Here is a 244,360-nt window from a genome sequence, read left to right as displayed (position 1 = left end):
GTTTTCAAGGTAACAGCTACCTTTTATCTTTTGTTTAGCAGAGATAAGCAATCATCCAAATGATTCTAGTGAAGGTGTATGGAGATTAGATAGTGGAGCAGTTCCTGTATTACCACACCTACCAATAAAATAATGGAGCTATAACATTGTCTTACACTTGTCTTACACTAACACTTATTCATAACCTGAACTCACTTACCTCCAGACAAGGTTTTCTAGTACAATATATTTCAGCTAATTTGATAATTAAAGACAAAATCTGATACTGCTCCATGTTGATCATAAAGACATTTTTTTAATGTACATTTCCCTTTTACCAAGGCCATATTGCAAACAAGTTATCATGTTGTCAACTCATGTTGTTTACAAAGCCGCAACCACTGCTCTTCTTCCCACTCCTTTTCGAGCATAAATACAGAAAATATGTGAAATGTGCATTAAGTGTACTGGGTGCATGTATACTGACTTCTTGTAATAAATAAACTTCTTCTCTTGAAATAAATAAAAAAATGAAATTAACCACTCAATGTTTTGCCTAATTGAGTTGTCTTGGCTTTTATTTAATTGGCATCTATAAAAGAAAACTGTATAATTACAATGATATCTAATTACTGACCACATTACAATGTGAGGGCGTCATCAGCACCACAGAGGCGCACAAATCGAGTAAGCATAAGTATGACGCACCAGTCAGCAGGTCTGGGTGGCACCTGAGCTCTCTCTTTACCCACAATGCAACTTTAATGTGGCCTTGACAGAGGTAAGGATTAGGTAGGCGACTGATTGATCCATTATTGTGTCCCTGTGCTTTGCTCTCCTTTGAGGACACCCAACACCAGCCCCACGACACGGCTGCGTCACTACAACACCACTCTGTCTGGGCTGGATCCAAGCTGACCTTCCAACATGTATAGAAAGATACAGCTCATTCAACACCTATAGTCTCTCATTTTAGGAGCAGAACAACCAGCGACTGATGTATTCCACTAGCAGCCAGATGTTGTCTGTGCAGCTGTTTGGGTTTTTCTTCTTACAAAGGCTACATAGCACACCACAGTACACAACCCCATCTTATCAGGTCATCGAGCCACTCCTGGTCCGAATAAGCGGTCGCTAGTAAAGGCGTCAAGGCTGCAGACAAGCTCAATCAATGCAGCACAGAATCTTATCAGCCGCCACAAAATACTCTCCACAAAAATGCAACTCTTTTCAGTGAAGGCGGCCCCAGGATGACCTCAGTGGGAGGGGGACACAGCCGAACAAGAGTGAAAATAATTGATAAAGGCTGTTCAGTGCAGTCCAACCACGTCTACTCCACTCATGAGTCTGGCTGGAGGTGATCAGGGGCTCGTCTGTGTCTTTTTAATTACTGTAATTCTCCACCTCCTGCTGAATGCTTCCATCTGGCCCTCTAGAGGTGAGTGATGGGGAATCAGTGCGCCATCCCTGAAAGAAAAATGATCAATGATGAGTGTTGCAATATGTAGCACGGCAAATTCTGATACTCTTAAAACAGCTATACCTAAACTTTGATGTTACATACAGTAGTTCCACACATAACATTTCTAAACGGTTGTGTTCACATTAAATGAAATGATAACCTCTTGGGAAGGGCCTTACTTCAATGGAGGATGAATCTCCGGAGGACTATAAGCTGTAAGCCACTGCTGCTGCTAATGAACGATGACAGTTCACCCCGCAAAGACACATTTAGTAATCATGTCGTGGCAACGCTGGGAGGCTAAAGTGATTTGTACAGTTTAAATGTACAGTGTGGACAGCCAAGTTTTTTGTGATGATACGGGTGCAATTAATTCAGGGCATATTGAGTGTAGTACATTTTAAACACAATAAGGACAATAGTAATACAAAACATAACTTCTGCTTAGACACATACCTGAAAATACATCGCTATATTAGTTTGGACTTAGGACTACTCAAGCCAAGTACAACACCAGAGGTCATCTAGGAACATCTTGCACATTAAGGCGTCAGGTAAAATCTATACGTCAGAAATTAACATTGATTGCTAGGAGAAATATTTTTATTTGACTGGTCAGTTCAAGGTTTTTCATTAAAACGTTCAATTTTTATCTTCTGAATATACACGTAAAGCTGTAATCTGTCTCTCTCCAGTCTCCCAACATAAGACTATTAAAACGCTATTCCATTAGAGTTATAAAGCGCAACTGGTTTAGATTCCATGCAATATTTTTCTGTATTCCACTATGATCGAAACCGACTTTGCTGGCTTCAAACAGAACACAAACTCCAATGCAAATGGGTCCAGGGTTAAAATTATATAAATTATTGCTTCAAAGTTGTAGTTCCAAAGTAAGAGGCCACACAGTGCATCAAAGCCCTCACATTTGTTACTGTATCAAAGGCCTTCTGTTCAGCTGGAGACTGGAACATTTTCACTAAACATCTTTGTACATTTTTATGTTCATTTTTATGACAGACAAATTGTGTTTTTCTGCATTTATACCAGAGTTTGCCCCTGACTCCGAAAACAGTGTGACCCAGTTTCTAATTTGAATGTGAACTACTGACACTAAAGTTGTCGCCTGTAGCAACGGGAGCACCAGCTGACCACTGGCCCTTTTCACTGCCCATGTTATTTAGATGAGAGGAGCTGGAGCTGTCTGCCCAAACATGCCCTTTGCAACAAAACACAATGATTTCAGAAAAATTTAGCGTAAACTATTTTCAGGGACTGCAGATAGAATGAGTTATGAGTTCTGTACATTGTCCCTTTAACTATAAGCGAAACTAAAGCTTTACCTTGAAAGTTAGAACAATTGATACTGAAACTAATATCCAGACTATATACTCATTTGGACAGGTATTAATACAGAAAGAAATGTGTAAATAGGACTAAGTTAGACCTTTCCCTGAAGTATAAGACCACAAGGTAATATTTAGGTAACAATTCCAGTGCAGTGTCACCTGCTTGTCTTCAGGACCAAGATGTTCCTATTTTACTTTTACTTGCATTTTTATTTTGCATTTTTACCTATGATCGGGGTCACACCTACACAGATCTGACATGTAACTTTACCTGGTGGTAGTCATCTGCATGTCTCCATTGAGATAGACAAGTTTTATGTTATACTGTGGAATATTTCAGGCACAAGTATCATGGTAACAAGAAAAAATGGGCCTAATTATGTGTAGAAATTCACATTCTATTGTAAAAGTTTAAGTGTTTGTAAAATTGTTATTATGGTATCAGTGTGAAATCTGAAATTGAGTACCCTGACAGCGCTATACCGAACTCAAATGACATGAGCTTTACATCCAACACATCCTTACACTAATAACACTTTCTCTTTGCGGTTTTTGTTCTGGGAGGTCACACGGAGGACATGATGAATGCATGAAATCTGACTTGTCAAATGACTGGAAACATATTCAGATTATATGAATGAAGTAGAACCGTTAAAGTCGCAACAGGATCGACCCACGTTTTCATCAAGTTTTCTACAAAAGTCCTGCCTCACTGCACAAAGGGACTATCTTCATTTTGTACCACCATATTATATCACAACACAGCACTGTGCAGCCAACGCAATGGAATGCCTGCTTTTCTGTAATGCCTTTTAGATGATGAGTGTTTACAGTTATAAACGGTTGTAAGTCGGGAGTTTCTTTCTGTTAGATCAAAACCTCAGGGGAGCCACAGTGAACACAAGCTTACAGCCATGTACTGAATAATTGAAGTATAGATCACATGTGAGGGATGCTGACAGTGAGTGTGAACGACTACACAAAGTAGGTATAGCAAAAGGGAAATGACTAATATGATTATGAAGGTTCTTCCTAAACAGTTGTTTTTGTGTCCAGGAAACTGCGGTATTACTGTTAAGACTTGGCACCGATAAGATCATTCCTCTGCAGTGTGATGGAGCCAGAAGCGCTTTCTGCTGAATACTACATCTAGAAGCTCCCCATTGTTCTTAAATGACTCTATAGTTTTAAAAAGACGTTAGCTGTTTTGCAATATTTTGAAATGTTTGCACTTTCTCCAGTCTATTGATCACAGAAGAAAACTACATCCCACAAATGGCTGACACTGTTTATAATGACATTTGGATCCAGATCTAAGCCGTTGCAGTTATTGTGTGAGTGCTTTTACTGCCGGCAGCATTGCTCTCCTCTGATGCTTCTTGTTTATCGTCTTTATAGATCTCTTCTTTTGCTCCTCTTGAATTATTAAAAACAACGATGACATAGGAAATGTTTAGAAGCATCAAAACATAGCAATGTTTACACTCAATCAAATATTTAAACCACCAGACACCCTGTTATTTTATGTTCTTGTACATTGCACCAAAGAAAGAGGAGCATTCCCAAATGAGAGATTTTTGGGACTTTATTAGAAAGAACAAGTGCACTCTGGAGATAGTTGAGACATCTCAGTAGTCTACACTGTTGGAGACCAGACTTACAAAATTGAGATGGGTGAATTTCCCTGCATGTGTGAAGCAGCTGTACCACACATATTCTAACATACTGGTTAAATGGCTTATCAGAAGACTGGATCATATCTATGCAAAGCAGAATGACTGATGGTTCCCAGCGTAATGAGGCACACTTACTTCATTAATAAATCATTAATCAGGTGTTCAGATCTGGATGACGCAACAGTGACCAATGAAACTGTAAGTCTGGAATCATCGGAGATTTACACATCCTTATGGCACTTTCTAAATTTTAAGAGTGATTTGAACTAGGGCAGGGCAATATAAAATGTATTCATTTCTTATTTATAATTATCAAATGTCTTTCAATATGAATTTCCTGAACATAGATAAAATAGACCTATTTCATCCTCCAAAGTCTGAGCTCTTCTCCAAACCACATGCTTTTACTGACAGAGGATCTCAATTCAATTACTTGCACAGGCCTACTTTATGGGTTTGTCACAATGATTACTATATTGACTTATCGTGCAATATATGAAAGCTGGAACAATATTTTTTGAGGGGGTCAGCATTTATTGTGTTTACATTTCTTTGTACTACAGTGAATTTTGGTTATTTTTTGGCAATATGATAAGATTTAGGCTGTAAAAGGTTGAATTAATAACTTCTAAAACTCATTATAGATGCAAACTATGCATCAAAAGAGTTCCATTGTGATATTTCAGCTTTATTTCAGCTCATGATTTTTTAACAATTTAACAAATTGTGTCAGTGGTATAAATTTGTTTCAATATACAGTAATTGTTTATCATCTATATTTACTTCAGCAATATATCACACTTCAAAATGTATTATCTTGACAGGCCTGCTACTTAAATATATATATATATATATATATATATATATATATATATATATATATATATATATATATATATATATATATATACTATAATATCATTCTGTCTCATTCTGTACATTTAGAGCCTAACAAGTCTTTACACAATGGGCAAATGCTATTATAATGTGCAATGGAAATGTATCACATATTGTGCAACCATATGTTTCCACAATTCCATTGTTCCACATCAGTTATTTCCCAAAGCTGCAAATCAGTTTACTTAAAATAGCATAAACTACAAAAAATAAATTCATGTAGTGAAACCAAAGCTGTGTTTATATTTCAGAAGGGGCAAGATCTCTCTCCAACACAGGTTTTGCTCAGTGACACTTGGCCTGTTTTAGGGGTCACCAGAACAGCCCAGGCATCCCAAAATGGCCAGGTATGTAACGTGACTCACCTCCACGCGCGCTGAATGCGTTTTGTTCCGTGCTTCATGACTCATTCCACTCTCTCGCCTCCGTCTGTCACAGTGGTTGTGCGTCTCGGTGGATCTGCGCTCTGCATTCCCTGGAAAGCTTTTCATGCCTGAGTAAAGTGCATCTGTTTGTCCTCAGCTGGACTTCATTGTTGTAGCCTGGGGTATAGAAGTCTGGCCTCACTTCACTTGGTGCACCTGGGGACACATGTATTGATAGTTGCACTCTAAAGAGGCGTGGTGACGTTCACCTGCGAGGGACAAGCAAAAGAACTTCTACTTCCGGCTACTACTACTACTACTACTACTACGACTACTACTACGACTACTACTGCTTTATTTCAAATCTAAAAATGGACAGAAGACAATAATACTCTTTCACTGCCTGAAACACAGCTCTTATCAGTACATATCCCTGTCCACTCAGCTGTCAGAGCGCATCTCGTCTGTCAGCGTCAAACCTCTGCTCCGTCACTCCCGCGCGCGCTCACAGTGCCCCGCAGAGGAGGCACGAGGCTGCGCTCACGAGCACCAATGGCCCGGTCAGAGGAGCTACAGGGGTCACGAGAGGAATCAAAAGCATTACACCTGCGCGAGGAAGGTCAAATAGACAGGTAAATGTCAAAAACACAAACATGAATGAGATTTGTCAACTATGGCAACTTTTAGACTCATTAATTATTTCGGAAAAAAAGCGCAAAACCGTGTATTAAAATACATTAAAATAGGTTAAAGTTGAACATGTACTTAAATAGCGAATTGAAAAAAGCGATACTCTTAAAAACCGCTTATCTTTGTTAGAGAGTAGCTTTTTGCATAATTGTAGCACATGCATTTTGTAATAACAAAATCATAACGAAAGAATAAATAATAGATAAGGTATTTCCATCATTTGAATGTGGTAAAAACACAAGAACAAAAAGCTTACACATAAGTCATATTCAACATTTCCATAAAGAAACACGTGCCTCGGCCACGTGCAGGGTCTGTTGACATGTTGATACGTATTATTCAGGAAAACCTTATTAAATAGAGAAAACAACCTGGAGAAGCACTTTTGTTATTAAATAAATCACTGGCAGGAATATATTAGGCATAAGAAATGTGGGGATTCTGTGCCAGCATGTGTCACTATTTTAGATTTAATACAGGGTTTCCTCATCATGATCCTCATAAATAGTTTCATCTGGTGTGAACATAAAAAATGATTTCTGTTAAAAACATTGACTTTTCATGTTTTGGACTAAATCGCCTATGCCTTTGGCCTTAGGTTTAACAAAAATGTTATGTCAGTCAGCTGGAAAAGTAAAACAAACTCCTCATTAGAAAGAGATACAGAGCAGACATTGCAGAACAATGAAACATTTTTTCCTAATTAATAAAACACAAAGCAGTTTAATCACTTACATGTGCTCTGCACACCTCCCCTCCCAGCCATCTTTGGGCTAAAATCTGAAGGGACCATTAATTACATTGCAGACAGACTCACACACCACAGGCCTATAGACACTATAAGGGAGCGATCTTTGTGTGACTTTAATATTGTGCTGCTGGTGCGCGCTCTGAAGCCGAGTGTGCAGAGGCAGACTGTAAGGGCCTTTTGATGTGGCGCTCCTTTTGTGTGCTGCAGCCTCCATGGCTTTTAATGAGCCGACCTGCCTCATTATTAGAGCAGGGCTAGGGCCGGGACACTGCCACATGGTGGGACTGCCTCGAATCAGTGTTCTAAAGGCACAAATGACACCAGCTTAGCCCCTCACTGCGTCTGGACACCAAACTATGGCCCTGCTTTAATGGCACTGGGGGCACACATCACAACAGTTATATTGTGACTTGGGCCAAACTCACAATGCCTTAATCAGCTCCTATTAAAGTCAAAGTTTATAATCACACCTTGGTCATCGCATTTCGCTCATTTTGTTTGGCACTAACAGGCAAGTTTTCACAGTGCTAAGCCAATGCGAGGCTGATGATTAGCTGGAAGACATGTGCATAATACCACCACACTACAATAGGGCTACTCCCAATGCTCTTCCCACTGCTATTGATACTACATCTGGTAAATTGATTGTGTCTTCAAATACCCATAGTCTGAAGAAATTTCAGTATTACAGACCAACCCTTTACTTAAGCCTACTACCTCCATCCTGCTGCTGTTGCCCCTATGCCACTGATGGATATTACATATAATATAATAACACTACTACTTGTTTTAAAACAGTACTACTATGTTTTTATTGCTACTATCTTCTTTGCCATTAACCTATACTTTCATTTACTGCTGCATATTCTAATATTCCCTCTAGTAACGGTGCTATTACTGCTAATTCTACCACAACCACAACTTTCTTTGACTCCAAGGACAAAGAAATGTTTCTAGTTGCTTAGAGCATAGCTTAGCCTTCCCAGTGTCATGGCAACAGACTAATACAAAAGATTTTTATTTGAAACAGCGTAAAAGTGAAATAGCGCAAGCAAAATCAAATGATGCCCTCTGCTAACAGCACGTTGAATGTAGATGAATGCTGTTCCATTACCTGTCTGTGCGGGTGTCCTTCAAGTCCCTATCATCCGCAAGGCACTGATGTCTGAACTTTAATATGGAAATACCAGCGGGCATCCCAAGCTCCCCCATACCACCTCAATTAACCCAAGCTATTATATGGTTAAGCGATAGTGAATTCATTTTCTTTACAAAAGCTGTTAATGAAATAGTGTGTATTGTTTTTTTTCTGCGCGGGTCTGGTCTCAATTTCTGTCAGCTTAATGAGAAAATTTTATTGAGGTAGTGTAATTAAAAGTGTTTGAGTTTATAGTTTACAAGGAAATGTATGAAATGTCAAAAGTGATGGGTATTTGTGCTTAATGCAATTAGCAGTAAAGGTAAAAAAGAGGGAGCTAAGCCAGGAGACAACCTGTGAACAGTTGTGGCAGCCACTCTACAGAAACAGAGGAAGCCATGGAAAGTGTGATGTTTATTAGGAGATCTACTCTAATTTGCTAAATATTTCTTAGTATAGAGGCTCAGGTCACAATAACTAAATAGGCAGAGAGGTAAGGGACAGGCAGCTTCCAAAAATAATGACAGAGGCACCTGGACACAGGACAAAGTGATTGTACAAAAAGTTGTCTTGTGGAGCCAGACACATGTACTAACTGGAGTAGTATCAACGGCGAACTGGAAAGGAGCACATGAAAAACCAGGCGTCTTATACTGCAGGTAATGAGGGACATTGGATCCAGGTGTGCCAGCTGTCAGATCAGCTAAGTTGACGCCCAAGTGGGAGGAAAGACAGACAGCACAGAAGGGAGGGGGGGACAACATGTAAAACAGCAGAAGGGAGGATCCTGTGTTCAGTCTGGTTTGGACATATTAGACATCCTGAACTAGATGTCTTTATATTGAAGACAATTATAAAGATTACATTAGTTGTTCTCTCCAGGCGTAACTTTTGTTTTGCTAAAGAATATCCTGCATTAAAGGGATGCAATGAGACGACTGATCACCAGCAGTCTCACCATCGTAGTGGCCAGATCTGAACTGGTTTCCAAACTATGGTATGGGTACACCCGGAGGTACACAGAATGAGGTATGGGGGGGAAATTGATGAGAATTCTATTTTTTGGATCTCCTAGCTAGCCTAACATGATTCAATATAATGAAAAATATACCAACCATTTAATATTGTATGAAGTGTGCAGTGTCCACATTACAATAGTAAAACAAGTAACAGTTGTACACAGACCTCACACAGTATATTATCATAGTTATTATCCATCTATTGAACACATGTCTGAACTTATGCAACCTTCTTAACAGGCTGTCTCCATCCCACTTGTTCTCCAGTAAACCTCTATTAAAATAGCTCTCATGGCTCAAAGCGCTAGGTGAGGTGCAGCATGCTAATTGACTTGAATGTTTGAGTCCTCAGCATGGCCCTAACCCGCAGGGCCCTAACCCAGCACCACAGCTCAGGTACAGCCAGCGCTCATCATGGGGCGCCCTGATCGTCGACAGAGACAGTAAAGCATCCCGCCGCACAGGGTAAGTCACTCGCCCCCAGCCCAACCCATGAATATGGCATTTAAAGCACACAACACACAGCGGAGAGGGCGGCCATGCTGAGGCTGGCCCCAAGCAAGGTTTTCCTCCAATTATAAACCATAACCATGGATTTGCATATATCTTGTTTGGAAATGCTATTGTTTCTGAGATGTTAATTTGCAAGGGCCTATTAATAATAGATTTGGACATAAACATTGTCTGTTTAGAATACATTAGTGCAGTTTTACCAATGTCTGTGCAGCTTATGTAAGAAAAAAACAAAACAATTTTGTCCACATAACCAGACTTTAGACCTTGTTATGTCACTTTACTTACTTGGTAAAAGTAGACAAAGATTTAGAAAATACTATATTTGCAACAACTCAAGTATGATGTCTTTAAATGAGCTTTCAGTGTCTTCTCAACCACTGAGTTCAGAATGATGAAAATCATAGCTATGACTGTTACCATAGTGATCAACAATTTGAAACATGATGGTTTGTTGAATGGGAAAAAGTCCTCACAATGTCATATATAAAAGGAAGCTGACATTCTTGAATTGGTAACACAATAACATCCTAAATACACAGATAATGACATGAGAACAGACATTTTATCCCTTATGCACTGAACCTTGCCAATACTTGAGCACAGCGGTGTGAAAGCTCTTTAAATCCCCTGTGGTTCAACCTGAAATCTAAGTTTGTTGCTGGCATACTTTCACACAAAAACATCAGGAAGTTTGATCATTTTCTGGACCCAGATTTCGCTTTTGTGGACGAAAGTTCACCTTGAGCTTCTGTTTTAAAATCTAGTGGACTTTTTGTGTGTTATCTTGGGCAAGTTTGTGACCTTGTCTTTTTCTCCCTTTAACGTTTATGTTTTTGTTTTCAAAGCAGAAACGGACAGAGAAAGGAGAGGCCTGGGAATTATAGCTCTCCCCAACAGATACCTTACTTTAGTGTAGAATGGACTTCAAGTAATCATATGAGCAAGGTAATATAAGTTTAAAATTAATTTTGTCCAGTTCTCCAAAAACCACCTGCAGCCCCCTTTTGGTTTAAGTTCTTACATGGGAATATATTACATGTTTTCATTTCAGGGTTGACTTACATTTTGCCCCCTGGAACTTCCTCATTACTATGGTAACAGACCCTTGACCAATATCCAAAAGGTAGTTTAGAATATGCATGGAGTGTATGCATGGTAGAATGAGGATGAGAGTCCGTCCTAATGGAAAATAAACAGACATGTCCTGCTCACTGCTGAGGCAGGGCTCCCACTGGGCCAATATTCAAAGTGACTTTTCACTTTGACAGTCTTCATTAAATTGAGCTGGACTTATTTCTGAAGTGCTCTAATGGCTCTGATGGCTCTGACATACTGCACCTGTCTTCTCAGGGGTATTCTCATATGAATGTTTCAGCTCCAGCCAAAATAATGCACCATGCTTTATTAATGAGACGTCATGCCAGGCCTCGTGCTAATTGGTGGAAGTTGCAAATTAGCTGACATTTTTTAATTTAATACATAAAAAACACATTTCAGTTAAGAATAAATTTGGTAAAATTGTAGGACTTGTTCTGCGTTTCAATATGTAAATGCTATTATCAGGCAGTGTCTGTAAATTATAATTCACAAATGCAAACTGAATTCCTTCTAAGAAAAGATTGTAGGACATTTTTGCTTGTTGCACTGACCAAAACAAAACAAAATGAATAGATATGTTGCTTGTTTGCAGATTTATGGATGACACATTTACTTACAGCTTCAAAATTCAACAGAACACTGGCAGCATTCAAAATATAAATAAGCCTGAGATTTCCAATAATGAAGTGAATAGAGCAGAGCTTGTATGTGTGGTGAGTAAGAGTGATGCATTTATCTGAGAGTGAGACGTGGCAATATAAACCCTATTGAGATAACCACAAAGTCTAATCTGTTTGTGGACCCTAGTGACAGCAGCTGCCCGCGCTGGTTTTATGTGCACAATAACCTAAAGCAGTCTAAGGTAGTATCCAAGTCCTGGTGCGCCACATTTAATAAAGCCCACTGAAAAACAAGTGTAAATTGCCTTTATAAGCCAGTGTCATGCTGAAATCACCTGTGGAGCACTCCCGAGGTCTCCAGCTGCATGCATTGGAATGGTTCTCAGTGCTCAGTGTTGTCTGGAGGAACATAACATAAAGGCATAGCTCAATATGAATCACTGGAGACGCACAAGAGTCTGTGCCATGTGCTCTAACTGTGCTGGCATTCGTTTAGGAAGCTGACTGCACACATAATGATGTATGTTCTCGTAAAGAGCCATCTGCTCCAATGATTTAAAAAGAGGGTAACAAGAGTAACGTGTAAATTCTATGAACCATACGAAGCCCAATCATGGCAGAAAATGATTAGATGCAAGATAAGAACTATTACTGTGTAGAGTTGTCAAACTTTTCTGAATAACTACTATGGAAGCTATCTGGACGACTGAGGGATTACACAGATATAAGACCGTATAGTAACAAGTACTATGATTTAATGTTGGAAATGACATTCTTTTGTCTAGGAATGAGTGTTTTTATTATCATCATGGTATCGGAATTGAAGAAGACACTCCTCAGCCTTCCCGGTAAGGTCTATTCCAGGGTGCTGGAGAGGAGAATCCGACCGATAGTCGAACCTCGGATTCAGGAGGAGCAGTGTGGTTTTCGTCCTGGTCGTGGAACACTGGACCAGCTCTATACTCTCCATCGGGTCCTCGAGGGTTCATGGGAGTATGCCCAACCAGTCCACATGTGTTTTGTGGATCTGGAGAAGGCATTCGACCGTGTCCCTCGTGGTGTCCTTTGGGGGGTGCTCTGGGAGTATGGGGTCCGGGGCTCTTTGCTAAGGGCTGTCCGGTCACTGTATGACCGGAGCAGGAGCTGTGTTCGCATTGCCGGCAGTAAGTCAGACCTGTTCCCAGTGCATGTTGGACTCCGCCAGGGCTGCCCTTTGTCACCGGTTCTGTTCATTATATTTATGGACAGAATTTCTAGGCGCAGCCAGGGGCCGGAGGGGGCCTGGTTTGGGAACCACAGGAGTTCATCTCTGCTGTTTGCAGATGATGTTGTCCTGATGGCTTCTTCGAGCCAGGACCTGCAGCAGGCACTGGGGCGGTTTGCAGCCGAGTGTGAAGCGGCTGGGATGAGAATCAGCTCCTCCAAATCCGAGGCCATGGTTCTCGACCGGAAAAAGGTGGTTTGCCCTCTCCGGGTGGGTGGTGAGTCTCTGCCCCAAGTGGAGGAGTTCAAGTATCTCGGGGTCTTGTTCACGAGTGAGGGAAGGATGGAGCGTGAGATTGACAGGCGGATCGGTGCAGCGTCTGCAGTGATGCGGTCGCTGTATCGGTCCGTTGTGGTAAAGAAGGAGCTGAGCCGGAAGGCGAAGCTCTCGATTTACCGGTCAATCTACGTTCCTACCCTCACCTATGGTCATGAGCTTTGGGTAATGACCGAAAGGACAAGATCGCGGATACAAGCGGCTGAAATGGGTTTCCTCCGCAGAGTGGCCGGGCGCACCCTTAGGGATAGGGTGAGGAGCTCGGTCACACGGGAGGAGCTCGGAGTAGAGCCGCTGCTCCTACACGTTGAGAGGAACCAGCTGAGGTGGCTCGGGCATCTGCTCAGGATGCCTCCTGGACGCCTCCCTAGGGAGGTGTTCTGGGCATGTCCCACCGGGAGGAGGCCCCGGGGAAGACCCAGGACACGCTGGAGGGACTATGTCTCTCGGCTGGCCTGGGAACGCCTTGGGGTCCCACCGGAGGAGCTGGAGGACGTGTCCGGGGTGAGGGAAGTCTGGGAGTCCCTGCTTAGACTGCTGCCCCCGCGACCCGGCCCCGGATAAGCGGAAGAAAATGGATGGATGGATGGATGGTATCGGAATTGGTATTGAGTATCGAGTCTATTCCTCAGTATCGAAATCGAGTTTGAAATTTTAGTATCGTGACTGACAACACTAATATTGTGTATAAACAACATGCTTCAGCCTTTACTATGGCTCAAACCTGGGCGGCTGAGGGTTTACACAGACATCTTGAGCTTATCAATAAAAAATATATATACATTGAATTTTGGGACAGATTTTGCGTGGCCAAAATTTTCCAGGAACATGATTTTAGTTTAGTCTCAAAACAATTAATGAGTGTGAATCATGAGTGAATGAACTAGTCACTTCACGTGGAGCTTTGCAGATTGAGACGTTTCACTCTGACCCACAATATACTACATATTCTCTCAAGACATTCTTTTAATACAACACATAGGGTTAGGGTTCTTCCGCAACACAAAATAATGACATCAGCAAAAGGTGATTGGTTAGATGAGAAATAGAATGATGCTCCTGGAAAATAAGCAATGAGCCAGTACAGATATCTGATATTTGTCGTGCTAGCAATACTTGCCAATACCAATATAAGGCCTCAATTTTATGGTAAGCTATAGAAACTTCACAAATTAACTTTAAACTTTAGTAAGAATAATAAGGCGATGGATTTCTGTGGAATATTGAATACGTGTGTAAGCATGCATTCATATATTTAGCCTAAATCTTCTATTTTTAGTCTGTTCAAAAACACAAATTGGGTGTACTTGGGAAAAAAACTGGGATTGACACATGGGCATACAGGGAAAAAATATCGTTGTCAAATAACATATCAAATTTAAAACACTCCGATAAAACCGACACCGATATTAACACCGCTATATTGCCGATCTGTAAAAACAATTCTCTCAATCAAAGACAGCAGGCCGTCAGTAACATTTATTGTCTGTGCAAAAATTCTCCACTTTCTATGTTTTATGAAACTGTCTTTCTAGTTTCTTTCAGTCGATGTCACAGTGTATAGAAATGTCATTTTAAATACATCAACCACTTTGTCAGAAACCCCCCGCGGTACCAAAAACCTTCTTTTTTAGACAAGTCTACCACCAGCTGATCTCCTAGTCTGCAAAGTCTAACGCGCCATGTAGTGGAAACTCAAAAGTACCCCCTTAACAACCTCTGGGGACTCTTACCCCGGTGTCCTTCCTCCCCTCACATTAGTCAGCATTGGTGCCAACCCTATTCAAACTCAACATGTATTATTCATTCATAGGAGGTTCAATTTTAGTGGAAATTAAACTCCATAATCATTCTCATCAATCTTCTGCTTATGCTAAGTGCTAATGCTAAATTGCTCTAGAAAATCACAGCACTTTGAAAGCCATGATTGGGAATGAATGCCTAATTGCTCTAGCATAATACTTTAAACTTCCCGTATACTGATTAGACGCAGTCATTTGGCTAGCAGATGTATGTAGCTCGTGTCAAGTGGCTCTATGTAATGTACTTGCACTCAGAAGTACCCCAGTTGAAGTGTTATGGTGCGTAATGAAATAACAAGCACCAGGAACTACAGTGGTCTCATTTCTCATTTGTCCTTGCAGGTGTTGTTTGGCCTGTCGTCAAAAAACTAGCTAGGCATTTAAGGCGTACCCTGCCGGATCAGCGCAATAGAAAACCCAGTGGAGTGGATTGGGTCGGAGGCTGTCAGTGAACTCAGCACTGTTCACCTCACTCCCTTGTCCCTGTCTGTCTCTCTGTCTCTCTGCAGTGCATCGGACCAAGAGTTGAGTTACCACAGGTCTGGAGTCTCTCTTTCTGTGACCTTGGGGGTGTAACAGATCCAAGAGCGGGGCCCCTGCAGTGGTATAAGGGCAGTGGAGATGATGATGGTGAGCGAGCGTGGATGGTTTATTTATCTAACTTTATGTGTCAACACTACTGCTTTGTAATTATACCTCAAACGGGCCCATATTATGCTATTTTCTGATCGACATTATAATGTTGTTTCCTCATCAAAACATACCTGGAGTTTTGTTTTGTTTCATTAACACACAAATCCTGCATATTGACTTTAAAACACTCTGTTCTACCTTGTGATGTCATGTGCTCCATTGTGTTTTTAAACTCCATACACCTTCACTAGAATCATTTGGATAATTTCAGATCTGGAATTGCCAATCCCTACTGAACAAAAAGTAAAAAGTAGCTGTTAACTTGAAAACTACCATTTCACAGACTAATAGTGCAGGATTACTCAAACATGTGTGAACGAAGCAAAACAAAACTCCAAGTATGTTTTAGAGGAGATAACAGCGTTCTAACGTGACTTAAAGGTCATTAGAGTCAATTTTTCATAATATATAAGTGTCTGTTTTAGCATTTTAGCTGTATTAAATGGACAAATAGTGAATTCCGATATGACCACAATAGCAGTACACAACAACAGTAAATGTGCTCAGGTTGGTAACTATTAGCTCTCTTTGCCCAGCAATTACACTCCTGTGTATAATGGATCTTTCTGGGAATTATGATGTCACGATTAGATACCCGACCCAAACATGCAAACTCTTCCCCAAATTGTCCCACACAGTCTAATACTCTAATCAGTAAATTATGTTGTTGTTAGGAAAAACTATTAACCACATGTCAGCATTGATAGCGTAGGGAGGGAACTGACTCCTTTTTATCACTATTAAACTCAAAGGAGCTGTACATTTCTGAAAATCTTTGTTCTTTTTTAAATTTATTTTTTACACTATAAGAAGCTTTTGAGTTGAAAGTCCTAACATATAAATAAGTCCTATCTTTCACTAGCCTGTTACAAGAAGATACAAGACTGTAAGACAAACTGTTTGCAAAGCCTTCGCTGTTGTAATCCCGCTCATTTGGGTCATTTACATTGTGACAGTTCAAAGGATCAGCCTAAGTCTCCTCACCTGATGGTTAAACTAATCTCACAGAGGCTCACATTACAGCTCTGTTTCATAATGTGCCACTGTGTCAATGTCTCTCTCAATGTGCATGCTGCCGCTCTCAGTTCAAGGGAATGCAGCAGTGGCAGTGGAAGGTTATTTTACATTCACCATTTTTGTTTTTTATCTCATAACTTATTCATACTGCAGACAGCACTTTTTTTCATTGACACCATTCTTGCATAAGTCACAGTGCAATATAGAACATGAGAGCAAAGGCTGGGAACGAAACACTGATATAACTTATTTAGAAGGAGTTATCCTTTTCTTACACCTTACGGTCTACTGGGTGTGCAGTCTCGTTTTACCAAGAGGTGGGTAGAGTAGCCCTAAATTGTACTCAAGTAAGAGTTCTGTTACTTCAAAATAATAGTACTCAAGTAGAAATGCAAAGTAGTTATCTCAGAAATTATAATTTGAATACTCAAGTAAGAGTAATTGTAAGAGTAACATCTGATTAATCATATAAGATTAATGTAATTGGAAGAACAAAACAATAAAGAATGCACAAAGTTTGTTATTTTTTCAAGGATAGACACAAAAAAACAAAAAAACAACACAAAATCATTCCTGAAGGACAGTGAAATAGCTTCAGCACAGTGGGAAGACTCAACTAAGAGTACTGTTTGTAAAATATATTGCTCAAATAAGAGTAAAAATATGGTGTCTGAAAACTTCTCAGAAAAGTAGTTCATCAATAAATGTACCTAAGTAAATGTTACTGAGCACTACCCATCTACACCATCGAAAACATTACAAAATCCATGTTAGAATATAGGACACATTTCACTAGTCTTGCACACAGAAGGTGTTTGCTGTGTCACAGGGGTGCACAACAGAGCAGGAGCAGAGCCGCTTCACTGTCACCCCTCGTAGCTCCTCTGCAGGTCCCAGACGCAGGTGACAGCTCTGAGGGGAACTCAAGCTGCTCCATTCACTTCCCCTGTCCTCCCTCTCTATAGACACACTTGATCAGGTCTAAGAGGCATTACATCATGTTACAGAAGTAGTCACTAAAATTCTTAGATTTATTACTATTTGCGCAAATTCATGTGCACATTTTTACAACATTTCTTTATTTTAGAGTACATTTACATTAACATTTCACTTGCTAATTTGCATAATTGGAAGTGTTTCTATATTGATTATGTTCGAATTTGGCTCTTAATAATATCTCATTCTGGATTTTTCTGCTACTAATTACACATTGCTAACACTTTCATATAAACTTCTTACATAAGATTCAACTTAAATAAGTAAAACATTTTCTTGTGGTACTGGCCCTTAACAGCACCTCATTACCAAAAGCCTATTAGGATCATAATTAATGTACAAAAACATCATTCTAATAAGGGGTTTGTTGATAGGAAATCGTTAGTAAATGTCTAATTTGCAGCATAATAAGGTTATGCAGAACAAGCCGTTAATAAGGGCAGAATAAATACAAATTAACATCACACTGATCACACACATATGCAAATTAGCTGAATGTTAACAAAATAGTGTTACTATTATAAGTATCAAAATGACACGGACGTTTCCAAAAACAGATTAGGTTTGTTAGTCTGATAAAGTCAGGCAGACATTAGATTGTTTTGTTTTCTTGACAGTTATTGCTCCTTTATTAATGGATTTAAGGTTTCTCTTAATAGAAAACATTTTTAAGACTTTTGGCCATTCAAAATATTTTGTTTTGAATTATTCATTTCTATGGCTGTGGTGCTTCGTTTTCATCACCCTGAAACATATGTATAAACCTATTCCAAGAACCTAAAGTGCCCAAAAGAGAGACTTGGTTTTCACAGGAGTGAGTGATTAAAAGAGTTTGTAGAACATGTCCTGTTATTGCGGTGAGGAGTGCAGCTCACAGCGGCAGACTGTGGCCCTGTGTGGTGCCTGAGGTGTGCTGATGAGATGTGAGCTGACAGGCCCCGCCACAGGAAACAGCCAAAAGTCCCATCATGCATCAGGGCAAGGACTGTCCCCACAACCTGATCAGCCACCTGAATAAGGAGACACTCAATGCAAACTTTTCTAGCACTGGTTTCTTTATTTTCCCATCAAAAGAAATGCACAGGTCAGCAAAGCTACTACATACAAATGGCCATACAATAGCAATTTTGTTTTTGTTCTTGTTTGAAGGTATTTAGCAAATTCCTTTCGCTGGAATCTATAGTTTTTTGTCTCAACGATGCTGCATTCGGCAAAGAAATTAAACCAAACCAATTTTGTTCTTCCAGGTTAGAAAAAAATCAGCCAACAAACTATTGACGGCTACGCTTTACCGCTCCAGAAAAGACTGTACGTACATACAAGAGAGAGGACAGTTTGCATAGCTCCATTGTAATGTAGATACAGTACTGTAAGGCACTTGATGATAAATAGGCATTTCTCATTCTACACAACACGACATACCTGTTACCATTTCATTCTAAGACTTCTCAAAATGCAACATCACAACACAAACTGAACAAGAACGGTCTCTAATACGCATTGCGCACATAAGTTCACTGTACTCATTTGGCATAAGTCTCAAATAGATTCAACATTCTCAAATAGATTCTTGTGCATAAGAAGACAAGTGTGTGGCCCTGTACTTCACATAACCCGACTTCCTCCAAAAAGAAGAAATAATAAATGTAATAAAAAATAATTGTGCAATGATTTAGGGTTGTGTGAGGTAAAAGACATCAGGCTTGTCACATAAATCTTCCAAAGTAGGTAACCCAAAATGTCTGACAAGAGCACTGCACTTTGAGGTTACAGTGGAGTCTCACTTGTGACGGGTGTCCAGCAGCTGTAGGCCTGCTTTTAAATGCAGTCTGTTTAGATCAGACATAAGAAAGATGCTATCCGAGCAGATCTTCGTATTGTTTTCTGAAGCAGTCTCCAGCTGGGAAGAAGTCCCAACATCGCTCCTGGTACATCTTCCACACGTAGGATTCCTGTGGAGTTAAATGAATATGAAATAATAAAATCCACTCCCAGATCTACTTCCATTTGCTGAAATCCATTTCTTAGCAAGTAGCAGTAAAAACACTGGTAACCTTTGGTTTTTCTAACCCCAGAGTGCAGCTAATCATTAAGTAGTTCATTCAAACCCCTTTTGTGTTAAAAAGGTCATTAGTGGTGTACAATACTGCACCTGGCCAGTGTGCTCTGTCTCATCCTTGTTGATGAGGTACATCAGGAAAAACCTTTATAAAAAACAAGCACATCAGATTAGGCCAAAAATGTCACCAGGCAGCAATATCACAAGAAATGTCAGAGTTTGTGTTAATAGATGGCTTCCAAATCTCTGACTCAACAATGTGCCACTTTCTTCAAATCACCTGTTGTTCGCTGAATTCAATCGTAAATGGCAACGCTCTGCTCTATCTCAGTGTGGCATCTCGGCGCGCCCAATCACCCTGTATGAAGGCAAGCTATCATCTACGCATTTCCCAATAAAGTTCATGGCATTAAGTAGTAATGAAGCTACATAATGAGGTCGCTGCTGCTGCTGCCTTGACTGTGAGCGCAAATGGACTGAAACGCTCTATTGACATGGGCATTAGACAGCAGCGGCTGGTCTGCATCTGGTGTGTGATGGGAAAAAACCTGGAAAAGGGATCCAGTAATCTAGATCACTGGGGCCATTAGTGACTGTGTCCTCAATCACAGGAGCTGGAGTCATGGAGCTGTATTGACTGAAGTACTGCAAGTAGTGGGGTACTTACAGGTAGTTGGCCAGATTGTGCTCTTGTAAGGTGTGGGTCTCGAAACCATGAGGTGTCGTGTCAAAGTAGTCATTACCAATGCCACAGATAAAGCATTTGGTCTGAGGACAGAAAACAAACAGTATAATTATTCTCACATTTATATTTAGATTTGATTCCAATATATATTGGCTCTCGGCTGGTCTGGAAACACCTTGAGGTCCTATTGGAGGGACTGAAGGAAGTGTCTGGGGTGAGGGAAGCATGTGAGTCCCTGCTTAGACTGCTGCCCTCGTGGCCCTGCCCCGGATAAGTGGAAAAAATGGAGGTATGGATGGATATATTGTAACGCAATGGCAAGTTGTTCGGTGTGCTAACAAAAGGTTAATAACACAATACAGCACATATTGGACATAATAGCATAAGATATTTAAAGGTTTATACTGTGGTACAGCACATTCACATAATATTTTTACTTATTATAGCTGCCAGTTAGGAGGGACTGTTCTTAAATATCTTCTAAAATAAGACACAGCACACATATTTGAACAATACAGATCAGTGTTGTCTTTCTAGTCATTGTTCTAACTGTCAGTTTTAAATTAATTATAAGAGCTGCATTGTTAAAATTAATGAATAATTTAGTTTGCCTAAGAGTGCACTGTAGGGAGCTATTCCTTCTGATGGAGTATGCTGTACGGAGAGAAAAACAAGGTGTCATAACAGAGGAAACTTGGGAATGTATAAAGTATGGTACATCAGTCTTAAGCTATTCAAATTCTTAATATAGTGTTGAGAGATGTAGTGATTAGTATGACAAGACTGCATTGGAAAAGACATTTCACACAGGCATATAAAACAACAAAAAGTTGTGACACTGAAAGACTATTGTTGGAACAAGATTTCTATTCTCACCTCCATATCCTCTTTGACTTGCTCCTGCTGGTCTCTGAGCTCTCCAAAGGCATCGATGATCAAACCTGCAGTCACACAGAGCACGTGTAGCACAGTGAGCAGTGAGTATTATCCACCCTCGGCTAATAATAACACATTGTAGATGGAGCTACAGTGACCCTTGGAGCTGACGGGAATGTTTGAGACCTGCTTTTCTCTGGGGCCACTAGCTGCAGGTCAGAGCTCACCTTGGATGATGGCCAGCAGGATGACAATGACAAAGAAGAAGAAGGTGATGTCGAAGAGGATGCGGTAGAGCTCATAGGGGTCTCCAGCCGGGTCCTCGATCTCGTCCCCGATGCCCCCTCCAGCTCGCACACCCACGTACATGTGGAACAGGTAGCACTAGGGAAACAAGTGGAAAAGATTAAAGGCCTGTGCGCATTTTCCTGCCTAAGATAGTGCACTGTTACACTGTATAGGGAGGATGTCACCTGCTTGTCTCCATGGAGATTTTATTGCTTGATTCCACAAGTATGGTATTTTATATATATATATATATATATATATATATATATATATATATATATATATATATATATATATATATATATATATATATATATATATATATATATATATATTCTATTCAATCATATTCATAATTCAATTACAGGTGTTTTATTGTTCAAAATACTAAACATTCAAAGTGAGTGGGGTTGCCTTTCCATAGATCTGACTTGTAACTTGGCCTGGTACTATCACCTGCTTGCTTATATGGAGAAACATACAGTTTAACAATGCCATACTTTGGAACATTCCAGGCCAAAACATTCCCATGGAGACAAGGGGGTAGTGAGCCCTTCACTAGAAAAGTTCCATCGAGCACATTTGAAGAATAAACCACAGCGCTAAATAGTACAAATATAAAACCAGGATTCTTTAGCCATTTAAAGCAATTATCTTTTTTTATTATTTAGGACCGAATCTGTAGCACAGTGTATTGAGTGCTTGTGGCAGTTCCAGTAATTTGCACGGGAAAGTGCGCTTTAAAAATAAGTTGAAGAATATTATTTCTGTCACCCCTTTGAAGCAAAGCAAAGTAAATAAATAAATAAATAAACAACAAATAAATAATTAAATGATGGCAAAGATTTGAAAGGTAGTCATCTGGACAACAGACATTTCCACTGCCTGAAACAGCTTGTTAACCTGCTAGCCTAGTTCTGGGTTGAATAAATAAGAAAATGCTGTTTCTAGATGTATGCAATCAGTATGTGATTCCGGGCAAAGGCTTCCCCCTGAGATCTTTATTTCCATTAGGTGATGAAACCCCTTGACTGTTAGCCGTTTAAATTAGCTATACATATTTAATGCATATATATACTATATGCTGAATCTTTCATTATTAAGGGAATAGCTGCTGGTTACCGTCATCATGTCATCACACTTCATGTCGGGCTCGTCATCGTCTGCGCTCTTGTTGTAAAACTTCCTGAAGAAGTTGAAGGCCACCACAGTGTAGAGATAGACCACCACTGCGAGCAGCCCCACAGTCAGAACCAGCTACACAAACACACATTAAAAAACTCATTACATTTCCTCTGATTTGTTTAACTCACTCGAGCAGAAATATGGAGCTGTCACTTGTGCCGTTTCCATTTAAAACCGCTGAGCATCATGGGAAATCTCTTTTAGCAATAGGAACAGTACTTGTGTATTTATGGAGTACATGCAAACAGCTTTTGTTATCTCGGCACGACAAAAAGACAGCCACAGCCCACATTCATGTAATTTATTTGTTAAGCTCAGAGCTACAACGCTGGAGGCTGCAGAGGGAGATTGACAGGGTGATTGATCTGCCCACAGGCTGTACAGAGGGGGGAGCGGAGGAGGGGGCAGTCGGAGTCCTTCTGGCATGGCAATTCTACTGGATTTTCACCTCTGGAGAGATTGAGGTGACATAACAGTTTTGATTGGCACCTTTGGCCTGGGAAACATGAGAAATACAGAGGAAGCTCATTGACCAAAGATTGGGAGATGAACATTTGACCTCAAATTCCACAGAACAGAAGTGCAAAAGAATTCTGTTTGAATCATTTGTGTGTGTATTTTTTTTAAACAAAGTAATTAAGAGGTAATTATGTAAACAAACTTAAATTAAAACAAATTAAATATAGCTTCTGTGTTTTACATAAAAAGCTTACTTCAGAAAAATTAAAACAATGGTTGGAAATGGGATTTGAGACGCACACTGTTCTTGTCCACACTTTGGTATAAAAGTAAAAGTGAAGACTGTGAAGATGGGCTGTCAGTACAAAACAAAAGATGCTAATTTGGAGAAGCAAAAAGTTAACCATTCTTTACTTGATTATACAAATTTTATAGACACAAAAATGTGTGTGTGTTTTAAATATATAATCCATAACCATTGTATAGAATACAATGGTTGGCTTTATAACCACTGCCATTAACTCTCTAGTGCCCCCTACTGGTAATAAAGCATTACCTTACCTGTTTGCCATTGTGTGTGACTGAGGATAGAATGGTGCGAAGTGTCTTGAATCCCATAGCGATGTCCAGGAGATGAGCAGCGAAGAAGAAGTTGTTGTAGTGGCCCAGAATAGACATGGTGGTGTACCACACTAAATACAGGAAGGACTAAAAACAAAACAACAGAGAGAAGATATTCAATAGAAATCTATGTAATACCCTAGTTAACCACCCATGCATTAAATCTGCCATCAATCACGTCTCAAACTTACATTGTCTGTAAACACCACTCCCATTTTCCAAACATGGTATTTTGTATCGATTGAACTTAGCCTTAGAGAAAAACAAGAATCATACTTTCAGTTTGACCCTTATTTCACCAACAAAATAAAATGATATTCTGCTATATTTATCACCATGACACCAAAGAGGCCTCTTTGGCAACTGCTTCCTCTGTGGGGTTGAAGTCCAGCGCACTTTTGTCCAAGCCCAGCAGTTCTGCAATCCTCTCTGCTCCATATAGATCCCCATACTTTTTAATCACCTATTATACACCATATAAATACATAAATATTCATCATATTGGCTGTGTATGACTAAAAGATTACAGCGGAATCACATAAGCCACTTACTTTGCGCTTGACAAATTTATCCCAGTAGTTGTTGGGGAAAGAGCTGATAAGGAATACACAGTAATTAGTGGTGAGTACATTTGCATAGGATTAACTTACAACTTTGGATGACTCACGGAGTATTGATGACCAGCCTGTCCCATTGTCCTTTTATGTCATCGTCTGAGGGCTGCTCCGTGATGTAAAGCCCGGCAAACTCCAGCTTCCTTGCTATCTCCTTCTCGCGTTTGAAAACAACTAGAGGCACCTTGAAGAAACAGCCATCCATCTCAATATGATCTACATGTAGTGGACATTAACCGAGCATAATTGTGTTGTGGGGTGAATTACCTTGAGGTAGTAGTAGCCAAGCACACACAAGAAGGATATGATGGTGTGCAGTATGGCCAAACAGCGTAGCGTGGGTGCCATGTATCCAGTGCTCTCCTGTAAGACGAAGTATTCAAGTGCTCCCTCCTCTTCCTCCTCACTACTTCGACCTCGGTGGGTCCAGGGGTCTTCATCATCAGAGTAGTCTCCAGTCACCTTCACAACATTTAAGGCCATTCTTTACATAGTTTACTTATATTTTATGTTTGAGCGATTATTGTGGAACTAGACAGTGGGTAGTGAGTTAATATGTGAGCTTACTTTGTAGAAGAGAAGAATGAAGTTTATTGCAAATGCCACAAAAAGTGCCAAGAAGCGGAGGTTGTAGAAGTTTCGAGCCAGGTAATTCTGAAAAACAAATTTAATTACTGTTATAATTAGTGTTGATGGAAAGCATGGGTGTTCAACAGTAGAAGGTAAAGCCTTTGAGTAACAAAAGCAAAACTGTTAGATAAGAATGAAAAATGGGTCAGTGTTAAGCAGTGGTGGAACGTAATGAAGTAAAAGTAGTACTGTACATTTTAGGTATCTGTACTTAAGTAGATTTTAAAGTGGATTCTTTTTACTTTTACTTTACTACATTTGAAAGCAGGTATTTGTACTTTCTACTCCACTTCAGTTTTGAACTGGACTCAAAAGTAAAAGGTCTGAGACCTGCTGAGACCTGCTGAAAAGCCTAAGGGCTTTGTAGTTTCAGCAAACAAAATATACAAAGAAAAACAGCTAGGAAAAAAATATCAATTCAATTGTTTCTTTTGCAGCACAAATCTTTATCAGAACCACTACATTATCACGCTTCATTATCATTATCTGAAAATATGGGCAAAATATTTTTACTTTTTTACAATTTTTAAATGGGTACATTCATACTTTTACTTAAGTCGATTTTTTCATGTGCCACTTTTTTTCTCTGTTTGTCATTTTAATTATTTTACAAAATACTTAACCTGCTTCACAGGTTCACAATTCAACATTCTTCTTCTCTCCCAAGGCCAGTGTAGTGCCTTACAGTCGTTTGTCCTAAAAATGCTTTGCTGGCCCAATATAATATATGTACTCCAATTATCTGTTTCAATAGTACCTTTATTCAGCAGTCTGTGGCCAAACAGCATTTATCAAACGCACAGATATCAGAACATTACAAACATGTGCCTATTACAGCGCTGATACACGTGTAAAACCAGAGGAGAACCCCCAAAGAGATATTAGATCAGTTGCACTTAACTATATTGTATAAGATTTTCTCAATACAAGAGTACAGACTACTAACTAACCAGAGTCTTGGTCTGATAGATTTCCAGTCCGGCGAAGAAGCTGGCCATGAAAGCCTCTGGTGGCTCCTTCCTGGGGCCCAGTCTCTTCTTGGGGGCTTTCTTCTCCTCTGGTGGAGACTGTGGAGGCGCCTCATCTCTCGCCTTGTCGTAGTCCTTCTTTTCACCATCTTCTGAACTAAAACGGACAATTCAGTCCAGTCTGATTTAACAAACATTTGTATACAGCCTCCAGGAAAATACAAACATAATTAAGTGTACTTTGGGATCAAACCACCAAAAAAAGCATTTCTACACACTAGTACTAGTAAATCAAATTTACTAATGCCCAAGTACCTTCTATCAAAAACATAATGAAAAGAGACGATAGAAAGAATAGAATAGAATTGTGAAATCACTTACTCTCCTTTCTCTGAATCAGATTTATGGTCTGAATTTACTGCTTTTTTCTTTGCAGCCATCTGAAATGCAAAATTGATAAAATTATTACTCATGATAATGGCAAGTTTATTTGTATAGTACAATCTGTACACACAGTAAATAAGTGCTTTACAATGCTTTAGAATAAGAAAGACATTAAAATCAAAATAGAAACAAATTAAAACATAAATAAGCATCATAAAATTAACATTAAAAAAGAAGAGTGCTGATTAAAACCTTTCAGTCATATGCACAGCTAAGCAGAACCGTTTCGAGCCTGGATTTAAACATTGTCAAAGTAGAGGCCTGTCTTACATCTTCAGGAAGACTGTTCCAGGTTTTAGCTGCATAAAACTGAAACGCTGATTCCCCATGTTTAGTCCTGACTCTGGGCACCAGCAGGAGGCCGGTCCCTGAAGTCCTCAGAGTGTGAGATGGTTCATGTGGCACTAACATGTGGGAGATGTACTTTGGTGCTAGGCCATGGAGAGACTTGTTCACAAGCGGAGCTGCTTTAAAGTCTATTCTCTGAGCCACAGGACCCAGTGCAGAGACACGAGCACAGGACTTATGTGCTCGTACTTCCTAGTTCTAGTCAGGACCCGAGCAGCATTCTGAATGTACTGCAGCTGTCTTAAGAGAGGCCAGAGAGCACGCTGTTGCATCAGTCTAACCTACTGGAGACAAATGCATGGATAATGGTCTACTCATTCACTTTTGTAGGATGTTAAAAATTGGGGCATGGTTACAGTAGTGAAGATTGGTGAATCTTAAGTACAAAATGGTTGCATAAACTAAAGCTCCATATTTATACACACACACACCCACCAGTAATCAGTAAGCTTATGGCTTTTCCTCCACCAGAAAAGTTTGTGACCCACATTACTACACAGTGTACTCCTCTTCCTACTAACCTCTGCTTTCTTCTGTTTGACGGCAGCAGCGATGGAGGGCGCATCTCCAACCACCACCTCGGACACGTCCCCCAGCCCTGGCTCCGCCCCATGCTTGCCCTCCTTTTTGGGCTGGATATTTAACAGCTCGGCCATCAGGTCAGCCTCTCCCGCTTCCCCCTGAGCCATCTGACCCATCTCTGCCAAAGCAGCTGCCTCGCACGCCTCCATCTTCTCCGTCTCCAGCACGTCGCCATGGATACCAAACTGAGTGGGGTCCGGCATGTTCCCCAAAATGTCTGTGACCTTCATGTTTTTAGCTCCTTCGACAAGGCCGCCACCGAATAAAGTAGTCCACAGGATATGGAAAAAGCCCCATATGAGGCTGTAAACAAAGTGGAATAAGCCTGTAATGATCATCCAGAAGAAAGAGAAGAATCCACGTACTAACTCACGAATGCTCATTTTTCTGAACTTCCTGTATTGGCGTCTCATGCTTTTGAATGTTAGCATCTGTCTGAAATGGCATAGGTTTTTCCTCATGGAGATACAAGCAACTGTGAAAGCGGACAATGACTCCAGCATCTCCCTCTCCTCTTCTTCCTCCTCCTGGTTCTCTGCTACACTCTGGTCATCATCCTCATCGTCTTCTGCACGTTCCACCGGCTCAGATTCCGAAATCTTGGAAGCCAACTGCATCTCAAAAATAGTGTCTTCACAGAAATTAACAAAAAGTTCCATCTTCTCACTTTCTCCCCCCTCATTCACAACGTCAAATATAAACTGTCTCTTGGATTCTTTGACTTGAGGTTTCTCCCACTGGGTCCGGCTGGATTCGCTGATGACAAAATAAACCCGCTCAATACGCTTTGCACCACCCATGATCTCAATACGACCAAGGAAGGGCTCAAAGTAACTGAGCACGCTTTCAGCCAGGTCTAAAAAGGTGGCTAAGCGAGCGTCGTGGGGCATGTGCTCGGAGAGGTTGGTTAACAGCACAACCACATTGAAGCCGATGTCCTTGGCGGGCTCGTGAAACCGTTCCACAAACTGCTCATAGTTGAACATGTCATTCTCATCAGCCTCGGCACATGACAGGAGGAACTCGATCTCAGACTGTGAGTATTGTTTCTGGTTCTCCATGGACTTCTGGAAGTCCTTCTTGGAGATGACCCCCTTGCCCTCGTGGTCATACTCTCTGAAGCTGTCGGATGTGGTTAAGTCTTTCAACTTGAGGAACATGTCGAAGAATTTCAGAATCATCTCCACATTACTAGACGACTCCACCAAAGTGTCCACCATCTGTTTGCCAATAGTTCCATTCACAACGTTTCCTGAGGAGAAAAGTAAACCTTTACAGACCTAATCGTATGTTGTTTTTTTTACTATATTTCTAGTGTTTGCATAAAAAATGTGTCTAAAAGGGGTCAGTTAATATGAATTTTAAATTGTGACACTTTGTTAGTAGACAAAGTTTTCAAAGTCAGTACAGAAGCTGCTACACTGCCCTATTTAATGCCCATATATAATTTAAAATATGTTTGTTTTTCCTTTTAATACAGATATGCTTTATTTTTTTATTATACTAATAACATTTAACACAAACTGTTTAGTCCATAGATTTGTAGTGTCTGCCTCTCTGACAGCGGAGCCTGACAGCTGCAGACACAGCCTACAATAACAATGGCTATGTAGCTCAATCCAGACTAAGCTATTAAAGAAGCCATTTCTAGCAATTATCTAATCATCGCTCAATCATCTCTAATAAGCTCTTGAGGAACATCATTCCATGGGACATAATACGTCAATGTAAAGTGCTGACAGTGTGGGGCACATGATGTGTCTTAATAAGCTTCTAAGGGGGAACCTTCAAGCAGCGAGAGCATCATGACAACCATGTCCTGCTGTAGGTCCAACAGCTCCTTCAGTAACTCAATTTGACTGGAGTCCTGTTGGAGACACAAAGAAAAGGGAAGCATGAGTGACTATATAACTATATAACCACAGTGAGATGCGTGTGAGGAAACTGGGGCTGCAACGAGTTGTGGGGCCTGTGTTGTCCCAGTGAGGCCCTGCGGGCCCTTGTACCTTACAGCCATCCATCATCACCAGGGTTAATGCTATTCTACGGGCTGGGAGCAGATGGCAGGGTTGTTCTGTGCTTGTGGAATCTGTATGCAGCATATGATCAGTCTGAGTTGGATTCTGATGGGCTAAATTCAAACAGTTCAACCTGCACTCTCCTTCACACCAACTACACTGTCACACTGAGCCCTGGGTCAAGACAAAGCATAAGGTGAGGATTTATCTACTATAGGGCTACACCAGGAAAGCCCCATTTATCATGGACCAGTGTAGTGGTGCTGCTGTCAGCTGGAGTTATACTTGAGACTTTGGTGCCCTCTACTGGCAATACAATCAAAATCTCTACTGTTTGTGGCTGAAACTATACCAACAGTATTTGGATTAGCTACAGCAAATTCATTAATGGTGTGACAGTATAACACATTTATTTTATATTATTATATATTTATATTCATATTGCACTATCAGCCCTAAAATGCATTTTGGAACCACTTTACTACATTCTATAAGTTACCTATGACAGGATTATAAACACTGAATACATTGTGTGAATTACAACAATGTTGTTTTGTAATAAAAAGATTACTTAGCAGTTCTTACCTGTGACAACTTCATCTGCATGTTTGCAAAAACATGTAAAAAGCCAACCACAGCATCCCAGAGCCTGCTATGAGCCAAACTCTGCTGGTTTCCTATGCATGGGCCCTAAACACAGTGGACAATAACAGTTTTTTAATAATAATAATGGCTTACACTTGTAATGCGCTTTTTCAAAGCCTCTCAAAGCGCAACACTATAGTCATTATTCATTAATTTCCACACTTGGTGATGGTAAGCTACTACTGTAGCCACAGCTGCCCTGGGGCAGACTGACTTCCGACCACCACCTATCATTCGCGCACACACCACTTTCATACTAGGCAATGTGGGTGAAGTGTCTTGCCTAAGGACACAACGACAGCGGGAGCGGGACTCGATCCTCCGACCTTCGGGTTGGGGGACCAACACTCTAACCACTGAGCCACTGTCACCCCATTTAACACTTTAATTGGTTGATTTCTCATGTTGCTATGGGATACTCCACCTGTATGTACTCAGTCAAAGAGTTGAAGACCTGTTTAGCCACTGAGAGAGCTTTTGAGAAGTTCCTCTGGCCTGCCTCATCAATGATCTCTTTACCAGAGTAGTACCAGTAGAAGTCACTGATTGACTCCTGTAACAACAAATAAAAGATAGTTCAATATTCACATTTGAGTCGTCCCAACTCATTTCAGAAATGCAAACCTGAAGTCTTAGGAGGTAGTCCACAGTACTGATAATGATGTTCACAGTTGTTGTGTTGCCTGTCTGAGTCCTTAGGAAATTCTGGAAGTCTGAAAGCAAGAATGATTTTTCAACAACACTGACAAAACTGTGCATTCAATACTCCATATTTATGGACCTACCATTGTTGTGGCCCTCACAAAGAAGCTGCAGGAATCTGAAAAGATCCTTTGTAAACTCGTCATTCTGAAGCACTTTGGAGCCTGGAAACCAAAGATGGCATTAGTTGACCTTTAAGGCTTAGGCCAAAATGTCATACAGGCATTATAGCTTGCAATGCTTCCCAATCCATAAGCTGCTGTCTAGCTGCATACAGAGACAGTACAATGCATCATAGGAAAAAATAAACCAGCAAAACCTCACTCTTTTTAATGTTTGTGTCTATCTTTGGTTAGTATAAACAAGAACAGAATATGTCTCACAATAACCACAAGCACCAAGAAAGTAGGAACTAGGAGTCACTTCAGGGCACCTGACCAAAAAATGGACACTTGTAGGAAGAGCATGCATGTGATCTTTCAGTTTCAAGATCAAAATGTTGCATTCAGAAAATGCAGGAGGGCGCGTTAGAAGGAAATGAGAGGGCTGGGAGACGAAGAGAGCAATCAGGATGTCAGCAGAGCATAGGGATGAGTAGAATCTTAACTATGTATTTACCCCGCTCACTCACGTTGACTGCGACCGATGGGATAAAAAACGTGACCAGAAGAAAACAAACAAAAATAGCAGACATAAGCAAAGGAGAAACATTGATATTCATTAGGAACAGGAGGGAATGTTGGGACGAGATAAATACACATATTTATTGTACATACACTGATAAACATCTGTAAATAGTACTTAAGCCTGGACTGGTGAGGTGACAATGAGACAGAAGCATAGTTGTATACTGTATGTAGCCCATAAGTCATTTGTATATTGATGTTTCTATTACAAAAAGCACACACAGGACTCAGACATACAGTAGCACAGACTAATGTGATAATGGCAAAAATGACACTGAACATAGCCACAAGATACAGAACGGTTTTCTTATTTTAAAGCTTATCATTTTGAGATTTGCAAATTTTGAGTTTTATTTAATGTTCTGGAGTAAGTTTGCACTTGGACCCTTTTTACTCACTCGACCCTTCTTCTGTTACCATTCCCAAACCTTCAGCTTTGTTTTGTCTTTCAAATGCATTCAAGTCCAAGACACTAGTGAGATAAAGACTGTTTCAATATTTATGCCATAATTAAATGTGCTGAAAAGCAAATAATAATATTCCCATTTTACCTGCATGACATCATGAGTCCAGACAGGCTTTTGAAGAAGCCTACATCTCTTTTTTCCTTTAGATAAGTCAGCATTTTCTGCATTGAAACAGACAACAATATTAAGAAGGCATTCATAGATAATAAAATAATTTACAGTTTAATTAAATCACTATTACCATCTGCACCAAAATGTTTCCTCCATTTAGGATTGAGATTCCGAGTTTGAGAGTGAACGTAACCATGGGACCAAGACGACCTGGGCATCACAAATATAAACACAGTTGAAAATAATGATTCTCATGAGATTGGACAAATTGCACTGTTACCTTTGCTGGCACTAATCATTTGGAGCACCATCTCTGCTGCTCCTCGGTCGTGCAGTCTGGCTTGCTGGTACAGCATCTTCTGTTTTTCCATTTCCTTTTCCTGCGATGCCACAAAACAACCTCATACTTTCTGAATCATACCACCAGGTAGAAAATCAAATATCTGTGAGAAATCAATATCACCTCAAACGTTTTCTCTTTGTCCTCCTCCTCCTCCCCTTCAGCGCAACTCTGAAGGTGAAAACAAAGGGCTTGAGCTGATCTTAACATAGGCACTTTATCACATACAAACTGAATTACCTTTGCCATCATATCTGCATAAGCAATATACAAGGGGTCCTCCTCCAATGAGCTGCCAAAAGAATGACAAATATTCAAAACTGCAGAAGTGGAAATAATTAGCTGCAATCCTTTTAAAGTACGCACATGTAGCAGTAGAGCTGCTGGTATTTCTCTTGTACTATAAAACTGTACGGTGTAATTTAGCATAAAGCATCCATTTATTATTGCAGTGACTGGCCAAAACCATTGAGGTGCGCAGATGGAGCAGAGCAGTGCCAGGTGCTCCAGTGTGTGTACGTGTGTGCGCGTCTGTGTATGTGTGTGTGGTACCTGCGCTCGGTCAGGGCATTGTGGCTGAAATGCAGAATGAGCTGATGAAGAGGGTCGGGCTGTCTCCTCTCTTCCTCCTCTTCCTCCTCTTCCACTTTGAGCTGGATTTTCTGCATAAAGTCACAGTGTCAGGACTTGAAATGATACTAATATTTGAAACGCTTACCTTGTTAGGGGGCCGTAGGTACATAAATATCATGCAAACACAATGCAAGGTTATGGTCACAAATGCTGAGAGATGCAGAGACTCACATGGGTGGTGAAGCCACGATTTTGGAGTTTTATGAAAGGCAATAATGAACAACAGACCAGTGCATACTACAATTAAACTCTATGCTCTTGGTTCCAACCAGTCTATCTACTAAATTGGATAAAAAAAATGCTAAAAGAAATTTGGCCAGCCTCTACTCAAAATAACAGTAAAGTAAGAGGAACATATGTAAAGAGTAATACTTGTAGCTGTTAAGAAACTTCTACAAAATGCAAAAATGCAAAGAGACAGCATTAAAGGTGATTTGCCAAAGCATCGTACTTGGATGCTTTGCTGCCGTTAATACACTGGCGCATACAGGATACAGTTTATAGTGGGCTCTGACATCACCTCTTATGTCAGGCGGCTATAAATGAAGGGCTGGGAGAGACACACAGTATGAAGCCTGGGTGTGACCCAGAGGTGCACACTGGATGTGATAATGGACACGACACTCGAGCCCCCTGCGGCACTGCCGAGTACTTACTGCAAGGTCCTGCACTAGCTTCTCCTCAAAAGAGTACTCCTCTGTCTCTATCCATATTCTCTGATAGGCCAACAGGAAGAGGTTAATAGAGCGATGCCTGGAAAGGGAGGGTGACAGCTGGGTTAGACAGGAGGGAAGCAAAGAGTACAGGACTCCTTAAGGCAGAATGAATGTGTTAGTACAGAGAACAGGCAAATTCAACAGCTTAGAAAAGGAAGGTTAATAGAGATTTAGTCTTACAAGAGGCAAATTATTAACATGAGCACAGTTTTGATAACAAACCGTCACTTGGCAACATTTTTGTTACATCATCGTGTTGGATTTTACACTAATCAATCAGGCATAATATTAGGCATAACATTATGGCAAAACAACCACCTGCCAAATCTAACCCCATAAACTCACACAATGGTGGGTTAAAACTAAAATTAACTTGACTGATCTGTGGTATGGCTCCTGTTTGCTAGACCAATGCATTTTAGATAATAATCTTATGCCTAATTGGTTTATATGGATACAGACCATTCCAATGGAAACATCTAAATGCTGCATAAAAGTGAAGGGTATTGGGAGAGGAAGCAGGGGTTAACAGTCCACATGTGAAGAGCTATGGTTCTGTAGATTGTTACCGTAAGCATGGAGAGCAGACAGTCATAGTCTGAGTTCCCATGCAACCTGTCCAGCCACTTATATTGGTAGGCTTTCAGGAAGTAATTGTTAATTATGTGCCTGAGAAGAATCAAGTACAGCATAATGTAATTGTTCAGGAACACAAAGTTGACAAAAAAAAATCACACCTGTTTGAAAAAAGAAAGAGCCAAACATTTCAGCACCATACACCACTGAAAACACAGACTTATAATTATTAATGCCATGTCATACTTCACTGTCAGTAACTGTGAATAAAAAGGCCGTGCTGTGAGCAGGCAGGCGGGCCATATTGGGAATAGCCAGCTCCAGGTTGGACCCTCGTAATTGTTTTCCTCCCTACTGTAGCTCTGTGCGCCTCTGTGTGGCTCTGTGATTGAGTTACTGAGCAGTGGGCCATGAAATTACTGGTGTCTCTTTTTTCTACTCCTTGATAACAGCTGCAGGCCAGACATTTGTCCTATACATGGGGAGAGGGACGACTTGGATTAATGCAGGGTCAGAACCTACTAACGTAATATAGGAGCTCTTGTGTTAGGAATCATCTCTGCCATAGCTTATTAGTCAGCACAGCATTACAACCAAAGATCTTCGGATGTAAAAATGTGATGGTGGTACCTTGGTAGGTTGTAAAGAGGTGCCATGCGAAAACAGGCAACCACTGCTCTCTTTCTCTGCTTGGAAAGCAACTTCTGCCATACACACTTTTTGGACCGCAAAGGCTGCTCCACCTTGGAAAAAAAGTAAATAAAATAATGAGAGTAATTGTAATAATGTGTCTTATAGTGCCAAGCACAAATTTAGTAATAAACTATCATCGATCATCATTATACATTTTGTTCAGTGTAAAACACAATATTGATATAAAACTTTACTTAATAAGAGAAACATGTCCATTCACTTCAAAACTGCAGGACTGATTCTCTGCTGCTGGCCCTGTCTCTTTGTAATGGCATTTCATCATAACATTTTTAATGTATTTTTTTTTTTTTTTTAAAGCTTTTCACAATCAAGTACAACATAGTGAGTGGAGATGAGTGTGGAACAGTGCAGGATAACATACACAAATCAATAAAAATACATCTTATACAGCTACATTTGTTATGATGTGATTAAAAGCTTACAAAAGTTGATTTTGCATATTATGTCTCATTTGAAATACTAATATATTTTAATTTCATAGAAACACACAAAAAGGACAAACACACTCCACTGCATATTACCTTGTACCAGAACAGAAGCCACATATTGTGAAAAGGAGAGCTAATGACTCAGCCCTTGTAGCCCACAGTGTGTGTTTTAGGTGTGAGGTCAGACCTGCTCCAGGTTAAAGACAGCAGCTGAGATCCTCTGGATGCGGTCCACCACTCTGTCAGGGTCTGGAGGGCCCTCGGTCCTGGTGAGAATGTCCTTGTACAGATTTAACTGCCACCTCACGGCTGGATCCTCTGACTGAACAAACATTTAGTCACAAACAGCAGTAATGTAGCCTACAATAACTGTCTTTACTCAAAACCTTTCCATTACCTTTTCTCTGAGGTGTAGATTCTGATGAATGTGGTCCTTCACTTCTTCATCTGTGTCTTTCTGTTGAAGACAATAGCTACAAGTCAAGCCCTTCAGAGATTGAAAGTATATTTGAGTTTTCATGAAAAAAGATCCTAACCAGTGAGTAGCGTGTCTTGGCTAAAGAGATGAGCTCTTGGTCTCCTGGGGTGCACATGTTCAGACCAATAGGCAGCATCTTCTTCAGAGCAGCTACAATGAGGGACGTCTGGATGGAGTAGAACTCCCCACGCCGCTTCTTGTGCTTCCTCTCCTGGTCTTGCCCTCCAGACTGGAACACAAACTCTATATTGACATTTGCCCAACTATTTCTTTCTTTTCCAAACTGAAAAATACTTACTAAGCTAAAACCATAACTGAATAAATTACAGACAGCAAGGTCTTAGTTCAAATTGATCAGAATTAAAATGCAATATATTCAAAGTTCGTATTTAAAACATACTGAATTCATTTAGTTTTGTTTTATGTAAATGAATTAAAGCCAGATGCCCAAACGCATTATGCTTAGCTGTAAGCACATTGAACTAGAACAGGTGTTACCTTATGATGACATTAGTTTGCACCATTTACATACATTTAAATACAGGACTCAATACAAACACTAATCAACACTTATAGACAGACAGTACATATGATCTAAACAAACAACACAACTTGAGGTAACTACAACACAGAGAACACTATCAAGTACAATCTCATCCATGGCATAAAAACACATGATTTCTAAACCAATGTAGCATACTGGATTTTTCCTTAAGGCGATGAGAAATGACCAAAGCAACTATGTCACAGACTTTGATAAATGGAGCAAAGACCATGAGAATAAGACAACATAAAACTAGACTACAGAGCACAGCGGGCACAGGCTATTGGCTTCTCTGCTTGGTGACCACAGCTGTAAGCCAATAAGCTGGCGTGTAAAGAGCACATGCACTGCATCACTCTACCTTTTCCTTAAAGGACTGTTCAAAGATAGAGACAGAGAGAGGAGAGAGAGAGGCAGACAGAGGAGAAAGGATGAGAGGGCAGTTAATGGGGGCAGGCGCACGATCCTCACTCAGAAGTGCACTGTAGTGGAACACATTTGTTTGCCTGGAAACAGCTTAATCAGGCAAGACAAGAAAGGGCAATTCAGAACTTAAGTGATCCCTAAGGAGTATGAATGTTAGTTTTGTGGGAAGTGTAAATACATGCACACACATGCACAAAAAGTTTTATATTTTTTAAAAATTTGTATTGATTTTTTTTTTTTTATTGGTAACATGTTTGTGCATGATTACAAGTAGTCCCCCTAGCTTATTTAATGCATTTTACCTGTTAACATACGAGCACATGTAAGCAAATACATTGTGTTAACATGGCATAAAATGTTAACAGTATCTTTCCCTGTTAGTCAAATGTTGTGATTATGCTTTCTGAAGTTGTACTGCAAAGCTCCAAACATATAATAATAAAACCCACCTTAGCCATTTTGGATTTACTATCTCCAGTTAAAAAAGACAGGTTGTTGATCTCATTCTGCACCACAAAGTTCTGCTCCTCTCTTTTGAAATTCTAAAAAGAAAACATTAGCGGAACAATGTGTAAAGAAATTTAGTACTTTTGTGAACATATGATGACTTTTGATGTGACTTACATGTGACTTGCACCAGAGAATAAATATTTCTGCTACCATTTTGAAGAGCTCATTGGAGTCGGCATCCGGTTCCTTTAGCCACCTGGACCTGCAGGAAAAAACAAAACACTTGATTTTACTTACATGTGTATGTTATAAATATGTAGATGTACATACTGGGGAAAAAATGTACTCGAAATATTTACAGTAACAACCTTTTACATCACTTTCATACTAGGTAATGTGGGTAAAGTGTCTTGCCTAAGGACACAACGACAGAACTTGGTCCGAGCGGGACTTGATCCTCCGACCTGGGGGACCAACACTAACCACTGAGCTGTCTCCACATATATATATATATATATATATATATATATATATATATATGTTTATTTTTATTTTTATTTTTTTGTGTGATTGAAGCTTAGAAACAGCTAAAAGCAATTTCAAGAAAAGCATTGATTTTAGATTTTACACCTGATGCCTTTTCACACTGATGTTCCAACACATTTAAATGATTCATGATTACCACTAGCAGTTTCAAGAACCACAGTATCACATATCTTACCTTCATAAATAAATAAATAATAATAATAAATCAAAGAATCCCTTCATCATCCTACAGTGAGCATGGTCTAACCTGTTATTGTCCACGTAGCGTATCAGCATGGGGTAGAAGGCATACAAATCCCGGCACAGCACTGCAAACTCGTCTAGGATGAGTAGCTCTGCCTCCTGCGTGTCTCCCTTACAGTCGGCCTTCAGAAGCTCTTCCTCCATCACCACCTTCACCGTCTTCTTCTTCAGCTTCTCCAGCGTGGGCAGGAAGTGGCTCTTGAGCAGGTCTGCCCGAGCTTTACTGATGATCGGCTGCACGTACACTGCAAAAAATATAAAACCACGATGTTACTGTTTATAAATAGAATATGTTGTACTTAAAGCTTCTATATTACACAAAACTGACTCTTGTGAGTTTTAAGCCATGTTATAATGTTGTTACCTCATCAAAACATACCTGGAGTTGTGTCTTGTTTCGTTCAGACATGTTTGAGTAACTCTTTATTATTAGCCTGTCTACATCTCCAAAGTTCAGCATGCTCTGCTCCACCTTGTGATGACATATAGTGGTATTTTTAAAGCTAACAGCTCCTTTTACCTTTAGTTCAACAGAGACAGACAACCCTTGGGCTAAAATCATCCAAATGATTTTAGTGAAGGTGTATGGAATTTAAGAACACAGTGGAGCATTCCGTCACAAGGGGGAACAATGCATTTTGAGAGAAGAACTCCTAAATATTCAGGGTTTGTATGTTATACATGTGTCAATAAAACAAAACACAACACCAGGTATGTTTGTGATGAGGAAACATTATAACATAGATCAGAAAATTGTGTCATATGGGCCCTTTAACAGCTTGTACTAAAAGATAATGTTAGTCCATTAGTTGTGATCTTAAATGCAGATATAAAATTGGTTTAGTTCTGCAGACGCAATCAAATTCAGAACATAAAAGCATTCATTATCTATATGAACTGCACCGCATGGATCAGTAAGTTGTTTTGTCATTTTAAAACAACATTAAGCAGTGCCACTTCATAGGAAAAGCAATGAGCCTGCTGGTAATAAATAGAGTAATTGAAAAACTGGAGTAATTTGTTTTCACCACAGGGTTTTTCAATTATAAAACTAACCAAAAGAAACAGACACTGTTAAGTTTTACTAAGGAGAGGTAAGGATTAATAAGCAGGTAGTTGTTATTATAAATGAAAACAGATGCTAGAATTGGCAATTTATTTATAGTATGTGTCATATATCAGTGTAATAATATGTTTTTATCTTCACTAGGGATGTCAAGATTGTTTGGTTAATTGATAATCATGAAGAGGAACCAAAAAATGCTATATAAATGTAATAAGCAAAAAGCCAACTTAAATGTGAAGGTTGTTTATATAATATTAACTTTTAGCCACAACTTAATCATTTATAATGTTGGAATTATAGACTGTATAAAGAACTGGACGAAGTGAGTGTGCCGTCACCCATAGCATTCGACTCCAGTCAATTGAAGCTCGTCGAGGTGAGCAGCTATAGGGGCGAATTTGGAGCCCAGTTCCATATTTGGAATTCCGACTTCCTATTTGGAATGCAGAGGCTAGCAGGTTAACTATGTCCATTTATATATACTATCTATGGTTGGATTTCATAAAGAGAATGAGAGAAAATATCACTGTTTTGGTCAAAATTGCGATGTTTTCTTCTTTTAATAATTGTAACACTAAAGGTATTGTGACATCCCAAATTGCTAATGTTATTTCATTCAACTACGGCACTAATTTGGCCGCACCTGCGATCCTCTTCATCCAGGAGGCCTCATCGATGCCCAGGTTGTTGTTGAGAATCTTCAGGATGTTCCCCAGGATGAGGCTGAGGTGCTCTGATGTGACTGTGGTGCAGCAGATACTGGCTCCACTGGGCCCTTGGTTCTCAGGGCCCCTTTCCCACCAGTAGGACAGGTAGTTACACAGCATGGGCAGGACCACCTCGATCACATGAGGCATCTCTGTGTACCGCGCCCCAGACTCTGCCATGTCGTTTATGTCCTTCATCAGACCTTCTAATCGAGGCATCCCGGGACAGACGTTTTCAACTGTGTCTGCAATTCCAAGCACTGAAACAAGGGAACAAGCTTCAATTTTTTTCACAGACTTGTACAGTGATAATTAGACATAATTAGGTACCATTTTATAAGAACTACAACTTATTTAGCCTTAATAAAGCATGAACAAAGACCTAGTGCATAAACAATCAATAGTTTATTAAGAATTGATTGATGATTCAGACTTGGTATATATCTAAAGGTCTTTGTTCATGATGGACAATTAAAGTATTCTCTTATAAATTTTAAATGATTTGTTTTTATGCCATTATTTGTCATTTATGCAAAAAGACATATTATGATTTAGTGCTAGTCTAAAACATAAAACAACAGATTTTTTTCAATTACTTACTGGCACGATCTCTGTGATTCTTGGTATTGAACACAGAACAGGGGTTGTACATGTTGAGTCGCGGCTCCAGAAACGCCACAGGCATAGCTCCAGCCAGAGTGGCCAGACACTGCCCCAGAGCTGGCAGCTGTCTGAGGGACACAGACAAAGGAGGGAGCGAGTGAGGGCTACAATAACCAGCTATTAATATTTTTTTACCATTTATTATCAATGACAAGGATACCTCTCCACGTAGATGTTTTTTCCTGTGCCCAGCGCAAAGAGGCTGGTCAGAATTCGATAGCAGGAGGCCTGGACGTCATCCACTTAGAACAGACAATTAACAATGTTTATCCAGATTAGATTAGGTCCTAATCTAATCTTATTTTATAAAATCTGTCCAGTCGCATTTAGGCATATTTCTGATGAATCGCAAACAACTGATTAATTTGTTTTTGTTTTGTTTTTTTTAATTAAGGTTACACTGCCTGCTTTTCTCCATGGATATGTTTGTGTTTTACCTAGAATGTTCCAGAGTATGACTTTAAAAGTGAACATGGCCGCCACTTTAAAGTGGCGGCCATGTTCACTGTAAAAATGCATGTTCTTCAAAGTTTATTAGAGTAATAGAATGGCCTGTAATGAAATGAATGCTAGATATGTTAAATGCCAAAATATGGAATATTCCAGGCAAAGCAATAGCATCTCCAAGTAGACAAGCATGTGGCGTGCTTGCAACCAGAAAATTTACGCAGTGCACCTTTAAGTTACTACAGAAACAAACTAAAAAGGATAAATTAAATCATTTTCATCATAAAAGACAACAAGGCTGACATGTAACTGCTTTTTTCATCTTGTTTCATCACATTTGTTTCATGGTGGTTGCTAATGTGTCAGACTCACAGAGCAGGTCGACTCCAAAGTGATGCTGAGTGATGTGTTCAAACAGAGCTGTGAGGATGGGCAGCAGGGCCACAGTGGTGTAGTTAATATTCTGTGACACGCCTTTCATCTGTGAGCGAGAGTGTGTAAACTTCCCCAGCTTCAGATTCTCAAAGGTCTTCTCTAGGTCCTCCGCTGCATTTTCAAAGAACGTCCTGAGCCCTGATCTGACGTGCTCCGAGCCAGACTTCATCACTGTCCTGGAGAGGGGAAAGAGGGGCATGAGAAAGACATTTTAAGACATTATACTAATACTATACACTTTTACTTGAGTAATATATATATATATATATATATATATATATATATATATATATATATATATATATATATATATATATATATATATATATATATTTGTTTTATTTTGAGTTTTAATAAATCTTTCTCCTCCTCCTAGTATCTATCAGAGCTAATTGCTTTAGGATGACACTGAACATAGCTCCACACTTTCAGTTATGATTTTGTTTTGTCTGTCACATTGCAATAACTCAAAGATATAAAGAAAATGTTACATCCTAACATTTGCCTAGTACTTGAGTATTATGTGGGGCTGTAGTCGTACAATCATTTAGTTGAAATCTTTTCTCTCTTTAGCCTTGGTCAACCTAGAACTACGACTACAGCTCTTGTAGTATGTTCACCAAAAAGTTCATTGAGTACAGGTAGCCACTTCTAACTACTAATATTTTTTAGTACATTTTTGGCTACTGTATATGATGCTTATAACCAAATAAGGAGGGAACAAGAATCAGAATGCATGAGGCGACACACTTTGTCCACAGTAGGACACGTTTGAATATGCGATCACATCCCACAGCCAGAGAATATTTTATTGAATGAATTATGAGACGTGAATATCAAGCTGCCCACATTCGGTCCGAAACATAAATGATTAACTTAATAAATTACAGGCGTATTCAAATCCAAGGTGAGTTTGGCCGTTTGGCATAGAGTTTAATGTGCTACTCTGAAACAGCACAATGCATTAATGTAATTAGTCATTTTCAGAGCTTCACACATTGTAACAGAGCTAACATGAGCCATTGTGAAGGGGCGATGTGTTATGGTTTGAAGGAGAAATGAAAGTCGGAGAGAGCGTCTGTGGGGATCAGCTGGAGCTACTCAACACAAACCAACCCACTATTACACATGTGCGCTGCATTACTAAACAGCCCTGTCTTTGTAGAACAGGCCTGGGGCAACATGTGCACGATCAAATTAGTTTTGCTTATTTAAATGCCAATGGTTGTTTTGTTAATGTCAGGGACCCCCATAAGACATTAATATAATAAGCGTTACTAAAGTCAAATCTATAACAAATATGTTGCTAAAAGGTTGGGCCATAAATCTGAGCCTTACAACACTAAACTGCGAATGGCTTTTTCAATAATAAAAGCTTAAATGCATCGTTATGTGCTTTGCGTAACATTTCACTACTATTCAAAAGACATCACAATCGTTTCTGAAGAAGTAAGTGCTATGGAGGCAAGATAAAATGGTCACAATTAGCAAATGCTGAAATCATGTATCAAAGGTAGGTAATAAAAATGATAAACAACTAAATATTGTGTCCACGTATGATGCATTGCAAGAAAACAACTTTTTGTCCAGCTGACAGATTTGAATGTTTTTAAAATGTACAATGTGCAAAAAAAATCTTATCAAAACATGTCAAAAACTGCAATTACAAATTATTCAGAAATAGATTGGTTGTAGTTTGTAGTTTGTTTCGTATCATCAAAGTGGTGCTGACCTGGTGTCCAGCGTGTGAGCCAGGATGTGCAGACAGCTGACCATGGTGGTGGAGTCACTTCCTACAACACAGTAAAACACAGATCATCATTAGGAGGAGGAAGTGAGAGCAGCTCTGATCCCAAATAAGTCCCAGGAGGAACGCTGAGGTCAAAGGCACATATTAACCTTAACAGGAGACAGCAATCAATTGTGCAAGTCCAGGGCTTATCTTTATCAATGCACTTACCTGGCTGCATGAAGACTATAGAATGAGCTGATCTATAAAGTAAATTACCCTATGCTACCCTATGTGTGCAATTTTAATTTTACTTAGAATTTTCATATGCTATTTATGCTATCTTAATCCACCAATAACAATAACTGTACATAATATACCGGTATTCAAACTGACAACCATTAAAATGAATTATCTTACCAAACAGAGAAATCCTGTGTCTGACAAGAGCTGCCAGTTTACAAAACAGGCTGGAAATCACAAAGATAAAAACAGACACATACAATGAATTCACAACATTTCGTAATATTTTTGGTGTAAAAGAGTGACTGGGGCAGACCTGGTGACCATCTCCTTCTCTTTGTTGGTTGCATACCCACTGCTGCTTAAGTTCTTACTGGGTGATGACAGGAAGTAAAGGGAATGGTTCTTGAAGTATTGGTCAATGAGAGGCAGAAGAACCTAAAATAAAAGCGCAATTAAGAGGTGTTTTTAATTTCAAAAATACTCATTACTTAGTATTTAGAACAAAACTTACTTTGGCAAAAAACTTGATTTCCTGTTCATGTGGTGACCGGTCCATTTTTCCGCTAGCAGCCATGGCCTCTGCATTTGAGAAAATATGATGTGCAATATTTGCTACAGTTAGACATATTTTAATGTGTGATGCTATAGTACCTAAATGTGCAATGAAATCCTGAGCTGAATCCACATATTTCAGCAGTTTCTTGAGGAACTTGTAAGCAAACCTCTTCTCCATTGAGGATGAATCATGTTCCAAATCTTTCAAACCTCTGTAAACCACAAAACATGAAAGACATAAACGTAATGTGTATTCATATCCTTACCTGACTGACCATGTGGTACATTCACCTTGTAATGCTATATCCATTGATTTGCAAAAAGCGGAACAAATCCTGGGCCTTCTCCCTGTCTCTGGCCTTTTCTTTGGCGGTCAGTGTGTCATAGGGCACTAGCAGTGGGTGAGTCCCTCCACCTTTAACCACAGAGAAGCAAAGCCAATAAATCTTTAGTTGTATGTGTTTGTGGCCTGTATTTAACTCTGTTTGTCCAGGATGGACTTCATTAGCCAGTCACCTCTGCTTCCAAGGTCGCTCTTCTTCTTCTTGGCCCAGATGTTATGGTAATTCTCGGCCATCACCTCCACCATCCCCTTGAAAGAACAAGGACAAGGGAGAGAAAGTGCCGATTTGAGTGGAAAGTGTGCCCATCCCATTAGTATTCAAGATGCAGGGTTTCATCTCATATTCAGTGAAGGATCATTTCATTATCATCTCACAGCACACATGAATGCTGGGCACCCACCTGCAGCTCTCTGGACAGGATCACGTTACTGGTGTCGATGGGACTTGGGTTAAAGCCATTTGCCTGGAATACACAAATATCCTTTTTAGTACAACATTTTGCCCTTGTCGAGTGTCCATACTTAACATTAAAACACATACACACAACAAAGTGTATATAACTGAACAAAGTACTAAAGTACTCTATAACAACAACCCAACAATTCAATTTAGAAAAAGCTATTTGGTTGATAAGATTATCTTCTTTTCATATCAAAGGCTGATTAAAGTCTTACTTATAACAGGAGGACATGCATAATCATTTTAATAAAATGGGTTGTTATTCTCAAGCTGTTGAAATGGCAAAATTAAAACACACATAATTCAGCACATACTTTGGGGATTTTAATTAAAAATTTGCAGAGAGTATCAATCTCTGCCAGGGTATGGCAACATGGTGAATGGTACTACTGAGGAGGTGCTTTGGAGCTTTACTGCATGGCATCACTACCCTACTACTACTGGTTAAAAAACCCCACAAAAAACACACAGAAAAAACTTTAAGATGTTTTTATTTTCTTTTTGGTTGTGTTTATTGCAATGAAAAACATGTGATCTTACTTTGAGTGGGATTGCATCTGCACAAACCTGACTCTTATTTGGCCAGGAGGTGGGGCTCCTCCTGTTTGTTTCCATGGAGATTTTCCTTTGACTATAATATTCCACAGTATGGCATAACACGTATCTATCTCCATAGACAATGTTCCAAATATTCCATGGAACAGACTAACAGACTAACATCTTGTCCACGACCACAGTATGCGTCTTTCGACATGGTTGTTTAAGAAATGAGAAGCAACTCATTGCACCAGTTGGGGTTAAATAACTTGTTGCCAGCTGAAAGATAATCACCCATGCAGTAATTATCCAATAGGAGGTTTGTATCTATTTACTTAGTTAAATTCGGGTGGCGGCTTTTTTTTGGCCAGGCAGTGTATATGACAAAGCGTTTTTCCATTACCTTCTATTCCTACAGACATCAAGCAAATCAGCTAAACTATATAGCTCAAATGATTACATTTCTATATTTTAACTGTTTCCTGTTTTACACTTGTACTACTGCGAGCACACCACCAGTAGAGTCAACCAGACCCTCTTGTTTGTATGCACCTGAGAGACAGTGGAGATCTTCCTCATCTTTTCACTCTCCCTCTGCTGGGACATGCTCTCTCCATCCTTGGTCCTGTCAATGCACCAGCCCATGGCCAGCATGCTCTTCAGCGACTCTCTGATGGGGTACCTGTAGATCTCCTTTTCCTGGACAACACATCAGGTATGAAATATAAAAAATACAATTCAAAGAGACATCATCAACTTATCAGGTAGTATTCAGTTTAATTTACTGAGTACAGATCCTGATGGTGTGAAATAGTGCACCTTCTCTGTGAGGGATTTGTAGGCCCTGAGTTGAGGATGGGTCTTTGTCTTCTCATCCACACAGTCTCCATATTTCCAGCCCAGCAGCACCTGAGGCATGAACACAGATGGACTTCAGATAAAACAGAGAATTCACTGCTTGAAAGACTGAATAAAATATTTAGAACACATTCTGTCCAGTTGTCTCAGTTCAACATTCTGCAATTCCCTACTGTGGATTTATGTAGAAGAAATGAAGTGAAGTAAAAGAAGAACTAACAACAGTAAAAAAAAAAAAAAAAAAAAAAGGTTAAAAATAAATAAATAAAGCCAATTTCAACTATTTTAAAGGTGCACTAAGTAACTTTTCTGACAGAGAGAGATTGCCCCCTATTTGACTGGATGGTAATTTATAGCTTTGCCTGGAATGTTACACAGTATGGCATTGAACTTATCTATCATTGATTTGATTACAGGCATTTTATTGTTATATAACATAACATATCTTGACACAAGATAATCCTATTAATACTTTACTGTGGAACGTTCTAGGTCAAGCAATTACATATCCATGTAGACAACAGGGTAAATACTTTATTGCTCATGTCCATCTTACCCTCTCTGAGGACCACTTCTCATGACTATGCTCAGCATATTTGTTGGCAAAGTGTTCAAGCTTCTCTGGAAGAGTAACGCTGAAAGAGAATATAAGAGCATTATAGCACAACCCGGGACATTAAACAGTGTCTTGAGCCATATGTCTTGGTGGATGGTTGCTAGGGGCCATACTTGGTGGTATTGATGGGTTTGGGGTCGAAGTTGCCGTGAGCATCCACAGAGTTGGGTTTCTCCACTGCAGTGCTGATGGAAGCGTCCACGTAGTCTGGTGGCAGCGCTCCAGCTATAGCACTGAGACATGGCATGGCCATTTTAAACAGCTCCTGGTCATACTTCTGCACAGAGTGAGAAGTAGAATTAGATTTGCACACAAGGAGAAGAAATAATTGTTTCAGTGGCTTTTGCAAAAATTATTTAAATGATTAAATCTTACTGGCACCTAAATAAGCACAAAGAGCTATTAGAGGAAAAAGTAAAAGCCTGGTGAATAACTATTATATAAATGCTTGAGAACCAGCATGCTCTCGGATTTGGATCAATGATGCCTATCTAGGTATTGACGTTTCCAGGCCGGCCTTTGCCTCTTTTCATGAGTCTGCATTTCAAGGGAAGTGCTGAGTCCATGCATCTGCATCACAAAGAGGCAGTTAGATATTGGCAGCACTAAAATGCCCCCAATCATAGTACATGTTAATCAAGAAGCTAATGGCATAGGTCCCTCTTGATTATGTGCATATGTATGGGGCAACCTGCTGCTTTACAAAGGCACAAGACGATTTGTCAAGCTTAGAGCGTGAATATAGCACAATGAAAACAATCAATTTAGAGCAAACATTGTGATTAGGCCTAAGCAACGACAGAAGAACATACAATTTCCATTCATTACTCCATGTTGAAATTCTAACACGTTACAGCATGGCATTGTACTGTACTAAGGCTTTAACATGCTTTACATTTTAGTTTGATCGGTTTAATTGTTGTGATTCTTACCCTTTGGGAAAGTGAATCAAAGATGCCCCAGAAGATTTTCTTGGTGAGGAGGAGCTCATCCTCAGATGCTGTGCCGTAGCTGCCCCAGCCAGACGGTAGACAGTAGTATTTCCAGTTCTGTTCATAGTGGTTTGTCAACAGCTGTAAAACAATAACACAAAAAAACAAAATAATTGTATGAGTCTTTAATAGCTCTGAACTATTACAACATGATTGCAAACAAAGCAACAATGGAGGGGAGATAATGCAAAGACATGTGCATATAGAGAATTTCATTACCAATGGCATTTTGAATCACCTTAGGCTCATACCAGGCCATCAGAGGAAGTGGAAAAAGGTATATATCAAATATTGTCACGGTATGTGTTTCTGCTGCAAAGCTAATTGAAAACTGAGCTCTATAACTGCAAGCAACACTGAACAACAATAGCCTCCACCTTTCCACACCCCAGTCATAGTTTATTTCATGTGCAGTATTTCTCTGCTGTGGCCAGATGGATTGACTAGAGCAGTGGAGCCAACAGGCCTGTAATCCCACAATGCAATACTTCATCCCCGGCCTCTCTGCTCTCCATGCCCACCTCTTCAGCAGCTATGATTAACAGCCCGGGTCAAGGAACATATACAGTTCTGTGTGTGTGTGTGTGTGTGTGTGTGTGTGTGTGAGTGTGGGAAAGGCAAAATGAAAAGTAAAGGTTATATTAAATTGAAGAGACTGTTGATTTGACACTGCAGAGGAAAGAAATTGAAGAAATAAGATGATGGCGTAATACATTGAGTTATGTTTGAGATAAGAGGCAACAAAGAAACCACAGATGAAAGAGAGTGAGGCGTGCATGCCAAATGATAGAAAGTATAAGTTCTGTTTTTGAGGAAAGTCTGGTGGGAAAAAAGCGAGAAAGTGTTTACCCTCAGAGGCATCTTGCAGTAATCTGAAAGCAAGGGCACATCAAAGACGAGCCTTCGGAGGAGCTGCTGCAGCATAGAGGGACGAAGATGTCTGCACAGAGCGGGGACAGAGATAAGACAGGTGACTACACTTTACAATAACGCTGCCAAAATTCACACTTTTCTGCTTTTATAGTCTGGTAATGAGCAGAACATTATGACCACCTAACTTAAATCCAGTTTGGTAAGTATGTGTATGTAGCTACATTTTGGAAATATCATATGACTTTAGAAATCTCCAAAGACTTCAACAGCTAAAGCATCTTGTGAGTTTGTCAGGACAGGCTACATGCATCACCTCACCTGTCACTACTTTCATTGTTTGTTTTTGATAGATGTGACAAGTGGACTGGGAATTCTTACAAGGGCAGAAGTTTTGGAGAGGCTCTGACCTACAGCAATTAATTAGGGAACATAATGTCCAGAGCAGAAAACAAAACATTCTGTCTCTATGATGTCTCATGATGTATACAACCTGCTAATGAAAAGTGAATGCCCTTAGATTTGTTTGAAATGTGTGAAAAAGTAATTATCATGTTAACTAAATTGTGGTTATTTTGTCCTTCTCGAATTGTAACTCACCCTTACATCCAGTGGTGGAACATAACAAAGTAAAAGTAGTCAAGTGCAGTACTTAAGTCAAATTTTTGAGTATCTGTGCTTTACTTTTTACTTTTACTTCATTACATTTAAGAGAAGGTATTTGTACTTTTTACTCCACTACATTTTTGAACTGGACTGAAAAGTAAAAGTATGTTTTATTATTGTCTGAGGAGTTCATTCATAATGTGATCAAACAAAAATAGACAAATAAAAACAGCAGATTAAATTGTTTCTGTTGAAAAAAAAAATGCAACAAGTCTGTGTCAAAATCATAACATTTGAAGCTTTACTTTTACTTTTTACTCTTGAAGTACATTTTTAAATGGATACTTTTACTTTTACTTAACAAATTAGTTAAGTATTTCTTCCACCAGAGCTTACATCTAAGACATCTTTTTTAAGGATTTAGGAAAAAATACTTCACTCACTATCAGGTCCCATAAGGAAAAAAAAACATTAGGTCAGACATGTAAAAAATTACTTAAATATCACCAGCTATATTTCAATTGATTAATGCATATTTGACCTGTATAATGCATATTTGGCTCTGTATTACATCACATTTAATGAAATTGCATGTTTTTTATGTATTTAGCATTTTGTTTTTGTTTTTTTTTTATTTCATAGACAGAGAGTTAAATAAGGAACAAAAATGTATGATATCTCTCTGCTATAGTTTTATAGTAAAAGAAAAATTCAGATCTGTCAGCTGTGAAGACATTTCGCTGCTCATCCAAGCCGCTTATGAGCAGTGAAACATCTTTACTCTTACAACTTTTTCCAGTTGACAGATTTGAATTTTTCCTTTTACTACAGATCATGCCTGGGATTACACTGACGTTATAGTTTTATACTAAATACCAAAAAAATAAGCATAAATACAAAACATGTCTACTTTAACTACTGAGTGACACGTCCTCACTTGCAAATGGACAGAAGACACTCCTCGATGGCATCTCTCTGTGCTTTGGTGAGGGAGCGTCCTTTAGACAGTCTGTAGATGGTGTGCAGAGTGGAGTCGATGAGGGTGGCGTAGTGCTCGGTGCCAGCAAACAGTGGGGCGCAGCGGGTGAGGAGCGGTAACATGGCAGATCCGATGTAGCGGTTCATGGCCAGAGCTGTCTCAGTAGTGCACAGTCCCTCCTGCAGGAAAGGGCACAACATCACAAAATGAGGTCACACAAAACTCAGAACACAGTATTACACTCGTGTCTATATAATCTGCCTCTGTGGTCAAGCTAATCAACCAATTTTCCCTTTCACACTTATTCAATGCTCCACTGGTTGTTATTGGCACCTTAAGGCAGTCTAAATATTGATTTGCGTTGGCTGTTGAGGAAAATCTTTTGACATTGTTTTTTACAGAGTTAGTGTGTCGTTTGTTTGCTCGAAGCCCATGAATCAAAAGGACAAGTGCAATTTATTTAATTATTTCTAAAGTTTAAGTTTAAGGGGTTTTTTTACACAACATGTCAGCTAAACAAAGATGTATAGTCATCTTTGTTTTTTAGATGGCCATTGATTTTTATCTCATTGTGTCCTTGGGCAAGACACCTCACCAAATTTGCCTCCACAGCCTTTGACATCTGTATGAATGTTTATGTGTAATTGAAGTGGTGCATGTGTAGTAGCCATGATGCAGGCCACTTAACAACAAATTTGCAGTGTCCAGCAAAGCAATCTATAATTGAATATTCTCATGTTTAAATGCAGCAAAACTAACTCCAAGACAAGACTACACCATTTTATTGATGCTCAGTGTATATATGCATACAACTGTCCTATTACCGTGTCCATGGAGGTAGCAGCCCTCAGGTCGGATAAAAACCCCACTTCAAGCAGGTGAAGTAGAAAGCTTTGGTCTTCAATGCCGTACACTCTGTCCAAAAACAGCACCATGGGAGCCTTGTGGTCGGGGCAGAAGCATGCCGACATGTCTGGCTCTGTGACTGATCCATCTGTACAAGGAAAAAGGTTATGTTTACCTAAAATAAAGCAATCTACCCTGGTGGGAGGCAGTAACAACGTCATGTGAATACAGCAGGGCCAGCCTATAGGACATAATAGCATGTCTTTTCTCGTTAGGGGAACCATGTGTATTCATTAGGCTGCGTGTGGTAGGCTTTTCTAAATCCATTGGCCAGCGTCCTCCCCTTGGGCTGCCGTCAGAGACTGTGTGGCAATGCTCACAACAGCAGATTTAAGACGCCCGCTTCTCCATGCTTATGCAGATCAATCAATGAGAGCACGACAGCCGGCTATATAAGTGATCAGGCTTAGTCAGAGCTATAGAAGTGTGCGGTAAAGCATTGTGCTGATTAAATAGGCATGAGGAGTGAGACCAAATCAATAACCTTCTACCTGGCAGAACTGTATGTGCATGTTACTGTGTTGGGAAGAATACTTTGAAAATGTTACAGCATACTGAATACCTGCATTAAAATGTATTATGTAATGTATTCCTCTGCCTGGTCCAATCAAAGGGCTGTATTCTAAAAACATTACTCACTTCTGGCGTAAAAACAGCTTTGTTTGTTGCATTGTTTGTACTACATATATTATCACTAATTAGAGGAGGAAAAATTGCAAATGCACGCACCACAAAATTGATGTTTTCCATTTTTCTCACTAACAGATTGAAGCTTAATTGCATGATCAAATACTGCAATGTATTGTTTTTCATTTTAGGAAAGTACCTACCGTGTATTCTGAATACCACCAAATGAGTAACTGTACCAGAATACAGTAACTCAAAATTAAGATTCTTAATACATAGTTTACTTGTACTTTGTATTTAGTTACTTCCCCGCACTGGTTACTAAGGTATCGAATTGTATGAAATTGTGGACATGTGTTTACAATGTATGTAGTTTTGATTGAAGTATTGACTGTATCCTTCATGAAAGTATGCATCTTGTGAATCTTGGCTGAGAAACAGTGGCTCCCCTTTTACGCTATAGCGCAACTTGGCTCCTTACAAATCTTATGTTCCCAAAGATGACAAATGGCTTTAAAGAAAGGACATTTTGCAGAGTGGCAAACATCCAGCTGACTCTGAAAGCATTGCCAACTCACTTTTACAAATCTAGAGATACTATCAAGGATGCAAACCTCACACCTTTGTTTGTGATGGGCATTTTGAGTGGTATGCTGATTATTCCAACCAGGTCCTCTGTAGGTACAAGAGACCGCAGAATGGCACGAATACGCAGGGCTTCACCTTTCCCTTTGTTGATGAGCTGAAAGTAGTGAATAGAGAGAATTGTAAGTGACTGAATTTCTGCAATCAGGCTCTGTCCCCCACGTATATGAGCAAAAATTTCTTGCCCCAATATATTGTATTAGCAGCTCTTGAGGTCAAAATAAGTCAGCTGCGTGCTATCTGCATCAAATTAGAAAGGGCTGTCAGCTAATCAGAAATCTCACATTAGCATGCTAGTCGCTGTTAGCTTTACCGTCTCATTGCTTTGACTACATACGATAAGTGAGGAATAACTTTGGACTGTAAACCGTTTTTCATGTTTTTAAGACAGTAAAAATCAGGTATTCATGATCACAAAATAATAAAAAATGTATAACCTTACATGCATTTCTGGAGCACAGCGCCCCAACAGGTCAATCAGAGCAGAGTAAAATGACATGATTGCATTGCCCATGTGCACCACCTCCTCTTCATCATCTCCGTCTGCAGACCTATCAATGTCCAGCAAAAGGCACAATATAATTTACAGGATATACTATGTTCAAAGAGGGCAAGGGAATTCTTAGGGGAGCAGGCTACAAAAATAATCCTAAAAGTAAACCTCTGACATTGATTTCCTAAGCCAGGTTTGATTTTGATATCTCACGCATCAGAGCTGACTCCGTGGACTGAGCCCGGGAGGTCCAATGCGGGTGTCTCGGAGATCTTAATGGCTTCTTTCATAGCTGCCAGCAGACCGTTACCCCCCTCTCCCCTCAAAGCAGGACCAAAACACTCTGGACGGCGGATTAGCAGTTTGACCACCACACTGGAGTTCTCCTCTACACTTTCACCTGGAATAAAGACAGGACAGAGGACATTTGAAAAGTCAATATACAGGTATAAAGCATAAATTATTCATGTGAGGTATGTGTAGCCCGGGGCTTACAATACAGCTCTGTTTAGCCTTAAGCAAAATGATATAAAGCATTTGAACCTGCCTAGAAAGTAAAAGTTAAATATTTTTAGAGGTTACACTAGAGGTATATATTAGAGGCGAGGTCAGGGCAGGACAGTTTCCATTCTCAAAAAGGGGTATAAATTCCCGACCGGGACACATATATATATATCATTGTAATGTACCTACAAGCGAAATAAATCAAAACAATAGGACAATACCATTAACGAAAACAGCAAATCTCAGAAAGGAGAGGTATCGCTCTCCTTCAATAGGATTCCAGCCAATGTCAGGGTACCCTTTGGAAAGTAGCATAGGGCAACTCTGAAGACCACAGCCGGCCAAGTAGGTAACCACCTGAAATAGACATGGTATAAGATAATTAACTGAAATACACCCAAAACAGATACATAAAAATAAAGGTATTCTCACTTTGTCCAGATCAGGTTCCTCTAAAGCTAGAGCCAGCCCATTGTTGTCCATCACTGAAGATGCTGCCACATCCAGCGGAGTGGATCCTCTCATTGCTGGTGAGGCTGGGTGAAGAAATTATAAATAAATTGTGGGCATTTTTATTATTGAAAAATGTTGGTATTTTAGTATTGCAAAGACAGCAGGGGGTAGTCTTGCCTTGCATTTTCCCCTACACTCAATGCTAATCTGCTAACAGCTAGATAAAATAAAGATCTACAAGGTGTTTTTTTTTGGGGGGGAAATACAAATACATAAACTGTGTCCCATTGAATGTGTGTGTCAGTGGCCTCTCTGGGCCCAGCAGGGTCTTACTGATGCTACTATTGCCTGACTTGACTTGGATATTACACCATGCCTAAATCTTTCAGTTTCTATAACAGTTTCTATAACTAGTACCAACGATAATGACTGTACATCACACTATGAATGAGACATGCGTTTGTTTCATTAAGTAAATAAACCAAAAGTCTACTTGGTTTGCGGAAAAACTTGGATATGGAAATGTGGAATGTGTTTTAATTTAGATCACTGATTCTGTAAGTTCGGATTTGTCATTTAAAAGCTGCATTTACCTAAACCCACACTGCTATTTTCCAACAAATAGCTCAGGTGATCAAACATGGCTTTCTGGTTTTGCCGACTGATGCGACAGAAGTAGCAGAGAAAGCGGCAGCAGCTTGCGACCATCTTGGGGAAGGCGATTTCCTGTGGGGCGGAAAAACAGATGAATTAAACATCACAAACTGTCACAAACAGAGACTAGGAACAAACAGCCAAAATCTGGTATTTTCAGAAGAGCTGTAAAACACGCATTAAATCAGCATAATGAAGACACCAGGCCATCATTAGTCCTGCACACTGTTAACAAATCATCTCTACAGGTAAGTTACAAACATGACAGTGCTGTAATGTCGGAAGAGCTATTGCAGGTGTCATTTTTTCACATACACATGAAAATAAATATCTGACCTGGGATTTATCTCCTCCCAGCACATTGACCATGACCTCCATGACAGTCTCATGCATGCCCAGGATTCTCATTAGGTTGGGATGCTGATAAAACACCTTGTTATTCATGATGTCACTAGAACGAGGAAGAAAAAACAACATTATGAACGCATTGTCTTGATTTATAGCTATAACCGGCTAAACATTCATCAGCCAGTATATTGCATCTAATGAATTCTTTTTTTTTGTACTTTACTGTTCAACTATTGCTATGATAAGCACATTAACTGATGGTTTGCAGATTCAGACTGTGATGATGTCGTAATCCCAGATGGGAAGGATGAGTCAGTTTTCCCTATTCATTCAACTATGAAATATCCAAAAAGTAAAATCACAAATGCTCAACATGATCATTTCTATTATTTGTTAGACCCATGTACTTGCTATATTATAACAAAAACCTGTATTAAATATTATTGGCCTATAGAACGCCGTGCTGCCATCTGAAACCCAGCTATAGTAACTTACCTGAGTCCATTGATCATGAGCTTCTCCTCCTCCTTGCCCATGCGCACGGACAACAGAGACCTGATCTGTCCCAGAGAGGCCAGCAGGTGGATGGTGTCCTGCACTGAAGCTGCACTGATAGTGTAAGTCTTCCTCATAGCTCTCCTCAGCTCTCCGATGCTGTCGTACTGCCTCCTCAGCAGACTGAACATCATCCGCACCAGCTTAGGGTCCTGGATGTGGCACTCCTGGGTCCAGCTCACCATGGTCTGGGAGATCAGCTCCTTTAGGTTTGCTGGGAGAAAAATAGAAAATACAAATACATTATGACAATATAATAATACAGTATATACATATGCAGAATGTAAATGGGTGAGAATAGTCAGTGTATGAGGTATTTTGCCTAGGTATGGAGCAGCTTGCATCACTTCATCACTGTATGGTGTGTGTTTAGAACATAGGCATATATGGATAAACAAGTCAAAGAACTAAAAAATAAATAAACAATGTCAGTTTCTCAACTGACAGGTCTGGAGTTTGGCTGGGTCACATAAGAAAAACAGATTGGAAGCTATTAGATAAAGTGTTGACCTTAAAATACCCGACAACAAACAGCAACTCAGAGCTGAATTAGCTTCTAATTTCTGGCATCGATAAATGGATTCCTGCAGATAAGTGTTTTAAGACAAGGATTAAAGAAAAGAAAAAGAGACTCTCACAGTTAAAATACTACAGTTGTCAGTGCTTTGCTCAGCTTCGGTTAAGGTTACAGAGGCGCAGTATCATTGACATTTATTAGAGATAATCAACCTAGTTTCAGCAAAAATGTTATTAGCTTGTACTGTGCCCGATGAATGAAGCACAACAGCAGTGCTAAGCAGAGAATCCTTCTTATGTAAAGAATGAACTTGGACCGGAATATTAATAGCCCTGCACGGGTGAATGGACCGCTCATATGTAGGTTTCCCCGAGGCGCTGTTAAAGTAAATCAATCACTGGCTGTATGTATTCTGGTGTGAGGAGATATATTAAAGTCAATTACAAATAATAAAAATAGAAGCCTAAAGCAAAATCGACTTTCTTAAAGGAAACGTAATTAGCTGATTGTGTTTTTAAAGCCCATGTCAGTTTGTTTAATTGAGCGGTTGTTTTTCTTTTCTCCAAGGGTAATGGACACCAGGCTGTCAATCAAAGCATGGTGTGTGTGTGCAGAGGTCAAAGAGAGAGGGGGAGAGAGAGAAAGAGGGGGATAAAAAGAAAGAGAGGGAGGGAGAGAGACAGACAGAAAGCATGAGAGAGAGAAGAGAGCGAGAGAGAGAGAGTGAGAAAGAGCATGAATGAGACAAGAGAGGGAGAGAGAGAGAGAGAGGGAGAGACAGAGTGAGAAAGAAAGCATGAATGAGACAAGAGAGGGAGAGAGAGAGTGAGGAGAGAGACAATCTATTATAAATGACAAAAGTTAATCAAATGCCGCAGAATACTATGTTTGTGTTTGGCACTACGTTGATTATTACCTCTTCCTCCTATCTAAAGGCAAATTTAATATGACCTTGAATGGATGTCAGTCAAGTAGCAAACTTACAAATAATCCATAGTCAAAGTTGTTCTTTGTTCTGCTAGTAGCTGGGCCACTCTTAGCCGGATTAAAACAACATCAATGTAAAACACTAAATTCACACAACCTTGTCCTAAAATGTAAAGTGATGTTCCGAAACTGAGGCTGCCACCATAAAACAGTCTTTTAATCAATCCTCTTTTACTCAAGCACTCGCAGAGAGACCCCAGGACAGAGAGAGAGAGAGAGAGAGAGAGAGAGAGAGAGAGAGAGAGAGAGAGAGAGAGAGAGAGAGAGAGAGAGAGAGAGAGAGAGAGAGAGAGAGAGAGAGAGAGAGAGAGAGAGCCTGGGCCAATATCTTTGGAATGATATGTTTTTTTAAAAACACAGAGGTGGGCTGCATTTACTCAGTACATTTACTGCAATAATTTAAAAATATATATACTTGAAGTAGTTTTCAGACACTACTTTTAGATCCCACGACAGTAATATCATGGTGTAATAGTACTTTGTTCTTACAATTGCAGTAATCGCACTTAGTACTCTGCTGACCAAGGTCGGCACATTGTTGTCAGGACAGTTATGCTTTAAAAGTTACTCTCATTATCACAATTACTTGAGAAGTAGTTTCCTCAAATACTTTTTTTACTTGAGTAATATTATTTTGAAGAAAAGGCACAAAAAAAATTGACTATAGATTTAGCTTGAAAGTAGCTGTAAATGAAGAGAAAATGTGCAGAGAGGCCATAAACAGCGTCTGGACTGGTCCCTGGGACGGACTTTGTTGAATCTAGAATTTAAAGCAGATCTCATAGTGATTTGTTTTATAGTCCTATGAGAGTCTATATAAAAGTGGTTGGCTTAAAATGCTTGAGATAGGCTTGCTGCTCCTCGCTCCCTCTCATCTCTCCACATCTTGTCCCCTGTAGAGCGCTGCCAACAGCCCAAGTTCTTTCCTCTGTAGCATCTCCCCAACAGCTCTACATTAGCATAATAAAATTGAAAAGAAATTGAAATGTAAATGAGTGCCACCCGGCGACATGGTCCACCTGACGCCGGCTGACAAACAAGAGGCAGGTTTGAGGGTGCTAGGAGCAGCCGCTTTTCATTTTACCACCCACAAAAAGCACTAGCAAAATACTTGAAAGGGATCGTGAACTAGCACTAACAATTGTGGTGGGAAATCAATGATGAACTACAGGATTTAGATGTAAATACCAGCATCTGCTTTGAAGGAAAACAGTTCAATATAGAAGGTGAGGAGGAGTGTTTGAAAAGCATGTGTATTTTTGCTTTGCAAGGATATTGCCACTGCCAGCCTGGTACATCTGGCGCACACAAAGAAGCTATGATGAAACCATTAGGAACTAATAGGCCAAGAATATTTTGATATGGATCTGGGGGTAAGGCGTTTGTATCTGTACAACTGAACAACATGTGGTCATAAGAGTGCAATTTACAAATGGATTTATCAACACTAGGAGGAAGGTTATCAAGTCCTGTCTTTACTGTGGCTGATATTAAATAGTACCAGTGTCTATAAATTTTAGGAATTAGTTACCAATAAAGTTACCAATGAATCCCTTTGTGATTTGCAAAAAAGGAATTTCTCTTTTTAAATATAGATTTTTTTATTGTTTCAAGCTAAATTATCTGTCAATGAAATAAGATTTTACTTGATAATTGCAATCTTTTTATATATATATTTCCCTACAGTTTCATATATTACAAGTTAATATATGGAAACAAATCAAATACACTGAAAATCATACTAGTCAAAACTCTCTAGCATTCTGAATTCAAGTCTATAAATACGTCTGTCATCCTTGATCTTACCACATAACAGAGTGTGGATGTACTACTCACATGGGGCGGCCTGCTCCTTCTTGGTGGGATCCTCTGCTTTAGTAGCCTGGCCTTTGATCTTGTTCACCAGCATTAGCAGTCGACCTTTGATAGATGTAGCTTGCTGGTCTTCGTCTTCCTCCATTGGGATTCCTATACAGCAGAAACAACTTACAGTGAACAGGCCCTTCCCCTTATGGCTCTGTGTCATGTCATGGTGTGATATGTAGCACTTTATACAGTTATTGTTCCAATAACATGGATCTGCTTTTCTTCTGTTAGCTGAATGTGTGCGGCAGGTGTGGTGACACTTGTGCTCGGTGCGGCAGGGAGGAGAACGCCATTAGGATCAGTACAGCCACAGGGGGCTGGCAGTTCAATAATTTATCAAAACATCAAGATGTCGGAGCAATCCAAGTGCCACTCGGCCACCGCAGCTGAGAGCATCCAACAGAGAAAATATGGCAAATGTGTCAGAGCGAATAGCTGTAAAGTGTTCCTACAGTATCATTATGTGATTATTTCTTACATAAAGCGATGTTACTGTGCTCGTCTTACCACAGTGAAGCTGCAGCTGGCCATGGAAGTCATACAGCTCCTCCTGGATATCTGAAGGACACGGACAGTCCTCTCCTGTACTGAACGTGAGCAGCATGTTGATCTACAACACAGAAAACATATTAAAGAGGTGTTAACTATATAAAAAGTAGCCAAATGTAAACAGGGCTTTGGAAAACTATCTATCATAAAAGACAGGTCTTGAGTAATACCTGTTGCATTTGAACAACATTATGAGCATCAGCGTAAAAGGGCTCTCAGGTAAGATTTTTGATGCTGCATAAAAGGCTTTTTAGAGTTCAAAATATCACTTTGCAATGTAAACAACATTATGCAGAGATGAAATGGTCAGAGTTGAAATATAATGAATATATATATATATATAAATACATTTGCACGAGATTAGCTAAATTGGTGCAATACACTCACCACCTCTAAGTGGCTTATTTTCCATTCTTTGCCATTTGAGATCAAAGAATATCAACATCAATATGACTATGACAAACTTAAACCAGTGTTAAGCACAAACAATACATCAAAGCCACACAGGAATTCCCATTTTTATAGGAGATAAGTATAAAGTGGCTAACACGAATCCTTCCTCTCTTAAGTGACTGGGAGTAGGGAGAAGGCACAAGGGAATGCAACCATGTATAGAAAATGCAGTTATGTAAATGCATCAACTGAATCATCTTGTTACATGCACCATTTGTAACAGGGGCCAAGGGCTGATCTGTGGTCAGTGGCTGCAGATTCAAGACTCTCATTGGAGCAGTCATTAATAACCCTGGCTCTATTTTTGGCCAGTCACCTTTGTTGGCCATTTGCACCTTTAAACCACAGGAGAGCCGGTGACGTCAGCCAGCTGACTTAATGGTTGCTACGGTCACATGAGCAAAGGGAATGGAACGAGACATATTTGTGTGGCAGTGTGGAGCAAACACAGTCATTACAAACACATCAAATGCAAGGTATCACAAATAGACTAGGATTATAAATATGTTGTCACAGAGGGTATCATCAAAATTCATAGCCAGGAGATTAGTGTGTTTTTGGTTCCATTTAAAATGTTCACAAAATATCAGTAAACGGATCAAAAATAGTTACACAATTGTACTATGTCACTGTGGTTAGTTTTTCAAGCCATTAGCTAGAAAAACTAGAAAATATGACAGAGAATTTAAAAATAAAACAATCAAATGCAAAATGTTACTGTTTAGAGGAAGTATGTAGGTTTTAGGGCTGTAATCAACTTAAGATATTCTTGGTCAACTAATTGCATCAATTAGTCGACTAAAAGGGTCATGACTTGACACTGGCAAAAGGTCTCAGAATTATTAGGATCTCGGGCAAAAATAACTGTTTATATAGAGAGAAGTACTGGTAAACAGCATCTTCATACATGAAAAGGCAAATAAAACTCTCCAGTTACTCCAGCTATCACACCCCATGTCCTTTCTGCTGTTGTGCACATACATTCTTATAATGCAAAAAAATAACTGTGTGTAAAAATGTGGTAGACTAACTAAGGACTACTTAAGGACCCCCAATGTTTCTCTTGTTCAAGTAAAGAAAAAACCCTATAAACAACCACACAAGTCATTTGTTCTGACTGGCAGACACTCTCTGACCTGTTCTTGTGGAGGGGAGCGAAATTCTTTGGTCTTTTTGGCGGTGACAGCAGCGGACATGTTGAGCGCCTGCATGAGCTCGTTGTAGCGAAATTTCTGGTTGTACTGGAGCTTGGACACAAAGCTGTCGGAGAAGGACACGATGGCCTCGATACGATGCTTTAGCTCACAGTCGCAGAAGTAGTGCAGCAGGTCGCACATCTGTGGAGCACTCCGGTTATATTCAAGTATTTATCACTCACAGACCGCTCAGATAGCTTTAATATCTCATTAAGTAAACTGTCAGGAAAACTCAAGAGACCATTTAACACTAGCCATTTCATGTTCGACTAACTTCTGATGGCTCTATTAAAGTACAGGTGCATTTAAAACTGTAGTATGGAAAAGACATTTTCACATTAGTCAAGCTAAAATCATTTCCACATGAAAAGCACATACTTGTATTATATTTAAGATTAAGTTATGTTTCATTAAAATCCAATATTTATGCCTAAAATGAAGCAGGCTTTAATGAGGAAATCAGGCCGAGTGAGGAGTGATATTTGGCCATCAGATTTTTATGATGCAAAGGAAAACAATCATGTAAATCATGTATATATGCTATAGCTGTATCAGTGAGGCGCAGGGCAATTAAAACACAAAATTAGGGCACACTCACTTCACCAGTGTATACTAGGGCCCAGCCATTTATTGAATTAATTTGTTTAAATTAATAATTAAGATTATGAAAAAATGCAAAATTGTGAAATAAAGGATTATTATGAAAGAGGTTTATCCTGACTTACTTGCAAAGCAGTACAATTAAACAACTGATATTGTAAACGTTTGTTAAATAATAGGATATGATAAGAATGAAAATGTAAAGAGGTTCTGCTGTTTGAAAGACTAGCAGTCCTTGCTCTGACCTTGATTAAAATGAATGAAAACCGTAATTGTCCAGTGTGTGCAAAAAAATCAAGATTTTATTTTTTAATAATAATAATAATAATAATAATAATAATAATAATAATAATAATACATTTTATTATTATTATTAAAAAAATAAAATCTTGATTTTTTTGGCCATATCACCCAGCTCTAATATATTATAAATTAGTGTTGAAATGTGAATGTTTGTCTTTGTCAACTGAACCACAAAAAAGCTTACTGTTGTATGCACTGAGGAAAACCAGTCTGAATAATAGTCATGTCAGCATACCTGTCTCTTGACTGGCTCTGGAAGTCTCTTCTCCAGCAGTCCTTTTATTGTTTGCTTGGCCTCTTTTGCTGCCTTCACCTCCCCTGCCTCCACAGCCTTTTCCTCTGCCCCGGTCAGACCCTCCTTGTCGGTGGTGCCTGTGGTTCCTTTCTCCCTTGTGTCTCTGAAAACATTGGGGTCAATGAGCAGTAGGACCTTATAGACGTCCTCACTGGCCAGCACCCCCATAGTAAGCAGAGTACTGATCAGCTTTAGGATGGGCACAAACTGGTACTCCACAGATCCTCCAACAGGGTCACGAATATAGTGTCCTCCACCTTGCACTGCCTCTGTCAGCATTGAAATGGCTTTGGCCTTTAGAGCATCCAGTGGGATTTGGGGGCTGTACAGATGCTCCCTCTTGTTGCTGATAAAACATGGCGGAGTAAAATGTAGCCGTGGTTTGAGCGAAGTACTCAGACCGACCCCTGGAGGGAGGTGTTTTTTGGCAGAATCTGAAAACAGGCGTATGGACCGAGTCTCGGAGGTAACAGGAATGATAAACTCATCCTTCATCGTAAGCCGCGCCCCCTTGGCTGTCTCCAGGTGGATGCTGATCAGGACGGTGTAGTAGCCCTCTCGGAGCATGCCTGGCAGGTACTGGTTGTCGATGGCGTACATGAGCTGTGATTGGTCCAGGTGGCTGCACAGGACGTGGGCCACTCGGAGGTTGCCCAGGGCACAGAGGGCGGAGTAGAGCTTCAGCGTGTGGTAGTGGAACTTCCTCAAATCCTCCTGCTCTGACAACTCCATGATATCTACACACCTGAAAATAAATAATTTAGGCTTATGGCAAGTCTTTACAAATGAGAAATCACAGTTAAGATTAGGGTTGTTAAAGTATCCAAACTCAGGCACTAATTGATAAAAGTATCAATAGAATAGTTTTAGATTGGTATTGATCTATATCTGACAATCAGTATCAAGCATTTTTAGAAGCATTAGTAGTAAATTTTAGTAGCATGTTAACATTGCTGATGTTATTTGTTTAATTGGGTGAGTGGTCCTAGTTACCAAATTAACAAATTAATAATTGTGCGTTACAATGAAGCCTTGATTATTTAGAATGCATACAGCCTATATCAGATAATCTCAAACATAATATCTTAGGTGACTGAACTAGCTTCCTAAAAGTAATAAAAGTAATGTGAATAACAATCAAATACATCTAATATAATAGAATACATTATATAAGCTTTCATAGGATACCTGTTCTCCTCTGGTATGTGGACAGCCAACATCTGCAGTGGTTCGATACATTGGACCACCCAGCCGTGCCTCTCGTTCACCCGGGCTGTCTCCACTTTGAGAAAGATGTTAGGCATTCGGCTCCAGAGCACAGCTTTAATCGTCTGCACGTCCAAACGCGGAGGACACTGGGGCACGGGGTTTTTGTGCTCACTTTTAAATATGGCTGACGATAGTGGCATAGCATTCTGGGAAAATAAATATCAATTACAACAGCTCAGAGAGGTAATTGGCAGAGAGAATTGCATGAATGTTTTGGAAGAAATGATGGGTTACCTTTATTTTAGCGAGTTCAAACTGGAAGAGGTTAGGGCTTGTGGGCCGGACAAAGACTGCAGGGAAAAGCTTAGTGTTTGGTTCGACCTGCAGCAAACAAAAAGTTTTAAAGAACAGCACGACTTGCAGAACGTGCCTTAATAATGCCCCATTTGCTTCCAGCTCTTAGTGTCGGTCTGTGTGAGCTCTATTTAAGAACGTCAACCCGCACCGTGACTCAGCGCCCATGAAGTCATCCAGTTCATGTGAGTCAGACCATAAGACGATTATGGGCTTTGAAATCGATGTTTGACGACCAATTTTGTACAGTGAAATATGAAAGATATAAAGGAGCACATAATTCTTTTAATGTGTGTAAGTTTGAGTAATTAGGGAGCACATGAACCTGGTCTTAGTCATACTGTCAGGCTACTTTTTAAAGAGCAGACATATTATTTTACTTTTATTTTTCAGTTTTTCCTTTTGCTGCACAAAGGAGTTAAACAGTTTTATAATGACAAGTAATTTTTGAATTTGATCTTTCTTATCTTTATAAAAAAAATAAATCAAATGTACCTGAGACATTGTACCAATCCATAGACATTGTAATCATAACGCTTCCTTATATTTTTTATTATGCTTTAAAGCACTGGTCAGAGCTAGGATCTGACTTTTGGTTAGTGGGAGAAAACGCAGAGGGGAAGTCAACATATAAACATATACTTCGATAATTATGAAATTACTATGACTATTTAATCTGCTGTTCTAGTTCCTTTACCTGATATGATGTAGTTATCTCCTTTCCATTTACAGAAAAGGAGACCATGCCTGTAGCGAGATCTATGAGGCATCCTATCTCCAGGTCTACATTTGTGCGAGTGGTGGAGTGGGCAGTGCTGGTCACATCTCCTCCCCACAACATGTAGCAGTTACTCCTCCTCACACTGTCAGAGCAGATATATGGAATTAATATCTTTAGTCATGAAATATGTATGACCTTTACAGCAGGCTTACCTCTCGTGCACTCGACCCCGCTCATCTCCTAATGTTACTGTCACTGTGCGGTTTTTGCTGAGGTTGAAGTTGTTGCTGTAGTAATGGTAGTCAGGGGTCACCCATCCCACCCATATGCACGAGGGGTCCTGACCAGCAAACACCCTCACACAATGGTAATACTGGAATAAAAATATAGAATGAATGATGGCATTATGTAAAAAGAACAAAAAGAGGGAATAGAAACATGTAAATTGTACCGTGGTGATGGAGCTGTAGTCCACTCGTCTGCTCTCTTCACTGTGCCTCACAGATCTGAGAGGATATCTATGATGGAAAAACATAGGAATTTTCAATGTGCATATTTACAATGTAAACATTTACTGCAACTCGTAAAAAATGTCTAATGAACGAATATAGTATTTCAGTTTTAGTGCAAATTATTATTGCAGAAATATTCATTTGGTAAAAGTTTACGTTAGAGGTTTATTCTGTATAACTGTGTTCAATAGCCATTGACTGTTTTTTTTCCCATTTATACTCTCAATCAGTGTTTGTACCATGACATTAAATACTGAACATTATACCAGTCAGTCAGTGAGAATTCCAGTGGCTAACTGCTGTACGTTAATACCGCAAAATGCACAAGTAGTCCAGCAACAGTTAAATCATATTCTATATAGATATTATATATATTCACTGCACTTCAGCCATCACTATGACATCACCGTGACTTTTGTGGAAGAATACCACTGCATGCATTAAAACTGCATAACACACTGCTCCTCATTGTTTAATGCTTAGTTATCTTAACTATTATAATTATTGCATTAATAGTGCTTTAATTAGTAATTAATATGTGGTCCCTAAATTAATGTGTTACAGTTTATTTTTAATAACAAAAACAAGTATGTATGGATTTTTTTAAAATCAGTTTGAAATTGTAATTTATTGATGCAGACCAGTGCATTGAAGTATCTCAACCTGTGTTTGACTTTGAGTGTGTCGTCATCATGTATCCCGTTCATATCCACCACAGGGCAGGTCTTAAACATGGAGTGAAATTCCACAGGCATACTCAGGCGGCAGAACACCATGTCTGCATTACTGTTCTGGGTCCCAAATGTCTTGTGTGTAACTTTCAGACATGGAGGGCTATCGACTGTGCCATCAATCCTTGTAACCTATCAAACACAACACCAATTTAACATAATACATCAAACAAACAAATTAGCAGACAGTTCCCTACTTGTCCTTACTGCTATGTGATGATGGTCTTTTGGCACGTTGAAGAAAGTGGGCAGGCGCTTGCTGAACCACATAGTGACCTCCCGGTTCATATTAACAGCAAAAGGTTCAAATCCCTCCTGAAGGCCACACATTGTGTAATATTTGAAAGTGCTGGCATCTTTCCCCAGGTTCATGCGCCCCACCTGGGAGAGGCCGAGGCTGCAGACAGGGATGAATCCTGAAAGACAAGGGGAGAGGCGATCAAAAACATTTCCAAAATCACACACACAGCCAAAAAGTAAAGTTCAATTCAATTCATTTTATTTTTGTAACGCCCAAAATCACAACAACAGTTGTCTCGAAGGGCATTCATGTTTTGGTTGATGGGGGAAACCGGAGTACCCAGAGGAAACCCATCCAGACACGGGGAGAAACATGCAAAACTCCACACAGAAAGGCCTGGGTGACCCGGGGATCGAGCCAAACCTTCTTGCTGTGAGGCATGAGTGTTGCCACTCAGCCACTGTGCTACCTACACACAAAGTGCTGGATTAAATACGAGTGATTCATTTAGATCAATACTATTCTGATGGTGAAGTTCAAAGTGAGGTGAGCAACAGGAAATAGTTCAGAATAAAGACAATAAAGTTTTAAAATGCACAAACTTTTCTGGTCCGCTACCACGCTTGCTTTGCCTGGCATATTCAATAGAATAGCAAATAACTTATCTATTGTGCATTTGTTCAAATACGGGGGGTTTGGTGGTCAAATACCTTGAAAAACATGCATGCTTAACTGTGAGTGACCTCTCCATAAATCTAACCTGTAACTTGGTCTGGTGGCGTCACCCACTTGTGTCCACAGTGTTAAATAATTTTAATGCCATACTGTTGAACATTCCAGGCAAAGCAATAACATCTCCACGGAAACAAACATGTGGAAGATTCTCTACCATAAAAATCACATAGTGCACGGGACAAGATGGTTTAATCCATCATCCCAGCAGGAGTGGTCCAAGGTAAAAGAGATTTGTACTTTTATTAGGCCATGGTGTTCTTTTAGTTGTTAATCAATTTTGATCAATTTTATGCAAATTTCTAAAAATAAATATTGTTTGCTGTGATTCAAATATTTATACAGTAGATTTATAAAGTGGATTTATGTATATCAAGATGCCAACATCTTAGTTAAATTCTCACCATCTTCAGTCTCAAAGTCGGTGAAGCAGAGCTCAGATCCCTTTGTTGTAATGAGGATCTCTCCATTCAGAGTGAAGATCATGGATTTGTCCTCCATGTTGATCATACATCCCACCACATCTCCAGCGTGCCAGCAGCGACCAAACAGACGGCTGCCCATGTTCAGACAATGGCCCTATTGAGAGTGGACGCATTAGCGAGACTGATTTGTCATTTTCACTGCCGAACACTAAAAACCACAGCAAATACATGTACAACAACAGCATCCATCAGACTCCACCGTCATGTCAGTAGTAATGTGCAGTGCTTACCCTGTGTCCGTCAAAAACAAAAGCCAGCTTATCCGTGCCAAGTTCCACATCTGGCTTACATCCAGGTCGGGCCCATCCCACTCGCATGTCGCCTCCTGTCACTGCCTCAAATTCAAAGTACCATTTGCCCGTCTTTACGGCATATGTCCTCTCCACTCTAAAGAAGCGGATCTTGTCAATACTGAGCCTCTCCACCACATGTCCTGATGAATGACAGAGCCAAGACAATTTGCATGAGGTTTATTTTAGGGATGCACAATTCATTGAAATTTTATTCAAATTGCAGTTTCAATTGTCACTTTTATTGAATCTTAAAGAGTTCAGTTTTTAGTAGATTGTTCTCTGCAAACAGAAATTGGTAACCTTTTAATTTACTGTACACCACTACAAACATGCTCTGAAATTTATGAGATTCATGCATTATATTAGCATATTTATTATTTATTTATATTCAAATCTTCTCTCAAATCCTAATTAATTTGTTTAAAATGTGCTCTGTGAAAGGAACCCTAGTTTTCTGCATTCTCTAAACCAACCAATAAATAATGCATGTGCATGTACAGTTCTTTCCATTATATACTCAGGCAAAATCTTTTATCTTCAAAAGGAAATGAAACCACATTAAATTCATTGCCGTCATTCTACATAGTGGAATTGTATTAATTGAATTAGAAAAATAGTCCTAATAAGCATATTTTCATACATTAAACCCACCACTTTCCTGGTCTGAGGGCTCAATATTATAACCGTAGCCAATCAGAGTGCGGATGGCCTCCCGCAGGCTGTCCCTGTTCGACTTCTTGGTGCGCTCATCCAGCAAAACATAAGGAACCAGCCGAGGGTTCCGCTTGTTCTTCACATCCTGCAGAGAGAGAGGCAAAGCATACAGAAACAAACAGAATACTGCTCAGACTGGAAATAAAAGGCTCCGCTCATGGGACGATCAGGCAACTCTTGTGTTTGTTACAACTCAGCTGTCACAATTGGAAATAGAGAAGTTAATTGGCCATGAGTTTCAACTGGGATTCTGGGACCGCTGAACAGTATGTCTGCTGGGTGTCTGTGGAAATGCTTCAGTTGTATGATCATTGATTTATTAGATTCATTGTAATTACATAACAAATGCTTACATTAACAATGATAGAAAGGCTGGAAACTACAAAAAAGAGGACAAGAACCAAGAACCAAGAGGACTGTTAGTAATAGAAATGCCATGAATTTAAAGATTAGTGAACTGTAATCTTTGTTTATGTTTTAAAATATGTTCTATATAAAATGTGTGTATGTGTTTTTACCAACATAAGGAAAAACACTATATCTATTTTTTTTATATTTTAACATATTATTTTTTGCCCTCCTTTAATTAAATCCAACCCTCATATAGAAAAGTTCCTAAATATTTCCCCAGACAACACTAAAAAATCTAATATGCACTGAAGTCCATAAAAGATAATAGCCTGGTGCTCCCATACCTGCTGTATACCATAGGTCCAGCCCTGTTTGATGCGATCCTTAGCCCAGACATTATGTGCATTCTCTGCCAGCTTATCCACCAGAAGCTCCTGACCAGGAGTTAGTTTAATGTCTCCCAGATCCAGAGGAGTGGGTTTGTAGCCATTTGACATCATGTAGCTGCAACAGGCATACAATGAGAATGAGAAACCAGGTATTATAATTCTAAGGCTTTTAAATATTAATTACTTACTTCTTTGGTAGTTTTATCTTTTTGAGAGATTCATCGGCATTGGGGTTGACATGAGCGACACGACAACCCAAAGCTATGAGTGTCCTGTGGGAATAGTAAAACATGAAAAATTCTTTTGGCAGATGTTTTTGTTCTACCTTCAAACTGACTTTTTACACACACACGCACGCGCACAATACTGGCAGTCAACGGCCATGAAGCTGTAATAGTTTATACGGTGCGTGTCCTGATCTGCAAGGAGAAAAGGTTATGTGCTCCCAGAGGATTTCAGAATGTGAAGAGCTTCAGTCACTTTTCCTCTGCACCTTGTCAGACGTTAGGTACAGGGAAATGTCTTGATGTAAAATGCATCAGTTCAACTTGTTCAGATTGGTTTGGACAGGCATAAATGGTTTGGACAGAGGGGGTTTTGCTCTTCAATTACTCTTCATTCACTGTTTAGATACTATAAATATGAAAACAGGAAAATGGTAATTTATACATATTTGCCTATTTAGTATAGTATAGTATAGTATGTGAAATAGTGTAACTTTATATATGGAAGGCATCTGCTTATCTCCATGAAAATGTAACTACTTTGTCTGGAATGTTCCACAGTATAGCATTAAACTTAGCTGTATTGCATTTATTCAATTACAGGCGTCATCCCTGCTTAAAAAATACCTCAAAAAACATGCCTTCTTACAGTGAGCGGAATCGTCTTTCCAAAGATCTGACCTGTAGCTAGACTATACACCTGTTGCTCCACAGTGAGTCTAATGCCAACATTTCAGACAAAGCAATAAAAGTGCCACAGAGACAAGCTGCTCTACTAGTGCATCTTTAAATACCGGTAATTATGCTTATGACAGCAGTTAAAATGTCTCAGCATAAAATAGTTAATATGCTTATTTCAATGCAATGCATGCAAAAAAGTTAATTATTGACAGCAAATTACTTTTAAGAAGACTTGGAACAGGTCTCTATGGGATGGCAATTAGCTGAGCCAATTGCTGAGCTGTGCCCTGACAAATGGACAGCGATCAGAGAGTGTCAGGCTGTCAAGAGAAGAAGCTACACTGCAAAACACACACAGCCTGCTAAAGGTCGGCCTGAACCTGACCTCAGCTGTACTGCCAGCTCATTAAATCAAGTCTTTCACCTCAGAAACCCTACAAAAACAAAGATAAATGAGCGCTAATTACATACTGATAAAATGGTCTCCTCTCCCAGTGGTAATTGTAATGTCTCTCTTTCAAAACTACAGCCTGGACAAACAAATCCATATCTTTAACCTACTTGAGCGTTTCCGTTGACATCTGCAAATTGTAGTTCTTTTCCGTTTCAGGGAGCTTGGAGAAATCCACCAAACACGGATGTTGCCGCTTGTTATCATCTCTTATCTACAAGAAAAAGAAGCAGACAGTTTTTCTCTAATAATGGCTGAAAACAAAACACCCCTATGGGACAAGTTTGCATATTTAAACCATTGACATTCTGTAAGCCAATGGGAGGGCAGAGATGCAGTCTAAAATAGTAGGATTATAGTCATAGTGATAGGACAGGCTGCGTTAGTGAAAATGCCATGGAGCATGTTTTCTTGGGAGAGACAGAAAGGTGTTTGACTGGAATACCGAGTGAGAGGTGCAATGTCTCTCTCTGGGGGCTATACTTGATGCCAAACATTCCCTTTGGCATTGCTGCTCAGAGGAGGCGGGATGGCAATGGTGGATGTTTACCAAGAAAACATGCAGCGCTAGGTGCAGCTGTGGGTGTGGGGCCAATGAGCAAGGCCAGCTCTTCTGTGGATAGGAAAAAGCATTTGAAGCTAAATCTGGAGGAAAATTGTACATAGTGCAAAGGTAAGGCTGAAATAGCTCGGGCACTGTCATTGTCATTTGAAGTGGTCAATAATTGTTTATACAGCCTTGCATTAAACTTTTCTATTAGGTCCCCATTAACTGTATGAGCCAGATACTACCAGTGTACTGTAGAGATCAAGGATGTGCTTGGATGTGGTATGGAGCTCAACAGTCCTGCCCACTTCGAAGTCCACTCTGGTTCTGGAAGTAAATTTTCATAATTTTTTCCCATAGACTTTTGGAGAAATTCAGATAATAAGAGTTCAAAGACATCGCAGATATTTCTATGTGGAACTAATATCCATAACAAGTCTTAAGTTTCAAGTTTTAAGTCTAAAAAACACATTCAAAATGCTAAATTCTGTGAAAGGTTTTAATAACGTAGTAGTCTATAAAGTTTCAGATTTTAAATAAAATGATTGGTCTTATGATCATTAATTTCTACATAGTTGATTAGCCCTGAGCAAGCCTCTAAACTTATTATTTTTCTTTTTTTTCAGAAAGTCTATGGGAAAAATGAATAAGAAATTTACTTCTGGAACCAGGGGGTGGGCAGTCACTACTGGGGTCCATTACTAAGGATTCTTTATTTTACATGTTACAGGGGTTAAGTGTAAAATATAATAATTATATGTAGTGGCCTCTATAATATAATTAATATAACGATTACCGGTATACCAAAACAGTTAACTACTATATTTTACTTTACAACTAATGAAAATATATTAAGCTGCAGGAAAGCGACCTAAAAACAAATTAGAAATGTACACTTACTAATGCAGAAATGCTATGCACTAAAAATCTGACATAAACTACCCTACAAAAGAAGACTGTTTAGACCAGAACTGCCAGTCCTATCTACATATTTTCTACAGACTGTGACTCACATAACAAAAAGCTTTTCAGCAGAAAGTACACTGTGGCCATTGCTCATAATGGAGCTCTTAGTGGAAGATTTGTCAAAATACAGACTTAAGAGCTTATTGCGGGTTGCTATACACCAGTAAGGCAGAACAGGACTCTTTTGAATTATCTTTACTTACCTCATGGACAAAAACTAATCGTACTATATTTTTGACATTTTAAGAAAAGGGATTATCTAAAAGTGCTTAATTGATCTGCGAGCAAAGTGTCCTGTTCTACCTCATATAAACTATTTGTCTACTACTACTAAACACACACAATGAATTAGAATGATCTAATAACACCCTAAGATGAGTATGAAGAGTTAAAATGTAAAATGACTTGTTTCTTATCACTTACCCTCTGTTTGAAGTGAACCGCAAATTATAAAAGAGAAAGCAAGATGACGAATAGGCATTTGGGGATGGGCCATTGCTAGCATTGCTGTTAATTATTGCAATTCAAGCTGGTCTGTGTATAGATGTGTATAGATGTGTATTTGTGATGTGTGCTGGTCAAATGTATGGATTATGTCTTTCCTTTAGATGGCTCAGAGGTTACATTTCTTACCTTTCCATATGACCATCCAAGTTCAATCTTATTCATGCCCCATAGCTCATGGATGTTCTCAGCCAGCTTGTCCCGGACTTTCTCCAAGTGCAAAGGCATGACAACCTAGTGGACAGGTGTCATTTTAGTACTTCAGAGGTACGCATAATATTGAGATTGGAGAAGGGATCCTATTACTTGGCTGGTTTCCACTGGTGAAGGGATGAATGAGGCCTGGGACATGAACTGTGTAGTTCCCAGAAGGTCCCTCACTCCATCCACATCTCTCTTATACTCTTTGACAGGCTCCACCTTCATCTTCTCTTTGGGCAGCAGAGCCTCGTAACACGGAGCATAACCTGACGGAGGAAGGAACTTGAAGTCCCCATGTCGACCACCGAAAAGAAAACGTGCCCTATAGACAAGGAATAGGAAGTTAGGTTAGTTATTTTCTTCTTTCATATCAATTCAGTGAAATCAGCAACTAGGCAATATCCATTTAAGTATATGACCTAAAACCAGTGTTACTGGGTCAAAGTCCATGCAAAATCTCAAGACTCAGGAGTGACATACATAGACGTCAATTAGAATGATCGCAATTATCAGGATATACCTAAAATGTCATAGTTAAATGCTATATTTCATATTTTAAGTCCTGATCAGGAATATTTGCAGAATAGCTATTTAAAAAACAAAAAAAAGTTTGATTAAAACAAAAAGTTGTTGAACTGTTCAACAGAATCTACTATCCTCTCCCTGTGTGGAAATCAGCATCTCTTGTCTTGGTGTGTTGTTGTGTTGTCATATCTGTATCGTTGCTGGGCAACAACAATGACTCCAGTAAACCAGCCTCTCGTCAACAAACACATAAGTGGACTGATTTGGTAACAATTCAAACGTGAAGTGGTCAGTTAATTTTCTTTTCAAATCTGCAACACTGTGATCAGGATGCAGCAGAAATTCATAGATGAGATTACATCAGCAGATAAAATCTGTCTGGTGTCTTTCCATCCAGACTGAACATTGTGATGCTAAAGGCACTGACTCCGCAAAGGGATTCAACCAAGAATTTGTATGAAAAACTGATGAAGCTTGAAACTACATTTTTAGGTCACGTCAATCAAACCTTCTGTGGTCACTATAGCAACTGGGCAATACAATTTTCGATCCGGTTTGAGGCAATACACCTAGTCTGTGGAGTGGGTAGATGAGGTTACTGGGCAAGCAGCAGCATATAATATATTAGTGACATTTCACTGCTTATATTAAATCCATCATGAATATTTTCCTATGAAGGCACTTGAATTTGGAGCAGCGAATATGCATTACCTGACTCCTGCAGAGAAGCTGACCACAGGGAAGAAAAGTCCATCTGTGTTGAAATTCTCAAACATGCCCTGGACCGGCTGTCCGTTGATTCGGAAAGAGATACTTGGGGCTCCTAAGTCCAGACAGCAGCTGACCACATCCTCGGAGGTCAGGATATGTTGGTTAATGGATGCTACGGCCCGCGGGATACGGCCTGTTTGGGACACACACACAGGCAGTTATGTGAAATATGAGCCAGGAGTGAGGCTGGCACAGATTTACACACACCCTCACACATTCCTGCTGGGTTTCCATGCTTTCTGGAGACTTACATTGATTTACAGTAATTTCCTGGTGATCCCAAGCTTAATCATCTGGCCTAATGTTAACTCTAACCTTAACCTTTATTATCTGAACTGAGTATGTTTGAACTTGATTTTTGACCCCATACAGAAGGCAGGTCCCTGTGAATTAGATGTTATGTGGATTTTAATCCCCACAATGTGATAATTACCCGTCCATTCATTGTACTACATGGATCATAGTCAAAAGAGAAAAGGGCATGCAGAAGAATGACTGGACTCACTGTTGTACTGTTACTATTCGTCTTAAATACAAAAACATATTTTTACAGTCAAAGTTACACATTAGGTTATAACCCTTAAAAAACATAAAAAAAACAACTACTCTATTGCTCATCAGAGGGAGGTGTGTACCAGCCCCAAGCCTCTATAAAGCCTCCATAAAAGTAATGTTTTCACATTTCCATTAATAAATCTTTATCAATTTTAGTTTGGAATACATTTGACTTTCTTACCTGACCAGAGGTGTAGTCCATCAAAGCCATAAGAGTAGAGGTCATCTCCGACTCCATTGCCCCCCCAGCCCTCTCCCCCTCCAGGGTAAGGAGCGTAGCCCTTTGAGTTGGCCCACCCTACTCGCAGGTGAGAGGGCTCGCTGGTCACAAAGTGGTCCACATGGTCTATCATCAGCTCATAGTACCACTTCTTGTACTGTGCCGACCCCTCGCTGACACCCAGGAAGATGTTGGGACGCATACTGACAGAGCAGAACAAAGATCAGATGGGGTTCTCATTTTGCACTTTTCCTATTTGCCGTGGGAGGTTATTAATTTAATTTTAATTGGTTTCTAATGCCCCTAGTTCAGAAAGTGCACGGTCAATCACTTTGTCCTGATGTAATGCAAAAAGAGTCAAGTAGATAAATGGAATTGTCAAGATATTAACTTTATATCTACAGAATTATCACTCTATTGTAATAAATGTTAGATTTAAAATATACTGTGTTGTTAACATCAATGTATCCACCCAACCTCAAATGAATACAAAAGAGTAACAACAACGAGCAAATACTGTATGCAGAAATAACCATACTCAATTTGAATGGTGAATTGTCATATCGCAAGGGTTGCAATTATTTTGAGACATCTGCAAACATGTGTGAGATTCTTGTAATAGTTTAACTGTTCATATGTCAATCTTCTCCCATTCTCTCAAACGCAGCTATGTTAATTAATGCTCCTGGGTGTGCACAGCAAACGGAGCCTTGATTTGCAAACAAGTCACAAATCTAATCTCAATTGCCAGACTTGTCAGAAATGTGAAATAAAAACAATAAAAAAGTACAGCCCTAAGCAATATTTTGACATTAACTGCTTATATGTTTTTCTCAAATTTCAAAACAAAATAATGATTGAGTTCCAAACCTTTGCACATCATTGACCAGTTGTGTCTGAAGCAGCAGATCTCTCTTGGGAAGCAGGTGGTCACATATGAGGTTCTGATTGGTTCTCACCGCAACGCCATTGCACACGCACAAGGAGCACAGAACGTCTAGAATCTGAAAGAAAAAACATATGAGCCACTTTCCAATGACACCAATGCTAACACACATGATCACATAATGACCCTTATTTACTCTGCTATACCCCGGGCACGAATCTGTACCCTCTTGTTAAAATTACTCGTTATCATGTCCATAATCGCTGTCTGGGGGAAAGTGCAGCATAATTACTCTGAAATGCTTGTTGTGGCAAAAACATGTCTCCTTAACAAAGCGATTAAATTAAATGCGCTAGCAAAGGTGACTGGCCAGAGCACCAGTAGTTATTAGTTATTCCATATTTAGTACTGATTTATAGTTGACCTCATGCTTCTTTTGTTTTTGTTATTAACCTTTGATGGCAGTACATAACAGCTAAACCTCTAGGAAGGTTCTGTCATGGATGGGAGTTCGTATTAGTGAGCAAAGAGGAGAAAAAGTGACACTGAACCCCAAAGGGAATATTCATGGAAATAAATGTGTATCCAGTGAAGCATTTTGGGGGTAATGAGGAAAGGGGAGAGATGCAGGATCAACATGCAGAGCTGCAGTGTGCTTTACTCCTTGAATAAAAGTTCAAGAGAATGGTGATGTGCATCTAAAATAGCACTGTGTAATGTAAAGTTTTAAAATATCTTTTCAAAAATGTTGGCACTGTGGCAGAAAGCTCACTTAGAGGTTGGCGGTTTGATCTCAGCTTCGACCACTGTTACTGCCCATGAGCAAGATGTGTCCACCGGCTTCACACAATTTTCAATTAATGTACAATAAATATTATAGCCTGTTCAATGCAAATGCTATAAAAAAACCAAGTACATTTTCACTTGGGTCATCATTAAACCATATACCTAACTTCGTTTCTATGCAGCAGTTATAAATTATGATAATTACGGCACTAAACTTTAATGACAGTGTTGACCCCATTCATTCCGTGCCTGTTCTCACCTTGTGGTTGCGTCCGTGCTTGTAGAGCAGGGAGATGATGGACTTGATGTGTCCTCTCTGGATGATGTTAAGGGCCTCGGGGCTCTCTATTAAAATGCAGTGCAGAACCTCCAGGATGCCTGCACAGCCACACATTCATTTTTTACTTACCCTGGAAGGCTTTATATTGTAGTGTAATGCATTTTCCATATTCCAGACATGAACGGTGAAAAGCATGTCTTCAATACTTTTCACATAAAATAGAGTCTATACCCGATTACTAACTGTAATGTAGAATGGATGCTTCAAATGAACACTTTAACTTTCCACAATAATGGTAATTCCTTGCTTTACTACTTGCCACTAAGCATAATTCAAAACTCTGTTGGCACATCATTGCAAGTCAATGCATGTCAATGAATATTTATGCTCAAACCACAGTTGATGTTGGGGTGATGTTGAACTAATCCACTTTGTATTCATGACTGTGGCTTCTTTCCAAAAAAAAAAAAAAAAAAAAACAACAAAACACAGCGGACTTGAGTCACTTTTTAGAGCAGTTGCGTTCACATGAAAGTGTGGATATCAAAGGAGCAGAGGCAGACAGAATACATGCAGTCTGTCTCACAAGAGCACAGTCTGTGAGTGGATAATGAGCTTACCTGAGGAGGACTCCAGTCTCTCCAGCTTGCTCACCAGCCAGTCCAGGTTATTGGAGAACTGTGTGCAGTTGTTCCTGTTACCTCGTATCAATGCCGCTGCAAGACACAGCAAATTGGATCCAGTTTACATTTTCAAAGTGGTTAAACGGAGGCCTGCAGATATTGAACAAAATGAATGTCAAACCATGAAGGACATTTTGAAGCCATGTGTTGTTTCCCTTACATTAATTTGTGAGATAATTGTGTTAAAAACAGAAAATGACAATGACCAAACACATAATATGCCCCAGCTTAAAAAGACAGGGTCACCTTAGAAAGACAGGGAAGAAAAGAGAAGGCATCCCAAATCCACTTAGAGCAACACTTTATACACACACAAGTGGGTGGGTAAAAATGAGACGTGTCTTGTATAGTAAGTAACTAAATCAGTGTAAACAACAGTGTGAAGGACAGGAGAGATGTGCCTTACAGTCATATATGCAACAAACTGCAATGTTTTGAGTTTTTCTTTCCATCAACTTCAACAATATGAGTGCATCTGTGGACTGGAACACACAATATTGAATTAAAAGGTCCTATATTGCACAAAATTGACTCTCGTGAGCTTCAAGCCATGTGGCTGAAGCTCATGAGAGCCAGATTGTAACTTCATCAAAAGCAAACCTGAAGTTGTGTTTTGTTTCATTCACACATGCTTGAGTAATCCTTTATTATTAGCTTGACTACATCTCCACAGCTCAAAATGCTCTTTTCCACCTTGTGATGTCATGAAGCGGTAGTTTTCATGTTAACAGATAACTTTTACCTTTTGTTCAGCAGGGATAAGAAACTCCTGGGCTGAAATTGTCCATATGATTCCAATGAAGGTGTATGGAGTTTAAAAATACATTGGAGCACTTCCTGTATTATCACATGACATCACAAGGTGGAGCAGAGTGTTTTCTGTTTGAGAGATGAACTCAGCCTAAATATGCAGGTTTTGTGTTTAACATCAGTGAATGAAACAAAACACAACTCGGGATATGTTTTTGATGAGGAAGAACAAAAAAAAAAAAAAACAGAACAGAAAATAGTGTAATATGAGCCCTTTAAACTGAAATATTTCCATGGGGACAAGCAAATTACAGGTCAGAGGCAACTCAGCTCACAGTAACAATGAAACAAGGCATTTTCAAGCAATAAAACGTGTAGCTGAATACATGCAAAATAGATGAGTTTAATACTATACTGTGGAACATTTCAGGCAAATGAATAACATCCATTTCAAGGACAAGGATGAAGCAGACCCTCCATCAGAAAAGTTACATCGTGCACCTTTACATAACATGTCATTGCTTATATAAATGTTTGCTGCAATGGTCATAAAATGTGTTATTTTTAAGAATATGACTGATCCTACCATGGCAAATCTTCTTTTCTTGATTTTATGTCACAGTAAAATACGCAGAATTGAGAGAGCCAAAACTTTACAGTGCTGCCAGGTCGTTTTAGTGAGATACGTCCATATCAGAGAGAGCATATGGCTCCAGAGCACAAGGTTAAAGGCATTCTGGATCAGCAGTACACAGGCACTGAGCTGTGGGAGAATAAATAGCACAGCAGGAGAGAGTAAAAGCAAAACCATGCTCTTTTATGGGCTTGAAAAACACCAGGGACAACTCCGATCAGAGGTGTGAGACTGGAGGCAGCTGCTTGCAAGGCTATGAGGCTTGGCAAAGATGAACAGAAGATGAGCTGATGTGGATTTTTTTGAGCTAAGCCTCATATCTGATATTTGTCTTGCTGCTGTAGCCAATACAGATATCATGTTCATAAATAACAAAATGTATTAAAAAAGGATTTACCTGGAATTTAAAATAATTTGTTGCATGAGTATGTAAATATATAGCCAGATTTTAATTTGTATGTTAAAAAATTAAAATCTGAAGCACTGAGGACAAACTGAGAATGACACATGGCCGCACAGAGACTCCGCAAGCTTAGAAAAAATATAGATAACCAAATAGCTACTACATTTTAGATATCAAACCATTATCAATATCTGGGAAAACCTTCAGAATTCCCTGATATAAATACTGTATAGAGTTTATTTCCAGAAGTAATGACAAGGTTTACATGAATTACTGAAGTAAAAATAACATAACTGAGCAGTCTTACCAAGCAGTTCATAGAGTAGGTTGAGAATGTCTTTCCAAGCTGCTCCGGCCTCAGATCCAGCACACTCCCCAAAGTGAGCCGCGCTGTTGTACACATTTAGACGGTCTATACAGTTGGACACCAGTGTGAGCATGCCCTGTGAACAGACATAGCATAAAGTACACATAAATATTACAAAAGATCACTGAGAACATGGATGCTTTTTCACTCTCTGGCTCAAATTCAGAAGTCATTAAATCCTCTCAGTCTGGAGTTGATGTACGGTAATAGATGAAGGCAATTTAAGGTCCAGGAACTTAGTAAAAAGCTTCAGTGCACTTGTCATCTGCAGCGGGAAAACTTATACTGGCAAAAGTGCTGACTCTTTTAAAAACAATGACAGGAATACAAGATGGCATTGAAACGGTGAAAGAAACCAGTGTTCCATGGTTCCAATGTTGCACTTTGTCTTTGCAAAAGCTCCACCTCAGCTTTTAGTCCATCAAGCAGGCACTAACTGAAACGAAGTCACAATCATAGCAGTACAGTTTCACTTTTAAAACTGTCATATGGCATGGGGGCTACTGTGTTTTCTCTGTATTAAAATGGAATATAACTTGACAGCCGTAAAGTTTGCAGTGAGTGACTACAAATGCTGACTACAAAGAGTAACGGCAATAAATAGAGCTTTATTTTATATTTCCATTGTATTTTATATTTGTATTGTGCAGCACTTTGGACACTGAATTGGATTGCAGTGTCTTAAAAATTCTTAAATCCATCGCTCAGTTTGGCTTGACATCCCGCTTACCCTCTCTATCCAATATAATGTCTTCTTTATATTTGTGCCTGTGAACGCTTAGAATTGTGGGAGAGACTCACTTCCTGCTTGAATAGGTTCTGGCGATTCTTGAGTGAGCGCAGCTTGATCTGTCTCTCTTCGTGCTCCAGCTCGGCGTCTGGGAGCTGGAAATAGGCGATGAGGTCATTCAAGGTCTGGAGCACCTCTTCCACAGGCAACACCACCACAGCTCTGTTCTTCACGCCCAGGCAATCCAAGTCTCTGTGGCACAATGAAAACCGGTCAATGCACAAAGAACACAATGCTACTGAAATAAAATGTAGATGAGGTCATTATAACTATATTCTAATCATGTTTTAATACATAATTTACATATTCGTTTTTTTAATAGAACAAAGACAAAACAAAAATTAACAAAAAGGTGAAGAGTGTCATTAAAGATGCACTATGTAACTTTAACTGTAAGGATTTGCCACCTGCTTTTTTGTATTCAATTATAGATTTTTTTACTGCTCAAAAACACCCTAAAACATATATTCTCACGACATGGCGACAACCAAGTCAAACCCTCCATCAGAAAAAATACAAAATCCACCTTTACAGGGACTAACAGAAACACATAAACAGTTGAACAGTTGCAGACTTATACAAACATTGCTCCATCAACAACCTCTCCCAGTATTTTCTCGATCTTAGTAGTATCTTTTTAGTGTCGGAGAATTAGGTTCTTAGCACATTTTCAAAATTAGCCAAGCACATGCCACCAGTCCAGTACTCTGAACACAGATTTGCTATTTTAATCCATGGTTAACAATATCTTGGTTAGAACATGCCCCATTGATACTAAAATATACTTGTAAAAAGGCTATAATTGAACCACTGGGCAGACTGTGATGACTGGTCTATGTTTAGCCCACAGGTTCATCCATGCTGAAAGGCTGATTTTCGTTGGCGTGCTAAAAATAGCTTGTGTCGTAAGCGTGGGAGGAGGAGGGAGGAGGAGGGAGGAGGAGCGCTGGGGAACATATGTGTCACAGCCGCCGCGGGAGGAAGAGGGGGGGCAGGCTGAATCTCACATGTTCACGTCACGACTGTCTCCAATGGGACCCAAAGGACACTCAACCACTTGATAGCAAATAAGTGGAGGAGGAAGTATCCGTTTATGTGTTCAGTGCTTGTTACCCTCCAGAGCCGCTAGTGCGTAAAGCAGTGGCACGTCTGCTTTGTTTGCCATTAAAACACGAGTGAACAGCGGAAGAATTCATTTGGGGATGTGGCCTGAGGTCTAGTCCCAAGCATGTATCCCAAAATGTCTATGGGATTTTTTATGTTGAACAAGTGTATTTCAGACCATTGACGTGTAGCCAATTCAATTGATCACCAAGGAAATAACCTGCATCAGTGAAAGGCAGACTCATTTACATATTACAACTGTATAAAAATACAGGTTACTATGACAACAGGTGTGTATAATTACAGGAAAAATGATGTTTTCGACACTACAGGTGGATGTTTAGTCAAGGTCATCATTGGGGACAAAATAAAATAACAACTATTGCTACACTTTGGATACATCTGGGAGCAAGTCACTGTAATACTTTCACAAGATTTGAGCTCTGACATAGCATATTTATGTCAGGAAGGGCATCTGGTGTAAAAGCATGTGAATTACATGCTGGGTGATATATAGTGGCAACCTCGAGCGCACAAAAGTCAAGCTGATCGTATCTTCTCTACTGGTAAATACATAGTTTTAAGTAGGCTACTGTTTTGGATTATTTGGCCATATGAATTAAATATAATCTAAATGTCTAGATATTAGCACAGTCCAGTAATAAACATATCACTGCCTGTTACCTGATAAATCTCTTAAAAAGCAGTGTGGTATTGCGGATGATACGTGCGGCCCGGGACTCCTCGTGCTGACAGCGCTGCAGGGTCAACCCATCGTCCATGTGCCCTTCTGAATGGAGACACGCCTGAGAAAAATACAAGTGAAAAAATTATGTGTTGCTAATGGATTTAATTTATCAGGTCATTACAATAAAAACTGCTCAGATGAATCAAATGTATTTCTTCCAGACATTAGCTTATTTGTTGTTGAAGACTTAACTGTAAGTAGGGGCACAGGGCGATGCTTGTATACTCACTCTTCTCTTGAGTGGGCCTAGCCGGGCGGACTTGACATCAGGTGCCTGGTATGAGAGCCAGAGTCCCGTGGCCACGTGCATAATGAAGCAGAGAGAGTCCCCGTATTTAATCTCGGCCACCCCCATGCCCTCGATGTCCCGCTTGGGGCTCTGTTCCAGTTTCTCCTGCGCAGGAAAGGAAGAGAGCAGACGTGTCAAAGCTGTCAGAGTAAATGCTCATGTGTAAGTGCAGCACACCTGGAGATGTGGTCCCATTAAAACCAGTCAAACACATGACAGGGGCTATATGGGTATGTCAGGAAGAGAGCAAGGACAGCATCTATGACTATACAGTTACAACTATGTGAAAAAAGGTATTAAAGGATCAGGATGGTAGTCGTTAGGCCTGTCAGGATAACACATTTTGAAGCAATATACTGATTCTGAAAATAATGTTTAAATGAATTTAGCACTTCCATAATAAACTTAAAACAGGATAATCACAGTAAACCCTCTTTCTAAGTGAATAAAACATATGTATATGTATAAGTTAATTATTCGACCATCGACAACTCAAATGGCATCATGCCTAATACTACATCAAATTTAGAAAAATTTCCCCGAAACTGAAATATTGTTCATCTAGTATATACTGAAGGATAAGTCAAACCTCGGAATATGTCGAATCTCATCAATCTTTAACTAAAACTACAACTTTTTGTCCAGTTGACAGATTTTAATTTTTAACCCTTGGATGCACAACCTACCAATACCTACACTCTTCCACGAGTGGGGTCAAAAATGACCCCAATTAAAATCAATGCGTTTTTGCAATAACCTGGGTGTTATTCTTGAAAATCTTTAAAACGAAGAGTTGGAATATTTTCATTTTCCAGGTACTCCTCATAAAACATGTTTGTGACATGAGGCCATTTGCATTTTATTTATTTTTTCATTATTTTTTAAAGAAATTGCTGTTTTTGTATCACTACCCCCACTTCCACAAGTGGGGTCAAAAATGACCCCAATTGAAATCAATGTGTTTTTGCAATAAACTAAACACATTTATCTCATGATGATTAAGATGATATATTTTGCTCAAAGAAAAGGGTAGCTTCCTTTTTGACATGTACATTTTTCTTTTTTTCCATTCACATTTTAGCAGTTAATAATGAATCAATCAGGTCAATCAAGTGACAAAACATGTTTGTGTGCCCCTATGTCTGAAGGATGAACAGAGAACATTCAACAGGTCCAGAGACCATAAGACATATTTACACACACAAACATCTTATCTCACTGTGTGCACCATCACAAGCTACTTGCTTCTGGCTGTAACCATTGCACACAGGGGTACTGAATTTCCAACAGCAATCAGTGGCTTTGTAATCTTTGTTTCGTGGACACAACTGGGGCCTCGTTCTCTTCTGCTGGCTCTGTGTGCTTCTTTCCTGTGGCCAGATAGCAGGAATTTTTGTCACGCCACACCTTCCCATTGCTTCAGTGATGTAGGTTGGTAGGGTCGGTGTACCTTCCAGTCGACTTTTCATGTGAGGTGTCACGAGCTCCTTTGAGACCTCTGTGAGGAAGTGTCGTCATCCGTTGGTGATGCCTACACAAAATTCAGGGTGCTGAGCCGTGAAAAATTAATAAGCATTCAGAGCACCACGCCACGCCACCTCTGTGTCTGGCCTTTGCAGATGTAGTTGCCAACCATCTGATCCATAGTGTCTACTCCTCCTTTGGCCTGGTTGTAGAAGCTGATCGCTTCTGTTCTTCTTTTGTTTTCCTTTGGGCTGTTTTCATCCACCATCTTGCTGTGGTGCATTGTGCTAAGCAGCAGAACAGCTTTTCCCTTTTGTCTCACATAGATGATCGTGGTCATGTTGCCATTGAAACCAAATACAGTGCTGTAGACCACTCTGGACCTGGAAGCCTTCATGACTGGTGGAATGTCTGACTTGTTCTGTCACAAAGTTCCCACAACAGTCAGACCCTTCTCCAGGAGATGCTCTGCAAGACGCACACTGGTGAAGAAGTTGTCCTTGGTGATATTGCGACCTTTGTGTCTGAATTCACTGCACAACTGACAGACAATGTTTTCCCTCAGATTCTTCTGGATGTCTTCCCCTGGCTATCTCCCTAGGTACACAATCCTATCAACTGCATATATGGTGCATGCATCACAAACCCACCCCTCCTGGGTGGTGAGACTGCTGACATCAGGTGTATAAGTGGGACAGAATTGACAGTCAAAGTTGCATCAGATGTGAGAGATGACATCAGATGTGTAAGTGGCACAGTCAGAGTTGCTAAGAATTAAAGGTTCATAGAAGATTCCATAGGAATTGCTTGGGGTCTTTTTTGACCCCACTTGTGGAAGAGTGGGGTAGTGATACAAAAACTGCAATTTCTTAAAATTAATGAAAAAAAAAAGAAAAATGCAAATGGCCTCATGTCACAAACATGTTTTGTGAGGAATACCTGGAATATGAATATATTTCAACTTTTCGTTTTAAAGATTTTGAAGAATAACAACCTCTGGGGTCATTTTTGACCCCACGTGTGCATCTAAGGGTTAATGCTGTTAATTTCTTGTTTCAGTTCTGCCCTAGTTTGAGACTAAATTAGAATGTGTGTATAATGTTTGATTTGTAATATTACTGGAGATTTTCTTACTACACTGTTTACTGTTCCAAGGTCATTGTATTTAAAACTTTTGGTTACTTCTCAAAAAAAGATCAAATTCAATGCTACGGAATTTATTATGATTACCGGTAATAAAAGAATTCAGCATCTTTGTTTCTGCCCACAGTTTTTTTTTTTCAGTGCCTTGTTTTTAACCTTGCCAAATTACAAATTACATTATGCAAATCGCTGCCACTTAGAGACACATGATTTGCTGTGGTGACCTTGGAAGGGAGAAGCCAAAGCAAATGCCACAAAGAAAATATGTTTTGTGTCATCCATGCAATATTGAACATGTGAGTGTTACATACAGGAGGCTCATCGACAGCCGTTTGGCCCCTTTTGTTATACATTCAACTGTCTCAATGGGTTCTTGTTTTTCTCCAAACTATGCTTTATGTTTATTTTGGGTCTTTGTCTGTCCTAAATCTGGTTAATCCATTTTATCATTGCATTACCTGGTCGCTACTTTGATGATATTTTCTTGATTTTTGATGGTACTTTATAAGAACTATTGAAGTTGCATAAATATTTAAATAAATCCTAATATTAATTTGTCAATTGAATATTCACTCTACAGAAAAAAGACATCACAGAACACTATACTGAGAGCAGATTCTTTTCTTCCTCAACACATAAAGGTGATTTTATGTAAGCCCAAATGAAGACTGTTGCAGGTCAAAGCATGCTGGCTTTGGCCATGTAAATAAAGGTCTTTTAAGTAAACTTCCCTTGTGCAGCTCATACTTTTTTTCTGAAGTTTCTGGATTTAGTGTTTAAGTATGATCCTTGTTCTTCAGTTTCACAGATTGGAACACCTGTAGCAAATATCCACATCTTTGTTTTGCCAGTGGATGTACCTTGGATGCTCTGAAGCAGAAGGCCGTAGCGTTGGTGTCTGACCTCTCCCTGTCCTGTAGTACCAGCCCTCTGTCCTCGGTCAGTGCTAGGTAGTGTCCAGTGGTCAGGTGTCTCAACCTGAAGGCCTGGCCCCAGCGAATGTGGCTCCCGCTCCAGCTGTCAAAGTCACCATCAGACAAGCAGAAGTAAATATATACAGACAAATACAGCAGAGAATTTCATAAGCCCTGGAAGCATATTACAGGCTAATTAGTTGATCTAAACTTGGCTGCTAGCTGTTAATTATCTATCGTGCCATGTGGTTGAACGAGCAAAACAAACAGGGAAAATATCTCAATAATTAAGCACTTTTCTGGAATAAATTTGAAAGACAGGTGCAACTTTGAGTAATTCTTGTAAAATTAATACCAGCTTTCTCATTAATATGGTCAACTGATTTGAACATTTCTCAAGTAATTTTACTTTACTGAAAATTAAGAGTGCAAATGAATTTACTTTGGAATTAAACTAATTAGTAGCAATGGCAGAAGTAGATTAGAGGTAGAGTCATTCAATATTGAAGTATTAGACCTGCATTTTTGTTGATGAAATAGAGACAAGAGAACCATATAGTAGACATTTGTGTACTTTTCATGTCTAAATTAATCCTCCATATTTATGTGGGCAATCTGATGCTCAAACATATTGTATTGATGGCCTTGTTGTGACTGGCTAAGCAGGACATACAGAAGAAACACAGAGATAAGAAACATCAGAAAGGAAACTAAACTCACCTGATCCGGAGCGGCTCCAGCCTCCACAAGGACCTGGCTTTGGCGCCGGCTTTACCCGTCTCATAGTTGATGATCCTGGGGACGCCACAGAATTGTGAGTGGGTGGTGTTTGTCTGGGCATGTACCTCTCCCAGATACAGTGAAGGTCATTCATCCTGGACCCATCCCTGTTCTTCCTCATCTGTCAGGTTCATCTCCAGCTCACAGAAACATAAACACACACAGCACCGCATCCCTCATACCTCGCCCTGATAACCCATAGCTACGCTGCCTATCACAGATACGGGTGACTGGGTTGGAAGATAAGAAGAAATCGCTCATCATGCCTTCTGCTCGTGCGGTGCGACATGTTTCATCTGCTCTAAAAGAAAATATGGCCTGTATAAATCACACTTTCAAGAATTTCAAGGACAACAGCAGGAGAAACGCTGGAAATTGGTGTCTAATCCTGCCCCCATTCACCGGAGAGCACTGTTCTAAAAATAGCCTGTCTGTGTGTGTATGTGCTGTGTGTTTTTGTGAAAGTGAATGGTTGTGTGGGAGGGACATGCACCTAATGGCACCTGGCCAAATGTGTACGCTCCTCACCCGCGGTTTTGACCCACTTCATGCTGCCTGCACTGTTTTTTCTATGCCCTGTCTTATCTGAGATGGCATTATCACTATATATGGTTAAAAATAAAATCACAACTATTCCAGCTCCCTTGAGAGGCTGGGATCAGGCAGGATGGAGATCTATTTATAGATCAGGATTGCTATACAGAGATCACAGGTCAGTTAACATTGGTTACATACTTATAGTGCCACTAAAGAGTGACCCCTATTGCTGTAGTGTAATCTCATTATTCTATGTGGCACTTGTTGTGATTCGCACCTCTGCTCCTCCTCACTCTGATCCGATCCCGGGATGGACACCACTTCGTCGTGTCCATGGAAAAAGCGCATAACATGACCCCCCAGCAGGTAGCCTGTAACAGTGAGGGGGAACAAAATACAATCTTTGAAAAATAGGATGCCTTATTGAAATACACTTGATTTTAACCTCCAGCAAATACATATATAATGATTTAGCATCAAATTAAACACATACACTTTTGTTAAATAGCACTCAAGCACTCAACAAATGATTTGCTATAACTATATTTAAATTGGAATATCTGCTGTAAATTACCTTCCTCTATGTTGCTCCCAGAGCAGATGGGATGGACATTCCACAGAGTCTGCATGAAGGAGGCATCCACTTGGATGTTGCCATTGGAGATAGATAAGTGCTGTCAAGAATGAAAATATTGAAAACCATATTTAATAAACCATAACAGCACATAGCATACACAGTGAAATAGACCGTTGCATCAGTGGTGTTCCTATTACATCATGTCACTGTTTACCACACATAAAACTGACAGATGCCTTGCTTGTAAGAAATTTACTTGATGTTGCAGCACTGTTTATGAATATTCTGTCCATGTGAATATGAGAATGTGCCACAAGTAGATGGCAGCTGTGTTCTCATCATCATGTCCCCCTGGAGCCCTGAGGGGCCCTTGGGTGTTATGTTGCTGCTGATGGGTGAGAGCGAGAACAGACTGCAGATTGACACTAGTGGCTATAGGTGACAGTGGTCATGTGTCCGGGGCCTTTATGGTGTGGCTCGATAAACCAGAGCAAGCTGCTGTCTGCTCCACAGTGAGGTGTCCTGCAGCAGTCTAACACTGATGCTGAGGCAGAGAGCATGACGGTCAGATGGAAATGTATTATAGTGGAAATATAATAGTGATTAATGACACTAGGCATTGGGATGTGACCAGGACGATAACAGCACGTTAAATATACCAGCAGAAATCAATGTATGATCGTACACAAAGCTTTACAGTCTTAGTCTAACCAAAAAAGTTGGTTGTAGCATTTAATAGGATTTCTGTCCCCGGGTGGAGAGAGGTTAAGGAGCAGAACGTCTGGTAACAGGATTGGCATAATCTGAAATGTTGTCACATCAGGAAGAGCTGGTCGAATGCCCTGCTGACACCTCTGTGTTATGCACAAATCAACATAACTACAGGCCAAAGGGCTCAACAAACTGTATTTGAACACAAACTCACCAGGTATCTCTCTGAAGACACACTGACCAAGATGAGGTCATCTCCAATGCGCACCTTCTCTCCTTCAGATCTCTGCTTGGATGCTGGGTGAATTGTCCACCAACACGCCTCCCCTAGATGTCAATAAGAATTATTAGTTGGATGTTTTTAATCGAGAGACCCACATCCAATTCTCCGTCAGTAAAAGCATGTGGTTTGGAGCTTCAGACTATGGAGAAAAATGTGATAATATTTTCAGTCAAATGGAAAGGTTTGAAAGGCTGATGTTAATGATCAAGAAATTAATATTGGACATTTGTATTTGGTTTAAGACAAAATTTTATAAAATTGAAAATCATAATCAATCAATATGAAGAAAAAAAAATCCAGCCCTACATCAAATCAAATTCCCAATGTGTATAATTTCTATAACTATGTCTCAGGTCATTATCACTACTACTAATGACATTGGTCCCTCATGTTGACTTGACTTATATTACATTATTACAATATTACATTCATATATAGAATAGCGATGCAATTGTGTGTAATTGGTTGCTGTTAACTAGTTCTGTGGTTAGTGACTCAAATAACACAAAAAAGAGACATTTGCTCCCCATGTAATGTTTTCTTTTCTCATGCAGCAGCTGCAATGAGACACCCTCGGCATAAATCCTATCTCATACACAATGAGGAGTGGGTCCTTGCTATCAGGATACCACAAGTGTATCAAACGTGCCAGCGAGATGTAATCAGCGCTGACAATAGTAGCTCACCGTATGTCTACATAGAACTCTGCAGGGGAATATTAACTGGGAGGAGGACACACTCAAAAGCAAAATAAGGTGTGTGGATGGGTAAGATCGGAGGAGAAAAAAAAGAACCCAGACACAGGCAGGGAGGGCAAAAAGCAATCAGTGCAAATAAAAGGGTTGGATAGAGTCTTGTCACCTGTGGAATCCTCCTGCAGACCCACATCAAAAGAAAGCTTATCAGTTTGTGAGCGCGATGTCTTCAAGCAGGCCAGGTACTGCAACGAACACAAGAATCGCACTGCACAATGTCATATCACCACCAATGTCAAAGGCTAATGATGCATAATCCCGCTAGGCAAGGCTAAGCCTGTTTATATTGTGTTGGTAGTAAAGTGCGCGCCCTCTTACCATAGAGCTAAAGGAGTGGCGGAGGAGGATGGCATGTCCATATAGGAGGGTCTTGTGTCCGCCGCTGTGTGCTGCCTAGAGATATAATTTACACATATTTCATTTTTAAAAGTTATTACTATGACAGAAAATCATGTCATAGAAAAACTATGACATGCAAAATCCATCATCAATGTTACCAATCACCTTTTGAGGAAAAAAAAACATGCAATTGGACTTGCCAAAAAAGATGGTGACCCCTGTATCCATGCACTTTAAAGGACTCATCTTTCCACAGGTAGAAAAGGAAGGATGCACCACTACCATCCAATGCAAAGGGAGCGTCCACATTGCATTTAGAGCACTACGATGCACAAATGGAATCTCCACCAAAGATGCAAAAGGGTGTTTAATATAATAAAAAAAGGTAGTGGCTTGTTTTGGAGTTGTTTTCGGTTTAGGCAAGCAACTCACCTTCCTTATGAGCCGCTAGGAAGCATAAAGGTAAGAAAAAGTGTTATTTTTAAGAACAGTGCTAGTCTTTCACAGCACTTTTCAGGCTTTGCCAGCGAGAGTTTTTTGTAAGGGTCTTTTCAAGGAACTCACAAAAGAAGCTAAAAATATATTGTCCATTGCACAACACTAACACTACAGGCTAATCACAAGGCTATGTCAGGCCAACTTTTTCTATTATTCTCAAAATCTTACATGGTCTGACTACATCATGTGGGAGGAAAGAATGGTGGTTTTCTATTTTTACTGAGCATTTGCCTTTCTGGTGCAAATTATATTCCTTCAAATGTGCATTTTGATTTAACATAGTGTAATGTCAGATGCCCTTAAAGAAGACATGGTCCATTTATCCAAGTGGAACTTGTACATTGGGTTTTGGAGTTACTTGTGTAAAAAAAAGATAATTTATTGTTTGTAGTAAGTTACTATATTTTTTGACCCATAGATGTTTAAACTCATGTTCAAAAAATACTTGTCCCTCTAAAATATATATTTCTCTATCTAACATAAAGTATTCATTGAAAATAATTCAAGTCTCAACTTGTGTCACAAAGTTTCAATACAAATGTGTAATTGCAAAATATTACAATATTCCTGTTTAGTGTTGACATGTTTGTGTTTTGTGTCTATAGCTGCACTCTGTGTTCCCCTGTCCCAGAGTGTATCTCTGTGTTTGTGTAAGGACAGGCTGTCGGGGACAATAGGTGGGTTGCTGTCATGGTGCAGACTGCAGCACTGGCTCCATGTCTCCTCTCCACTGTGCTGCTGCTGCTACATCGCTTCAACGCACTGAGCTTTATGCACTGAGGCACATCCAACTGCAATCACCACAACCAATAAACCCTCAGCTCCCTGCGGCTTTTGCCAGCACTCCTACTGCAGTGCATAGTGTACAGAGAAAACAGTACAATACGAATCCTGCTGCACCACACATCCAGCCACACTTTGAGTGTAAATGGGCAAAACTGTATTGCACTTGAACCATAAAGGAAAAGGCTATTGGGCGTAGCAAAGGAGCTTTGTTGTTGTACAGTGGCGGATCTGACCACAAGTGACATCCTCTTATCAGTTTAGAGACGTGACATTTAGCAGGACGCTGCCTCCTGCTGTGGCCCCGCTGGACACTGTGCACAAGTTTGACCTGGGATGGTTAAACTATAAGATTAAAGTAAACAGTAAAGTTAACCATATAAAAGTAAGTTAGGAATGAAAGGAAAAGAATGACATGTTTATGTGGCTTCTAATAATAACTAAAGGGGAAGAAAAGGAAATGTTGCCATTTAAAATTTAAGTTAACACACTAAACTGTATTATAGTTGAGTACAAATGAGAACACTTATTTTAATTAGGACTGAAAACAATCTATATCAAACTATATCAAACCAGTATTCCATATTTTTGTTCTTTTAGAGATTGTGTTATAGCTAGAATCTTACACAGTCAGATTATAATAACCCTGCATATGCTAATGGAACAACCTACACATCCAATACCTAGAGTACAACTGAATGTAACCTTTTCTTAGATTATAAAAGAACATAATGGTTCCGTATGCAGCCACAGTGCCACAGGACTCGCCACATTACCTTCTTTAGTTGGATACACACTCTGACATTTACTCTCTCTGCTCCTATGTTGTTCTTACACTCCTCTTTTGTCTTTTTGTGTCTTCTTACTAAAGCGTCCCAAACTAGCAACGCTCCTCTCCAGACTCCAGCCGCTGTCTATTGATAAGTCCATCTGTTCTGAAGACGTATTGATTTACCCCGCTCAGCTCAGAGACATATTCAACCTCCTGTTTCCTCTTTAATGGCGCTCCTTCTGGTGACATTTCAGGCCGGCCCGGCAAAATGATGAATAGTCCCACAATATCGAAAACAGATAAATGTGAGAGGAGTGAATGCACTGTAAGAATGATCCATCCAGGCTTCTAAAGTGCTGGCTATAAAGGAAAACAAGGTGCATAGTGATAAAAGAGAAGCTTATAAAAAATATGGCAAATGAATTCTACAAGAATAGGATTCTTGTAGATAATGTGAAAGGGAGTGGTGAACGCAGCAGCAGGATCAGTGCACCAGTTAACTGTTGCTGGAGCTGTAATTTAGCATTTAATATTGTGATTCTCTCTGCTAAGGCTCTTAATTCCCTGCCAGTGCTCACACAAGCTCCAGAGAAGCAGTGGAACCAATGCTCTTGCCTTAGCTCAAACGGTCCACTGCAAAGCTCCAATGGCAGTCAAGTTAGTATAGAGTGCAAATGAGTCCAGCAGTGGCAGATGAAAGTTTAGTGTTAGGAATTTGATAAAAAAAAAAAACTAAAAAAACAACAACACCATTTTAGTGGTGAGCCCGCAAACTGTTACAGCCAAGTTACAGCTCTTCATAGAGGCAACGCCACTCACAGTAAAAAATTATGTTTTTACAATGTATTTTTGAGAAATAAAAAATAACTTGGAATTGTATAAATTGCAAGATATGTTTTATGTAATATTGCGGAAAATTCCAGACAAGGCAATATAGACAAGCAAGCAGGCAGACCCCAAAAATATAACCCATTTTCAAGTTATGTAGGCTTTAGATTATAAATTAGCTATTACTAATTAAGTGTGTGTGTTCAGACACACAAAACAAGCTATGTGAAATTATTTATCTAGTGCAAACAAACAGAGGTAAAGGCCAAAGACAGCTAAAATACAGTTAATTTCAATATGGCATCAAAGAGAATTGCCCTCCAATGGGAATTTTTGAAAGTCTACATTTTATGATAATTGTTGTGTGTGGAGCTGGTAACAGGCAGTAATTCTTGTGGGAGTAAACATATCAAATCAGGGTCCATTTGCATTTTATAGCACATAATATACTGCCATATATGTGAAGGTTCTAGTAGCTAACATACACGCAATACAGATATACTTCTCTCTACATCCTCAGGCAAGACTACTACAGACTACTACTAATCTGACAGTAATCCTGCATCGTGCTGCCTCGTCCCCAGTAGTGTAAAGAGACTCAATTACCATGTCTTGCAAATGTTTTTGAAAAAAAAACAGTGCAAATCAAGTTACAATTTATTTAAGTAAATGCTAATTTTTTAACTCTTATTGATCATGTTTTATAAAAGGTTAGAGTATTGTTACTGCAACCACAAAAGTTTTCACAGCCCTTGAGGATAAACAAGATTGTGCAGCACATTTTATTGATTTAACTAAAGCTTTTGATTCAGTAGATCATAAAATCCGGACATGAAGGCATATTGGATTTGATAATGCTACGTGTAATTGGATTCCAAATTCCAAAATGATCTTTCAAACAGAAACCAGGAAGTAGTAGCCAATGGCTTTAAGAACTTTTTTTTTTACTTTAAGCAAAGGAGTGTTCCAAGGCTCAGTTTTGGGCCCACTACTTTTTTTTTTTTTTTTTTTTAATTTAAGTGCTCCCTCTGCTGATCAGGCAATTTTAAAATTGCAGCAAGATTTTAATGAAATTCCAAATTCCCTAAAAAAAATCTGAAATTATCATTGAATGCAATTAAACTGAAATATATGTTTTTTTTCTAAAAACATTTAAGTGAATCTTAGCTTTATGCACTAAATGGTACATTGATTGAAAGAGTCACCGCCTATATCTCATTTTGGTTTTGGCTTGAGGAAAACTTATCCTTAAAATACATTTCAAAATTATGTAACAGTTTAAAATCAAAATTATAATTTTATTATGGAAATATATCATGTATTCCATTGAATTACAGAAAATAAATTGTTCAAGCAACCTTTCTTTCTGTACTGGATTATGGAGATATAATACACATGCAGACTTCAGCCTCTGCTTTGAAACCTTTAGATGCACTTTCACTCAGCCCTTTGTTTCATAACAGGTGATGAATTTAAAACCCATCACTGTACACTTTATGAAAAAGTAATTGGCCATCACTATCTGTCAGAAGGTAACAACACTGTATAAAATGTATTTACTTCATAGGAACTACTTCAAATGCTGATGAAATATCTCTCTTGCTTGTTGAACTTTTAATACTTTAAAGCTTTTAATGCAAGATTTCATGATTGTCTATGTCTAAAAACTGCCTGCACTAGAACTGAAATGGGAAACAATAGCTTTTCGTTATTGTGCTTCCCAAACATGGAATACATTTAAAGGACATGCAAAATTGGATATATTAGTGTCACTAATACACTTTAATAATCTGGTGATAAATATTTATTTATTATGCAATCACGCCGGCACCTGTTTTTAATGTTTTAAATGGACCTATGTAGTTATTTTTATGTAGTTATTTGTATTTTGTTTTTATTTGTATTGTTGTGTATTTTAACAGGGCACTCATGAAAAAGGTAGTCTAGTCATTGGGTTCTCCCTGTATAAATAAAGATAAATGAAATTAAATTTGAAAAGTGGTGCTAGGAAACACTAATAGGAAGTCTATAGAGCACACTATTTGTCTTTGTCATGTTGTTCAGACCTTCTCCGCACATCTAACTGCCTTGGGTGTGAGGAAAATCCATACAATCATCAGTTATTCCAAAGTGCGGAGCCTCGGATTTACATAACCCATGGATTATAATAGATGGGTCATGTTAGATTGGACACATTGGTGGTTAAGAATGAGTTAGGGATTGTGTTAGTGGTCAAGCTGTATTGGGACTGGGTGGGAATGTGGACATACCAGTCGATCCAGGCTGCGTTTCTATTGTGGAAAGGATGGAAAATTTGCACAGAGAATAGTAGATACGAATGAGTTACACAACTATGACACTTGGTAAAGGACATTAAGAACAAGACTGGGTTTACTGACGATATCAACATTGTAGTTAAAGGTTACATGGTCCCATTATGGAAAACTGGACAAGAAATTGGTTTGTATGGATGAAATTGTTAACATGTTAAATATATAACTACAGAAATGGAGACTTTTCACTCTATTGCTTCTACTCATACATATAGCGCTGGTTTGGACTTCTACTTACAAAGACTCAGTATGTAGCCTTCCAAAAAAAAACAAAACACACACAATAATTATTCAAGTTATTAATATTAAATACAAGAGGAAAAAAGTGCATGCCCCCCCCCCCCCCCCCACACACACTTTCTCTACTAAAATTTAAGCCCATAACAAGTTTAGCTGTTACTATTATTTTTAAACCCCAGTTCAATCCCCATACACGACACAGAGTCATTTATATTCACTGAGCCATAGGACGATGCACCTACAGCCCCAAAGCCAATGGAATGGGGAATTTCTGCAGTAATCCACTTAAGAGTCACTGAATATGTTACAAAATACCAGGCTTTATATTGAACATGGAACAACAGTATAGTGCGTCTGATGGATACATTGGAAAAAAAAAACTCACCCCTTCGCTGTTCTGTCCACTCTTGGCCAGCATCTCCTGCAGAGCCCGCACTGACAGGGACTGCTCCAGCACAAAGGTACATATGCACAGGTCTGGAGGGACATACTAAGAAAAAGAAGAAACATAGATTTTAAATGTGCAATATACTTTGAATGCTGTGTAATATGAAAGTGTTCAAAGCAGCCAATACCGATAGCTGGTCTTTGTCTTGCTACCGTAGTCAATACCAATTTTTAGCTTTTAAAACTTATAGCAAGGCTCACAAATGTACTATAAGTTAAAGCACAGATCACAAATTAATTTCGTGAAAATAATCAAAAGTATTGTATTTATTTGAAATATTAAATCATTTGATGTTATCTTTATACTGGTAAAATTGGTATTGAATAATGGTATTGAATAATGACACCTGCAGAAATCAACAAATTGGTATTGGAATTGACGATACTGATACTGGAACCAATATGAATATCCTTATTAAACATTATAAAAGTAAAAAAGTTCTGGAGTAGTGTGTAATTAAAACTCCAGTCCAAGTCATTGAATCCTTAAAGATATGCATAAAAATAAAATGTAAAATAAAGAGTAACATATTATCAGCTGTTGTTTTCCATTATAATATTTTAAAGTATATATTTTTATATTGTACCTTAAGTTACCTTAGTAAGTTTGTTTAAATCAACACAAAGAAAATGGACAAAGATGACAGATTAAAAAAGTGAAAAATTATATTTATTTCGAATCTCTTTGAGTAAAATGTGGGTGTTTCTCCTTAGAACATGTATTTCAAAATAATTTCTGTATTTATTATGTATTTATATTGGATTATAGTTGGATAACATTTTTTCAAGCATAATCTCAAAACCATCTGTATGTAATTCGAAATTCCCTTCACACAAATACAACTTTTTGCTCAAGCCTTTTCAACAGCTCGATTACCAATACACCTGCATCTGCTCCCTCATTAACCCGGGCACCTATTACGAAAGAATCGCCATGGCAACCAGTCTCCTATCAACTCCAGTTTTGATTAAGTGCATGAAAAAAATAGTGCAACCAAAGCGAAAAACATTCCCAGATATGAGGCGTATGTTGAAATTGCTCCATAGGGGATATTTGGATTAGATGCTCACTCATAAAAACCATGCTGAGCCGAGCGTTTTCCCCCACTCCTGAAGCGAGCTTGTCTTAATTGAGTGGGCGATATTCATTAAAAGGTGCTTTAAAAATAGATTAAGTGTACTCAGGTCAGCCTGCACTTTAAAAATCCAAGTCCAACACCAGAGTTTTATGAGGGGATAATGAAAGTACAAATGCCCAAATAGAAAACCAGGCCAAAACAAAGTGCATGGGAGAAAATACAGTGACAGAATGGGGAGATAGGAGAAGTGTGAGGTATAGCTGTGAGATAAAAGATAGAAACCAAAACATCTTCGCTGGCTCTTTACTGAGCATCCAATGGTCCCAAACCGGTTCATTCAGACAGTTCTAACCTGACTGCTAACTTTGCAGAACCCACTTAGAAGCAGGCAGCTGGGATTAGAGTAAATTTAACAAAAAAAGTGTTTCAGTCGAGCCACGTTATAATTCAAGTGACTAAAGTACCTCCTCATAGCAATGTCTGTGAACTACGTGAATTATCACATTTAGAGACTAAACGTGACATTTCACAATATAAAAGTAAAGTAGTAATTTTTTGAAGTAGTTTAAATTCACTCTGTGCTCTAAAAAAGTACATCTAGACGTAATTAATCAAACATTCAGAAAAAAAAAAAATTATAATGCTATTAAGTAATTTATAATTGTGAATAAATGTAAAATTATGATGTTTCTTCTCACAATAATAGTGACACAAACACAAGTTTGAGTTTGAGGCATCCATAATCTCCTGCATTAGATTTGAATGTCCATCTGGATGGAAGATTAATGTAAGTAAATGTGAGTCACAATAACTATAAATATTATAACCTATGCACAACATTTTGCTATGGCATCGAATCTATTTGGTTGACCAGGCTAATTTAGCATAGTCACAAATCTTCTATTCTTATAGCTTACCTTATGAGGTCGGTCAGCACTCACTTTCATCCTATAGTATTGTCTATTGCAAATATATTCAGAATAGGATTAACACTAGGGATGGGACGATATTAAATTTTAGACTCACGATTATCGTGGCCAAAATAATCGCGATTAACGATATTATCGCGATAATTATTAACCTGTTAACGTTCCGACGGCCCGGGCCTACTTTACAACTTTACAGCAATGTACATACACTTCTGCGTCACCCACACAAACAATCTACACATCAAATGAAAGCTGCGGCGCTTGTCTTTCTGGATATGCAAACCATTTTCACCTGCAATCACCACAGTGCTGACAGGAAAGACGTTTTTATAGAAAAGTCACAAAGTGTGAATCTGGACTTCACTTACCATTGAGCGCTCTGGTTCTGTCAAACATCAACATATTCACACAACGTTGGTCTCATTTGTTCCGTAAAGGTCCAGAGAATATATTCCAGTCAAGAAATTATGTCCAATCTGCTGCAGGAAAGTACTCCAAATATGAAATCTGCTCCGTCACTTCTTTGCCTTTCTTTAGTCGATTTCAGGCATAATAAACTTCTGACAGCGCCAACTTTGTTCCCCAGTGCGAAACACACGTATTAGCTTGTGATTGACACCAATGTTGGCCAATAAGGTGGGGGTTGTGGGTTACTGAGACCGCACACAGCCAATGAGCAGCGGGACAGGATGACGTATCACATGCCATGGTTTTCCGTAAACAGACGTACCCGGAAGAAAATGTGTACTCCTCAATGCCATGCTGGAGAAATGGACCGGTCCTTGTTGCGCCGGAAGTGACGCAAGTGCCCGTCGACGAAGACTTAATTTTTTTAAATTAAGGCACTTTGGTGAATTGGGAAACGAGTGGATGCAGAAATGTGTGCATAATGGCGCATTTTACGCACTGTTGTTTTGCGTTTTAAACATGACGAAACAGACAAACCAAAGGGAGTACGTGATCGAGGACACTGTGGATGTTTGTACAAGTTAAACTAGAGGCATCTCGGACCTGGAGCGGTTCATGGCAAAGATTAAAGATCCCACAGTGGACTCAGGAGTAAAGGACCTTATTTTTTGATGGATTGGATGCTGTTCTCGATCGGTAAGTGTGGTTTATTCTGCTATTGACTTAATTGTACGTAAATTATACCGTGTATAATGGTTAGCTTTGCTCCTGTGCACACAGTGCGCATTCGGACCATGCGCTCTGGCACATTTGTGTTCAGCTGTATGAATTAGACTTAATTTTTCTATTGTTTAAAAGGTGTTGTTTTATTCTGCAGTTTGCATTATTGTAGGTAAAAATCTAAGATGTGCACACATTAGCGTCTCATCTGTGCGCACGGGTTAGGCGCGCACTGGGCCGTTCCTGTGGAGAGTTACGGATCAGACTTTGTTTATTGTTGATATCTGACAGAATATAGTTCAGACAGCCATAAGCACAGAAGCTACAAGTGTCATTGCTATGTCAGAGTGGGCAAACACCAGAACTAACATATAAACGTTGTATTGGAACTGGAAACATGAGGCTGTGTGATGCCGTAAAGGCGATTATAATCGTGCACAATGATCGCGATTATTAAAAAATGCCACGAACGATTAATTGCGGACCTTATTTATCGCGATTAACGATATTATCGTTTATCGTCCCATCCCTAATTAACACTGAATGAGATGAGCTTCTAACTTTTTGTAGGTGAATTTGCATACAAAACAAACCCAATATAAACCTAAAATCCTATCCATACATCATCATACAGCATGTGTCTATAGGGACTCAACCTAGCCCTACCGTCTCTCCATTGGTTCACTAACAGCTGGCCTTTGACCTCGGCTGCAAAAAGGGGGCTGTGTGAAGTGTTGAGAGCCTGAGGGGGGTTAAGGGTGTCCACTCCTGTCAGTAAGTGCACTACTAAGGCAAAAAGAGCAGGCAGCTTTATTACAACAGTACTAAAGCCTTGTACCATACCGTTTACTTTACGACCAATTGCGCAATGCGAAAAAAAAAAAAAAAAAAATTGCAGTTAAAGGTGGACTAGGTAACTTTTCCTATGGAGGGACAAATACATCTACGTCTTCAGGGAGATGTTATTGCTTCGCCTAGAATGTATGGCACTAAACTGTCTAGAAAAGTTAGGCAGTGTACCTTTTAAATTATGCATTGTGTTAGAAAATTACTCAAAATTGAACAATATTTAGACATAAAAGGTTGCACATCAATGCCAACGCCTTAGACAGTATAAGCATGTCCCCTTCAGTGAACATAGTGACAAGTAGGAGTAGCCTGGCCATATATCACAATCAACCTGCCCCTTTCAGCCTGATTGATGCCATGTTTGAACTGCAGTTTAAATCAACCACTTCCTTGCTTTATCTAGTTTTCAATCCAGTAACAAGCTTACGAAAATAAGAAATAAGGAGGAATCTAATTTAGTTCTCCCCCAAAAGTGCCATCTTGGATTTGTTGTGATTTGGTTGTTTGTGATCCCAAAGGTAGTGCACTGGCTTTTCATAAAAATGCCACACAATGAAGATGGAGTGCTGGATAGGAAGCATCCATCACATATGTCAGGGGTAATTACTGTTCAATATTGGGTGAAAGGATCAGAACCAACACATAAACAAACTGGCTTGAGTAAGAGTGTGGGAGCTGGAGTGGACAGGACAACAGAAAACATCTTAGCTAACAATGTCAATATCTTGATTCAAACTGTACTGGAATAAGAGTTGCAGAGTGGTTAGCGTTTCTGATTTTTAGCAAGAGTAAGATGGGTTTGATTCTCAATGCATGCTAACTTGCAATCTATGGAACCAGACTCTGCATGCATGCTCTATCTATGTTATTGCAGATTCTCCCTGGGCAGACTATGTTCCACTGTGAAAGACATACATATGTATCCTGTATACTGTATATATAAAGTGTTTGTCATAATAAAAAGGAAAAATAAGAATTTATATAGAATGGCAATGCACAATACATTCTACACTACATCTCACCGTTTCATTTATGTAGCTTTTATAGCCACCTCACACATGTAATATTGCAATACATCTGTGGTAATGTGGTGATTCAAAGCACACTTTTAAACACTGTCAGCTCTTCTGTGGGATTCATAATCATAGATCAAAATTAAAAGAGGATCGATGTGGACAGGCCATTAGCAGTGCAAACGAATGTCACATTAGACCTGGGAGAGGTGAGGGCATCTGTGTTTCCCTCCAGGAGCTAATCAATGACAAGTAATAGCTCTATCACTTGCGGATTTTGTGTCCTCCTGGTGAGCACGGCGAGATCATAATTTGGATCACTAATACAGAACTGAACAGTGCACCCTCCTGATTACAAACAATGCCATCTAATTCAATTGCGCTCATTAAAACTTTGCACTTAGATGCGCAGCAGATGTGTCAGCAGTTACAAGTGTGCAATAAACCTATAGCAATTACGCCAACACTTAAGAAAAACTATCCGTCAGATGCATGCAGGGGTGTCATACTGGGGAATTATCATGCTCTGGAGGTCCTGTGGAGGGCTGTTAAGAGAGAGGATGTTTACGCTCATGTGGAGAATGGGCTAAAATATGTCGCTGGGTTTCTGATTTAACAGCAGCATCTTTCAATTGGCTGGAAAAAGAAACATGCGTGTGATCATGGTTTTATAAGTCAGTGCCTTAAGGAGAGGAATTTATGTTTTGAATGTGGTGGTTTCTTGTAATCTTTAAGTTCCTCTTAAGTTTGGACATTGCTTTAAGAAGGGATCCCTGCATAATGCATATGTAACTCTGTAAAGAGTAGATTTACAAGTGACCCATAAGATAAACCTAGAGGAAGATTTTTTTTATGTTAACAAACCCTTAACATCTATGTGGTGTTAAAATACAACCTTAATATGTATATAACAGGTTAAACTACTAATTTCACTTAAATGCTGTTAACATAATTATGTTTAAGATTACTTTCATTTTTGTGGAGTTTATATAATTTTGCTCTCTGGTTGATGTGACATATGTAGAGGTGTTACGTAGCACCCAAACTGTAATCAAGGGCCACACAGAATACCAAATATACTACTAACTACCAAATAAAAATGTACTCCTTGGGCATAAAATGTCCCTGCATTTTGGAGGGAATATTGTGCATTGATGACACGGATAGAGGGATTTTATTTTTAAAACTTATTTTCAACTTTTCTTCACAAACAGAAAAACGTGAAAACCTTCATATGCACTTTTCAATATTTTGAAATGTACTGACCAAGATATACGACACTATATATAGGTGACTGGATATTTCTGTAATGGTCTCAGGCCTCTACACTGGGAATGCTTAGTCTGTGGGATGGGAGCATGTGTGGTCCCTCTTTGAAGACGAGCAGTGTTCTGTGCTCGGGCTCAGCTCTGCTGCCTGTTAGACCAAAACATCAACATTTGCTCTGGCGTTTCCATGGCGCACACCTCTCACTGAGCTAAACCTCTCATTACACAAGATCCACATTCCAGTTCACTGCCTCGTGTGACATTTGTTTGATTACAAAATAAATGTGTGAGGTAAACGTGTGAGGAAAAATAACAGACATTACATAACATAAAAAAAAAAATACTGTATTATGTTTGGTTAGTGATCTAAAACATTTATATAACGAGTCTTTGATCATTATGGACATATTTCCTATAATAAGGGCAAAATTATGATTGGTTCATTTCTGTATTTTATTTTAGTAATTCAATTATTAATTTAGTGAGTCTCACTCGCTCAGGTCACATTTTATAGAACATATTTTGTTGCACTGAATGTTCTGACACCTTTCTATGTAGCTTTCTATGTGTCTCCAGTAATTTTACATAAAGTTTTAAAATGCAACATGCCTTCCTTCATGTGCAGTAAAATCAGTTCACCCCTATTTCTCCCTGGCACCAACTGCAAACAAGAAAACATCCCAAGAATTGCAAATTTGAAGATCTTCTGACCCATTTGTTCACTGTTTGGTCATAAAATCTGTGATTGTTAATATAGTTGGTTAGTTTTTTTTCAGCCAAAACCAATATCAGATATGTGACAATTGATGACAAAATGATATAATACAATTTGTTGTACGTTTTATAGTGATTATGTAAGCAGGCACTGTAGCGTTATTACTCTTCTACCTCCTTTAGATATAGAAAAAAACTTTAAAAATGCAATATATAGATGAAAAAAGTCCCTATATCAACAATACTAATATGAGTGCTGTCATATCAACTATGCCCGATTTCCAAGAGAAAACTTTGTCTAACTGCCTTTAATGTACCAGCCAATATCATAACGAGGTAATCAATCCACTTTGTGTCAGTGATTGTTGTACTACAGTGGAGCCTTTTATTTACTTTTCTGTGGTGTATATATTGTGCTTGCCAACACACTTGCTGGCCAAAACAAGCAGCTGTCATGTGGATCGACATTTGAAGCCCAAACATCCCACGCTGCTTGTACTGCCTGTTGGAAGTCAAAGTGCTGGGTTCTTTCTGCGTTTGTCTGTGGACGTACCTTTGCCTCTGATGTGGGCTCCAGGTAGCAGAGCCGGTTGCCCAGTCCCTCGGCGGCCAGGCACAACTTGCGGTTCTCCTTCTGAATGCAGGCCACGCACTGTAGCACCACTTCATCATCCTGTCCAAAAGAAAGCACTCTTCAATCTGTGCACTTTGGGGAAATCACCACACACACACACGTATGCACACACACATACACACAAAAACTGGGTTTGCGTGCATTTTGGGGACTTTACACTGACTTACATTTTATCCTAGAGAAGCTTAAACATATGCAACTTTTTTCTGATGAAGGGTCCACCACCTGCTCTGCTTTGAATGTTCCACAGTAAGTTAAAAATGCATGTTTTTCAGGGTATTTGTAGACCAATACATGTATTAATTTAATGATATGTTGTGAAACATTTACAGACTAACCAATACCACCAGATCCTCAACTACAAACATTGTGTTGTGCACTTTTGAACCATTGTTGTTCTAGTAATAAATGAATTACATCAGTAGGACCTGATTTTGTCTACATAAATGAGGCGGGTTCCCATGATGTCAGTGTGTACAGATTTTAGCACTCACAATGTGATAAATACCTGCACACGCAACTAATATGCCCACAGCCTGTAATATACTGCATAGCCCTCCTACATGGGTTATCTGTTTTGTGTCTAGCCCGGGCTAATTGGGAGGTTTTCACAACTAAATACGATGCTCAAACACAGCGTCTCTCTGTGACTGTGGCTCTGAGCGGACCCAATCGTCTTTAGGCTATTTACCAGGCTTATGCTGCACAAATAAGGCACCAGCAATTGATCGAAGTGTCATGCAATTTAAGAGGAAATTACAAAGTAATAATAATAATAATAAAATGTTTTTGTGGGTATACAGAAGCTTCAAATCAGCTTTATGTGGTTTGGAAAATATTGTATTCATCAGGCTTAAAAAGGTCTATATTGTCAATTAAAAGTATACAGGATTAGACTGCAGATATACAAATTTTAGCAGCACAAATTGACTACTGAATTGCATGATTGGATGTTCATAATGCTTACTTAGTACATGGAAAATACAAAATATGCAGCTAAGAAGAAAAATTTGGTGTGTGTCAGTGTAGCTAGGTCCTTCCTTCAGATAGAAATAAGGCAGTGTCCACCAGTAATCTGACCAGAACTGAAGAACGTTTTCACTCCTACAAGCTTTTGTCCAGTTGACAGATTTTAATTTTTCTCTTACTATGGATCACACCTGAACGACTGAGGGATTACACAGACATGCAGTTAAGAACACTAGTTTAAGGCGAAAAAGATAGGGACCAACCAGTTAAGGCTATAGTTAGTCTGTTTTGACAGTATACTGAACATAATACTAACACCATGGTATAACATACTTTACTCACTGCATGTATTCCATAAACTCCAGGCATTTCTAAGGATGGAATAGAAAGTCTAACTCTGGTCCAAAAGGGAAACGTACTCACACTTCCCCAGTGACTGAATTACGCTACGTGTTTGAGGAGCACCATGAGAATAACTGACTCTTTATCAGTATTTATTTTCTCATCTACTACAAATGAATTGGCCTGGTACCTAACAGACACTCTGAAATTAGCAAATGAACATGAGCTAACATATTTTAAGTAGTTTATCACGGGGGCACAAAGTTTGAGCTGTACAGCTGTCCTAATGAGTATCTTGGTGCCTAATAATGAGACATGGATACTCCAAGCATAGCATTTCTGTCTTGTGATTGATTTACAATAATAATGTTACTTCGAATTGAAACAGAAAACTACAATGGCAATAATAATGTGATTTTGCCGACCTGGTAAACAGTGAAACAGACACAGTTCTTCCCGAGTGTAGCAGAGAGGTGAAAAGTGCTGATATAGGCTGCTCTGTACAAGGAGGAGGGAAATTGTGCACAATGGCCAGCTGCATTATTTAATGTGAAGGCGATTGTGCTGAGAGCAGAGAGCAGCGTGCTAGTAGTAAGAGTAAAGCACACCATTAGCTTGGGCCCTATGCATGGGAGAGGCATAAAGAAGACACCAACACATTACAGGGGGATACGGCGCAGTAACTCTTGCCGTGTTTAGTCGCATTGCAGACAAATAAGAAAAAGCCTTGGGGTGTGTAGAATGCTGCTGTGTCGCACTCTCAGGCTGACACAACGACGGGTTGTTTTGCATTGAAGAGTTTGTCCATAAAAGAATTAGAAACAGGCAGATAGGCAAAGGGTCAATAGTGCATTAAAGATAGGCTCAGTTCTGCACACATGAATATATACAGAGGAGAGAAAATCTGTACTTTTGGGTCAGATAACACAATATTAAGTCTTGCAATAATCCTTTTCTACTAAAAAAGGATAGGTTATAGTTAACAAAAGTGAGGTTAAAGGTCAGAGAATAGCTTACCTATTGAATATCATAGCCATTCCAAACACACACAAAACTTATTCAGTTTTAGTGTTGTGAAGTAAGTATCAATACTAAAAAAGTACCTTTCCTAAGTAGCTTTAGAATGCTCTTGAGCTGCATCAGAACAAGTATAAGACCACACATACCTGGACGACTGAGGGATTACACCGATATAAGACCATATAGTAAGATAAAAGAAAGTACTAGTATTTAATGTTGAAAATTACGTTCAATTGGCTAAACAAAGAGTGCTTTTTCTTATCATTGTGGTATCAGAATCGGTATTGAGTATCAAGCCTATTCCTTAGAATCAAAATTGAGTTTGAAGTTTTAGTATTGTGACAACACTATTCAGTTTACCATTTAACATTTACCTATTCTACATGTGTAAGAATGCAGTATTCCAGTTTGCAGTAGACCAGAATTAAAAGCTTCTTTAAATTCAGGGTAAATACTTTGACCCTGATGGGAAGTCCACCCATGATTGATTTGCATGTTTGAAAAAGCTGTTTTAAAGGTGCACATGTTCCCATAAATCCATGCAAGTGAATAGCAGTGATGTGCCAAATGGTTTGTGAGAGCCGGGAAGTAGTCAGGCAGATTTACATACCTACTTCCTTGGAAAATCAAGCACCCCAGCTCTTAAGTTGGGCAGTTGTATTTATGGCTGCTAAACCACTCGTATAAAGCAACAAGCCAATGTGAAAATCCTAACCTCTTTGTGAGAAATACATTCTGTTTATTATGTACAATGGTTTGAGGCTAGGGCTAACATGATCAATATTAAAATGCATTTGAACAGTGTGGATTGAACTCAAATGAACAGGCCTTGAGGTACATCATTGAGGTAGAACGTGCGTGTCATACAGATAGACAACCATATTCAGGCCATATAAGGACAGCATCAAAACCCCCTCCCTCATCGCTCACCTACACATAAGCACACAGTACATGCCTGTCTGTTGTCCCATCCATCTTTAATCAAACAGACTATAGAGTGTCCATGAGCAGGCTCCTCCTCTTCCTCCTTCACCCTCTCACTGCTATCAATCATTCATAAAGTCCTGCTCTAAGTGGTGGGAGCAGGTCTGTTAGAGAAGGCACCATGATGGATACCTCTATTTGAGATGGGTCAGCTTACACATCTGATCAAAACATCTAGGCTTTGGGGATTAAGGAGTTGTTTGTTTGTGTATAATCCATTTCAAACGGCAATTAAAATGCAGCAATTAGAAACAAGTACGGGGAGTTCAGATGTTCTTATTAACGATCAGTCTCTGTGGTGAGTGTTCGTTATCACAGCTGTTGTTGGTGCACAATATTTATCTCCACGCAACAGGCCACTGCTTTCTAAAGAAAAATGAGCATACCCACTGCCATCATCTATCCATCTATATATTGGTTTATACATTTTAGGCAAGGTCTGATGGATCTTTACAGCCAAAAGCAATAATTGTCTTGCTGCTGTGGCCGATTAACAATATATGCCCATATCCATAACACTACTTTAAAATTGATGACAGGACCCACAGATTCATCAAGAAAAATGCAGAACATCCAGACAAGCAGATGTTGAACCTTCCACCAGAAAAGTTACACAGTGCATCGAACTGTATAAAAATGGTCACAAATTAACTGTTCCCATTTGTAAAAATTAAAGTTATTAAAGTTTTTAAAAATGTGTTGTATTTGCTATATTTATCAATCCAATATCTCTGGAATGTTAACAATATATAGAAGCATCCCTGGATATTACTGTAACTAGTCCTGTCAAAATTACTATATCCACTTATGATTCAATATATGAAAGCTGAAACTATATTTTGGGATTTGAGCTTTAGAGGGGTGAAAAAGCCCCTTTTATGGCTAATTATTGGTACATTCTGCTGTTATTTGTTGCAGCTCATGTCTTTTAATGAAACTGTCTATTTAAAAATGTCTTACTGGGATTATCTTGCATTATTTAAATCTTAATTAGTGGCATAGAGTTGTTTCAATATTATCGTTTATCACAATATTCCTCTGTAGTGATATACTGTGCTTGTTATTGTGACAGGTCTAACAGTAACTGACATTAGCGTGAATAATTGTTCATCCCTAATAATTTTGTTGTTTCACTTCATGTGTTTTACTTCACCGGTTGCTCTATGATACACTGTGGAGTTCTTGTATATTTTGTCATAGAACTTTAGATTAGCTCGCCCAGACCAACAACCCCACTAATAAAGACAAATGGAGAATGCTGCCGAAAGAGATGGCATGTTGTATCCTCCTAATGCACTCTTTTTAGCAATAATTCAGCACATTTAAAAGTCTCTGACACAGATAATTGCAGAAACCAGATGTTCGAGTGAGAAAATTGTAATAAATGATACAATGCGCTTCTTGCTTTGAAAAATATCCCCAATACACAACAATGCATTTTCTGCCCTGGAGAACCAGTGATCCCGAAACAAAACAGCATCCACTCCAAAAGCCAAACTTCTCAATGCAAATCCACTTTTGAAAATGCTTTAACCACACTGTTGTGGACTGTGTTAAATCAACATTGCGGATATGTCAAAGGCACCTTCAGAATAGCTGTGATTTGTTCTATGATGTTCGCCAATTCTTTGTAGCTGTGTCCTCAAGCATTTGTCAGATCCACTGTGCATTCCAAACCGTGTGTGAGAGAGTGAGCTCCACACCATAACAATAGTGTAAAATCCCATGATCCTCTGGGGCGCTGAGTGATGGTGGAGCATATCAATGAGCAAGCTGTCACCAGAACTTGGCTATGTTTTCCTGGTGCTTTAAGCCAATCACACGCACGCTTGCAGCCATGTCATTGGTGATTGGAGCGTTTTCGCTTGGTGACAGGCATAATATGCAAACTGAAGGCTCAACCAGTAACTGACGCACTTGACCTTAAGGGATGCAGGCAAAGTCAACTGAGGTAAAACATGAAAATAGTAGAAGAAAAAGCATAACCTTCCATCTTCCACATTATGGCATTAATCTTATTCTCGGATTTACTCTATTACAGATCCTGAGTGCTTTTCATCTTCAAGGCACTCAAAACACTTTACATCAAGGAACCACACACCCATTCATACACCAGTGTACACAGACACTAGGGGGCGAGGTGGATTAAGTGTCTTGCCCAAGGACACAGCAGCTAGAATAGCACTGCTCAACCAATGATGTTTATGTCGAGAGCGGAATCTGAACCACCAAAAAAAACACACACACACAAAAAAAAAAAAAAGGGTTTGCACTTTATGGGATGCTCCAAACGCAATTTCGTTGTTCTTCTGTGACAATGACTACAAATAAATTGAAAATTGAAATTGAACCTTCACATCAATTGACAAATGCTCTACCAACTGAGCTACTGTTGCATTATTGAATAGTGTGTAGGGTCACTTTATCAAAAGATCGGACTTGTAACTTAGCCTGAAGGTTGACATACTGTGTAACATTTCAGGCAAAACAATATGGAACAGTATCTCCATGTAGACAAGTAACAGACAAGACCTTCCACCGAGAAAGTTGAATATAGCACCTGCCCTTTTGAAAACCGACAACATAAAGCTATAACAAAAAAAAGTTCTAATTCAGATGACAAATCAGTAAATCGGTAAACGTTTACTCTGCAGCCCCCAAATAGGCCGTAATGTGAATCTCTGATAACATTCCTGATGCTGGAATGTCCGTTTTTCCAGCTTTGGAACTGAAACATAAGCACACAAACATGAAACAAAACACACATCAGTAACTTCTCTCCCATCTTAAACATATTTTGTCAAACATAAACATTGCAAACAGTTGGCATTCCTACAGTTGCTAAAAGGCAATTTGAGATAAGTGCTCCCCAGAACCACCCTGAAGAGGTGTACAGTGTTCACACAGGTACAAGCCATCAGCTCAGCGTAAGAGGCTCATCCTATCACTGCAATGTACAAAACCACTTCCCCACAACATCCTTAACTACGTTTGGAGGCAGCGTAACAGCCTGCTATATGGGAGTCCCAACATTTGAAGCCAAGTCAAAGGCAATACAGAGGTAAAATGAGTTGTACTTTTTATGTTCTTAAGTCTGTGCTTTGCTCAGAGATTGAATTGCTTCACTATTTCATGTGGTGCTCCAATGCCTCCCATTGGGCTACTATTGCCAAGGCTTTCACTGTGTTACATTCAGAAAAGGCTTCACCAACACATACTAGCCTCTTATGGGAAGTGCTCTTTGAAACATGTTGAATAAGGAAGAGAAATTAAAGGTCAAGCGCTATTGGAAGATAACTTGAGTTTAATTTGAATTGTTAATTAATACTGAGTATGTTGGAATGTGGTACTGCAAGAAATAGAAGTGTAATGTATTAGGGTAAACAAGCAAAAGCTTCCCATTTAAAACAGCGGTCCACAGTGGTCAATAGAATGGATTTGAATGATATTTCTGTCTGACTCCTGCTTCTGATGCTTCTGAACCAAACCTTACACAATTATTATAATTATTCTAAATTATTATAATTATTCTAAAAATAATAATAAAATATATAATAAAATAAATCTGTCAGTTTGTCAGTTCATATTTCAATTCTTGTCGAAGCGTTTAAAATGTGAACTTTGAGTAAAACTTGGATAAAAATGCTATTATAATTTGCAATTTGATATTATTTCCAAAATTGTGCATCCCTATATACAAGCATCCAAACTGTACAAGTAAATGATATTGACAATGCAAACTAACCAACAATGACCTTGCTTATACTGACTCACACAAACCATGCTTAAATGTGTAAAGAAAGACAGAATCAGACATTTGTAGAGGCAGCTTTGCGAATCCTTCTGAAGTCCCCCTCTCTTTCAGCCTCTCTCCCATCCTCTGCAGTGCTCCCCCCTCTCTCTCTCCTGCTCTGGTCTTTGAGGTCACATTTGCTCTGTCTTGCTCCTGCTTGATCTTGTGCCAAAGAATCTGGTGAATCAACAGCAAATTGATCCAAGCGAGTGAAGCGGGCCCCCGGGAGCCAGCACTGGGAGGGTGAGGAGGGAAACTAGAGAGATTGCCTACAGTGGACTCTAGTCTTCGTCCCTGTATGACACTGTACCGTAATAAGTCTCCACCGTGAACAGGGGCCCACAGCCAGCCCCCGCATACACAGACTGGCTCTGGCTCATACAAGGATGTTTTGTAGCAAGGAGATTGATACAGGAGTTGGGCCACTGCAGAGCAAAATACAGCTGGCCAGACATCACACCCCCGACCACAGCAGTCTCCTCCACTGTCCTACACAGGTTACAAAACACAGCAACCGAGCCAAGGGGTTGAGAAACTGTGGAAAAAAGGGATTCTTGTTAAAATGTCATGAAAAAAAAAGTGTTTTTCTTGAGTAAATAAATATTATGTGTGCACTAACTTATGTGTTTGCATGTTGCTTATTAATACATAACCTCCCACACATCTAATAGGTATGCTGTCAAAACATTAGTGCATTAGTGAACCCACATTTTTTTCCAGATTGCATTATAACATATTGTCAAAATATTCTTTTTTTTAATGCTATATTAGCGTCAAAAAGTCTATTAACATGCATTTGAAACCCTTTGAAGCCTTTTGGAAGATTTTTCTAACAAATGTATAAAGTGATATTTCTGTGCTAGTGGTTAGTTTTACAGAGTTTACTTTTGTCAATATTGCCACCTCTAGCTGGCAGGCATGTTAACAATGCAGCTGCACAAGGCCAATACCTTGCTGCTTTTGTATGCAAAGGTTGAAAAAAGGTTTTAAATGCCAACAAAACGCTGCCAAAGGAGACAAATGCTTGAAACAGACAGTGAAAGGTCCTCCAACATTTTAGATTTGAAATGGAAAAAAAAAGTTCAAAAAGCCTTAGTGGAGTGCAGACTGGAGCCCGTGTTGTTCCCGTGACTAAGTGTTGCTGTGTAAATGGCAGTGTTAATGCCCATCTCAAGGCAAACTGCTGAAGCGGCTCCTCTGCGACAGAACAGAGGAGACAGAAGGAAGGGGCCCGGGACCAAGAAGAAAAGGACCAAAAGGGAAGAGCCATACACCACACAAGGCTTAGCACAAATACACATGATTAGACTGAGCGGGTCCAAAGTGACACTGTAAATGAGCGTTGACACCGGCTCTGCTGCTGCTAAGAGGGTCTGAGGATCACAGCTTCAGAGCCTGTTCTTCAATAGTGTTAATGGACCAAGGCCAGCGCCAAATGTGGAACTGCATCAGGACTGGCACAGACACAGAATAAAACAGACTTTACACTGGATCACAATGTGTGCAGTTGAAATTGGTTGAGATCAACTGTTGTTCCTTTAGCTATAATCTTCTAGAGTATGGCATAAAACGTACCTCCATATGGTTCCATATGTCTATTTTCAATCATAAAGGTGACATGCCACTGCCAGAAGGTTGCATACTGTACCTTTAACTTTATGTTTTGTAGAAATGAGTACTATGATGCACTTCATCGTAAGAGTATGTCCTTGAATTAAAAAAAATCCTTCAATATGTAGCAATGAACAGTGAAGATAAAGAGTTGAAAAAGGAAATTTGTGGAATAAACTATAACTTTTTTTTTCTCAATTTTTGGGCCTGGCCATTGATTTTAAAATATTGATACTGAGAAATATTAATTGGCCACAACAGAAAAACAAATCAGATATTGGTTGAAAAAATATTGGACCACACTGAATAACAATGACAGATTTTATATTTTAGTCGTTACAGTATACAAGGGTTTCACTGCAGGTTTTGTTCCATAGCGACTGACTAAAACACACTCTTATACAATTTACCATAAAACATTTTACACAAACAGATCTAATATACATGTTTTAGTTTGTAAATAATCAAACTGTACCTAGCCTCATCATCATAATTACTATTATCAAATTATCGTTCAATACATGGTGGATGGAACAATAATTTTTGATGTCAGTACTTATTGTGGGTACTTTTCATAGACTGTATATATAAATGGACACAGCTTACCTGCAAGCAACCACATTCCAAATGGAAAGTGACCATGGTAGCGCACTTATATTGAGAAGTTTTCACTGCTCCCTCTTTAACAACTGCAGTGAGTCTCACCATTTTGGTCTTAAAATGTTTATATCAACCTGCTCTGCATGATCCTGGTATTTTAATTTTGCCATTTTTGCGTAATTCAAGATATGAACATTAATAACAGACAAATCAGGCGACTTCTTTCCCCCAAGGTCGCTCCCACTAGCGTTAGCAACAGGTTTGATTGACAGCATTGCTAAGCGCCTGCTCCCTGCTAAATTAGCGGTGTGAGCAGGAAGGAATGTTTCTTTCAACAGCCTGGCTCCGGATTGGCTCCTTGGTTTCTATGATACTCGGGGTCGCTATGGGTGATGTCACACTCATTTAGTCCACTTCTTTATACAGTCTATGGTACTTTTTCTTTGCACAAGTGGGAAAATTTGGGCTATTTTTCTGTAATACGATGAGATTTGAGCTGTAGAAGTACATTTAGAGTCATTTTTGGAGATAATTCTGCTTTATGGTTTGGTTTCAATATTATCGTTTATCATCTATATTTACTTAAGCAATATATCGCACTTCAAAATGTGTTATTGTGACAGGCCTAACTGTGCCTGTAACTGCAATAACAAATTCCCTAGCAATTTCGTTCAGTTTTTTTTTTTTTTTTTTTCCATTTGTGCAACAGGACCCTTAAAAGTGTTACGCTGTGAAGGGTGAGACTTCTCAATTTTTATTCCTGATGTAACGATCAGTGTGGGCTAGTTATTTCATCCAGTTCAAGCGGGGACAATTTTGATTGAAAATGAAATCCTTATAACATCAGGGCAAACCAGGTCAGTGTCTCCGCCATTAAATCCACCACTCTGTAATAGAATTGAAAAGTAAATAGACGGCTCTCCCTATCTTTCCCCTACCTCCATTGCTGTCTTGCTGAGTGTCATCTGCTCCCCAACACCAAAATGTCTACCATCTAATTACCCAATCACCATCCAATCTCTTTATACAGCTGTGAGCACCGTTTGCCATATGGACCAAGGCTATTCATCTTCACCAGTGGACAACCAGATAACTTAGCGTGAAAAACAGGCACATTAAAATGACCAGGTGTACACAGCAGAAAACACATTTTGATTGGCCCACTTTAGGTTATTTGAGGAGAGGCGAATGTAGATCAAAGCAGTTGCCAAGTTTGATGGTATTAAGCCTGGAAGAAGACGCTATAAGTACAATATCTTGCAGCATTGCCTGTAACTTCCCCATGCTGGCTTAAATGCTAAGTGCTACATCAGCAACTTTGGGTTTCCACTGTCCAGGGCTGTTGAAAGGCCAAGATAGTGCAAAGGGACTCTCTAGTGGAACTTTTTTAATTGCTTGGGTAAGATTCTTCCCCTGACTATGCTGTAAGATGTAGCATACCATAGAGGTTGCTAAGGGTGGGTAGAGCAAAAGAACAACCTAGCTCTCAGTTTCTCTCATTTAGACTGCGGCAGGTTGAAGTCGGGAAAAAAGCTTTAGAGAAGTGTTGCTTTTTTCTTTTTTTTTCTTTCTTTTTTAGGAGGCACCGGGAGAGACAGAACTAACAAGTGCATTTGTAACCAAAAGAAGAAGCCATTTCTTGTGACTCAGCTTGCAGCTCTAATACAGGTTTATTTATTTATATAGAGAAAAACCCAAGGGACCCAAGTGAATGGAAATCACACTTTTACTTTCAGGTCAGGAGCAGTAGTGGGTGAGCAGGAGGAGAGGGGATAGGGGACTGCGGGTGCTTTTGTAATGCCACTGTTCAAGGGAAAATTCTATTATAAACAGGAGAGTGGTTCTTTATTGATCTTTCTGTGAGATCAGCGTATTTAAAAAAATGAAACACGTGTTATTATAACAATAGAATTCTATAAACACATTTTATGAAATATTCATGATCTCAGTGAATGCTGAACGTGAACAAACCCAGCTTTGGGTTTTAAGCAGGTTAAAGATAACTGCCAGTTACTGTAACTGCTATACTGGCACCGACCCTCAGACACACTCATAGACCGTTCACAAGGTGACTATGGTAAGACTATGGTGCTGCACAAGTCCAAAATGAATTTCCCTCTGGGTCAATAAAGTTGATGCTTCAGAAGACATCAGCCACACAGACAGATGCCTTGCATGTGGACCCCTGTCTCTCTGACCACCATCAAGCAAGTGTTCCTCTAAGACACAACAACAAGTGCTTTTTATACATAGCATGTAACCCACAGTGCTTCACACAGACAATTACAATCATTCCCTCACACTGACCCACCTATATTATAAACTGGAGAGAGTGGTATTAGACCTGCCGACATTTGGGTTAATTCACTGAACAAATATTGCTTAAATCATGTATTTGTTGGTTTAGTTATGAAAAGTAATTTTAAGTATAAGTAAGTAGTACTTCAAATAATAATGCTGTTTCATACAATATCTGAACTGAAAGGAATATGTTTGTACTATGTGTATTCCTCCCGAAATAAAATAAAGATAAAAATTAATAATAATAACTAAATCTCATGTATTTGTACAATGGAAGAAAACTTTAATAAAACCTATGAGGGTCAAACTCCTCTATTGAAAACAGAAATATTAAAGACAAAGGGCTTCAACTTCAACTTACTTACTACTTTAAAATCAACATTTATATCAGAGCTATTTGAATGAATATTACTAAAAATATTGTTATTTCAACATACACAATATTATTTAAGCATTCATTAACATAGCCACATGTTCACATACATGTAACTAGTAGACATTTACTTTTAATACAGCCCAAATGTAAAGTCAAGATACAAAAAATCCAAATGCATATTAGGACCACTCTTTTTCCCTTTCTCCTCCAAATACACTGACACAGAGCATTTTGTGAGTTATAAATACATCCAGTGTCCTTTAAAAGCTGACCGCAGTGAGACCTCTTCCCCACGAGAGAGCAGCCAATAAGGGGGACCACCACAGCTGTGAGGCCCGCACATCACAGCATCCACCAGGTGACAGGCCTGCTGATGTGCTACTGCCTCCCAGGGGAACACAGAAAACAAACCCACTCTCCAAATTTAGCAACAGGCAGATAGAACCATGTCTCACATGAGGGGTACGACAGCTTTGTGTAGGGCATTTTGCACTAGGTACAATCTGTAAAAAGTTGAGAAAGAGGCCGTTAAAAGCCCAGGGAGGTACTTTTGAAGTGTCAGCGCCTCAGTTGTTCAAAGTTGGAGGCAGCTCAACGGAGTTTCTGAGCTTGTATGGGAAAAGAATAAGAAATGTTCCAGTACGTCTCCCCATATCCAGCCGTCCTGTGGGCAGAGAAACACTCTCCACACAAGCTCGGAAAAGTTCACCCAGATATAAGATAGGTATCTGTAATTTTTAGAGTGTATACTTTCTATGCTATGAAAAGATTTCTTTGGGATGAGGTCTTTTACTACTTTTCTTCCAAAAGGGAAGAACTTAACTAATACTTAGGACTTGACCTGTCTCCATGGAGGTAGAGAAGTTTAACATCATACTGTGGAACACAGTATGATGTTAAACTTCGGAAAAGCTCGGAAAAGTTCACCCAGATATAAGATAGGTATCTGTACACAAGCTCGGAAAAGTTCACCCAGATATAAGATAGGTATCTGTAATTTTTAGAGTGTATACTTTCTATGCTATGAAAAGATTTCTTTGGGATGAGGTCTTTTACTACTTTTCTTCCAAAAGGGAAGAACTTAACTAATACTTAGGACTTGACCTGTCTCCATGGAGGTAGAGAAGTTTAACATCATACTGTGGAACACTCCGGGCAAAGTAATAAAATCTCAATGGAGACAAGCAGGTGGTAGACCATAGTCCATAGACCTTACACAAACCTTTGATCCCCGCTTCCCCTGTTTTACTCTATATCTCTGATTTAAGTTAATGCTAATGCAGACACACTTCAGAAAGATGTTTTGGCTAATGCAAATACCAAATTTTGTGTCCTTTCTTTGTTCAGCTTGCACTTTCTATCAACATACATACAGCACCATTTCCATAGACACAGTGGTATCTCTTTGTGCAACACTGTCATTTTTAATAAGAAGTCTTAATGAAATCTGTAACAGGGCATAATTAATTTTGAACACCCCAAAACCATCAGTGACCTATGATATCATACTTAGGGCCTCAGTTAATCATCCATGCACTAAACTGCTGTAGAAATTGAAAACTAGCTTGTGCAATTTCTGGACGTGTTGTGTGTTATTTACCATTGGGATGTGTGCGTATTATTTTTGCAAAATAATACTCACATTTACATATGAAAACTGTAAGACATGTAAATGAGAGCATTCAGCAAGTGCAAAAGTTTTGCTCCTGTGAGCTATTGAATTGTTGAAGTGTTGTACAAATTCATTGTTGCCCCTATTTTCAAACAATTTCACAAAGTATTTGATTTAAGTAGCATCTGATGGGCTCCATGAAAACTTACGACAGTAAGTTTAGCAGCATTATCCTTTTCACTTTGGACTTAACCCCAGCATGATGGATCATGGAAATACGTGCATGAAACCATGCACATCTGTGGCATCTATGTGGTGCAGGGACAGGGATGCAACTGTGTATTATCCAGGATGACGAGACTGGACCCCACAGTTTCTGTCCTATGTCCTTCTGCTTTAGGACATAGGACGAGCCGGGTTTGATGGCTTATGGGAGTCAGGGCCAAAGTGTCGCAGGTTTAAGAGTTTATATTTTATTACTGCTACTCTGAAAACAACATGGAATTATCTAATTTTAAAGCATTTAAAATCAATATCAACTTTTTACATATCTTGTTTGCACCTGTTTCTCCAGCATACTATATTATCACACAGTTTTTGCTCTCATAGTTGTAATAGATCTGGCAGCACCCGCTAAACAACTTTCTGCCACCTCAGATTTTGTGCATGTTGGCAAAAATGCTTGCTTTTTTCATTCACTCATAGGAGCAAAACTGTGCTGCGTCTTCTTTAGCGTCTCTGTGAGAAATTGTGTTTGCTCCACTTTCAGCGTGATTAGCTGTTTAGCAAATGAGCTTGATAAATGAGGCCCTAAGTTTTAAGGCAACTAGTGTAAATGCCTTGATGACACACAATGGCGATGCATCATCATGACTTTATTTTGCGATGGTCTGAAACTAAAAGTCGGTCTGTCTCCCCTGGAGCAGAATGCAGACATTAAGAGTTCTGTAAAAAGCTTTATTAAAGATGCAGAGAGAGACGGAACATTGGGCATAATTACACTTAACACAACAAAAACCTCAGATAGGATATCATTGTTTCTGTGGCAACCAGGGGCTGTGGTACTGCAACACTTAAGTCCCAAATCTAAATGTATGGCTTTTTGGACGCCTACTTAAATCTGCAGAGGTGGATTCTGTGCAGAGTAAACACTGGCATAGAGCTGGTGCACTGGGAGGAATTACTTACATTGAGTGAGAAAGTAGAACTAAATCTGAGGGAATTTGACAACACAGCCAACATCACCCTCAGAAAGCATGCAAATATCATCTTGTGTTGAAAGGATTTGCACTGACAAAACTACCACCAGAAAGAATTTCCGAAATGTTTAACGAACAACATCAGAAAGGATCAGGTTCAGAATTTAGAAAAATTAATTTTGATTTTTGTGTGAGATTTCCTCAAAATCCAATATCAAATATGAGGACACAAATCTTTGGAGAGAGGCCCATTCGGAAACACGTGGCAGCCAAAATGGGCTGCCAAGAAGAAACCGCAAGCCAAGTGCAGATGAAATTCAGCGATGGCCCTGTTAGATATTGAAAAGGACAGCGATTAACAAGAGACTGGTTTCTTTGTGTTCTTTTGATGCATTTCAATGGAGCACAGACCACAACCAAGGCAATACTTTTTCGAATCCAGTTTGGGCCAAAAAAGCAAACAATAATGCTTTCCAACTCAATCAAACTCAACATTTACCCTGTATGTACTGAATGTGTACTGAATATTTTTCAAAATACTTGTATATGTACTAATATTGCTCATAGAAGTGAACAGAAAAGATACAGAATGAATAAAACATTTCCAAATATATAATCATGGTAGAATTTCTGTTACTATGAAATAAATTACTTTCAACTTACTACTTTCAAAGCATGGAAACATTGTAAATTCATCAAATTAATTACTATTTAGATATTTACTGAAAAAAAAAACACATCTTTTTTTATTTCTTTTCTCAAAGTCACTATATTTACTATTAATCCCTATATTGTCATTATCACAAACTCTAGAGACATTGATTGGCCGACATATTGGGATGATTTTTCACTTATCACTTATTGCCCTTAAATCTCCAGAACAGGCCGATATTTTGTTTTGGCAAACCTGCTGCCCAAAGAATATGCATCAAGCTTTATTTGAACTTCAGAGCAAAAACTTAAATGGAGATGGGAACTTAAACCAGTTCTCTCCTCCACATGGCCCAGTCCATGACCTCACCCCAAGGCTTTGAAATTGTCTGACATTGGGCACACCCCCTCTTTTATCTGGAGCATTTGGAGACTCGGGTAAGTAGAGAATGTGGATGTGTTTAACTGAATTGTACAACTGAAATGAATAGGTTTAACCACATGAAATATCTTTAAAGTAACTTGTGTATGTGTGGTATTTAACTTAAAGGTGAACTATAACTTAACAGACTCAACAAATCAAATCCAGGATAGCAGTTTTGTTGGTTATGGAAAAATTATGGGAAATTAGCAAATGTGTAAAGTTAAATACAATTAAGGGACAAAGGTCAAATTTGTCACACGGCCCCAAAAACATCGGCAGAGCTTATCGACCATGAGTGCCTCCTGATTCTTAACAATCGCTATTGGCATCGCCCATGAAAACACCCACATTGGCTGATTTCTAAAATTTTGGCCAGCTTTCTCGAACAATTGGGCTAAAGGAACAAAACTAACTAAAATTAAGAATAAGAATTACATTTATTCACAAAGCAACAAACTGACCAAACCAAATCATAACAATGGTTCAGTAAAAAAAATACAATGAACTACAAAATACACCTTGTGGAATCTGACGGTCATTATCAGCATGTACAACAAACCCATAGCTCTCTGTTTACTACACTGTGCGTGTACTACTACCTGCACAATAATTGGTTTGTATTGTAGTGGGTCCCATGTGGTTATCAGGAGACACAATAGAGAACATGAACTCGGCCTGGACTCCATTCATGAGGTCTGTAAAGGTACTCTTTGATCCACTGAATAAAACCAGGAGCATGTGTGAAGCTGCAGTCAAGACACACTGGATTTTTCAGCACTGATATGAATAACAATTAACCTTTTCCACAGACAGAAATACCACAATCAAACCAGAACGAGGGCAGCTGTACAGGTATGTAGAGGGAGAAAAACTATAAGCCAGAGTCGAGGCTTTCTTGGCTATGTTTGATATAATATGTTAGCAGAGAGAATAAAGTGTAAGCAAATCTATTCATTTAAGGGCAAAATATAACTTAAAAATGTGAAAACTCAATAGTAACAAAACAAATAGTAACAAAACAGTGCCCTGAAAATGGAAAAAAGCTATATAAAAATGTGACCATTTACCATTTAGAATCCAGACAAACCGATGGCCAATATTTTTAGCCCTGTGACTCTTTCTTTATTTTAATGGTGTAATGTGCTCTGTTGATTTGTATGATGTTTATTGTTTTTAATTGTGTTTTTAATGTTGTACAGCACTACAGGTGCTATAGAAATAAAGTTTGATTGATTGATTGATTGATTTTTGGGCCAATATGCTGGGGTGATTTTCGCCATTTTCCTCAAACTATGTGAATTCAATGTATTATAAACTCACACAGAGAGCAGTGTAGGCATATTTCCTGCACTTATCTCTTTGCACTAAAACGTTCAATTAAAACTTCATGTATATACTTCATGCATGCTCGTCTCCATGTAAATGCTATTGCTCTACCTGGAAAGATCCACAGTACGGCAATAAACTCATATCCATGTAGACAAGCAGGTCACATCAACAGGCGAAGTTACAGGTCAGATCTGTAGAGAGGTGAGCCAGTTCAAAGTAAGAATGCATGTTTTTCAGGGTATTATTTGCCCATAAAAATACTTGTAACTGAATAAATGTAAGAAAGATATGTTTACTAATGCCATTCAAAGCAAGTTAGTGAACCTTTAAAACCTTGGCCTAATATTAGCAAATGAGTTATTTTGCATTAGACAGTAGTGCATGTTGATCGCCTACTGAGGAAAATGTACCTTCCAAAATTGGGACAGGCTGTTCAAAACTGGGGCGTTCAGTAATTGTGTTTAGAAATTGGGACTTATTGGGACATTGGACAAGTTGAGGAGCAAAAAAGTGGGTCGTACCATAGGAGCATACACACAACACAGCAATTTTCAGAAGCTACAAGCTGCTAAGAGTTCAAGCTAGTAACAGTAACATTCACATTAATGATAGATACTATTATACTATGCTTGAATTAGTAAATACTACACTTGCACACACCAGCATTGTTAGTAATATAGGATTAAATCTGGAACTAAACCTGGACTAGACTAACACTGTAACAGGACCAAAACCAAGTCTACATCAGGACTAAACTGAACTCCAAACAATCAAACCAGGACAAGGGTAAATGCACCCTTAGGCATCAAATGTGCAACAAATTCAAACACTCGCCTCGTATGAGAAATTGCAATCTAACAAACTTGATCATACAAATTAAAATCAAGTAAAGCAAATGTAACAGATTGTAATACAATTTTAAATAGACTTCGGCATATTCTAAACATTGAAACCAATTAAACGAAACAGCAAAGAGGGATGTGGAGCCGCATAGATGTTGATAGCCCTTTAGGCTGCATGTGTTTGTGTAGCAATAAATATGTACAGTCCACAGAAATAGGTGCTTTAGTGTGTCAGGGCTCCATGCACACTGTTTAAATATTCATCGTGCCTAAAACAGCAGATCAGTCAGGCCTGCTTACTGCATGCCATTGACATTACGGGGGAAATTTCTTCATTTGGTGGCACAATCAATAGCTCATTACTGTGTCTCTGCTCCAGCGGGCTGCCCCTGTCTCCCCTCCCTCTGCATCAACCAGAATCTTATCTGTCTGTCATCTGCAACAACACCAACTCACAGTAACTTACTTTTCGCCCAGTGCAGTTCTGAAATTGAAATTGTAAATGGAAAGGAGAAGGAGAAATCGATACTGCGGTGGATAAAGAGGTAAACTGTGGAATGTTTTTATGAGAAATGCAGAGGAAGGATTTTGTTCAGGATTCACAAGTGTCTGAACTGTATCACAAAGTGGCCAAAAGTGGTAGTAGTAGCACTGAATATAAAAGTAGAAAAAGTGGTATTTGCAGGGGAAGCAGGGCTCAGAGTACAAGTGGTAAAATGGCAAATGGTCACATTTATACAGCGCTTTTCTATCATTAAGGCCCTCAGAGCGCTTTACATCAAAGAAGTACTCATCCATTCACACGCACATTCATATATCAGTGTATGCAGACACTGGGAGCGAGGTGAGGTACATGCCCAACAACACAACAACAGTATTCACAAAACTGTAGACTTTTAAATCAGAGGATGAACACACCGCCTATCAGTGTCTATTACTGCTCCCCAGTAATGATTGATCAGAATCACTGGGGTAGAAGTATGCTGGCATTATTAGTACTCAGTGATAGTAGTGATAGTAGTGATAGCAGTAGAGGTAGTTGTTGCAGCAGTAGTAGTATTTGTAGCAGTAGTTATAGTAGTTGTTGTAGAGTAGTCGTAGTATTTGTGATAGTAGTAGTAGTAGTAGTAGTTGTAGTATTTGTAGTAGTAGCAGTAGTTGTAGTAGTTGTTGTAGTAGTAGTAGTTTTTATAGTAGTTGTTGTAGAAGTAGTTGTTGTAGTAGTTGTAATTATTGTAGTACTAGTTGCTGTTGTAGTAATAGCAGTTGTTGCAGCAGTGGTAGTATTTGTAGCAGTAGTTATAGTAGTAGTATTTGTAGTAGTAGTATTTGCATTTGTAGTAGTTGTTGTAGTAGCAGTAGTTGTTGTAGAAGTAGTTGTTGTAGTAGTTGTAGTGGTAGTTGTAGTAGTAGCTGAGCAGTGATAAATATTAGTTGTATTAAGGTATATAATATTGATTTAAAGTCACGTATGTATTTCAGACTCGTTCTCTCACCACTGCTTTGAATTATTATGATACATTCAGATAAACATGCATAACACAGGTACCACTGCACTGATCTCACCACATCTGCTCAAAACATCTGGTAAAAGATCAATCAAATAACTTTAAAGAAATCACACGGTGTTTCCAATCTGCCACATTCTGCTCGGGACGCCTCTCGCTTACTGATGAAACGCTGCTATTACTTTTTTAAACCAAGCATGAAACGACATCAGCACTCATCATAATAACATTAGAGAGAGGCCTTACACAGTGTCGCCCAGAACCACCATGTGCCCGACCGCTATTCCCATCAGTGAGAATCATTTCACGCTAATCTCCAATTATGCACGGGGCAAGTGACACAGGAAGGGGCGGAGCTAGTATAAATAGTCCAGGGGATAGGCAAGAGAAGCAGTGGAACATGGGAGCAAGGATTGTGCAGTTATCTGATAATATTATGAATGAAAGATAATTAAAGCGGGTGTTTATGCGCATTCTTCTCATTAACCTTTGGAGAGGGTTATCACTAGATTAATAATGCTCCATTAAAGACATAATATCCAGGATTTGCTGTCTAATTATTGTAAACAGAGCCTGTCCTGTCTAGCAATCATTAAGGAGAGACTGAAAAGAGTTAATAAAACATATACTATTCTCTATAATTTATTTTTCCTGTGTGGTCAAAAAATGTAAACTTATCAATACTAAAAATATAGTATAAAAAATAGACACTTATTTGAACAAGTATTGGTAAATACTTACAAAAATTAGTACTTGGCCTTGTCAATATCATAACTATTTTATGTAGAAAATTGTCTGTTTGTCCCCTGTATCCTCTTCTCTTGGTCTTTTTTGCATTTAAATTATATATTTTTCATATATACTTTCCAAAGGCAGGCTAAGAGACTGTAACTAGTAGACTGTGCTAACATTAATACATAAAGTCTTAGGGTCACAACTTAGATTTTGCTCTGCACCCTCCAGTTATAATGTTGTCTTACAATTTGTGCAAGTTATTTTGGCATACAGGAATAGAGTCAAGAGCTGCAGTTTTAGAAATATAGCCATGCAATTTGCCAAGTGTTTCCTGCCTCTAATACATCAACAACATCTCAAAAAGTGACTAATGTTTCCCACCCACAAACAGGTGCCAAGAGAAATGAAGGGAAATTCACTTGAGCTGTCAGTCAGTTGTCTGCATAACATTGCAATAATTTTATATCTGATTGTTACAGGAAACTGTATGTAAGAACATAGATAGATATAGCTTTGACTGTAGAGTTAAAATTGTGGATACCAAATCAAATCTGGATAAAAAAAAATGGACGAACATAGAACAAAAAAATGCACCCAGCTGTGCCAGGAAAGATCTCCGAGTGGTGAGGAGGCAAAGAGAGTGGTGCTATTAATGACACCCGCTCTGCAGTCTGCACTAAACTAAAATGGGAGCTGTGGAGATGCTATTCACATGTGGAATATTCACTCTGCGTGTTGCACTCATGGCTCGAATGCAAACCAGCAGCGGTTTCATATAAACAAGCCACAACGCATTAGTCACAGCCCCAGTCTGGCCTTTTCAAAGTCGCTACTCCTACTCAAACTGCTAATATATCACCAGAATCAAACTCACCTCAGCAGCACTGGAGGCAGCGGCATGGGCAGTCTGTATTAGGAATAAGCCTTATGGCTTTGGAAATTAGGAAAAAAGTTAAAGCTGTCAAAAGTTCTCTCCTAATGGCAGAAGACAGTAGGCAGGATAATTATTTGCAAATGCCTTTGGAAATATATCAAAATATCAAAGTGGTTTTGACGGTATGGATATGCAAATTTAGTATAATAAGTAGATCATCTACCGGTAATCTTTCAAACAATGGTGTTAAGAGATATTTAAAGGTTCACTATGTAACTTTTCTGGTGGAGTGTCTGCCATCTGCTTGTCTCCATGGATATTATCACAGATGTTAATGTCTTGCCTAAAATGTTCTCCAGTATGGCTTTAGACTTATCAGTTGCCATAGAAACAAGCAGGGCAATAGGACAAGTTACACATCAGGTCTGTGAAGAGGAGACTCCGTTCACCGTAGAAATGTATCTTTTACAAGGAATTTTTGGGCAATAAAAACATTTGTAAGGAAACAAACGCCTGATAGTTACGTTTAATGGCATACTGTGCAACATTCCAGGCAAACAACATCTCCATGGAGACAAGCAGGTAACTGATTTATCACCAGAAAACTTACACAGTGCACCTTTATGTGGTCTATTCACTTGAACCACAACCATGACACATCACAATATCAAAATTTAGACTAAGCTCAGATCTAAACCTGGATTGGACCAGGACTAAATGACGACTAGAACTGGATCGTACCAAATGACTGTTTTATCGCCCACTCCTACTTTTTATATAATGAACTATCCAAGCCATGTGTCTTTCCTACGAGCTCCTTATTATAGACCCACCGCTGTGCAAATTGAAATAATATACATCCAATTGACGCCTAATCAAGTTCATGCTCAATATAACTGAAAACCGCATGTGGGCCTAATAAAACATTGGTGCATCTCCAGCATTAAAACTGTGGCCCTGGGTTTAAGAGCACTGGGCTTTTCTCCCAATCTCTTGGCTCTGAATCAGCACAGTTCCTCTTCCTGTAGCATCAAATTAGCCATGGCTGAGATATGCACAGTCGTCCCCCCCCCCTCCTCCCACTGAACGGGCTTTATAGGCAGCAGTCCGACAGGGGTAATTCTGTGACCACTCCAGGGAAATTACTTTGTGTTGTTAGAGAAAAGGCAGTTTGTGAACTTCTTTATCAGGCTTCTCGGGTCTAATAACAAGCAACATTTGGACAGGAATGAGACAGACACACAGATCCTATAGGCAGTCTGCACCCAGACACAAGCCTTAACACACAAAAGAACATGAGCCTATGATTGTGCACATATATTTTTAAACTTGAGCTAGAATAAGGTTTTAACACTATTTTATTCCTTCCTCACTAAAACTTACAATATTCTGAGGATGTTATATACTACACACAGTCTCCCACCTTCATTCATAACTTTACAGTTTACATTTGCACTCAAAACACTTGGATCAATAGAAATATAATATTATTATTTCCTCTTGGCCTTTTTGTAAAAATGTTACCAAGACTTTATTCTGTGAACAGAGTAACTAATCGAAAAATCAATCTGAGCAATCCATTCGAAAACAAAACAAACTGTCATGAAATGTCAAAATCAGAAATCAGAAATTCAAGTGTGAGTCAGAACTATTGCAAGACCTTCCACAAAATATACTCCAATGCAAATAATGACATTTGTTTTAATTACACAGCGATGTCGTGTTTTTGGTACAACTGTGTGCTCTATAGAAGTACTTGAGGTCCTCCTCTACAGTAGCGCCTGGATGTTGATGAATAATTCCTGCACCGGGCTCTAAGCCCTGGCATGTCTGGTGCAGGCTGACTGCACCACACTGCTACAGCTGCATTTGCATTCAAAACACACACACACAGTCCTTTTGCACTCATGACAGCTGCCTCCCGGTGTGGACGGACGCAACAAGCAGCTAAAACCACCTTTTAAAGCAACAGCACTTTCTGACTTCTCCCCAGTCATCAGTGTGAAAAATGCTCCTAGAAGTCGAGCAAGCGGAAAGCCAAATCCATATCTTTCGCCGTGCTGATCATGAATGGGTGGCATTTTAGTTCTAGGATAAAAAGACGATGCGGGGAGGAAATGTCAGCTGTTTTTTTGGGACAGGAGTCATACTGATGCATTGACCTCTATGTCTAAAAGGTTGGCTCTGAGAGGGGCTAATTGACAGTAAAGAAAAAGTGAAAGTATGTTTGAAATACCACTGCTATTACTGTGCATACACAAAGCCCTCAGGAAGCACACAACACAGCATGGATTCTATGATATTCTCCAGAGCAGGTGCTGACTTGGACTTATTAAAACAAGTGTTACAAACTGAAACCTTTGACCTTTTGGATTCAGTAACGCAAAATATTTAGGGCTGTACAACATTGGAAAAAAATCAAATTGTGATTTTTAGTATTGCAATGAGATTTTATAAATATATATATAAAGTGAGATTTTGTTCAGTGTGCACATTGTAAACAACTTAAGCAGTAACATGTGAGCAAAAACTGAAATCTAAACTTTTAAACTAACACAATATCCCATCTAAACTACAGGTACAACAAGATTTGTTTGAGGACACTCTGTTATCTAAATAATTGCAGTCTGTCCAGTTTAATAATTTCCCTAACTCAAATCACTATTTTGATTTGATTGCTATATATTGTGCAGTTCTAATACATGCAATGAATGTCAATGTTCAGGCCCTCTCTCTACAGCCTGCTAATGACCGGAATATGTGCATGAAACACAATACACCTATAGAAGGCTTACAGTCTGTGCATATGATCAGCTCAATAAAGAGGAACTGTGAGAAGCAGAGCCAGCAGTGTGCAGCCAAACACCCCCACTGTCTGGGGGTCTCTCTGGAAGACCTCCAACCTCATCTATTCCAGACACGCATTTGCAGCTATGATATGACTGTGTAGAAGCACTTCTCATTGCTGAGCAAAAAGTGTCACCATCTATCTCTGTCAGTAACACAGCTCCTCAGGCTCACGCAGTCATCTCCCTTTCACAAACGCCGAAAAGTCAGGCTTCATAAAGTACATAGCCTACAGCCTTGTCCTTAATTTCAGAGTTTTTTTCTTGTTTTTCAAAATTAGCTTGATATTTGCACCTAAACACAAATACCTGACATTACGGTTGCATTGTTATTTAATAGATGAATGTTATTAATATGCTCACACACAGGCTCTAAACTATGTTCATATGCAGATTTTGTGAGGGCTGCATTAAACTTACAGAACATGAAGTGCCTTGTAACTATAGTAAATGTGCAGACAGCTTAAAGTTTAACATCACCATTGAAGATTTAAACTTTGAGAGAAGGAGACTGCAGAAAAGACAATAGCTGTGAGCTATCTGATGCGCAAAACAATGGAGCACTATGCTGGCTCTAAGATGTACAAGAAGGCACCGGGTTATCACGGGATACGGAGCGAAAGAACATCAGTCAAGACAATGACTGAAAAGAACCGATAATGGCTCACACATGGTGCGTTTAAAAGACACTCTGCTGTTAGAGCCGCTAAGTGCCATGAGGTGTACTTACAGTTCTGAGAAACTGGATCTCATCCTCTCCTTCTCCTCCTTCAGCCATGGCTGCGAAGGAGGCTGCTCAGACTCGGGAAGCCTCCGCTGGCTCCTCTCTCCAGTCGCTTTTAGCATAAAGCTAATCCACGGCTGTACAGCGGGCACAGGACCGCAGCATGTGTCACTCCAGACCCGCTGATCAGGGCTCAGGACCGGTCCGGAGAGGAGCACGGTGTGTCCGCATCGGTGGGCTCCTGCAACTGAGGACTAAAGAGCACCCACTGCACGAGCGCGGTCTGGACCTGCGACGTCACAGGCACATCTTACCATTACAGCAAAGGAAGCGCCACTATTCAAATTCACGCAACAGAGAATATCTCCCAGCGACTGTTTACCTCGCAGGGTTATTTCAGTGCAGTGAGTGAGTCATGCATGAACTTCAAACTTCTGAATATTTGCTCTTTGCGCGTTGGTCCGGATCAGTACCATGGAGAGCTCCTGTCCGCGTCAAAAGCACTTTACAGCACAAGTCTGCCCTAAACAGCTTTGTAGAAATCGGTTACTGACACAGACTATGACATGTTTCAGTTTATTCAACAATGAGAGTTATCTTAAAATGTAATATTATAATTTCAGTAAAAAGAGATGTTCCAGAAATGTTGAAAAAAAATCTAATGTCTTAACACATTAGCGAATCAATTGAACTGTAAACTGTACAGATTGTGTAGACACAAGATGTGCAACAACTGTAGCTACATTTGTTGTCTACATAATTAATAATGTAGAAGCTGTATGGATCTTGACTGAATTATTTATTTTGGTAAACCAAACGATGTTAAATATGAATTGCAACGAAGTTTCAATGAATGTTCCTGCTGGTGTCAAACATTAGAAATTTGACTATATAAATGCAGCAAAAGACGCAATACAACAGCTTACTTACCCTTGATACGATGCTGCCCTCTCGTGGTGATAATATCGAGCCTGTCCGCGCTCGACTGTCGCCTTCTTATTTAATCACGTGTTGACCACTAGAGGTCTCTCGTCTCTGAAAAACTGTTCTGGGAAGTAAGCTTGTGTACGGTCTATTTTACGTGGAAGTTTTACAGATAACATTAAGAATTTGCGAGTCTCACAATGTAAAAAAGTATATTCTGTACAGTAACCAACACGGGCGTATCAGACTGCTCTTCTATGATGAACAACACAACCTCACATGGCCCACCTGCACGCGGCAGCTGCAATGGCTCAAAAAAGTAGCTCGTGAAGGAGGAAGAGCCAATCAGAGCTTAGAGAGTCCGCGCTGAGCTCTCTCATTGGACAGAGCACATGTCTGTCAAATAGAGGGAGACTAGCCAAGCAGCAGCGGTGATCGGCGGCAGGCTGCACCACACAGACGACAAGCATCATCCTCATGCAACTAAATGCAGTAAGTCAATATTTATGTTTTACTCGGGTCCATTAATTTCAGTAGGTGATTAACTCAATGCTTTAGGGATGTTTACGTAAAGAACGGCAGACAAGCCTGTGCGGATATGCATTATGTATTAAATTATGTATTAGAAGTGCGCGTATGTGGCTTTTCCCAATAGTGCCACTGTAAATAGTTGATAGCGTGACAGTTTGAATGCGAATGAATCAGCAAGCCTTTATGTTAATACAGTCCTAGACCGTGGCTATTGCAAGGTGACAGTAACCCACGGCATTGTGTTATGATGTCAACACTTGGAGATATTGCCAAATACGTAGGTAAAGGCCAAGTTGTGCTGTGCAGGTGCTGGTGCAGTTGCATTATGTTATGGTTATAAACACTTAGCTCTTACTTAGCTCTGAGTCATCAATATGTTACATCCTGGGTTATGTGACAGCTTCAGAAATAGAAGATGTGCAGTTAAAAAGCACTGCATTTCAAAAAGGTATTGTATAATATAATTAGATCATGTGTTATGCAAAATTATGACTTGAGTTAAGAGTGCTTTGTTCAATTCAGAATTAAGTTTATGCAGCTAAAACCTGGCACAGTCTTCCTGAAAATGTGAGACAGGCCTCTACTTTGTTAATGCTGTGCATATGACTGAAAGGTTTTTATTCTGCACTCTTCTCTTTTAATGTTAATTTTATGATGATTATTTATGTTTGTTTGTATTGTGATTTTAATTACTTCCTTATATTTCCTCTCTAGTATATGTGGGTTGTGTGAGTTTAGGATGCGCTGCGCTGCATATAAATATTTGAATCTAAGCAGTTGCAATTTGCATTATGTTGGTCTTCTGTTTTTCCCTATAAAATTGAAGAGTGTTACTTACCTATAAAGACAGTGGTATACCACTAGTATGGCACACGCAATCAATAAACTTCACTAGCTGCACTAACTGTTTATTGACCCAATCCTGTCACAAAGTCTAAATGATATCCTCTATACCTCTCTCTCCCTGTGTCAGTCTTCAAACAGGACCGGTGATGAACTATCTGAGACTGACTTCTGCCCAAGTGTTGTTACTCAAACTGAAGCCTGAGCACTCCAATCAAAACTCGTAGCTAGAATGGCCCCTGTCATGGAAGGCACCCACTCTGTTCTCCTCCTCTACCCACGCATTCAAGAGCTCTGCAAAGTCAGCCGGTATCTCCCCAAGAGGCGGGCTCCATGCTTCAAGTACACGACTCACGCCAGCCAGTTGGAAAGCACCAGTAATGACCATGATGACCGGGACAAGGAGGTTCCTGGAGTGTCCAAACAAAGAGGCCAGTCTTCTGATTCCTTGAGTGAACTGGTCCAGAGCACTTCCCACCAGGCAACAAAAGAGGCAGTTGCAGAGCTTCTGTGGCTAGCAGTGGAGCACCATCAGTTACTCGGTGAGTTCTTATCACTCTGCAAAGATTGTACGCACAAGGTCAGGATGGGCAACCAGGATGGGAAACTTCAAGACTACATAGAAGGCCAGGAAGTTCAAATGCTTAGCAACAAACATCACTTTGCATCACAGCATAAGAAAGTGGTGACAAAAACCAAGAAGATTAAGAAAGTGCCAAAAAAGCTGGCCAGCGCTGAGCAGATGCTTCATAACAAGATGAAACAAAAAGTTACAAATGGGGTTTCTTTGGTAACATCTGCAAATGTGGACACTTCACACTCCGAAACGTCCGATAGTCCGGTGACAGGGTCCTATGTGAGTGCTGTCAGTAATCCCATTCTTCCTACTGACGAGAGCTTCCAGATGGATCGCTGGATGGATTTTATGGAAGACAACCGGAACTATGATCCGGATGTGGATTTTTGTAATGACTTTTCAGAATGTGACGGTGAATTTGGTTATCAGTCGTCCTCTTGCAGCCTGATGGAAGGTCTGAACCGGAGGGAAAGTGGAAGCAACCTCCGACCAATTAGAACACTTGATTCTCTGACTGAAAATGATTGCGAGCCGGTGGTTAAATCTACTGAACAGAAGAATATGGTGGGGATGACGGTTAAAGCAAAAGTGCAAGACGTGGAAGCCAAAGTCCAGCGTATCAGCCATGGATCTCAAGACAGAAATTATAGCAGTGGTAGGAAGCTGTCTCTGCAACTATCTTATACTAATGAACCGGTTAAAATACACACTAAAAGGAGCCCTTGTTCGCCTCTTGCCGGGGTCTTCAACACGTCATTCCCTGCATCCAACAGCCTCCAGAGTATGTCCCCTGTCCTGTCTCCTCTGTCCTCCAAACAGACTAGTCCCCAGCTCAACCACAGAATAGTGCTATTGTCAGATAAGGACACGGACAGCTCCAGCAATGCAGATGATCCCAAGGTCTACACCGAGGTAATCGACAAGAATGGCAACAAGCGGACTATAACGCGCCTGGATTTGAACCTGAGCAGGAGGCCCAGTACTTCAAAGTGGAATTCTTCAAATAACTCTACAACAACAGGTGAGTTTTTTAGGAAGTCTTTCAGTGCCTTAATGTTGCCATTGCTTTCATCACCTGTTCTGTCAGATTTATTGTAGTTCAGAAAGCCTTTGGAGAATTTCTGTCCAACATAGCCTTTGTGTTTACTGAAGGGTAATTGTGAGCGTCAAAATAAGACATAGTTTTGTTCCTTGGAGCTAGTATCACTCCAGTCTCTATTTTCCCAAAAACAAAGGAATTACTAAAACTTAGACATGTTTTGTAAGAGGATGTGCTAAACGGCCGGATTTGGACTTGTGATCAAATTAAAAACTACCCAACAGTGTAGTACAAGAAGCAGCCAGAGCTTGGGAATAGTTTCACCGATGCTCAGTTTTAACTCTGTCAGTGCCACAATGTAACTACAAGGATTAGTGGGTGATCAAAGTCATAGTTGACCTAAGCAGGGGTAGTGTCAACTCAAGCATTGCTGAATGAAACAAAGTGACTCCATGTTCTTCTTTCAGGCAGCAAATCCTTCCCAGATCACAAGAAAAGTACCAATAACAAGGCCTAAGAGCTCCAAATGCTTACTTTTGGTAGTCGAAATACAGGTTGACCTTTTGATCTCTTTTGTGAGATATAATATTTATTTATTGGTCACTTGCAACTACTCCATCTTGATGCCATTTCAAGTATGCCTGCTGCACATAATCATTAGATTAACTTCTTTTAAATTGGTTGAGTTTCCCTTTTAGGCAACAAAACACAATCTTTACTTTAATCTGCAGCAGCAAACAGGCAGCCCTCTGTCTCATAGCAGCCAACGGATAATTGTTGTACCTTAGCCTCATGATCTCATTTTGTTTGTCCCTTATCTAATAACACATATATTAAAGAAAGGCCAGTCGCACTTTGTGTATATAAACTTTATTAGCAGGCACAGCTGTCAATTCTGATATAAGGAATGCTGTTTAGACCCAACATTATATTGTGTGTCTATTGATGATATAGGAACACTAAAAGTTTCCATATTACTAAGAAAAACTACTTACTGCTACTTCTTCTATCACAACTCTATGCCCTATACCCTGTTCACTGCACTGAGCATCTATGTACTGCAAACCCATGCAAAAACAATATGCAAATGTCTACACACAAGCAAACTGCTGTGGGATTTGAATATGACACAGGTTATAGAGAAATGTTTCCTTGAGACAAAAAGCAATATTGTCGCTTAAATATATATCATTATTAAGATTTTAGACAAAGAAAGAGGCATTGAACTGTGTTTGAGAATCACTAGACCAAGGTGTTTACTGTTTCATGGCTCAGCATTAATTATACATGAATGTAAATCTTTCTGCTGTTTACCGGCTCAGCTTGCAGCCTGATAATTGATTGTGTTCCTCGTTTTAATGCTGATAAATGATCGTCACAGGGCCAGGCAGGAGCGCTAAGAGGGTCGGTGTGAATGAAACCACCTGGGCCCTTTATGCTTGGTCAAACCTGCATCTCATTTTCACTTTAATCTACACTGTCAGATGGAAACCAGAAGTCTACTGTTGTTAACATGCAGATGGGAACAGTAATAACAGACAGTACTCAAGAAAGAAAAAACAATATTTAAGTTAGAATAATGTGATGCATACTAATACAAACAAAATACACATAGTTTGGTTTCAATTGCAACTAATATTACTGCAAATCAACTGTTGTTGCCTCCACTGCTACAAATACAGCTACACTACTCCTAGTATTTTGCTACTACTGCTCTTAAAACATTACTATAAGTGCAGGTGCAAGGATTTAAAATAAACTATAGTAAACAAAAATTACAAATATGTTTTCTCTAAAATCTATTCATGTACTAAAATAAATTGTATACCAAATATACTCAAAATAATACTCATGTTGGAAGTTTACTGTCCATGCTATCGGTAGGAACTTGGACTAAACATTCTAACAGAAGCTCCCTCCCTCACGTGACATCTATACTTTATTATTGTCTGACATATGACAGGCCACAGTATAATCACATTAGCCAAAGGGGTCATCTGAAACTGATCAGGACAAGACTCCATCACTCTGCTCTTCCTCCTGAAATCTGTCAGTCAAACAGAGTGCACTGCCATGCAAGCCTGTTGTGTACTGAGTGCACAAGGGCCAGCTCTATACACATAATGAAGAGGAGTCTGCCAAAACAGCTCAGCATTCAGCAGGGACAAGACTGGGGTTATTTTTTATAAAAGGAATGTTGTTTTTAATAACATAATAGCATAGTATTTTATTGCTTATTGTTAGCATTTCATTTGTTAGAAATTTTATGTACAACATATAACAATTTAAACAACATGGACTCATTTGGCAGTTATCTTAACTTTCACTTGTAACTTTTCTAGCAGAGGGTCTGTCACCTTTCTGTCTCCATGTTATTGCCTTGCCTATAATCTTCCACAGTGTGGCATTAAACTTATCTCCATGGAGACAAGCAAATGACATCCACCTTGCCAAGCTCACAGTGAGGATGCATATTTATTTCTGTATTTTTGTATCAGTAAACCACATGGAATTGAATAAATAGTTTAATGCCATACTGTGGAACATACCAGGCAAAGCCTCCCACCATATTTGTTGTGCATACTTTTCTTTGTACTAGTGGGAACATTTTGGTTATTTTTCTGTACTACAATAAGGTTTGAGCTGGAGAAGGATGAATTATGAACTTCAATGACTCATTATATAAACTACCGTAATTACTAAATGTTGAATTCTATTATTTATTTTTGCAGCTTATACTTTTTAACAACATTAAACATATATAAAAACACAGCATATATAAAAATACTTTTTTGGGGATAATTCTGCTTTATGGTTTGGTTTCATTATTATCATTTACTATTTATGTTTACTTCAGCAATATATCACACTTCAAAATGTGTTATAGTGACAGGCCTACTCACCAGAGAAGGTACTGTTAGTTATAGAAGTTACTTATTTCACCCTGTACAGCTCAAATATTATTGTACCACAAAAAATAACACTAATACAAAATACATGTACACACACTAAATTTTGAAGCCCAAAAATATTGTCCCAGCTGTGATTTATTGGAGAAAATAGTTATTATGGAGGCATAATCCTTACTGCAAATGCCAATGCCCTGCCAGACCTAATGAAAGCACGCCTTCCTCGTGTGGAGCAGTGCATGTCCCAGCAGCCTCCTGCACTGGATTCCTCATGAGTGAATGATGACTTTGTGAGCATCATGTCACGCTACATGTTAGCTCAGACTACAGGCCCCTACACTACACTGCAGCACTTTTCTCAATTTCTGCTTCCTTCCCTACATTTTCAAGGAGATTTAAGTCCAGCCTTAGTTTAAGCTGACTGTGATGGCTCCTGTCCTGTATCTTTGAAGATTTATATTAAAGTCTATGGTCTTGGCTAGAAACTCAATGAGGAGACAAATTTATCAACTACTTGACGATATTTAGAGGTCAGGCTATTTTCTAGATAAAAGAGAGCTGTGTATGCATTAAGGAAGCTGCATATATAAGCTGACTTTTTTATGTTTTATATAAGGTTTTGTCCATATATTACAACGTTAGCCACTTACACTTTTGTGCTTGTGGTTATTTATTATGGATATTGATTACATATATACTTATGGTTTCTTCCTTGTGAATATAAATTGACAGCCATACTATAACTGCCAAAAATATGTTACCGGGGTCAGGATGTCAGAGGTATTGCTTATTGAGCTGTAGTGTAGCTGGAGACAGACTACTCCACAGACCAGTCACTCAACTTTGCAACCAAAAATTATTCATAAACATAACAGATTCCAAACATTCAAGCATAACTTTCTTAATCGTATAGAATTTGCTGACTATTACCTATTTGAAAGGTTATTTTGTGCTTTCTGCCTGTAGTGCAATGGACCAGTTTGAATTTATATCCTGTCAAAGCAATGTAAACACTGCTATAAATAATACAAAGCTTGAATGACAAATCAGAAATTTAATATGCTACTTGTGTGTATAGTACAACAAACCTACTGATCATCACTATAAAACTCGGACCTATTCATTTTTATCAGTGGACCTTATCGGCTAGATCAGTGGTTCTTAACCTTGTTGGAGGTACTGAACCCCACCAGTTTCATATGCACATTCACCGAACTCTTCTGTATTGAAAAATAAAATATTATTTTTTTTCAAATTCAAGACATATGTGTGTTTTACTGGTGCACAAAATGAACCGTGCATTAACATCACTGTGTTCAAAGAATAAAACCAATACAATGCATGAACTCACAACAAATTACATACATAGCTTTTTTACAAAGACATTTTTTTAATTCTACCACACTGAAATTATTTTAATTTTTAACCTTATGTATTGTAATAATGAACTTATTTTATTTATGCTATTTATTATTTTTAACATTTTAACACACACCCATCATCTAATTTCCACCAGGCTACAATAATAATGAATATTTACTGCAAATCAGTGTGAATTCTGCTGTTGCCTTTGAGAGACCAGTTCATAAACGCGTGGCTTCACCTTGGCCACTCTCATGTCATTTTCACTGCAAAGTCTGTTCCTTTTCTTCATTTTTATGTCATTTTATGTTTTTATGCCGTTCGAACGGCTCACTTAAGTCAGGCGGGTACTTCAATAGACACATCAAAGGTGCATTTGTCAAATTGGGACACAGCCAACATCTGGAGATGCTCACAGTCCATGAATCATATGAGTCGGGTGCGTGTCTTGACCTCCACCGAACCCCTGAGATGACTCACCGAACCCCTAGGGTTCAATCGAACCCAGGTTAAGAACCACTGGGATAGATACTTCAATAGCTGATTATCGATTAATATGATTACAGACTTTATAACATACCTGTTTACTTTTTGTTCCTGCTTGATGATGAGGGAAATATGTTGAAAGGGATGCCACAATATTCAATTTTAGCTTGACGATTAACGAGAGGAAACACCACACATGTATGATTATTCACAATTATAGACATCATGACCAAACAACAGTGAAATTCTTCATTTACTTACTGCTGCATTGACTGATAGATAAAAATTGGTCTGATATATGACAGCCTTTATGAAATCAAACTTTCTGAATGCGAAAGAAATGAGCTAATGTGACATAAACGTCTACATTAAAAGTCACTTTACCTTGTTGGAGTATAGATTGATTTGACTTAGTCCCCTGCTGAAAACTTGTCCTTGATTTCGAAACACGTTGATGTTTTTGGTCGATCTGCTGCCTCAAAAATACACACAAAGCTTTATATTAACACTTTAATACAATACAATACAGAGATAGCTACACAAAGCATGACTACACAGCTCTCTTATAGATTTGTGGTAAAAAAAAAAAGGGCTTGGGAAGAGTTTGTAGTAAATTAAAATGACATAATTTGAAGACAAAAATCTAAATCAGCCCAACGTATCGACCCAAAAATATCGGCAGAGCATATCGGCCATTGGTTGCTCTGTATTCTAAACAATTGGCATCGGCATCAGCCATGAAAAAAACAAAACATATCGGTCAATCTCTAGTTTTGATACATTAAAACTTCTGCTATGCTTGCATTTTTTTTGTTTTAGTTCTTAGTTCTCTTGATTATATTGTGACATGAATAATCCCTATTGTCAATTAACTCAAATAATGCTGACATTCCTACATCTAAACCCAAATCCCCCCTTCTATTGCCTTAACTTTAACACCACAAACCAACCACTGCCTATACTCCTTTCTAACTATGTACGCTTCAACATTAAGTACAACATCAGTAGCACTAGAATGACTGTTGGTGAATGGCTCTATCAGCTCCTCCACCTGTCACCACTTCAGACATAGCCCAGGAGCACATCATTTATACAGTACATAGCTTTGTGCGCTGACAGCTGCTCAATCACACACTATGATTTACCCCTGACCCATCTGTCAGCATCTGTAGCTTTAGCCCAAATCTCTACTTTCTACACTGTATTCTAAATTACTGGAATGCCTGTGTAAAAGATGTTGGACAGTTGTGCATTTCAGTAATAAAAGTCACTGTATTTTCAGTGTGAGATTGGTTTACAGTACATTATAAGGTTTAAAGTTACAATAAGAACAACCTCAGGCCGTATTGTGTTTCAGTATTGACACCGCCATTCAAGTAGGATCTTCAAAGCAACGGGAGGAGGATTAAATGACAATAAGTACGCAATGATCCCCAAGGTCAGTAATCCAGCTGTCTGCAACTGCACGAGAGTACAGTATTTAAGAGAATACCCCCGTTACGGTATTACTACAATGATACAACATGATTGTGATATTCTTATTGTAATTGTGAATAATAATAATAATACTAATAATAATAACAATAGATCATTAAAAAGCAGTGGGTCATTGTAGGTATGATTTCAACACAATTCAGCCACAATTCAGCTACACTCTAGCTACAGTCAGCCAGATGCTTTGTCTCAATTGTTGCAAATCAGCACATCAGACCCAAGACATTCAGATATATATTGTAAATCATGCAGTTGAGGAATTCGTCCATTTTAATGATTTAGACCAATAGACAAATGCACTATGGTTGTATCTGGAACATTTCAAGTATCCATGAAAGTATTGTCTTTTGTTTGTACTGTGCATGACTTATTTGACTAGTAATGTGTTTTAGATTTGTATAGAGCCATCAGTGGGATTTTTTTCCATATACCAAGCTATTTGTGAAAACATATTAATATTAATGTACGCGTTATCATCAAGCTATAGGTCATATAATATGTCATAGAATCAGTTACCACACCACTACAACCCCCAGCTCCTATAGAGTCATATTGTATTCTTCTCATACAGTAAAGATTGAACAGAAAGCTGGCTCTGCTCTGTACAGTGTGTGCTGCTGGCTTCTTCTGGAACTGCCCCAGTAATAGTCAGCACTTCCCGCTGCGGCCCTGCTCAGCTCACAGCCGCATTATTCTAATGAAAAGTTATTCATCTAATCCAATGTTTTAGCTCTTGATAACTGAAGGAGTGTGGGCATCTCTTCTGATAGTGACTGATGGAAGTTAGTACTGGAGCTGAATGTCAATGGCGTTCTTTTACTTTTGTAGTCCTCTGGTGGAGTTACTGTATGGACTCTGCTAAATTAATTCAATGTGTTTGCCACTCTTGGCTGCACTTGACGATAAATATTATACAAATATGGTTATGTCACAGTGGGTTAAAGATGGCTGTATTTCCTAAGTTCCATCCCATAACTGCATTAGTCAAAGAGGACTCTAAAAGCCTCCAGTTTGTTTAAGATGTGTGCACGTGCCCTCTCCTCGCTCTCCCTCTTCACCGTGTACTGTTGTTGCAATTCTTGGCTCTGATGTTTTTCATTTTTTATCATATTGTGGATTCCTCTAAGACTTGACATAGGACACATATAAAGTATTCAGTATCCTGTGCAGGGACTGAAGTCATCTCTGATTAAGTTTGACATTTAGAAGATCCTGGTATAGTCTGGAAAATGTCACAGAAGAGCACACTATAAAAGGCCAACATCTCTCACATAACATGTATCTTTATGTGATAAGGAAAAAGTTTAAAGTTTACATTTGGTTTGATCAGTTTCAGAGCCCGGTCAAGAGAGGGCAGTACTTCCTAAATGATGACAGATTGTACAACTGACTGGGCATGTGCACGACTATTGTTTTGTTACAGTCTTTGCTTTTAGCAGCATGAGATTACTGTGATATATAAGGAAATATGCTTTTGTAGCATTTTGCCATTGTTTATCCCCTAAATGTTTTAAGCCTCTTTAAACACACATCAGAGTGTATGTGTGAATTCAATAGTGCAATTTGTTTGAACATTGGGGCGTTCTCATTAGCTCAGTGCAGCTGGTGTTGGTGATGAGAACACTCCTGGTTAAGTGGAGATAAAAATAGCTCTGCGCCCTCACTCCTTCAGCTGCACAAGAGCCTCGAGCTCTAAAAACAAATTTTACATCCAGTCTTGACAAACACATCTTACCTCACTATCATATATCACCACATTTTCCAACTACTGCTGTTGTCCTTTGCACAACTCTAACCACCATGTGCATTCTCTGTCTGTGTTTGTTCTGCAGACGATTCCCTCTTGCGACAGGATGACATTTGGATGCTGGATGAACCACAAGAGCCAATCAGACAAGTTCCACGGCCCGATCACTTGGACTTTTTACGTATCACGCCACCAGAGGATGACATCATTGGGGAAACTCCCTATTATCCCAAACTGGAATGCACGGTGAGGGCTCTAGAAAACAAGCACAATAGAAAAATAGGACTGGTTAGGTCCCAAGGTGAAGTCCACAGGGGTGCTCTTTTGTTCTTCACTCGGATAATAAGGATTTCTCTGCTCATGCATAGAATCACCTGATCAGAAATTCTCACAAATGGATTAACAGGGATTTTAAGATGGAGACAGCGTTACTGAGCTCTCATTCCACCCTCTTCTAGACAAGAACATGGACAAAAGAGTTTAGCTGAAAATGTATAACAACAACAATGAATCAAATTTATCTGGGCAGTTATTTGAAAATATTTGAATTATTGTTGCAATTCTTTTCAGGATCATTTAATGTGAAAGAATGCTGTCTTGCACTGAGCTGAGAGTGTGTGTTTTGTGTGTGGCAGATGAGGTAGATTATATGGGTGTGGTTCTAGGTGTGAGTCAAAGTTTTTATTGTTTTTCAAAAACAGGCCTGTATACATATTCACCCAACATACCTGTACAAAGCCAGGCCGTAGCCTGTTCTAGAATGACGTAGTAAATACTGGTATGAAAGTGACAGTCATTTACTATACCCACCCATCACCATGATGTTTTTATTATGGTTTGTTGCTACGGTTTGAACACAATCAATATATTATTAGACTCAACTGTTGACATACGAGAGATACCGTGTTATAATTATTTAGCCTAATAGGTAATTTGTGTAACATAATATGCCCAGAATGTGTAGTCTGGAAGATTTAAGATTTATATTTGTCAAATATGTGGCACACCCCCTTAAATGCCCTGACAAGGTGTCTTTTCATCTTATTCTAAATATTTTATATGAAGATTCTCACCACTCTTGCTGTGCTATGAAGCTTTTTGTACAAGTGCTTACACATTCCCTCAGGGGGACTTACAGTATATGGATAATCCCACTGTGTTTCATAACTCAATTGTTAGCCCTCAGACCCTGCTTTGAGGCAAGTAGCCAGGAATAGCTTTTGGATTTTTTACTTTTGTCAGTGCTAGCTATCCAATTACTTTACAATTATTTTGATATTTAGATTATTTAGAGTTAGATAAACATAGTCCTATTTTTCTCCTTTATTATATTTGTATTGTATTGTGCATGGTTTGTTATAGAGGCCTAATAATTATCTGGGGCAGAGTGTTATGGTGTAAGCAGCTCTGTCATTAAAATCTATCATGGCAGCTATCATGTTTATATTTTGATGCTGCTCTGCTGGGTTTGTGGTTTTTAGCTTTCCAAGTGACTCAGTGAACTTTATTGTCTATCGCCAGCCACTTTGAGGAAGTGCGTAATCAGACACCTGTGTAGTTGCTCTCCTCCTCCAGGAAGAGAAAGGAGGGGCCTGGGAGGAGGAGGCAACCACAGACTGGGCCAACCAGTGCAGCACATTTTTTCCACCTGAGGCTTTTCTCATAGCACACGAGACTTCCCTGTAACTCCAACTCAAATATGCTACAGAAGGAAAACTTTAGCAACAACTCTGGATCTGCTTTGGGGATGCTAATTAGCTAGCAACTGGATACACAGCTGTTGGATTACTACCATAACTGAGCGGTTTGTTCTGATTTGTTTTGAAGACAGGTGAACTCTGTCTCTCCCGGGCAGATTACAGCAAGATATGACACGAAAACAGCCTTTGAACAGCTTAGCTCACAACATTATGGGAATTTCTCCAGTGGCAATGCGCTATGCTAATGTGTAATCATGACTTTGGTAGGTGTGAAGCTAGCTATACAACTAGATACCCTGATAATGCTGTTGTTCATGCACTCATCTGGAAAAGGTAAGGAGAGACTTTCCCCATACAAAAGCCTTTTGTTCCAATAGTGGAATAGGAGCAGCTTGGATGACTGCAAGTGGAGTGAGGAACCTTTTGTGACATTTTAATGGTCTTTTTACTGAAATGACTTTGAGTTTGGGTTGGTGCTACGTCGAGTGTAAACATGGAGAATGATCCAAGTTCTTTACGTAACGTTTTCAGCAGTTTGTTCAAAGACAGAACTACCTCTTCGGATACAGGTTCTGCTATTCTGACATCTTTTAAGGATTTAAAAGACAAATCTTCTGCTCCATCTGAAGAAACCCAAAGAACTTCTACTAATAACAATAAAGATGAGACTCCCCGGGAAGATACATTTGCCTCTTGTCAACCACAACAAAAGCCTATAACTGCAGATACAAAGAGGGATGGAGTTTCAACTGACCCAGATTTGGTCCAAGTCACTAGAGTAGACACCTATAGTGACAATGAGGATGGAGAGACGTCGTTTAGCAACAATGATGTTTCCAAAAAAGAAACCAAAACTCTTGACAAAGTTACTGGGGAAAATTCTTCAAACATCCCTGTATTCAGAACACACATGTTTAAGGAAAGATCACGTATAGAGTCTATTTTATACTCTAGCAAATCATTCGGCAAGACTAACTCAGCATCTCTTTATCTGTCAAAAGGTAAAAATGACACAAGTCCCAAAGAGAACACTAAAAATCTAGCCAAAGATGCAGAGACTGACAAGAAAAGTAGTTCTAATGTTAATTTAGAAGATGATGAGTATCATTGTATTGACTGCTCGACGCCTGATCCAACTGTCAAAGCAGCAGAGCCCAGTGCAGCTAAAGAAGCTGAGAAGTCCAATCAAGAGCCTAAATCTAGCCCACTGTCTGTGAAAAGCCTTTTAAATCTATCACCATCAAAATCACAGGCTCAGAAAGACACTACAAGAACTGATTCAAAGTCTATAACTTCATCAGTTACTGCAACAACATTATCAACTCCTAATACATCTCCATCAAAAAGTGCTGCAAGAACTGATTCAACATCTATAACTTCACCAGCTACTGCAACAACATTATCAACTCCCAATACATCTCCATCCAAAAGCGCAGCGTTCTCCTCTGCTAGCCCTTCTTTTCAGATGCCTGCTCTGTTCAGTGGGTTGAGGGTCCTAAAAAAGGGCGCACAAGGTGAAGACAGGGAAACGCTTTCAGAGATCAAGCAGAGTGAGAAGGATGCAGACTTGGCACTTCTTAGCCTGAAGAAGACTGTTAACAAAACCAAGTTGTTTCCCGAGCAGAAAGTAACAACCACTCCAGTTAAAAAGCAGGCTGAACCAAAGCCAGTGTCTGATACTAAAAGCTCAGTAATGGGACAGCTAAGTCATCTACGGAATTTTGATAGCCCAAGTAAGAAGTCAGAGCAAAGCCAAATGGTGGAAAGTGACACTAAAGGAGGTGAGGAGCACAAAGTGCCTGAAAGCAACACGGCATTAACAGAAAGAAAGACGACCACAGACTTGGCCTATGAAACATTTAAGAATATATTTGGGCCCAAAGCCATAACTAAGGACAAGACAGAAGATGTGGACTTGGAGGCCATAAAAAAGAAAATAAAAAATGATAAGGAGAATCTGAAGCAGATTTTTGAGAGAACGTCCAAATCTCCAGTGAAGGATGTCAAAAGTCCCATAGCGGCGAATGTGGTAACTTATCATTTCTATTGTGCTAATTAAAGATTGAAAAGATTAGAGAAGACTAGATATTAACTGCTTAAAAAAGAAAAGAAAAGCAAGTGTATGCATTATGTAGCTTTTCTGGTAGAGGGTCTGTTACGTCTCTTCAAGGAGTACAACAATAAAGTTATGTATCTCCATGGAGACAAGAGGGTGACACCATGAGACCTAGTTACAGGCCAGATTTCTGGAGAGACTACCTCTGTCAAATATGAGAAGGTGTATTTTTCATTGTTTTTTTTTAGCAATAAGTACACCTTTGATTAAACAAATGCAAAATCATTGCCATACTGTGGAACGTTCCAGGCAAAGCAAAAATATCTCCATGGAGGCAAGCAGGTTACAGACAGAATCAGAAAAAGTTGAATAGTCCATCTAATTTAATCATCACATTTATATTATGTATTCAGCCAATGCAGTATTTAGAGAAGCAGATTTGCATTTATTTGTAATTCACTGTAATAATTCAACTTTTTTATTCTAATTTAATATTTCCTGACATATAACAGTTCATTCTGGTACCTCAGCTGTTTATAATACCACAGTGCATATTGTCATGGATGTCTTTCTGTTCCATAGGCCGAGGTGACATCACCTACCGACAGTGAGGACCGAACACCAGGGCGTCTCCAGGCCGTGTGGCCCCCTCCCAAACCTAAAGATGAAGAGGAGAAGGTGGGGCTCAAATACACTGAAGCAGGTGAGGATACATATACTTAAACTCCAATTATTTACAGACTACTACTATCATTAGACCCATCCATTCAGTCCATTCAGAGTGACTCAGACAATATATGACTCAAGTATTAGCAGTAAGTCTCAAAGAAAATATAGTCTCACTGTCTGGAATGGTACAAATCATTGAGTGAGCTGAGTTTACATTGCTTTTGTAAATGTATTTATACATTTAAGGTCATGGGGGGCCTAATATATCAGGTTGTATGTTACAGTAGTACGTATGCACCAACTATATTCCATATATTTTTTGTATAGCAACAATACATTTTATAACAACAGTTGCCTCTCAGGCTATAAAAAAGCTGCTGTAGTCTGGGCATGGAGCCATGTTTTGCCGGGCTTATTGGCAACAGGTGTAATGTCACGCAAAAAGGTTAAAGCTCTGTTAGATCGCATGATTAGATTACATAAAAGGAGTTTTTTCTTTGTTGTTCTGATTGCTGTGAAACTGCAGACAAAATTGATAGAACAAAGAATGCAGTGTTATACAGAAGATAAAATACAACTAAAATAGAGCTGTGTGTATATCATTGTATCTAGTTGATGTAGCCTGAAAAGTAAATTATAATAACATTCTTGAGTGTCACTGCTCACATTATACCATGATCAATTTGCTTCTGTCAAGGCAATCTTGTTTAGTCTTCAGTAAGGCTGAAACTATTTGGATTAGTTAAATGTTGCAATTTGTTGTTAAAATTAGTTTTAATTTCCAGCAAAATGCCCAAATGCTTGTGTGTGTTATGTTATTTTTATTTATTATTTATTGTTTCTTTTCCTTTTGTTTTTTCAGAGCACCAGGCTGCTCTCTTTCAGCTCAAGAGGCAGTGCAAGGAAGACTTGGAGAAGATGCACGTAAGTTATTTTGTTGAAATTATTTATAAATACCTCATTAATGAATAGATAAGAGATTACATAAATAATGTTTCATCATCAGCAGTGCAGCAGAAATTGCCAAGTTCAAGAAGTCCATTTAGGATTGCAGCTACATATGCTGGCCTCAAGAGGGCAGTGTTGTTTTATATATGTAAGTTTGACTGTAGCTAATGAGGAGATTGGAGTTCCAATGCATGATTAAAATTTGTATTCTTAATACCAACACTAACCATAATTGTTTCCAGGGTTTTCAAATTCAGGTGCTTGCCAATGTTGACACTTGCTTAAGTAGTCTCCACTTCATACAGCAGCTGCAACCAGACCCTCTCACATTTGCTTGTGCAAGTGTATTTTAAATATTCATATTATTTTTCTTTTACTTGGCAATAGTTAAGAGAGTAGTTTAAAAGTATGATAGTAACAGCATGTATTTACTGCACTCTAGGAGACTGTTATAGAGCACACCATGACAATCCATTAAGAGTGGATTGTTGCCTTACTAAATATGGTATACTATAATAAGTCCATTTCTTTTTTGATGCAGGCAGACTTTGAGCTGAAGATCTTTCAGTTACGAGGAGAACATGCAGTGTCCATATCCCAGCTGGAGAGGCAGATCAGCCAGCTGCAGAGTGACAAGCCACATTTGGTGGGTCAGGAGCGCTGTGCTGTTCGTGACATCGGAGTGTCGACTACTGACGACACCATTATAAAAACCTCTCGCACTGTGGCCATCCAGACAGACAGGGAGAGTTTTATCAAGAGCCCCGATGGAGAGGGTGGGACTATTGCTCTGAGTCCCAACCAGAACACACCTAAGAGACTAGAAATTGGCCTCAATTTGGAAGGACAGGCTGATAAAGGCTCTGCACCCCCACCTCCCCCTCCTCCACCTCTACCTGGGAACATGGGTGCTCCTCCCCCTCCACCACCTCCTCCTCCCCCTCCACTTCCTCCTGGTTTGCTTGGGGCAGGACCCCCTCCTCCCCCTCCACTCCCACCTGGTCTACCTGGTGCAGGACCCCCTCCTCCCCCTCCACTCCCACCTGGTCTACCTGGTTCTATCCCACCTCCGCCTCCCCTGCCTCCTGGATCAGGCCCGCCACCTCCTCCACCACCTCCAGGTGTTGCCCCTCCCCCTCCACCAATGGGTGGCTTCTTCCAGAAAGTTCAACAAGCCCCAAGGAAGCCTGCCATAGAGCCAGCATGTCCTATGAAGCCACTATATTGGAACAGGATTCAGATACAAGATAGCAAGTAAGTCTGCCACTTGCAAGTGGCCTCAGTGTAAATAATAGTTCCTCATCAGACAATGTAGTCTATGTACACGCAGATAATGTGTTTGTGCTAGCGTGATAAAGTGGCTTGACTTTACTGGGGGAGACCCAAGTTCAACTCAGGCAGAGTGGACTTTTCATGTGTTTAAACACTAGATGTCACTGGCCTATTGTTTTGGAATTGTAGCACCGGCTCTTTGAAACCAGTGGTGGACTTTTGCTGAATCTGTGGAGGAATAATATGTTTTTAAAATGTTTTGACTTTTCTCATTGTTACATCTAAACCTTTAAAAACTGGCAACTGCACCAGACTGCCCCTGCTAAATCCATATAACTGTGATCATTCTGTGAGGTCTCCATTGCTGTCCAGAGGGCCAGACCTTGTGTAGCATGAGACTGGTGAAGCAGTGGTGCTTGTATAAAATGAATCTAAAGACTCAAATAGCTGAAGTTCACTGTTGTTTTGTGCACTTGTCGACCCACACTTTCTCAGTTGAGGCTCTTGAGATACTGTAATTGTAAGCGGATTATCCGCCCCATTTACAGTGGTTGTGGTTTTTGCCTCTTAGTGCCAGACCTCCAGCTTTATGGCCTTGTATTCTCATGGATGGTTTAGTGGAGAAGGCTGGGCTGTGGTTCACACTCACATAGACTGAAGGCCTGACTGACTACAGCACTTTCACGTCAGCTATAAATTTGAGCGTAAAAGAGCCAGTTAAGGGGCATTAAATGGGTCACATGTTGAAGTTGAGGCTGATCAGCTGTGCCATCTGTATTAATGGTGTGAAGTTTGGATGTATAAAGGGAAAATTATATATGCTCTTGAAATGATGCCAGGTGTTTAAACTTGAGCTGGAACTCTATTTGTCACTGGCCGAGTACAGCAGCAGAGTTTGGGGGGGAAGTTGAAGGACTTTCAGGTCCAATACAATCCAGTTAGGATGAAGTTAGAAATTACATGGTGCAGTAGTTTATCCCAGCTTCTTCTGCAAAATTATTGACTGTTCCATTTTACTCAGCTTTTTGGTCAGGCATGTTGTATTGAGGAAAGAATTTTGCCCCAAAATTATCTCCTGAGTGGAGCAGTCCTCCTAGTTCACTACTGATGAGTTTTTCTGACTTTGTTTGCTGTGCATGTGTTGGTTTATTAATCTAAATAATTAGCACAAAATATCAGTATTAGCATACAAATGTCACAAATGCAAGCTTTACTGTGTTAAAAATGTCCACATTTTTACCTCTTCACCAAAATATGTTGTTTATATTATGTATCAAAAATGTACTCCAGGGCTACAGGTACGCCAGCAATTAATCGACTCAGGTTTATCTTATATGAATTTAGTTAGAAATAAATGCTGTTTTCAGTTTCTACACTTGTATCAGCAGATATTTAAAGATATAGTATGGAAACCAGTATCGGCGCTAAAAAAGCTAGGTTGGTGCGTACCTAGTTGATAAAGTATTAAAAATGTCTCAAAAGAAATTATGCTTTAACTTATCGAAAAATTAATCATTGACTAGTTGACTACTAAAATAATCATTCAATTTTTTTTCTTCCAGCAACAACACATTATGGGGTTCCCTGTCGGAGCCAGATATATCCAACCCCAAAGAATTTGAGGACCTGTTCTCCAAAGCCACTTTACAACCAAAGAAAAAGCCACTGGCCGACACCTATGAGAAGAAAGCTAAAACTAAGAAGGTACCTGTCTTTCCTTAGCTTTTTTATTGAATGGATAAGACTTGCTGCAAGAAATCTGCTTCAGTGTCCATGGGATGTAGTCAGTGTTACTGTTGAAAAACCTCTTTAGACAATCTGCAAACTGCTTCATGATTTTCTGGAGGTTTGGTGCCAATTCAGCCAGTACAAAACAGTCACTCTAAAGACATTGATTACTCCTCTCCTTGGCTCCTCATCCAGGCTTATTCTCCAGAGTGACTGGTTTTTCACATTGTGCCAACACCAGATCAATTTGAGTTTTCCCTTACGACTTATTTTCTACTTTTGGACAATCCGCTAGACTAGAATGATGTTGTCTTTCCATCTGTGCTAGCATTAAAATTATAGTTAAAACAAATAGTGATGAGGAAAATATGAAAAAAACAGAATACTTGTGCCAGATTGATCTACCATCCCCTCACCCAGTAAAGACCTGATGCTGCACTCTGCACTTGAGCCAGCACTGTCAGCATTCTGGCTGCCTTGTGGTCTTCAGTGTGGCGTCTAAGCAGTTAAAAAGCGTCCAGTGCCCCAGACCATCCCCTCCAAATCTATACACATCTGATCAATCTGTGAAGACTCCACTGCTCCAGAGGGCCAGAGCCTGTCCAGCCTGAGAGTGTCCGATATGTCTGGTCACTCCGAAACATTTGATCCAAGTGAGACAGCCACATCCAGACAGTAATCCCGCTCACTCTCTCCTTTTAAAGCTTATGTCAGCCCCAAGAAAGACTGACCACGCTCATGGAAATGTGTAGTCCTAAAAGTCTTTTGTATCAATCAACAAAACCAGTGTTTCTATGGACACCAGTAATAATGTAGGCAACATGTTTATAAAGAACCATTATGACTGCTTACAACTACAAGAAAAATAATTTTCCAGCTATGTCCAATTGATTGAACAGGGCTGTGAACTAAAACAAACTTGTTTATGTAATCATTTGTTATATCCTTGAAGAATGCTCTGGAGGAAAAACAGAATCAGAATCATAAATTGGTTTCTGAGAATTACAGCTCTGAGAGGCCAGACAAATAAATGCAGGGACAGTTAACCTGTATATTTCCTTAACCAGTGAAATATACTACCAGACTGTCTATCCCTCAAACACACAATGGCAAATTTATTCCTACTATTCCCACTGGAATTTTCCTCATTGTGGGATGATTCTCTTAGCTTACTAATTGGTCTATAGCTTCTCATAGTTCCAAATTAATTCCTGTAGAAGATTTCCATCTTCTAAATTCCCACACTTTTGCAACCCTAAATGGACCTGAGCCTATTCCATCAACAATGAGTGGATTAAGAAAAATGCAAAGGACTTTGAAGCTCAGTAGGGTCTGTTACATTAAAGAAAGACCTGCAGCAAAACCACATGCTTAAAATACACTTAACGCAAAACATAGTTTCACCGTGGGAACATAAGATGAAATATTGAGTTGAACTCAGATCCAGTAGAACTTAAACCTCCTCTGTCCTGTGTTTGGAGCAGGCTTGAACTGGTCAGTCCATCGGACAACTCCACCTTTGATATGATGATGAGCCTGTGTCTGAATCCTTGTGTTTGTCTGCGTGTGATGACAGCATGTCCTCACAGCCATTACACACTTGCTGTGAAAGTGTTGCCAGATCATGCTAAGCCTGGGCCCGGGGCTCTACATGAGATGAAGTGGGAGGAGATGGAATGTGTGTGTACATTATGCATATGAGCCACTTCCCCAACATTTTTCTCCTCGACAACTCCAGCAATTCAAAAAGTTGAAAACTCATTGTGAAAAAGCTGATACCCCCACGAGTGAGTTAATCTTTGTCATGTGTGCCATAGAGAAATCAAAGCTCTTGTTTACTCTTGAGCCTGTCTCTCTGCCTAGATTAGCATATCAAAGCTGAGGAGATGACAGTGAAGAACGCTCGTCCAACCATACCAGAGCACACTCGACCTGAGCTGTAATTGTAGTCATGTGGCTACAAGACCCTGCATCCAGACTGGGCACATATAGGACTCACTCAGCAGCTAGGGAAAGAATGGTCTTAAAATGAGATTATTAAAAGGGCTTTGTTCCAAATTTTGCAATCAACTGGTGAATTGTAATTACTTATAATAACCATATGCAATTCAAAATTACCAGACTCGGTCAATCTTAAAAAACCTTCTTTTCTCAATTCATGCAGTGTATAACTTGCATGTTGCAGGATAGCAGGCAGCTGGCCCAGTTGAATTGAACTCATCAATAAAAATGTTCCCTTAGTATACTCAAAAGATTCAACTTGATTTATCAAGTACAGTTTAAATCTACCTTGTCTATATATATATATTTTTCTTTTTCGTTTCAATCCTGTATTAGTTTGTGCATTTAAAAGTCAAAATTATTGCCCCCGCATTTCTAACTGCAGCATCTCACTCCAGGTGTTCTATTTTGTTACCAAATACCATGACAAACCGCATTATTAATCCCCCTTTTATTACACATCCTCTCTTAAACTGTGTATATTTTATAGGAAAATCGGGTTATTGAAAACATATTTGAATCCTGTGATGTGGACGAGTGGGCGTCAGATAATAGCCACTTGGTCACATTGAGCTCTATGCTTGTTATTGTAACATCTGCCAGGCTAATTCGTGCGCATTTCCAGACGGACACTCAGAGCTCTTGTGTAAACTGTGGCTCTGAGACTGCATGGGCCTGTTCTCCGCTAACATCCCCCACCTGCCACAGACACCTACCACTTCATCTTCATCACTGTATTTATTTTCATTGAGTGCTCTCTTGACTCTCTCCAAGACCCAAGAGCTTTGAATATTCTGTTGTCATCCACTAGAGGGAGCTGTTTTTCCTCAACCTGTCACCACTTCACCCTCACATCAGTTGTCTGTTCTCATTAACCTAACCGTCGAGGCTAATTGGCGGCTTCTGCAAACCACAACGACTCGGGTATAGGGTTCCTGGGCAGCTTTTAGTGTGGCCCGTCCAAAGTGGTTAATTAGAGGTGTTGGGAAAAGGCCTGGCTGTGGAGTGGCCAGAGTGGGAGATCCCTAGTGATCCAGGTAATAGAGGCTAGAAGCAGCATGGCACCCACTAACACTCTTGTAATGCAATACCTACTTCTAAGGCAGGCTCTTTCGGACAGCCCAGTAGCCGACAAACACCATAATAGCTAATGAAGAAGCCTGACACATTAACTTTTAGAGCAGGGCTTTACCTTGCCAAAACTCTCTCTGTCTTTATGGCTAATTCGGTCATAAGTAATTGTGTCCATGTGTAGGCACAAATAAAAATCCTGTGAATTTATAGTTTGTTCTAAAAAGGCCCTTGCTCTTCTAGACTGTCCTTTTATGGTGCCACTTCTGCCTTTGTACTTTCACTGGCACCTGATATTTTTCATAATCTGTCGCATGTGTTTGTGGGCAAATGAAGGTGGGGGGGAATATTGCTTCTTTTAGATGGGAAAGTTTAGCAGAGTTGTCCATAAAAATAATGCCTTCATATGTGAAAAGGGATTAAAATGTATTCACTTAGAGATAACATCCCATTATTCCCAGGTTAAGATAAGGTAATAATAGCTATAACATGTGCAATGCCATATACTAAGTAAGTGTACACATCAAACTATATGTAGCCCTATTATGGCTGCAAAATTAATCGCAATCAAATCGAAACAAATTTCAATGGATGTAATTAGCAAATTGCACAATAATTTCCTCTGTCTTCTGCATGTAAACTGTTAGCTCTATACAGACATGTTCTGAAATGTGTTTATTGTATTATGTTTATCCGTTCATATTTCAGTTATCACAAAGCTTATGAGAAAAATCACAATTATACATTTTTCCCAAATTGTTCAGCCCTACTTTACAGTTTATTGTTGCAAACTGACTTAGTGACTTAGAATCTGGCAACATAGTGAGGAGCTTATTCTGCTTTCCAATTGGATAATGTGCTTGGGAACCAAAATCCAAAGGAGACATTTTAAAATACACATGTTAAATGTAAATAAAACTGGCATATTCTTGTAGAAATTTCTTGTAGATAAATCTTGTTGAATTTGGCTAATCAACTTTTATTGGCATGATTCCCTTGACCACACAGATCAGAAGTGGCCTTAAGTCTTTGAAGCTAATGGTCCATAATAACTCTAGATAAATTATGTATATTTTTCTTCCCTAGATCGTGAAGTTGTTGGATGGGAAGCGCTCGCAGGCTGTTGGCATCCTCATCTCCAGTCTGCATCTGGACATGAAAGACATTCAACAAGGTAGAAATCATGTCTTTTTAATTGTATTTACCGGAACTAAGAAATGCACACATAGATCATGATGTACAGAGGATGTTAAGATTCCACAGTAATAGACTCTTTACAGCAGTGTTGAACAGTAAAGTGAGGACGACTCCTGATGAAATGCAGACCAAGATATTTATAGCGACAGCCCCACTATCATTTCCTAGTTTTTGGACAGCTACCATTTCATAACTACAGACACTTCAGCTTCATTTTATGCTTCAAGTAAATAGCTTTTCCAGACATAGCAAATGCAAAAGAGACATTAATCAGTTTTTAGAATGAGATAAATTGGTGAAATAGAAGCACTTTTTTGTAACATTTTCTTATTTTCTCAGTATTGATGTGGAAGATATGAAATCAAATGAAATATATTAAATCAAATGAATATAAATGGGAAACTGAAAAGCTTAGTGAATACTGTACTGGTAACTGGTATGTGAGTAGCATTATAAAATAGCAGTACTTATGTTTTTAGCTCACTTTCATCTCCAGTTTTGATGACACTAAAAATGATTAAAGTTGGATTATACTAAAAGTTGATGGGACGTCTTGTTGTGGGACTCTGTGCTTGCCGCCTGTTAGTCTGAGCACGCGGCCAGTGGATCTGTTTATTGTAGCCAGTGACGGTTTCCACAAGCATAATGGGGCTGACACCCCGCTAATGATCTAAGCATGTACAAAGCCACTTCTACAATGCACTACCACATAAAACCACACCAAACGCATGCACCAGGAACCCCTCTACCCTTTTTACCCTTGGACCTATTGTCAATTTGAAGAAGTGGGTTTCCTTAAAGCTGACCTTGCTCCTGACCTTATGCAAAATTGACTTTTCCGAGCCTTTAACCATGCTATAGTTTTTTCCCCTTCTCATTTACCCACTCAAAATTGTTTTTGAAGGGATTCGTACATGTTTGATCAATCTCTAATTGCTTATTTTAAGATTCCATATGGCCAATCAACCCCCATTTTCACCACCACCAGCATACACCTACTGCTCTGCACTTACTTCAGTCTTCAGTTTTATTTTCTTAATCGATGACACATGTAGGATTCAGGAGAATCATGTAGTCACTTTAGTGCAGTTTTCTAACCCAAAAGTCAGAGGACTTTATTTTTTTATGTTTATTTATATTTATTTATCATTTTAGATGAATATTGCGATTTAAAATGTTCAAATTATGACATGACCATCCACCGCTGTCATAGACCAGAACTATATAGCAGCTACAAGCACAATAGGTCTTCTTAAAAAAGCTCCCACACAGTATGAGCCTTGTGTCTTAATAGGAAGTGTAAATCTTGATGATAAAGGACAGCAACTTAATAAGTACTTCTAAGGCTCCTAGTCTAGCTCTACTCTTTGTTGCCAAATTAAAAGGACATGGGACGTGTAATGTAATTAGAGCTACAGTTAGGAGGAAGGTGGCTCTCCAGCCGGGGGACCTACAAGGCCACCATGGTTCAAGGGCAGAGAAAGGCCCAGCCACACACAAACACATGTTCCCCTTACACACCAGTGCGACTGGCCAGGCGGGAGTAGAGGGAGAGCGCCTGGGAGACTTTGATCTGGGGCCGTGGAGAGAGATCCGGCTCCCCTTGGATCAGAGCGCTCCCGTGTCGCTCAGGCCCAACACCCCTTTGGTCTCAATGTGTGTTTGCTTATATGTGTGTGTGTGTGTGTGTGTGTGTGTGTGTGTGTGTGTGATTGACGTCTACACGGCTCAGAGAGTGAATAATCCATTCTAATAAGATGTAGGAAATAGACCTCCAGCATTCCCTGTAATCCAGACATAGGAAGAACATTGACAGCTCTGAGAAGGGAGCAATGGGAGCCAGGACACACAGGGTTGGTTTGGTAGCACCGTGGCCACAAGTCTACATAAACTCTGTAACCCAAAACAAACCACATATCTATTTCAGTCTGCACTATTAATATCTATAAAGCATTCCAAATAAATAAAGTGTAAATATATGACACACACTGACATAAAAATAAAAAAGCACAAATTCATATGTTGATTCGATAAAGATGACTGCAACACACAGCCCATCCGTTCAGAGGAGCAGACAATGTGGTGCATGTCTAGTCCCGGGATGATAGCGATTGTCTGTCAGCTGATCTGAGACAGAGCACAGGAGTCATCCCCTTCTCACCTCTCCCCCCCTCTCCTCCTCTCCCTGCTCTCTCACCAGACACACTTCTGTCCCACACAGGGCCATAAACCTGTGACACCTCACAGACACATCAGCTCCTGACTTTCATTTTTATCTCTGTGGAGCCCGGTGTAAGCAAAACTCAAGCAAGTTGTTTGACCGTTAAATATCATAAGCAACATTCTTGTAAACTTCTTGTTTTATCAGCATTTGCTTATTTGAAATTGGCTCCAATCTCCATCATGCCAAACATTAGTATATAGGATCTTATAAAGGAGTTGGCAACATTTAAGTTGTACAGTTCTGAGTGAAATTACATAGCTGTAGCATGTTTACATCTCCGGATTGTGTTTGTGGGATTGGCAACAGTTAAAAGGCCGAATGCTTTGGCTGAGATCTGGTTCATTTATATGAGCGGAGCATGCTTTTAATGAAGATGTGTGTTGTTCCAGCTCTTCTGAACATGGACAACACTGTGGTGGACTTGGAGAGCATCGAGGCGCTGTATGAAAATGTAAGTCATACATATGATACTTTGTTTTAACTAATATTAGGTCATATGAGTTCAATGTATAAGTTCAGTGTGATCATAAAAACAGTGCAAGTACACATGAGGGGATACTTGCATAAAACAATAGAAGCTGGGTGTTAGTGGTCCTGTGTTTGTTTTGTATATGTATGAGAGTTATCTCTACCTTCTATCTGAGCCTCTGAATCATATGAGTTCTTTTCATTATCATTTACAGATACCAATTGAACATGTGTGCTGTGTTTTTCAGAGGGGCACGAGTGATGAGTTGGAGATAATAAAGAAACATTATGAGAGTTCCAAAGGGGACGACAGCAAAGTGCTGGACAAACCTGAACAGTAAGATTCTTTTTGTAAATCTTGTCTCTTGTGTTAACGAGGCCCAGGCGTGCAGCCTGCTGCTTTTTGTTGAGCAGAGCTGTCATTGGCTGCCTGAGTCATCCTGACTGTAGCTCTATCAGCGGGGGCTAATCACAGGATGTCCCCCTGACACCTCTCTGTTTACACAAGTCATCCCGCATCAGCCTGGAGTAGGCTTTGATCAGCACCCGTTAGCCGCTGCCACCTCTCCCTCCAGTCGACCTTGTGGGCCTTTTCAGATGCAGCCAAGCAGCACCATTCATGACCGCTCGCCACACTGACTCAGCCGACCCGCTTAGGAAAGAGCAAAAATAGTTCTTCCTGTTGGACACTTTGTTTAATTCTGTCATAACACATCACACCCTCTTGTCCTCCTCCCCACCCTGTCCCATTTCCAGGTTCCTCTATGAGCTCTCCCAGATTCCAGACTTCACAGGCCGCGCTCACTGCATCATCTTTCAGTCCACCTTCTTTGACACCATCTCCTCCATCCGTCGCAAGGTGGAGATTGTCTCCAATGTTTGCAAAGTAAGAACAAACCATAGCTGTAGTTTACATACATATACTGTAGTTCAAAGATGTATTCTAGATTCCCCAGTGCAGTATCTACATTTTGAATTAGGCTAAAAATAATAAAATCATGCAAAAAATATTAATATTACAGCATATTATTAAACTTCATGTGAATGTGTGGCAGGAGCTGCTGGAGGGAACCTCTTTGCGGGATGTCTTGGGTCTTGTTTTGGCCTTTGGGAACTACATGAACGGGGGCAACAGGACAAGAGGCCAGGCTGATGGCTTTGGACTGGAGATCCTCCCTAAACTCAAAGATGTTAAGAGCAGGGTACATCCAAATTATTCTACATTACTCTAGATTGTAAAATAATAATATTGAATAAATATTTCTTTTTTATTTGTATAGGACAATCGAATGAACCTTGTAGATTATGTGGTTTTGTACTACCTTCGTAACTTTGACAAGGTAAGATCAGGCATCCATCTGACAATATGATTCTAACTCAAATCCTGACTCTCTGCTGTTTGCAGCATGCAGGCACAGATAAGAGTGTGTTCCCTCTCCCAGAGCCTCAGGACTTCTTCCAGGCTGCTCAGGTGAAGTTCGATGACCTCACCAAAGATGTGCAGAAGCTCAAGAAGGGTCTGACTGGTGAGAGATTTTTTTTTATGGGTCTTGCTTTGTAATGTGAACATACACTTTCAGCTACATTCAGGTTGCAGTATGTTCAACCTCCACATATTGAATCTTATGATGAGACATGTCACAAATCCAACCACATACTCTTTTGTTTCAATATCAGTATAGAACCAATATAAATCCTACTCCTATGGAGCTAAATTTAACAAGTGGCTTGAATTGATGGCTCAGTGGTTTTCTGTTGAAAGCAGAGAACACATTTTGTGCTTGTAACTTCTTGGGCGCCAATCGAGTGAGTAACCCAGCTATGCAGCCAGCCAGTCAGTCGTGGCCTGGGCCAGGCTGAGGTTAAAGGCGATGGCCCGCAGTGGCCCTGGTGTCTGTGGTTATTTAAATCAACCAATAATACGGCATGTGAAAGCAATTAGATAAGCGGCGCGCTCTCGTCTCCGTGTTTCATATCGCTGTTAAAGCCCGCTCCTCTCTGACCTGAGGCCAAAATACAAAGAGTCAACTAAAGCGGCCAGGCCCACCTCAAGCTGTCATTCATTTATTAGGAAAAATGGAAGACTTGAGGACAATAAATGCAACATAAAGGCCGATGTATTTGATGTTTTGTTGCGGCGCAGTCTGGCACAGTAGTCCTGAGGGCTAATACCACTCACTGTGGGTGTTTGGTGAGTTCCACCTATGACTCTAACTATTTTATCCTCTTCTGCTTCCAGGAATAATATTTATACAAAGCCATTATAAACCAGCCTAAAAAAAAGCAACTGGTCCTAATTATGACCTGTATCTAAACGCTGAGGGACAAAATCCAATTCACACTTTCTCTTAGCAACACCAGAGCGAGGTGGGGCTTATCTGGTGGAGTGGTCAGTGCCCTGCAGCGAAGGTCAAAGAGCAGGCACTTTGGTGAGAGCTGAAACAAATCTCTGTGCTAATCTTTCCCTAATCAGCGTTAATAGTAACCACAGCAAAGATTGTTTCTAATTATTTTTGATAGACTTATAAATAGTCCATATTTATTTTTTAATATTTGTACATATGGAAACATAACAGTTAGACATACACATATTTACTTGCACTTACCAATATATATATATATATATATATATATATATATATATATATATATATATATATATATATATATTATTTGAATAAAATATATTTGTTTAAGTTCCAATATTTGTTGAACTTGCTAAGTTTAGGGTTTAAGTTAAGGTTCAACAACTAGTAACCATCAGTTTTCAGGAAACGAATGTAAGACAATGTGATGTCCTCAAAAAGTATGTAAACCATGCACTGTATGTGTGTGTGTGTAGTGTGCAGTGTGGAGCTGCAGGTCGTCCTCTTGGCCCCTCTGCCCTCTCTCTCACTGGCCTGTGCAGAAACACGATCCTCTTTTGATGGGGCTTCCTGTTTGGGGAGAGGGTCATGACCTCTGTATGAGCTCCTCTCAGGCTGGGGCACAAGGACCTCCACCTCTACTGTAGACCACCACATACTGCATGCATCAACCACACATTCATCTTCTTATCTTACTGCCTATTAGGATCTTATCATGACCATAGATTTAGCATACACAGGCAATATTTCAACTGTCAGAACTTGATAAAACAGAAAGAGTTGTTTGTTGTGGACTGGAGTTTATTCTTGCATGAGTACTGGGTGAGGCATCCATTATTGTGGCAAATCAGACTTATTTTAACAAGATTTTAATGTCCAGACACAGCCTTTAGCCTGAGCCCCTTTTTACAACAAAGCAAACTCTTATCCCAGCAACATATGTGATGATCTGTGATGTTAGAAAGAAACGTGGGCACTACAAAAACATGGAATAAGCAATACAGTAACTATACATTTTAATGTTTATTTTATTAAAAAGAGAAGTTACTGCTTTACTGGTTTCACAAAAAGACTAGATTTTAAATGCAGGACTGAATTAGTGCTGAATCATTTGACATTTACACTGTTGACACAGGAATTGCAGCTGCTGGCATGGTGTTATGATTTATGAAATAGTTTGTGTATGTGGTTTGTCTTTAGACAACTTTAGATTCCTTGTGTCTGTAAAGGCATCTCTGGCACATTTATCAGACAGAAAAATCCATGAAGAACCTTTTTCATGAACCTTTGGCTGCCACAGTCTCCTTAAACACTGCTTCCAGACTACCATAGTCCTGTATGTAGGTCTGATGAGGTCCTGGTCAATGCACAAGTATCATTATATATTCTCTAATATGTGGGGACATCAAAAAAATACTAAAATATAATTCTGTTTTTATTTTTTTTACAGCCAATACAATTATGGTTATGATATCAGAGCACATTATGCACATATGTGTAATATTTTTGTGTGGCTAAGAGATTTTTTTTTTTTTTTTTACTGAAATAGGTATTAATAAGTTGGAAATCTTTTTTTGTCAGTAGATATTTGTCCAAAGCATGGACTGAAGGATAGTGATGCTACAGATAGATTCAGAACCATTTGTCATATGTGTATGATTTATGTATTTATATAAAATATGATAATACCTGCCATCATAGTTTTAGAGCAGTCCTGTGTACAGTTTTGTAACCACAGAAATGTCACACCTCTGTGTTTTCCTGTCTACACCAGTGCTTTGTGAGTAATCAATAGTTCTTGGATGTATACTGTTTGTAGTTTTATGTTCTGTGTGTCCTCGTCCGTTTAGTCCAACAGTCCATAAAAACCAGTGTAGTTGAGCTGCAGGTGCAGTGGGCCTGTGAGCGTGAGAAGCCGACTCACCCCTCACAGCGGTGACGCAGCACACCGAGGCGGCTCCGTGGACCTGTTAATGCTCTTGTTGTGTTGCTCCACTATTTAGCTATGCACTCATAAGAAAGTGAAGGTATTTATGACTGCCAATAATGACTTGCAGCTTGTTTGTGCGGGGGCTTACAGTGGGAAGTGAGCAGGGCTGTCGCGGCTTCCTCTGAGCGTGAGTCGGACGCTTTGGCACCGTAAAGACAGACAGATCATCAGCCATGTGCGCTACACTCTAAATGAGTTCTTGGCTTGACTTTTGCATAATATAAGTTAATTACATGGAAGCAATAACAACATGCAAAGTCACATAGAACATTAGCTGATATTCAGCTAATGAAATGGGGACTATAAAAAGCAGCTGATATCAATGGAAGTGTGGTAACATCTGTCTAATAATGTTCTATATTTTATGTATGGTGTGATGTCAATACAGCGAGAAGGTGTGAGATATGGAAATGCCAGATTGTTTATGTCAAAGTTAGTTTCCACTTCACATTTTTATTTAGAGGGTGTTTATGACTTTTTATGGGCCATGTATGCATGTATATAGTATGGAATTTTAATAGAGGATCCTACAGTAAAAGTGTGGCTCTTTGCTGTAAATATTTTACCACTAGAGTGATAAAAGGTTAGAAAATCTGTTTGTGTTTATAGTTGAACGTAATTAAACATGACTTTCAAAACCGTACTCTTAATAGTAAAAAAACTGAAACACGGAAAAGCATGTCCATTTAGAGCTACAATAAATGTCATATTGTTGCCATTTATCATTAATATCCAAATAAAACCAAATTTATAATGATTTTCTCAAGACACAGGAGTTTAAAAAAAATGGACACTGTGAGCTTCATGTTCTATTTTCTGTTTCCAACAGGCTGTGAGAAGAATGTGGAAAAAGTTTGTTGCAACTCTTCAGAGGAGCATATCCAGCCCTTTAAATCCAAGATGGAGGGCTTCATTAGTGCTGGTAAGTGTTCTTTTGTTAAATTCTTTAGTTAATTTGTAAATTAATTTTCATAATTTATATGTATAGATAAAGTTATAGATGTAAATTATTATTGTAAATAATTTTAATGAAAATTACTTGCACAAATTGGGCAAGTTGATGGAATTTTTCCCCCACACAGGACATTTACAACCAAGCTCCAAAGCCCATTTTCTCTTAGAAATCAAACTCATCGGCATCTTTTAAAAAGCACAGCTATAATAATGTTTTCGCCATGTCAGACAGTCAGCTGAGTGTGTGTGTGTGTGTGTGGGGGGGTGTGTGTGTGTGTGTGTGTTTGACCATTCTGGGAGAGGGCGTCTGGGTGCGCAGTAAGACAGCATGAGGACACCAGAGGACAGGCCTGTAGAAGGGATCACATTGCCCCTAACATGTCTCCATGTACTCCGGACTGCCATAAAGCCTGCAGGACTCCTCTAGCGCAGGCCTTGTAAAGAGGGACTGGTCTCAGTGCATCAGAGCTGGGACCACCAGGACAGGGATTAGACCCAAACCAGACAATCCACCTTCTGTCTGAACATTGTAATGACAGGTTCTAGTTGGGCATAATATTTCAGTTCATGTGCAAGTTACTTCGTAATAAATAGTCTGTTATTTTGAGAGTTACAAGGTACTGCAGAACCAAGTATGCAGTCTACTAAAATGTGAAAGCCAAACTTCCCTTGTGTTTGGAGTTAACACCATCTCACTTTCTGCTCCACTGATGGTGACCTTTTAAACATGGGTGTTTTTTTAGGCAGTTTAGTACACTATTAGGCATTATCAAGCCCACTATTACTACTTGTTATCCTGGGAAAGGCACCACCAGCAAATACCACTCCATTCCCTATTCAACAACATAGTTATTTTATGGAAACTCTAGAAGTCTAGAACCTCAGAAGAGAGCCACTGGTCCTCCACAGTGACTGAGGCCTGGGGATGCAACCACACTTCTTTCTTCACATTTTGTCTTTTTCCTTATTCTGTTCTTTTCTAAATGTAAGATCAATCTTCCAACCTTCTAGTTTTCCAAAAGCAGATTGTGTTTCTTTGACTAATGTAATGAACAGTGCCTAAATAGATCAGATATATAAGAACAGTTTGAACCTGAATAAGACTACTTTTTCATGAAATTAAGTATTCTGACTTGGATAAGTATCTGAAGAATTACAGGAGGCAGGTCTGTAGGCCTTTGTTATACATACACACATGACTGTCAAAAGCCCATTATGGTGCTTACTGACAAAGTGGAAGTCAATAAGTTTCTTTTCTTTCACATCAGTCAGTACAGTGTTGCCTAATGAATGGATTTCTTATAATCATAGACTGTATAAAGAAATGCACTAAGTGAGATTGATATCACCCATAGCATGGGTTAGCTAGCAGTTATATGGGCGAATTTGGAGCCAAGTTCCATATAAGGAATTCAAACTGCGAGTATGATAGCAACCAAAGAGCCAATCTGAGGCAAAGCTCTTGAAGGTAACTCCCGTTTCTGCCCGCACCACTAGTATAGCAGGTGGCAGGCATTTATTAATGCTGTCAGTCAAATCTGTTGCCAGTGCTAGCAGGACGACCTCAGGGAAAGAAGGCAGCTGATTTGTTTCTTATTAATGTTCATATCTTGATTTACTGACACAACAGCAGAATAAAAACTCTAGAAACTTGTAGAGCAGGTTAATATGAACGTTTTAAGACCAAGTGACAAGGCTCACTGCAGCAGTTACGGAGAAAAGAGCAACATTTTTATAATGTAAAGTGAATAGGAGCCAGAGTTGATAGAGCCAGAAGTGTGCCCATGATCACTTCCTATTTAGAATGCAGTGGCTAGCGGTTTAGCTATGTCCATTTATATATGCAGTCTATGGTTGGAATATAATTTGTGATTGCTATTATTTCCTGTCTGAATCGGTTAACCTCAGTTTGTCAAGGCACACATGGCAATGCCTCAGGCTACACTGGTTGAAAATCAATGCTCTAATTTTGTGTAGTGGTGGCTATGATATTAAATTTGTAATTTGTCTCTCTCAATAATGGTGCAAGTTTTGAATTTCACCTTTAGACAATAGTAAAACCTACGTTTTTATATGGGCTTACTCCAAAAATTGCATCCACATGTCTTTTTTGCTCGATTCTTGAATAGTTGTTTGTTTGTGCACACCAGGCCTGTTTTTGGATCATTTATTCTTGGAAGGGCAATGTGCCATGTTATTGTCCATTCATCCTCTTTAATCCCCATAACAGCCATGGCGAGTGTCACAGGATTTAAAGCCTAATATTCAGTCTCCTCATGCTACAGAGCGACTGTTCTGTGCAGAGCCACATCTTGAGCATAAACTGTCCGGGGGAATACTTGTAAAGCCGTACTTCATAAATGGAATTCCTTGGTGCGGTGCCGCTGGTGAACGGAGAGGTGCGTAATCATTGTTCGTGATGATTCCATGACTTCAAAAGGCAAAACAAAGCAACAGTTCTCACTTCAAAGCATGGCCAGGCAGCTCTTAAAGTCTGACTCATCTGAGACTTAGCCCCTCTCAGGTAAATGACCACAGATACATATGCTACACACATTGAACAGTTATTATTAATGGGGAACTTTTGTAATGATTTGTTTAGTTTGCCTTTGCCGCGATGGGTTGTGAACTCAAAGACCCTGCCACAAAGAATAACGTTTTCCAGTTTTCTAACTCGTCTAATATATACAAGTGGATATCACGTTACAAAGTGAAGTGATTCAGATTCAAAGTGGACTTCAATGTGGTGTTAGAGTCCGGGACTCTTAGGTGATTCATCTCCAGACGGTCCTTTTATTCTTTTACTAATTATTACGAGGTAATTGGTGTAGTTATATAATCAGAGACAGAGAGACAAATATTGGATCAATGTGTTCATGCAAAACTATGTCACACCATGCCTGGATCTTGGACAGCAACCTCACTGTGGAGTCAAAGGCAGTATGCAACACTTTTCTTACCCTTACAGCAACACTTCTCCTATCCTTACAGCACATCAATCTCAACAGCTCTTGTTAAAGAAATGTAAAACAAAAAAAATGTTATCTCTACTAAACATGTTTGGACTTCATCTAATCATGTTAAAATAGTAACCTTTGCTAAAACAATTACCCATTTTAAACCTTGAACTTGTATTAACCTGTCAAATGACTTGTGATATATAGATGATTCTTATAGATGATTCTTGTATTAATTCACATTTCAGTCTTCCAAATGTTAATCCTCCTCGATGTGTTTGACTGAATTTTAATTATAAAACGTAAATTGGAAAACACAACGCAAAACAAAGAGAAACTTTTATTTCTCTAAATCGTATATAGCTCTAGTCCAAAATGGTGACTTGAGTCGATGTGCTTAATACATGACCGGCTTTAACCTAGTGCCATACATCAGATTGTGCAGAGCCCAATAAATGTTCAATTTACAAAGCCATATGCATTTTCAAATGGTGCTGACCCATATCTGTCCTGTGGAGTGTCTCACAGCAGGGACCACAGGTGAACCTAAACGGCTCTACCCCCTCAACAAAGTCGGACCCCCCCCAAATCCACTCACCCATAATGTTGTACGAGTCCTTTAGCTTTTGTTCCATTTTGAATCTGGAGAACTTTCCCACATTATTTTTAGACTGTTAACATTTTTAATCAGATTGTCTTGAATGGATTGTCAGAATGTATTTTTGTCTTTCTATTTTTAGGAGTCAAGACAAAGACTCTGCCATGTTACAGTGTTTAATCAACTATCTTTTTTCCCACTCTCTTTTATTCTTAGCTCTTTGAGACTGCTGGGGATGTACTGGCAGACATTTCTCTTTGTCCGGAGCATATCATGGCTAATTGAAAACAAATACTGGCTTCTAATCTTAGCTAAGTGTCATTTTTGGACCTTTTTTTTTTTTTGAATTTTGTCCGTGTGTGCACACTTCCGAGCTGTCCGTGACTCAGACTATAATAGGCTGCCCCTCTTTCAGTTGGAGGTCAGTGACGTAGAGCCGGTAGATTAACACAATAGTAATCGGATGTTGTTAATGATGGTTTCCTGCAAAAGGTGAGACCAGATTCACAAAAAGACTGCCCCAGGCTTGGATCCAGTGAAGTTTTGCTTGAAGAATTTTGGCGGGGATAAATGGGAATGGGAATGGGAAAGAACTTGCATACATGTGGCTGTAATCTTGGACAATGAGTATCTATCGTTTGTAACTCATGTTTGACAATAATTTACTGAATACTTACCCTAGCTTTACATAACTTTTTTCACAATGTAATGTGAACATAGATGGTATGTTTTTCACTCTGTTGATAATGACTGAACTTAAACTACAACCGGTTGATTTTATTCAACTCAGTTTTGGTTTTTTTGGTTTTTTTTTCTAAAACTGGACACATCCACAGCTCTTTGGCAAACTATTTAGATGTGTGGAGCTATAACCATTGACTTCTCTTTTGCCCTGTTTAAATGATATGTTTACATACAGGTGAAGAAATTTCCAAAATCTAGGTTGATTATAGCTACAACATTTTTTTTTAGTGAGCTTCAGTTTGGAGGCAAAATGTCGCTGGGTAAGACTCTATATCCGCCTTGCTTCCAATGTCTGCTTACACAGATATATGAATGTGTGTGTGAATAGATGAGTGGTTCTTTGATGTAAAGTGCTTGGAGTGCTCATTGGACAGAGAAAAGCACTACATTGTTATGACTATTTACCATTTATTTTTGTATTGTGCAGTGACTACACTCCGCATGTTTGGCAATGACTCCCTAACGCCAGACACAGTTCTGGAGAATAGACTGCATCACTTTGTTATCTGGCTGCTAGGTACAAGCCGCCGTTTGGAAAAGTGTGTCAGAGTTTTAAAGCCCTAATTTATTGTCCCGCTCAGCATGCACGTCTCATAACTTTCTAGTTAGCGACTACTGGTTTCATGTTTACACGGTGCGCCCGTGCGGGGGAGAGAAACTTCACACATCCTCAGCCCCTCCGTGGAGCTGTGGGCCGCTGTCCCACCTCTACTCAGTCCCACCAGAGGGGACCCCAGGCGCCAGGCCCACCCCTGCTGGGACCAACGCCACTGGCCATAGCCCCTCCCTCACTGGCCAGACATCATTACCTCACATGTAAAAAAAAAAGTGTCCAAGACGCTCAGTGGCTTAAGCTCTACCTTCTCCCAATAGAACCCCAAAACCTGCCTTTGAACCATTTTTGGAGACTTCCACCTCTTAAATCTTAAAGCAGAAAAAGGTCCCCCATCATTGTAAAAAGGATGAATCTGGAAAAATGCAATAAATCTGAGATCACAGGCTTACTCTGGCCCTAGATAAATTCTTGCACCTCAGTCTGGCCCACCGCTCACATCTGCCTTGCATTTGGACACTTTTACATGGCAGCAGCACACAGAAGCCTTCACAAACCCCTCTGATTCGTACATGTATGTAGACACATCCACTCACTCCATGTGTCAATGTATTCACTTAGGGGCAGCTTTTACTGAGGGCTTACTGTTATTATGCTACTACCTTTGTGGGCCCTCAGCCCACCATAGCAGGTGGATCCTGGAGACGGCACTACTAAATGGACGAACCTAAATAGGATTTATGTTTGTGGTTCATCATGTTCTTGATTATCCTGTTGTCTAAAATAATGTGTTTCTCTGCTTACAGCTCAGAAGGAACATTTGACCGAGGCGGACCGGCTCAATGCTGCAGAGAAAACGTAAGGCTATGTAAAAAAAATTGACTTCTTATACTTGGAGCTCAATTTCATCAATGATCGTTTGAAAAGTAGGGATTAATGAAACAAACTTAACCCTCAGTTTTTTTGTCTCTTGCCAACAAACTGAAAACAACATACTTATAAGCATAGATGATATAAGACCTTGTGCCATTTTATCTTGTAGGATCTTGATGGTACAAGATCATGTACACATGAGGCAAACATGTTTATATTGGCTCAGACAAAAAAATAAGAGTTAATGCTGCTGAGTTACAAAGCTGTAGATCCAAAAAGCAGTACTACAATGACAGCAAAAAATATCAAATAAGAGCAATGAAAAATTGGGAATGGTGTGGTTTTGTGGGATTTGTGTCTTGTCCCATTCCCACTTACAAGTATTCCCACACTCTTGCAATGTTATGGGATCGTAAACTGCTCATCACTACGAGTTGCCACCAGAGGCACTGTCTTAAGTTGAGTTCCCTGTTCTCGCTTTATGACAAGTAAGCTCAAATTGTACTCAGTGTTTCCTAGATTGTAAGTGAAATCTTCTCCTTTAGTGCTTAACTGTAAAGATAAATTGCCACAATCCCTGCGTGCCCACCACATATAGTGCAGTGCATTTAGGGCTGGACACCCTGTGCTTCCTCCCCACTCATCCGATCCCTCTTATCTGCCATGTTTTATGCTCGGGCCTCTCCAGAGTCCTCCAGTGTGCCTGATTTATGGGTGCGAGACACACTGGCAGCCGCTGCACTTGTGTTCAAACCAAATCATATCTGGAACATTTCATATTGGAAAAAGATGGTGTAACGCACAAACAAAGCCAGCCGATTATTTTTTTTCGCCTTGTTTGGACAGGGAGCGGAATTGTTTGCTTTAAATTGTAGCTCTCCCGCTTCCAAAATAAATCACCGAAAGCACATAAAGGAGAAGGCGAACAAGGCCGGACACAAGAAAATGGGAACTATAAACAATTTGGAAGATGATTATTCTGGACAATACCATAATTCAGAGAAGGTTCCAGACTGTTTTGTTTCATGGTGGTGTTTTTAGGCCAAATGAGTCGCTTAGGGACAGCTCTCACCACTTTCTGTTGATATAATGAGAAGGGGAAATTATTTACTAGTGTATTGATTGTGTTTATTGATGTCTTACTTGTAACTTACATTGGCTTAAATTGAAGTAGCACACCCTATATGTGATATGAGGCGTCTGTGTGGCACTGTACAATTCTATATACTGTCTATACTGACTATAACTGTCACCCTTTGGTTATTCTGCCAGAGCCTATGTAAAACAATATACAGTCCGTTATAATATATGTGCATAATTGCCTAGGAAATGGTCATTGTATTTACCCAAGCTTGGGATTGGTACAGAGTGTGCAGATGTGTGCACTGTATGGGATATCCAACACAATGACACAATGAAGCCTTTGGTCTTTTTTATTTTCATTTAGTCTTTTTTAACTCAAATATAAAAATGAGTGAGGTGATTCTCTCATGTACTTGTCAGACTGTGCAGTGAAGGCATAATTGATCTGTGAGGATTCTTAAAGTAATTTAAAATTCTGAGTGGCCCCACTGTAACAAAAGGGCATTGAACTTGGATCAAAAGCGGCCCACAGCTGAGTGCACCTTTGCTTTAATGAACTTTTCCTTTAATTTTAAATAAAGAGAGGACTGCCCGACTGGCGGTGGCTGGAGAGGGCCGAGCAAGAGGGAGGGGGCAGTTCCCACAGAGCCACCTCGTAAAAGTGACACGCCGTTGATGAATATGGGCGTCAGCGGGCTCTCGGGCCCTGGGTGGGCTCTCAGATCTGTGCAGATGACAAATCAGCTGCAGCAGGCCCAGTGGCAGCAGCGGCTCCGACCATAGTGTCCAGTGTTAATGAGGACATAGACAACATGTACTTAGTGCTACTGGATCTGTCCACTTTAGCCTCAGGAGGATGCACTGCATTTACGAGCCTCTAAGTCATAGTCAAGTCATAGACAGGAGTGGAGGAGGAGTGAGGACACCTCTCACAACTCTCACAGCTGAACAGCTGTATCGTTCCCAATGCAGCAAAAAGAAAAGATGTACTTAAATAGTTAATTCTTGTAAATCGCTTTTTGCTTTCAGTCACTTTTCGACTGCTGCTATTAGTAAATGGAACCGTTTATTGGTTGTATATCACTGTAATACAGTGTATTTCAGTTTAATTTCACGTTAATCATCATCAGAAATCATAACATTACACAAGTTTAAACAAGTTCAAAACCCAAAGCTCACTGATTATATAATTATTACACTGCAAACCAATAGCTCCATTTGAACACTGAGAAATTCCTGTCACAATACTTACTATATTACTTATCACTGAATAAATGACAGATGGAATAATGTATTCTGGACGCTCAATGTGTAATTTCATTTGCAATAGTGGGGAACTTTTTGTGGAGCTATAAAGGGTTTATAAACATATTTTTATCTCTGACTCAATATAGACGATAACTACCTGTTACCTGTGTGTGGTTCTTTTTGAAAAGGGTTTACTGGAAGTTTCAATATTATCGTGATATTTTTCATAGCAACACATCATACTTCCAAATGTGTTATCTTGACATGCATCCTTCAGCTATTTTCCTTTTACCTTTTTTTATATTCGTGAGGTCACTTTTGGCATATCAAATTTGACTGACAGGATCTCTCCCGCTCTGCACGCACCCCTGATTTGCCGGCCTTACGTTTGGTTTTCTCGCTCCACTCTTCCATCTCTGGCTTTCTCAACCCTGCTTGCCCTGAATGTGCCCATGTATCATCCATCCCGTCCACTCTGTATGCTTTTGACTTAGGAAGCGAAGGAATGCCGCATTGCCTGCCCAAAGATTTGCCTCATTCTCACGGGCGCTCATGCTTTTGTAATGGGTCTTTTTTATAGCTGTCAGTGAGGAATGCCGACCGCAGTAAACCCTCTCACGGCAATGGCATCATAAGGCGAATACTGAAGTGTGCAGGCCTAATTGTGCACGACCAGTTCACAAATGAACTGATTTCTGCCTGATTTTGTTTAGCTTTTGTCCGCATCTGTTTCGTGTGAATAGTACTCTCAAGAATTGGTTTGATTTGTGTAAGTTTTGACCCAATGACCCAGGGTTGAAAGGAGAGCTGATAGAGAGGAGTTGGTCGTGTCATAGCGTTGGAGACAGATCTGGACCTGCTCTGTCCAAAACATCCAAAGGCCTTTGTTCCCGCTGCCTCTTCTTCTGTAGGAATGATCTACTGCACTGCACTCTCCTAGCATCCAGCAAAGTGACGGCATCTCTAGGAAATGGGAAGCAGGCTATGGTCCGAGCGTCTGGCCAGCATATTGTTCATTTTGCATGTCTTCTATAAACCAAATTCTATTCTCAGTTAGCTGGCCTGCATAAAATGTAAATAAAGGATGATGCAAAGTATTACAAAATAATAAAATTTGGTAATATTTTAGTCTCCATGATAAATTATTGGTATAAAGGATGTCCGTTCTTTGGTCACTAGAGAGGCACTACATTAACGGAGAATGTTCAGACTAACTTTTCCTGTTGAGAAATGATTCAAATGCGGTTACATGCATTTTCAAAAAATGTATTTCTTTACCTTTGTTAATACAATTTGTTTTTACATTTTACCTGTCCCAATTGAGTGCATGTTTTGAAATGTGGTTGGATACATCTACAGTAGTGACCTTGTATACAGTAAATATGGCTATTTTCTTTTGGTATTCAAAAAATCATCAAACTTCTTCAAAAATGAGATTGTACAATATTTGCGTCACAGTTGTCTCCCCAGTGGGACAGGGAGGCTTTTATCTCGCCTCTGACAGGCCAAGTGACTCTCATGTTTGGGTTGAAGGAGGGAGCAGACTCTATGTGTACTTCTGAAGATTTCAGATATGGTTATGAAGAATTAAACTACCATACACCAGTACAGTAGAACCACAGGTTTGAATGTGTTCACATCTGTCTTTTGAGCTTCAATCGGAACATTTCGTTCTCATGTTATAGTGAGCCAGAAATTAAAGAAGCTTTGTTATCTATATGTTTGCATTTGGAGTCTTGGTGCTACTGGATTTACCCCACTGCTCAATGGAGGGATGCTAACCTGCTCTCCAACTCCACACTTATTATATAGTATTACGTGGTGTTAGTTAATGTGTTAATGTGCCATTCTGGCTGTGCCATGTGTTTACTTGCAGGTTCCAGGACATGGTGAACTATTTCGGGTTGAAGGCCAAACCAGGAGAGAAGGAGGTGACCCCCAACTACGTCTTCATGCTATGGTTTGAATTCTGCAATGACTTTAAGAACATATGGAAGAAACAGAGCAAGAACATCTCCAAGGAGAAGTGAGCTGGTTTAAGTTTATATTCATTAATGTTGATTATTCATATGCTAGTCAAAATTTCAGATGAATGTTTTTTACATAAAAATACAAATATCAAACGATCATAGATTATACTCTTCAAATAAAAATGACCACACTTTATTCATTTAGATCCCATCCCTTACCGTAAGGCAAAATTTCTAACTTTGAAAAAGTAAATACTAATACTAGTTTTTGTCTTGTTTTTAAATACTTGCAACACAAAGTGTTTTTTTTTAGAAAATTCATTAAGTATTCAAGTGCTCAGAGACAAATTGAAATAATTGTTCATTCAATGAGTATGAGGACATAGCACATACCAGTCACTATAATTGTTGAGTGCCGATGTGCAGAAGCTGGTTTCTAATGAACCTTGAGCAGGAGGCCATCAGCCCAAGGACCTGAGGCCTCAGCCCTGGGCCTGGATTTATGGTGTTGCCTTTGACCTGGGCCGTGTGTTTGGGCAGACATTCCTCTGAGCTGCTGCAGACCCTCCTGACTGCCCAGTCGCCTTTACTGCCCTCTGATGAGACTGGGGAGCTCTTAAAGATTGTCTGTTAAACACTGATAAACACTGTCAGGGTGCAGGGCATGCGCTTCTGCTCTTTGTACTGCTCATTTGGTTTAGACTCTTGGAGATCAGATATTTGATCTGATATGACAAACTTAAACACTGATTTATAAATGTGAGAGCTGCTATGGGCCATACACATATGGAATATGATTGGCATTCAGTGAGTTGCTGTTACAAATGTGACAACATGCTGAATGCTCAAAGGCACAACAAAAAGCAACATGATTGAAAGCAATCTTATGTGACCAAAACAGGATGGATAAAACAAGGTCTAGATGAAGGACCTGTTGGGGTGATCTAAAACTGTGCTTTCCTATAGGTTAAAGGAAGCTCAAGAAAACATTAAGAAGATCACGGCAGATAAACATGTTGAAACCAAAAAGGTCAATGCCAACAGCCTGGTAAGTACCTCCCTCCTCGCAGCAGCTACTGCTGTTTATGTGTGTGATACAAGTGTATCTTTTGCCTTTTTTCAACAGAAAGAGCGGCTGCGTCAGAAGGAGGCCAGCGCGTCATCCAGCTGAGTTCAGTGTTGGGACTAAATTATTTCACATCACATAGTTTACAGTTACTACCTGCCTCAAACAACAGACTCTGGAATAGAAAAACACACCTACTGCCCTTTCTGCCTCACTACAGCAATGGACATGGACATCATTTTGATACATGCATCAATGCTAGATAAAAGGGCTGCTAAGTGGAATAACGCATGTCTGACGTTGCTCCACTTAAGAAAGTCTTAAAAGTCAAAGGTCAACCCTCATTCCTCCACCTCGCTGTGACCTCAGAGTGGCCAGCTTTTGAACAGTCACCAGGGATCAGCAGGACCATAACAGAGTCAATGGACCTATCCACTATTACTACTGTAGACCATATTCTGAATGCACTTGCTTGTGTGTGAAAAGATATGGCTTCATAGACAGTTTCCAGTCTTGTAAGTATGCCATGTTGTAGAATATGTTGAGACTGTTCAGATGATGACATAGAATAGCCATTTGAAGCACTATGTGTCTGCTTCCAAATCTACTTAATCTTGTCCTCCAAAACAAGAATGACTTCGTCCCTGTGTTGTTGTCTAACACAGTTGCACTTTTTTGCTTGCAGTAGCTGTGTTCACTAAAACTCACTGTAATGCCACCTTTGTGCATTCATTTATATTGGCACTGTTGGCACCTCATTTTCTATGCAAGAGCCTACTTTTGTTGATTATGCTTCCAGAAGCTCATAGAAGGTTTTATTTTTGTGTATTTTATTTGAACAAATATAAAATAACAATGCCTGAATCTATTATTTGTACAGAAAGATTTTATTTTTTGCCTGAGAATGTCAACCACCATATGTTCCATATTTTTATGGGATGGATAATGTTGATGCTGCCAATGACGCGAAGCATATGAAAGATATATTTTTATTCACATATACGTGGCTATTGTATTTTTTAATGGCCTGGGGCTATTTATTTTTTGAGAAAAATACGTTTTTGCCAATTTACATATGGAAAAAGCTGGGTTTTAGTTTGCTTTATAATAGTATGTGCACATTAAGACAGATTCTTTTACCAATTGTACAGTAGCATATTCATTTTTAATCAATTCAACTATTAAAATAAATAACAACTAATTCATTACAAAGATGCAGGGTGATGTTGTAACAGTAATGACCTTGTTGTCTGGGAAACCTGTAGTCACTCAAATGGGTGCTCTGTACTTTTATGGAATTGTTTTAAATTTCAACAATAAATTACTGGACATGAACAAACTTTTGTTTTACTGTTTATTTGCTCAATTTCAAAGAATGGGTTTGGGTGCCATATTGCTGGCCACATTGTCATTTGGTCTAAACCTATGAACCCAACTAGATCAGTGTTAATTTACGGACCAAAAAGGAGTAGATCAGATGATTCATATTACAGCCAGATCCTTCAATAAGCTATGAGTCATTCTACAAGGTTGTGTTGGAGACAGTAAAATTAGTTCCTGGAAGTTTATTTAAAGTTGACTTTGTTTTTAGGAATGTGAATTATAATAGGGCTTGTGGTTTTTGTTTGATTCTGTTATTTTATTAAGTAGATTGTGGTCTTATGTGTGTATACGCACACATGTACACGTGTTCATTTTTTATTTTTATTTTTTTATGTCAAGGAGTACATAGGTCCTTAAGTAGAGACACGGGATGGCTTCTGAGATACTATTATATTTTATAATCACAATCATATGGAAAATATAGTAAGGGCATTAAATTGAGCTAAGCCTACACTTATCCCAACACTGCGTAATTTACGCATTTCCAAAAAAGGCACTGTTGAATACGTGTGAAAATAGGTCTGAACGCTCTTAATGTGAAAGTGTAAAATGATATGCACAATATGCAAAGTGTATTATTTAGAAGATAATTTAATCCAAGAAAGTACCCAACATTCTAGTTACATCCTAAATTCCTTACTTTTTTACGCGTATAAAGGTAGGCTAAACCAACTGTAAAAGTCTCAAGTCTGTCTTCATGACTTCCAAAAAAATGACATAACATAATATAGGGATATACTATACTGAGGGGAAGGTTTCACTGAAATCACGTACGATTAAAATTACATTCTGCGCAAAACAAGTCCGTTTTATTCCACACAGTGGAAACACCTTTAAAACAATATATATATAAACAACACAGAAACTATTCCTGTAGTGAGTGTTCGTATCACAGCATTATATAAACCGGGGACGTGCAGTTCTATTGGATTCAAAGCCGTGCGTAAAACCATTCCAATTCGCGTTTCCGTGCAGTGAAATGTCTCAGGCTAGAGTCAAAGGGGAATGACAGGAAACGTTTGGTTTCCAGTGAGATCAGACGTTTGTCCTGTCCGCGAGCACGCATGGAGGTCGCACAACTAGTCCAAATCTATAGATATGCAGCGGCATTGCTTTACACGCTGAATGCGTTTCTTCTTTGTTGGCGGCTGCTGGTCAGGACAGTTCAATGTGAACGTCATAGTAGTGAAGCGCTTAGGTTTGCAAAAGGAGCAAGACTGGAAAGCGCCCTCCTCCCTGCGGATGTGTCTGGGGATGTAGAAGGAGTTGCACTGTCCATAGCAAAAGCGGTTGATGATGGTCCGACTCACGCATCCCTCCTCGTGTATGGTCTGTTTAAGGGGCTGCGTCTTGCACCAGTCGCGTTTCAAATACTGCCGCTCGGTGACGTGAAGGGCCTCTTGGCTGGACTCCAGAACTTCGTCGGCTGGAGAAGACGAGCTTTGCCTCTGGCGTGTGCCTGAGCCCGCAGGAGAAGGAGGGTGAGGCTGCTGCTCCGATTCGTTTGGGTTGTTCTTGTCCGGATGAGGGATGGCGCCTTGTGATCCACGGTTTCTTTTTGAGACCGCGGGAGAGGAGATCAGGCCAATGATGAAAACCATACTGCAAAGTACACGAGTTGAGTTGGCCATCCTTTGGGAGAACAGGAAAACAAGTCAGCATTACATTTTATCATTATTATTTTTATTTTTGACTAGCTGCGCACGAGAGAGAATGTAAAAAGAACATAACTTGTTGCTATAACCTTTAGGCAAGTCTATTCCAATCATAAATAAAGGTAGCTTAATATAAATTAGGTATGGGTCGGGATTCAGTGTTAAACTTTACGCATAAAAAACAGTATTCAACACAAAAACGTTCTCTTGATTAAAAATATCTGTTATGAATTGTTGCTTTAATAGCCCTCGTTGTGATTAAATTACACTTAACATGCATATCGTGCCATAACGCGCACAAAATAGCAGTGAGTTGTTGAACAAACTATTTGTGGTGCTCACTCACTTGTTCGTGTCCCTGTCCTCCAGTGATGGACTGCTGTCTGTGGTACCTTCACAGATGATAGGCACCCTCTCGTGTCGACTCCTCACTGGCGGGACTGTGCTCTGCTGGGTGGGAGACCGAGCGCTCCATAGAAAAGGGGCCAGGGGGTTTAATACAAATTACTCCAGCGCCGCACTGTCTCCCTTTTAAATGTCTGCCAGCTGAGATGTGCACAACAGCTCCCTCGACATTATTGGCCAAGAGCGAAGTAAAGAAAAACTATCCGCCCCCTCAACACTTGAACTCGTGGAGGAGCAGACGGGCGGGGAGCAGCCAGTGGAGAGATGGGCCAGGAGACTGTGCGCACATGGGAATTACTGAACTTGTATAGAGGACAACAGTTATGCCTATTGAGGCAGTCACTGAATACAAACTCATTTCTATGTAGCCAAACACAACCTTAATGAATCACTGCGTCTATCAAAATGATTGATTTTGCGTTGAAACTACCGTAACGTTGAGAATAGAGATGAGGCACAGGCGTAGCTTCCCATCTGAGTTGAATATTCTCAACACATGAATAAGGCTTTCTAGTCTGAATAGTTTAGGCCTAGTTGAATGCTGTCCCTTTTTTATGGCGCCCTCTTGTGGTGTAAAACGGCAGAAAAACAGACTCGGGAAAGAAAATTTATTTGTGCCGCGGTTTACTGGTTGGCAGTTTGACAAAATACAACTTTACAAAACACTTGATTTGATCAATACTGTTTGGCATTTTTTGAACAACAGAAGGTGCATTTTTACTTAAGATGGCAAAAATAGTTTAAAAATCTCCCAAAAGGTTATCATAAGTATAAATACATGCATAAGAACGTTTCCAGTCACTTATATCATTTGGTCTGCACACTACTGACATAACTAACACTACTAGAGTTAAACTGACATATCTTACAAATGTAAGGCAAAAGGTCTCCCAGTATAAAAAAAATCATAAACATGGAAGCAGAATAAATTAAGTACCCCTTAACAAATAGTGTACATGATATTCCACAACAGGACAGGTCTCTTGACAGGATCACTATAAATCAACAGGTTTAGTAGCAGACAGCAGTCTTGTCTGAGTTAGGGGGTTCCTGGGAGAGCCTCTGTAATGATGCATTTCTTTCTCAACCACTTGCTGCACAAATGGCTTCTGGGGTCCAGGTTGGTCTTTGTGGCACTCAGAAGTGTTCACTTTGGTTTTAGGCTGGGCCTTGTTCGTCACATCCTCAAGGGCACACTGCTTGGCTTTACGGGCCAGGGTGCTGGGTTTTTTGGGAGGCACAGGAGGAGGCTTCTTCACAGACTTAACACTGTGGACTTGTGGGTATGGAGAGAGGCCTGTCTCTAGACTCACAGCTTTTGGCACTTGCATGCTCTGGCGAACAAAGCCTCTTGTTGGTCTCCTGTTGTCTCCCAGAAGTGAGTTGATTCTGCGGACGGTCTGACGGACGGGAGTGCGCTGGAACCTGAGAGGAGACCTGCTGGCTTTATCCTGAGAGCCTTCGGGATAACACAGAGTGAGCCTGTTGAAATGTTGAATGCGTTCTGCCACTCTGCGCTTTTGGGACTGCAGATGGTCAGGGGACACTGCCACCTCCTGGTCATTGGTACACTTATGTTTCTCATCTCCCACAACACTATGTTCCCCCCTTGGGGGAGTACAGAGCTCAGCACAGGGTTCAAAGTCTGGTCTGTATGGCGTAGACTGTAGCCCAGATGACGCCCCCAGTTTGAAGTGAGCAGGACTCTGAATGTCCAGAGCATCGATCAATCTGCTGCAGTCCACCAGCTCCTCCTCCTTTTCTCGACTATCCAACACCTCATGTGTGCTGCTGAGAGGGGTACCTTTAGAGCCCTTTAACAAGAAGCTACTGTTTGTATCACAATCAAACACTACACTGTCAATATGCAAAGGAGACAGGCAAACAAGGTCCATTTGACCAAAAGTAACATTGTCATAGCTAGAAAGAAAAGACTCCTGAGCCTGTATCATGGAGGAAGATGCAGCAACAGAGTTCACTGGAGTTTCTGGATGAGGCACACTGACATCATCTGATGTTGATGTTTTTGCTGGTGAATCACGGGCAACAGGCTGGCGGCCGTCACTGCTCCATGCTGTAAAGGCCTGGTTGTTCTTTAGCAGAGTAGGTCCTGTTGGAATCTGGGCTTCAGCAGCTGCTCCCTCGCTCTCTAAACTGTCTGCACTTGAAGCACAACATAGCTTCAGAGGCCGACTGGACACTGGCGAGGGCTTGGATATGACAATAGCAGGCTCAGAGGAGAAGGTGTTCTTTAGGCACATGCTCATGGGAGTATCCGGGAAAGAACCTCCATCCTTAGATGCACGAGATGTAACAGGAGTCTCAGTCCAAACAGCCTGACAGCCACTTGAGTGTGGCTGAGGGGTCAACAAGTTGTCCTCAGACTTACTGATGTATTTGATGCCTTTAAAAGAAAATTAAAGATAATTTTGGATTAGGTACAAAAAAATGTAATTTTCTTGTAATTGACTTACCATTTGATTCGCTTAACCTGGGTAGCACAGATGGACTGATGAACTCCATCTCTTTGGTGAAACAAAAGCTGGTTGTGCTTTCCTGAGAGGCGAGTCTCCAGCCAATGGATTCAGATCCCTTTTAACACCAACATGAAATAAGAAATGAAAGACCATCCAGAGAATATTAGTGGGATTATTTTGTTAAAATGAAACCCACAGATCTAACCCAGTATGTGTGTTAATATGTTACAACTATTTGTGGTTAGTTCTTCAGAGTATGTTAAAATAACTCAGAAGCAACCGGATTTCCACACAATTCAAGGTTTTTTTATTATTTATATTCAAGTCAGTAGCATGGCTGAATAACACTGTGCACCATTCCAAATACGTCACATAATTTTAAAGCTCTATACACCCAATCAGTTGTCACAACAACAATATAGATAGGAAAATATCCTAGAAGGATGTACTTTACATATGTCGGAAAACAAGGCATACATAGTTTTTAGCCCCTTACTAAAATTAAATATAGTTAACAATGCAAACTGTGCAAATAAGCAAACATTTGCTCAGTACACGCACAACACAGTAAAGTGCAAAACTATTGAATTCTTTTTCAAACTACAGACTTTCTAAAGCCCGTGTCATGCACTTAGATTAACCAGGGGTGTTAATCTGTGGGTTCTATGAAGCAGCCACACTTACAGCGTCCTTGCTGCTTTTACCCAAGCTGAAGCGCATGCGCAGAGATTTGAGTGGTGCGTCCTTTTTGTTGACTTTAGGAGAGAAGCAACCAGCTCTGCCAGATTCCACTCTGTAAAAAAATAAATCAAGACAACTGCCTTTAAGTAATGTCCATTTTGTCACATATTAATTATAATGCTTTGGATGTACCTGTTCACTGCATGCCGGCTACCGAGTCTTCGGCTCTTTCTCCTGGCAGAAGTCACAGAGCGTCTTTGAGACCGTCCTCCAGAGGCACAGGTGTTTGGGGCGTCCAGGACACCAGAAGCACTACAAACTTAGATTTTCATAGAAAATATTACATACAGTGCCAGCATCTTTGAACATCTATCATTATAGAATGATTAGTACCAGATCCTGGAGTAGCGGTCTCATTCAACATGGGATCAGGAAGCAAATCTATGCCAAGGTTCTTCTTCATTGATCTGCGCTTTTTATTTGAGAATCCAAAGCTGTGACCAGATTCCAAAGGTAGTTTTCGCTTAGAGTTGGGGGTTGCAATTACAGGGGTTGCAGAAGGAAAAACTGTAAAAAAATCACAAGAAAATGAGTATATTGGACCACGAGTCCATTTTTATGTTCCAATCAAATGCAGTGTCACATCAAGCATATTGAAAGCCCCAAATTGCAGTTTTTGACTGAATAAGCAATGTGCAAGATGACCCATGCAAATGCTATGTGGACAAAGGGAAAATATCAAGACAGAAGGCTTTTATTTAGGAGGCAAATAATCCAGACAAAGCAGCTTTAATTTCCAAGCATACAAATGAACTCAAAGACCAAAAGTACATTAACTTTTGATCTGATTTATATGAGGATTGAAGATGCAGCGCGAGCATTACTTATTCAATTTGCAACATTATATTACATACCAATACTGTCTGACTGAGGGTTATTTGTGGGTGTTCTATTAGTTTTGATCTTATTCAGAGCCCCACTGACCATATCTGCAATGTGAGACACATCGAGTCATGTAAATGTACTTCTTCACCAAAAACCAAACCATAACTAACTGCTTTAGACAAAAGCAGGATGCCCACGTGTGTATCTACTTACAAATTATAAGAGTTGGTAAATATATCTAAAATATTAATGTGTAGTAGTTACCTCCAAAGCTACGCCTAGGCCTCCTCTTCATTCCTGAGTTTAGATCAAGTTCACGGAGCTCATCATGAGTAGGAGATAGAGCGCCAGAATCACAACCTATCATAGCTGGCACCCTCTCTTGAAGAAACGGTGGCAATACACCTGAGATGGACAAATATTTACGCAATTATGTATACATCTAAAAAAATATAACCACAAATTTTATGAAAGAAGAAATATTACCAAAGCTATGAGCATTTTCAATGAAACAGTGGATAACCGCTGCTTGGAGTTTGAGGCGTTTTTCTGTGTTGGTTTTCATCTTTTCTGTGGCATCTCCAGAGTGTAGGAGATTTGGAGCCAGGATTACAGACAGGTTACTGCTGTCCATCTTATTTTCTGCACTCCTGTAATCCACCAAAAAGGGAAGATGTGAATTCCACACAAACGGCTGTAACAGATTATATTTAAAAGGACCAATTCAGCGTCGTCAAGGCACCTTAAGGATACGCTGTGGAGGAACTCAAAGAAGTGTCGGAGGGTGTTCTGATTCTTTTCAGCAAGCACACAGGAGAGCAGCATAGTGGCTGCGGTCCTCTCCTCATCAGAGTTCAGCTGCTGGGCCTTGAGAAAAGCATCCTGCAGTTCTGAGGCAAGCACAGGCTCCGGCAGCTCTCTGAAGAACTGCTTCACCAGGCCGGCCACATCACAGGGAAGAGCTGTGGACAGACAGTCTTCACCTGCATCCAACTTGGCCTAAACACACAAAACAGCATTGTCTTGAGGTCACAAGTTCAAAGGTCAACATGAGCATGGTCAAATTGCCCTTTCACTCACCCGGAGAGCTTTGAGACGAAGAACGGACCCTGACTTTCTGAATAAGCCCTCTGTGTCAACATGAGCCATTAGATTTATACAAGCATCAACAAGGAATCTGAATGGACAAAAACAATTAACATGGACTCTCAATGCTTGAAACCAAGTAACGGTCCCAATAAATACAATAAATAATAAATGACTTGCCTTGGCACAATTCCATTATCCGTGTTATAACATGGCAGATTATCAAGAGGCACACCAAACACCTTATTCTTGATAAACACACAAGAAAATGTAAAGATTGTAAATAAACTGTTAAAAATAAGTCTGCAGCAGAACATCTTTTAGTATTGTTAGTGTTCAGTAACAATTTCAAAAACACAAGTTTTAGTAAAATGTACAGTCAGGTACTTGGCGTGACACCCATTTTCGGCATTATCATTTTAAATGACTTTCTAAATAAGGTTTCGTCGTTATTAAACTAGCAATAGAGACATTTATTAGAATTTTTTAACATGGTAAATTTGTAGTGAATGTCAAGCATGGCAGGCTAAAATGTCTAAAATGAGAAAAGTTACAGAAATTATTATGTAATGTTTGTGAAAAGGCTTCCTTACAATTGTAGAGCTGATTTGTTTTTGAAAAACATTTTTGTATTTTGCTACAAAGGCGTGTCAGTCCGCAGGACAGAAAAAGGCGTTACACCCCTGGACGTCAAGTACCCGGACGCCTTTATATGGACAAGCTGATAGGGCCTAAAACAATCTATTAAAAAGTTTACAAAGACACCTTTAACAACAACTGGAGAATATGTGGGTCACATAAGCTATGAGGTGGGACAGGTAGCAAAGTACGTAAATATTGGACAGTTCACACCTTTAATTTACATAGAAATGGCACTTATAAACTGTCTTACCGAGATACTCGTTGATGTCCGGGATGCTTTGTTTTTATTCCAGTTTTTAGCCTTTATCCCATAAGTTGTGCGAAGGTGCTGCACTGCCACAAGACGCATCATATTTCTCTCCATCACCTTCATTTTGAGCGCAAATAACGAATGCCAAAGCAAAATATATCCTATTTCTAAAACTATGATACCGTGGTGGTGGCGTTAAATTCCTGTCTACGATCTTATCACCAACACTAAATCGTCCAAACGGGGGGAAATTTTCAACACCCAGATAAATTCAGGGCTATCCCACTGAAAAATCGGATTTACTACCAAGAAATCTTAACTGACGCTAACACATCCCTCCAACTTTCCCAATGCTCAGCTTCATTGTGTTGCAATAGCGCAGCAAGCTAACACGAACCAGCTAACCAGAAAATGAAAAGCACAAAACTCTCTTCTCCATACACTACCGTCTTCTAGCATTTGTTTATAATCCTTCTCGGTCGCTTAAGGTATAAAACACATCCGTTCATCTTACAACGTTAAACACTCAAACCTTTCCTATCAAAAGCCCATTCTTCTCTAGTCCTGACTCAACGCTATTTCCGCAGTTTTCAAACATCAGCGCTCCTGACGCACACGCTGTGATTGGCTGAGAGCGGTCAGAAGAGCATTTGTGTAGTGAGTGTGCTTTACTACAAGTCACGTCCCGCCCGAGCGGGGAAGACAATATTTCGTTCATATTGACATTTCTATTACCACCGGGAAGCCGAGGTGTAGAAATCCCCAAAGTGACGGAATATGTCATATTTATTTACCATGTCCACAGAGCGCATAGGTACTGTATGTAGCATGGATCTATAATAAGATCTTATTATACGTCTTTAATATGTAGTTACATATTCATACAGTAATTCTTTGTTCTGTTATTTTAAAATCCCCTTATACCAATGTAGTACACAGGACGAGAAATATACTCTCGCAAGGGCTTAACTTTATTACAAGAATACATATGCACACATATATACAGCGGACATGGATGTATAAATACATGAATGTAAAGAGGTTGGTATTGTTTAGAAACATTTCCTGTGGACAATAGAGGGGCCGGCCTCATCGTACTCCTGCTTGCTGATCCACATCTGCTGGAAGGTGGACAGAGAAGCCAGGATAGAGCCGCCAATCCAGACAGAGTACTTCCTCTCAGGGGGAGCAATAATCTGGAGAAAGCAAGGCACAAGTTGAGTTTTTGTGTGTGTTCTCTCGTTTAATTTAAACGTTTTTGCTTATAAAGATCATCTCACCTTGATCTTCATGGTGCTGGGGGCCAGAGCGGTGATCTCCTTCTGCATACGGTCAGCAATACCAGGGTACATGGTGGTACCACCAGACAGCACATTGTTGGCATACAGATCCTTACGGATGTCAATGTCACACTTCATGATGCTGTTGTAGGCGGTCTCATGGATACCAGCAGACTCCATACCTGAGAGACAAAGAATGTTAAGTTTCACAACATATACAACAGACAACAACACGTCAAGTCTAAACATTTTAGTTTCTAAATGTCTCTTACCGATGAAAGAGGGCTGGAAGAGGGTCTCGGGGCAACGGAAACGCTCATTACCGATGGTGATGACCTGACCATCGGGCAGCTCGTAGCTCTTCTCCAGAGAGGAGGAGGAAGCGGCGGTGGCCATCTCATTCTCAAAGTCCAGAGCAACATAGCACAGCTTCTCCTTGATATCACGCACAATCTCACGCTCAGCTATGGAAAGTAAAGGTTGATGTTTCAGTCAAAAGATCTAACATGGGCAAATGAGTTATATAGATATGATATTTACCAGTTGTGACGAAAGAGTAGCCACGCTCAGTCAGGATCTTCATCAGGTAGTCAGTCAGGTCGCGACCGGCCAAATCCAGACGCATGATGGCATGGGGCAGGGCATAACCCTCATAAATGGGCACATTGTGGGTCACACCATCTCCAGAGTCCAGCACAATACCTTTGGCACACAGGAAATGCCAGCATACTTTAACTGCTTAAGAGTTCAACACATATAATCTGCCCTATTTAGCTATGTGACACATCATAAACTATAAAGCTGCTGACAACTGTTGCTTGTACTATGCAGGGATAGGATTAACAACTGGACTTGTCAAAGTGAAAGGAATCAATGAGGCGACAGCTTCACAATGAGCTGTGTAAATTTAGGTTGTATCATATTAGTGAGTACTGACCTGTGGTACGGCCAGAGGCGTACAGGGACAGAACAGCCTGGATTGCCACATACATGGCAGGGACGTTGAAGGTCTCGAACATGATCTGCAAAGTACATACAAAATGCATTATTGAGAAGTATCTGGACATATAACAAACAAAAATCAGATCAAATCAAAATCATCTTCTGGAACCGATCACCAAACCGTGTAACAAAAATCAGTTACACACAGGCTCGTAAAGTAAAGAGCTGTGACTAATCCTCACAAGACTGACATGTATTTATTCTTGTATAATGCTCTACCGGCCTTTACAGTCATGTACTTGATCCGCGTCTTTATATTCTGGATTGTGCTAATAGAGTTGTCATAGCTCCACGACGGAGTATAAGGGTCACTTAAATAAAATAAATTATGCGGGTGCTACGAGAATAAAGTCATAGTACTACGAGAATAAAGTCGTAATTTTACGAGAATAAAGTCATAGTACTACGAGAATAAAGTTGTAATATTACGAGAATAAAGTGTAGTGACCAGTGCGTTATGAAGAATTTGGAACATTTTGTTCAAATATAGCATTTTCTTCCAAATCTGTCTGGTCCCTCCGACTAAACAAACTCAAATGCTGGCAGTGTCCCTTCAAAGTACTTATACTGATGATAGTGTGGTGATGGTGGGCTAAAAGACACAGTATTTCATCGTGCGTAAACCCTAGTTCAAAGTTTATCTGAACAAAATGCTCCAAATTCTCCATAACGCACAACGCACTGGTCACTCATTCACGTACAGCAGCCTATATTCTCATAAAATACTTTATTCTCGTAATATTACGACTTTATTCTCGTAGCACTATGACTTTATTCTCATAAAATAATGACTTTTTCAGGCTTCGACTTTATTCTCGTAAAATTACGACTTTAATGTCGAAATGCTACGACTTTATTCTCGTAGCGTCCGTATAACTTATTTTATTTAACTGACCCTCCGTCGTAATATTCCGGATAGTGCTAATAGAGTTGTTATAACTCCATGGTTTGTTCGCTCATATCATGCAGCCGTCACGTCCCAGAAAAACACTTTGTTCTGTTCCGAAGCGTCTTCAGCTGCCCCCGATCTCCCAGTGTGGAGCTCATATCTCCCATATGTCTGTATCCAAACGCGAAATCGAACTATTGCTAAAGTCTGATAAAGCTTCACTTTTCTGACAATTAACAGATCGGGTAGGGACTTCTCTTTTGGCCAATGGGTGAACGCGGTATCTACTTTGTTGTCGCTGCAGCGCCCCCTCAGGACAGGGGTGTATTTTCTCTTGGTTCGGTTCGTTTGAGCTGAATTGTGGCGAGAACGTGATCCGCACCAAATGAAAACTGCAACAGTATTTATCCCCCAATCAAACCATTTAACCGGGCTAACAGGTTTGAAAGCGATAAAGACATAACAACTGCATAGCGCAATTTACTTACGCCATAAACATTCCCATTATGTCTTTATGCTCGTGGTAGTAGACCTACCAGCTTTAAAGAAATGCAAGTAACCTAACATGTATCATTTTGATTTCCAAGTAAAGAGTAATAGATGTGGATTTATACCTGGGTCATCTTCTCTCTGTTGGCCTTGGGGTTGAGGGGGGCCTCAGTAAGCAGGGTGGGGTGCTCCTCAGGGGCCACACGCAGCTCATTGTAAAAGGTGTGGTGCCAGATCTGTCATCAGAAGAAAAGACATGACAGCTGATGAGGCGCCTGAAATAATACTTAACAGTAGGATCAACACTAATACTTTCCAAAATACAGCCATAATTCTAAAAATAAGAGTATTTAAAACAGCTAACTGTTTGTGAAGTGTCAGGCATGTGTCAGGTCAGCTGTTGAGAATGTTGTAAATGAGCCCACACTCATCACCCACTCACCTTCTCCATATCGTCCCAGTTGGTGATGATGCCGTGCTCAATGGGGTACTTGAGAGTCAGGATACCCCTTTTGCTCTGAGCCTCATCACCGACATAGCTGTCTTTCTGACCCATACCCACCATCACACCCTAGAGAAGTCAAGAAAATTTTCAATATGTGTAACAACAAGAGCATTCAGGAAAATACATATTATGCTGGGTCAGAAAGTGGAGTATACCTGGTGGCGGGGCCTTCCAACAATGGAGGGGAAGACAGCACGGGGAGCGTCATCTCCGGCGAATCCAGCCTTGACCAGGCCAGAGCCGTTGTCGCACACGAGGGCAGTAGTCTCGTCGTCGTCGCACATGGTTAGGCTTTAGTCTGGTCTAAATGGTCTGGATTCAACATATGAAGAAGTTCACATGTTACAAAGAAATCTATTAGATCAAACAAGAGTGACACCTCCTCAACCATCAGTTAATTATAATTTTCATTCTAATCCCCAATGCTTTGTAGACCTATCTCCTATCAGACATGGTTACAGAACCATATTACCTGCCTCAAAAGTGGCTATCTAGAGCATGCTAATTACCCATGCCTTTGGACACTATTTCTGTCCCATCTGGTTGTACACCTCCTGATAGCCTATCTCTAAAGTTGATTGTTCCATGAAAGCTCAGAGCTGCTGAGGTAGCACCAAAAAGGGGCATATCACAGACCTGTCTTCTATTTTAGGGTACTCAGAGCCATATTGTGTTCAACAAAGACATATGTGCCCAAAATTATCAAATGCATACAGTTTACAAGAGGCAATCTCAAAACCAGCTGAGTTACTTTCTTCTGATTTAATATTTGGTGTTCAGTTTGCAGACATTAGTTATTTGTATTCATTTCATTTATTACTGTAGGTAGGCCAAACAGTATAAAAGCACTTTTTGATGGCTGATGGCATTGGAGAACATACACATTTGCAAATAATTTAAGGCATATTACAACAAAAACATTCTTTAAAGTTAAATAATCTTTACTTCCTGTTGACTATTACTAACAGTGAGTCCTAACTTTGCTGCAAAGACCATTCATTCATTCATTTATTCATTCATTCATTCATTCATTTTCAGGACCACAGGCAAACTAGATTTACATCATAAAACTTAAATAAGTAAAGCAATATAAAGTTTTAGAGAAGCAGTAATAGAACTAGGAAGTGTAACTCACCAAGGTGCGCACAGGCAGATGGATGCTTCCACTGGGACAACCGCCTGGAGTTGACCATCCGCTTAAATAAGACACCGGCTGGGCCCAGGGACCAGGGGCGGGGCTAAGGGGGTTCACACAAGTCCAAATAAGAGCTGGCAGCAAAAATCACAAATGACTTTTACATAGATGGACAAAAGGGATTTAAACTCAAATAAATCAACTGCTAGGGTTATTGTAGAGTCAGTAGTGTGTAAAGTATGTGGTTGCATCAATGCCGTAGTAAGAACACTGTTTGAAATATGAATGAATAATTGTCATACTGAATGATTGGCAAAATATTGTGTACATGCCTTTCTTTCTGTCATAACAATTATTAACAGTGTCCAAAATTATAATTCATAAAAGCTGCAGTGCCATTAATGTGCCATAAGTTGCTTTTGCTTCATAAACTTATTTGTAACTTTACCATTATCAAGTGTTATCTTTTGGATTTTCATACTTATCACAGAACCAAATGGTGACCCACAGACAGGAACTGAGTTTGGATCTAGTTAAAAAAATGAAAACATTGTAGAGGAGTGTTAAGCGTGCAGCTGGTATGCCCACCTAGCCTCCTTAACGCGTAGAACAGCTGATGGCTCCAGTGGTGTCAGTGCTCTGAGCTGATTGGCCCGGCTGTCTCCTTGTAGGGTTATGGTGAGCACGCACGCAGCCACAGGGGCTCCTGGGTAGTGAGTTCAAACAGGAGGCCCATATTTGTCCTAAGCCCCTTCCCAACCATATATTCTCCATAAACCCCAGACATTTATGAGGTAATACTCACATCTATGTAAATACAAAGAAGTAGATAAATGGGGATAAAAATTCAAACAATTACTTGAGTGATACATATTGTAGTTTTAATATAAAATATTTGATGAAATAATCTTGTTATATAATCGCTGTTTGAGTGGCATTACTTTACTAAGGTATGATTGCATTCTTCTGTTCTGGCCTCACCAGATAACATACCACTCTATTAATAGATGCCCCTGGATATTTAGATAAAGAGCTGGATGCAGAGAAAGCATCTCATTGCCTATGCATATGGTAAAGAATTACTAGAATCAGCACTGGTTTGAGAGAGGGGAAAAAAATCATTATCATTACAATCCTAACAATTTCTTTCTAAACAGAATTTATCAAAAACATATGTGAATATATAACCTGATACCTTTAGCAATGTAATGGAGGCAAGTTGTAACGGATAAGACTGTGTTTTTATCGTGGAACAGACAAATAAATATCGATTCTATTCTATTCAGTTTTGTTCTTTCTTTCTTTCCCCTTGTTAACATACCTTAGGTACAGTGAACAGCTAAGTGAAGTCTATATATGATTCAAATATTCCCAGTTTGTGTAGCACAATTCCCAGGCCAGAGGTTAAACGCACATATATATCACTACAGTCTCTAAAACAAATCAACTTACTTTATTCAATTAACATAACAATTTGCAGAATGTAATTATTAATGTTATGTATAATTAGGCTCATACCGTGCAGTGCTTCTCATTGTGCCTTTAATAAAACGTGTTTGCTGCCCTCTAGCGTTACCGTCAACAAACGTGATGACGTTTCACATGCGACCCTGCGCTTGTTGCGACAGCCACGCGACGGTGGCTGTAGATTGGTGGTTGTTGCTGCCTTCGAAGTTGTGGGCATGGTAAAATTATGATGAAGTTATGATGGTTATCTGATACAGCCCTACTGAGTTTTTTTGTTTTTACAACATACGAGCGCGGTGCGTTCAGCAGTGCAGTGCATAAGTTCGCTGAGCTAAAGCTTCGGCTCTTCCTGGTTTTTCTTCTGCTCGTGTCGTGCGTGAGAGAGCACAGCAACACTGCCATGTAGCGATTCAAGAATGAGCGGTCAGCACACTCACACAGATGGGACAGACGACTACACTGTGCAGCAGGAGAATGAGCTAGAGGCTCTCGCGTCTATATTTGGAGATGACTTTCAGGATCTCCGAAATAAGGACCCGTGGAAGGTAGCCTCAGACAGACAAGTCTCCACAGCTAGCTCTAGTTGTTGATGATGTGGCTTTTTACATATGTGGTGGGTCTCTGTCCAGGTTAAAAGGCCTCCAGAGGTACACCTTTGCCTACGTCCCAATGGGTTAAATCACAAACAGGAGTGCTACGTGACAGTGGACCTGCTGGTCAAATGCCCAGCAACATACCCAGATTTGTAAGCAGCATACGCCCACTCTGCACCTTCCTCTGTGACTTCTATGGGAGTTTTGTGATAATTGAACATGAAAAGCAACATACCCCTCTTTAACCTTATAGGACCTAAAGTTGCATTTGAGCCTTTAGACACTTGCTAAATAATTTGTTCTGATCTCCTTGTCAAACAAAATGATTTTATGGCTGCTGTGCAGAATATACTTTAGTAAGCCAGTAATACATACTGTAAATGAATTTGTTAACATAACAACAACACTTATTGTTGTCATTGTATGTCTTCACAGGCCTCCAGAGCTGGAGCTTAAAAATGCCAAAGGTCTCTCAAATGAAATCCTCCAAAATCTTCAGCGTGAAATCACCAACTTGGCCACTGCCCGATGTGGCGAGGTATGACATGCGGGCAAACTGATTGTACTATATATATTAATAATATAATTTCTTAGTTGCTGATATATATTTATCCAATGATATTGTTGTATATGTTTCCTCTCTGTAAGGTGATGATTTATGAACTGGCAGACCACATCCAGGGCTTTCTGAGTGAACACAACAAACCGCCATCACGCTCTTTCCATGAGGAGATGCTGAAAAACCAACGCAGACAGCAGGAGAAAAAAGCTCTGGAAGAGCAGCAGAAGATGGACCTACAGCGGAGACAAGAGGAGGAAATGGTCAGGAATTTGACATGAACAAAATTTTACATTAAACTAGTGACATGTTCATGTAAAATATATTTTAGGAAAAAGAAATTATGGCTGTGATTCAAAAGAGGGAGGATCAGAAACGAGAGGAAAAGAGAAGAAAAGAAATGGCCAAACTGGTGAAGTCATTATCATCATGTCATAATATTTCATACATAAGCTTCAAAGTTTGACTTTGTTGTCCTGTGCCATTATTAAGGAGCGGTTAGAGTCCATTGAGCAGACAAATGCTGCCAAAAGTGTTCTGGGTAGGAGTCCTCCAAGCCCTGTTACATCTCCATACGATCTGTCAGAAATCAAAAAAGGCATCGCTAATCGCTGTCGGACTACCTCAAATTCACGACACAGGTAACAGCACTGTGGGTTTTTTTTTAATCACTGTGACAAACTATTCCAAGTTAATCACATTAAACAAAATCTACAACAATACAGACACAGATGACACAATGTACAATCATAACAGATTTTCATTTCAATATAATGTTGACATTGGACAGTGTTACACAACAACTGATAATGAATTATATCTATGAAGATCTTTAATATTATATTATTAAATTATATAATAATAATAATAATAATCTTCTTCTTATTCTTCTTCTTATTATTAATAAATTATATTATGTTTTATAGGCGCGATACAGTTGGTGAAGATAACCATAGAGCGCAAGAACTCCTAAATTTTAGCAGCACCACATTTGGAGAACTTGCTGTTCATAAAGGCAAAAATTTGGGTGAGTTTTGGATAAATCTACAAATTTTGCATTTGAAATGATCTTATATTTTTGTTTTGTTTCTTAGGTGTGAGTGAGAGGCTTGGCCGCAGTGTTCATTATGGGTTTGAAGTGAACTCTGGTGACTTTGTGGTCATCTATGAGTGGTCTCTAAGGTGGAGTAAGAAAATGGGCAAGTTCTTCACTAGTCAGGAGAAAGGAAAGATTGAAAATTGTAAAAAGCAGGCACGTGTTCAAGGCACACTCACTACAAGAGAATAGGTATTCATAAAATTATATAAATAATTTTCATTTTTTCTGTGTAGATCCATGGAGCAGAAAATGAGTTGAACTCCCTCCTGCGGCTGGAGCATCCAAACCTCGTACATTATATGGCTCTGAGCTCCACTGAAAAGGAGGACTGTATTATTATTAACCTTCTTGTGGAACATGTATCTGGGACCAGTTTAAACCAACATTTAAAGACCCAAATGCCTGTGTCTTTAGACAAACTCTGTCTCTACACCAGCCAGTTGCTGTCTGCTCTGGATTACCTCCACTGTAACTCCGTTGTCCATAAGCAGCTGGGGGCGTCCAGTGTGATTGTAGACTCTGAGGGAAATGTGCGGCTGACTGATTATAGCTTGTCTAAGAGATTTGCAGACATCTGCAAAGAAGACATTTTTGAGCAATCGCATGTACGTTTCTCAGAGGCCACTGCCATGCCCACCAAGACGGGCAAAAAAGGGGATGTATGGAACCTGGGTCTAATGCTGCTCAGTTTGAGTCAGGGAAAAGAAGTGACAGAGTATCCTGTGACTGTACCCACCAGCCTGCCCGCTGACTTTCAAGACTTCCTTCAAAAGTAAGTTGAGGCCAAGACAGAAGCTCTTAACCAGTTAACCAGTTCAGATGCTGTACTGTATGTATAATGTATATTGTCTAGCAGGGTATGTATTTTTTATCTCTTTGTGTATTTATGTAGGTGCTTGTGTCTGAATGATGGTGAAAGGTGGACACCTCAGCAGCTCTTAGAACACTCTTTTCTAAAGCCTCCATCTCCCAAATTGTCTCCACACTGTCAGGATGCAAGCCCTGAAGGTAATCTATAATAATATACAATTGATTGTACTGTACTATAAAATCTACCCAACTAAACCATCTTTACTGCTCATTTGTTTACAGATCTTGTGGACTTTGCATCCACTGTTATTCCACAGAGCCATATTCTGAATGCTCCTTTTAGCTCAGGTGTGCAGAGGCAGTTTTCACGCTACTTTAATGAGTTTGAGGAACTCCAGTTACTTGGAAAAGGGGCCTTTGGTGCTGTTATAAAGGTAATTAAGAACAACTTTTATGTTTCTATTCTTTTTCAGTTTCTCACAGTGTCTTGCCTTTTTAGGTTCAAAACAAACTGGATGGCTGCTACTATGCTGTGAAGCGTATCCAGGTGAACCCAGCATGCAAGCAGTTCAGAAGGATTAAGGGCGAGGTGACCCTACTGTCTCGCCTAAATCATGAAAACATTGTCCGTTACTATAACGCATGGATAGAGAAACACGAGAAACCATCTGTGGGTGCACTGAGCAACAGTGACAGTTCTGAGCCACAAACGCCTGAAAAGAATCTTCAGGAAAAGAAGCCCTCAACTAAGAATGAGCTTGGACTATTGGACAATGTAGAGGACATGGCACCACCTCCTGCCCTGTCCAGTTCCGTTGAGTGGTCTACTTCTATTGAGAAATCTTCAAGTGCAAAGTGCAGTGGCCATCAATCTAGTGATGAAGATGATGATGATGATGATGAAGATGTGTTTGGTGCCTCCTTTTTGTAAGCATTAAAAACAAACTTTTTCATTTTATACTGTTAAAACTGTCATGTATTATCTATTTTTGTTTGTTTTTTTAGGCCATCAGACAGTAGCTCAAGGAGTGACATCATCTTTGACAATGGTGACGATAGCATGGATGAGATGTCTCAGGTTTGAGGATTTCGCTTTCTATTATTTTAGATTTTCATTAAGAATGAAACACTAATAGAGTAAAATCAACATTTGCCAGATGGAACAAAGCAAGAAGCCTGTGGTTGACACAATGGAGAGCACAGAGTCAGAGCGTTCTCTCCTCATAGCACATTATTTATACATACAGGTATGCTTCTGCATTACATTCTGTTGTACCGTCTGTGTAATACCTCAGTCGTCCAGGTCTGATCCATAGTAAAAGTCGACATTAAATCTGTCAACTGGACAAAACGTTGTAGGATTGAAGACGTTTAGCTACTCTTCCAAGATGCTTCCTCAGTTCTGGTCAGATTGCTGTTGGACTCTGCCTTATATCTATCTGAAGGGAAGAGCTTACTATACCGAAACTGTAAACTGCTGGCTTGGATGAGCAGCGAAACGTCTTCTCTCCTACACCGTTTTGTCCAGTTGACAGATATAACGTTGGCTTTTACTATTCTGTTGCACTCTCAAAGTCATCTATACAATATTACGTACTTTTTCTTTGTTCCATGTAGATGGAATACTGTGAGAAGAGCACCCTAAGAGACACAATAGATCATGAACTTTATTTGGACCAAATTCGGCTCTGGAGGTTGTTCAGGGAAATACTGGATGGTTTGGCATATATTCATGAGCAGGTATGTATGTGGTATTGTCTGTTCTATTGATTATTATGTCTGTGCAACCATTTCAATATGGTCTTTCATCAACCTCTGCCTCCATCAGGGTATGATCCACAGAGACTTGAAGCCTGTCAACATTTTCCTTGACTCTCAGGACCATGTGAAAATCGGGGACTTTGGACTGGCTACTGATCATCCAGCTAATGTGGTATGCTAGTGAAGCATTGCTAAACATTTACCTGTAACACTTTATAATTACTACACCTTAATTAGCCTCTACAAATCATTTAGAAGTGCTTAATTCATAATGAACCAACAGTTAATAGAATGATTCAGGCTTAATAACTACTTAATACCAAACTCTAACTACCTACCCCTTATTTAAGTAGTTATTAAGTGTGGATCATTCTTAATAAACAATTTGTTCACCGAGTCTTTCTTCCTGCTGTATTAAGGCTGTAAATGGTGGAGTTTTTGTGTTACCCATTTGAAGTCGTGTGAAGTATATGAAGTAAGCAGTGCTAACATGTTAACGCTGTTTCAGGCAGCTGCGAGTTTCAAAGGGGATGAGAGCGGTGCAGCAACAATACCCAAACCTGACCCAACTGGTATGATTACAATTTTTGTTTCATTGTCAGTCCAGCTCTTTTGACTAACTGTTATGATTGGTTGGGCATAGGTAACATGACTGGCATGGTTGGTACTGCCCTATATGTGAGCCCAGAGGTGCAAGGAAACACCAAAGCCACCTACAACCAAGTAACCCATTTTACATATACATCTTAGGATTTGAAATGTCATTCTTTTTAAATTGATAATCTTTTACTGTTCAAGTGATTAATAACCTGTTGAAGACTTGTTGTCTCTATAATAATGTAGTCCCAAGCATCAAGTATGCATGTGTACGTAGCTTATCTTGTTTACATTCAGTAAGTAGGTCTTTAGTCAGTGCGGTCTTGTTAACTAAGGGTTCCATTTTTTATGTCTAGAAAGTTGATCTGTTTAGCCTGGGTATCATCCTGTTTGAGATGTCCTACCGCCCAATGACCACTGGAGCTGAACGCATCACTGTCCTGAGCCAGCTGCGTGTGGTATGCACGTCTATAGCTGTGGGATTCTGTTTAATACTTCTTTTTTTTTTATCTGTGAATCTAACTTTATTATTTTTTTGTGACAGGAGCCCATCACATTTCCAGATGATTTCAATCCGAATAATCAAGGAACACAGGTAAACAAAACAAAACAATAAAAAAAATCCATCCATTCTCAACCATAATACATATACTTCTTTGCTCTAAAAACAGAGAAAAGTGATAGAGTGGCTGCTAAACCATGACCCTGCTCTCCGCCCCACTGCCCAAGAGTTGCTAAAAAGTGAACTGCTGCCCCCTCCCCAGATGGAAGAGTCTGAGCTGCATGAGGTGCTGCAGCACACTATGGCCAATGTCAGTGGAAAAGCCTACCGCACCATGGTGGGTCAGCTGTTTGCTCAGAACACCACCCCCGTCATGGATTACACCTATGATATAGATCTGCATAAGGTAAATGCTATGCTTTTCCAGTATTTTATCATTTAATCAAATATCTACAATACAGAGTTGCCAAGTCTGCTTTTTATAGCGACATTGGGCTTCTTTTTTTGGAACAGTTGAGGTTTTGTTTTGTTTTTTGGCCTTGCTCCCGAGAGATACTTCCATGTCATAAAAAAGGTGATTTTTAGCAGTTTTAGCTTTTTTTTAAAATTAATTTATTTTAATTAGGACAGTGCATATTAATCAACATGTCAACAAACAGCATCAATGTAAACATGCCGGAATTAGCACAATAGCTAGTTTACCTCCGTTGTCCTAAGGCAGGCCAAAAACAGAACATTTAAAGAAACACACAGATGAGACAAAAGTGCACATAGACATGACAACAAGTTAACCACAACAGACCATTCTCTGAGTTTAAGAGGCCCCAAGAAGAAAATAATCTACATGTGTCAGCATGTTTGATTATTTTTCAACCAATGTTTTCACATTAAAACCCATTAATTAGACCATTAATTACTGAAATACACCTGTAATGTAATTAAAATCTGCGCTATAATTCAGCAGCATTTAATTAGTTGCTTTTTGGAGGACTTATTTTTGTGGGATTCTGGTTGCTTGTTTTGGGCTATTTTCAATGGCTTTATTGCTTGTTGCTCTCTGAAAATCTGGCAACCCTGCTACAATTTCTTGTGCAGATGTAACCCTCCTCTGTATGATGCTTGGAGCTTTTTAAATTTAAATAGCAGCTTGTATGTTGTGTTTTAGCCCAGAGTGGAGAGTTGCTTTTCTCACCTCTAGATGTCACTCTGCTCAAACACATTGGTTCATTGCTCCCCTGTTCTCTTGTTGCAGCCTCACTCGTGTAGTAATAGACTGTTAATAGCTTAATCGATACCTTCTGATTTTTAACAGTGCGTTTGTTTGTACTCCCTTCAGGGTAGCTTCAGCTTCACTGGTGTTAAATTGCAGCAGTATGTGTATGAAACCATCACCCGGATCTTCAAGAAGCACGGTCAGTCCTCTGCTGTGTATAACTATGCACACCTTGACTTATGACCCACTGTAAGCCTCATTTAGAGACACATCCCCACATGTGCTCCAGTGAGGGGCATTTCAACAATAAGTGTACTGTTGGGCAGCACACAGGCCCTGCAGGTGCTGCTTCTATTTCTGTGAACTCTACACATGATCATGTCCAGCTGTTTGCATTTGTCTAAGATTACATTGTATCTCCTCATGTACTATTTGTAATAGGTTAACAGTACCCTATAGATACTCCTTTGAATATTTACAGGGGCAGTTCGTCTTCAGACTCCCATGCTCCTACCTCGAAACAGGAAGCTGTACGAAGGTGGTGAGCTGGCTTGCTTCATGGACCATAGTGGAATGCTAGTTACGCTGCCCTTTGACCTACGGGTGAGTCTGACACATGCTTACAAATAAAACACAAAGGTGAGCACGGCCCTGTTTGAGCACGATCTAATTACGCTGGTAGTCGCATTAGCACTTCGACTCGCAGCGTTAGAGAGCAATCAGCAGCTGCCCTCAGATGAGGCTGCTGCAGGAAAGCCTCAGGTCTAAATGCTTGTTTCCACTTTTTGATTGATTGCAGACTAATTCAGTCTTCAGGGGCTTTGTATAGGCTGACCCATGTCTCTCTTATTTTAGATGGCTTTTGCACGATTTGTGGCACGCAATAATGTCACTCAACTGAAGAGGTACATTAAAATGAATATTTCTTCACTGTAGTGTTGTACTGTTGGACCTTACACCCAATTATTGTTTGTATTCCTCCATAGGTACAGCATTGAAAAAGTGTTTCGCCCCAGAAAGTTGGACCGTGCCCACCCCAGGGAGCTTGTGGAGTGTGCTTTTGACATAATCACAACAGTCACAAACAGTGTGCTCCCTGATGCAGAGACCATCTACACCATTTACGAAATTATTCAAGAGTTTCCTGCTCTTCAGGTAGCCTACTTTCAAAGTTCCTACTGTGGAATGGCTTTATTCATTTGTCTTAGCTATAACTATTCATTTCAGAGCAATCTTGGTGAATGTAGACATGAAGGTCTTTAATTACGGTGCAGAGTCCCCAGCTTCCACACTGATGTCAAGGCAAAGAATTTTTTTAGACAAGATGAATTATTGTGCTGTTACGGACATATCCGGTCAACTTGTTTTTCTTCCTTTATAATTCCCGTCACATTCCATCGCTACAACTGTCCTCACTCCCTCACAGAGTTCCAGCGCACTTGATATTTACTCTGTAAATCTGTTATTCACAGCTTTGTTCATTTCCTTCCCCTGCAGCACAGTCAGATCCTGAGAGCTACAAACATGCTCCCAGTACAGTTTTTGTCTGTCTCCTGAACCTAGTTAAACAGGAGCTTGGCCTCTGGCTCCATAACCTTGTCAAACAATTTGGTTTTAAGTGAAAAACAAGACAAATCATAAGGCTCAAGAGGGCAGTGGGAGAATGATACTTTGCATTGTCCACAATGTGTTCTGAAAAGTAACAGTTTGCCAAAACGTTCACTAGCAATAAACATTGTTCTGATTCTTGCTGTTGACTTTATCTGCAAAGGGTTAAAGGTGACTTAAGATGTGTTTTGCGACCACAGGAAAGAAACTACAACATCTACCTGAACCACACAAGCCTATTGAAAGCCATCCTGCTCCACAGTGGAATCCCAGAGGACAAACTGAGCCAGGCCTCCAATATACTGTGTGATGCTATGGCAAGTGCGGGGCACATAAGCTCCACGTACGACTACACTGTGTACCTATTGTTAATGTTTGTATTAACACGGCTTTTTCTGCAGTCTGAGAAGCTGACCAAACGGGAGGTAGAGGCTAAATTCTGCAACTTCTCTCTGTCAACCAACAGTGTGAGTGTCTAGAGGATATCTGAATCTGAAATCCTCAATAATACGTTAAGTGACATGTGCTAATATTCCTATGTTACTTTCAGCTGCAAACATTATACAAGTTCATAGAGCAGAAGGGCAGCCTCCAGGACCTGGCCCCACTCTTAGCACTGCTCACCAAACAGAAGACCGCTGTCACACAGCTGGCCAAGCAGGGTCTCAAGGACCTGGAGGAGCTCACTGTGCTGCTGAATCGACTGGGGGTCAAATTACCGGTAATTTTGGGTGGGCCATATTTTAGACTATGTGCAGAATTTTACTTGGCGGATGTTAACATATTTGTTTTATAGGTTGTGATCAACTTGGGATTGGTGTACAAAGTTCAACATCACTCCGGGATCATTTTCCAGTTTGTTGCCTTCATTAGAAAGCGGAAAAGAACAGTTCCAGATATAGTGGCTGCTGGAGGCCGCTATGATCATTTGGTATGTTTTACTGTAAAGTATTAGTCATCCACATTCCCCATATTAAAACCAATAAATAAACTGCAGTCTTAAGAATGCGTGTGAACCACATGTTTTTCATCCCAAACCTACTATAAATCCTCTGTGTTCTCTCACTTTATAAAGCACTGTTAGCTATGCCGTCTCCATGGTATCATTATACTTTCTGTTTTGTGCTCATAGATTGTGGAGTTTCAAAGTCCGGCATCCACAGCACCAGTCACCTCTGCAGTGGGGGCCAGTGTAGCTCTGGACAAAGTGTGTGCTGCTATGGCAAGCATGGAGGAGCCAGTAAGCACACACACACTCCCAGGATGTGATATTTTACAGTAATTATTGTAATAGAGCAGCAGCAGGCAGACATTTCATATTTAATGATGCCTTATTCAAGCATCCAGGTGCCATAGCTTTTAGATCCTAATGACTATGATCACTGGGCCTCTTGACACCATACAGTTATATTTAGAGCCACTTCATTTACATGTTAGATACGCAGGCTGACTATGTATTATTCTGTTTTGTAATTCTGTCGTTTTTGTTTTCTGTGACAGCCCCCAATAAGCTCATGTGATGCTTTGGTGGTTCCAGTTGGTCATTCGTCTTTGTCCAAAGCCATCAGTGTTGTCCAAAAACTGTGGAGCATGGGAGTGTCTTCAGACCTCACCTATGATGTCTCACAGGTGAGTTGTGTGGCTCAATGAATACAACATTTACCTTTTGTAATGATTTGGTGGTAGTTGTCAACTTATTGCCCCTACTTCTGGTTCTCATGGTTTTTGTATTTTTGTCTTTGTGATGTTGTATTGTATTCTTCATCATTTGACTTTTAATTTTAAGAGCTGTTTTTGATACATCGAGTAAGGCAAATCAAATGAGACAAATCTTTTAGAAACGTCTGTGGGTGAAGGTCTAGTCTAGTCTAGTCTAAATATAGCTTACACTTAGGATGCAGAGGCTCTTTCAGGGGACCACAGGTCACTCCTGGAGCTGTTTCCAGACTGGTGGAGGAACAAATCTTAGTGGATTGTTGGGCCTCTACTCTTAAAGGAGGCAACACCTGATTCCTTCCCATTTAGGAGGATAAGTTTTAGTTTTGAAGCAAATGCACACTATGCATAGTGTTTCACAGTAGAAGGAACTCATGAAAAGAACCCTTTGTTACTTCTAAGAGACAAAGAAGGTGTTGAATTTGTTACCAAAAAGTCCTTGTTATGCAAGCAATGAATCTGTGGTCCCTAAGTTTGTTTTTCATTTTAATCTGCCCAAGTGAGATGTTGCAAACCAATCTTTTCTATTTTGGTCCCAGTTTCATTGTGCGTTGCCCTACCTCAATAATGAGCCCTTCTTTGTTGTAATTTTGTGATGTAAAAGGATAAGCTAAAGGAACAAGCTGTGTTGTTTATTGACACTTTGTTGGTACTGTGTCATATGCTTTCGAGACCAATCTGATGGGATTTGAGGTGGAGAGATCCCATTTAAACCTATTGGTTCTCTTCACTGAACTTGTTTTTAACACCTCTCACATGCTGTCTTCATCTTAGTTCAACCTTGGGATTTTATAGACCAAATATGGCAATTACTTCTCTCACTAGTGGTCATGAGTGGATTTGAGATGCTCATCAGCCTTCACCTAGTATCGGACGTGACTTGTTCTGTCAGTGGGAGTTTAGGCATATTGTTTGATTGTTTGACAGAAATCTTTTTAAAGTTATAAATGGTATGTATTCATTTTTGAGTTTTTGAGTGTTATTTTTGTTTTTTAGTCTCAGGAAACCTTAATGGAACAATGCCGACTGGCTGGTATCACCTGCATGGCCATGGTCTCTGACAAGGAAGGCAGCTATGTAAAGGTAATCCGCCTCCATCTGTAGTATATGAAACCTGTACTGTGCATAAATTGTCGTCTTTACTAAAACATATGTGTTCCACTTCTGACATTGTAAATAATGGTAACGATATATACAGCAACGCCTGTAAAATGAATTTTGTCTTTGCAGGTGAAATCATTTGAGAAGGACAGACAGTCTGAGAAAAGAATTCCAGAGAATGACTTGGTGGACCACATTGTTCAGAAATGTCGGACCAAATTCTTTGAAGAGCGAAACATCAGGTAGAGACATAGTGGAGCTGCAGGGACTTGTGGGGCCTTAAAAGGGTTTATCTTCTAACAGTTGTGCTTATGCCTCTGCAGGGAAATCTCTGAAGGCATGTCTCTCCCCAATCCCAAAGGATCACTGCTCAACACTACAGGTACAGGGCTGCGTAAGCTGCTCTTTACATCTCACTCCTATTTAATCCTCATGCTGAGTATTTTACCCATGAGGCCTCACTTCACCATCAGACATAAGAGTTTCTTGCTAAGTGCTTAATGTGGTCAAATTATGTGCCATTATAAGAGAGAGTGTTATGAAAGTTGGGTTAATACATACAAGAGTTTAAATGTTTTTGTAAGAAAATAAACACAGCTATTACTGCAAACATGTCACGTTTTTGCGACGACCAACAGACCAAAGGGGCTTTCCATATAATGAAAAAGTAGTGCATTTCAGGTGCACTATGTAACTCTTCTGGTAGATGGAATGTGCCACAGTATGACATTAAACTTTCAATGGAGACTTGGTTGCACCACTAAGCGAAGTTACAGGTCAGATTTGTGGAGAGGCAAACAATAATGCGTCTTTTTCAAGGTATTTCTGAGCAATAAAAACACCAGTAATTGAATAATTGCGAGATAGATAAGTTTATTGTGGATATTGCACATTAAAATACTTTATTTTCTAAATTTATTTCAGGTTTATCAGAGCAACATGGCAGTAGCACTACTGTGAATATGAATGTGAATGTCATCAGCCCAGAGAAGGTTTCGGCAAGTGCTAGACGACGTTATGAGACCCAGGTCAGTGTATTTTCCATTCCTTTTTGATCCTTTTATGCAACATAACTTTTTTATGCTAAAGAGGTGTCTTGCCCAAGGGGACAATGAGTGGGATGTGAATAACCAGCCAGTTATAGAGTAACTTAAGTCTGTATGAGTGTGTATGACTGTTGGAATTTGAGGGTAATTATTGTACTGCACACAAGCTTTAAACTCCCTCTAAAATAATCAGAGTGCTTATGATTCCATTTAGATGATAATTATCCTTCCTGCTTTATGTCCGGTCATGGGAACAGTTATTCTCCTCGATCATGTTTTTCACTCTTATCTCCCCTCAGATCCAAACCCGATTACAGAATCTCGGGAGCAATTTACAGAACAAGAGCAATGACATTGAGGTTCTGGCAGTAAGTCATTTGTTTGTTTACCTCTTTATCCCTCTCAAACTCTGCACCCTTTTTTCTCTGCATGGTCGCCTTATCTTTTGAGCTCATGTGTGAAATCACAGGAGGAAGAAACGGCTTCTGAGAGCTAAAACAGCAAACATCACAGGAGCAGCCTCATAGTTGAACCTGTTAGCCATATCTTGGCTAGCAATTCATTTTGGGTGCTCAAGGTGCTCATTTGTGGTTTTTTTCTGACAAGCCTTACCACTGTGATTAGAGTTGCAATTCATTTTGAACACTTACATGGGCATTTGAGAGAGCACAAACAGGGTCTGATGTTTTTATTGCACAGTTTTTATTGGCAGTCAGAGTAGTTCCAGTTTAACCTTTCAGTTTAAAATAAGAATATCTCAAATACAAACATAATCTGCAACTGCATGCTCCTCTATGTTATTGTGTATGAATGTTTAACTTTTCAACTCAATGTATTGTTTTCACTGCTTGCCTGAGACAATGATCACCAATGTTTTGCTTGTGTTATCTTCCAGGTGGACCTGCAAAAGGAAACTCTGATCTACTTCCTTTCTCTGGAGGTCTGTTGGGACTGCCTTGATTAAGCATGTTGTTGAGTCAATAATGCAGGCTATATTTGAATGAATAGTGGGCGCTACAGTGGGAAGTGGAAAGAACTGCCAGTGAGGTCAGGCCTCGAGACAGGAAGAGGGGATCCCGCTTGCTTCCTTACAGTCCTGGCTGACGAGGAGCAGAGTGAGGGAACACCCTGGACTTTTTCCACAGCCCACTCATTTCACGAGGCTCTCACGTTTGCAGGAACATTATAGTGAACAAAAGAGCTCTGAGAAGGTGTTTATATCACATTCCATGCTCCTGAGAAAATCACTCATAAAAAAGTGTTGGTTCCCTCTGTTAAAAGACTTAAATTATATTGTGGTAAGAAACATAAGGAGAGGTGAAAATGCCCTCCACACTGGGATTATATAGGCAATGTCCTTCACTCAGTAACTGAAAAGGCCACCTACACCGGCCGCACATATGTCAGAAAACACTCGTGGAGTATAAAAACCATGACAATACACAGTGTGTAAAACCAGGCGTGCAGGAAAGGTCTGTTTTGAATATAGCAAATTGCTCCAAGTCACACAAGGAACAAGAAAATCTATAAACCTACTTGCGCTTTGTGGCTTCACAGCTCTGCTCCCTTTGACATGCACAAATATACTCCACGGCTGGACATAAAACCCCTATTCATTGGCTGCAAACGCCTTAGCTATAGAGCGGGGCGGCCATAGTTAACGGTATGACAATGACAACTGTATTTTGTTATGATTTCTGACAAAGAGATTGAGCTCACTGCTAGTGGTTTGTACATGTTTGACTTTCATACTTAAAGGGGTGATGCATTTTCTGAAAGGCTGTTATTTTTGTTTCATTACAGTTTGACAGTGATGAACAGTTCAACAGCAGCGTGAAGACTCTCCTGTCTAGACTCCCCAAACAGCGCTACCTGAAGTCCATCTGTGAAGAGATCCACCAACTCAAGATTATGAAGAAGTAAGTCCTTTTGTGTTACTGGAAGTTTTTTTTTTTTTTTTTTTTTTTAAATCACTAGTTTTTAGGCCCGGAGTAACAATCAATTTAAAATGTATTCCATGGTTGTATCAATTCAGGTGTGTAGTCATTTTTGTCCCTCGAGCATAGGGGTTTGTTAGTTAGTTTGGTACTAACTTTTTAGATAGCAGTTAGTTTATTAAGAATGATTCAGGCTCAGTAACTATTTAATCCAATCCAATACTTAGCTCATGTTTTATTTACACTAGACATTCCTAAATTTTATTTAGTTATACAAATGCGCATAAACGTGAATACATTTGATCTGGAATAAATCACAGAGTGGTCGAATGTGATCATATGGCAGGACACTAATGCTGCACAGACATTTTCCAAGCAAACTTCTGAATTGGGGGGGTCCAGATCCTGGACCCCCACTGCCCCCCCAGCTTTGCATAAAATTCCACACTTCCTTATAAGAGTGGTTGCCATTCTTCAAGCCTCTTGTGTAGCAGACCAGGTGTAGCAGTGACATTCAGCCCATCAAAGAGAGCTGTTAGACTGATAACTACAGGCTTGCTCCACGCCAAATCCGCCTCTGATCCCCTTTTCCTGAGGTGAAACCCGGAACGATTTTCTGTGTTTGGTCTTATGGGGTGTTGCTTGGAGTGCTGACTGATTGACCAGTAGCATTCAAATTGTGTTTTAAATCGGGGTGTTAGTAAAGTGTCTGTGTTTGGGCATTGTTGTCCTTAGTAACCTGTCTGCAAAAGAATACATGTATGAGGTAAAGTAGGATCCATAAATTAGATGGTAAGAGCAAATCAAAGCCACTCATTTAAGCTTTCTCATGAGAGCACTTGGTTTTCATTTGCTGTCTCTGATGTGTGCCTGATTTGCCATTTGGGAAGAAAGTCTTTGCTGATTGGGTCATGAATTAAGGGCACAGCATGGTTCTATATAGTCTTGATTCTAATAAAACTACTCATCTGCAATGTATTTTCTAAGCTTATGTTTAACTAGTGCAGAGATATTTTCTGTTTTTTATGTTGGAACATTTTGCTCTTTTGCTCTCGCAGGGTGGCTGTGGTGGTCCTATATAGCTACAAAGATGACTATTACAAGATCCTTCTTTAGAGCTGGGGGAGCTCCACTGGTTGGGAGAATAACCTGTAGTCAGCGCTTCTGAGACTGGAAGAGACTGGAAGACACACATTTCAAGCAAGAAGTCTGAAACCACAAGTTTGGACACATTTCTCAGTGTCATAGAGTATGGTAACTGCACACGTAACTTTTTTATTAGTCTGCAGTACGAATTGAAGTGAAGGACTTGCCTCAAAGGAATTGCAAAATCAAGACAAGGGCTTGTGTATTTATGCAAGATGTTTTATATTTGTAATAATGAGGATGGACAGAAGACAGTACATCTTTTTTTGCTGTGAACTTCAGTGTTTCTAAGAGAATGTGAGCTTTACATAATGGGCTACTAAAGCCTCTATTCTAGCAATTACACTGCCTGGCCAAAAAAAAGTTGCCACCAAAAAAATAAGGTCACAAACAAATATTTTGTTGGACTGCCTTTAGCTTTGATTGCATTCGCTTTGGCATTGTTTCAATAAGCTCCAGCCAGTGTTGCAATAATTTTTCACCAAGATCTTGCATTGATGATGGTAGAGTCTGACCGCTGCACGAAGCCTTCTCCAGCACATCCCAAAAATTCTCTATGGGGTTAAGGTCTGGACTCTGTGGTGGCCAATCCATGTGTGAAAATGATGTCTCATGCTCCCTGAACCACTCTTTCACAGTTTGAGCCCGATGAATGTCATCTTGGAATATGCCCGTGCCATCAGGGAAGAAAAAAATCCATTGATGGAATAACTTGGTCATTCAGTATATTCAGGTTGTCAGCTGACCTCATTCTTTGAGCACAGACCGTTGCTGAACCTAAATCTGACCAACAATAGGAGTATCTATGTGCTTAGTTAAATCCAGGTGGCAACCTTTTTTTTGCCAGGCAGTGTATGTTTCAATCACAATACTACATTAAGTTAAGTGACAGATGCTCAAAAACATCCTCAAAAGTTCCTAAAAATAATGTTAGTTGCAAAGACGCAGACATGGACCATTGTTAGTCTGAAGGCCTAGGAAGCTTCCTGAGTGTTTATGGATCCTTCCGCAGATCCTTCCTCACCTTGAACGTTTTGAGTGAGCATTGGGAAATTGTCAGTTTGCCAATGTTGCTGTGCACAAGTCTGTTTTTTTTTAACTGGCATAAATGAGTGGCTCATTCAAACCTCAGACAATGCCTTCTTTACCCCAGCACACATCTGCCTTTCCAGAAGAGGAGAAAAACCTCTTGTACATTGGAGACCTGACTTGAATTTGGAGAGGACAAATTCTTACTTAGAGCATAAGGCCCAATCCAGATGTGTTTGTGACTAGTAGAAATCACTTGCAGATACCACTACAGTGACATCATATAGTAAGAGTTTGCTGTTCAAAGTCTCACCATTGTGGTCCTTTGGTTCACACATTTATTGGTCAAAATGAGTGTAAACATACAGTTCATCAAGGCAACATATTTACATGGTTTACCGAGCAACACAAATAAATAAGGTTGGATAGAATAAAGCAGATAGAAAAGGAAAATGGTCTAAAATGTACAACAGCTTTGGCTACCAAAGGGCATTTTCAAAGGAAAAAAACTATAGTTTAGTATTAATAAATAAAGCTATGTGAAAAAATAAATAAGGTACTCTGTTGTCTACTACTTTAAACTACTTTTTACACGGAGAAGCTTTTACTGTCGCCTCCATTTAAAGCAAAATATCATCATTCAAAAAGAGACAAATCAACTACACTTCAATAAGAACTGGTTGCCCACCAAGTTTTCAGAGAAAAAGGAGAGAAACTGGCAAACAATTGACATTTGGAATCCAAAGCCCTCAGTCCTTTCCTTTATGGAGCAGACTGGTCAGATCCGCTGTTCACTGGAGTGGTTTAACATGTCCATGTGCTTCATATGCTCTCAAATCCCTGATTAGGACCTTTATCCCTACAAGAATCCGCCAGTGGGCTTTCTAACAAAACACCTACAAGAAAAGTGCTATTCCACTAACACACTGTAATGTCTACCATCACATTTACCAACAAACTACCTTATTTTCATGTACATTTTCACAACTATATTGTATAAAAACTGCAAGGATTTTAAACAAAGTATGGTTTCTAAAATGTGTTGGACAGTAACTTAAAACATTTTAAGGCAATCAAATGAAGGCATAACATGGCAAACATTCACTGACTGGTAGCTCCACCTTAAATACAAGTAGTGATAGGTAATCATAGTCATATACAGTCTATGATAATGGCACAGTTGTGAATGTTCCTCAGTAGGATTTTTTTTTTACAATTATCACATCATGAAGCTTTTAAATGCAAGATGCACTGTGACCCTTAAGAACAAATTGTACGGCGTCCGGCTTCGTACACGGAATGACTTATTGAAAATGTTATACTATATATAGAATACATGTCACTCCTAAAGTTGGTAAGGGGAAATGTTTAGACTGCCATTTTCTCCTTGGCCCCTCTGAGGCACCCAGAATAATAAAAGAAGGCCAAGAACAGCACAAGTACAAATACTGTAGAAATATACAAAAACTATGATGGAAAGCACACATTCTAAAGCAGGTAAATCCAATAGGATTATCAGTTCCTTTGGCCTTACTGCCCATAAAATCAGTTCTGTCCACTGCTGCACACTTAAGCAGCATGGTTATACACATGTCACAAGTCCTAAAGCTTTGATTTTGTTTTCTCAGTTTCACACATTTCACATGATGACAGTCATATTCTGTTTTTCTGGTTGCTGTCATCTGTAGTGAGGCAGGTTTTTGAGTGGCCATAGATTGTCCATCTTCCTCTTCACACAACCCAACTGCCAGAGTTTAGGTTGAAAGCCACACGATATGGACAAGACGTGTCTGTCTCACAGTGCATAAATCTAATGTCCCGTGAGAACAGGGGTAAGGCTGGGTGTGGTTGGACTCTAGCGTGTCCAGTCGTTGACCATGCTCAGCTTGGCTCTGGGGATGGTCATCTTATCCGCACAAGAGGAGCTCAGGTCAGGAGAGAAGTGGAGCAGGCCACAGTCATTCTTCACATTTTGGAATTTACTCTCCTTCGATGGCTCCATGTACACAACTGAGTTTTTATTGACATGTTTCTTCAGTATTACAGTCTACAAAAAGACAGGAATTTGTTAGCAATTTTACTTTACTACTGTTTATTACATAAATACAGATAATAAAACTGTGACTATTTTCGTCAAATGTAAAATGCTCCCATATATAATAAAACCTTTATAGTACTTTCATAAATTTGCTGTCTCACTATTGCATATGTGTTCTTAGTGCTTACACTTTTTAAATGGACAAAAATAAAGGGAAAATGTCACACCTTTTTTGGTGCACTGTAGCAAGACATCTGCACCCACTTCTTCTTCCGGTTGATCAGCAACGCCACAATGATGAAGATGATGATGGCCAGGAGGAGACCGGCCAGAATCCAGGCTGCAGACTGGTAGATGAGGGCCATCTCTGCTTGGCTAGGGAAGTTTTCTCCCAGATGAGGCTCATCTGTGGGACAGAGACAGAGAGAGTAATGGGGATGTAAAAGTAACACAATTGTTTATATAACTGTACCTCCCATATGATAACTCAAAGTGTTCAAAGCACCAAGAGACGCTGACATTGATTTATCAAGGCTTTTCTCATGAGAGATCATATTTCTGCACACGTTTATAAATGTTCAGCTATCATTTGTCAAGTGATCACCACACTTTCCAAAGTTTACAGCTGTAATGAGTGAGTAACAGTGTAACAGATCTGCTTTACTCTGTGATCTGTGTAATAAATGTGCCTGTCATACCTGTTTGAATGATGAGTGGAGGCACAGTGACAGTATTAATCCACACATCTCTGTCCACTCCAGCTGTGATGGCCTTCTTAGGAGTACTGGTCGACATCATCACTGGAACTGACGTGGTCATTTCTGTCCACACAAGTAGAATACATATAAAAATATCTGTATATTATTTATATTATATTATTGTCACTCATGTTGAGTGCATAAACTTCCACTCTATATAAACATTACATAAAAATTCTGTGAGCAAAGGTCTGGGACCCCCTATTAGATTGAACAATAGGACTCTATGGTGCGGTGTTCCTCTATGGGAAAAGCTGACAGTGAGCTTTGCCTTCCTGTGCTGCCACAGAAAGTGGGGACAGGAAACACGTGTGAATGTGCGGATGCCCGGGGGAGTGCTTTCACTCACAACCAACTGTGTATTTGTCACATGGAATGTTGTTGGGAATGGCTGTGTTTGCGTACGCAGCGCCAGGTTGGCGAGGTCTAATGGACAAACACAAGAGTGACATGAGCTTTTAGTTTTGACATGACCCTTCACTCTTGTTATAAAGCATCAGATACAGTGTCTCTTTGACATCTCATGTCATGTGCACAATATAGACGTTTACATAATGCATACTGTGAGTATGCCTGCTCAGCTATCTGAGCCTGTCACATCCCACGTACCCAGACAGTGTGGGCAGCACTGGCCCTTGCGCAGGACGGGCACTCTGCAGCTGGCGGCCGGACAGCGCTGGGAGAAACACTCAATGGTGCCGTTGTTGCAGGTGCAGCTGGTGCAGGCATTGGCCCTCCATGAGTCTCCAGACAGAAGCACATCTCCATCACTGGTGATGCAGTAGTCATGTTGGCTCCTGTTCACTGGCAACAGGGGACTCTCTGCACACAGAAACACAGAGTGGTCAGGGCAGTTATTACACCTCAAAGGAGCTGCCCAATACAGTACTCATATGTTATATGATTAGAAAAATGTATCCGTTTATCATAAATTATTGTTTTTACAACTCATGTTTTCAGATTTCTACATGGAGAACATGTATCACATTGTTAACCATCTCTCCCTCTCAGTGCTCAGTGTTTCCTTAATCAGTTTAGTTTGTTGTCAACCTGATGAGGTGAGTAGCTTGTAGCGGCCACCTGCCTTTATTACCGCTGTATAACATTTCAGTTCACAAAATTATTGGACCTTTAGGGGTGGCTTTAGATAAGGAGAGATAAGGGCTTTACAGTATGCCCCGCACTAACAGAAGTGCCTCCATATGGCAGCTGTCAGTTCTTCCTGTCTTTTTTATCTGGTTGATCAGGCCTTGGAGCAACAAAGACCAAAGACTGGTTATTGGCTAAATGTCCATGCTGCCTGATACACACATAGATCATAGGGCTGCCAGGAGATGTGTATTATTCCCACATTCCTAGTGACCAAGCTCCAGCATATATCAAAGGACCTCTGTCAATCTGCCTTTGTAGAGAGAGAGAGATGCAGAGATAAGGTGCAGTGGCATTCTCCAGGAGCGGCCTCTGGAGCAGTCATGCATTACAGATTTATGGGCCTCAAGCTCTCCAGTGCTCCCAATATGATGCTTATGATTGTTTGTTTGAGAAAAAAATGCAAATAAAAAATGTGTGGGGTTTGCAAAGGCCGTTGTGACAAAATATCTTCCCAAAAACAAGCAGGGACAGTTGCAATATTGTTTTTTGGGAACTTTTAACAAAGCAACTTATTTTTGTGTATTTTTCTCCAGAAGTCACTTCAGAAAATCAAAGTCAGGTAAAAAAGCTAATAGTGAAAAATGAACCAGCAAAACATTGGACAGTGAGTGATCTGCTTAACGTCCTATGGCCATCATGTGTTTACTAGTATACCTATTGATTTTCTTTTATTAGAACTGATAATGAAAGGGTAAGGGGTCGTTTTTGCTTAACTAAAAACAGTAAAGGAAGTTGCACTGGAATGAAGAATTGTCCCTATAAAATATAATTGTGTAGGGCATGTTTAAAAAGGGTTTTGTTGAGACATAATAGTTTAACATTACATTCACTTAAGATGACATAATATCATTTTAATAACAATTCCTTTTGCTAATTTCCTTCCCTCTCTTTATTTGCTTGCTTCAAAGATCCCAACCAGTCTTGGCTGGTTTCTTTATGAGCCCAACATAAAACTGCCCCGTCTGAGAGCTACGCGCAGGACCTTTCAAAACCACATGCTCTGAGCACTTTCCAATCAACTCCAGGCTGTTCCCACACTCCCACTGAAGCCTTTAATGTTTTTTTCCCCTAGTTTCTGTTTAGACTCAGGTCAGATTAGGGCGTTTACCTGGGCACACGTGGCAGCAGGTGTCCTTATTTCGCCTGGGTGAATGGCACAAAGCTGGAGGACACTGTTCAGTATCACAAAGGACTCTACCGCGCCGACAGGTGCATCGCGTGCACTCATCCAGGTCCCAGGTCTCCCCCTCCACGTAGAACTCTCCTCCAGGCGCCCTGCATACCACCATGTCCATGCCCTCGGCCTGACCACTGCCTGACTCATCTGCACCAAGACACAGCAAATAAAGTCATCTATGAAGGCAGGCATTTTGTAATAACTTGAGATATACGGACATGATGGTGAATGTTAATGCTGCGTTTGTCCAGAATGGCTGTTCTCATGCTACCAGCCACCTGTTGCCTCCCACGACAGGCAAGAATACTGTCTAAGTTTATGTTATTTTAAAAAACAGGTTTTCAAAGTTTTGTAACGCTTTTATTCTGATTTCTGCAGAGGGAATAAATGAAGTGTGTTGGCGAGTTTGTTTATTTTACATAAGAACATTTAGATGATAATGTATGCATTTTAAAAGGTCTACATGTTATAAGGAAGTGGTTCTCAAACATTTCACACAACCTAAGTACGACCTAAGAAAAGATTTGGCATTGTCAGTGAATTAAGCAAATCTTAGAACTGTAGAGGACCTTGTGTACCACCAGAAGCAGCTTGCGTACTACTACTGGTACACGTACCTCAGTTTGAGAAACACCCCCCACAAACACCAGAAGAAAATCAGGTGGTGTCCTTTTAAGTGGACCAGACAGCGTCATCGGTTACAAGAAACAGGAGAGCTGTATCTGTTAAAACAAGCTCCAGGCAGTGTAGGTTCATCCTTGTGAGAGCAACAAGACATCTGCAAAAAGTTAACTCTTTTCCCTGAGTGCAGCCAGCGTGTTACTTTGTCAGATTGGAGGCATTCTCTTACTACAAAATATTTAAGCTGTCACTCCAGAAATATTTTTAAAAGACTTTCAAAGGTACACTATGTAACTTTACTGGTGGAGGGTTCGCTGTCTGCTTGTCTCTATGGAGATGTTATTGGTTTGTCTGGAATGTTCCACAGTTATCGATCTTGTATTTATGTCCATACAAGCTAAACGTGCCTGTACGGATATGCATTCTTTCTGTGTGCAGATTCGCCTCTCTACAGATCTGACCTGTACCTTGGCTTGGTGGTGTCTCTGGGTTGTCTTCATGAAATCAGATAAGTTTAATGCCATAACATGTCAGAACATTTCAGGCCAAGTAATGACATCTCAAAGGAGATAAGTATGTGGCAGTTTTCTGTTTGAATAATTTTAATGCCCCACTTCCCTGAACTTACCCTCACAGGTGGGGCAGCACTGGTCCGGCCTGACCACTGGGTTGGGGCAGCTGGGTACTGGGCAGGAGATGAGCACACACATCTCTCGCCCTGAGTGGCAGTAACAGTCTCTGCATCCATCATGCCAGCTGTCACCCTCTTCATACCGATGTCCATTTGAGGTGAGGCAGAAGCTGGGCATAGGTACTGTTGCCGTGGTGACCGCAGCTTGCTCGCTTTCTGAACACAAACAGACCGAAAAGAGGGGTTGAGCTACAAGTTTCTACAAGGCTTTGTTTGGCTGGGAACAAGACCTATAAGACTTGGATGATTTAAATGTGAGATGTTAACAAGTTAGAGGACAAGCGAAGGCTCCATTGGAGAGCTACTATTTATTTCCTCCACAAGTATAAGAGGTTAAAGAAAATGAAGATGTATAAATGGATTAGAGCACTCTCCAGACCATGCTAAAAATAACAAAAAAGAGCTAAAAAATTATACCTAGAGACCTAGAGACTTATATAGAAAAAACTTGCAGAGGTTAAGATTAAGATAGCACCTAGTCCTCCTGTTTCTCAAAGTATTTAGCATTTTTTTTTGTGAATGTGTCTAGTATTTTTGGCTCCTGACGTCATGTCGTACGTGTCTGAAAGTAAACAATGATAAAGTTTGGCCAGCTAGACCAGAAATTTATCAGAATGGCTAGTAATTTTATCTTAATATGTTTGCATGAACTATTTAAAGTCTTTTTATTTATGTTATTTTTTTTATTCTGTCAAATAACACAGATAAGATAAAGACACTAGATGCAATGAAAGATGGCAGTATCCAGGACTGGGTGTAATTTCAAGCACCCACTGTCCCATGGTTCAGACTGAGATACAGCCCTCGTCTGTTTTATTTAGACCATGAAAGCAAATACACATGAAAAGTTTCCCTTCCTCTTAACGGTCCACAGACAGCCTCATCTGATATTTTCTAACTCAGGTAAACACAAGGCTATTTGCAAAAGCTGCTGATTTTGTTTGCTGGGATGAAGGAGCCAGATGCTGCGATGTGAAAACAGTAAAGTGTATTTTAGCCTGAGAATATTTATAATGCATCCAAATTGGCATCTAAATAAACATTTCTCATAAAATGTGGCACGGCAGGCATGCCTTTAACCTTGTGGGATTTGAGTAAATCTAATTGCAGTAGCACACGCAGCTTAGGCCCAACAGGGACCAAAACAAGGACAAGTGCACAAAAGTGTACAGCGGCGCAGGGAGAGGCCAGCGGCACAAACGCGACTCCACACACTGGCTCTGCTTTCTGCTTTCATCATTTCCCTTCTCACCAAATACAAAGGAGCTCTTATATGGAAAAAGGTGATGACTTATGTCTAATTTTATGCTTGTATGTCTTCTTCCCAGACACCAAGATCTCATAACAGGCTGTACATTTTGGTCTAGGACTGGAGCCATATAAAGGGATATGAGAATAAAAACCTCCCATTTGAAGCTGTACAATTATAGAATTAGATTACAATTTATGGTCTGCAGTGGTTAAGACCTTAGATTGACTTTTAAGTGACTAGACCGTGTGTCTTCAGTGCAGTGGTTCCCAAATGGTCGGTTTGGATCAAAAGAACATGGCCATTAAGTGTTTCAATCAGTGTAATTGAAGCCGGACTATTGTCTGAAATAATATATTTTATTTTATTTTCAAAAAAGACTAACCGCAACTTTAAAACAAAACACCTTGGCAACTTTTTACATGGAAAAAAAAACAAGTCATAATATATCAAACTAAATGTATTTTTGTTCATGGAGAAATTTGGAAAAATAAGAATAAGGGTTGCACAATATTGTGATAAACAAAAGATTAATATGTATTAACCATTAACATTTGGAAGGTCTCAACAACAGGGTTAGCAAGGATTTGTTGTTTACAGAGACAACATAATTGCAGCCTTTGTAATTTTGATAACTGCAGTATTAGAAAAATGATATTTCAATTTGATTACAACTAACTGTGTGGGGAAAAACCCTCCTCGTACATTAATCGGTTAGTCCTTCTTGTATACTGTATTTCTAAGGCTGCATTCATACTTGTATACATACGGCAAAAACACAGAATACAGAACTAAAACTGGGACTAGACCATTATCAAACCAGAACTAGAACGGGACCAAACCAGGTTTACATCAGGACTAAACTGGGATCTAAAGCAGGACCAAACCCAATGTGTAATTGTATAAAATCATTACCTTTGCACATGCAGATGGAGCAGCCCTTCTTGTTCTGCCGGTATCCCTCGGGACAGTGCTTGTCACAGGTGAATGGAGGACACTTGACGCAGCGGCACATCTCACATCCATGCTTGTTCCTCCTGCAGAGATGCGCATTTAAAACACAAATAAAAATCAGCCATGGGGCAAACAATGGCACTACTATGCACACACACAGAGGTCTAAAAGGACATTATGGTGTTGTGGTGCAGTGAAAGCCAGATCCTCAAGCCGGGAATAATCAACATCTGGAGCTGCTTTCCCCCTCGCTATATTAGGTCCCTTTGAAGAGGGCCAAATAAAAGGGCAACACGTGAGATCCCTGCCGTTTCATACCTAACCCATAGTGCCTCCGAGAGAAGCAATCGTAAGCCTATTCAGATGCTTCTAATTCACCCGTTTACTGTCCTTAAAGTCCAAAAAGCCCTCTGGCTAGCCACGCATGAACATCCCCAGAGCAATTCAGAATCTGAGCTGATTAGAGCACAAAGAGAAAGGCAATCCAATATTTTGTACAAAACGAGATACTTTTATACCACGAACACTAATCCATAGTTCCATAGACAGGCAGAGGAGTCAAATGATCTAGCTAATAAAACCTTAATGAGCCAATCTTAAAAAAGAGCATGGTATAGACTGGGAGGCTGCTGTATGAGACTACTGGAAGTGGTTTGGCCATCGCATGTGAAGTTGTACAAACAGTGGCATGCTAGCAGCGGTAAAAGCCATAGAAACAACAGAGTGAGGGATTGACTGGAGCCCCACTGTATAAATACAGAGAGCGGTGACCTGAGAGCTTAGTGTTGTTTGAAGATGCTGTGTGGAATGCCAAGCCCAATCTGAGCTCGGGGGGATAGAGGGGTATAGGGGTCTTGGGGAGACACAGAAGGGTACACCGACCCGGTATAGTGCCTGTGAACAATAAGCTTTATGAGAAGTCGATAGCAGCTGTGCTTTGACATCTGTAAAAACACTGTTACGTAAGAGCGTGTACAGGTAATAGAGAGAAGAGGTTACTATTTCAGGACTTGCCATGTGCTGTGGTGCTTATATGTCTCTGAGTGTGTGACCAATCCCAACAGTGAATACCTGTCTGTTTATCCAGGCTTTGGGCTGGCGCATACAAGTGGTAGTTTCTTCTAACACATTTAAATAAAACAACTCTCAGTAAAAATAATACTGAGGTTCAGAGATTATTGAATCAAGTGGACTGAAAATTCATAATCATGACAATTTTAGAAGCAAAAATAAGTAATCTATAGTCCAAGGTTTATGTAAATGTATTCTTTTGGCTATTTGTGACACATTCATTTAACTTTTATTATTCAGAAAGTGTGATTTCATAAAGCTGGTTACATACTAGAGGGACAGAGATCAGACAATCTGAATGGAATAAAAAAAGTCACCGTTGCTTGGTCATGGTGTCAATAACTGAATAATCGTAAAAATGTGCGATTTCTTAGCATAATAAACACTTAAAAGTAAAATTTGATATTATGACATCCTTAATCCTCAGTTAATCCATTTGGTGGAAAGTGGTCGGCCGATTCTTTCCTGCTTGGATTAGATTTAATTTTCATAAAGCAAAATAAAAATCTGGCATACTAACTAAATTATGTTGAGCAAATACAGAAAATGGAAGTAGCGGTAGTAAGTTGCACAATAAAGCTTTACAAATCAAAGTGTCACCCAAGTGGTATATTACATTTAAGAGCTGTCTTTATCTCCATCTTTGTTTGGTTTTGTGTGTTTCTGTTCACACCGGATGTCATCAATACAAGCCGAGTAAACACAGGGATCTTTTGTGCCTTTGTCTGTGCAGGCAGAGTGTAGGGGTCCAGTGAGAAGAGACAGTTCTCCATTGTGAAGCTGGCAAACTCTCTGAGGATTTCAGACTTCTAACAGCTCCGACCTAAACAGCTGCTTATGGAGGATAAACCCAGGACTTCCTGCTCTTTCCCCCTCCTCAGCCTCCGTCTTCTGGCACAGCGTGCAGACACACCGGACCCATGTTGAGCCCTGGGCCTTCATGGTTGTGAAACAGGATCATTCTGTTGTTTCTGTACATTAACTTGTTCCATATTTTAGAGAGTTTGCTTTCAACGGTGTTTGCATGCATTTACCACTGATATCCAACCATAAGATTTGCTGCTCATCTATTGCCTGTGTGGGCAGGTGTGTTGTGACAGTGGCTGCGGTTACATGCACACCAAAATCCGATTATAATCTGATTTCTGCACTTTTAAAATAACATAAATGACATGTAAACTGCAAAATGTCTGTGAGTAAACAGAGGGACCATGATAAGACAGAAATCAGATGTTTTCGCGGTTTGCATGTCATTTTAATAACCTTATAACTCCAAAAGTCTCATAATAATCAGATTTGAAGTGCACATGTTACCGCAACCAATGACAGAGCGTGACAGCCTGACGCAGCCAATTTGAGTGTCTAGAAAAATACTAAGCAAGACAAATATTATCTACTGCAAGACAGGATTAATGCCTTGCTAGAGATTTACTCTATGTTAACAGTATTGCCAGTTAAGTTAGTTTGAATGTAGCACTAACTGTGACTGATTATATTCATGGTGGCACTTTGTAAAGGGGCAAACTGAAATCAGTGCCACAGTTTTCAACTGGACATCAACAGCAGCTTTGTTGTTGTCACTTCTTTTAGTGAGTTGTCTTAGACGAGTCATAGATAAAAAGTATATAAAAGATAAAAGCATAGTATGTCTTCTTTTAGCTCATTATTGCGTGTTGAAATAAAATAATGACTTAAAAACTAGAGAAGTGTCAAGGGACTACACAGAACGCTTCCAGATGTCTGATTGGTTTGTATGAGCTTATAAGGAGCGGGATGCAAGGGGCAGATGGTCAACTTTAAACTCTAAATGACCACCAGGGAGGAACTTTTGATGTTCTACCTCATTTACTCAAAATGAAAACAGACACAAGGCTATAGTCAATTGTACAATATTCATCCACTTGAACTATGCCCCTCTGCCTTGTGAGAATGCATTTACAGATGTATATGCTTTGCTCCCCACATTCCTTGATCTGTTATGTAATTTACAGACAGTAATCTCTTTGAACACTATGCAAACATGAATGACAAATGAACCAGGAGGGACTGCTTGGATGTACTCACACATATCCATAGGGGCAGGTCTTGGTGCAGCTCAGAGGTCGGCACTTGGGCACTGGGATGTGGCATTCACACACCTCACAGCCAAAGTCATCCCTCTCGTATCCCATGGGGCATTGCAGGGAGCAGTACGATGCTATGGCAGGGCAGGAGTCGTCTGAAGGTAAAAGTCAAATACAAGTTGCACTCAGAAATGTTGTCTACTATAATCTGGTGAAACCAAATTACAGCTGGTGGATGTAAGATTGTTTATACTGGACTCTTTAAAGTTCATTTCATTATTTTTTTCTCCACTCATCACTTTTGATCATTTTATTTACTTAACCAATATTTCTACAATCAACTGTGGTCGTCTTTTTCAGTTTCCATTGAAAAGAACTATTCCAAAATTAGTCTAGTAAACCAATAACAGATTATGCATTTAGACTGCAAATAATGTTTGTAATCATGGGTAATGAAGGCGCCATTTTGACACTTTTGATAATTCAGAAGAAATATATATTGCTATGGCAACAGTTATCCCATGGATAGCTCAACTTAGCTGGTTTAATACTAGTACTAGACAGTAAGACAGTAGAGGTGGTCATAAAGAATACACATTGTATCAACATGTTGCGGCATAACAACGCATGTTAGACAAATTATGTAGTATGTGCAAATACACATTCTTTTTATATGAAGTATTTTTTTAAAAACCTGGCATTGGTCTTGAGCAAACATAAGGTTAGCGTTCAAGTAAACCAAAATCCATCATGTCACAAATATGTTTCTGCGTGTCCAGCCCTGTAACATGCTACAGCGCAACTGAACTTACTGCTGAGACACTGGCAAAGAAGACATCCATTTTCATCTGTCAGGAAGCCATAGGGACACTCGGTACCAGACAAAGTGCAGTTCTCCAGGGGCGGACACAGCAGAGGGCTAACGGTCTCATAGGACGGCTCTGAAAGGAATAGAAATGACAATTAGCTTTAAACGACAAAGAACCAGGTTTTTGTGCCTCAGGTGTACTATCTCATGTTGCTTTCTGAGCCAAGTCTAATAGCTACCTTTTCACACTACTCTTATTGTGGAGTAAACAGTAATTACCGGTAAATGTGGGGCAATTACAGCAGGGTGGGTTGCACAGTAAGAGGGATTAGACCTTAGTGTCAAAATGGCTTCTATTAATAACCTATATAGATGAGGATAATAGTGTCCGCTCCACTGGAGGCACACGTTTGCAATGTCCAGACCCGGAATTATTATGAAGCCAGATGTTTTCTGTCAAACACTCAAATTGCCCAAAGATGAAATTAACCATCTCCATCTTTCACACACACACACGCACGCACGCGTGCACACACACACGTTGGGTATCCATGTTTCTTGAGGACATTACTGCAGACTGATCCTAACCACAGTTACTACTTTCATCTTAACCTTAACCGTAACCTTGATCTATTTTAACTAATATCTTCTCTTTAAACCATGTCACTGATCTAATAATAAATAATTTACATCATGAGGACCTGATTTTAGTCCTTATATTTTATAGTCCTTAAATCCCTCATGAACTGAGTGAACATACAGATTTTAGTCCCCACGTGATAAATACCCATCCACGTCAACTCTACCAGTGCTTAATCCTCGCCACGTTCACAGCCCAACAAGCTGTAGCTAATTAGGCACAAAAAAGGGATCCACTGCAATTATGTAGCCTCCTGCACTGAGAGGCAGGCCACAGACTAAAGCGCACAGGTGGGTCTCATTTTGGCGGGCAAAGGTAATGAAGGAGCACAAAGAACCCTGCAGTGCTAAGAACACTCCATGGCATCCCCTTTAATGAGCACTCAACCACTTCTATAGCCCAGCACAGAAGGCAATACGCAAAATCTCCACTTCACTTCACAAAAGTGAAAATATCAAATTTCAGTGCTCAATAACTGCTGATTGCAAAAATGAAAACATCAAAATGCAGCAATACTTAAATGGACATCCTAAGGTTTATTTACTATTTTAACATTATTATGAACGCCACAATTCTGTCTGGATACAACTGGACAAAAGTTTTAGAGTGAAAGAGTGAATGTTTTAAAATATTTGTTCTAAAACATTTGTCCAGTTGACAGAATTGAATTTTTCTTGCTATGCATCATACCTGGATGACTGGGGGATTATTATTATAAATGATGTGTTTCTGATTTAAGGTATGCTTATAATTGAAACCATACCTTCACAGAATGGACAGCATTCTCCAGGGATCTTGACTGGGTTCTGGCAGCTCTGTTTGCAGGCCATAGCAGTGCAGTGGGGCTCTCCATCCACACACTGGCAGAAGGTGCAGTCGTCCTCTTTCCACTTCTCCTCATGAGTTCGCAGCTTATTATTCACCCAGCAGCTCGCCATAGTGCTATCCGTAGACAGCAATTCCACATCTGAAAGGTAAGCCAGACATAAACTGTGGTAAAGGGGGAATTGGAAAATACAACCAGAAAACCCATGTATAATCATTATGCAGTAAAGTAACACTTTTATGAATATCTATCATCACAAACAAATATTAAAACATGTATCAAATCATATTCTTTTGTACACTGTAAGAAAGGATTCAAATATAAACACTTTACTGTCTGTATTATAAAACTGAGATGTAAATGAGCTGTCAGTCTGCATAGTTTACAAGCATGGGCACATGTTCAAGCAACGTCACAACAGGTAACAGCAGGTGGCTATGGTTTCCATATGATACTGGGCTGTCCTGGGAAACCATCATGTAGCATGGTGTTTCTCATAATACAGTGTCGCTTAGGTTTCCTTAGTGTATTACCTATACTTTCATCTTACATTGCTACGTGTTATGTTAGAGAAGAGAAGTCGTCTTTACTGTGCAGAGAAGTACTGTTTGCCCATTCTGTTTTGGCTGCTGTGCTTCCCCCGCATCTGGCCATGATTAACCAAAAAAGGATCTATTCTTTTGGACGGCGAACATTTCATAATACAGTCTAATTCTTTAATACACTTTCGAATCCTGGAAGGTTTTCAGGGTTTATTCATGTTTTACTTTGAGCGGGTGGCAAATGGTTGGGAAACTGAATATGTTGCCATGGTGCTTTTAGAACTTGCACCAAAGTTGACCCAATTTTCTGTCCAAGAATAAAATTTATATTTAATGTTACATTAAAACATGATGGAGAGGATGTTTACAATGTCCACTGATTTCATAACAAACTTGACACCCATGAGTCAGAAATAAGGCGTTCTAGCTGTGCAGTTCCAAACAACTACTACTAGTGTAACCTTAGATGTATTTGATATATATTATTTTATGTATTCACCTTTAGCTGGATCATTAGTATTTTGTATATTATTTGGAAGAATTAATTTATATTATTTTGCACTCATTACTTTATTAACAATTCATATTATTATATTCAGTTTGAGAACATTACATTTACTTGTACATTTCCTGCTACATAATATTGGTTCCTCTTATTCCTTACAACGCATTTGGTGAGCACACTAAGAGAAAAACAGTGAACACGCACTGCTGTGTTGGTGTATTTTAGCAAGGGAGACAGCAGAAAATGCATTGTATATAAAATCTAACTGTAAACTGCAATACACAAAGCCTCAAGACACTGGTGAGAACAATACATTAGGGTTACACTAGAAGTGCTATCGATACTACTACTGCTAGTACAACTAAATCTATGACAACATATCTAAACATGCCTTAACCTTCTGAACAGGTTAGATCAAAATTAATGTACTACCATCAAATATACTTAAATTATAAGATTATATGCACATGATTTTTACTTGCATAATCACTACTAGTGTGTCAGCAGGAGATTCCACTACAAAGATTTGCTGCATAGCTAAGGCTATTTGTGAGCAATAAATATCATAACCAACATCTCTCAAGCTGTATCCCACATTTAAAACTACATTTGAAGTGGAAAGCAACAAGTAAAAGCAGCCATATGTAAGAGATGAAAGCATTCCATAGATAATAGTGGCTACACATTCCAGGTGTACTGTACCTTTACTGCCTCTGACCTGACATGATCCGCTCATGTTTTTTCCTGTATTCTTTCTTTTCTTAAAAGCAAGCTATGCAAACTACACCGTAACCCAGAGGCCATTTCTACTGTAATATGGACACCATATGCAGTGCTCTGCTTTTCTTAGCCTCTGCAAATCACACTTAAAAGTATTTCCCTGAAAAGGATAACATGGTTGGAGATCACAGAGTAAAAAGTAAGATTATGAGAATGATATGATCATATTCATAGGACTGGGACAAAAGTGGTACAGGTTATGAAGAGCCTATGTTTTGTTCTTGGAGAAAGCCAGCTAAAATCTAGAGTTTTCATATTTTATACATAGGACTTGTTGAGTTTACCTATGCAGACAGGGCAGCACTCGCCCTCAGGAATGTAGAAGTTCTCACAGTCCAGCTCAGCACATTCGGCTTTGGAGCAGAATGAGATGCCCCCGCGACACTGACACAGCCAGCAGGGGTCCATCCTGTACACGTCCCCCTCTGCAAACTCCTTTCCATTGTGCATGCACTTTGGGGTGACTGAGGAAAGAGGAAGCACAAAGCAGAAAGTGTTTATTCCAGTTGGTTGGGATTAGCACTTGAGAGCCGTGTGGTTGTTTTGATCACAAACTTGAGCAACACAAAATGCCCCAGTGTTAAACAATCAATTACAGCTTCATAAACAGCCATTTGTTTTGTATTGCAGATTCAAATGTTTATATGAAACAATGGTGCAAGACTTAAAAGGTAACAAAAAGGTGGTTTAAGCCTCAGGGTCGGAGTGGCTTTTGTCAGACAAATAAAGCCAAATTCATGAAGAGGAATTTCACAGGGAACTGGTCCCGTGGTGCAGACTCAAAGAAAACAGTAGCTGGCAGAAACTGGGCTCAGCAGGCCGGTGGCAGGTAAATACTGGGCTTAAATTCAGTCAATTGAGAGAGTCAAGCTGACACTCCATGTATTATTCATAGGATAGTGCCCTACTGTCTGGCTCATCTTGGATCGCTCACTTTCCTGATCTCAAGCTGCTGGTGCCTTTTATGCCATTTGGGCCCTTCTCAATACAGGTTGATAGATTCTATTCAATCAAGATGTCTGTGAATCTATGTGGACTTCTCTGTGAATATATTGTTTAGTATAATGGATTTACAGATTTGTATCTTTTCATGTGTCCATAATTTCAGTTATATATCCTAATAACCACCTTGCCATTAATGCAAAAACACTCAATTAGAGTTGAAATATTTACTACGCTACGAATACTACTAGGAAAATGTATCTAGTTAAGAAGTCGAGTCAAGTTCTTCAGGAGACTTTCTAATTTTTGTCAATAAACTACTGTCAATCATATCATCATCATTGTGTCCATAATCATGTATTTTTAGTTTGTCAGTAGTTCAGTGGTCAAAGCAACAAGGAACATTATTACATCACATCTCAACTTTTAAAACTAGATTTGGTATTCAAATGTGCTCTGTTGGTTTGGCGAGTCAGCATTGTGCGATCTTAACCCACCACAGGGGAATCTCATCAAACACAGGCGCATTAGGGAAGTGAGGCAATGTGGTTATGTAAGGCAGTCTACAGGCTCCACGCTACTTAGGGCCCGGAGTGGATGTATTGCACAGATGCAGACAGATGTGGGGCCAGTGGTTTCTATAAATGAGAGTGGAGGTTACAGCTGTACGCCATACTGTCGGGGGGCAAGACTGAGAGGCTTAAAAAAAGAGGAAAAAATAGCTCCAACTTTTTAATACAAAGCAGGTGGGCTGAGAGGGCAGGGAGCAAACAGGAGATCGAAATGTGCTTCCTGCTGCTGGAGTTCTTTCTTTTTGTAGTTTTTTTTTGCGAATGACCTGGCAATGCTGGTTAAAGCTCAAAGCAGCAGTAGGAAGTCACATGGGGCAACAATCCTTTGCGATTTCCGCCATTAGCCAATAGTAATCCCTAAATCAACTTGTGGCACAGACTCCACTGGTGCTGTGCATTGTCTATAGCAGTACATAAAACCGCTGAAATAGTTTATTGTGAATTTAAAAAGTTGCATTTGTGGTTACCAAGAAAAACAATGGTAAACAAGACGTCATCAGACCAATGCACTGTAAATCAGAGAATCGCTGAGATACAAAAAGGCCACAGTTATTTTCTAGTGTTGCTCAATTTATACTGGAGCTACGACCAACTAGCGTGTCCTCATGGGGTCACTAAGGGATGAATGAAGAGCTTTGCCAGCGCAATAGTAAACAGGAGCCAGAGTTTCACTGGTTGCGAAGATGATGTAAAATTTGGATGATATGTGGCAACGCATTGTATCATCACCATCAAAGTTACAAAACAAGAACTTAGAAACCTGGGACATTGCGTTATTGTGGTGGTACTTGGTTTTAATTTAGTCTGATTGGAGAATCCAGTTTTATGTTTTTATATGACCATTTACATATATAGCAGTACTTCATCCTTCATCCTTCCTGACAAAGGATTATCAATGTGCTTGTTATGCTATGATGTACAAGTCATTCAAAATCATATGCAACAAATGGAACATGGAAGACTATATTTTGATGGCAAACACATAACATATATTTAATGAGTAAGATCTGAACATTACAATTACAAATGCACAAAGCATATACAATAGATCATCCTACTCATGGGCTTTAGTTTCTTGATATGTGCAATTTGGGGGACTTACCATTCAAGATATATATATATTTTTTATTGTTAATTGCTATGGCAACAATGCAAATTTTGGAGTTTTTTAACAGTCATGGATAATACGGTAGTCCATATGGCAAATATGGGAAAAACTGAACTTGGTCATTTCTCATTTGGATCAACAGAGCCAGACGTTACTTTCCTTGCACCAACTGACCCTGCCTATATATGTCAGTGTACAATCAACATGGAAACCCAGCCAGCCAGTTCCAACCGGACACAAACACTATATATGTCATTAAAGCTATGAAATGAGTTGGGACAGAGGAGGTGACCGAAGAGGTGAACCGGAGGGGCCCCTGGTGCGTGTCCCCAGTCTCTGCCCTAGTCTAGGGGTGCGCAGTCATGCAGCTCTAAAAGGGCCAACCATAGTCCAGCACAAAAGACATGAAGCCCCGCACCCAAAGAGCAGCAGACACTTGTTATCAAAACACTGATCCCGTAGCCTATCAGCCTGCCCCCCTGTATTACCCTCCCCAGCTGCAGAATGGGCCACATAAAAAGCATTCCCATCAGTGAACTGTTGAACCTGCTCCCTATAGGACGTGTGAGCAGACGGCCAGGCCTTTTGACACTGCACTTCTGTTCAGAAAAAGTGAAGGCTAAGCACTTTTCTGGTCAGTGGCCTCGTTAAGTCCATTAATTCCAGGACACAGCACTCATTTATACACGCAGAGAGTCCAGAATGGGAATTTGTTCTGTTGGTAAAACACGGAATATTTGTCAGGAGCGCAGAGTCAACAGAGCGCCAGTCCCCTCCCTGCCTTCTGACGTTTTCTGGCAGCCACTCGACATGCCACTTGACTGTATACTGTAGGTGATTTTCTTTGATTTCAGAGTGTTTTTAGTTTCTTATCAGCAGCAAAAGGGCAATTCAAAGAGCTGTTATCTATGTTGTACTATGGGGGTTTATATAAGTGATGTTTATCTGCTATATGGTTTAAACTGTATTTCTTTTCTTTACACTTGTCCCATAGGTCATCATCATAATCCATCAGACTCCGAATGGGCAGAGAATGACCACTTGATTTGTTAGCTAAACATTATAATACTTATCTAGGAAATAGACATTTGGCAGAAATTGGCACTTTGTATATCAGTAAAAGCTTTGTTTCGCTTGCAGCAGTGAGCGGTAATTGCAAACTAATGTTTATGGCAATAAGAATCAGGTCGTTATTATCGCAATAATCATTGTAATTAAACTTCCTCATTGATTTCTCATATTGTATAGAGCTAATAACAAAATCCCCTCATTATGTTCATTATTGTAATCACTTCCCTCCATCATCCATCATTAATGAACAAGATCTTTTTGCACTGATAATTTTGTTATGAAATGTTACTGCTGAAAACACACTTTTCTCTTAGATGCACATAATCCTTTGTCATTCTATGAGTAAAGGTGCATTTCTAGTGACAGTGGTAGAGGTTTGGTGCATTTGGAGGACAAAAGCATTTTGAGTTCAGTGTAGATTCTAATGATGTCTACCACTTAAAACGTTATAATTTACCTTCACACATTTGTTGATTTGTTGCACCTTTCTTAAAACAGCCAAAATACCCACCACGGTGCATAGTAGAGTTACCTTTCTGACACTCATAGACATCACAGCAGTCTCCGGGCTGTCCGCTGGCCTGGCTCGTCCTCTCTGGCCGTTGGCCAGTGGGACACAGGGGCTTGTGGCAGGTGCTGAAGTCACAGGTGCACTGAGGAGCAATAGCGGGACAGCAGCCAGCAGGGGGCGTGAAGCTTCGGGTGAGCACAGAGTCCGAGGGGCAGTTGGAGGCTGCCAGTGGGGGACAAGTCACATCCGAACACCTCAGGGCATCTGAAACAACAAAGAGATAACAAGAGATTTTTAACTGTTATTTAAAATCAAATTAGTTAAAACAGCATGTCAACTTTTACTTTTGTTTGAGAAATGAAGTATGAAGTAAAAAATGTAAGCATACCCATTAGCCACTGTTGGGATTCACTGCAGTATTTGGGGCTTAGTCTATACCAGCTGATGAAATACAGATTGGAAAACTGCCATATGTAGCCTAGTCAAATAAGTTGTATTATTTATTTACTATGGACAATGAGGACTGCAATTTCCTACTACGCTTCCAAAACAACTTAATCATGAAACTGTTTCACGTTAATGTTTGAAATAACAAGAATTTTTGGATCACATTACAAGGACAGACTGTAGCCAATATCTACACAATTTAACAAAAAGAATCATAGTGCAAAGAAAACAACTGTTCAATTGCTCTACTTTTCTATGCCTTCATATATCAATCATACATCGCTAAAAATATGAATTTGAATCAACCAAAACAAACTGCAAAGTCATCAGCACCACGTTTGTGCCTGTGACAGCTTTACGGCATCCTGTGAGACCCAAACTCCACACAGTAGACACCACAAGTCCCCGTGCACATCCTGTTTGAGCGGCCAAGCTGACCGGCCCGCAATCCAAAAACAGCCTCTTTGCTTCTCAAACCAGCCATTAATAGCAGACAGACTCCAACTTTCTTCTCCCTCTCCTCCTCCTGCAGTTAGCATACCATTCGATGTTTACCCATTCATTTGACAAAGCCGGTATAATAGGCCTGATAGCTCTTTTTAGGAGTAAGAGTGGTATTGCCGTGCAGGGGATCTGTGCACAGGGCTCATTGGTGTACTTTGGCGCGTGGTCAGGAAAAGTTAAGTGGTGCGCCCCTCTATGCCCGCATTGTACAAGAACAGTAGCCACCTTACAAATATTGGATTTCCCCAAAGCAAAGGCCAGTGTTTATTTTTCTACGAGTGCCAGTGTAATGTATAGATTTAGGAGTAAAACGCTGCAATTTCACGTTCTTTGCAGCAAGTCATTTTTCAGACAGCAAAAAACTGAATGTATTCTGTAAGGAGTGAGATGATGAATGGTAATGAGGGAAATCTCAATTTGTCTCATCAATGAAGCGTTTAATTATAGAGGATAAATGTGGATCTTTGCATGATTGGATTTTGAGTAGTTAATGCAGACGGAGGTTTCATAATGGGGATTTAGGTTTTTTTGGTGGACTTTTCAGGAGCTATGCTTTTGCTAACACTCTTTATAGATTGGATACTTCCCAGTTTTCCAATGCAGCCAAGCAGTTCCCTTGATAAGATGCAAAATACTGTTGCAACTGGGTAATCAAACAGCCTACTTGGTGTATAAATCTCTGTAAAAAATGGACAAACGTGACGTCTGGACTTAGTGTTTTCTTATCCTGAAAAGACACCCCATACCTGAGTTTTTCTAGCTCCAGACAAATAGAACTAAGTAAGTGCACTGCACTGTTTACCTAACCAACCTGGAACAGTGAGCCGCACCACAAAGCTCTCATTGATAAACTGTAGCAGTGCGGTGTCATAGAAAATGAAGGAAAAGCATGCATTAAGGAAGCAACGGCCTCTTGAATGGTTTTGGCCTAATTTTTTGGCTGTGGTTAAATAAACTGTAGTCAGACATGCTGATTGGCCACTGTTTTAGTTAATTATCGTCTGCTGTGGCTGCTCAGTTGAACATGGTTTTGCATATGAAAACGTCACGGTGGTTAAAGCTATACAAGTGCCCTGAGACCATCCTACACAATGTTGAGCACTGAGAAACTCTTTCTCTGCATTGTATGTGGGGCTGATGAGGCTTTCACTGCTGATAATGGCTGGGGTTAGAGTGTGCTGGGAAAAGCAGCTGCAGACACTGCATTGTCATTTAAATGTATACGATTGTATCCATCTGTGCAAAGGGTCCGGCTCTAACTGGTACATTTAATACAATTTTCTACTTCTCTCCTTTAAAACACAATACGCAGACAAGAGGACAGACAAAGTCAACAGCAAATGCATTATGTTCCAGCGTTTATGTACTCATTCAAAACGCCTGTAATTAGTGAGTCAGCAACCACAAAACAATCTTACTATCACAATGGTGGCAGTCCTCCAGATCCAGACAAAGGCCTGATTTGTTATGCTTGATAAATGTCTCTGTGGATTAGCACACATGTGCTGTTGGCGGAATGTAGGATAACAGTAAACAGACTGTATGACCTTTGACCTCCCTCTATAACCTGCACACATTCACACACAGGTGAGATCAGGAAGTGGCTCCATCACCACAGAATTATGGAGTCCTTTGTAAACAATGCATATTTCTGGAATCTCAGAAAGAAAAACACTAAGTGGAATCTAAATGACCGTTTTCTTCTGGTGAAATTGAGGCACAAGGAGCGCAGTCTTTGCTCCGAACCAGAGTGGCCCGTTTGGGGCAGAGGAGGCTGTGTTGACAGTCTGAGTTTACTCATGGAAAAAGTGCACAATGTGAGTTCTGTTCAGCCAGCGCCTCTGGACCGGAGTCAGGCCAGAACAAAGCTCTCTCAGTCCAGCTGCCCTCCGCGGGGTTTGTCCTCAGGTTTGAGAAAGCTGCTCCCCAAAGGGACATGAGGGCCGTCTTTGCGCTCTAAGCTGAGGGGGTCTGGCCGTGCGCCCGGCAGCAGTTAGCTCTGAGCAGCACCGTGTCGTGTGCGTCAGAAGTGTGTGAGGAGAGGACTGAGGAGCAGAGGCCAAACAGCACAGCCTGGGTCACCAGCAGGAAGTACTTAGTGCAACTTCACACTGTGGTTAGAATTCAGATAGCTACAGAATACAACAAGGAGTGCAGTTTTTCATGACGACAAACCACAACTGTATTTGTTTATGAGGCGATTGTACAAGGCATGTGCACATTCCACTGACACACACCCTTTTCCTCAGTGTTTGACAGCCAATCAGATTAGGCCCTGGACAATAACTTGGAAGAACCGAGCGCCAGATCAGAATCTCTACCGGGGTCTATATCTGGCACTGAATGTATATGAATAGAATGAATAGTTTGCTCCCGGGCGTATGAAGAACATGTTAGCAGAAAGGCCCCAGTCATCACATGTGCCAGTGCTCCGGCTACACCTACAGAACAATATGTAATGCTGCTGTGCTAATGGACAGGGCTGAGTCACGCGGAGGAGAGTGGCAAGACATTAAGGAGCCTGTTGAAATACCACAAAATGCCACAAAACAGTCAGAAATAAACCTGTGGGATAAATTATTCATATTAGACTGAGAGGTGTTCTTAAGTCTGTTGAAAGAATGCTATTAAGGACATTCAGCATAATGTAAAAAGTGCACTATTTAACTTTTCTGGAGGTGGTATTGGTCTCCATGGAGATGTTATTACTTTGCCTGAAATGTTCCACAGGATAAATTTATAATCTCCATCAAAACAAGCAAGTTACAGGTCAGGTTTGTGGAGAGGCAAAACGCTTACAGTAAGAAGTTTATTTTTCTATTTTTAGCAATACACCTGTAATTGTGTAAATTAAAGACAAAATGCGAGGAACTTTACAGGCAATGCAATAGCACTGACACAAGCAGGTGGTGGAACCACTCAGAAAAGTTACATACTACACCTTCAAATGCCAAGCGCTAAATCCACTTATACAAACATAAAGATCCCACCTCATCTTACCTCCAACAAGCTTGGTTACAATCATAATGATTTTATGATTTTACAAATGTAAATGTGTGCAGCCAGGCAGCACTTATGCCAGCAGTGGCCTCAGACGGCACAGAGGGAGAGGGTCATGAAGACTGACCCACTGCCAGTCTGTCGCGGTCTGCCCAGCACCATAACTGGCCAACCACAAAGACACAGCAGCCAAGCAGAACTAAACACTCTGTCAGCAGGGCATGTGGGCAACTGTAAGTGTAAGCAGGGCACCAGGCAGTGTAGTGCAACAACCTTTACTGAACTTGGTACAGTCAATATAAAAGGGACTCTGCTTGTCCTACTGATACTAAGTTGGCAAAGTACAATCCCCCCTGTCTGCATGAGAGGGGGGTTTGATTCTAAAAATGTCAATAGTCTTGTCACATTGCCAGGTTAGTGGAAGACTACCTGTGACAGACAAATGACACAAATCACTGTGAATTGTGGAGAGAAATTCAGGAAAATTTGGCAATGTTTTATTTGAATGATAAGGCTGACATCAGATATAAGAAGTACCATAAAACATTAATCATAGTCACAGTTAGTTTTCAACAATCTCTTATTAAATGAGTCTTCCTCCCCTGTCTATTTTAACATCAAATCTCAGTAACATTGAATCCATAATAAGTCAAAAATACTATTATCATTTAAATCTGATACAAGTACTATTTTCCAAGGGTCAGCTTTAGTTTAGCAAATAGAATAGAAGGAAGGATGTTATTGTTGTGAGATGCTGGTTGTAAACATGATGAAATGAGTTTTTGCAAGTTTGAGATCATTACAGTCTCACCAAAACCATTCCAAGTAAACAATATCATATATCACTTCAAAGCAAACGTTTGGCCTAATCAGGGTTCAGTGTCCACTTTAGAGAACATGCCGCCTTGCCCTGAGCACAGGGCTGAACTTTGTTTTCTTCCTGATTCTAGTAAAGCTTTAATTGACTCCAAGTGATTCATCCAAACATTTTTTTCACTACAAAGCATGCCATGAACCTGACAGAGAGCAACAACAGGGGAATTCCTACAGAACTTTGGAGTCAAATATGTAAACTATCTCAGAGTGTAAAACTGCCAAGACCCTGGGGCCTGTGTGACATAAATACTTGAACAAAAAAAAAAAGTTGTCTAGAAATTTGTGATATCCCATCTTCCTGTGTCTGCTCCCCGCCCCCTCAGCGTGCTTATCACTTCCTCTCGGTTTCCTGACATCTGCCTAATATGTCTGGGCCACAGTTGTTTTGGACCAAGTTTGTTAGCAGTGGTGCAGAGGCTGAAATTACAGGTGCAAGAAGAAAAGTTGTGGAGATGTGGTGAGCAAAAGGGAGGGAGAGAAAGTCGCCACAAAGAAGAGAATGTGCACTGATTAATGGTTTGGAGGTGGTCTGGTTTCACATCCTCTTTACAAGTGAGGACAAGCATAACCAGAGCATTCTTCAATATTTACAGCTGGTATTAGCTGGTGAACTCTACTGGGACATGCTAATACACATCCTAAAAATAGAGTTGTTGTTTTTGTTTTATCCCTCCATTTGCTTTTTGGGTTGCTTTAATTTGCAGTTTTTCTACAAAAAAATACATGAGTAAGTCAGTAAACAAAACATTTTAAATCCAGATGTAGTGCTAGTCTTGCAGAATTTTCTACCAATTGAAATAGAAGGTATGAAATAATATAAAAGTCTGGATAAACACTTACTCAACACTTAATGAACCTTTCTGAAAGGTGTATTAAAAATGAACATGCCTGTGTTGTCTTGGTAACGCAAAAACAAACCAGCAACATTACTACCCCCAAAGAGAAGGTAATGATTGCTTTTGTCTCCACGCAAGCACTACACTAGAACAACAGCAGTCTGGTAGCTCAGGAAGCTGTTCTTGATGACAAAGGAAAACTTGGGCCGAGACATCTAGACAAACAAGACAATTATCACACGCAGACACACGCACACTCCCAGATTATGTCTTAAATTATGATGAGGGAGAGGCCCTCGCCTGTGGTCATCTGGTCCTTTTTCACTACAGGGGAGGGAAGTGGGACTGTGGCAGTAAGAGCCTATAAGCTGTTGAAAAATGTTGTTTACACTTTTTACTTGTGTGAGTTAAACTGTCATCTATTTAAGTGTTTGGCAATGTTTGGCTGGTAGTGAGTCAAAGAAACGCTCACATATACTTTACAACAAAGTGTTGAAAGTATATAGAAGTATAGAAGTATAAGAAGTAATATACAGAGATGAAAGTAACAAATTACAATGCTGTCACTTTACTTAAGTAGATTTGTACTTTTTTGTAGATTTTTAAACTTATACTTGAGTAAAATTCCAGCCATGCCTTTAAAATGATAGGACTTACTGAGTATAATACAAGTCCCAGTTGTGATGGCTGTCTCCTCTCTATCTATGGGTTTCAGAATGATGAAAAATGAGGACCACAGCGATTGACAATTCAAAACAAAACATGCTTATCTAAATGTCCTCAAAATGGAACAGTTAGCTGAAATCCATGAATATACCTGCAAACACAGTGGCACTGCACCACCCGCTCTGATGGTCCAGAGTTTAAAACAACATAATTCAGTCTAATTAATCACATTTTATATGAAATATTCATTTAAAATGCAACAAAAAATGCACAAAAAATACTAGTAATTTGTACTTTTATTAGCTTATTTTATGTGCATTTATTTAAGTAAAATTTTGGCAACAGTACTTGTACTTGTAATTGAGTACATTAGTCATGTAACTGTCATTTACTGGAGTACTGTTCTATTTTTCAGTACCCTTTCACTGGTAATAATGATGAAGTATTTAAGTATGTTTAGAAGGATTCAAAAAGGGTTGAAATATTCAGCAGATTATAGTGCAAGAATCTAGACAAGATTTACCCAACATGCATTGGGACCAGAGAGTGCACTCTACATCCTATTTTGTAAATGCTGCTCTGGAGGTAGACACCATTTTTGACACCTTGAAATCCAAATAAGGAAGCTGACCTAGTGCACTAGCAGCTCTTTTCATTTACAACTGTCAATCAATGGGAAACACTTTCATCTTTTCACAATTTTCAACCTCAGAAACGTCAGGTAGGTGTATGCCTTTACTGTCAGTCCAATTCACACCTTCTAACACTGACATTTTTAGCTCTAAAATAACATTGCCACATGCCATCCACACTTTATACTGTCATTAAGTCAACGTCTTTGCTTAAAATAAAGGCTAAAAATCTTGTAGCTTTGAAAAATAAGCCGAGACTTGAGGAATGTTGTGGTTGACTAAAAGGACAAAACTATGGTACACATTGTATGTTTATGTTATGCACTGACCCTTTTACTAGGTAGCCCAGTTTCCCTATGTATGAATACGAGGCTCTCTTTAAGCTATGTAGTTCAACCAAGCCAGATGGAAAGTTGTGGTCTGCCCAACTCCCGTTTACAGAATCTATAAAATCTATTCTAAATCTGCCTTTTGATTTCTTTTTAGATTCACTTTCTAATACTAATACAAACTTGCTGATAAAACATTTCTAAACTATGACACACATCATTGCCCTATGACAATAACATAAAATTCTCTAGGTAGCTCATGTCTGTTGTTGGAAAACATTTTCAACAACATTTTCTAAGGTGGCACTACTAAGGTGTAAAGGAAGAGTTGCGGCATGGGTTAAAGATCAATGTACCGTATTTTCCAGACTATAAATCCCTTCAGAGTAGAAGTCGCACCAGCCAAAAAGTGCATAATAATGAAGAAAAAAACATGAGTTGCACTGGACCATAAGTCACATTTTTGGAGAAATTTAGAGAGTAGAGAACAACAGGCTGAATAGCAGTACAGCACACTAACATAACACATTTATATGTATTCAGCTAATTTAAAATTTTTAATGGTACAGAAGTAGTAGATACTGGTACACAAGCCTAGAGTGCCCTCGCACAAGTGTCAGTGTGACAATAATGAAGATGTGAAATTATATATTTTAATAATTTCACATATAAGTCGCATCTGAGTATAAGTTGCCAAAATATGAAAGAAAAGTGTGACTTACAGCCCGGAAAATATGGTACTTAGTAGTTTACTGTGAAATGTGTCATAACATTTACCTATTGGTGTTACTATTTTGAAATACCATTTAGTCTCCATTTTAGAACCAATTTGTCTTAAGTCACTCGAGGGTAGTCTGAAAGCATGTGTTGACTTGACAGAGTGGCGTTTTGCCCCAGTTTTCGGTCAGTTATTAGAAGGTTACCTGCAGCTTCCTGGCACTGGCTGCGGTTGATGTAGGCGAAGTGGTGATGGCAGCTTTGAGACTCACACACACAGCCCTCAGCGGTCAGGTTACAACCAGAGAACATACAGGCCGGGTTTGAAGGGCCCACATACTTAGTGTCCCTGTGCCGCTCCCTGTGCTCGTGTCTTCTGCCTTCTGTAAAGCAATGGCACAAAGGTAAACAAGAAACAGTAGAGGAGTGTGTCTACAATGGTGTTTAGAAATGCGGTTCTGTTGGGTTTATCCATCGGGATGTAGTGCATGTTTAGGAGGTCCATTTAAAAATGGAACTGGAAAATATCTAGTAGAAATAACATAACCTTTAATGAACTTACTCCAGATTTTACTCCTACTAACTAATTTTATAGAAGTACTGCTACTGCCAACATTTTAATACAACTGTTTTTGTCACCAGAGGAAAAGTACACTGCCTTTTGGCCAGGCAGTGTATATCCTTTGCATTGGACACATTCATCAATAACACTGGGGAAATCTGTCAAAAGAAGTGGGCTACTGAAGTGCAAGGACCCAGCTTCAGATCTTGAGTTGGTCCCAAGGTCATGAATGCCTAACTGGAATTTATGTCAAGATGGCAACCAGGTGATTATTGTGCCAACTAGGATCTGTAATCGTCTGTATCTAACATATTTCCATTACTATATTACACATATTGGCCCCTTGTGTAATAAATGTAACTAGTATTCATTATATGTACAAACTACAGGTATATGCAAGACTTTCATCTACAATGTCTAGGGTGTCATCAATGTGAAATGTAAGTCTCATTGTATCCCTCTGAACCCATCTGCTGTGGATTAGCTCCTCTGAATGGACAGCATTATTCCCTCTGGTTTGAGTTCTGTTGGTGTGATGAGATGGGAATCCACCTGACTGGCTGGCTTTCATGCATCTCTCCTGATCTGGGAAAGTGAAGGAGCCCAGGCAGGAGTGGCGGGCGTCGCACACACACTGGCCCTCCACACGGTCACAGCCTGTAATCAGTGGGCAGCGCAGATCCTCCAGGCCGGCCTCAGGGTGATCGGGAAGCACTGGGGGGCACAGGAAATCAGGGTTGAGGTAAGATCCAACATATATGGATAGGGTAACACAGAATGATGTAGAATACAATGATTTGGTACTGAAGAAGGAATAAACACACAGGAGAACTAATTTTGAAGAAGAAACATACAGTATTAACTAATGTTATCATAATATTTCAATTTCAAACTTAGTTTTAATACTAAGGAATAGGCATCAAACCAAATACCAATTCTGATACTACAATAATGATAACAATGCTATTATTGTTAGACAATAAAATGTAATAACAGTAATAATAATAGTAGTTTCTCTATATTAGTATGCTGTCTTTCTCATATAGCTCAAGGCCATACTAAAACTAATCAAAATTTTGTGCCAGGTTTAGTATCTTGATACCCATTTGAAAACTATTGTCAATGAGTATGGCAATTCTCTCTATTTCTTTGAAAAAAAGCTTTTATTCATACCATCAACACTGTATAGATACAGTGTACAGTTATATAAATATATATTTTTCTTTTATAAATAAGCATTTTATGGAGCTTAATTATTCCCTGTGTCTGTGTGAATGGTCATGTATGTTAGTATGTTAGCAATAGGCACCCACCAAATCTGCAGTTTACTGCACAGATTTATGTCAATGAACAAACATTTATTTTTGTTGGAAGGTGCTGTGGAGATATTGCACTGAATACACAAAAACACAAACTTAAGAAAGCAATAGTCACCAGTCCAAAGTCAAATGTACAGTCAGTGCTTGTGGTTCCTCCCCTGTGCTCTGGTGCCTCACTACTTCTCTCATTCAGCCCATTAGTTTGCTTTTGTTCCCCAATGTGGCAGGCCTCCCAGGGTCTTCATCCCTCTGGCTGCTGGAACGCCTCTCCTGTGCCAGAGACACCTCTGGCACCAGACCCACCAAGAGAGAGCTTTGGTCTCAGATGATATGGTTCATCAGTATCTAAGCCCTAGTTGGCACAGATCTCAACCTCACTTACTACATATACATTACACTTTTAGACACATTAGGTCTCAACCATGAAAGTAAGGATTATGAGGAAGAGCATCAGGTATAAAAACTATGCTAAATTTAAATGTAAATCACAAGCACTGGGAGCAGATCGCATGCTCCGATGCCTCAATAGAAATGCATAGGAAGAATTTGTGAAACTGTGATAATACGAAAGGAACCAAATGAACGATTGTTTCTCTGTTTCCCTCTAGATAAATTGGATCTAATTCACTCAGTTCACTCCAATTCATTCAGTTTCACTCCAAGGAAACTTAAACTGAGACCAAATATTGCCTTTAAAAATTGTAAAAACTACTGACAGCTAACCGGCTTAAAATCTGATATAGCAGTGAGCATGTACTTTACCTTTGATAGACTGATCCTGTTGCCGACAGAGGGGACAGTCCTCTTTCACACACTATCAAGTTTCTTAAGAAGCTTCATTTGGACACTTCGTACAATGGCTCTTTCAGGTTTTGGGGCTACTTCTTCCACTGCTAATGATACACTTCCTCTCCATAAGCTTTAATGATATGGATATTTGCACCAAAGAGGTCACTTAGGTCTTAACAAAAATCCGAGTAAATCCGAGTGAAATAAAGATTTCCATTCAAACTATAAATTGAGCTTTTGTGGTTAATATGCTGTGAATATATAGGTGCTTCTCTTGTGCTGGTCATGTGTCTAGCTTGGGACTTCTACAGGATGCCCGCAGCCCTCTACTGTACAGTCAGTGGCAGGGCTAACTGTAACACTACCTTTAACCTGAGCCAGTCGCTGCTGTTAATAGCTCTACCAGACACACACAGCCTTGCACAGAAGGCCTTTCAATGAAGCTCAGCCAAACTTATACCCAAGATTTCCTCCAATTTAAAAATAATCTGATGTTTTTCCATACCAAGACTACACATGGAGGGTATTTTTGTTTAGGTTGGTGGCTGTTAGGGTTGTCAAGAAGACAGTAAAACTAGTATTAAATCTAGATACTAGGGCAATGCAATATATGGAGATTGACATTCAGTTATTTCTAATCGTTAATGATCAGCTTGGGTCTTTTTAATGGAGAGGTTCACAGCCAATTCTCTGTCAGTAAAAGTATGTGGTTTGGAGCAGACTTGAAACTTTGGAGGAAGACATTTGGACAATTTCTTGTGGTAAAAAGCAATGATTGATATTTAGTTTCATGACAATATGAAATCAAATTCAGAATGCAGAGATTAGAGTTCCTACCGTGTTGGTGTTAAAAATTGTGGTATCGAAAATTGGTTCCAAGGTTTTTTTAACTATCGAAATTGAGTAACATAGCAACACTAAAGACTGGTGTCTCTCTGTGTGGGGTGCCCAAGCGGACCAGAAGCCGATAGTTTGAAACAGATGAAGATGTTCGTGTAACCAGAGTCTATTTGTTTAGCTTGACCCTGCTAGTCACGCCGCGTCTAGCCCAGTTATCAGTGATCTAGTCTGGCATGACTTCTTGCCAAGGGTCTATGGCTACAGCCCAGAGGGATTCCTCTGGTCCTTATGCTGGAGAGACTGTGCTTGTCTTGGCATCCAGCGCTAGGATGGGAAGGCTGACCTCTGGAGGCCCCCCGGCTGATAGCGAGCTAAAAAGGAAGTCTTTGAAACATTAGATAATAGTGGAGGAAAAGGGGAGAAGGCATGCAAAGGAGAGGAGTCTGTGGATGTACAGTGCCATAATGCAGATATTCTGGTATGGTGGTATTTTAAGTGTTTGTGGAAGCTCGGGAAGGATCGCGTGGGTGGACAGACACAGGGGCATGATGAGGACATGAAAACAAAGCATTTATCTGGCTCAGAGCAAGGGCTTCCACCTGACTTACAAGTTGGACGCTAGAGATATGATGAAGACCAGGTCTGAACTCTATGTGGGTGCACTCAAACTTATTTAAACACATGAAGAAATGATGGAACCACATTTTGTTCCTTTCTTTTTTATAAGTAAACAACCATATTTGATTTGATACAGACAGACCATGTGTTCCTCTTACTGCCTAATCTGCCTGTCAATCTCACCCCTCTGAACCTTAGGAGATAATTTGAATTGTATTGGAAAGCAATTAGTCAGGCCAGGCAGAGGTCCTAAGACAATCAATGCAGAGCTGTTTTATGGTTCTTCTGACAGGATAAGTACCCCGGAAAAGTACTGGTATCATAAAGCAGGTATACCGATCGTACAGGTACTGAAAAATGCATTCAGCACAATTGATTGTTTCTCTTTTATCAGACCAGTCTCAAAAAGACATAAAAGAGATAGTTGTGACCATTTGCTGGCATGTGATTGGCTAATTATAGGTTTGTGTTTACGGTCAGTTGAACAGGTGTGCCTTATAAAGGGAATAAATAGGCGCTATGTCTGGTAGACCCACTATTAAACTAATACAAGTTTACAAGTGAAATTGGCCCAGTAAAGTTCAAACATTCAACAGTTAAAATAATGTTCCAAAGAACTGACTTATAATTAAGATATTGGAATAAATAGGATTAAAAATGTGTGGTGATGGAGAGCTCCAACAATTTAATTATAATGTTTAATAAATTTCAACACACTTCTGTCAAACTCAACAATTAACCATAATGTCTATGACGCTAGTGAGATGCACTTACTTTTTAATGCATTCCAGCTATTCATTTTGATTAGAAACCTTTTCAAATATGATTGGATTAATGTTGAGTGATGCAATAATTCTGGCAGTGAATCTCCTCTTACGATTTCATGTCCAGCCAACTGTTGATTTGACGCCAACATACCATCTCCGAAACTACTTCCTTGTGGATCTTACAGTGTTGCTTAGTTCCCAGGGCCTTACTTCCAAGGAATAATTAAACTATTATTACATTTAACAATTAACTTAAAACCTCACATTCCCATTCCAAATCTCAGCATGCATAAACGCAATTGATAAGTTATGTTCACTAAGTAGTTGTGACAGAATTGGCAGGAAACCCAAGAATTAACACTTTTCACACAATTCATCCAACTTCAGCAAATCCCCCAGATTAGCCTATTGAATAACATTTCCATGCTTTCCCACATAAGCGCCCCAAATGCCTGCATAAATGATGTTCCAATGCATTTCACGATCACATCAATAACTGCACTGCTGCCAGGTCGCATCATACACAACATGTCACTCGCAATATGTGACCACTTCGCACTTCAAGTGTCCAGGCCACCCAGAGAAGCCAAACGGAAATATTTAGCCCCTTCTCTTGATTGCGAGTATAATCACTTGAAGCTCGAGGAGGGAAATCTGGGATCAGCCTGCAGCAGACGGACTACCACACAGGCCACTGAAAACACAGGGAGGTGTTGACTTACCCCCATCTATAGCCCCTCTGGGATGTGGAGGCGGCGTGCATCTGATTTAAGGGTTAACAGCGTGCATGGAGGCCCCTAGAGCCACAGGGCCAGAGCCATGACTCAAATCACACCAGCCATTAGCTCAATGTCTATGAGACAGTTCATTTGAAAGGTAATTAGCATCACTGGACAAGCATCCCACGTTTAAATGGTCAATATATTGCAAATTGATTGTTATATGGCATTGCACTCCCCCAAGCAACATCATGTCTTCTCCAATAAGAAGGGTGAAGATAGTTTAAAACAGAGTAATTTTTGCAGATTACAATACAGAAAAAAACATTGTTTTTCTCAGCAAACTCAATACCTACATCCCTACAATCATGATTCAATCATAAAATAATATAATCATGATTTGGTCACTGTCAAAAATGTTTAACTTATATACATAATAGAGCAGATTGAAGTCAATGACCAAATTATGGAATAGGATAAGAGTATTGAATTTACTGACAAAAACTCTGCAAGAGTCTAATCTGTATAAATCTCCACAAACAGCCATCCAAGCTCATGTGCGTTTCCTATATGACATGGTCCTACTCCCTTGGGACAGAGCCCACAAACGAAGGATGCCCTGGCAGACCTCCTGGATCCTGGACTTTCTTACTTTGGCTCCAGCCCTGTCAGTTCGCCTCAATCATCTCGACAAACTGCAGGTGATACAAGTGTGGGGTCCCCTTGTGCTTATTTGCTCCTCTGGGGAACACTGCTGCTGCTACTGACTCCACACATAAGCAACTTGACACCCGGGTCTTTGAAGCTTGGAAAGTTAGGTAAATTTTGCATAAAATGAGCATATTCACTTCACAGGAAAAGAACAGTAGAGCAGTGTCTCTGTAGCAAGATTGAGGAGAGAAAATACAAAGCATTACATGTCAGAAATGCAAGAACTTTGTGAAACATTGTCAGTGATTGAGCAATGCCGAATTACATCCTCATTTTGGTTTGTCTGTGGTGTGTGTCTGTGCCAAGACCTCACTATCGTCATGCCCCAAGGAGAAGACTGCATAAAGGAGAAAAGGAAAGAGGAGGAGAGAGAGGCTGTATGTATATGACTGCTCCACTGGCAGCCAACAGCCTGGACCTGCACGCTGCCAGGGACAAGGTAAACACTCCCATAGCCAGCGCAATAACTGACAACTGAATGGTTATGTTCATGAACCACTTAAAACCAAGGGGCGGCTGCCATTCGGGAGAGACACTGCTTTATGAGTGAATTAACGTCTGCGATAGCCATTTAAAATATGAAGAGGGTGGAACTGTTTATATGAAATGAAAGGACCTGTTGTCACCAATTAGAAGTAAGAGTCACAATTCAATCCATCTGCCTGCCTCTTTGCATGTAGAGATTTGATGTAAGACTTTCTACAAAATGTAATCCAGTTGCCCTTTCCTGAGACAATGTTCCATTTAGCCAGGCTTGGGACCATCTTTGTCTGGAGTCATGAGGATTACAAGATGTCATAGCTAAGTATTATCTTAAGCAATTGTAGAAATAACGCACAAATCTTTTACGCAAGGCTGTGATCCATGTAAACTTTTACTGTATGCTATGATATTTTATTTGAAGTAGGTTTTATTCTAAATTGTATGTTCTAGCTCACCTTTACAAACTCCAACCTCGGGAATGACAGCAGGTCCGGTTCCATTCAGCGTGGCACAGGTCAGCCCCAGCCCGCAGTAACCTACGCTCCAGTCCTGTCCCCCGCAGGGCTCCCACTCCAGCCGCGTGCACAGGTCACAGCATCCGCATGGGTCCCGAGCCCCCGTCCGACCACCGTCACAGCCCCTCGCAGCCACGGCTCTGACCGGACAAGCACGCAGGTTACACGGCGTGCACTCATGGGCACGAGCGGAGGAAAGCGCACGGACCACCAACAGCAGCAGGACCACAGCGCACTGGCTCAACATGTTTCCTTCAAAAACCTCGTGGTCCAACAGTCGATTCAAAATAGAAGAGGCATGAACGCACCACAGCGACTCCAAACTTTCCCTTGTAAAGTTTTGGTATGATTCTTAGTGTGAATGAACGTCTCTAGAAAAGTGAAAGAAATATCCAAAATGATCCACGCGTCTCATGTGGAGTCGCTTCGCACGTCCTCCTCGAGTGGTTGTGCGCTTGACAGCTACAAACCAGAGCGTATTCTGAGAGCTAAATTGACATCCAGGCACATAGAAATTGGCCATGCGACCCTCCCCTTGACTGACACACGCAGCGGCCACTCACAAGCCGCGAAAAGAGGGAGGACTTCCACATTTTTATACCCCACTAAGAAACCACGCTCCACTGAATTGCGCAATGATGCAACTTTTAATGTGTTCAATGTAAGTTTTATTATTCTCTTTTATTTCGCAACTTCAGAGAGTATATTTATGTGCTTCTTTATAGCCTACGTTTTACTTTTAAGTTCCCCTTAAACTGAATTGCTGTTCTAAAAACGTCTTCTACAAAATAGAAACATTTATTGTACAGATGGAACTGTAGCAATAATAAAAATAGCCTGTTCATTGAAAGTGTAATTTATTCAACTTTGTTCGTCTTTTATCCCTAGACACAAAAATCTGTGAAACTAATTTATACGTTTTTACTGTATTATAACATACAAGTAGTCTTAGCCTATTATAATAAATTTACGGAAACCATAAACTTAAATAAGCTCAAAATAGACAACAGTGCCATCTCTTAAAATCCAAGAACCTACAGCCCACACACACACTAGCTTTTGACTTTATGAACAAGATTGGCACTAGGTACTCCACATATATCCACATATTACAGTTTAAAATATAAACAGTTCTTGGCACACAAATCCATATAGCAGGGGTGTCAAACTCAAATTCACAGAGGGCCAAAATTAAAAACTTGGACTAAGTCACGGGCCAAACTAAATATTTATTGAAACATTTCACAACAACTCCGTGTTTTTTAGGAGGGGTGGATTAAATTTGAGTGAGGTGACAGGTAGCAGATACTAATGAGTGTCAACAGAAGTGTTGGGGGTCAGCGCCAACACATTTGCAAAGCATTCTGGGATTCGTAGTATTAGTAGTGCATGCTCTCTACTGCCCGCAGCCGGCAGGCCAGCTCTAATACATATTTGATATGGGCTCGCGGGCCAAATATAATTATATCGAGGGTCAAATTTGGCCCGTGGGCCTGAGTTTGACATGCCTGCCATAGAGGAACTGCAATGATACAGGCAAGTTATGTTCCCCAAATGTCTGTTGTTTATAACAGATCAGCAGAAAACTGGAACAGAGAGAGGACTTTTTGTCCAAAATGTCAGTATGCATGTATGTCATATATGCATGAGCAGACATTTTAAACTTACATAACAGGTATACCGGGGTGTATGTGGTTAGTGTGTGGATTTGAAGTGGTCTTTCTCCCACCACTTTGCACATGTTAGAAGAATAATTTCTTCTAAAACTTCCCAGAATAAGACTATGCAATAATTTATGACTCCAAATTTGAAGAAGTCAGAAGGTTTACATGAATACCTACTTACTAATAACTATTCAACATACAAAATAGCAAATATTACATCATTGACACTGACCCTGTTTACCCGGAACATGTTGTCATCGGTTTATAGTGTTCACAATCCTGCCCTAACAGAGATAATCATAAAATCTGTCAGACATCCCTCATCAAACAGCACACACTCATATATCAGTTCACTGCGTGTTTACCTCTGTATGTGTCTGCTTGTGTATGCAGGTGGCCTTCGCAGGTCAAAGGTCATGTTGTGTTTGTGGAATCGTACTGTTGTTGCTTCTTGGGCAGATGGATGGTGTGTGTGGGTGGGCAGCAGTGGGCACAGCTGGAGACTAACTGTGAAAGTGCCACTGAGGCTGAACAACAAAATTAGAAAAAAACAAAAAAGTTATCATTAAAGCACAACTTTAACTTTTCATATTTTGAATTATAATAGTTGCTTTTATTGCTGTTGCCATAGATCTACAGAATATGTTTGCCAGTCTGTTTGTTTGTCTCTTAGCACAAAAAATTATCAAAGTAAAATTTTGAGGGCAGTTACACTTCAAACCTGAGTGTTCAGAAACTGTAGCTTATTGAATAGTTATATTTTAAATTTTAAAATCTATCAAAAGTAAACTGTAAACGTAAAAGTAAAATAGGTAGCCTAATTGAAATAGTTGGATCAACCAGTGAGTTACAGTTCAATCCTCAACCTACTGTCATTGTGTCCTTGTGCAAGACACTTCACACACATTGTTTGCAGAAGGAAGGGCCTCTGGCATGCAATTTCACCTTGTTAACCCTGAACAATTAAGAAGAGGTAAAAGGAGCATGTTTTTTCAGTTTATAGGTCAGGCTATAAGAGTTATCATGAACAGATTTTTGCTTTTCTCTAGAAAAACCTTCCTGCCAACTCCAATCCCCACCAATTAGGTGATCGAAATTGTCATCCAATCCCACACGAGAACCAGAGGGCTTATTCCAAAATGTTTACAGTTGACTTTCAATTAGACCACTTTCACTTCCTCTATCAGATGTCGTCCTGGAGGATTTTTCCCACAGAATCCACACACAACAAAAACACTTCTTCATTCGCAACATCTGCCTGGACCGGGCCTCTCCAACACAAGCGTGTCCAGGAAAGCGTTGGAGGGGGTTTGCATAATGAGCTTGGGTTAGACAACTCTGGCCTTGTCCAACACTTGCCCCCCTCCCATCTCCGCTAGCTACTCTACACAGCCACTATGACCCACTGACCAATAGCCAGACCAAGAGGCTCAGAACCCTGCACAACCTCACTCGCACTGGGGTATTTAACCACGCTTTCAAATAAGGCCAGATGTCAACGCCAAAGAAGCCACTCATCCTATCACAAGCCAGGAGGGGAGGGTTAGGGCCTCTGCATCTTCTGCTGTCAGCTGGCAGTTTTTCTACAAGTCAAATATTGACACCTGGTTAAATACAGTTATAAAATTCACCTGTAACTGTAGAAATAGCAAATAAATGTAATTTTAGGACTTTCGCGAACTCTACACTCTTCCATTGAACAGTTTCACCATATTTTGAAACAATCTAAGCTAAGCAAGGCTCGTTTTGGTTAGTACTTGATGGGAGACTGATGGAGACAAGGTGCCATCGTGTGGGAAGCAGTGTCTTTACGGCATATTATCATTGTGTCCTTGAGGCAAGACACTTCACCCGCCTTGCCAAGTGTGAGTCTGGTGTGTGCATGAGAGTTGGCGGAAGTCAGAGGGGCTGATAGTGCAGATTGGTAGCCTTGCTTTCGGCTGCCTACCCCAGACAAGGTGAGGCTACAGTAGTTACTCACCATTACTGAGTATGAACAAATAATACTGTGTAGATAACTTGAAACGTGCTACATGAATTCCTACAAGCTCATTTAGGTTACGTTTTTGTAAATACAGTGAATTTTAGTATATACCGGTAAATGTATGTATATATCCTGTATAGCACAAAAACTACAGACATTCTTCATTACACGGACATTAGCAAAGGGAGTAGCTCACTATTCATGACTATTCACAACCCTTGTTTCTGACCAGATTATCTCCCGTTCCTTACTTGACAAATAAGACTGCTGACATAAAACACGTTCAGCTAGCAACTGTAAATATATCTAATGGCTGTTTTGGAGGGTAAATAAGTATGTGAATGCCATGCCAAGTACCAACTGCATAATGCTCTATCTGGCTAATCCTAGTATCAAGTATCACTATAATGTACTGTCTCATAATCTGTGTGGACTTGCAGCTCCATGCCAAATGAGCACACTCCCTCATTAGATCTTTGTACCCACTTCCCTGTCCCACTGAGTTGTGTGTTTGTTGTTTTTGGAAATCCTCCCTAACACCAGGCTCACACCATCCATCACTGCGGCTCTGATTTTAATTCCACATAAGTGCCCATGCAAGCCAGTCGGGCTAATTAGCTTTGTGTTGCTATGCTATGCCAACCATCCCACTGTCTGGCATCAACATGTGCTTGGCTTTCTTGTGTATGCTAATGACGTCCT

The 244,360-nt window shown here is 39.8% G+C and overlaps 7 protein-coding genes across 8 annotated transcripts; 2 read left to right on the top strand and 5 right to left on the bottom strand.

Moving 5' to 3' along the window:
• Window positions 1-18,645: 18,645 nt before the first annotated feature.
• Window positions 18,646-128,059, bottom strand: LOC117390176 (ryanodine receptor 3-like). Its single transcript, XM_055231285.1, has 106 exons — window positions 128,012-128,059; window positions 103,185-103,304; window positions 95,590-95,694; window positions 90,183-90,197; window positions 89,730-89,804; window positions 89,518-89,596; window positions 88,588-88,700; window positions 87,660-87,759; window positions 87,363-87,456; window positions 86,489-86,563; window positions 85,715-85,871; window positions 82,188-82,352; window positions 81,895-82,016; window positions 80,118-80,298; window positions 79,257-79,392; window positions 77,100-77,195; window positions 76,459-76,577; window positions 75,398-75,531; window positions 74,489-74,730; window positions 73,693-73,885; window positions 72,562-72,778; window positions 72,385-72,489; window positions 72,175-72,177; window positions 70,349-70,452; window positions 69,071-69,154; window positions 68,838-68,997; window positions 68,080-68,227; window positions 67,366-67,568; window positions 67,055-67,229; window positions 65,885-66,093; window positions 65,610-65,809; window positions 64,886-64,952; window positions 64,647-64,807; window positions 64,411-64,576; window positions 63,654-63,740; window positions 63,339-63,565; window positions 62,091-62,895; window positions 60,893-61,093; window positions 59,262-59,364; window positions 58,725-58,856; window positions 55,325-55,598; window positions 54,818-54,932; window positions 54,421-54,553; window positions 53,807-53,910; window positions 53,596-53,731; window positions 53,084-53,270; window positions 52,820-52,928; window positions 52,354-52,474; window positions 51,024-51,193; window positions 50,158-50,378; window positions 48,594-48,684; window positions 47,685-47,825; window positions 46,866-47,029; window positions 46,693-46,771; window positions 46,098-46,187; window positions 45,831-45,977; window positions 44,683-44,745; window positions 44,455-44,530; window positions 44,230-44,353; window positions 44,035-44,150; window positions 43,895-43,962; window positions 43,697-43,818; window positions 43,558-43,607; window positions 43,141-43,201; window positions 41,346-41,584; window positions 40,687-40,768; window positions 40,464-40,594; window positions 39,800-40,123; window positions 38,095-38,335; window positions 37,476-37,563; window positions 37,301-37,393; window positions 36,787-36,801; window positions 35,940-36,110; window positions 35,801-35,860; window positions 35,591-35,725; window positions 34,892-35,004; window positions 33,626-33,722; window positions 32,889-32,998; window positions 32,577-32,628; window positions 32,460-32,507; window positions 32,277-32,376; window positions 32,127-32,206; window positions 31,970-32,046; window positions 31,817-31,890; window positions 31,351-31,368; window positions 30,816-30,896; window positions 30,655-30,743; window positions 30,455-30,583; window positions 29,971-30,075; window positions 29,153-29,234; window positions 27,307-28,619; window positions 26,375-26,433; window positions 25,976-26,150; window positions 24,963-25,049; window positions 24,663-24,857; window positions 24,449-24,579; window positions 24,333-24,375; window positions 24,117-24,244; window positions 23,973-24,033; window positions 23,722-23,868; window positions 22,639-22,773; window positions 21,456-21,612; window positions 21,229-21,293; window positions 20,335-20,435; window positions 19,761-19,812; window positions 18,646-19,560 (listed from the first exon to the last, which is right to left on the bottom strand). The coding sequence occupies exons 1-106, from the start codon at window positions 128,057-128,059 to the stop codon at window positions 19,465-19,467; spliced, it is 14,667 nt and encodes a 4,888-aa protein (XP_055087260.1). The 3' UTR covers window positions 18,646-19,464.
• Window positions 128,060-141,521: 13,462 nt separating this feature from the next.
• Window positions 141,522-172,986, top strand: LOC117390356 (formin). The gene is made up of 17 exons (XM_055231091.1): window positions 141,522-143,646; window positions 144,256-144,376; window positions 145,205-145,266; window positions 145,832-146,544; window positions 148,125-148,266; window positions 152,449-152,536; window positions 155,173-155,234; window positions 155,500-155,588; window positions 156,008-156,137; window positions 156,307-156,453; window positions 156,532-156,591; window positions 156,657-156,777; window positions 160,437-160,529; window positions 166,220-166,271; window positions 170,494-170,643; window positions 171,554-171,635; window positions 171,714-172,986. The coding sequence occupies exons 1-17, from the start codon at window positions 142,111-142,113 to the stop codon at window positions 171,756-171,758; spliced, it is 3,693 nt and encodes a 1,230-aa protein (XP_055087066.1). The 5' UTR covers window positions 141,522-142,110; the 3' UTR covers window positions 171,759-172,986.
• A 786-nt stretch (window positions 172,987-173,772) lies between these two features.
• Window positions 173,773-175,354, bottom strand: grem1b (gremlin 1b). Its single transcript, XM_033988075.2, has 2 exons — window positions 175,038-175,354; window positions 173,773-174,668 (listed from the first exon to the last, which is right to left on the bottom strand). Exon 2 carries the CDS (start codon window positions 174,665-174,667, stop codon window positions 174,116-174,118), a length of 552 nt encoding a protein of 183 aa, XP_033843966.1. The 5' UTR covers window position 174,668; window positions 175,038-175,354; the 3' UTR covers window positions 173,773-174,115.
• A 309-nt stretch (window positions 175,355-175,663) lies between these two features.
• On the bottom strand, window positions 175,664-181,734 carry arhgap11a (Rho GTPase activating protein 11A). 2 transcript variants are annotated; one of them, XM_033988076.2, is made up of 12 exons: window positions 181,118-181,734; window positions 180,406-180,473; window positions 180,220-180,316; window positions 179,882-180,138; window positions 179,626-179,789; window positions 179,404-179,544; window positions 179,169-179,243; window positions 178,648-178,821; window positions 178,447-178,573; window positions 178,258-178,366; window positions 177,571-177,688; window positions 175,692-177,500 (listed from the first exon to the last, which is right to left on the bottom strand). In XM_033988076.2, exons 1-12 carry the CDS (start codon window positions 181,238-181,240, stop codon window positions 176,092-176,094), a joined length of 2,862 nt encoding a protein of 953 aa, XP_033843967.1. In that variant the 5' UTR covers window positions 181,241-181,734; the 3' UTR covers window positions 175,692-176,091. The 2 variants fall into 2 exon arrangements, with proteins under 2 accessions (XP_055087105.1, XP_033843967.1); XM_055231130.1 differs by lacking the exon at window positions 179,169-179,243 and having other exon boundaries at window positions 175,664-177,500.
• A 333-nt stretch (window positions 181,735-182,067) lies between these two features.
• LOC117390357 (actin, alpha cardiac muscle) lies at window positions 182,068-186,495 on the bottom strand. Its single transcript, XM_033988073.2, has 9 exons — window positions 186,418-186,495; window positions 185,438-185,594; window positions 185,220-185,348; window positions 184,903-185,013; window positions 183,335-183,419; window positions 182,938-183,099; window positions 182,670-182,861; window positions 182,398-182,579; window positions 182,068-182,313 (listed from the first exon to the last, which is right to left on the bottom strand). Exons 2-9 carry the CDS (start codon window positions 185,564-185,566, stop codon window positions 182,170-182,172), a joined length of 1,134 nt encoding a protein of 377 aa, XP_033843964.1. The 5' UTR covers window positions 185,567-185,594; window positions 186,418-186,495; the 3' UTR covers window positions 182,068-182,169.
• Window positions 186,496-188,029: 1,534 nt separating this feature from the next.
• eif2ak4 (eukaryotic translation initiation factor 2 alpha kinase 4) lies at window positions 188,030-204,947 on the top strand. Its single transcript, XM_033987998.2, has 39 exons — window positions 188,030-188,429; window positions 188,514-188,629; window positions 188,913-189,015; window positions 189,126-189,299; window positions 189,368-189,448; window positions 189,529-189,677; window positions 189,963-190,063; window positions 190,131-190,288; window positions 190,369-190,907; window positions 191,028-191,143; window positions 191,228-191,379; window positions 191,445-191,872; window positions 191,951-192,023; window positions 192,103-192,192; window positions 192,563-192,685; window positions 192,774-192,878; window positions 193,215-193,278; window positions 193,350-193,429; window positions 193,660-193,761; window positions 193,848-193,898; window positions 193,975-194,211; window positions 195,142-195,217; window positions 195,500-195,621; window positions 195,874-195,923; window positions 196,005-196,173; window positions 196,827-196,943; window positions 197,028-197,093; window positions 197,177-197,347; window positions 197,423-197,557; window positions 197,759-197,866; window positions 198,127-198,255; window positions 199,339-199,425; window positions 199,573-199,685; window positions 199,767-199,825; window positions 200,368-200,471; window positions 200,789-200,857; window positions 201,385-201,429; window positions 202,293-202,408; window positions 203,485-204,947. Exons 1-39 carry the CDS (start codon window positions 188,301-188,303, stop codon window positions 203,540-203,542), a joined length of 4,965 nt encoding a protein of 1,654 aa, XP_033843889.1. The 5' UTR covers window positions 188,030-188,300; the 3' UTR covers window positions 203,543-204,947.
• crim1 (cysteine rich transmembrane BMP regulator 1 (chordin-like)) lies at window positions 204,923-240,545 on the bottom strand. The gene is made up of 15 exons (XM_033988057.2): window positions 239,951-240,545; window positions 233,802-233,963; window positions 232,894-233,070; window positions 224,702-224,944; window positions 220,761-220,940; window positions 218,587-218,790; window positions 217,188-217,316; window positions 216,377-216,530; window positions 213,203-213,324; window positions 210,976-211,194; window positions 209,658-209,873; window positions 208,007-208,219; window positions 207,338-207,460; window positions 206,867-207,045; window positions 204,923-206,648 (listed from the first exon to the last, which is right to left on the bottom strand). Exons 1-15 carry the CDS (start codon window positions 240,255-240,257, stop codon window positions 206,457-206,459), a joined length of 2,820 nt encoding a protein of 939 aa, XP_033843948.1. The 5' UTR covers window positions 240,258-240,545; the 3' UTR covers window positions 204,923-206,456.
• Window positions 240,546-244,360: the final 3,815 nt, after the last annotated feature.

This window comes from Periophthalmus magnuspinnatus, chromosome 22, assembly GCF_009829125.3.
Source record: "Periophthalmus magnuspinnatus isolate fPerMag1 chromosome 22, fPerMag1.2.pri, whole genome shotgun sequence".
Lineage (NCBI taxonomy): Eukaryota > Metazoa > Chordata > Actinopteri > Gobiiformes > Gobiidae > Periophthalmus > Periophthalmus magnuspinnatus.
The sequence above is the reverse complement of the archived record's forward strand: the minus strand, read 5'-3'. Positions and strand labels throughout refer to the sequence as shown.

Bases quoted from the DNA above. Each gene is read 5' to 3' on its own strand.
- LOC117390356 (XM_055231091.1), top strand. From the start codon at position 142,111: ATGGAGAATGATCCAAGTTCTTTACGTAACGTTTTCAGCAGTTTGTTC. The intron at 156,138-156,306 runs GTAAGAACAAAC...AATGTGTGGCAG, and splicing joins TTGTCTCCAATGTTTGCAAA to GAGCTGCTGGAGGGAACCTC. The intron at 156,454-156,531 runs GTACATCCAAAT...TTATTTGTATAG, and splicing joins TCAAAGATGTTAAGAGCAGG to GACAATCGAATGAACCTTGT.
- LOC117390176 (XM_055231285.1), bottom strand. From the start codon at position 128,059: ATGGCTGAAGGAGGAGAAGGAGAGGATGAGATCCAGTTTCTCAGAACT. The intron at 77,196-79,256 runs GTAAGACTGCTC...TGTGTCTTGCAG, and splicing joins CCTACTCTATGAACTGCTTG to CGGCATTGATACGAGGTAAC. The intron at 43,819-43,894 runs GTAAGTTTTGTT...CTTTTATTTTAG, and splicing joins AAATCAAGTTTTTTGCCAAA to GTTCTTCTGCCTCTCATTGA.
- crim1 (XM_033988057.2), bottom strand. From the start codon at position 240,257: ATGTTGAGCCAGTGCGCTGTGGTCCTGCTGCTGTTGGTGGTCCGTGCG. The intron at 220,941-224,701 runs GTAACTCTACTA...CTCTTTCCTCAG, and splicing joins TGTCTATGAGTGTCAGAAAG to TCACCCCAAAGTGCATGCAC. The intron at 208,220-209,657 runs GTAAACGCCCTA...TTCTGTGTGCAG, and splicing joins CTGCTGCCACGTGTGCCCAG to AGAGTCCCCTGTTGCCAGTG.
- LOC117390357 (XM_033988073.2), bottom strand. From the start codon at position 185,566: ATGTGCGACGACGACGAGACTACTGCCCTCGTGTGCGACAACGGCTCT. The intron at 183,420-184,902 runs GTATAAATCCAC...TGTACTTTGCAG, and splicing joins ACAGAGAGAAGATGACCCAG to ATCATGTTCGAGACCTTCAA. The intron at 182,862-182,937 runs GTAAATATCATA...TACTTTCCATAG, and splicing joins CTACTCTTTCGTCACAACTG to CTGAGCGTGAGATTGTGCGT.
- arhgap11a (XM_033988076.2), bottom strand. From the start codon at position 181,240: ATGAAGGTGATGGAGAGAAATATGATGCGTCTTGTGGCAGTGCAGCAC. The intron at 178,822-179,168 runs GTATGTAATATA...ATTTTTTTACAG, and splicing joins CCCTCAGTCAGACAGTATTG to TTTTTCCTTCTGCAACCCCT. The intron at 177,689-178,257 runs GTAAGTGTGGCT...TGGTGTTAAAAG, and splicing joins GTAAAAGCAGCAAGGACGCT to GGATCTGAATCCATTGGCTG.
- grem1b (XM_033988075.2), bottom strand. From the start codon at position 174,667: ATGGCCAACTCAACTCGTGTACTTTGCAGTATGGTTTTCATCATTGGC.
- eif2ak4 (XM_033987998.2), top strand. From the start codon at position 188,301: ATGAGCGGTCAGCACACTCACACAGATGGGACAGACGACTACACTGTG. The intron at 195,218-195,499 runs GTCAGTCCTCTG...GAATATTTACAG, and splicing joins CCGGATCTTCAAGAAGCACG to GGGCAGTTCGTCTTCAGACT. The intron at 201,430-202,292 runs GTCTGTTGGGAC...GTTTCATTACAG, and splicing joins TCTACTTCCTTTCTCTGGAG to TTTGACAGTGATGAACAGTT.